At 39.1% G+C, this 288358-nt stretch overlaps 6 protein-coding genes and 2 long non-coding RNA genes across 17 annotated transcripts; 3 read left to right on the top strand and 5 right to left on the bottom strand.

The window, feature by feature from the left end:
- Window positions 1–27397: 27397 nt before the first annotated feature.
- GXYLT1 (glucoside xylosyltransferase 1) lies at window positions 27398–62061 on the bottom strand. Of its 3 annotated transcripts, none has more exons than XM_027711018.2 (8): window positions 61852–62061; window positions 52217–52309; window positions 41918–42092; window positions 40813–40938; window positions 39704–39955; window positions 31659–31782; window positions 31166–31338; window positions 27398–29288 (listed from the first exon to the last, which is right to left on the bottom strand). In XM_027711018.2, the coding sequence occupies exons 1-8, from the start codon at window positions 62046–62048 to the stop codon at window positions 29127–29129; spliced, it is 1302 nt and encodes a 433-aa protein (XP_027566819.1). In that variant the 5' UTR covers window positions 62049–62061; the 3' UTR covers window positions 27398–29126. The 3 variants fall into 3 exon arrangements, with proteins under 3 accessions (XP_027566819.1, XP_039241372.1, XP_039241371.1); XM_039385438.1 differs by lacking the exon at window positions 61852–62061 and adding an exon at window positions 61501–61566; XM_039385437.1 differs by lacking the exon at window positions 52217–52309.
- An 18214-nt stretch (window positions 62062–80275) lies between these two features.
- YAF2 (YY1 associated factor 2) lies at window positions 80276–104322 on the bottom strand. Of its 2 annotated transcripts, XM_027711020.2 has the most exons (4): window positions 104075–104322; window positions 103810–103935; window positions 82085–82234; window positions 80276–80528 (listed from the first exon to the last, which is right to left on the bottom strand). In XM_027711020.2, the coding sequence occupies exons 1-4, from the start codon at window positions 104098–104100 to the stop codon at window positions 80291–80293; spliced, it is 540 nt and encodes a 179-aa protein (XP_027566821.1). In that variant the 5' UTR covers window positions 104101–104322; the 3' UTR covers window positions 80276–80290. The 2 variants fall into 2 exon arrangements, with proteins under 2 accessions (XP_027566821.1, XP_039241376.1); XM_039385442.1 differs by lacking the exon at window positions 104075–104322 and having other exon boundaries at window positions 103810–104026.
- LOC120324053 lies at window positions 91641–93230 on the bottom strand. Its single transcript, XR_005565056.1, has 2 exons — window positions 92845–93230; window positions 91641–92714 (listed from the first exon to the last, which is right to left on the bottom strand). It is a non-coding gene; the product is annotated as an uncharacterized LOC120324053 (long non-coding RNA).
- Window positions 104323–127420: 23098 nt separating the features above from the next.
- On the top strand, window positions 127421–128357 carry LOC120324048. Its single transcript, XR_005565050.1, has 2 exons — window positions 127421–127541; window positions 128132–128357. It is a non-coding gene; the product is annotated as an uncharacterized LOC120324048 (long non-coding RNA).
- Window positions 128358–130701: 2344 nt separating this feature from the next.
- ZCRB1 (zinc finger CCHC-type and RNA binding motif containing 1) lies at window positions 130702–147061 on the bottom strand. Of its 4 annotated transcripts, none has more exons than XM_039385376.1 (8): window positions 146850–147061; window positions 142620–145177; window positions 142434–142462; window positions 141125–141236; window positions 140935–141042; window positions 139509–139618; window positions 139330–139405; window positions 130702–137998 (listed from the first exon to the last, which is right to left on the bottom strand). In XM_039385376.1, exons 2-8 carry the CDS (start codon window positions 142701–142703, stop codon window positions 137867–137869), a joined length of 651 nt encoding a protein of 216 aa, XP_039241310.1. In that variant the 5' UTR covers window positions 142704–145177; window positions 146850–147061; the 3' UTR covers window positions 130702–137866. The 4 variants fall into 4 exon arrangements, with proteins under 4 accessions (XP_039241310.1, XP_027566751.1, XP_039241312.1 ...); XM_027710950.2 differs by having other exon boundaries at window positions 142620–142707; window positions 146850–147060; XM_039385378.1 differs by lacking the exon at window positions 142620–145177 and having other exon boundaries at window positions 146850–147059.
- Window positions 147062–147214: 153 nt separating this feature from the next.
- PPHLN1 (periphilin 1) lies at window positions 147215–214162 on the top strand. Of its 3 annotated transcripts, none has more exons than XM_039385447.1 (10): window positions 147215–147320; window positions 151738–151785; window positions 152822–152913; window positions 156273–156443; window positions 157234–157295; window positions 172321–172529; window positions 176802–176872; window positions 181001–181120; window positions 182849–182989; window positions 212014–214162. In XM_039385447.1, coding segments are annotated over exons 2-10 (1077 nt in total). In that variant the 5' UTR covers window positions 147215–147320; window positions 151738–151784; the 3' UTR covers window positions 212224–214162. The 3 variants fall into 3 exon arrangements, with proteins under 3 accessions (XP_039241381.1, XP_039241380.1, XP_039241379.1); XM_039385446.1 differs by having other exon boundaries at window positions 156273–156452; XM_039385445.1 differs by having other exon boundaries at window positions 156273–156452; window positions 172321–172571.
- Window positions 214163–217550: 3388 nt separating this feature from the next.
- On the bottom strand, window positions 217551–284566 carry PRICKLE1 (prickle planar cell polarity protein 1). 2 transcript variants are annotated; one of them, XM_027710894.2, is made up of 8 exons: window positions 284420–284566; window positions 226862–227041; window positions 224520–224633; window positions 223540–223677; window positions 222866–223069; window positions 222135–222321; window positions 221130–221993; window positions 217551–219805 (listed from the first exon to the last, which is right to left on the bottom strand). In XM_027710894.2, the coding sequence occupies exons 2-8, from the start codon at window positions 226991–226993 to the stop codon at window positions 218949–218951; spliced, it is 2496 nt and encodes an 831-aa protein (XP_027566695.1). In that variant the 5' UTR covers window positions 226994–227041; window positions 284420–284566; the 3' UTR covers window positions 217551–218948. The 2 variants fall into 2 exon arrangements, with proteins under 2 accessions (XP_027566695.1, XP_039241378.1); XM_039385444.1 differs by lacking the exon at window positions 284420–284566 and adding an exon at window positions 227477–232760.
- Window positions 283880–285009, top strand: LOC120324051 (translation initiation factor IF-2-like). Its single transcript, XM_039385435.1, has 2 exons — window positions 283880–283990; window positions 284182–285009. Exons 1-2 carry the CDS (start codon window positions 283880–283882, stop codon window positions 285007–285009), a joined length of 939 nt encoding a protein of 312 aa, XP_039241369.1.
- Window positions 285010–288358: the final 3349 nt, after the last annotated feature.

Here is a 288358-nt window from a genome sequence, read left to right as displayed (position 1 = left end):
AATGGAACTCAACCATTTCATGAAATATTTTTTCCTTGTGTATGGGTGAGCAGATAAGATGATTAACATACACAGCAAATTGAAAATCCTTACTCCTTTATTAGGCCATTCTTTCTCCTCCTTCCACCTTTCTTTAGGGTCAGGACTTTATTCATGTTGTCTTTCACAACACAGATTGCAATGAAATCAGTAAGCTACATTTGAACACAGAAAATATTCACTCAAGCAAAACTCTGGTTGATTCAAGAGGGAGATTTCTGCTAAATAGGAATCAAAAGTTGAACTGTGGCTTTGTGGGTAAAAAATGTAGTTACTGCAAATAGCTAGGTTAGGTGAAATTTCTACCTCTGCTTCTGCGGAAATGCTGAAGCCAGAGTCTGCTCACACATTTATGAAGTATTTTACAATGCCATCATAATTAATCTTTACTCATCTGTACCTACAAGTCATGCAATGCCTTGAATATACGAAATCGTAGATGGTGTCTCCTACAATGTTGAGAAAGCAGAAATTCTTCATTCTGCCTACCTATGAAAGCTTTCCAGGACAGCTTTCAGCAGTAGGATGTTACAGTACTACCCTTGCTAAGGCACTGCAGAGCTGAGGCAGGCATGCTACAAGGTCAGTGGTCCTATGAGTTCACCAACTGTAGCCAAGAGCTACAGGGGCAGTGCTTCATTGGTGGGTTTCTACCAGTGCCCACCAGGACAGCAGCAAAACCGTGAGCAGCCTAAAAGCAATTCTCTTTCCCATCGGTAGCAAAACTGTCAGTCTGTGGTAGGAGCTTGGTCTGCCATATTTTCTTTAATCTTTTTATGTGTGTAGGTGGCCAAACTCACAATTGCAGCTAGATAATGATTACTGTCTCATTCAATAGAGATTGTCCAAGAATCTGTATAAATGGCTCCGCTCTAGCATCTTTTATCTGCTCTCCAATTGGACCCATGAAATGCATGTAATCACACTTACAGAGCACCCAGAAGGTTTACTTGCCCCCAGTGCAAAGCAGTGAAAATAGAATAATTTTGAAATTTGCAGATCATCCTTAAGAACAGAGCTTTTCAGCGGCTCAGAACTGATTTTTTTTATTAAAGAATCTTCCATAATAGCTAGTGCATACTTACAATGCTAGTTACTTTTTTGCAATTATGTTATTCAGAAATAATTGGATTTCTGAGGTTTAATTGGGCTCTAAATTAGCCATAGCTTTCATAAAAGCTATTACAGAGATTTCTAATAGCAGCTTTTCCTGCTATTTAAGCACAGACTATTTCAATGAGAATGATTCACCAGTGTAAAAAGTCTTGGCTGTTGTGAACTCTAGCACAGGTTCAGATTAATTATGACAATTTAGGCACCATCCTTTTGTAATTAAACATTTCCTCAAAACAGTACCCAAAGTGCACAACTCTGTCAGACAACTGTTTGCCTTTTAGAAAAATACAATTTTGTTTTCCAACTCTTTGGAAGATTAAGAAGCTTTATGGCAGGTTGGCTCCCAATGACCGAGTTCAGAGGCAGGGTCAGCACCTGTTTGCTCTCACAGGTCTTTTCACCAGCCTACTTGGGAGGAGGCTGTGTGAGGTGTGCTGCTGATGTCCCTTCCCAGCCGAGGGGTCCTATGCTCCATGTGCTGACCACTTCTGCACGTGTGCTTGCATGTTACCATCCCACTGCTGGAAAAAACAAAGTAAAAATGCAGTCAGCTATTTTGGAGAATATCCTGGGGCAATTCCTTTGACTTTGTTGCAGATGACTGAGAGGTGATGATGAGGTGATTCAGGGTTAAGAGAAACAGACCTGACCTTTGTGCTTTCCTCTGGTTTGTGTCAGTGGCACCACTACTCCAGTGCAGCAGTATCTGGGATCTGCACAATCTTCACCATAACCTGTAGGCTAGGCTATATTTTAGGCATCACTTTGATTAAGGAAAGGTGTGTTGCCTTATCCTACCAGACAACATAACTCCTGGACCACAATGATGCCTTCCCCACTTATGTCCTAGCCTGGGGAGGGATACTGGATAAGGACAGCAATCAAGCCACTGTCCACTAATTCCTGCTTACTGCCTCACCCATGCATGCCACGTTTGCTACACTACCTGGTTGAGAGAGGCTGAAGTTTTGCTCAGTCCTTCCCTATTTAGTCTAAGGTGAAAAACTAATGTTCTCCCAGATCTACAACTCAAGACTATGTTAATTGTCTAATACTGGACTTGAGGATGGAGTGTGACCTACCATGGGAAAACTCAGAAGGTTTGGGAAGGCAGACTGACTGGGTTTTGTTTTTTAGAGAACAAGTTAGCAAGTCTTTACCAGTTTTTTTTTTTTCTTTGGAAAAAGGGTAATCTAAGAAAATTAAAAATGCATTGTGGTAAATTTGGCTCATTCTCTGACCCACTCACTCTTCTGATGAAGCTCACTCCTTTCCAGAGTCTAGTGCCAAGGGTTAGTATAGTGCCAAAACCGTATATTTTTTTAAGTTATCACAGATAAACCAGAATACTCTTCCAGTGATTCATATAAGTCTGAAAAATATTTGCCCACATAACAAAGGTTGGGATTCAGCCTCAGATTAAAACATAAGGATCTGGATGTCTACAAATACATATTTACAGGTGAACTAGAGGGCCAAGCTTCCATCATATCTCTGCAGTTCTGGTCAATACACTCAAATGAGAAAAGGAGGATTCAGCCCACTCTAATATAGACACCTTAGGGTTCAGCCCTCTGCCTGAATGCAGGTGCTCAGAGCTACCTGAGGAGCCCTGGGGGATCCCAGTTGCCTTTTGGGTGTTGAAGTTGGGTGGAGCATATCTCCCAGGGTTCAAGTGTCATAACTGTGACCCCATGTCCAAGTCTGAGGCACTTGAAGTTGCACAAGAATCCTGCATTTACACAGCTGAATTGATATCAAGAAGTCAAAGCACTGAAAGAACTTTGGACACTTATGGACTTCATAGGTCATCGTAAGATGCCATCATCAACTTAATTTACTATATTACTATGAAGTTCGAACAATTTTTGATCTGAAAGACATGACACAAGTCCAAAATTTGCCAAAATTAAATATGAAAGTTGAAACAATGCAATTAAACCTTTTACTCTCACATATTTTTTCCTTTTCCTCTGAAATGCTAGACTTTGCATTTTCTGGCAAAGCAGCCCCCTAGTGATAGGGAGTCCCCTTCACAGGTATACTTCAGGCAAATGGTGAGTGATAACATTTCAGTATCTTGCAGCAGAGGCTTTTTGGCTTTGTTTTATGTGTAATAACTTGGAGGATTCTTTGAGATCTACTTCAAGGCTGAGGATGCCTTTTGGAAATTCATTGAAAAAGCACGTTTTTTTCAACTGCCTGAGAAAATTCAAGGTTCTTTTGTGTAAATAGGGAAAAACAGTATCAAGGTATGAGTGAACTCTCAATCTTTTTTTAGACAACTGGAGTTTCACAATTGACTTCAACAGAAGCAAACTTAAACCTTCTAAATCAACATCCCAGTTTGCCATGCACTAAGTACAAATAAAACCTTACTAAATTGCAAGAGGAACTTGGTGAATTGAGTTAATTCACTAAGGTAAATGATAAAAACAAATGTAATCGGAAGAGATATTAAAAACATTATTTCAGTATATGAACTTCTTTTGGTGCCTGTTTCATATAAGCAAAGATTTATCAATATTCATCAATAATATATTCACCCATGATGACTGTGAATAATGTGATGTTTAATATTCCCTAAATTTTCTAGATAACCTTAGTGAAAAGTCATTAATTATAATATTTATGTTACTCAAAAAATAACATGATATAAAAGGACACCTCAATTTTCCTCTTTGATGTTTCAAATACAACTAGGTCACATTAATCAATCAACAATGTGCTTATCATACACTGTAGTCAATTATGTCCCAACTATCAGTGACAGTTTTCTAGCTTGCAATCTGGACACATATACTGTCATGATAACTACGTTCTTTTCAGCTCTTTTGTATTTTACAACCAGTGCTATTTCTTGAGGCACATCAAAAATGTACAAAAAGGGCATCAGGTACTTCATAAGACCAATTCCTTTCTGTGCTATTAGTGTATTTCCAAAGAATAAACTTTCAGTGCACTGAAATCCAAAAAAAATAGGATAAGCTCTCTTTCTCTGAAGAGAAAGTTACACATTAAATAAAACTGGCAGTACTACAAATAGAACATTTGCATTTGCTGATTGCAAGGTTGCAATTATAGTTCACCATTTTAATGAAGTCATAAACTATTTGAGCTTACTTCTTTGGTTTATTGCACCATGATAACCTTTTTATTTTGAATTGTAGACATATAAACTACAAATATTAATGATATCTCTGTGAAAGACATTATTATTACTGTTTGCCAGGACATGATTTATATTCTGGGCTATTGGTAAAGATGAGTCAGTATCTCCCAAATGAACTTTGACACAGTTTTAAATAGAACTTCTCACCTTCAGACAAATCATATCAATCTTCACCTTCCTGTTTTTATTAAAATTACTCTGAATGAATGATACACTCATAGATCTTATAATGAAGTATTTCTCCATTGGAAAATGCTGATTGGCGAGTGGTGCAATTGCTTATTTCAACAATACCTCACTCTAATTCCCCTTGAAAAATATTTTTTATAAGAACAACTGAACATTTTCAATTTTGTGAAGGACAATATTTAATTTTTCTTTTTAAAACAAACTTATTTTCAAATATTGAAAGTGAATTATTAACACAATATAAAGCAAAATTATGGGATAAACACTCCAAAAATAATTACCCAGAATTTTTATTTTAAGTTAATTTCCTGTTAATGAAATCTGAAAACATTTTTAATATATTTGCTCAAAATAGGAATTTGTTTTAGATTGCGGAGTTTCCCACGAAATAGAATAGGCAGGTTCTGTGAGGCCACAAGCTCAGTCAGGCTAAGGACACAAGCACTGACTGAAGAACCTTCTTCTTCCCACAGAGGTGATGGCTTCTGCAGTACCATGCTCCAGGACTTCTTGAAAATGAGAGAATATGACATTCTCTACATATTTTTTTCATCTTTCTTGGGTAAAGTTTGCTCCAACTGGCTCATAGATGGAGACTTGAGAAGGAAGAAGCTGTGTGAGTTCTCAGCCCTTCCAAGTGCATGATGAGACACATTTTACATCTTCCTTTTTAAGTGCCAGCAGCAGAATATGGAAACGAGAGTGAATTTGAATATCAAAAGTCATTCTCCAGTTTAACCACTCTTAAAACCTGTCACATAACATTCCCAGTAGTAATTAGCTACCCTGTTGCAACTCAGAAGCACAAGTACCACAGAGGTGGTTGAATGACCCTATCTGTTGCAAATTGTTAATTTACTCGGGATAAAAATAAAGAGAAAGGAATTTTTAAAAATGTTGTACACAACTAACAGTTCAATAATAGCTGTTTGCTCGGTTTTATTGTTTTTACATCATATTTTGATGCTCAAATACTCATTGGGATATTCAGAAGGTAATGCAGTAATAATTTATGAAATAAGAGGATCAGATATGCAACTGTTTTCCTAGTGGTGCATTTCCTATCATATTAGCAGTATAAAAATTGTAAAAAACTGATGGTGGCAGTGGGTTCCCACTGAGACATACTCTATTACAGTGGTATCCATGTCAGCTTTTTGCTTTTTAATCACAGCTTTGACATTCAGTCAAAGTGTTTTTCAGTGTTTTTCTTTTAAAAATCATATAAGTTTTCACGCAGGAGCCCAAATCATTTAGATGGCATTCCTTCTCCTACATTAAAGACAATTAATGAAAGGAGTGCAGCTAACTTCCACTTTGGATCTCCTACATTAAAGATAATTAATGAAAGGAGTGCAGCTAACTTCCACTGAGGAAGATGCATGTACCAACACTATTTGTGTGTGCAGGCTGTAAAGAAAAAGTCCTTTCTTAAAGCACAGCTTGAGCCCTAGTAGGTGTTGTGACGGGACAGGAGAGGCTGTGAAATGTTCCTAATGGAATTTGAAGGTACATTTCTTTTGCCTTCACAAACATTGTTTTGCTATCAGTGCAGGAATACACATAAAAACTGCTAATAAAACCTGACCTTTTGATATTTAGTTAATGTAGTATACCAAAAAAAAAGACAGGCAAGACCCAGAAATTCTGACCTATCCTTACAAAGGTAAGGTTAAAATGTTGATGAGAGAGATATGCTGATATGTTGGTCAGCTCAAATAACTGGACTTGGTGAAAAGTGGTCTTTCAATACCTTCAAAAAAAATCCTAGTAGTTCAAAATTTTTCTTATCAATTGTAAGAGAACTTTCTCTCAGACCTTTGCCATTGCCAACTGCCAGCAATGGCTCTTGCTCCAGAGTGGGCAGAAAGCTTCCTGTATAAAGCCTTGTTTGGACTGTAGTCATGCTCTGAAAGACATTGCATGCCCATAGGAGCAAAGAGTAGGAGGGGGGCTTTGACAGAGTGGTGGTGTGAAGTGGCATAGGAACTGATTTAGAATTTCCTTATTTTCCACAATAATGCCTTTCAAGTTGAATCATCCTGGTTCTACAAAATCATTGGCTCTATTCTTCAACCTTTAGTTTCCTTTTTTTTAAACCATTCCCAGATATCTATTATATTACTACCTCCCATCAGATACATCACCTTTCTTAGAGTAAACTAAAAATCACTGGTTATGACAAAAAGGAATTCCCATTAACAAGTCATCATCTAATCATTTTAGGATCTTTGTATCCTATTATCAGCTTTCTTATGAAGTACCATTTCTTAATGACAGGGATTTGACTAATACCGTGTGAACTCTGCTAATAAAATTTGAAAGTTAGTAGCAAGTGTGTACTTATGGAATAAGGTATCATCTTTTTCATGCTTGCACATAATTTTAGCTTGTGATTTGATGAGATGCGAATGTTGAAAATTAATTTTCATGAAATCAACTGAGGAAGAAATAATAGAGTTACCAACACTTTCTGCTGGATTAAAATGTACTGGCATTGAATTCAATAGGGCCTCAAAAGGAGTCAGATTTCTCTTCTCTGTGTCCACAAAATTTCTTTTGTGGGTGACAGAGGCAATCCATCCATTTAGTATTTTCTTTGAGGGCGATGGTACAGCTTGGATATGAAATACGTAACGCTTACTGTATTTCAGCTGGTTTCAATGAAGGCCAAGCAGAGGGGAGAGTCCAGGCCCCTTCAGTCCTGGTCTTAAACCCCATGTAATGAACCCAATGCCTGATTAATTTCTGCCACCTCCCTCATTCTGAAATGCCATGTTTCTTTCCCCATGTTCCATCTGTTGCCAGTCCAGGTTGACTTTACCTTAACCTGAGTTGCCTAAGACATCTGCCCAGGTTTTTCAGAGCGTAGAACTTACACACTAGTGTAACACATCACTTCATAATTAGAAGTCTACATGAAACCATGTTAAAATAAAGAAGAAATTTATCTCCTCTCTTTATTTTTGTTCCATATGGATTCCTCCTTGTATCTCTAATTCAGGGACAAACCACGACACAACACATTTATATTTAATAGCTCATCTTCCATTAATCTGAAGACACATTTCTTATGTAATAGCTTGTGGAAAATACTTTCCAAGTCAGAAAAATTTGGCAATTTTTTTTCATAGTCTTGAAAAGACAAATATAGATTTTGATCCCTTTCTCATTGATGATCTTCATACCACCCTTCCTCCCACCTTTAAAGAAAAAAGGCATCCATTTATTTTTAGAAAATAAAACCTTCTGTGGGAAACAGTCACTTTGAATCTATTTAAGAGATACATACTCCTCTAAAGAGTAGATATGAACTCACAGAAATAAAGTTTTGCTTTATCTTTTCATAGGTAGAGTGACTCCAAGATTCTGAATGAAGAAAACCATTAATAAAATTTAAGGGTTTTTTTTCTGATCAAATGACAGACCTAGAGATCCCTATCTGAAATACTATACATAGAATCACAGAACTTCACAGACAAAAATTACTGTTGACAGGCTGTTCATAAGACAGCCTCACAGTGGCACAGTGCCAGGCACTAAGGTCAGGGACTGTCCTTTCAGTTTGTGTTTATACAGCATCTACCATTGGCTCAGACGAATGACTGGTGTTCTTAGATCTGCTACCACGTAAAGAGCCACACATTTTTTATCAAGTACAATGTCACTGAGTGCAATAGGTAGTATCACAAATGACAGCAAGTAGAGCAAAATTGTCCAAATGGGCAAGTTACTTATCGTCTTTCAGTATTCTTGGTATCTTTGCTACGGAAATCCATGTAAGGGGATAAAATAAGCACAGTAATGCTAATGGAAGTCTTTACTTTGATTTCCATAAGCCTCACATCATGCTTTTACTTCCTAATTTGCAACATCTGATAGTTCATAATACAGCCCTTATAGTTGTTAATTTGAATTAGTGACATTCTCCTACCTGATTGATTTTAAACCAATTTATATAGACCTGTCTGTTTAAGCTGTAAATGCTGTTGAAGATTACAATGGTATTACTGCAGTCTGCACTATTTCAAAGCTTATGGTGCTGTATATTACCAAATCCTTGAAAAGGATTTGACTTCTTCAACACCACTTCTAGTCGCCTAAGAGCTATCACTTGTGAAACAAGGCCCTGAAAGCCTGGGCTAACTGTGCTAAGTGTCAGAAAACAGCATTCACTCTGCCAAAAAAGCTAGAGCAGGAATTTCAAATATTCAGCATAAAAACAGAGAACACTTTTTTATTTCACTGACTTTCAGGTAGCTGGATTTCAGTTAATTACACTGAGAAATTATTTTCCTGATTTACAGATTCTGATAGTTTCACTGATTCATTGCTTAAACTCAACTTGTACTTTCCATTGTGATTCATGCATTTTAGTAAAGAATTACCTGTTTGAAACAAATACTGGTTTTGCACACATGAAAAAAATCCCTTGATAAATATAAGTCACTGTTCTGCTCTAACGGCACTAGGAAGATAGATTAGTGCTGTAAATTAACCCACAAGCAGACTTTATGCTTTCTTGCTCCTTAAAACAAAATCAGTGCATGGCTAAGTAAACCATCTCTGAAAATACGTAGCTCCAATTGCTCAGCCAGGACACAAAACATTATTAATAATCCCCAGCCTTGGTTTGAAAAGTTTAGCTAATGGTAATAGTCTATAGAAGAAAGGGAAGCAGAGCACCATCTGCTGTACAGCCCTGCAAATGTTTCAGAACAAAAACTGCAAGAAAACCTCCCTACCTCGAGCTTTCCAAATAGTTAGAATGATGATGAGCTTTAGATGGACACCGACTAAAATTAGAGAGACACATGAAGACCCAGGGTTCAGAGTAAATCATCAAAAGTTACAGGAAGAAAACAAAGTGTGGAGTGTTGTTTCGTGGAAGGGACAGTCATGGCTGTGATTTTTAAAAGTACAGAATCTGACAGCCTATATATGTATATCTATATGCTACTATATTGACATGTCATTTGGTTCAGGCTAAAACGCTGTTTTGAAAAACCACTCAGAAATTGTGTTAATATGCCTACATTTCAAGAAAAAGGAAAATTAATAGGCTTAGGGGCCACCGACAACATCTTTGTGCAAATCCTCATCATTTATAAGGGGTCAGTAGCCATTTGAAAATGAGCCTTTTGATGAGAAAGTTCTTTGTTAGAATCTCAAAAATCAGATCAAGCTTGGGCATGCCTGTCACATGCTGGAGAGAATGCAAGAGTTAGGAAAAGCAACGCCAGTGACTCCTGAAGCACCTAGCAAGCCTGAGGGTAACCTGTCATCAGACACATTCAACAACAACAACAACAAAAAACAAACAAACAAAAGAGCCACTGATCAGTACAAGAGTGATGGAAAGTGATTGATTTCTGCCTTGAGAATAGAAAAGAAACTTCACGTCAGACTTTCAGCTGCCCAAATCAACATCAAGACCATCATCCCTAACAGATGAGGAAAAGCTACTTCTTTTAAAGACTATAGGCTTCAAAGCCAACTGAAAGAGCAAATAAGGTGTGTTATGGCTCCTTCTCAGTCCCAAAGAGAATGAGGGACTGTCCATAAGGCTGACATCCCAAGACACACACTGTCTTTTGCTCAGAAAAGCCACTGAGGCTCACCCACTAAACAAAGGGCAATACGAATGAGCAATAATGATGCTATCCACAACAGCTCTAAGACCAAGAACTGGCTGTGAAACTGAGTCACAAGCTTAGAAGGTGTTGCAGCCCTTGTCTTTGCAAGAAGATGCCCGAATGGGAACAGGAGCACATGATTGTGCTAATTCCATAGTATTACCAAAGAGGCTTTGGTTCTTTGTTGTGTGAGAAGACTATCACAAAGATGAGGCATCTTCCCTGAGCTAGATGATGGGGATGGGGAGCAGAACAAAGTCCCCATAATCCAGGAAGGAACGATTGGCAAACTACTACACCACTTAGATGCACACAAGTCTATGGAGCCAGAGAACTCACCCAAGGGTACTGAGGGAGCTGGTGGAACTGCCCAGTGAGTCACTTCCCATCATTTACCAGCAGTCCTGGTCAACATGCAGGTACCAAGGGACTGAAAGATGATAACTGTGATGCCCATCTACAAAAGGGGCTGGAAGGAGGATCTGGGGAACTACAGGCTTGTCAGCCTGACCTTCGTGCTGGGGAAGGTCATGGAGCAGATCATCTTGAGTGCCATCATGCATCACACACGAGACAACCAGGGGATCGGGCCCAGCCAGTATGGGTTTAGGAAAGGTAGGTCCTGCTTGACCAACCCAAGCTTCTATGACAAGGTGACATGCTTAGTGAATGAGGGAAAGACTGTGGATGTTGCCTACCTGGAGTTCAGTAAAGTTTTGACACTGTTTTCCACAACATTCTCCTGGAGAAACTGGCTGCTCATGGCTTGGACAGGTGTGTTATTCATTGGGTCAAAAACTGGCTGGATGGCCGGGCCCATCGACTAGTGGGGAATGGTGTTACATCCAGTTGGCAGCTGGTCACCACTGGTGTTCTTCAGGGCTCAGTACTGGGGTCTGTCCTGTTTAATATCTTCACTGAGAACCTAGACAAGGGGATCCAGTGCACGCTCAGTCAGTTCATAGACAACACCAAGCTGGGTGGGAGTGTTGATCTGCTGGAGGTTAGGAAGGCTCTGCAGATGGATCTGGACAGGTTGGATCAGTGGACTGAGGAAAATTGTATGAGGTTCAACAAGGCAAAGTGCCAGGTCCTGCATTTGGGTCACACCAACTCTATGCAGAGCTACAGACTTGGAGCAGTGGCTGGAAATCTGCTCAGCAGAAAAGGACCTGGAGGTGCTGGTCAACAGCCAGCTGAACATAAGCCAGCAGTGCACTCATGTGGCCAAGAAGGCCAATGGCATCCTGGCCTGTATCAGAAATAGGGTGGCCAGCAGAACTAGGCAACACTAGTACTTGGCACTGGTGAGGCCATACCTTGAATTCTTGTGTTCAAAAAGGTAGTTGGAGGTGCTACCTTCAGGTGCTGAAGGTATGTCCATTGTGGTGCTGCATCATGTCCAAAGAAGGGCAACAAGTGATAGTTGCACAAAACCTGCAAAAAAACCCTAAAACCAATACCAACCTGACAGTGTGATATAAATAAAGAGGGGCTATGTATTTATTATAGCATCACAAGAGTAGCAAGAATGAAGAGGACCATCTGAGGAGCCTGTCAGGTAGATGGATACCAATGAATGCAGAAGCTGGAAGCAGAATGACTAAACATCTCTGTGACCTGGTGGAAAAGGCTGGTGATGTTCTGCTCACTTCAGCCCCGCAGCTCACTTAGTGTGGTTTCAGCGATGCTAGGAGGAAGGTTGACTCAACACTTCCCTATTTCTAAAATCAGTAGAAATGTTTTGATTTTTTTCCTTGAGCACTAAATAATGTCCATGATGGGTAAGGATAGTTTATTGCATTGGCCAGCCAGGAGAAACACAAGGGGTTTCTGACTCCTTCTCTTAAGAGGAAAAAGTTGTACTTTGTCACTGTCCATGCCCTTCTACAGGCCTCTGTAAATGAGAAATTAGAGTTCCTTGCATAACTTACTTTACATCAACCATTACCAAGTCAGGCAGTTCTAATAATAGCCTGCAGAAATCTCCAATCCACTGTTTGGTCCAGTTTATAGAAGCATCTGGATAAGACCCCAGAATGAAAAGGTAGTCACAGTCTGGTCAGTAGGGAATCCTTAACAGAATGGAGCTGCCACTATCGTCCTAATTTGGACAGAGCTGCCTTTGTGTCATTGCCATTTTGTTTGGACTTTGTAGGCTGTTCCTGTGTCAAGATACTGTTCATATGATGGTTGTTCGTTCTCAGAATTGATGCCCAGCAGCTGAAATTGTATAAAGCAGTAAAGAGCTGTTTTTTGCCATGAAGAACTAGTGAGCTAGGCTGACAGCAATGTGTGAGAAGAGGCTGAAACAAATGAGGAGCAGAGGGGAGGGCAGCAGACAGGCAGGTTTGCAGCTTCCATCACAGACTCCCAGACTACGAGCAAGCAGACTGGGTAGCAGTGGAAACTGCTAGTCACCATCAGGGTGACTCTAGGGATGGGATGGTGGGTCTGGGGCCCATGCTGGGTGCAGCCATGCACAGACCACACTGGGGGAGGCACAGGTGTACGGTGAAGGTGTGAGGCAGGTAGCGAGAACTGAGGATGTGGCAAGGAAGGGAACACATCCACAAGTTCCAGGAAGAGCAGTCTACTCTGGAAGTGGCTTGGTCAGCAGTACCCATTAGCCAGGGGGACAAGGGAATACACAGTTAAATGCAGAGAGGAGATTAAAAAGAATGACAGTCAAGGGAGACTAACAACTGGATTTTACTTTAACAGTTAAGCTGTCAGTGATTGTAGAGAACACTAGTCAAAAAGAAGACCGCCAAAAGGAGTCAGATTTCACCATAAAACTGAGACCTCAACATATGAAGGAAGCAAAACATTTCAGCACCCTTCTGTCTCTCCCCCTTCATAGGACACTTTCACAGAGTTCATCAAGTCCAAGACAGAATACAGGAAAAGCCAGTCTCCTTGCCTGGAGAAATGCGGTACTGTGATCTTTCACACCAGTCTGGTGTGAAAACCATTTTTTTTCTTCTGTTCAGGTAACAAAATCAAAACATCATTCAGTTTATTCTGCAGCTATGAGAGGGCTAGGAACTTCTTATTTCTCATAGCTGTTGAATTGCAGGTTTTTTCACTTTTCTTAGTTTTTATCACTTCACTGGAGTGAGCGACCAGTTGAAACTGTACACTATTAGACAAATTGTTTTCCAAAACAAACACAGTGTGAAAACAAAGAAGAAAAAAAAAAAAAAAAAGAAAGAAGGCTTTGGGCATCAAAAACATGGCCATGCTCCTTCTATTATACTCCAGACCACAGGAGTGTGTTAAATTCACCAAAAACTAAAACTATTGATATGTTAAATTAATATGTTTTCTTATAAAACTCAGTTTTGCACCAAGTAACCCCTATCAAAAATATATATGAAAAAGAAGTTCAAAGAACACAGCTTGTAGCAGTACTCTTAATACAACAAGTTTAGAAAGCAAACTAAAAAACCTGAGTTAAACACACATCTGATACTATTAAAGTTGCACTGTTGTGCTCTCTTTCCCCTGAGATTCTGCTGAATCTAGGGCTCATAGATGACTGTAAGCAGTAATGGTCTCTTAAAATTAAGACCAAATGGTGAAAGAAATGCAAAGCAGTTCATGAACTCTTCCTGTCTGCGGAACCAATTACATTATTAAAGACTGCCAAAACATTCTGTATTTTAATTGCTGTTTGAGATATCACTGCATCCTGAAAAATAAAGTTGTTTCCTTTTCAATTAGTGTCCAAGAGATATTTAAGAACAAAATTGCATGAAAACAACAATAGTTACCAGAGGTTTTATAGAGAAGAGTGCCACAATTACCTTAATTTCATGCATTTCCCAAAAGAGCAGAATGTCAAATTCTTCACCTATCCCATGTTCTCTACAATTCACAAACGTACCCCATTGATTTTCAGTCCATAGAGTGCAGGGTGAAGATAAACAATAATTTTATAGAGGAAATATTGATTTAAAACCATTGATTCAAAGCCCTAGGGTATCAAAAGATTAGTTACTTGTAAGGAATGTACTAAAGGTGGCTTTCAGCTACTTCATTATTGAAAAACACAAAGCAAATAAACCCTGCTATTCAAAGCAGCGAGATACCAATGCAGAGGCTGTTACAAAGTAAGCCGATTCGACCAGCAGAAAGAGACCCAAACAGGCATTGACAACAACTGTTTCAGTGACAAAACATAAGTGCTACATCTTCCAGAGGAGAAAACCTGACTCACACCAGCATGACTATGTGACCCCCCTGTCATCAGAGCTGGGTGGACTGGGGGATGCTGCAGGCTGATCCCGCATGCAATGTGGAGAGGAGTGGGCATGAGGCATGTTGGATGTGCAGAGCTGCACGGTGAGGCATGGCCATGGGACAGGGAATTGCCAGCTGGTGTCTGCTCTGCTGGCGAAGGCAGTGGGTGCCAATACGCAGCTCTGAATTCATTGGAGCTGGCCCTGTGGAAAACAAATTACCTGACAGTACCAAATTTAATTTACTCATAAACTACTTCCACAACCTCCTTATAAAACTCAGGACTGGAAATAGTGAGGGAGGGCTACCATCACTAGACCTCGTGTTTTTCTTTAACAGAGTGTAGTGGCATGACCCTGGCTGGACAGTAGGTACCCACTAAAAGCCACTCTATCACTCCCTCCTCAGCTGGATAGGAGAGAGAAAATAGAACAAAAGGCTTGTGGGTCAGGATATGGACAGGGAGAGATGACTCATCAGTTACCGTCATGGGCAAAACAGACTCCACTTGGGGAAAAATTAATTTATGACCAATCAAATCAAGGTAATGAGAAATAAAATCAAATCTTAAACACACTTTCCTCCCACCCCTCCATCCTTCCCAGGCTCAAGGTCACTCCCAAATTCTCTCCCTCCTCTCCCCTGGTGCAAGGAGATGGGGAACGGGGGCCGGAGTCAGTTCGTCACATGTCTCTGCCGCTCCTTCCTCCCGTGGGGGAACTGGACACAGTACTTGAGGTATGGCCTCACCAGTGTCAAGTACAGGAAGACAATCACTGCCCTAGTTCTGCTGGCCACACTATTTCCGACAAAGGCCAGGATGCCATTGGCCTTCTTGGCCACCTGGGCACACTGCCGGCTCATGTTCAGCAGCTGTCAACCAGCACCCCCAGGTCCTTTTCCACTGGGCAGCTTTCCAGCCACTCTTTCCCCAGCCTGTAGTGCTGCATGGGGTTGTTGTGACCCAAGTGCAGGATACAACACTTTGCCTTGTTGAGTCTCATGCAATTGTCCTCAGCCCACTGATCCAGCCTGTCCAGATCCCCCTGCAGATCAACACTCCCTCCCAACTTAGTGTCATCTGCAAAACTGAGGGTGCACTGAATCTCCTCGTTCAAATCATCAAGAAAGATACCAAATAGGACTGGCCACAAAACAGAGCTGTGGGAAACACCACTGGTGACCAGCTGCCAACTGGATGTAGCACCACTCACCACCACTCTCAGGGGCTGGCCAGTCAGCCAGTTTTTTACCCAGTAAAGATGGTACCCATCCAAGCCACGGGAAGTCAGTTTCTCCAGCAGAATGCCATGGCAAGCAGTATCAAAGGCTTTACTGAAGCCCAGGTAAATGACATCCACAGCCTTTCCCTCATCCACTAAGTGGGTCACCTTGTCACAGAAGGCTGGTCAAGCAGGACCTGCCTTTCCTAAACCTGTACTGGCTGGGCCTGATCCCCTGGTTGTCCTGTGCGTGACATGTGATGGTACTGAAGATGATCTGCTCCATGACCTTCCCTAGCACTGAGGTTAGGCTGGCAGGCCTGTAGTTCCCTGGAGTAATATTAGCAGTTATCTTTGGCCAGCAATTTAGTTACCTGGTCTTCTACATCTATTCAACTCTGGATCACAGTAGCTGGCATGTAGCGAATACTGTTTCCAAATTGCTAAAAATGAATGCAGATCTTGAATGGGACTATTTGGCAGAGAGTTGTTCAAGTTGCTGTTAGCCAGTTCTTATCAGCATACAAAGACAGTAACTTTTGGGAATTTCCTATTTAGCTTTGTTGGCATAGATGGATTCCTTTCCAGAAATGAAAGGCAGAAGGCCTTCTATCAGTCCCAGAAGTTCAACATTTTTTATTTTTATCATGCATTACCTACACAAAGGTCTTCTTTTCTGATCAAAATTATTTTGGCAAACTGAAACTGGCAGCCAGAACTAGAAATACTGACTGAGGAGCAGAAGTAGAGGTTACCACAATTCACATATCAGCCCAAACTCTCAGATTGACAATACTCTACAGATTTAATGTGTACATCCTGTAACAGTCAGTTGACCTGAGGCTAATTTGCTTTAGAATCACAGAAAATCTCAAGTTGTAAGGGACCCATAAGGATCATCGTATTCAACTTCCTGCTCCTCACAGGACTAACTAAATCAAATGGCTAAAAGCATCATTCAGATTCTCCCTGTACTCTGGCAAGATTAGCGCTGTGACCTGGGGAGCCTGCTCCAGTGACTGACCACCCTGTCAGTGAAGAACCTTTTTCTAATGTCCAATCTGAATTTCTTTGATCATTATTAGATCACCTTAGAGGTTACTAACAGGAGTAACTAACACGGAGTGGATTTTTCAGATATACTAGCTTGGAGGAAAAAAAAATAGAATTACATTAGTATTTGCATCAGAAACCCTATTACAAGATGTTTTCCTGCCCAGTCAGGAAACAACACATATCACTTACTATCTACTGATTTCTCTTTAACCAGAGACCAACACCTAGCATTTAAATAATTTTTAAAAATATGTTTCAGGAAAAAAAAAGTGTTCTTTCCTGGACATTTTTGCAAATACTTGGAACGGCAAGGAATATATCGTAAATGGATCCAGCTTTGTCTGGGATTCCCCTTAGTCCACATTAGGAGTCTGCATTGTGGCACTTGCTTCTAAGCTAACTTCCTAGTCTCTATCAACAGGGAAAATCCAACTACTTTTAGAGTAAAATTTCCTTATATGTCTACCTTAGGATGAGCTGAATCATGTTGCAGAATTATGTACCATATTTACCTCCTTTCGTTTAGAAGTGGCCCAGAATCATCAATTCAGATAAGTTCAATGTTATGAATCCAACATATGCTTTCAGTAAAGGAACTATAACATTTCCTGATGCACAGACTCCTTCATTAGGTAGTGTGAGAGCCTGAAATGTTAAAGGTTAATGGCTCAAACAATCGGACATTTGCAAAAGCAGCGGGTGCTTTGCTCTAATCTGCCCCCAGGGATCTACTAACAGGAACTTCAGGGAAGGATCATAACAGGTAGCACCAAAGAATATTTGAAAAGCAGCACCTGGTATATTGTATAAATAACAGCCAAAAATCCTTCTCTTCCATTACAAAGTTATGAGGTTCAATATCATTGCAGTGAAAAAAAAGAACTGAGTTGTACCTGAAAACAACAGAAATAACTATGGGTTACTTCAGAAAAAGTTATCCAGTATAACTATACATAAGACCATTAGGAATAACAACATATTTCTGTATCAATATCAGTTTGTAACTCAAAGGATTGCCATATAAAAGGTAATCTACAGGCCAGTTCAAGGACACCACAGACAAAAGCTAGAACACTCTGATGGAAGTAACACTGACTGTACTATCATTAGGATTTTTTCCTTCACTGAAGCAGAAATGTTTGCATGGAAAGAACATCTCAATTCTTTTAAAGTTCATCATCTGTTTATTTCCTAGTAATTTGCTGAGATAACTAGACTGCTAACTTTAGGGGGAAAATAAACTGCAAGAAACAAACTCTGTTCTAAAGCAGGTACTAGCCTAACCAGTAAGATTTATCCTTGGTGCAATCTGAAGGGAATGGGCATTATGTACATTCTCTGAAGATTTGGTTTTCAACAATTTTAACAACATGAGCACAAAACGACTTGCAGAAGGTTCCCTCTGAACATCGGAAAACACTTTTTTTACTGTGAGGGTGACCAAGCTCTGGCACAGGTTGCCCATAGAGGTTGTGGAGATATTCGAAGATATCCTTGGAGATAGTCGTGGGCAAACAGCTTTATGTGGCCCTGCCTATGCAGTGGGGCTGGATCAAATGACCTCCACAGATCCCTTCCAGCCTCAATTCTTTTATGATTCTGAGATGTTTTTAGAAGTTCTAGGAGCTACTCTGAATTTGGGTTCTGCTGCTGAGGCTCTGAAAGGCATTTCCTATTCAGTTTACCAGCTATTTCACATCCATGAAAAGTTGGTGCACCATCCATCATTCAAGTCTCAGAAGTCACTTTTTTCTCTGTCATGTCTATGTTCAATCATGATATTAAAAAATTAGAATATGGGGGACAGAGTATTCTTCTTTCCTGTGTGTTTGTACTACACATGTACGGTAACTTTGTGCACAAAATAAAGAGTAAAAGAAAAAGATAGATAGGGGTAGGGCATTCATTTTTTGTTTGATTTAATACTGAAATCATAGCCTCTGTGAGCCTTGTAGCATGACCCCAAAGGGAACAAATGACTAGGGTATCTCCTCTTTTTGACAAGACATCAGATGCCTCTCCAAGATATTAACTCTAAAATGAAATTATAGTATTTGTGCTTACCAAGGAGCTGATTTGAAAAGAAACCCTTCTTTCCACCACCCTCTCCCCAATTCAGGGGGATGCAATGCTGTAATTTCTGGAATATATTAAGAACAAAAGCAATTAAAACTGTTTTCACTACTAATTACATTGTTGATAATGTGAAGGTGTTCAATTAATTCTTCTCCATTCAGAAATAAAATACATTTGCATCACATAAGGATGTTGAAATACTTTCTTGTCCATTAGCAAATGAGAAGAAAGTTAAACAAATATTGACTAGGTATAAACATTTCAAAATCAGCAGATCTAGACAATTTACAGCAGAACCATGAAATAATTTCCTGAAGAATGCTCCTGTTAATAGGTGCAATAAATCTTAGCATTCCCAGAAAATTCCAGAAGACAACCTAAATAATATTATTCAAAATACTGAGTTTTCTGTAGTTAGACTGCTACAAGAGTATTGTCACACAAAAAATATTACAAAAGTTAAAACACAATTAACTGGAAAATAATTAAAAGAAAATACTACAATCAGAATTAATGTGGTTTCCACAAAAATAAAACTTGTCAAACAAATATATTTATTCCTGAATATATTTTTTTCCACGAAGCTGAAATTATGCTATGCAGAGAAGAACCAGGAATATCAAAAACCTGCAAGATTACCTGGCCACTCTCAACAAATAAGCTTTGATAGAAAATCATTATCAAAGAGCTGTTTCCAGTGATGTTATAAAGGACAACATTATTAAAAGCTTTCACTGGTAATTTGGAAGTAAATATAAAATCATGGCTGGTGAAGTTTGCAGATGACAATAACTGGTAAGATGATAAACAGTGATAAGAACACCAATTCCACAGATAAATCTGCATTACTGTCGTGAAACGGTATCAGGCCGAGTTCATTTTAACAAAGACAAATGCCCCCACAGCAAGGAATGAAGATATAAGCCCAAGAACGGAAAGTACGCTAACATGAGCATTCAATGTACAAATTTCAGAAACTACTGAAATTTCAGAAATTACTAGGAAAATTTTATCTATGTATTAAAACTATCAAGTCCTTAACTATACTGAAATCCATATTTTATCCTATGCCCATAGTTTAAGGAGGCCCCTGGAAAACTCATGAAGGTATAAAAAAGAGCCAGAGAACCTAAATGATGAGTTTGAGTGAAAGAGAGTTCATGAGCACAATTTGTTTGGCTTATCCAAAATGAAACTGAGAAGTGATTTGATTACTTCATTCAAGTATCACCCCGAGAAGAAACTGCAGGATATTAAGGACCTCTTTATCCTACTGGGGAGAGGCATAAAAAGAATCCATGTCTGGAACTCAATGCCAGAAAAAATTCAAATGAGACACAAGGCACACACAGTGAGAACAATGAACCATTGCAACAAACAGGCAAAGGGAAGCATTTTGCTTCTTCGTGCCTTCAGACCAGGACTGGACATTTCTCTGAAAGGCATGGGTTAGCTGGACACAAGGTATGCTTTGGTCAAACAAATGAATGGGTTTGTTACCGCTGTAAAAAGGAGAAATTTGATGGCTTGTAATATAGGACAGATGAGACTAGATGAACTAACATACCCCCAAAGGTTAAACTCTATTACTTGATTTATCAGTTTTTTATGCTGCCATTCATTGCTAGGGTATCTGAGCACTTTCATACTAAATCAATAGCAAAATCCCTAATGGACTTCAAGTAGCTCCTGGAACTTTTGCTTTTAGGAGTAAAACTAATTAGGGGAGGACTTTTGAGGAGGTCAGAAGGTCTGTATTTATCCTTCTTGTTGTAGACTGTGCATTACTGTATTACCTTTGTGCTTACATAGGATTTTGAAGCAGTGAGGTAGTGATTTCAGTTAGGCACAGTACTGCTAAATGGTTCTGTTCAGAAAACACAGTTAGGTTTGTCTCTTCTAATTGCCAAGGTGACAGTGGGTATCATGTCAGAACTGTCTCCAATCTCCAGTGCTCTTTAGGGTAATGGACGCTTCCTTTGCTGACACCAGGAAAAAATGTTTGCATCCTCAGAAAGTCACAACTTAGATGAAGAGCGGTGATAGGTTCAAGGCACCATATAATCTATTTCTTAAAAATTACATATTTTCAGAGACACGATACCACTCTAAGAGAACAAGCACTTTTACATCTAACAGTTATTATAAAGTTATGGTACAGGATGTGGTGTTCTTAAAAGATATGTATTTTGCAAAAAGGTATTAATTCAAACAGACTCTGCAAATTATAAAAATACAGAAGTATTTTTGTACAAAAATGTGAAACTTCATCCCAAGGTATTCTTTGACAAATGTACATTAATAAATTGACTTCTAATTAATTTAGGGACTGCTTGACATCTAGAACATCAAAAATAAAGCATATTTGCTAGCTGTTTCATTTTTCTTACAATAACAAACTGTTGATGCTTTATTCTTCAAGTTAAATCAATTTTCATTAATTTCACCCTATCCTTCTGGCCAAAGAAAAATCAGAATAGGCAAACTGGATTACTGCAAATATAAGATATTGATCTAGTTTTTGAGCAATATCCTAACATCACTAATTTTTGCTTAGTTTATTCATTGTTTTTATGGACCAGTGAAGAAGGTACTTCTCAAAAACCTGTGTGTTTCAATTGCCTATTTGCAGCTGTTAATTTTTCAGCCAGAATCATTTTACATACTATGCACACTCTTGCATTCTGCAATTCCTCTAAAACTTTGTTTGGGCCTTTTGAAGTCATAAATCAATTTTCTCTCTTTGTACCTGCACAGAAAGAAGAGTTCATTGAAGATTGCTTTTTCTTCAGAGGTTGTCTAGCACCTACAGGAACAGGGCAGAGACCAAGCCCCTTGCTGCACACCCGGTGCCCTGGCACTTGTGTTTGCTCACACTGTTCTCTGAAGCCCTGCTGAGCCTGTCTGCCTCAGGCACTCAGAATGGCTCAGATCATCTCCTTTTAATTGTAATGGTTTCAATAGCCAAGCTTTCTTCCTGAAAGCATGCCTCTAGTAAAAAGCCCTTTATCTCTACAGAAAAATAAAGACAATTAAAATTTTGTAACAGTCTACACAAAGCTGAAAGGGAAACTAAATTTATTCCCCGAGCTACAGCAAAGAAACACACAGCACTGTTTATGAACTGTGTTGGGTAAAGAATATGCTTAGGTGCCCAGCCACGCTCATTCAGTAGCCCTGTGGAGAAAGCAGCACGCCTGCTCCAGGGCACCCTTTCAGCTGGGAATACAGTTACCTTATTACAGCCAACAGTTCTGGAAGCATGTACCTGATGGCAGAAGCCTTACTGACTAATGGGCATAACAGGTACCGAGATCCAGAAAGATCATGAGGAGTGACACCAACTCCTGAAACAGACATGCAGCATAGAGACTGGAGGGGTAGTGGAGAAAGGAGGCAAACCAGGAAAAACAAGCAGAAAAGATCAGCACCCATGAGAGGCAGTAAACTCCCAATACACCACGTTTACCCACAAGACTAGTGAAAAATATCAAATTGAAAAAGAACCATATAACACACTTTGGGTAGCAAAATTGTTTTTTTTTATTTCTTGGGCTTAGACTCGCAATCCAAATTCACCTTGAATAATACTATCCATGGCACAAAAATGTAAACCCAAACAATAAAGTAAAACATAGCAGGTATGTTAAAATGAAAAAAAAAATAGCAATAGCAGTGACTAGTCAGAACTGCATGAAATACTTGACAGGAGTTTCATGATATCCAACAGGCAAGCAGTTTCCTAGGCACCAGCTGCTCAGTGAGACGTAGTAGGTCAGCATTATAAGGCTAAAGCATCAGCTTTAATTAAATCTAATTTCCTAGTCTTAAATCAGGAGTTAAAACTGATTATATTGCTTTCATTTTCTTGGAAGCCTAAAAAAATCATGTCCTAAATACTCATTAATTCAACCACAAAGATTTGCAGTTTAGGATACCTTCTACATCTACTTTTGTATTTCAAAGCAGTTCTTATGAACATTACAGACTGATTTAATGTGAATTGCTCTAGTAAAATGTGTGCAGAAATGACTGGCAGAACATAAACATTCATAAGACATAGACATAAAAGAAAAAGTGGACCTATTGTACCCAGATTATAATTCTGAAAATGAGGGCATGATATTAAATTACCCAAAGGAAGAACAGGAGAGAAAGTGACCTCCCAGAATATGAAGGTGGTAGAAAATGCTAATAAATTGCTCATCTCGGTTTAATAATTTAATATGAACTGCATAAAATAGAAAGGCCACTTAGGAAGGCACACAAAGCATTTTTAGCTATCAATATTCAATGCTAGTAATGAGAAAATTAAAGACAGCGCAACCTAGCAGCACTTCTCCAAGCAGTGAGGAAGCCACAGGTAAGATCCACATTTGTACTCCATGGCCTTAGAGAAGTCTGAAGAGCAGAAATGATATCTAGCAAACAAATTTCACAGTCTCTTTCCTCTCCTTGTAAAATTCTGTTTGGTTTCAAGTGGACATTATTAATGCAAACTCCCAAAATTTTGCTTTGCTCTAAAGAAGCAAACAAATCAATAAATCATATGTGGAAAACAGCACAGAGGGAAGGAAGGGGAATTTGAGAGAGGACATTAATAGGTATCTTGAAAAGCAGGCATAACACATAAAGACCATAGGCTTAGATTATATGATTAAAGTCTTAGATTATATGCTTAAAGGCTTCTAATGGACTTCCTTTGGGAATATAATACGCCTTTCTTTTACTAGTTTGGCACTCTTAAAACAGCAACAAACTATATCAAACCTGAGAAGTCCTGCTTTTGCAGATCTGTTCTGATAAAATAGCGCAAGGAAACTGTACTGTCATCTAATCTATGAGTAAGGCCCATGATCAGTGAAAACATTCCTAAATGATGGTGTTAATGTGCTATTCTCCTCCAGCTTTGACTCAGAAAGTTGGTTTTTGGTTGTTGGCTTTTAAGTGTCATGTGGAATTCTAAAGACAGCAGCCCAGGAACTAACAAGGAGAACCAAATAACCGCGTCATTTCCCCTCCCCTTTTAGCATGGGGAAACAGAAAACAAGCAGAACCAGTACCACCATATAGAAGCAACTGGGCAGTTATTACTAGTTTCAAAGAGTTTAGATAGGGTGATACTAAAAATCTACAGTGATAACTTACAGTTCCTTTCCTTGAAATTCACAGTAAACAAGGAATCATTCTTTTAGGAGTTATCTGCCCATCCTTCCACATAAGGGGTTAACACAGGAAAAGTCAAATATTTGATGGAACCAAGATGCAACCCTTACATCTACCAAACTGGAAATTAGATTCAAAGATAGAACGCTATTTTAAAATTGCTAATTATATTTCAGAAATCTGTAGTTCTCTGGTTTCTGTTGTTAAAAATTCTGCATTCCTTGGTATCTCACTATTTTTTTCCTATGGGTACAGCTGGAAACTAAAACAAGAAACTTGAATCAAATATGGACACCTTAGAGCAGCCTTCCAGTACCTGAAGAGAGGCTATAAGAGAGCTGGAGAGGGACTTTGTAAAAAGGCATGTAGTGACAGGACAAGGAGGAAATGGTTTTAAACTGGAATAGGAAAGATTTAGATTAGATACCAGATAAAAATTCTTTACTATGAGGGTGGTGAGGCCCTGGAACAGTTTGCCCAGAGCAGTTGTGGATGCCTCATCCCTGGCAATGTTCAAGGCCAGGTTGGATGGGGCTTTGAACAACCAGGTCTAGTGGGAGGTGTTGGAATTAGATGAGGCTTAAGGTTTTTCCAACCCAAGTCATCTCTAAGTGGAAACAGACTAGGTTTGTGCAACTAAGGTGGCACCCAGGTATGGGATAGGCATTTAAAATATAGATTTAGAAGAACTGACAGTCACTGCTTTGATTAAAGGAACTTGGAATCATATAGATAAGTAGGCAGACTGCAGTCATGCATCTAGCATAAGAAAAAACAGAGATACCGATTCAGGGAAGAAACTACCAGATGATTCCTCAAGGAACATAATGACTTTTCTAAATGCTCAGAAATTCCTCTTATCCAAACATCACCAAATAGCAATCTGAAGAAAAAGAAAAACTAAAACCCAACCACAGTAGGAATACAGGTCCTTCTTTAATTACAGGTTTCTGCAAAGAGACCGGTAGTAATACCTCCTGTAATTTTTATAAGCATTCAAGAGAAAGAAGAGCTTTGTGCTTATCTTTTAAAAGCAGTGCAGGGAAAAGGGGGAGAAGAGCAGAAAGAAGCGCTGCAGAAATCTGCCAGCAAATATACAGGAAGATGCACATTCATAAGTTTAAACAAGGACTCTAAAGAATTGACTGCAGCTGTACATAAAACACCCGCAAAACTGAAGAGACAATTGAACTTCAACTTAAGAATTTCCACTTACTTCATATTCCTTCAAGAAACGTAGAATTTTAAGAGGCCCACAAAGGCGTAAAAAGGCATTGGAGAACTACAAATCTTAAATTTCATTATAACCTTGGAGGACAAGCTGTTCTTACATAGCTCCACTAAATGGTTAGAAGGGAGAGATTTTGAGAACTACCTTAAAAAGAGATTTTCTCCTCACTTCCTAGAGTGAAAAATTTGCTATTACCTCTGCAAACATCTTCTGTTTTTAAACCTGAGTAATAATTTCGAGTAGACTACTAGGACTACAAAGCAACTGTGAGGCAACCTGCCTTTCTACAGAAAATTATCCTGCATTATTTAAGATTTGGCAGTTAAATACAGAAAGCAAGTTGTATTTCTCTGTACAGTTAAACTTAGATCAAAAAACATTCTTCTTTTTTCTAAGGGAACCTAAAGCATACACACTCATGGTTAATTTTTTAATTTTTTACTTGCTGGGTTCATGCTTTGCCCACTTGGGCAACTTGAGCAATAACTTGGCTGTTATTTGTGCAAAACTCTGTGGGAATTTCAGTTATTTTTCTCAAATATGCAGAAAAATGTAGCTGGACGGAACCAAACTTCCAAAAAAAGAAACAGAAGATATTCAAAGAGATTAGATATAGATCATAAAAATACTTAAGGTTCCTTTTGAACAGTGCAAGTTATGACATCACTTCTGAGTGTCTGTCCACAGAAAAATGCTCAGATTGACAGCAACAGCCCCACAAGACAGATCTAAGATCTGTTCAAAGATCCATGGTGATGAGAAGTATCTTCTCATTACTTCATACTTCTACTGTCTCTTTGTATTCATGCTTAATTATATGCTGCTACTTTGGTCTGTGTTTGGCCCAGTCATCTGTGGGTCTATTCTTTTCCTGCCAAGTTATGAGAAAACAAGCACTGATAAATGGGAACTTTGTCTTTGAAGGAAGTATTTTGTATAAACTATAATTAATTGGTACCTCACTATTGGCTGATGGCCCTTCAAGGGCATTTGACGGAGAAAGTGAAGAGGAGGAGGATGAAGTAAGCCGCATTTTCATTTAGGAAAGACCCCCCGAGGTGTAGCACGCAGGCACAGGGAAATTCCAAGGTACCCACGCATGTGCAGAAGAGATGCCACCTGGATAACGGGGGGAGGGACCAAAGGCCTCTAGCTGGGCGGTGCTGACCACACCTGCCCAGGTAGACATCACCACTTAATTGTATAAAAAGCAGATCGCTTGTGCTGGGAGTGGAACTCAAGCTTCACACTGAAGGACCATGTTGCCTTTTGCGGGGATGGCCACCATCTTGTGAGCCTGCCGACACTCCAAGAATGCAGCTGCTGCTATGGGCATTCTGGGGTTGGTAAGAGAAGCTTCGTACGCAACACCTGAGTGAGTGGGGGGTCGTACTGAGGGCTTATTTTCCTCCTCCTTCCTCTCTCTCGGGTTCTTGTTTTGTTGTTTTATTACCTCTTGGTAATAAATATTGTTCTTGTTGAGCTTTCAACGGTGTATGGTTTCAGTTTCAGCATCCTCCCTGCTACCCTCTTACAGAAGAATCCACTTCCTCTAATAAAATAAAAGTCTTACATTCACATTATAGTTCTCTGCAACTTATTTTAACACACAAAATTACTGGAGCAGTTCCAAATACCATTCATTCACAAAGTAGTGAAGTGGGCAGGGAAGCTATGATAATTATCATAATCACCTTAGATACCACAGGAGAGAATGTTAAAAAATAACTACTCAAAATTGGTAATTTATTAGGACAAAATGGGACAAAGAGCCTACAAATTCATTTAAATTATACATGAGCATTCCACTTAATCAAGTAAAAAAAAAAATCATACTATCAGTAAATTGATATTGTTAAACCTGTTCGATAGTTAAAAATCTTTAAATTTGAAACAGAAAACAGACAATGAAAAAAAACTCAAGACTTCTAAGAAGTGAAAATATCTATGTCTATGCATTTGGAGACACCTTTATAAACCAGGTAGAGGAAACTGGAAGTCTAGTGTTTTCCTACAGATAAGTTAAAGAAGTAGCTTACCCCTTAGTTTCACCCAATTTAATCTGTCACAAATACCATCACAGTCATAAATGAGAGTAAATAGGCAGTGTTTCATTGTAATTTTCACTCAAAAAAGAGAGCCAAATAATGCAGCATATATGTCTGCAAAGACAAATAAAAAAACAACTCAAAGATTTTTTTTTAAATACAAGCACACAGTAGAAGTAAAAAAGAAAACTGAAGACGAATTGATATAAAAATCAGTATTTATGTAAAAAAATAATGCACTGTATACTGTAAAATCAGTCAGTCACAGTATTCACCTTCACACAGATTTCTCCATTTTCAGTCTTCAAAAGGTTACACAGCAAGGAAAAGAGATCTACATGCAAGGCAGACTGCTTCCTAATTTTCATCCCAGAAATTTACGCCCTGAGCCCGCAGGGAGATTAGAAACAGAATATAAACTCTGCTTACAGTGTAGTGCATTTTTGTACTGCTAAAGCATTTGCTCAACTCACATGAATCTGGAAATCAGAGGCATCCTACTTTTGACATGGAAACAGTCACAAAAATTAAGCTTCTAAAATAGGGTTGGGATGAAGGTGCAAGTCAGTGAGTGGATCCTCCATGTTCAACACACAGGAACTTTTCTGGAATCCAAAACCTCACTTTATGAAGACTTCATCTCACTTAGACAGGTTATCTAAGTTTAAATACACTTTACAAATACATTTTATACCATGTAAGCTTAAATATTTTACTGTAACACTAGAGTTCTGCCTTTTTCTTCATCATTTTCTCTGGGAAAAAAGTTTGTATTGCATAAACAGTACTTCTTTTTTCACTAAGACAGTTGAAGAAAGCCTAATCCTTACCTGTTGCAAATCACTATCACCCTATTGACAGTAATGTATTTATTGCATTGAGAGTCTGCCCCAAAGCTATTTTAAAGCCATGTTATTTAAAAATATATGGTAACAGGATATATTCTCTAAGAAACTTATCTACTACCCAGTCTGATGAAGCATCAGAACTCTTACTACAGCTCTTCACTTTTAGGTCCTACATACTCTATAACAATCATCAGGTAATAATTCCTAGTATGGAAATACAACAGCAACAGATTTCCACTGTTGGGTTTTTCTTGGCTTCCCAAATGCCCTATTAAAGCTGCAAAACCATGAATTTTTTAAAAAGTATCATAAGACAAGTAACTTCAAAATGAATTTTTACTTAAAACCCCCTCAACTCTGCTCTGCCTTTTAGAGCTAATGGCTCTACAATGTTCAAACAAATGCTTTTTAATATAAAGTCTCCGTATTTACCAATGGAGAAAACTAGTATCACATACTAGTTATCACCTTCTCAGAAAATCCTATTTATATCGTGCAGTTCACATCTGAGATAAACAAGATTGTCAAAACAGTACTTCAACATGTAAGAGATGAACATGTAAAGGCACATACAGATTGTCGATAATTACAACCCATTTTGTTGAAAACAGAGTATTTTCTGCACTTGTAAACAACTTTGTTTACATAAAGGCTCACACCTTTAAAGTGAGATTAGTGCTGCTGACTCAGTTATTGCTACATTCACAGTTTTAACATAATTTTAGACAATATATGAGGTACACTCTCAAACAGAGCCATCTTCATTTCTTCCTTGTTTGTTTGATCATTAGATAACTGAATTACGGTCAGACTAAAAGTACTGACCATAGAAGCCAGTAACACGCAAATCATCAGAACCAAGATAAACATTAGCAGTGATTAAACTTCAAAAGAGCAAAAAGTCACCTCTGCAGAAAAAAGTTCCTGTTCTTCATTACATGAATATTTTCTTCATTTTTATGTATGCTAGTAAACTTCTGGCTGGGCACATTAAGAGCCCATTCAAGCTGTATTAAAATTCTTGCATCTTTTGACCAGTATATTACTTCAGTCTCTTGATATAACAGCTAGGAGTCAAAAGTCACCTTCCCTTTGATCTTCTGGCATACAAGTCTTTTATGCTTTTTGTTAGTTGTTTTATGAATACTTTGTAAACTCTTCCACAGTATGTATGCATGGTTTTCTGTAATTCCAGTTCTAGGGGCTGCAGCAGTGAGTGAACCAGATCATCTCCAAATGAATACTGTAAAGAGGTTAAGAAAAGAAAATTTAAGGTCTATACGGAAGATTGTCATTGTTCAGAGGATTAGAATTTTATAAAAATGTTTCTGAGCATCGTATTTGCTTTCTGTAGGTTTATTAAATGTTTTCAAGCATTCAGAGTGCTTCTGAATGCAATAATTGCAAAACACCTCCAAAGTATAGAAATATTCTCTAGTGCTTTCAATAAGCATAACATGGAAGACTTTATTATTTTTAAATGTAAGCAAATGAACATATTCAGATAGTCTAGGAAGAAATTTAAAATTACCTTTCAAATTAAAAATTTACAGATCTAAAATGATTTCCGGTTATTTTTCTGGTTCTATGGTAACTTTCTCAAATGGCATATAACCTTTAAGTAACATAATTCTTACCAAATTATAACGAAAGCAGTATGAAAAGTGATAGATCTGAAGTTTCATTAAACTGAATGATGGTCAAACACATACTATGTTTAACATAGGCATGAAATAAAGCAGTCATTAATTCAACAGTGCTATATTTTTATAAACAAATGATAAGTTAAAACAGCACATTGAAGTAACATAATTTTGTTCATCGTATTACCATTGAATCAGCAGTGTTTTACATACTTTCTCTGACACGTTCATATACCAAATGGGATCATATATAACAGGAAATAATTTTTTCTTCTGTTTTTGACAATACTCAAAGGAAACAAAGAAAACATATTTTTATGGAAACACAATCACTTTCCCTGCAATGTATTCTCAGACCCCCAGAAGTACTTTTCTTCGTTTTTATATCTATATGACAACATGTAATAAAGCAACATTAAAATATACTATTGATTTTTGTAGGTTATACACACACAATAGCCTGCTACATTAAAACGTGCATCAGTGCTAAATTTTATGGCTCTTCAGTGAGTATACTGATGCAGCGATAAATAGTTTATTAGACAACTTATTTGCAGAATGAAAAGACGTCACTGTGCTTAGTATTTAGAGGAACAACAATATATTAATACACTGAATCTCTAGAAAAGGTCAAACACGGTATATAAAAAGTTTTTTCCAATCCAAATCTAGACATAAGTATTAAAATGTTGCAATAAATACTTAGAAACTTTGGGAATATGAGGTTTTTCCTGCATTTTAAAATATCCAGAAAAATAAAGCTTCTGGTGATGGCTTGTTCAGCCTGGAGAAAAGGAGGTTGGGGAGAGACCTCATCGCGGTCTACATGTTCCTCACAAGAGGAAGAGGGGGAGCAGACACTGATCTCTTCTCTGTAGTGACCAGGGACAGGACTCGAGGGAATGGCCTGAAGTTGTATCAGGAAAGGTTTGGGTTGAGTATTAGGAAAAGGTTCTTCACCCAGAGAGGGGTTGGGCACTGGAACAGGCTCCCCAGGGAAGTGGTCACAGCACCAAGCCTGTATGAGTTCAAGAAGCATTTGGACAGTGCTCTCAGGCACATGGTGTGACTCTTGGGAATGATCCTACGCAGAGCCAGGAGTTGGACTTCAGTGATCCTTGTGGGTCCCTTCCAGTTCAGATATTCTATGATCTCCAAATGCTCATGTAAGAAGTTTACCAGACGATTCATTAAATGAATGAGAATACAGCCTTTTAAATAAGCATTGACGACTATGGGCAATGCTTTAGAATCCTAACTTAAACATAGTCTGCACTATGTTTCCAAAGATGCTCATCACAACAGGAATATACTGGAACTTCATCCAAATAATAAAGAAGAAACCGATGAAACAAAGTTGCTTAAAAGAGAAAAACATTACTTTGTTGCAATTAAGGTGAGTATCAAACAAAATACATGCAGCACTACAGATAAAAATACTTTAAAAAATAATAAGTACAATGCTGAAAATACTTACATTTTTTATTGCTTCATAGACAGCCCTAAAAGTTGGTTGTTTATCATCGTGGTACACACCTCTGTTTCCATGAAGAATAAATATACCTTCTTCTTCAGCTGCCTTACAATTGCTTCCATAGATGCAGTGGTCAGGTCGATAATTCCATTGGCAAGGAAAGACATAAAGACTTTCTGTGTGGAAAAATGAGAGCTCTGGATTAAGTATCAAAATTGTCTCAGGAAATATACCAATCTCTTTTTTTTCTTAAGGCTGCTTCATAGATTTCTCTACAGTTGTTTTGAAATCTAACAGTTCATTGCACTCTAACAAGCTCCAGTGTTGTATCTCAACATAAACTCCAGAAGTAAATACTTTCAGAGAACAAAAGGAGCACATAGTCCCTTGAATGCTTTCACAGAAAAGTCTGCTAAAAGAGTATTTTCCTAGATTTTTAAACATCATGGAAAAGATCAGCTTTCTACTGTTAGACTTAAAATCAATGTGGATTTACCTGGATTGTGAAAAAACATAATGTTCAATAGATCCTGATCACCCCATGTTATGTTCAACTTGTATTTTTTCAGTAGTGGCATAAGAATTTCTCCCCACTGTAACCGGACTGGTGTCATATCATTCTATGAAGCAAAAGGCAAAACAACACACATTCAAGAAAATTATACCTACAGTATGTAAGGAAATGCCTTACACAATTGCAGTAATTTGCATTTCAAAGTTACAACTCAAATGTATAGATGATTTCTTCCTTTTAAACCAACAAACCCATCTAAGGAAAATAGTTATGGACACTTCCAATATGCTTTATTTCTCAATTATTAACTTAGAAGGAAAATTTGATGCATTTCCTACTTCTGTTACATTAGATTTTTGTCTTCAAGATTTTCTTCAAACATCTTAAGCCAAGAGTTCTAAGAAATGGCAAGGTTTTTTTACGCAGCAGTAGGATCTAACACCAAAACTTAATGAAGTGATGCAGCAAGTAGATGGGGAGTATTTAAATATCCACACTTCATGCACTTTCTTTATCACAGAGTGATAAATATACACAGGTTCTAATGTTAACTTCAAAAATTCAAACCAGTTCAATACAAAATTAATTCTTAAACAGTTCCAAACATACAGACCACAAATACAGGCTACAACATAGTGTACAAAAACACAAAGATCCATCAAAGGTTTTCAAAAGAATTTTCATCCAGTTGAACTAATTTTTTTTAGTTACTAAACTTGAACTTCCACAGCAAAGGCATGACTTTTCACTAGTAAAAGTCAGTAAGATATTAAACCAACAGCTGTTACTAAATACCAAATTTCTTGATTTAGCAGAATCGCTTCAAATTGAAAGAAGGAGTTCTTCTTCTAAGGTTCTGGTTACGAGGGTGCTACTTGGAGTAAACTGGTTTACCGTTTGCTCTTTTGGCCATATTACCAAATCTGCAGTTTAACTGGTTACATATTCCAAAGGTAATTTCTTATCTTTACACTATATTTAAGGTCAACTAGAACAGAAAAGGAACAAGGTTGCTCACTCTCTACCTTGTACTTCAGTTGTGAGAGTGAAATGGAATAATAAAAAGTTCCAGAGAAAATTCCTAACAAGTACAGAATTGTACCCTTCCTTCTTTTTAACAGGTTGCCAAAAAAAATACTAAATTAGAACTCCAGTATAGTTTGAGATTTGCATACAGGAATATCATATTAAGAGACAGATTACTAGGAGCAGAAGACTCAGTTTTTGAATTACAGTATCAAAGACTTTCTTCTCTGAGCTTTACACTGACAAACTACAAAGTGCACAAATTAGCAGTTCAGTTTTTATTCTTTCCTCAAATCATTTCAGCCATCGAATATGAAGGGTTTTTAGAACTGAAGACTAAAACACGAAATACTATCAGATTTCAGACAAGAATTACTAAAAAAAAAAAAATCTATAGCTTATATTGTGTAAGAAACCAAACAGAATATTACAGTCCCTTCTGTCCTAAAAAATTTATGATTATGATTGCCTGCAAGTATTCAATGAGAGCAGGCATAAGAAATGCATAAGAGAATTCTTCTCTAGTAAGAATTATCATTAGACTCAGTGAAATGTGATTAAACAAAATAAAACACAGGCTTAACACCAAGCTAAAATCTTCCAAAAAGCAAATAAATTGGACTGAATCACAGTGCATAAAGATAATTCCCTCACCTGAACTTTGCCATCCATAGAATATTGACCGAAATATAACTTTAAGTTATTAAAGTCATTATTTAATATAATTTTCATTTCACTTGTAGAGTTTTAATAGCAGTATATCCCAAGAAGACACAAAGCAGGAAACAGCATATATCACATAGCCAGACATCTAGAAACAACACTACTACATTACTACTGACAAATAATGCAGTCAGATTTAAGTACTGGAAACTGTAATATTTCAATAACCTTGCATAAATAAAAAGGACTAAACATTAATTTATTAACAGTGATGTATAATGACATCAGCATAGGAGTCACAGAGCAAGAGAAACTACTAGAAGTTATACGTCCTCCTTCTTTAAAACACTCTATTGTAACTTGTGGTGAGGTTAAACAGCTTGAGAAGTAGAATGCTGATAGAACTGCTTTTCAGAAGTTTGTCAAGTAAATTTCAGAAACAATTCTATGATAATTTAAGGATTTTCAGAACATAAGCCTTCTTTCCAATATTCAACAACAAGCAATGAATGTTAAAGAGATTTAGGAAAAAAACACACAACGGTAGTGGGCATTTCTGTGATGCCATCATAGCATCATAGAATCAGCCGGGTTGGAAGGGACCTCTGAGATCATCAAGTCCAACCCTTGGTCCACTACCACCATGGTTGCTAGACCATGGCACTAAGTGCCACATCCAGTCTCATCTTAAAAACCTCCAGAGAGGGAGAATCCACCACTTCCCTGGGCAGCCCATTCCAGTGTCTGACCACCCTCTCTGTAAAGAATTTCTTCCTAATATCTAACCTAAACCTCCCCTGGCACTGTTTAAGACCAGGCCCTCTTGTCTTGCTGATAGCTGCCTGGGAGAAGAGACCAACCCCCATCTGGCTACAACCTCCTTTCAGAGAGTTGTAGAGAGTGAGGAGGTCTCCCCTGAGCCTCCTCTTCTCCAGGCTGAACAGCCCCAGCTCCTTCAGCCTCTCCTCATAGGACTTGTGCTTGAGTCCCTTCACCAGCCTTGTTGCTCTTCTCTGGACCTGCTCCAGCACCTCAATATCCTTCCTGAACTGAGGGGCCCAGAACTGGACACAGCACTCCAGGTGTGGCCTCACCAGCGCTGAGTACAGGGGAAGAATCACTTCCCCGGTCCTGCTGGCCACACTCTTCCTGATCCAGGCCAGGATGCCATTGGCCTTCTTGGTCACCTGGGCACACTGCTGGCTCATGTTCAGCTTCCTGTCAATCCAAACTCCCAGGTCCCTTTCTGCCTGGCTGCTCTCCAGCCACTCTGTCCCCAGCCTGTAGCGCTGCAGGGGGTTGTTGTGGCCAAAGTGCAGGACCCGGCACTTGGCCTTGTTGAACCTCACTCTGCTGGAATCAGCCCAACTCTCCAGCTTGTCCAGGTCCCTCTGCAGAGCCCTCCTGTCTTCCAGCTGATCGACACTTCCCCCCTAGCTTAGTGTCATCTGCAAATTTGCTGATGATGGACTCAATCCCCTCATCTAAATCATCAGTAAAGATATTAAACAGAACTGGGCCCTACACTGATCCCTGGGGGACACCACCAGTGACCGGCCGCCAACTGGATGCAGCACCGTTCCCCACCACTCTCTGGGCTCGGCCCTCCAGCCAGTTCCTAACCCAGCACAGGGTGCCCCTGTCCAAGCTGTGGGCTGCCAGCTTTTCCAGGAGTATGCTGTGGGAGACAGTGTCAAAGTGATATAGACAGGTTCTTATGAACTCTCAAAACTCTAGTTTTATTTGAGCAGAAGAAAATGTGCAAGAAAAAATATAAATAGAGACCATCAAGATGTTTTCCTACATTTTGGAGTTTTTTGTTTGGTTTTTTTTTAGATGCTGTGCTTTAAATAGTTTGGTCATTACCCATTTGGGTACCAGAAAACTTCTGCCTGACCAAGGCTAAAGTCAGACTTAAAAGAGCTGTCACATTTAGCCTTGTATTACCTTTTTCTTAATTCTAGTAAGAAAATATAAAACTGAGGAAAAATTCTCAAATCATAGAGCAATATCTAAACCAGTTGCAGCTGTGTCCCACAAACAGTTAACCAACTTAGAGCCAGCCCTCTTCCTTCTGGTTACATAACTCTATCCTGCTTTTGCACTAGCAGCGTAGTACTAACACTTATTGAATCTTTTTGCAAGCTGATTTACTTCCATAACCCAGAAGAAGGATATCTTTTTTTCTACTGTTACCAAATTTAATTGAATCAGAGAAAGGACCAACAGACACCAGAGGCTAAGACAAAGTAAATGAGAAAAGCAGGGAAAAGGTGGTAAGAGACAGGAATCTTGCTTTTAGAAGCAATTAGTTCTTTCTTGGAACAACAGCCCTAAGCACATCTGAATGGTAAAAAAAGAGTTTATAATGGCTTAAGTCATAGAAACTCTCTGATTATTTATTTTTTTCCTAAAGCATACCCATGAACCTCTACTTTGCACACTCTATTTGGACTTAATTTGTTGGGGGCTTGTTTCATTTTCTAAGAACTTTCTAAGAACAAATACCACCATATCTGTGGTATTTGCTACATCTCTCCCAGTTTAAAAAAATAACTACATCTATATGTGTACAAATACAAAAGAAGTTACCTACTACTCTCTCTTCCATATCCTAAATACTCTTGCGTGTTTTACATTCCCATTTTATAACTGCTCCTTAGCAAAGACAACATGCAGGCACTAACCATCAGAAGCTCCATTATGGATTCTAGTCTCATGCCCAGTTATGCACTGGATACTTGTCTAAAATGACTAAACCTGACAGTCCTAAGAAGATTGAGGCTTTAATAAGAAAGTGGATAAAAGACGATTTAATGCTGGAGCAATACATGGAACTACAGGTTTATTGCTACCTAGACAAACACTGTAACCTTTAGCTGAAGTCTCTGATTCTACTTTTTATTTATCCATCTTCTGGCTCCTCCTGACTTTTATAAATCAATGTGACAAAGAAGAAAGATGCTCAGAGGCCTCAAGCAGCTCAGTCTGTAATTTTGGGCTGAAAAAACTACAACAGACAAAGAACCCACAGTTTTAAATCCACAGCATTAGAGAAATATCCTGATTCAAGACTTCCACTGTTTAGATAAATGCTCTAGCCACTACAGTGTCATATAAAAAAGACCTAGAGACAGCTTTTAAAAGATACAAAAATTCCCAGAATTTGTTGAGCCTCCTGAATGAATATAAACAAATTCAGACATTCCTATAAAACAATGAAGCATTTTCTAGTTCTACTGTATTTGACTGGAATAGTTCACAGGACACAACATGGAACAGTTACCTGTAAGGTCCAAAAGCATCTGCAGTGTTGTTGGCAAGGGGTATTAGCCCCTACCCCTGAATTTAGGACAGACCCTACACCTACCCTCTCTCTTCCAAAGGGTTGAGATTAGTAGCTCCTTTGCTACTGTGTATAGACTCAACTACACTAAATCTTTTTCAAAGTTTTGCTGTGAGGTTGCAATATTTCCTAATGACCAATCCTCCTTTTATTAAGCCATTCAAGGAACCTGAAGAAGAAAACAGTCTCTGTGAGTCTCCATGAACAGTAGAGTTTTTGTAATAAAGCTTGTGCACTTTTGGGGCCCTGTTACACTCTGCAAGCTTGTGGGACCACACGCTAGGTACTAAGGGAGAATAAACTAAATGGCTCCCCTGCTGAGTGCTCTCTAAAGCTCTCAATAATCAATATTGTATAACAACTGATTTCCTCCTTAGTCATTACCCAGGCTGCACTATCTCACTATGATAGAGGAGGAGAATGATCAAGCACTATCACTCCTAAATTTCAGGTAACCTAGTAGGTCTCTTGATTAGACATCCCCAAACTGTTCTGGCTGGACTGAAAATGCTACCACAAACCTGATACTACAGGACACTTTCCAAAAAGTAAAAGGACTAAGGTAGCAGTATGGTTTAGAAATCATGAGGTAATCTCCTGTCAGAGGCAATTCTGAGCCTATTTTACTTTTTACAATCAAGCAAGAGTGAAAGAATATTTCTTTAGGTGCACCACTAATCCTAAATGTTTGAGGAACAGTCACAGCGCACACAAAAGCACTCCTGGACAAATATGAGGTTCAGAAGACATATGAAAGCAAGGAACAGAAGTACATATGCATCACACATGGAAGCAGAAGTCTAAGTTTGAAGTGACAGTAATGGTCTAGAAAGGATGCCAAAGAACTATGACTAACTATTATGAGCAGAAAATGATGTATTTCTAACATTTAAAACAACTGAGCATGGGAATGAGTTAATTGTCTTTTTTATTATTTTTGTTAACTAAATTCATCAAAAAGGGCTTTGAATCATGTGCTTTGCTATTAGGAAGCTTTGCTTTGTTCCTGCCTCCCTTTCTCAAGTGCTGTTTCATAATTCTGAATATTTAGTGTAGTAGCACTGGGTAGCTAACTCCAGTCTCAGTTCCTTTCCCTTAATTGTATGATTGCTTAGCCTGCAACTCATCAAGCAGACTTGTTTTTAGTACAGCACATACTGAACAATCTGAGCATTAAGATGAATGTTTTCAGAACAATTCAAGAATTGTTTTTGTTCTGATTCCCCATAAGAGTTATGACACACTATCTTCCTCACTACAGAAAGAAGTTCAGTGGCCCACTTAGCCAGAAACTGTCCATCATGTTAGGTATACCAAAGTTTGCCAGTAAGATCATGAGAAAAGCATACGGATGTATGCCTTGCCTTACTGTGAGGTCTTATAAATCAGATATTCACTCCTGTAATAAAGAGCAATTATAAAAAATTAACTTCCTCCAAGGCTGGTTTTCATTGAACAGTCTGACATGTTTCATTGCATAATAAATACACATGGCAATACCAGGAATATGTAGCAGATATTTTTAGGACTTGGAAAATATTCCAGTCCTCTAGAGCCAAGGGAAAGTGGCAATGTTCCATTTTGAATTTCAAAATACTCATTAATTATTTCACCTACATAAATCTGTATATATAAACCTAAATTTGAAGAAAACACCAGTTTTAGGTGTTAAGGAGAAAGGACTTCATATTATTCTCTAGAAAACAATAGTTAATTTTATTGACAATTTTATTAGCCTACATAATATGCATACTTTTGAAAATTTTAACCCAAATTTTAGTAAAGACACATCAAGTTTCCAATGAATTGATAATCTAAGCTGTACTGAGAAGCCCAACTAGAATTTTGGTACAGTATGAATAAAAGACCAACTTTTTTTTTTAGTGTGGTAAACACTACAATAACTCACTACGCAGAACTGCATTGTCAGAGGTTAAGATACACGCAGTTTTCAGTGCCATGTTTTTCTCATTATACTTTTCGGTATTTTCATTTCTCCATATGCTATGAACAGTAAAACAAACAAATAGAGTAGACAATGCAAGATTTCACTGATGACATATACAGAGAAGTTTTCTTCTTGGAGAAAATACAGCTATATACTACAGCTTTCTACTTTAACTGCAACTGAGATAATTCATTCCCCATTTTTCTTAAATTCTCTGAATTTTCCTAGCAACAATACATAGCAAGATTTTGAAGATGAAAGCTGTTTATTAAATTGAAAACAGGGGAGAAGTAATGTCTATTGGAAGTTTATATTGTCCCTCTTACGGATGCACTTCCAAAAGTTTTTGACTGCATGACTATTTTTCCCTAATCAAACTTCTCTTAAGCAGAGATGCACTGTTCCCCTAAGCATAATCACATAGCACTGTTTTTGTCCTTGTGTTTCAAGTATGTAAGAAAAAAACTTCCCATTTAAGAAGCAACGTCCATTTCTACTGCTGCATGCACTGCTTTCATGCATGTAGTAGTAAATACTATCATGATGAACTAAATTGTCTACAAAACTATGACTTCATAGTAAATAAAAAGATACTTAGGGTGATAACCACCTGGTTACAATGTAAAAGATCAAAATTTGGAAACCTTCGTTTTAAACACCTTATTAAATGTTTTAGCACCACCTCCTGGTCATACAACTACACATAGTACAAGTTTATTTTAACTTTTTTTCTGGGATCGCTACACTGAATTAAAAATGCTGGCATATCTACTGGCAAATGTAATTTAGAGCAAATTCTACCAAGTCAAGGATCTCTCAGAACTAATAAAAATTAAAACAATCAAGCACACTTGACATTCGAGAACTCCAAATCTTACAGTGAATGACATTTAAAAATAGTTATATTCTATTTTAAACAGCGTACTTTGAGAAGATTATTACAATTACAGGAAAAAGATTTTGAAAAATACACATGAATTTGAAACAGGATTAGAATTAAAATACTTCAGTCCACAGAAAATGCAATAAAGCCAACACACATACCTTGAAATATTTTCTTCTAATACGTGTCATATTCATTAACATGACTCCAGAATTAATTCCAGTTACTCCATAATAGGGATGTCTAGCAAAGCGATTATACCACCCAATACGAGGCTCTTCGTGTTCTGGTGCCATTGCAGCGATTTGTGTAGAGTTGAACTTTCCCAGAAAAGACCAAATATCATCAACAGGCCTCAAAAACAGGATGTCGGTATCAACATACAGTAGTGAATCCACATTTTTGAGGATTAACTGTGAGAGAAAGAAATTTAAAACCAAACTTTTTAGTTTTATTGAACTTCTCTTCATAAAACAGAAGTTGTTGCCATTACACAATAAAGTTTAACACATTTTTGCCATACGCAAATAAACTCATTTTAGGCTGACAGTTTGCAGTCAATGAATTTGCCATCACTCCTCTCATTTTAAAGAATTTTTGTAAAGGAAACAGAGGTTTTATACAGAATAGTAACGCAAAGGCACTCAGTCTACATTTTATATGCCAGGGCTCCTCAGGAGTAGGTTTGCAGGCCAGGTGAAACATTACTCTAACAGGAGCTCCTATCTTGCTCCCGTTCCCTTGCTTTCCCATGCAGATAACCAAAAAAGGGAGAGATGTAAAAGCCCCAGAAGAGACAGTGTTTGGGAGACAGCTGCTACTGCTCTAATTCATCAAACCTGAAGAATGATTTCTGAAGTGTCTTAGACGAGCAAAATAAAAAAAGGCTGCACAAAACACTGGCAACAATAGCCCATTTCTTGTTTCATTTTCTCTAACACTTCTCAGACCCATGTGTGCAGGAAACTTTTCAAACAAATGAGCAGATGAGGCGTGATAAATCCTTCTTACCTCTGAGAGGATGACATGACCTATACCTCTCTCTGAGGATACTGTGCCATAATGCAGCAAGTGAGAAAAGAACTTTTATTCCATAGGGTAACTAGTGCCACAGAAGGTGGTTAAATTCACAGGATTTTTTAGGATGTCATAAAAGTAACTTTCAGGAGTAGTAGTAGTCCTTCATTTTAAACCAAGCAGATATCAGATTAACAAGGACAGCTTGATCCTTCATAAACAGACTTCATTGTCCTATTACAGAGTAACTTACTGGCAAAAATAGCCTTTGTGAAGCACATGGTTTAAACAATTTCTTCCATTCTGCTGCACTCTCAGTTGGAAATGTTATTGGATATAACGTGTAATTAACTTTTCCTTCATAGGGGAATTCGTCAAGCTATATGAAAAGAAGAAATCACAGAAATTACTTCAGTTCAATTCTATTAAAAAAAATAAATCAATCCCCCATTCAAAGTCATAATTGAACACAACTACAACATCTCTTTTTCATAACAGAAATGCTTCTTGAACTACAAAAATCTGTCAGTTAATCAAAATAATCGGAAAAAAAAGGGCACCTGCAGGCCACTATGAAGAAAACACATCATATCACATCATATGCAAAAGGAAGAGGACGTAAAATAAATTAGCATTTACAAAAAGTAAGTACATTAAATAAAACTCCTCCCCTCGACTAGTTTCCACAGGAGAAATAACAGGAAGTCTTTCTAAATTTAAAATAACTTACTCCACTTTTGCAAGTTACTGCTTGCATAACATTAGCATATACACATAAGCATGTATAACATATTCATGTCACAGTTAATATGACATTTTAAGCACAAAAATAAAACCTTCCATATATCCTAGTCCACTTCTAAAACTGTTACTACAGTCATAATGTTATATTCATTAACTAGAATTTACTAAAATCAGACATAACCATATCTACCATTTTCAAAAACTGATCTTTCAGTTTGTCTCAACAATTCAAGGCTGACTCATGCTGTAAGCAGAGGGACAAAAAAAGGACAGATCTCTAATTTTTTCTTGTAAAGCCAACTTTAAATAAGCTCACACAAGATAACAGATAACTGGTTTGTATTCAGAACATAGGTTTGTATTTAACAGATTTAAGGTGACAAATCAGGAAGATTTGGTCTATCTCTAGGAGGAACTTTGATATCAGCAACTGGTACTCTTCCACAGGAAAAAACCCTCAAAAATCTCCATTCAACATTACAAATGTCTTATTTTATTTCTAGACCCTTGCATTTCTGTCACTGTATCAAACAACTACTACCCAAGTAGAGAAATTGCAATATATTACCCAAATTGTGCCACAGATTGATTGAATTCATTCTTCGAATACTTACTATGTCTTTGAAACGCTCATGTAATTGGTCCTCAGCAAAAATATGGAAGTGGAGAGGTCTGATGCTGAAAATAACGGCTGATCTCAACATAGTAACCGTTTCTTCCAGTCTTTCACCACAGGCCACCACTGCTAGATGCATTTTCTCAGAAGGATGTGTTTTCATATAATCATATCTGATACAAAAATATTTTTTCATTTGACATTATTTCTAGCACATGCTTAAAGAAAAGCACTACTATTTACTGCAGGAAGTAACTTAACAAAATACCCTTTATCATACTTAAACCAGCAAAATATAACTCAAAGAGAATGTGCAAACTTCAGCATTACACCTCATATAGATTACGTTAACCTCAACCATTCTCGTATTCACTCCCACTATCCCAGCCTACAACAGAAAAACCAGGCATAGAAGAGCCACACAGAAACTACACAAACATTTACTTTCTTAGTAACTTTACTATCCATTAATAGCAGGGAATTTCATCAAAATAGCTATTTTAAAGGAAAGACTACATGAAGTTACATTAAAATGTGTAAGGGGGATAGCATATTCAGTCTATACATGAGTTGATTTTTTTCCCCTTTCCCTGGGATAAAAATGACAAATACAGTAGAGTTAAACTCAACAGCAGAAGTGAGATAACCTCTACTTTCAGGAAGTTCTGTTATGTTAAGCATATTCAGTCTATACGAGTTAATTTTTTCCCCTTTTCCTGGGATAAAAATGACAAATACAGTAGAGTTAAACTCAACAGCAGAAGTGAGATAACCTCTACTTTCAGGAAGTTCTGTTAAGAACATTTTTGACTGATGTAGGCATTTTATCCATCTTCTGCTCCAGTAAGTCCTTCTTTGCCAAACCCATGTTTCAGCACTTCATCTAAGCACTGAGAAAACACAAAAAGTTTTCTCCTATACTTCCATCTTGCAGGAGTATAACTTGGGTTGGAAGAGGCAGCAGACTAATAGCTCAGGTGGCTTTGTATTGTGGAATGCCCTCGTGCTCCCAGTGGTTCTGGAAAATCCCTCAGGTACACTGACCACATGCACTGTCCATGTCCTTGAGGCTAAACCACTGCAAGGTGTAGGGACTGGGAAATCCTTTACTCCTGAAGATACCTGTGCAACAGTTATAGTGTGTATTGGAATGTCTTTTACAATGTACATTTTGAAGTTATTTCATTACTTTAATACAATAGGCTAAAATTATCATCAGGTAAATATCATTAACTTGGTGGCAAACAGTGGGCATACTAAACCTAAAACCATATTCTCCTGGATTTCATATATTTAATTAGTCAGAAAAGCTTCCAAAGATTTTAAACATACATCAACTCAAAGGCCATTTTCAAAACAATATGCATTGAGCTATTTGCACAGACTATGGGAAGAGGGGGGCTAACAGAACTAAGAGTATCTGAAGGTTTAAATTGCAAGTTTAATGCCAAATTATGCAGACAAAACCAATACTGAAGTTAGAAAATGCTTTCCTAAACTAGTAACAATAGAGAAATGCTTGACAAACCACCTATTCTTAGAAACTTGTCAGACAGAGACACTTCAAAACAGAAATTAACAGATGTGACTCTTAGCACAATCTCCATCCAATTTATGTAACTGTGTACATATAAGTTTTCCTTTAAATTGACAATAGATAGTATGTAAATATGCCTTTTTTTCTTTAAGGCATAGAAGAGCAATACACATTATTTTCAGTTACATGAGGCAAAATATAGGCAAAGTTATCACTGTAAAACTGCTGAATTTTAGTGCCATAAATAATTGCTACATTTAAAAAACATTCTGAGGTTTGAAAGAATTTAATGCTATGGAACAAAAAAAATACAGTATTCCAGGGATTTAAGATTAATAAAATTTTAACTAAAACATGCAAGCCAGTCTTAAGTCAAGGCTTGGGGTATTATTAAAAATCCCATGGATGAAAGACCTCATAGGTCAGATTCAGATCCAAAGCAGGGGACATAAATGAAGATGCTAACATATGAGACCGTGTCCCAAGTCTCATTAAAGTCAACAGAGATCTAGTGAGCAGGTTATGGAGTATAGACAGTAATTCGTCTTATTTCAAAGTAAACACTTAAGGCTTGAATCAATTTTTAACATAGGTGTAGCGCCATTTAATAAGCTCTAGAATATTGCACCTGATCTTCAGGTGCCATTCCAAAAAGACTGAGTGTTTCAAAGATGATATTGTATCTACTAGTCCTAATGAGATTTCTAGGATACCCAAGTGCTCCTCGATTAACACTAACCATTTACTTCTCAGCAACCAAATGGCTAGTCACCTGGATCACCCTCTATGCTCTTTCAATTCTAATGACTGTTTAAGACCCCCTTGACATAGACACCAACATGCAGACATCTATATTCAGACCGTTTAATCTGCAGACTGAAACCTTTTGTAAGTCTTGCAGCAAAATCTGGAAAATTAGTTTAGATTAACACACACACAAAACATCCTGAAATGTAACCAAGGCATGCCCATTCAGACTTTTATACATAAAGCTAATTTAAACATTACACCATGTAGTAAGTAGTAATGTAAAAAACACAATGCAAGCTGAATATGATGAGGGCAGTTGAAATCCACAAGTAAGTACACTGCTACAGTGTGAACAAGCTGCAAGCAGCAGATTAGCCTCATCACTAATCCACTGACAAGGGAATTACAATAATTAAGCCCTGAAGTCATGAAAGCCTACAGTGATATTACAAGGTCATGTTATAAATAAGGGCAAAATGAACACAAACTGCACAGCTGCAAGCCAAGCTCCTGAACCACATGTAACACAAGGCTTTCCATGAATAAGGTATGGCAAAGATTATGCCAAAGCAATTCTAAAATGTACTGAGATTCAAAGACTGCATTTTATTATTTCTACATCTAGTGACATCTGCGAATAAAAGAACATTTCAAACCACACAACAAAAAAATGACTGATTGTATTAAAATGCTTTTACAGTTGCTTTGTTCATACAATCTCTGCTATATGAATTTCTGACTCAATTTTTTAAATCTGTGCTTAAAAATAATTCTTAAAGGCAAAAAAAAAATTAGAAAGAACTAACAACAACTGAATTTCAGTGTGTACAACACGGGGAACAGCTGGACTCAAATCCATAAGTTCACAACAAAGTTTTATCCCTGAAACAGATGGAGCAAGAAACTGTTGGAAAGAACAGGCTGCCATCCCCTCTGGGGACTGTCCACTACAAAGGGATTGAGACATATTAGATCTCAGAAATATATTAAGGCAGAAGTTATGAGACTCCAGAATTGTGGTTCTTACTGCAGACTTTTAGTGAGAAGAGACATTTTTTAGTGATTATAAGTTGCATTTTACTTCCCTGCATAGAGACCACTGAGAACTAGAGCCTCCTTTTCAGTAACCAGGCCTCAGTGCTGCTCCTCTCCCTGCATATACACCTCCCTCCACTCCCAGAGGGAAAGCCTATCCTTCATCCAAAGACACTAACTACTTACTGCTAACCCTCAGCTGGCTCAGCTGGGAGCGTCTTTCATCACTTTTTCCTCTTCCTGACACTAGAGGCAGCATAAAATGTAAATTGTCCAGCAGAGCTTATCAACTTGAGCTCTATAGTCTTACCTTTAATATGAACGTGTCCCACCCACAGAGACAATTATCTATCCTATGACTTGTCTCACTCCCTTCTTTAATATTATGTCTACATGGCTTTGGTCTTTCCCCTAATTCCTTTCAAAATTATCTGCCTTCAACTGCTCCCTTCTCTACTTCTCCTTTCTGAATTTTCCAGCCTCTGTAACCCTTCTCCCCATCTTTCTCCACTCCACTTAGGCATGCAACTACCTCATCAGTAGCCTGGGAAAGGAGAAATATGCTCATTTAGACATCCCGGTGTCTGGTATGACCAAGTGACATAAGATCTTTTAGCAATAAAATTTTCTTAGCAGTTCAGCAGCTGACTTGACAATGAGCAAAATAAAATTTATTTTACAAGAAGAGTAACTTTTCTGAACCTGAGCCAGTTTGGTATCAGAGTATCACAGCTCTGATATGAACCCTTATTGAACCTCAAATGCAGGTTCTGAAAGGGTTAAGACACTTTCAAAAGTGAGATACTTCCAAAAAAAATTGTTGAGAGGCAACGTGGAAAACACAAAAAATACAAATGTAGATTTTTATATGCACATTTCTAATTACTAATAGCCTGTTCTTTTGGTATGGGAGAACTTAGTGGAGAAGTCAGAAGAAGCAATAGAGTGAAATACAAAGTGTATTTTAGTAAGTATTTTGGATAGACTCACAAAGAAAACTTGACAGCCCTACTTCCTAGAGAAAAAAAGATCTCCAGTAAAGTGGGAGTCCTAGCTCCTGCAGGGAAAGAAAAACTTCTGGTAACTAAAAGAAAGAATGCAGCTGTAACCCAGTAGAAGATACTGATCTGGATGCCATGACAGGATTTCAGTCTCTAGGGACAAATAAGAGAACTTCATTTGTCTGAGGGTGCTAATTACACATGAGGGGTAGGGATAGTAAAAATAAATGAAATAAAGCACTTGAGACAGAGGTCCACGCATACTCCCATGTGTTTAGAAAACATTTAAAACAATCTACTTGGACACCATATACTTTAAAACACGCTGCTCAGCAGCAGCATAAAGTGAGGTACAAGCCTTGCCCTGAAGTATTTCTGTGTCAAGTGTAGACCTTCATTCTATACTGATTAATTCTGCTGTGGGGTTAATAACCTCTGAGAGGAACATAGCTGGATATGCTCAATAAACTTGCTACAAGGTTTTCCAGAGCCTATCTGTCAAGACATTGCCTGCTATTTAAAGATGTTTACCATGACGCATTGTATATTAAATTAGCTTTTCTAGGTCAATTAAAACTATGAAGCTATACTTTGGTAGTAGGCTACAAAGGTATGTTTTGACAGGTTACTCTTCTAGAACCTTCACTGCATCCCAGCTGGACTTCTTGGAAAAAACAAACAACTCAAATTTTATTGTCACTAAAATATCCACCAGCTCCACAAAAATCTTAGCTCTGTCCTCCAAACTCGACACAAGGTACCACAGTGGGAGTCACTTGCATTTGTTTAAGGTAGGGTTTTCCTATTCTCACATAACACGTGAATACAGGTGAGAGGTTACCAAACTCTCAGGAACACCTTGTATACAACCGAATCTGATTTGTGATCATTAAGCCTATCCCAATCCCATTCTGCTTTAGTGAGGTCACAGAACATCACCTGCTTCTGCCGCATACATACACTGCTGCCTTCCAGGCTCCATACCTTCCAGGGCAGCCACATTGTTACAGCATGATCTGGGTACCTTCAAAGAAGTGTCAGTGCAAACAGGGCGATTTTTTCCCCTTTTCTTAAGCTACATTCAAGTATAGACACACTGTTATTATGTAAAGGCACAAAGTAGCCACAGTCCACCTTACTTTGTTACAAACTTGGTGCACTAGGGTTCCTGTTTTCCTCATGTGCTGATGTACTACCAAGAACATTCCTAGGGGTCAACGTGAAGCTCCCTACACAAACACGGTGGTAATCAAGCTGTCCTCTCCTATTGCCTTAACATGTCTGGGGGAGCCAAGGAAGGAAAGGTGAGCATCCAGAGCAGAGTTGTATGAAGAACTGAAGCAATAAATTGACCTCAGTTGTCCTTTTAAATTTTACTCTGGTCCATTCATTGAGGAGATATCATTTTGAATCTAATTGCATGAGTTTTGAACTATGTAAAAATATTTCTCACTTTCTGAGAAAATTGCTACCATCCTAACTTGCACCGCTAGTTTTTATGTACCCCCACTGTGTTACATACCAGTAATACAAAAAAGTAAGAATTATTTCGTAGGTTACACAAAACATTTTAAAAATTATTCTACATCAAGTTTTCCTACACTTGTTCTGAAAAAGCTACAGCAACCTTGCTTTTCTTTGATCTTTTCTCTGAATCGTCTATAACATGTGAGGTATCCAGTATTCAGCTTCCTAAACGAGGTCGCTTAATAAAGTCTCTCAGTCCTTCCATAACACCATTAAACAATGTTTCCTTGATATTATAACCAAATGAACTAGGTTGTCAGGCTCAGCTGTGTTAAAGTTGTTTACACTTACTAAAAGAACAAACAGAAGCCTCCTGCAAATGTGTTTTCTTCTTCGGTATAAAGAGCCAATCACATTATCAGTGCAAATATTTTACCCATAGAGGTGTTTTCTACAATTAGCATGGAAGGAAGAAGGTAGCAAAGCCTACAATGATTAAAATGCAGCTGTTAAATCATTCCCACACTTATTAGAAGTAGGATGAAGGTAACTACAGACATTATCTGGAGTTTAAAGTGATGAAAATTCTAGTTTTTACTCAGCTTAACTTTCTACTACTGCACTGAATTAAAAACATGTCATAATCAGAGCTTATTTTGTAAAAGTATGCTAATGATACCACTGCATATAACATCCAAATGTAATCTATTCAATTGCCAACTCAGTAGATTAGGTTTGAAGTTACAATATATTAATAATTTTAAATTGACTACAAGTCTGAAATCTTATCCTCTAATGAGCTAGCTAGTTTAGAGAAGTCCCTTTTTTCAGAACTATCACAATTCATCTCACTATATCCACACCACAAGAACATCAATATACTCAAAAATTAGAAAAACTTTCTTTTTTAGTAAGCAACACAAGTTAAAATCCACTTAGAGTCAACATGCAACAACTGAAATCAGGCTGGTCAGATAGCCATAGTAATAACCGTAAGAATTTCTTCTTAATTTCCAGTAGGAAATAAGCAGCCATTCCAGTTAGATGACACCGAACACCTTGAAAAGTGAGATATGCATCATTTAGACCATGCAAAACTTGAGCCTGTTACCTTTATCAGCATTTTTAAAATTTTGATAAAATCCATACCACTGTATGTAAAAGCGATCTCATGCTTCCTGTGTCAATGTGAAAGCTAACAAATACTCTGTGTCAGAAGTACAACACAAGACATTCTCTCTCAATAAAGTTGATAATCAGAATGGTGGTAAAAAATGTGGGGGCAGAATAGCTACGAAATTCTTCCCACATACAGAATAAGCAATTGATATTATACTGATTAACTCAGAGACAAGATCCTTATTATCCATTATTACAATCAGCACCTGCTCAGAGCTCATTGATTTCAAATGAACTATCGCATGAGTTATACTGAAGTCTATATATACACCTCTCTCCTAAAAATTGTCCAGATTCCTCTATATGTCTCCAACACTTCTAGCATATGTACTTGAATCTTACAAATCCAAAAAACATTAGTTTTCACTTTATACACTTGGAGCTACTCAGAGCAAATGATGTAGCAAGCTGCATTTCAAAAATGTCTGTGCCAAGTTCTTTCTCTCATGGACTAACAAATCCCTGTGGTTCTGATATCCAGGAAAAAAAAAGCTCACTGGAATTTCAAGTTAGAAACAGAGAGGTAACAAGCTAAGGTTTTTTTGACAAAAATGCTTAAAAATGAAAAAGCTGAAGGACTACCTCCCAACATATTACGAACTTCATTGGAAAATGGAAAGGAGACATTCTAACACTGAGATAGATTTTATGACTGTACTATTGGCAAAGATATTCTAGCTGTATGATCTGCTTTTCTCATTTGGTTAATTTATTGAAACAGCAAGAATAGAACAGTAGAAACTCCATTCACAAACTGATTTATGATCTGGTTAAACAGTGCTGTTCTCTTCTCATGGATTAAATCAGGCCAAATAGATTAAAGATATGTGCTAGTGCATTTCAGTGACAAGGCTCTGCCATTTCTATTACAAGGAAATTCATTGGGATTCCCATTATCTTGTTGGCATGTTTATAAGCAGTGGAGTTAGCTATCCTAGATTTCGATCAGATATGTAACTCTCAGGTTTTTCTCATATCCCTCTCCCTATCATAGTCTCTTCATAGTCCAGCTTTATTCTGTACCTCACTACAACAATCACACCTATGATGAACACAAAGGTTTAGTCAACCCAAAATGAAATTATTTGGAATGAAGACATTATTATGGTAGGACAATCATTTCATTTCAAAAGATACCCAATCTAGAACCACAATATTGACTCTTTACAGACAAAGCTTTCAAAGATTCTTCATGAAGAATCTTCTAGTGGCCCTACACATACAATCTCAGAAAAAAGAATGCTAGACTTCACTTGCTGTGGTTCATAAATTTGCATGCAAGTACGTTCATTCCTCTTCCTCCAAAAATCCTACTGCAAACCTGAGAATAACTACTAAGTATCACATTTGAAGTACCTCTCAGCTTCTCAGTGCACCTAGTACAATACACATTCTTCCTTTGAGAGTCAAACAAAACTCTTTCTCCTTCTCTCTGCCATCTTTCCCACTACTTCTCTTACACAAACTCACTGCATCTCTCCAACATCAACTGAACTCATTAAACAGAGCAAGAATAAGTTTGGGGTAAGCATGCTGGCCCACTCTGAAGTTAGAGCATCTCACTGAGGAATTCAACAAGCACCAGAGTCAGCACAATATATGGGGATTAATTTAATAGTAATATATTGATAAAATAATCCAATTCAATCTGAAATTATTAATCTGAACACCACACCCCCTTTACTCATTTAAGTAGCTTTTTTTCTTTCAATTTCAAAATGAAATATTGAACACAAAATTCTGCAAATATTAGGGGTTCGCCATAGCAATTGTTTCATCATGGAAATGGACTCATCCAGTAATGTCATATCAATGCATACTTTGACTTGTCTTCACAGCCACATGTGGCATTCTTAATAGGAGAATACAAGTTACAATTTAAGGTATGTGTAAATAAACTGCATGGGGTCTTCCACTTCTGGTTCCAAGGTCCCACTTGCCTCAAGCCTGACAGAAAATCCAGAAAGGAAGTTTTCCACTATTTTAGTGCATTACATTGAATGTATTGTGGAGAGTTCATGGACATCATCATGGTCAATAGGGTCAGAAGACAGCAAGGCCCTGTCCTCTTTCAGCAACAGACAAGAGTTAGACTGGCTCAGATGTCCAAGGATTAAATGAAGCTTACAATCACATCCTGTCCCTCCATTAAGCATAAAATAAGCCCCAACATCCTCAACCACAACAGCACTGATATTTGTTTTATCCCACTATGCTAAACTTCATAAAGCCAGACTCCCAAAAGCTAACCTTTGAGGAAAAAAGTTAATTAAGTCCATTCAGACAGCTAAATCTGCCTAATGAAGTCAGGTGAATCACTATGGATTGACACACTGGCTACCAAGGGCAGCAAGAAAAACTCAGCAGTCCCAAATTACAGGTACAGTTCACTAAAAGACTAAAAATCAATCTAAGCAATCTCTTTAAGGAACTTCTTGGCAACTGATGATCTTAAAAAGCACTGACAACACACAAGCAGAGAAGAATATGGGAATAGGTGATCTAAAGTCTTTCCCACAATCACAATTTTCAAAAACACATTGAGTCTTGTGAAGCTAAACTTTTTTCCCCTTTGCTTCCCCAGAAATATTCAAGCTTCATACTAAGAAGAAAAGGTAGATCTGCTGATCTGAAAGGATTATCAGCAAAATTTTAAATATAAGAAAAATTGACTTAAATTTTACTTATACACTGAAGAGAGCTATGCAGGTTAGAGAATGTCAGGGATCTTGTTTCTTTCCAAGCTACTTCTGTAATCTGGCAGCCTAAAGCATATGAACCATCAATCACATCAAGACATTTAAACTTATTTTCAAAGATGCAACTTTAAGGACACAGTCTATGCTTTAATATAATGTATTTTAAAGAACATTCTAAAATGTTTCAGTGCTTTTGGATGAAGTACCCTCCTCAAATTCTATAAAACATGTAACTTAAATAAAAACAAAAAAATCCGAATTTAACTACTAAGTGTATCTACCAGTTTTTATTGCAAGTTACATCATGGGTATTACTGTGCAAGTTTTATTTTAGGAAAATAATTTATCATTAACTTTTCAGACTATATTCAGGCAGGCTTTTAATAGATGTTAGCAAGTTTCTATTTAATGAAGCAACACAATTGAAAAAAAACTACTCTGTAGTAACACTTGGGTCTACAATTTTAAAACATAATGTACCAGAAAAAAACCAAGCTAAAGGAAACCACAACATCAGCAGGTGAAATGAATGTGAAGCAATCAAAATGTTTTGCTTTGTCATCTTGCTAAAAAGCAGCTACACCTGTCTGCAATCGAATAATAAAGTACTATTTAATAACAGATCCTACCTAAAAGCAGCTTCCCAAAAGCAGTTCATTCCACAAACATCAGAGGGCAGCATCCAATAGGAATTCCAGAAAGATACAGACAAATTCTTACACCTAACAGAATAAGACAAAAATAACCTATATAAATGTTACTGATTTTATGGCAAAGTTAAATGTATTATCTTCTAGTTCAAATACAACTTGAACAGCTAATTACTTGACAGAAAACTGGCTGTGCAATGCAACTTGAATACAAAGGAGGAGGTATTAGGTGCCAACCAGGAGTATTTTTTAAGGAAGAATGGTCCCATCCTTTAGCCTTTCCTCTTCACATATTTTCACAGAGAAAAAAACAGAGGGGCTGTGATTTTTGAGGGTCCTTCTCTGTTCTTGGCTTAAATTAAGTCCCATAGGTAACAGAGCAAATTGCAACACTTACTGCTAGAAAGAACTCCTTCACCTCTTCAATATCTTTGTTTACTCAAAGCAGAGGAGCAACTATATCTTTTCATTTTCAAAGTTACATATCCATTTAACACAATTCCTATTCATCCATGACTCTATTCAAAACAAACCTGCAAGTTTGATTTTTAATAAAAAATAGGGCTTTGCAGCACCAAGGAATTCCACTGTTTCAGAACAAAAGGTTAATGCAATACAGAAATGATCACCACATTTGGCAAGTTTTTTCCTCCATACTAATAGCAAGACTAATAATTTATTGACTTGTGCTACACTAACAACTAAAAAAACATGTTTTACTAGTTCACCATTTATGCAACAGCAATATAGGAAATATTTAAAAATAGAAACAGCAGCATATTGACAAAGGTTCTGGTGAGAAAATCAACATCAAGATTGCAGATCTGCAATGTCAAGCAGAATATTGTAAAGCAAGGGATATACTCTTGTGTGCCCTTCTCTGCTCCCTGCTCTGGTGACACAAAGCCAGTAGTGCTTATTCTCCCTTGAAAGTTAATATCTGTGAATGAAAGACATGTGCAAGAAGAAAACCAACACAAAAGCTGCCAACGAAAAGGTATTTAAGGACTATAGCTCAGACCTCTTCTGGAAGTTGGCTTTGCAAGTTTGAAATGAAATCAGCATCATCTTGGTAGCATCTGTAAAGGCCAATGTTTTGCAAATAATGGCACCAGAAAATGGCAAGCTGCGTAATTTCTTCTTTTTTTAACACATGAGAAAAACGACTTGATAAACACAGAGTTTCACAAAGCCTCATTACGTGTTGGGGGGAGGTGCGATGCAGTTCTTTGGTAGAGATCACAGGAAATCCTTGTATTCTGTAGATACATGTTTTCAAGTAATTTTATGTCATGACTTAAGAACGCTCACCACAAATAAATAGTGAGGTACAAAAAAATGAAAATAGACTGTGACTAAGATATCTGAACTCATCTTTACTAAAGTAAATGGTATAAAACCACAATGGCATACAACCACTCTGCTATATTCTTTCTTGTATCAACCTTTGTGGCTTTTGAAGTTTTTTAAAAACTTCAAGGCACATTAGGACCTTGTACTTATCTGAAGAGCAATCTTTACAATCTCTACTGTGTAGCTTTTTAAAGTAACTGTTTCTCAATACTTTTAGGATACATTAATAGACAATCTCTCAAAAACAGTTTTCTGGTTTGGAAGATTATTGTCTTCTTAGAATCATAGAATCATAGAATCAGCCAGGTTGGAAGGGACCTTCGAGATCATCAAGTCAAACCCTTGATCCATTACCGCTGCGGTTACTAGACCATGGTGCTAAGTGCCACATCCAGTCTCATCTTAAAAACCTCCAGAGAGGGAGAATCCACCACTTCCCTGGGCAGCCCATTCCAGTGTCTGACCACCCTCTCTGTAAAGAATTTCTTCCTAATATTTAACCTAAACCTCCCCTGGCACTGTTTAAGACCAGGCCCTCTTGTCTTGCTGATAGCTGCCTGGGAGAAGAGACCAACCCCCACCTGGCTACAACCTCCTTTCAGAGAGTTGTAGAGAGTGATGAGGTCTCCCCTGAGCCTCCTCTTCTCCAGGCTGAACAGCCCCAGCTCCTTCAGCCTCTCCTCATAGGACTTGTGCTTGAGTCCCTTCACCAGCCTTGTTGCTCTTCTCTGGACCTGCTCCAGCACCTCAATATCCTTCCTGAACTGAAGGGCCCAGAACTGGACACAGCACTCCAGGTGTGGTCTCACCAGCGCTGAGTACAGGGGAAGAATCACTTCCCCGGTCCTGCTGGCCACACTCTTCCTGATCCAGGCCAGGATGCCATTGGCCTTCTTGGTCACCTGGGCACACTGCTGGCTCATGTTCAGCTTCCTGTCAATCCAAACTCCCAGGTCCCTTTCTGCCTGGCTGCTCTCCAGCCACTTTGTCCCCAGCCTGTAGCACTGCATGGGGTTGTTGTGGCCAAAGTGCAGGACCCGGCACTTGGCCTTGTTGAACCTCATCCCGTTGGAATCAGCCCAACTCTCCAGCTTGTCCAGGTCCCTCTGCAGAGCCCTCCTATCTTCCAGCTGATCGACACTTCCCCCCTAGCTTAGTGTCATCTGCAAATTTGCTGATGATGGACTCAATCCCCTCATCTAAATCATCAGTAAAGATATTAAACAGAACTGGGCCCTACACTGATTCCTGGGGGACACCACCAGTGACCGGCCGCCAACTGGATGCAGCACCGCTCACCACCACTCTCTGGGCTCGGCCCTCCAGCCAGTTCCTAACCCAGCACAGAGTGCCCCTGTCCAAGCCGCGGGCTGCCAGCTTTTTCAGGAGTATGCTGTGGGAGATGGTGACAAAGGCTTTGCTGAAGTCCAGGTAGACACATTCACAGCCTTCCTCTCATCCACCAGGCGGGTCACTTGATCATAAAAGGAGATCAGGTTGGTCAGACAGGACCTGCCCTTCCTAAACCCATGCTGGCTGGGTCTGATCCCTTGTCCTTGTCTTATTATTACAGGGTATTCCTCTTCCAGTTGTCAACAGCAGTTTTCTTAGCTGCTATTATCCTATCCAAACTACCAAGGCAAGAGACAGGGTTGAAGTAATGCCTAAGTCATTTTTCTGACACACTAGGCCTCTCCAATATTCCGTTCAGCACAACAACATTATCAGCATGGGATTCGAGTCATAAATTTCACATTTAAAACCAAAACATTACTAAGATATGTATGTTTGTAACTTACTTCACGTTAGACTAAGACTATTTTCCTTTCAACAGAAGTCTCTCTCAATTGACCATAGGTTTTTGCATACAAAGGATTAAGAGACTGGAATCATTGGACAGCATTTTCTTCTTGTTATTCACAGTAAGATCATTTCAAATGCAATTCATGAAGATATTTTCTTATTTTTAATAAAATCTCAGACTTAGACTACAAACAATTACTTTACAAAGCTAGGGAGATGCATTATATCTGTTCATCAAACAGGTACAGTCATCGTCACTTCAGCAAGGTTACTAACTAGTCAGACAGGAATGGTCACTTTCACCACTAGGGAGGGATATTTTGTTCTCATCTATTATAGTTATGTGATTAAAGGACAGTCTCCACAAAGAGAAAGCAGAAAATAATGTCAGGTGAAAGAAACACAGCAATCTAACCCAGGCACATGGAGCACCCTGACCCAGCCCCAGTTCAGGGGAGCATGAACCCATGCCCAGTGAGCCCATGAACCAGGCAGAAGTTCCACCAGATGAGACAACAGGAAAGACTCTCCAGAGCACCTCACCAACTGCCTAATGGGAGTACGGCCTGCAGGGGTGTGGGGCTCACTGTGGGTTCAAGGTGAACTAGGGAGGAACGAGAACACAAAAAACAGTGAGAAAATAAGAGGGTCCAGTCACATGTGAACAGGTTGCCAGTCAATATGATTGGCCACGTTGTGTGCCTGATCACCAGCCTTCTTAATAAACTCAGTTTCTGTTTTCCTGGGTGATGGGAGTGGCTCTGTTCCATGTGCATGTACACAGGTCAAAGTGCCCACAAATGAAAAGATGGCCAGAGATCATAGGGGCAAACAAGCCTGCAGTGCCAGGAACTGGAGAGACATGTGTGCAAGTAGCATGTAGGTGTGTGCACGCTGGTGCATGTAACCACTAGCAACAAGACAAGCCTACCAGTAGAGCAAGAGGCTTGGGAGACAGCTATCAGATGGGCCATAAGACTGGGTCAGGCTCTGCAGAGAACAGAGGGTCTGAGCTACTGAAAGAACATCTCTCTTACACAGCCACAAGAGATTAGGGTTTGAGGGATGGCTACTGGAAGTACCAGAAGGTCTAAGCCAGCCACCTGGGGTTTGAGGATTGGCTAAGTTTAACGCTATAGGTCAGGGCCAGCTATCTGAAAGACCCCTTTGCATGAGGCAATCCTGTGGCCAGCTGCCACAAGGCTAAAGACAGTAACTGGAAAGATCCATAGTGTATTCATCTTTACATGTGCGTGCACATCCAAAAGGATGTGAGTACCAGTAATTGAATTGGGTCTGCAAGGCTCATGGGTTTGCACACCCAGGTTAGCAACAGTGGAAAAGAGAGGACCAGGAGGCAGTTCCTGAATAGAATGAGTGTCTAAGATCAGTTACTGGAGGGATCCACATTATAAACCTTAATATATTTTTCACCAAAGCCTTTCACCCTCATCAGCCAGAGAAGGGAACAGGATCAGGACTTGTCTTGTGTAAGTGCTGTTTTCTCTGCACTGATCTCTGTGGCCAACCATGTGTGTATGCACTAAGAGCATATGTTCCTATTAAGAATAAATGCTCATCTGGCTGGACCCAGGAACATAGAAATGCAGCAGCCTTGCCTCCATCACACTGCTGAAGTGGACAACTCCTAACATCTACCATTGTCAAAAATATAAAAATGAAGAAATATGAAGTTTCAAAAATCACTGGTGTCACAGACATTGATCTGTTTGCCAATTCAAGGTACCTCTTCTTTAAGAAATGAGGCATTTCATAACTGCCTTTATCAGGTAATTTAGCTTCAACATCACTGGATAGTAAAAATTTTACTACTGCAGACATAGAAAAGGTGTCTGTATTGTGATTTGAAAACTTTTCAGAATTAAAGGAAATTTTTAAATTATTGTGCAAAATACATAGCAATGCACAAGTTGCAGTCATGAAGACTGAGGCCCTGTGCTCAGGTGAGTCAAGTTTTAACCATAAGGAATTCCACAACAATCAACAGTAATCTCTTAATGAAGATCACAGTTTAAAGAGCCCTTTTTAATCCATGTAGCATCTTTTATACCACTGTAACTTCACAGCAAATTTAGCAGAATGTCCAAATGGTGAGGGCTGCAGCCATGAGTACTATGTTCTTGTCAGTACTGCATTAACAACCCAGGTCTGATCAACTGCATGAATCAATCAAGAGAGACAGCCTGGTGTCTTTCCTATGGCATAAGCCACAACATGCAGCAAAACAGGTAAGCAGCATTTTTTAGTTCCTTCCTGTTCATAATCACTCAGGAATAAAAATTTGAGATGATGAAATGCTCAATGCAATTCCCAAATACACTGAGAATTTCTGATTCTTCTCAATAGCTTTTCCTGAACATTTGCAGCAATATCACAAATTTGTCATGACATACTTTGTCATAGAGGCAATGGCTTTATTACACAGGAGACAGTAAAAGCAATGTTAGATGTCTGACAGATGCCAAACTTTTTTACTGGAAAAATCTCAATAATGTTTCATTAATTTAAAATATTTCTATGTAAAATAACATTTGCTAGTCAACTGCTTGACAAATTCGGCAGATTTTTAAAATGAATTTTCAATTTAAAAGGATGAAACACTCAATGATTTGAAGTTTAACTCATTTTTTGCAATTCTTAGACAGCTTCTGGACCAATTTCTCAAGAATAGCTGAGAAGCAGACTGGTGAAACTGCTGGTTAAGCTCTGATAGAGACAAAACCAGCTCTGTACAGGTCAAGGAAAGAACCAACTACCTGTCACAGCCACCCTCCTCTGCTAAGCTCATGGATATACTTCCTACACTTTTCCATGCACTATAATCCACTTAACTCTCCCCTTGCCAGGATAGTTAAGAGAGCAAGAGACTGATACAGTCAGATATCTGTGTCACACACAGCAAAACAGTGTGGCCAGCTGCAAAAATGCTAAATTACAGCACAATGGAAAAATGTTTCATTTGAATAGTCAAATTCATTGACCTCGCTAACATCACAGAACTGACAACAGATTGATTCTTTCTCTATTTCTCAAACTTGCCATTAGAATAGCACTTTTTTGGCCCTGAATAGATGAACATTATCTGCCTAACTGAAGTGGCAATATTGATAAAATTAACTGAAGGTTCACTTCTCAGTCTGCTAATTAACTCATCTGAAAGCATGTGGAAAAAGACTGACTTGAATGGATACTCCACAGACAGCAGATTACAGCACTATTTAATAATATACTGTAGCAAGTATATGTTTATGTACTCTGGTTTTGATTTTTTTTTTAATTTAATTTCATTTTTTTCTTAGCCACCTTCTTCATCCATAAATCATACTAGCAAAGAAAAAAAGGCTGACTACATATACTGCCTTTTGATTGACTTTGTATTTTCTGAAAGTAGAAACATCAATATGCTTTCATTTTTTTCAAGTTCAGATCCACTGCTCACTTAGCTATTATTTATGACAGTACTGACTATTCATTACTCCTTTTCTCACTAAAATGAATAATCAATAGGACAATTTACCTTCACTGCACAGCTAAAAGCCAACCTTAATTTAGTTATTAAATTCTTAAAAGGTTTTTCAGCTGTTTAGACCAAGTTTCAAGATATAAGCCTTTAGTTTTCAGTCCTCTTGTTCCTCAGGCTAGATTAGCATTTGAAACAAACAACTCCTTAACAAACTGATTACCCAAAAAGTTCCGCTGAATTATTATGCTTATTGGAGGATCCTGCCTCAAGCTGTAATTCTAGTTTCAATATGGTATTTCCTTTTCAATTATTTTCTACTTAAATGTGTCATCAATATTGCTAAATTCTTCCAGGTATAGTATTCCAAAGCCTTATTCAAAGCTTGCAGTTTTCATGTTTGCATGTTCTGAAAACTGACAGAAAATTCAACTTCCCCATCCCAGAGCATGATCGAGTTCTTTCTGCCCTTATGGGATATCCTAAACCAGATTATTCAGAAAAAGAAAACCCTTCTTGGCTAAAGAGAAGAGAAAAACACTGCTGAGTGCATAAATGCCTTCAGATGATAGACTTGCTTTGCTGAAGTGTATTTTAAAGCTGTCAGAGAAACAGCTGAAGAAACCCATTTATGAAGGTTACTATTAATGCATATAAAACATTAAACTTTAAGAAGGATTAGAAGGTTATCCGAACACATTTTTTTCTATAAGGTTATGGACCCTTCAGGATATTACACAATCACAAGATAGTTAGAAGTGGGCATATAACAGCCATGTGGCCACTGTGCTCAGTCTCCACTGAAGGAACAGCTGAAGCATAAAAACTGAAAGACACCAATATATTCACTAAGATGTGCATGTATCACTTACACAAGTGAACGTAATGCAGTTTTAATACTTTAGAATAACTGAAACATGCATCTAAGGGAATATTCAGTGGGGTATTTCTTAACTGTCACAGGACAGAATTTTTCCTTAAACAAAAGCCTTTAAGGGACTGTTCTAAGGGACTGACTCGCCACTAGATTTTGCACACACTGTTTGCACAAACAGCATGTTTCAATAACTTACAACAGGGGATGTTCTTCCTGAGCCTTCAGTTTGACAGCAGTCTACAGGCAAAGAAATCCCACAGAGGTGACAACAGACACTGATTTTGCAAGGAGATATGCCTCCATGACACTATACACAGGAATTATTTGTGGCACTTGAGACCTTTAGAAAAGAACTTTCTCAGTTTGTAAAACTTTTCTACTTGGCAACACAGGGCAGATTTATATCTCATCTGACATCACTCCAGCAAGAAGCTTCTTGCACATTGCTGGGGTTCTTCCCCACTCATATCTTTGATTTAAAAACTACACTTCGGTACAAATACTGAAAGAGTACAGCTTTTAAAATGAACTTGGTTCTTCTTTTGCTAACCAGGAGCATGATGCACTTGAAAGTCATTTCAATGTTTAGTAAAATTATTTAGATTATCATCTTTTATTGACTTAATACAATTTTTCTTCGTGTAAACTGCATGTTTTCCTTAGTAAAACAAATATCATACATACGTTTTTTCCTCACATTTCTATTAAAAACTGATTTATTAAACCAATAAAATCTTACATAAAACTGTTGAAGGTAACTCTTTTATTTCAGTTAGTGTTCCTTAGAACCAGTAGATTTCAACTGTTCATGAGTTTTTAATCATGAACTAGAAATGAGAAACAAACATCCTCACATTTTTTTCAAGTCATAATCTGTATTAATTTGAACTAAAGCAAAAGCACAGGGAAAAAAATTCTCTGAAGTAGTTACACCAGTCAAAAGCTGGGTTTTGCGTTTTAGCTGACTCCACCCCTAGTAACTAAGAATGCTGTTTCATAGTATTTTAAGATTATTAAGTCACAGCTTGTCATCCTACCATCCTCCATAGTTCCTTTGCACCAGCACTGACACTTTCATAATTACATGATGAAGCAATTCAAAGCGCTGAGCTGGCAAAAAACTAGATGGTTTTCAGGCCGGTCAACATGCCAGATCAACTCATTTGTGTGCTCAGACAAGCAAAAGCAGTGTAAGTAGTGGGGGACGCCAGAGCTTGTGCAGCATTAGGAAGGAGAGACCATCTCCAAACCATTAAACTCACATTCTTTTAAATTGCTTTAGAATCTTAGCAGAGCTAGAGGTAGGCTGGCCCAGAAAGGTCTGGCCTGAATTTCTCCTCCAGTTTCAGTAACAGATTCCTTGTCACTTCTCTTTTCCTGGCATTAGGATTCCCATTGCCACTAGTGAACAGTATTAGGAAAATAAAACCTAAAGGAAAACTACTAATTTTCATTCCATAATCTCACTCACTGCTTAACCACATAAAAAATTCTGGTGATAGGAGGCAGGCAACAGAACAATGTGACTCTGCAGAGTGCGAGATGCTCACGCTTACATCCCTTTAACTGCAGAAATCAACTCGCCAGTCTCTGTGAGAAGACTGGCTGTATTAAGGTATCCCATAAAAAGTTCTGCTTCAATGAAGTTATATTTGATAACTCTATAGTTACCAAATTTCAGAGTTGAACGAGCACCCTGGAATTTTCTTCGCTTGGAAAAAAGAAATGCACCCTCCCGCCCTGTCCTACCAGGAGCGGCCAGGGACGCGCTCTGAGCCGCGGGGACGCGCACGGGGGCGGCATTGGCCGACGGCAACGCCACTTCGGAAAGTTTGCCTGGTCTGTTCCAGGCTTCTCCAGCCGCTGTTCTCCGGTGTCCGGCCCGCGGGGCGCCGAGAGGGAACGCACGGAGACACCGCCGCCCGCCCCGCCAGAGCGCCTCCCAGGCCCCGGCCCCGGACAGCCGGGGCGCCGCGGCCCCGCTCCGCCCGCGGCAGGGACGGCGCCCGGCGCTCCCGCCTCCCGGCCCGCCCCGCAGGAATGCGGGGGGAACCACCGCCCGTGCCTCCCCCGCCCGGCCCCGGCCCCCGCGCCCGGTACCTTCGGGCCCCCGCCTCGCCCCGGCCCGCGCTCCCCGCCTGCCGCCGGACGCCGGGCGCGGCGGGGTCTCGGGCCTGCCGCTCCCGGCCGCCGCCGGGCTCCTGCTCCAGCGAGAGGGCGAGCTGGCTGAGGCCGTAGAGCAGCGAGCAGACGCCGCAGCCCAGACACAGCAGCGCCACCCGCGCGAGCCGCCGCATCCTCCGCCCGCCCGGCCCCGGCAGCGCCGCGCGGGCCGCGGCTCCTCCGGCAGCGCGAGCGCGACGGGCGCGGCGGCGGCGCGCGGGGGGCGGGGCGGGACCGGCGGGGGCGGGGCCGGAGCCGGTCGGGCCGCGGGGCGGGGCCGTCGTGGCGGCCGCAATTCAATTGTCCCGAAAGTAAAAAAAGCCTCTTCCTCTTCTTCCCCTGCCACCGCGCCCCCGCGCTCAGCCTGGGCTCGCCCCCGTTCAGGTCTCCAGAACGTCCCAGGCAGAGACAGCGGCAGCGCTGACGTACCAGAAGCCCGCAGGGACAGCGCACAGGCTCCTGTCTCGCCGTGTCTTCGTGAAGGGCAAAAGTGGGGCTAAAGTCCCCTCAAAATGACACTCTTTTCCCCTATGCTCAATGTTTCTGTTGCGATAACTTCGATTTTCCTGTATAAAAGCTTCACAGATGCCTCTCCACAAGGATATTCTATAAGTACAAATAGCTAAAGGAAAGGTGCCAAAAGGATGGAGCCAGGCTCTTCTTGATGGTGCCAAGCAATAGGACAAAAGACTACAGGCAGAAACTGATGCACAGGAAGTTCCATGAACATCAGGAAGAACTTATTTACCATGCAGGTGACCGCACACTGGAACAGGTTGCCCAGGGAGGTTGTGGAGTCTCCCTCATTGGAGATACTCAAGAACCATCTGGACGAAATCCTGTGCCATGTGCTCTAGGATGACCCTGCTTGAGCAGGGAGGTTGGACCAGACGACCTACTGTGGTCCCTTCCAACCTGACCCATTCTGTAATTCTGTTATTCCCTCTCATTCCTTAGGCAGCCGTAGTTACACAAGCATCCTTTCTCCTTGTACAGAAACGATAAGAGCATGCAAATCACTTTGGACTTCAGTGTCCTTCCCTCCTCTGGCCTTGGCACAGTACTCTGGCCCAGGGAGCAGGTGGGTGCTGCTGGGCCAGGAGGATGCTGGGCTGGAGAAGGTTGGTGAACTGAGCCTGCAGGATTTGTTTGTGGTCACTAGCAAAGAGAGGGTTATTTTGGCTCACCAAGTCATGCTTGTGGACAACAAGATATAGGTCTGGGAAGTGGCAGAAGAAATAATAACTATACATCCTGCTAGACAGGGGGAATATTGCTTGGGTTGCAGCTGAATCCAGTACAGTAGTGCATCCCCCCTCACAGGCTCAGACCACTGAGTAAAGACCTTACAGCCTAACTACTATTGCCAAGGTAAGTATTTTAGAGTCATCACTCAGTGCTTCTCCCTCAGCTTTCAGGTTTAAAAAGAATACAAGTTTGGAATAATTCTGCTTCCTTCTTTGTCCTCACAGTGCATTTGGCTCACATTTTCTCTATGGAGTGAAAATACCCTTTTTTAAAATAAGTGATGATATCCCCATTTAACTGCATGAATTCAGGACCCTGAATTTTAAGAAAAATGCCAACATGATTTACAATAAAGCATAAAAAAATAGTTCTGTTATAGATTGTGTGGTCTAAGGGTGAATGTCATACGTGAATGCCCATAAAACCTCAGCCATAGCTTACTGCTGCTCTTGGCTGTACTTAAAAGAAGGGAGAAAAAAGAATGCCAGCTGGCAACTCTGGTAGTTGGAAGAGAAGCAACACCAAAATTGTTCTGCCAAAATTATTCATTACCTCTTTCTCAAAATAAAAGAAGAAATGAGGAGAGAAGGTAGCCCTCAGAAAATACTGGATACTCAACTCTGTTTGCAGTGCAGATACCAGGATGATTACTAATAGATACAAGCAGGGAAATTGGGACTGAGAAAAGAAGTAGAATTCAAGAGAAGTAAGGAACTAGGGGGCACGGGGATGATGAGAATTCAGCGCCAAAGATGGCGAGGTAGAGATGGGAGTCAGAGATGAAATGGGGAAGTATTCATGAAAAGAACTCTTTCTAGAGTTTGTAAAATGAAGTAAGGGAAATTTATGTCAGTGAGATCCACGTGCTGGCTTCCACTAGAGAAAGAACCAGCTCCGAAAGTCCCACTCAAAGTCTTAGCTGGGCTTTCTGCCCCTCTGCTCTGTGTTCCTCATGGCTTTCTATCACAACTTGCCATTCAGCTTCCCTCATTTTGTGTTTGCACTCAAAATCTGACTCATTGTTCTCATTGCATATCTACCTGCTGAATTTGTGCACTGTCCCACTTCACAGTCCCTTACATACACTACCAAGTCCATATGCCAGGGAATGAGTTACACGGAGAGTCAGAGTGGAGAGATACAACCCACTATTTACTGACAGTAAGCTTAAAAGCAGAGACCAGTTAGTCCCTACTGAGGTGTTACACTTGCCTTTTTTATGGAAGAGTGTTCCAGCCAGGGAAACTGAGGTCTGAAAGGTCTTATAAAGGCACAAAGAATGAACGTGGCAAATGGGCAGCAATAATGCTCTCATGCTTCAGAAGAAGAAAGTATACTCTTGGATGAGAAAAGAAGAAATAAGGAGTGCTAAAGAGAGGCAACACAGGGAGAATTTTTTAATTGTTATTATCAATCATGTCATTACCGAAATAGGAATTTCCAGGATTCTCTTCATTCAATGCTGTCCAATAATACATTAATAATTTATCAGTGGGAATGTATCTGCGGTGCTCTAAAAATATAATTAAGGTAAGGTCAGAGAGAAAGTTAGTATCTTGTGTTAAGCTCTGTCATGCTACTGGGAAGCAAAAAACAGCTAAACTTGCATGTACACAAGTCTTTTTTCACACTGCAAAATCTGTCCGTTCAATCAGTTGGTGTGATAAAGATAAAATGTTTCTAACTACAAACTCAGACCTCTGAGTAAGGAAGATAAGCAAAAGTGACTGAAATGCTGTACCTAGGTAGTATCACTGAGAAAAAAACACTGTCAGGTATCCAGTTACCTCATTCCACCTATAAATTCTTTAAAGATTAATAATTATGTATCTTTATTACTCACCATGAATAGTTAATGAACAATATGTAATATATTAAGCTATAACATTTGTTAATCTTTAGTAACTTAAAACATGAAGAGGTATAATCAGGTGTAAGATTCTCTCCTTTTAATAACAATTTTAAATCTTTAAATTCTTTCTTGACTGGAATTTAGTTACTTAGCTGTGGTAACTTTTGCATATTTAGAATTCAATTCTATTTACTACATTCAGAAATCAGTTGAAACTCAGAAAACAGCAAACTTATTAAACTACTGGTGCTATATAAGTAGTGAGAACAATCAATTTTTTAAAAGAATCAGCATCTTATACTTCTGCAAGCAATGTTCAATGGTCAGAAGGGCAGTTACTGTGTGCCAGAAAAGGAAAACAACATTCTAAAAATTCATTAGATCAAGATATAAATCAGATCAACTTAATTAAAAAACACAGTCCTAATCAGACGCATCTGTATCATTCCCCCTGGTTTTGTTCTTTCAGGAAGTTAAACTATTAGTTAAGCTGGCAGAGCAATAAGATTTTCTGCTGACAGCTTTGTGTCAATGCTGCCTCGTGCAGACCAGTTAAGAGTTTTTCAAAGGCAGTAACACTTTCTTTGATGTTCATGTGCCCTTTCATACAAGCTGCAGTGTCAACACTCAGCTATGATAGATTGTGAGGTTGGCTAAGTAAGAAGAAACTGCTTTGCTGCCATGTGTTGTACATATGGTATCATCGGACTTCTTGGGACAATGACCCATTTCTGTTGCTGCCAGATATCATTGTTTTTTTCTTCCCTGTTACTTTTTAAGAAAAAGACTTAGCTTGGTACCACTGCCTTCCATTCTTACTGCATCTACTCTTCAAATTTCCCAATGTATAAAATTGCCCACAATGTATAAAAATATTGATAAAAATTCTCAAAATCAATTTTTATTGATGAGCAAAATATTATTAACTTCCCCCATTCCTTCCCTGTTTAGTTCTCATTGTTTAGCACTTGTGCTGGTTTAAAGGTAAACTGGCAGGGGAAATGAACTCAACTCAAAAGAGAGATTATAAGTCAGAATAACAATTTAATAAAATAATACAATAAGTACGATTATACAGAGAAACAATTGGGTTTAACCCACAAAACCCAAATGTATAACCCAGCACCCTGGGGCATGAACAGAGTGGTGTTCGTTGGGGCCCCTGAGTCCAAAGTAAAAGGAGAGGGGAAAACCTGTTGGTGAGAGTGCTGTTGCAGTCTGGTCGAGAGTGGTGGTTGCAGTCGGGTTGAGACTGGTGGTCTGCAGTCTTCCTCTGGATCCCACCAGTGGATAAAAAAGTTCCAAGACTCCAAGATTATATATTCTCCAGTTCAGGCAGGAATGCTCAGTACCTCCCTCAGGGTGGGGAGTTCCACAATAGGTGTGAGGACAGGGGGCACTCTCCTATCTCGCAGGCCTCTTAACACCCAGTTTATAGCCTGAGGAGTCAGGCTGCTCTGGGTAGAGGGTGTAAATAGTCTATTGATAACAGTTTCTGGGAAATGGCATGGAAGGCTATAGGGGACACAGTTTTGGGTTACACCCATACCCTGATGAACTGGTCCCAGCTGTTCTAACTAGGACAGCATTGTAGTGTGTTTAACCTATTTAGACTCTAAGTAGGAGCTTAAAATATTTTGCAATTACTCTTGATAACCACAATAATACCCAAGGAGAACAGGAATAGGAAAAACACCTCAGGACATTTGTACACAAAATTAAGTAAGCTGCTTTGTAAACAGTTTGGGAAGGGGTATGATACTTTGCAAATTTCCTAGTTTCTTCTAATATGAATCAATTATTTCTTCGATAGAAACACATCACTTCAAAACTTATTTAATGGATTCTCTGTGAACAATTATAAGTTATTAAACATTAGTCAAAATATTTTTATCATTCCTCTTACAAAAGTACAAATTCCATGCCCTAAATAAAGAAATAAATAAACATCTATGTATGTAGGCTTGCACAGTATTTAGTGGTTTACTACATTAAAAAGCAGAAGGAATGCTTTCTAGGGGCACAAAGGGAATTTTCTTTTTGTCTCTTTTTCTGTATTTGTGTGTCAAGCCCTTTTCTTCTGTAAATATTTCTAAATACAGAGCTCCAGAACATCAGTCCAAAGAGGATTCTCAGTGTAGGGCTTTTGTTTTTTTGAGTCATTAAAATTCTCCAAGGACTATATCCAGCATGGCTATAATGAGGTGATTGGTGATAGCCAATGTGGCTTTACTATGGGCAAATCATGCCTGACAAACTTGGTGGCCCTCTGCGATGGACTTACGGTCTTGGTAGATGAGGGAATTGCATTGATGTCATATACCTGGACTTGTGCATGAAATTCTTGTCTCTTAACTGGTGGTTGATGAGAAGTTCAACATGAGTAACATGCAGCTCAGTTGTGTCCTGGGCTGCATCAAAAGCAGCATGGCCAGCAGGTCAAGGGAGGTGATTCTGCCCTTCTATTGTGAGACCACACTTGGAGTACTGCATCCAGCTTTGGGGTCCCCAGTACAGAAGGACATTGACATGCTGGAGCAAGTCCAGAGGCCATGAAGATGATGAGAGGACTGAAGCACCTCTCCTATGAAGACAGACTGAGAGAGCTGGAGCTGTTCAGCCTGGAGAAGAGAAGGCTCTCGGGGAGACCTAGCTGCAGCCTTCTAGTATCTAAAGGGGCCGACGAGAGAGCTGGGAAAAGACTTCTTACAAGGGCATGTAGTCATAAGACAAGGGGGAATGGCCTTACACAGAAAGAGGGTAGATTTAGGTTAGACATAAGGAAGAAAAAATTCAAAATGAAGGTGGTGAGACACCAGAACAGGTTGCCCAAAGAAGCTATGGATGCCCCATCCCTGGAAGTGTTCAAGGCCAGATTGGATAAGGCTTTGAGCAACCTGGTCTAGTGGAAGGTGTCCCGGCCCATGGTAGGAGGGTTTAACCTGGATGATCTTTAAGGTCCCTTGCTACTCCAACCGCTCTGTGTCTTTATGATTTGTGTTTAAAGTACTTCTGGAAAGAGTCAAAGCAATCTTACCTACTTGTGCAAATATGTACTAAAGAAATAAGGCAAGCAGGGCTGTTTTTTGTTTGTTATTTGCTTATATATAACTATAGCTAAAAGTCCTTATTGTGTCCTGCTGTTGTTTGCTACAACATCAAGTGTTTTTGAGTCCTCTGACACACAGATCAGGGTCTTTAAATTACTACAATACATAATCACTTTTTTTTCCTCTAATGGAATAAATATTTACTAGCAGTAGTCATGCACAACAGCAACTTTGCATTATGCCTTGAAAGCTCAATTTTTAAGATGAAATATATCAAATAATCTGAAAGTAATCCTGTGGTTTTTTACCTTTCCCATTTCACAGCAACAGTGCAGACTCTACACAGTGAATTTAATGCTACTTGTACTAAGTATGCTCATCCTGGTCACTTTTTTGAAGATCCCTAAAAGGAATGCATTAGCTCATGAAATCCTCAAACAACAGACAGAAAATGACTGGGGTTTTTTTTCATATTTGATGTAAAAATTTTATGCATTTTATGTATTTATTATTTTATTTAGTATTTATTATTTCCAAATGTAAAAACCTGCATGTCTAGCAGAGTGAAACTGCATCTAGCAAACAGCTAAAATGAAAAAAAAGTTTATATGACAATTGACAGCTGTCCTTGTAAGAGGAAAGAGGCATGAGAGAGTTGTCGGGACTCTTGAAAACCATTCAGCAGTGCAAGTCAGATGATACACTGAAGCCAGTTGCCCCCATTTCGACTGGAAAAGACAACTGTCAGTCATTCAGTAAGGAGGTGTTTTGGAAAGGGATCAGTCAGTCAAACCACGTGAAGAGTTGACTGACTTTGTCAATTATTATGCCTTTTTATTTTGTTCATCTGCACACTTTTTTGCTCCCTAGTCCTCTTCAAGCAGGGTGTAACACTGTAAACCAATGTGAGACAACATCAAGAATGGAGAAATAAAGTCCTGATGTTTGTCTATCCACATAATTTTCTCTAAGGGTTGTTTTAGTTCTGTAGTTGCTAATTAAAAAAAAAAACCAACCAAACAAACCAGAGCAACCAAATGGGGTAGTTGTTCAATGCATTTAGTGCTTGAATTATAATGAAGAGATAAAACACTAATATTGTCTTTTGTACTGACTACTTCTTTTAAAACTGAATAGAACAGCCACATCACAGACAACTGCCTAAGGTACCAGCATCCTTATACTTGGCTAACAGCCTTGGTCATGCCTGAAGTTCATGGAATTACTCAGGGCAAGCAGTCAACCTGCCTTGCAGTGCCCTGTGCAACACCCTGGGCTGTGCAGACATTACACTGATTTATCCAAGGTGTCAATAGAGTCATGTTTTCAGCCCATTCCACTGCATGAGTGGCAGCAGAGCCAGCAAGTAGTTGGAATATTGTGTTGTGCTGAACTTTGAGCCTGAAATAACCAAAATAACTTGAAGTGCTGCTGAGTCATGGTTGCACTTGCACATTATTCAGCCTTCCTTTACCCATCTTTTACCTGTAACTTTGGAAATTTTCTTTTTTACTATTTTATTTTTTTTCAAGACAAGAAAGGGTAAAATAAAATCAGATGCTGTCCTAAGCTATCTCCAAGTACCAGGCCCATATCTGTGTGGGAATGCTGTGATCTCCCATGGCTGCCAAAACATTTGTGTGGAATTTAAGAGATTTTTTTTTTGATCTTCAGACCCATAATTGTGTAGCAATCTTGTTAAATAGTCAACAGTGGAAAGAAATTAGTAAAAGGGTGATAGAAGGGCTTTAGAACTTGATCTCCTCTTTTGAATCCCTTCTGTTCTTTTAAAATTAATGAGTAAGACTAAATTAGACCCCTTCAACTAGTGACAATAGCCTCATTCTGGTATCTGATGCCAATTTAGGCAGTATTTCTGCAGTACCAAACTCGGTAATTATGTCAACAGTCTCCTAACACTTGCTGCTTGCACTTGGGGATCTATGCCCAACACTGGCAGGGTGACATTAAAAGCATTCTGCACCTGAGGAGGTATCAGCCTCACACGCTGCCTCCCTGGAGTGGGGATGAATTCCCATACTCATGGCCAGCACTGTACTTACCTGCTGCACAAATGCAAAACTCTGACAATCTTTACAAGGGAATGAGCTTCATTTAAGAATGCCCTGTAGAACCTCTGTGTCATGCTGCAAAGCAACACAAATGACAATTCAGAGAACTGAACACAGGAACTGTGTGTAGCTTGAAGATAAATTAGCAGAATCCACATAGACCATAGTTTTATAGCCGGCTTTAGTAACAGAGTAGCTGTATATACAAAGTTTCTTACCTCAGCTGTTACTTTAATTTGCAAGCATAGATACTTCCATAATTTCTTGCCTCAGAAGCAGTACTTCCAGGAATAGCTCAACTTCCATCATAGCCAAAAGCCAAAATGCCTTATCTCTGCCATAAATTAGTAGAGGCCTCTTGGCAACTTGAGATCAAATTCCCCAAGTCTTCTGTTTATCCCCAAATTGCCCACTTGTATTTTTTGCACCTCCTAGACAGTACAAACAACATATTCAGAGATGGGTTCTGAACAATTTAATAACTTTATTTACCATTTTATTTATCATAGCACACCCTAAGCACTGCCAGTCCAGATTTTAACATAGTGCACCTACAGTAGTTTTCACAAAAAATACTGTCTTATCAGATTGTTCACAGGCAAGAAGTATTTACTCCTGGGGGAAGCACTTCAATGTGTCACTATTCTAGGCATCAAACACCTTTTGATGCTCATTTGAAACCAACTGTATGTCATCAATGTGAAATAACTATCGGAATGTTAATTTTTAAACAAGACCATTATCATTAATTGTTTAACATTTAATACAGAAAAAATTTATCTTTGCACTGAGATTCCTACTGTTTCTTTTTTTCCAGACGTTTCCCCTCAGCTGTCCTGCCACACTTTCAGCATTTTAAATTAATAATGTCTTTTAACTGAGGTAGGAAGAAGTCAGTTGAAGGCAGTCTCCCAATGGGTTACTACACACTTGACTAAATGTAATGTATTGTCATCTTTATTTAAAGGAATGCTTAACTGGAATTGAACATAGTCTATCAGATAGAAAACCTGTAGCATCTCGTGATGCAAACTGTACTTTCAGACTGCTACACTGAGACCTTTTAAGTGTAGACCAATATACTATGTTTTTCTTGGAGTATCTTTATATTTTTTAGAATACGTTTGTATATATTAAAAAAATGACAACCACACACAATCTTTTGTTCACGGAGATGTTTATTTTTGTCTTCAATGTTTTTTGGGAATACGATTTCACTACAAAAGTGTCTCAGAGAAACTCCATTCAAAGTCTAGGCTTAAGAATGAAGGGAAAATATACTTTCAGCTGTACCAGTCCTGAGCAAAGTTTAAAAAAAAAAATTAAAAAAAATCCTCTAGATATAGGAAGCAGCACCAATTAAACCACAGGGCCTCTTACTGATATCTGCTCATGCTTTCTTTTCTGCTTGAGAATTGGTAAAAACTTAGGTAGGAAGAATTACTTTATTAGAAGGTGGACATAAGATTGTCAGTCCCAATCTCTCACCAAAAACCACACATTTTTTTATAGTTAGAGTCCAGGGCCTTAGATTTACTTTCCACTAAGTAGTCAGGACTGCTAACAGCAAGACTTTTGCCCCCATGGTGTAACATTTTCTCTCACTTAAATTGGTTAATAAATATTTATTTATGTACTTCTTTTAATAAATATTTATTTCCTGTCAAGTTCCTGTAAAGTTACATTGTTCTTAGAAGTATACTACTCGTAGCAGTTATAAAAATTCCGATAACATCAGGTCTCAAAGTAATTCAAGTGGCTTACATTCTGTCTCATTCCAATGAAAGGATTTCAAGCCATTGGTAACACTCAGTACTTAATAGTTGGTTTATCCAGGACATTCAGATTCAATCTGACAAAGTAAATACTTCTAAGAGTCAGAACAGAAAAGGCACTTACTCCTTTTGGGGAAGACACCTGGCAGGTAAGATTTTTATTTTCAAAATAACAAGCCCTTTTTCTAACAACAAAATCCTTAAAAAACTACCATTGGATTAACATAAACTCTATGAACAAAACCGAGTTATGTACCCCTTCCCAAGAACGGTAATATTGTCTTTGATTGAGAAACTGAGAAATGTGAAAGCATCCAAAAATACTCACAAGTTTTATTCATTTCTGTGATATTCCAGTAGACCATCATATCTGACTAGAGGAAAAAAAATCTCCTCCAGAAAATGTATGTTTTACAAATTGAAATTTCTGGACTGTTTCTTATTAAATACTCATACTAGCAATAAAATGTAAGACTTTAGTGTATTATAACCAGGAACATCACCTTGGTTACAACTGATAACCTTTACAGAGGAGTAAATCTTTTGTCAAACTTCCTTGCAATCGAACCATTGCCTCAGCGATGCTCTGTATAAGGCACTTAGCAAATTTTAAGAGCATCTGACAGTACTGTTGGTAGTCCTGATTTGGTTGTGAGGATGGTCTAACAAGCTGCAAGATTAACAGAGTAAGGTGTGGAATAATCATTGAAAATAGCCATATGAACTACTGGTCACAAAACTCTTTAGAAGCCACATCCATTGTAGTTTGGGTTCCTATTACCCTTGCAACATAAAGCTACTCTTTTTTTCTAGTAGTCCAGGAATTAGACCTTTAAAATTGTATATTGGCTAATTGTACAAGAGGAATTTATTTTGTTCCTGACTAGCTCTTTAATCAAAACTTCTGCTCTTTCAATAAATTACCTGCATCCAAGAGTGAAATGTTCATAGTATTTACTATTCAATTCACAAACCCCTACATCTATCTTTAGACCAAAAGTCACTGAACCAACAGGTATCAAGAATTATAAAGCAAGACACACCTCTAAAAGTGTGTAATGCTGCCTACTTCTAATACAGTACACAGAAAAACGAATACTAATAGACGAAGAAGCCATTATATATGGCTCTTCTAGGGATTATTCTGAAAATACATTTTCTTTGTTCTTCCTCCCCCCCTCCTTATCCTCTGTGTTGGACTGAGGGTTTTTGAAGGTCTTTGACATTTTAGAAACAGAAGCTGGTTGGCTGGAATTTCTGTAGGAAAGCTGAGAAAGCGCACAGTATCTGTGCACGCTCCTCAGACCTTCTCTAGCAGGGACTGGGAGCATTTTCTTAGACCTTTCAAAAAGCCTCCAGGTACTGCAAGTTACTTGGCAACATTATGCCTGCATCAGTTGGAAAGCATTTTGCTTATTTTTCCACACCTGGAAGCCTCCCAGCACAGAATCAGATCATTTGCAGAAATGCAGATAATTGGCATCCCAGAACGCCAGCTACCTCAGCCAGAGTGCTCGAATGGGACAGGATCAGTGTAACTAAGTTTGCTCAGCAAGAATCTATCTGTTCAGTAAGTCAATTATATAGAAACAAAGACAATGGCGACAAAATTGATAATGACCTCTAAGCTTCACATACCATTGTTAGTCTTACAGAAACCAGAATATAATTGAAGAACTGGGAACAGCCATCAAATTCCCCACTTACAAAAGCAGGCATAGTAAATTATTTCAAACTCGCTGCATCCACGTATGCTATAGATGTACTTAAAAGAAAAAAAAAAAGGAGAGGAAGGAATCAGAATGTGTTTCCTTCAGAGTTGGAAGTTGTGATAATAAATACACATAACCTGAGGAGATTTCCCTTGCCTAGATTAATTCATAGCTGAAGGCTGTTACAGTAAGAGATGATAGTCAGATAGCAGATTTTCTTTCTGAGATCTGTGCCATCAGGAACTGGGCTTGACATTGAAGCATTTTTATTTATTCTGTGCAAAGAAGAATCAGTTTGAAATAGATTATTCATGGATGGCAAGTATAGATTAGATGCATATAAACAGCAAATTAGATCTGTGTTCCCAAAGCGGGTATTCACTCACCTGTCTTAACTAACAGATGCAAAGTGATTGAACAACTGCATCTTTTTTTAGCGACAAATACCTGGGAATATCTTGAATCAAATTCAATTTGTATTTTGTAGAACCCAGTGAGACTAGGAAGGAGGTAAAGAGCCACATTTCATTAGCCCAGGTTACATTTATTTCCTTCTTCTGCATACTTTTGCTTCTTCATACAGAAGAGGAAAATTGGGTGTGCAAGGGTAGCAGGTTATCAAAAACTACATTAATAGTCTCTTCTCAGCCGTCTCCTCAGCAACTCTGATGTAAATTAGTGTTACATTGGTCTACAGCCACATTTCTTAAAATCTTAAAAGTTAAAGGGGGCATGTTCACTTCGCTTTGACCAAGATCGATATTTATACACAGATGTGCTGGTTTTGGCTGGGATACAGTTAATTTTCATCACAGTAGCTGGTATGGGGCTGTGTTTTGGATTTGTGCTGGAAACAGCGTTGATAACACAGTGATGCTTTGGCTATTGCTCAGCAGAGCTTACACAGAGTCAAGGCCTTTTCTGCTTCTCATACCAACGCAACAGTGAGAAGAGTGGGGGTGCACACGGAGTTGGGAGGGGACACAGCCAGGATGGCTGACACCAAGTGACCACAGAGATCCCAGACCATATGGTGTCACGCTCAACATATAAAGCTGGGGATAGAAGAAGGAAGCAGGTGACATTCAGAGTGATGGCATTTGTCTTCCCCCATCACCGTCATGTGTGACAGAGCCCTGCTTTCCTGGGGATGGTTGAACACCTGCCTGCCCATGGGAAGAGGTGAATGAATTACTTTTGTTCTGCTTGTGTTTGCAGCTTCTATTTTACCTGTTAAATTGTCTTTATCTCAACTCCTGAGTTTTTGCACTTTTACTCTTCCAATTCTCTCCCCCCTTGCACCAGAGGAGAGTAAGCAAATGGCTGTGTGGTACTTATTTGCCAGCTGGAGTTAATGCATGACTTTGTTAAACAACAGAGAACAGTGTAATTAACTACTACACTTTTCCAGGCGGCCTAGGTCCTGAAAATGTAGTCCCGAAGGGTTTCTTGTTCAAATATTCTTCCTTCTGCCAAGATATGCCACAATTTCTACAAAATAATTAACATTTTGGAACTATTTTTTTAACTATTGTTACTGAACAACATTTTTCTGGTGGTAATTTTCCTTCTAGACATATGAGACAAGGAGTGATTAGATAATATCACCATTTCATCTTTTACAAAACCCAAAATGGGACAGCAATCTCTTGTGATCATTCTTAGTAATATTAACTAGGAGCTACGGAATATGCTTTTGCTCTTCATCTTCCATGTTTAACTCCTTAAAAGTACACCTAAAACTTCCTGTGCCCATTAAACTGCTCTTAAAACCTCCTGTGTCAGTAGACAGAGTAAGTTCATTCTGATAACTTTTATCTGTCTCCCACAATAAAAGGGGCAAGATCAGGACCAAATACATCTGAGTGATTGCATAATATACAGTGGTGGTTTGTTTTAATAAATTTTCACCAACACAGTTAAATAAAGGGTGTAAACAGCTCCTGTATCATTAAGTCTACAGGATCTGAAACTAATTTATTTGTTTGCTGCATTTTCTTTCACTGTTTAAATCCAATGATATAGTTTAGGCCTCATCCACAGAAAAATTCTTGGGAAAGTCATGTAAACATCACTTGCTGTTGGATAATAGCATTTTCTAGCAAGTGTGCACCTATCCATTGCTGTTGCATCATTTACTCCATTCCAGACAGGAAGTTACAATAATTTCTATAAAGCACTGACTTCTAATTAACTTGTGGAGTACTTTTTCAAGTTTAATTTAGTGGTTAAATCCTGTTAATTCCTGTTAAAATATGGGTTCTTTAGATGTCAAACTAAGCTCAGTCTAAGATTGTTGTCTGAGACAAATCTTTTAAGTCTTTTTTAACAGTTTCTCATCTTGTTAAAACTTTGACAGCCCAAAAGCTGAGCTTCCTCAGCTTCCATCTGAGCTTCCTCAGTTTGACTGATTTTACCATACAGTTTTTGCTAGCTTGTGAAGTTACAACCTTTCAAACTTAGACTGCTTTGGCATAAGTTGGGGCACAATTCGAGGTTAGTAAAACCTTTCATATCTCAAACTGTATTTCCAGCACACCCAAATCTTAACATTAAGATAGAAGTACGCATTTGCAAAATGCCATATTTGACTGACTGGTCCACTAGCCAAAACCAGCACTAACTTTTATCTTACCTATCTTATTCCTGAGTAAACACAGGCCATATTTACTGCAAGTATAGCACTTGCTGTTGCCTTCGGAGAAATTAAATTTAGATGCCTTTCTATTTCCATACAGTTTCAGATGTTTGTAGACTCCCTAGTAGGGAGAAGAATCAAATAAAGGCATGTGACAGAAAGAAAACAAACAGATACAGTTAAAGAACCCTGATGTACATAAAAAATACACAATAGACAGTTCCATAACAAATCCATCCCGTATAACAAAGTAAAATCAATCAGCATAATGTGGGAAACTGTCAGGCTTTTGAGACAGGAAAAAGTAAAGAATCTAAGATGCAAGATGTGAAGTTTAGAAGACCTGCCTAAACACTATAGTGAACTGGTAGAAACAAATTCTAGAAAGTACTCTCTCTCACATGGCTACTTGAAAATGTGCTATTCATAATATTAAAAAAAAGTAAAGTGCACAAATTATAAAATCAAACCCTTTTTGAGATTTTACAATCTATGCTCCAAAACATCAAATATCTAGATAAAACATATAATAGGTTAAAACATCAGTCATTGTATTAATATCAAGACTATTAATATCAAGAATTTTAAATTTTTAAATGTAATTTATTTATTACTATCATCTCTGTTGGAATCAAGATTTATATGGTATAATTTAACCTGCTACTGAGTAGAACTTTTGTTTATCTCAAATATGTAGACTTAAATTCATGAAAAAAAAAAAAATCAGTCTCAACTATATTTGTTCTTTTCCTTATAGTTAATATAATTATATTAATGGCAAAGTTAGGAAGATAAGAGACTGAATTACTGTACACTTTATCAATGAACTATTTATACTCCATTTTCCCCCACTTCCCCCCCCTTTTCCTTTCTGAAACCAGACAATCAATCAACACATAAAGGAACTCATTTACATGGAACACTATCACACTTGTCTTTGTTGGGCCACCATTTCATGAACAATCCAGGATTTATGGCTGTTGAAGACTGGTGCATATATAGATTTAACAAATAACAGTTCTTATGCAGAGAGCAATCACAGAGAAAAATAGCTAATCAAAACACATTACAACATTAAATTTTCACTTTTTATAAATGGAGTAAAGATGCTTTTAAATATATTTACAGTTAGAAAAAGGACTTAGGATTACTACACGTCAAAATTATTTAAAAATTATGAAAGTGAAGTTCATTTAAATTATAACACTATGAACAGAGTCATACGCCATATTTTACTTCAAATTTTTCTACTCTGCTGTCAGTATTGTCATATTCCTTTTATCACCAACAGGCAAAAATTATCTTAACTTTGCTTAATGCTAAAACAAGCATAATTTCAATGAAATGCTAGCAACCTAATAGTTCAGTTAAAACCACCACAGCTTTTTAGATCCTAGCTGACTTGTGTCGTATCTGTAGTTAGAAATTGTTTTTCAATGTCTTGTTCCACAAAGAACAGTGAGATCTTTCTGCATTCTTTTTGATTACAACCATACTTGTACCACATTTTAGAGATTATTCTCTAGAGACATAGTACAATCCACTCCATCCTTCCTTCCTTCCAAACTAAATGGCTACTTATTTCTCAAGATAGAGTCCTCTTGCGGGCAGTGCTGGGTGGTGTGTTCACATAAACTTAAATGAAAATACACTTCCCGTTTAGTGAATTCCTGGTAATAGATTATTATTTGTTCACAAGGAATTCTGAAATGTGATAGCATTCATTACATTTTAAATTAGAAACACATTTCATAAAACTTCTTCCAATGAGATTTGCTATCCTAACACTGCTTACTTTAAAGAGTTTCAGCTCTTTTGTAATCCATTACATCAATATAGTCCCACATAAAAATAAAAAAATAAAGTTGAGAAGCACGTATTTCTCCTTTAAAAACTAGTGTAAGTTATTCTGAACACCAGCCCAGCCCAAAAAACATTTAAGAACCTTAAAAAGCATTGTTTTACAGATACTAAGAGTTGGCCAGGTAACAGCAATGAGCAGACATCCTATTTAGTAAGATAAAGCAGAATACATAATAAACAGGTCAGTAGTTATCCATCTGAAATAGCCTATAATTAACATTTGATGTCTAAAAAGTTTAAACAGCAACACCAAGGAATGAGGTATGTATGTTCTCAGATATCACATCAGACTCTCATTTTATGCAACTAACTGTATTTCACAACTAGCATCTTACAAAATAGAACAGTACCATTGTGCCTGAAGAAGTACTGCATTAAAAACAGAAAAATACATTACTACAAGAAACCATCAAACATCACAATTGTCAGGGGCTACAAAAATCCATTGTTTTAAGCTTTTAAGAAGACATATCATATGTTGGTAATAATTTGGGGCTGGATTCACTACCAAGAAGGTCCATCCAACTTTTACATGGGCTTTAAAATATATTTACTTTGAATGAAAAAGAAAAGGCTCATAGGAATGTAAGTGCACTATCTCCCTAAAAGGAGCTAAATGGACTTTTGTACTGAACCAGAATCTATAATTTAAAATCTATACATGAATTGTATGTATGTATCAAAACACTTATTGGTTGTAAACAAAAATGCAAAATCTGTATTCACAAAAATATTTTATTGGTAACTTTACATAATACCAGAAGGGACTGTAAATAATTCCGCTCTGTATCAGTATATTGCTAAGTGCGTAAATGTTGACAGTTTATGCCATAAAGCAGGATGGATACTGAGCTTTTTTCCATACGATTTATGACATAATACATTCTAATAGGCCAAATCAATATTAAAGAAATTGATTCAGGAACAAAAAATAACAGTATTGTTATTTTCTTATTCTTGTGCAACATCTGATATTCCTGTAATGAAATAAGTAACTAAGTGGCACTAGAAAAATTTGGGGAAAGGAAACAGCACTAAGCAGAAATGAGAACTGCAGTTCTGTTATTTTTAAAGCTTTTCCAAACTTCCATATTTCCAAATGTTAGTTTTTGCCAAATGCATCATCATCTGTAGTTCAGTATTTGTTACACAACACAGAATACCAGTGTACAGCGACAGTGCAGTACTTCACCTGAATTGCAAGGCTGACTAATCAATGCTTAGAACGTGTTTTCTATTTTGCTTGTAAACATTACAATAAGTGTTTTAAGTGCCAAAAAATATTGGTAAAACCATCAACATAATTCAGTAACAGTAATCTAGTAAAATGTGTCAAACATTGGCAAAAATCCATACAAATGTTTTCTTTAATAACATTTTTCCTATTTAACCACACCAAGTACCAGCAGGTGCTTTTAAGAAGATAATTATTATGAAAATTCTGTTGCAGCAATAGTTGATTAAGTTGATCTTTGACTTGCATACATATAACTATGTTTCACAATTCCCAAATAATACATATTTAGGCAGCTTGAACTATGTTATAAAAATTTAAATTCAGTACATGCCAATAGAGGAGACTCCAAGAGTTGTGTTAGGATTCACTAAACTAAAAGTGAAAATGGACATACCAATAACACTGCATAATGAACATTCAAACCACATTTTCATGGCACCCTTACACATGAAGATTAAAAAGTTGGTATGAACATGCTTTGTAAGCACTTGTAGATTGCATTTAAATTATTATAGAATGATAGACTATACTGAGTTGGAAGGGATCCACAAGGACCATCGAGTCCAACTCCGGCCCTGCACAGGATACCCCAAGAATCACACCATGTGCCTGAGAGCATTGTCCAAATGCTTCTTGAACTCAGACAGGCTTGGTGCAGTGACCATTTCCCTGGGGAGCCAGTTTCAGTGCACACTTTGGGTAATAAACCTTTTCCTGACATCTAACCTAAACCTCCCCTCACTCAGCTTCATGTTGTTATTGTTTCTACCACTGCGCTTCTTTCTTTTTTTTTTAGCTGCATAAATTATGTTCCAGTCAATATACCAATTATGTATGAATAACCTGTCATGAAAATGTGGTAACAGGTGACAGAAGTTATGTATTTGTATGTTTTGAAGAGAAGAGACTAAAACTGGAGGAAATAAACTTTAATGAGATTCCCCATTCAGTGATGATGCTTCTCCTCGGGGTGAAGATGACCTGGACATTCCCCTCTCTGTGTTGTCAGAGCTAGAACCACTCTGACTGTGTTGATCTGCAGAAGCAGCACTGGAAGCAGGTGGTGACTTAGTTTTCTCCTTAAAGTCTGTAATTATGACTGTCAGATCTCCAACGGTAACTTCCAAATGCTGAGCGCTACTTCGATCCACATTTTTCAACCTTGGCCTAAACAAAGCAAATAATCATATTAAAAGCACACACACCACCTTATTATCTTGTCTCCCTCCTACTTTTTAGGAGCTCTGGAGAGCAAACATATATAAGACTGCTTTCTGCAACATCCAACACATAGGAAAACAATGTACCACAAGTGTTAACAGTGGAGTGTTTCCTAATATATTTTACGTTGAAATAGTTGAATATAACACATTACTACCGAAAATCATTTAGAAGTTGACATTATGAATAATGTCACTGTACAGCAATATGGATGTATTGCACATGTGAAGGTTTTTACTTTTAAAGATCAAGTCTTTATTGTGACTATAGGAAGTTACAAATTTGATCCAGTGAAACCTCTATCTCTGCAGCAGCCTTAAGCAACAATTCTACGTAGAAAATTACAAATAACAAAGATGTTGGTATCTGTCTTTTCAACAGCACAGATAGTGTTAACTTGCAGCAGGTGTTACCTCATTTGAAAGCCTCACTAGGACCACCACTATACTATTTGAACTGGACTTTGTGTTCACAGTATAACTCTGGTATTTCTGGCATACACTGTGATTTAAATTATGCACAGAGATGAGTATTACACACAGTGTTGATAGGGTATCTTCATCTAATCTTTCAATTGTTTGATATTTCCTAACATCTCAGTGTCCTTAATCCTAAACATGACTTTCTAAATGACTGCTCTCTCTTGACTCTCAGTCTCTACCTGGTTCTGACCCTAATGATCAGGCATAGGAAAAGCATCTGCTACTTCTCTGCATAACTAATCCCAATGGATATTTCTGTCTTATATACTTCTCAGCTTCTCAGATTTTTGGCACAGCACTATTGCCACAATAACTTTATGCTCAGTTTGTGATGAATTAGGGGTTAAACCTGCTGCTTTTGTTTAGCAGTTTGAACCTTCCTTCCACCTGGTCTTACAGCAAGATCAAGGCTTTTACAACAGCTTATCTGGACTGTAATAATTCATGTTTTCAGTTCTAAGAGTCCAAGGTTTCCTTCAGCATCCCAGATGCAGCACAGAGATTTTTAACACTAGATAATATACATGCCTTATTCTGTCACATTAATTTATACCCTAGTTCAGCCCTTCAAAGCTAAAGGGTTCTGCAAGGCTATCAATAACCAAGTAACTTTCCCACTCATCTGCAGTCTGGTACTGGTTCTCTCTCTCCCCCACAACTATTCTATATGAAAACTAGTCACTCCCATTCTCTCTCTTTTCCAGAGATTAACATCATCAATTTGCCTATCAATAGTTCTGTATGGTGTGAGAAATACTTTGTAACCCTTAAAAGAATACCTTAATAACTCTTAAAAAGTCTTTCTTTCACTATTCAACTGATCTCCATCTTCTGACCACAATTACATACTGCAGGTCTTCGCATTTTATAGACATCCTAAACCAATGAAACTTCACAGACCAATATTTAACCTTATTGTTTGCCACAGCACTTAAAAAGCAGTACAATCAAAGAACATCTCTTATTTTTGTTTGCAAATTACATTTTACCAATACTGCAAAAGTGTCTAGATTTTTTTACCTGGTTTTCTTATGACTGTTCTTTTTGCTTGTTTCCTTTTCACTTTTTTCCTTTTCTACTTTGTCTTTTTTCTCTTTCTTTGATTGTGTAGGGGGCACAAATTGCTGAGGAACCTGCTGTGCAACCAGCTGTGAGACAGGTCGAGGTTTCCTGTGTGCACACATATAGACACACATAATGCTTAGACTTCACAAGTCTCAAATTGTCTACTGTTCAGTAACTAACATTAACAATTACTATAAAAAGAAATATTGTTAAAACATATCTTGCTGCTAATACTTCATTAAGATAGCATATTAAATTTAAACGTATTACAGCCTTTTGTTTCACTTACTTGCATTATCAGCAGATTTTTTTTTTTATTCTACAGGATTTAGAGACAATATTTTGTGATTTGCCCTCTTCTCCCAGTTGTCATATCCAGACAGAGACCTCATAGAGCGAACTCCAAAAGATAAAGCTCCCAAAGACAACACTTAACCACCCACTCCCAGCCCCCTAAAATGCTGAAGGGGTCTGTTTTGAGTGTACTCCAATACAGACATAGACAATCTGTATCCCAAAAAGGAAAAAGCTGACCTTTAAGAGCTAAAACAACTGTTGGCCTTATACAATAAAACTTAAGTGTTTTCAGCTCAAACAAATTCATTGAAGGCAATAATAAATCCTGTTGTGTATCATTTTTATCACGTTCACTGGAAAAAAAATATACTGCACTAATATTAGTAGGATATAACTGTCAGAAGACATATAGTTTGAGAGCTGGCAACGGAAACATACAGCCACATTCCACCAGTATACACAGTGCAGGTTTCATTTCCAAGTTTTCATCCAAATTGACTGTAGGAAGAGTAAAGCAGGCAAAAGAATTTCAGCAGTTTATTATTTTTACATTTTCCAAATTATTTTGAAATGGTTTAATTTTTATTCTGTTTTGTATTGTAATATAGTTATTTTAGTTTGAAAGGAAACGTTTTCCTCTTTCCAATGCAAATGTATTTATCTATTCTCTAATATTGGAATTAAGAAATTTCAAGTCATGACATAAAAAAGAAGGTTCTACTAATACTCTGTAGATGTAAATTTCTTCTCCAAAAGAATGTTTACCCTGCCAAGCTCTTGAATTTTGTTAGTTGAGTTGTGATGTTGGGTTTTGCAATTTTGCAGGTTATACGCACTGTGACACTCTGAGAATACAAAACAGTTATTAAAGTAAAAGAAGCTATCAGCTTATACACATATTTATTTATCCCAACCCACAGCATCACGCTACTGGCACTTCTTGCTTAGATGAAGAGACGAGAAAAATAACAAAAGGAGGAAATCAACACAGGTCCCATTAACAAGTTATATTTTCAGTAATGATTGCAACAGGTCATATTACAGAGTGAAAGTCAAATTAGAAGAATCCATGGAGTGTGGGAAAGGCAGTTAACATAAATTAGCTGAGATTTTGTGAGTCTTCACAGCAAGTTCTTAATGAATTAAAATAAATTAAAGTAAAGACTATTAAAATTGTCAACACAATAGAACTTTGAAGTAAAAACTAGAGTACCATTTTTATACTATTGAACTAAGCCAACACTGACTCATTGAGACAAAGAACAAGAACAATCACAACTGGCAACTAGGTATATCAATTGGCAACTTTATGACTACAGGCTCTTCAGGAGAGCACTAGGACCTTGCAAAGCACACATTGTACTGAGTCCATAACCACTGAAACAACTGGATGGACTACAAATGTGTAGGTTAACAGAGTACACAGGACATTTTCAAGAAAACCTGTCTCAGAATTGTTTTGACCTTTTGTCATAGCAGTTCATAACAGAGCAAGAACCACCAAGGTGTAATTGATGCGTGAGCTTATCACTTCAGGTGGAAAATATTTGTCACATATAAACAAAACTGATGATCTGTCTTGATTGTTCCAGGAAATAGGGATACAGTTTCTCATGACAGTCAAGTGACAATCCCATTATTACTACACAGTGACCTGAGAGAATAATCTGACATGTTACTTATGAATTAAGACAGTAGTGAACTTCTGGACATAGAATGAATTGTTTCCCAGAACTGTGGACAATGCCATGATTATGAAAACTTGTTAAATAGAGGGGAAAAAAAAGTCCTAGCCAAATAATTTTAGAAGTTGTCAATTTGTAACAGTTTCAGTTCTTGAGGGTAAACTAGATAATTTATATTAGAGTACACCTGGGAAACTAAGCTTAGTTCTAAGTCCTATGTTTAGAACTTCTTTTCTCAATACCATAAAATTAGCGAGACTGAAAAAAAAAAATCTTTGCAACAAGGTACAGAAGTCAGTTAAGACAAAAAAGGCACAGAGAAATCATGTTTTGGAAGATGCATTAAAAATTAATCAAGAGGTTCTATGTGGTTTTGCTGTAACAAGGCATTCTACTCAGTTATTTTATTCCTTCCATTGAAACAGCCAGCTTTTGGTTGTCAATTATTTCTATAGCTGTCTATTAGTTATATCAATGTTCTAAATTTTATTATGTGATTTGTCACTTCCAGATTTATTAAATAATGCATTCAGTGTTTTATATTAAAAAATGAGAAAAAAGTAATTCATATCTCTCAACATTAGGAATGTCTTTCAAGAATTCAATTTTTTTTTCTTTAGGTACTCAAAAGGCGTTACTAAATTGCAGCCAAGCACTTTGCAAGCCATGTAGGAGTTAGGAAATATCTTTATCACTCATGAAGCTTTAACCTGATAGAATTGTTCCTGACTTAGCAGTAGCTGAATCATGTCATTCAAGCATGAAGGAATTCATAGAGAAAAGGCTTTCTCAGAGAAGATAAAAGTAAGAGAAACTATCCTGTAATAGGAAATTGATTTTGATGATTTGTCAAAATACATTTTAAATTATTGGTTTTCAAAACCAGTTAAAGACTCCTTGCAATAGGCTGCTACAGATTAAGTATATACAGACAGTGTTAATACTAGCTTTTATTTCATCAATATACTTATGGTAATTTGCTTTTTAAGCACATTTAAGAGTACCTGAGTTTTCTGGTGTTTAGAAAGAAGTTCTATAATCTTCTGCATTAAGATTACAAGCACTGTTGCCTCTACCACTGGGCCACTATTGGACCACCTCAACTGAACAGTTCAGAACCACAAGCAGAAATGTTCATAAAAACAATACATATAATTTAGCCAGCCTCTAAAAGCTTTGTATTCTTACCTAGTAATGCCACTTCACTAATTTGAAGGGGAACCCTAATAAAGAAAGGCATACACTATTACAGAAGATAAGAGCTATCAGTTCTTTCCAACAGAGGTGAACTTTACGGTTTAAGCACTGTAGAACATTCCAGTTCCAAATATTATACCTCTCCTCTACCACCTAGTTTTCCTTTTCAGACAGTGTTATCTTTCTTCTAAGTTAACATCAGCCATACTTCTACCTACACTTCTATTCCAACCTCATCCAGTTTTATTAATTCTCTAATTCCAATGTTGTTTTCAAGGTGCTGCACACAAATATGCACATACTTCATAGTCTCCTTAAAAAAATTAGGAAAACTAACATTTTTGTTTTTTAAAAAGCTGACAGACATTAACACAAACATACAAGGATAAAGTTTTTTATCTTCTCTACAATTCCCACAAATGCTAAATGATAAGGATGTCACCATTTTAGCCCAAGTCTTGTTGCAGGATTTGATCTAGCTGCTGGTTTATAAGGTATACTTACAGAGATTGCAGCAACCTGTCTTTAGGTTTTGCGTGCAGAAACTCATTCAGTGCTGATGCTCTCAAATGAAACAAATATTTAATACTGCAAAGCATGGACTACTTTTCATTGCTGGCATTCTTAAAAAAAAAAATCTTTGTAATACAGCAACTTACATGCCTAAAGATGAAAAATACTCATGCACTAGAACAAATGATACCTGGAATTTTTGCCCTGAGTCATTCCATGTTGCACAGCTCAACACAATACCTTCTCATAAGTCATTTTGAACATCTCAAAGAAGTACACGCCTCCTTAATTTCACTCATTTGGTACTCACCAATAATCTATGTTAATAGAAATTTGACTAATTTTATAAAGTGAATAACTTGGTTTCATTACAAGAATGCAGGTCCATTTTGAGAATGGAAATAAAAAAATACCTATGTACAATAGAATCATAGAATCAGCTGGGTTGGAAGGGACCTCTGAGATCATCAAGTCCAACCCTTGATCCACTACCACCATGGTTGCTAGACCATGACACTAAGTGCCACATCCAGTCTCATCTTAAAAACCTCCAGGGAGGGAGAATCCACCACTTCCCTGGGCAGCCCATTCCAGTGTCTGACCACCCTCTCTGTAAAGAATTTCTTCCTAATATCTAACCTAAACCTCCCCTGGCACAGCTTAAGACCATGCCCTCTTGTCTTGCTGATAGCTGCCTGGGAAAAGAGACCAACCCCCATCTGGCTACAACCTCCTTTCAGAGAGTTGTAGAGAGTGAGGAGGTCTCCCCTGAGCCTCCTCTTCTCCAGGCTGAACAGCCCCAGTTCCCTCAGCTTTTCCTCATAGGACTCGTGATCGAGTCCCTTCACCAGCCTTGTTGCTCTTCTCTGGACCTGCTCCAGCACCTCAATATCCTTCCTGAACTGAGGGGCCCAGAACTGGACACAGCACTCCAGGTGTGGCCTCACCAGTGCTGAGTACAGGGGAAGAATCACTTCCCTGGTCCTGCTGGCCACACTCTTCCTGATCCAGGCCAGGATGCCATTGGCCTTCTTGGCTACCTGGGCACACTGCTGGCTCATGTTCAGCTTCCTGTCAATCCAAACTCCCAGGTCCCTTTCTGTCTGGCTGCTCTCCAGCCACTCTGTCCCCAGCCTGTAGCACTGCATGGGGTTGTTGTGGCCAAAGTGCAGGACCCGGCACTTGGCCTTGTTGAACCTCATCCCGTTGGAATCAGCCCAACTCTCCAGCTTGTCCAGGTCCCTCTGCAGAGCCCTCCTGCCTTCCAGCAGATCAACACTCCCCCTTGGCTTGGTGTCATCTGCAAATTTGCTGATGGTGGACTCAAACCCCTCATCCAGATCATCAATAAAGATATCAAAAAGGACTGGGCCCAACACTGATCCCTGGGGGACACCACTAGTGACCGGTCGCCAACTGGATGCAGCACCGTTCCCCACCACTCTCTGGGCTCGGCCCTCCAGCCAGTTCCTAACCCAGCACAGAGTGCCCCTGTCCAAGCCATGGGCTGCCAGCTTTTTCAGGAGTATGCTGTGGGAGATGGTGTCAAAGGCTTTGCTGGAGTCCAGATAGACCATATCCACAGCCTTCCCCTCATCCACCAGGCGGGTCACCTGATCATAAAACGAGATCAGGTTGGTCAGACAGGACCTGCCCCTCCTAAACCTGTGCTGGCTGGGTCTGATCCCTTGTCCATCCTGTAGGTGCTGTGGGATTGCACTCAGGATGATGTGCTCTGTAACTTTGCCAGGCACTGAGGTCAGGCTGACGGGCCTGTAGTTTCCCAGGTCCTCCTTCCGGCCCTTTTTGTGGATTGGCGTGACATTTGCCAACTTCCAATCATCTGAGACCTCCCCAGTGAGCCAGGACTGTTGGTAGATGTGGAGGGTGGCTTGGTGAGCTCTTCCACCAGCTCCTCAAAAATGAAAAATCCACAATATTCTTTAAACACAAAGAATTTCCTTCCAGGCAGTTCAGGTGAACAGAATAAAAGCTTCTAAGTTAATTCAAGTTCCCAAATCTTCTACTCTACTTCTTGTTGCTTTAAGGCCCTCACTGCACAGGACTTAGGTAACGAGTTCATCATGTGTTTGAACATCAACTTTCACACTTCTGCAATATGTTCTATCCTACCAGCATTGCATGGCAGAACTTATTGTTTGGAAACAGCAGTTTAGTCAATTAGCCCCCTGGATTTTACTGTCCAAGGTTTTACAAGAATTATCAAAATTGCTATCGCCAAAAGGTCTTATAAGCAGTAAATAATCTATTTATGTATGTGATGTTTGGTCAAACTTGTGAAGCTTACTGCTAAAGAATAGAATCAGTACAAAAAAGAAATGTGATTGCCTTTACAGATTCCACATAGAGGTTTTTTTACAGTATCTCCTTGGGAAAGTCTTGCAGTTTATTCCAAAAGCTGAATTATAAACACAGGGTATGCTGATAATGTTATGGATTAAACCCAGAACACTTGTCACAGTTCTGAATAACACAGTAGAAACTCTAAAATCAAATTCAGGCATTCCCGAATAAGTATCTTTGTGCAAAGCATAACAAGGTCAGTCAGCCTGTAGGAAAAACTACCTACAACTATTCACTAGGCTTCAGAGAAAGTCAGTCAGCTCCTTTAAATAACCACTCCAGTTTTCCTGAATCTTACATCTCTCTTCGTTTACTACTTATGAGGGACAACTGCTTAAAAAGCAACCTTCTGTAAATAGAAGAGATCGCTGTAATATCTTCTATTCTGTAAATAGAAGAGAGAGAAACCCTCTCTCTCTCATGCCCTGCAGACTTGCCTATCTCCTTTCCATCTGCTACTGTGTGGCTTCTGTATGTTTCTGACTGAGATGACTCAGTTAAGGTACTCAATATTTTTTTTTAAATGGAATTCTAATTTCAATCATATACTAGTATTCCTCCTCCACCAGCCTCCACCTCCTTTGTTATTCCCTCATCTAGTGATGATTTCAGAAATGCCTTGTTAACATTCCAAATCCTAATAAAAATCCTGTCTTGCTGATGTTTGTTTCATACGTGTCTTTAAAGACTAAACAGAATACAGTTAAGTGCATTAAAATCTTGTTGAGAACAAAGCTGAATCATTCAAATCCTACTCTGTTCTCTCATTACTAGACTGGATCATTTTGCAGCACAAATGTACAGGCTTTAAATATCTTATAATTTATTTGAAGATCATTTTCTACTCACATCTATCCTAAATATTAATGTCTCAAGAAGCTAATAGAAATCTGATATCCACAGCAATACGCTAATCTTCATTTTTCTAGTTCACAGTCATTAGTGAAATCTCAAGAAAAGCTTATCTTTGCATACCTTTTACTTTATTATCATATTCTAGCTAGTCTCTACACAAATCTCCTTCACCATGTCCTCATTCCTCCAACTACTACAGTCCACATTCTCAAATATATCTTAACAGAGTAACTAGAGAAATTAATTTAAAAATAAAAGGTAGTTCCTAACCTCCAAAGCAAACAGACTAGGACAGGGAGTCAAATACAAAGATGTGTGATATTATAGTAAACAGCTTTTTAAACAAAGTGAAGGATGTGAAAAAGTGGTTTTAGGTACAAGATTTTCTAAGAAATGACTACTCCTGTAACACATCAGAGAACACCATCATCTAGGTATGAATGTTTTCAGCAATTCTTATGGCATCTATTTCAGTAACTTTTACAGGGCACAGCTATAGTTAAGTATTATAGTAATATTATAGAGTGATACGCTTCCTGTGCATTTATAAAAAGACATTAATTATGCAAAATTCTAACTGTAACTTTGTAATAGGGCTTAGATAGCTTTTCACTCAGCAGATCCCAGGACAGGTTACAACCAGCAGCTTTGGAATGTGACTTTTCCATGATGGATTGATGATGTAGATTTAGACACCAGAAGATCTAAATGGCTCCAGGAAAAAAACCAAGATACTTCAAATTCATTTTCTGTAACAAGTAACAAGTACCTTGAAGTAGAAGTTAGTAAGAAGTAAATAAACTTTCCTCCCACTCACTAGCCAGGTCTTTTTTATATAGTTATCTCCCTTCCCCCACCCTCATAAACTGATAAAGAGTTACTATATAAATATCAAGTAATTAACTTTCCCTCTTCCTCAGGCATGTTTTCTCTCTTTTTCAGAGGTCTTTCTGCAGAAAAGGTAACAATGACCCTAATAATTTTTGCATTTATGCCCCTCCAGAGTATCTTTCCCCTCTCACTATAATTGGTTTTAATGATAACAAACATAAGCAACTTCACTTAAACATTCACCTATTAAACAGACACAGCTACCAGAGTCTTCCTTGCTTTGAGCTAACTTCTGCTTCCAAAGAGCTTAACTTCAAAGAGACTGCTCTTTTCTTCAAGACTAGGAATTCATGAAAAATGTTGGAAGGCTGAGACCTATATTTATATAGATATTGCAATGGTATTCACAGCTTTAAATAAAAGAAATGGAACCAAATTTAATTTCACATCATAACCTTATTATCATGGCTTACAAATGCAAAAGAATTTCCTAAGAGTCAAGAAATTGATACTTGAATTCCTCATAATACAGAATGAAATTACTAGAATCAAGACACACATACATGCATTATGTCATTGCAGTGACTATCCTCATGTAATAATGCTGACAGTCAAAAGCCAATTTGACACATAAGGAGTGACAGAGTCCTACAAGACTTCAAGTGAGAAGGCAAAACTTTAACTGTTACATTTTAGGCCATTCATTCCAGTTTATGCACAAATCTGTACTGTTAAGGTGTATGTGCAATCTGGCTGCACAGAAACCAAGAAAAAAATTCCCTATCTTTACCCCATCAATATCTTTTTTACTGATCTTTGTGCTTCAAGACAATGAAGTTTTCAATGCTAGTTTGACAGTAAAAATTTAAAAGCATGAAATATTTTTCAAACTTCAATAGCAGAGGACTATTTTTGTCAAATGTAAAACACTCATTCCCAAATAATTTGACAGAATTATTGACCATTTCTACACACAAAATGCACAGTTTTTAATATATCCTTCCACATATTTGCAGAGTAATAGCTACAGTGTTTTCAGATTTTATTTTCTTCTATCAGGTAATTTTTCAATTAACAACATATTTTTCTAGATTTGATACATAAGCAAAATTTGCTGTCTAAAATTACATTTATCTTTTTACTGACTATCATACCTACTCCACAATGTCTTTCTGCAGCATCTTGTGCAACAAGAGCTTCTAGGTTCTGCCAAACAATATTGCAGAACAAAGAAGGTGCTTTTTTTAACTTTGCTATAAACCCAACACAAACATTTGTTCCATTACTATTGCTGGGTTTTGTGATCAAGTGCAAGTAGGCCACAATTTACCTCTTAGTAAGAAAAAAAAAGACTCCTTTCTGCAAAAGCACATCAATATTATTTAAAGCAAATGGGAAACCATCAGGAACACAGTGTATACTAAGTAGTATTGCAAATGCTGTGGCCAGTTAGATCTTCCAAACTGTGTTCTGCACAGAAGCGAGCAGCTCATGTAACGATGCCTCTCCTGATTTTTAGCAGTTGAAGTCCCATTATGAGAAGTAAAAGATATTTCCTATTAGCACTTCTTGTAATACAAGTTGCTAGCAATTAAATTAAATCACTACCAGGAGAAGCAGTCTTTGGGTTCTGACACAGATCAGCTCACCCTCCCCCAGTCATCACTACTGTATTAAGCTATTCATAGAATAAAAACTATCAGATTAAACTACATTTAGCTTGCCATGTCACATGAATATGCTCACACTAATCACCACGCAAAGCCATCTTGTGAGAAACTAGTCTTTATTTCTACATTGAAGCAGTTCATGATTAAATGCATCTTCAACAAATTTACACTGCTATCCAAAATTATTTTTTCTCGTTACCATTACTTCTGTCATATCCTAGAGTGTTAACAGTACATTACACTGCCTTCACAAATTATACAACTATGTAATTATGACAGTGCAAACAATGGAGCTAGTAGTCTGTATGGGAAAACATAATATAGTTCCATCTGCATATTGCAGAGTAACAATGCAATTTCTAAACATCCTATGCATATTTGAATTCTAACTTTCAGCCAGCTCTGATTTGTGCTTTCATATTCCTAACTGTTTTACAGTGTGAATCATTTACTTGGAATTCATCCATTCAGTGCATTTCTAGCAATTCTGTCTTTCAATAAAAGCTGATTCAATTAAAATAGACTCACAAGACCCATATGGTTTTATCAGTCACAGTAAAAATGTGCAGAAAACTACCCCTTGAGGCAATGTTCCTATTTAATCATTCCCTTAAAGGGAATGCCCTATTTTCCAGATGACATTTAACAGACGAGGCCAGCAAGTCTCCTGAAGACAACTGGTACAATGCACAACAGCCTGCTCTAAGAAGAAATACATGTACCAAGACCTTTAGAAAGGCAAAGTTCATCTTCATGGATACTTTTCAAAGCGGCAATGAAATTTTACTTCTCCAACAACCAGTTAAGTCTCCAACCCTCTGAACGTTGTTAGAATTCTTTCCCATGTGCCACAGACTATGGCTCATCAATGCTCAGCATGGCAGATATATTGAAAGTACTCTGTTAGAGAAACATAAAACCAATTTATGTTTCCTAGAAGACAATGTGCTCCATATGAGCAGCGGTTACAAAGCTCAGTTTCCTTAACAACTTCCCCTGAGGAGGCAGTATTTGGGACTCTACAGAGAAAGCAGTGGTTACATTGTTTTAGACCCCTAGATCCTTAGGATTTATGGGGAAGTGACCTCTTCTGACTGCCAATCCCACAAAAGATTGGATCCTTCAGGCTGCTCCTCTGTCCCCTTCCCGCAGAAACTGTGATGCCTCTTACACCTATGCAAAAAAACACACGCAGAACACAAGGTTCACACTGATGCAGCAGCGCAGTCATTGTTGCACTGAACAGGGTCAATACTTGGCACAGTTGGTTTTGCAACCAAATAGGAAAGAACTTGCTTCTCACCTATCTTATTTGTTCTGCACTGCAGGCATCATCTTCCCAGAAGGCTGCAGCAATCTACAAACTTCTTGCATTCAGAGCCAGCCCCACAAAGATGTCCACCTTAAGTAGGGGAAAAGACTTTTGACTAAAAAGTCAAGTCTCCATAACATTCTTCAGTAAAACACATATTAATCTAAAAAGATGCCACAGAATCAGTCCTGACCTTCTCTTTCACCCTTCTTATTCAATTATAGAACTTCTAGTGCATGATCGTAATCACAGATTTCAGTGATATCTGTAAGAAACAACTTTCCTTTCACTCCATGTGCCAACCAACTTTTTTCAGCTTTTAGAGTTAGGAACTTTATTTTCATTGTGAATTTTCAAGCCCCCACTCATTCACACATTTTTTTTCTGCTAGGCACTGTAATTTGAACTGTACAGTTCAGAAAAAGTATATTCAAGCATTATGGAAAAGTTTAAAGCTAAGTACCAAATCTCCAGTAAATCAGAATGTGAAAACTTTCAATTGCTCATTTCCTCCCCACCCCTCAACTTCTAAGAAGACAAGAAAAAACTTGTAGCAGACATCAGGGTCTTGTAGTCTTCTCCCAGACTTCTGATGAAAAATTTGCCAGCCAAAAGCCTACCAACAACATTCTGCAGCTGAACTCTCCAAGTTCAAGCCTGCTCCACATCAGTGTACCACATACCAGTGGAATGCACTTCAGAGGGTACAGACAATTCTCAAGATCTCTCTGTCCTACTTAAACCAGGATAAGCTACTGTATGAAAGTGTAAAAATTGAACACATAATATTTTGTTCTAACCTACTTTAAAAGTATTTTGTAGCTCACTGTATAAGCCAAGACACGACTTGATACTTTAAGAAAATTTTCTGCAAAGCAGACTGTCCTAACCCGACTTTCAAGATGAAAAGTATAGACACTTTATCAAGTTTTAAATAGGAACAGGCATAGTGGGTTGTCACAACTATCAAGGAAAAATTGCTATAAAAAGTCATGGGGCAGAAAATGCAACTTCTCATCACTCTACAGGTGATACAGGAGCTTTCTTCCCACCAGTTAGACTTCTCTTTTAATATCGTCCATCTTATTGTAGGTGTTTATTCAAATCCCAGTAGCTTTTAGTCTAGGACAGATAATTTTCCCTAGAAAAGATACATGGAGCAGGAATACCATTGGTGGCACTAAAAACAAAGAGGACATTTCAACAAAAACACTCAAACAAAAACAACAACCAAAAAAACATTAAAAAATCCCAAACCAAATCTAACCAAACAAACAAACACAAAAGCCCTCCAAGAAACTCCCAAAACTAAACACATCAAAACACACACTACTTATGCCCCAAAGGAAAGTACTTAACCACGAAAATAGAGAGAAGTATATCCACTATCAAATATGGAAAGGAAGCAAGTACCAGATGACATAAAGGCTTCCATGCTTCAGTACCCACACAAAAGTTTAATTCCATGTAACCAAATTAAACAAGGCAGTATGAGTACAAGCGAGAATAAGAAACAGACTGGGCTACTGAATGTTAATGATGGCAGTCTACAGCCTCTAATGAAATTCACCCTCAGAATCAAGTGTTTAGAGAACTACATGAAGATGGAAAAAGTCATCAAGTACTGCAGAAGGGAAAAAAAAAAAAAAAAAAAAGAGAACTCCCAAGATAGGGAAATAAAAATGCAGGTAGGAGTAGATAACTCAGCCTAACTCAAATTTCAGAAAGATACCAGAATGAAATTATTTAAGAATTGGGAGCATTAAAGGATAAAGCCAACTGGCTTGTCACAGCTAGTTCCTCTCTTTTATGGACTGATAGTCCTACTGACTAGGAGAAAAGGAATACATGTTCCCAGTCTTACTTGCAGCACAGTCAAAAATACATCCTCCCACACAAGCTAAACTATGATGAGGACAAAGTTTCAAAATGAAGTTCAAAATTTGGGTTTGCTTGTTTAATAGTTCTCAGCAACCAGCTGCAGAGACAGCAGCATGTACAGCATAATTTTTATAGTGAGGTTCTATGGGTATACTATCTAATATTCTTAATCATGCTTTGGACAAAGGAATAAGGAATAGAACAAGCATCAAGCTGAAAGGTGGTGACAACTATTTGATAAGACCATCCCGAGTGAAGATGACTCAAAAATCAAAATTATGAATTCCAAGAAAGACAGCACAAAGCACTGCGGGCCTCATGACAGCATGAAAAAAAAGCCCTACTTAAGTAACAATGGGATACAAAAGGACACCAGACTGTACTGGATCAAGCAGATTACAAGGCATGGATAAATCAACATCATGGTACTACTGCACAAAGGAAAATTCTCATTCAGGGAAGTGTGAACATCAGACATCGTAATTTAGCAGAATTCTAGAAAGCCACAGTCCTTCTAAACCATACACTAGGAATTACTCAGCTGAAGGTATGTCCTCATTCTGGGCTACTACTGTAAGGAACAAATGTGTCAACTGAACACTCAGGAATAAAGAATCATGATATAAAGAATTATGATTTAAGAAAATCATTACCTTTAAGAAAAGACTGCTGAAATTTTCTTCTTTATATGAAGACTTACAGAGGGAAAGTGGGTGAATATGAAAACCAAAAGCCAATAACCAAAGAACTACAAATGTAGTGTGTAATGCACTAAAGGGGGAAGGGGAGTATAAATCAACCTATCTCACTGAACACAAAGGTTAGATATCTGGAAAAACAGCAAGGGTAAAAGGCAGTATAAATAACCTGTCTAAAGAGGTTATAGTCCCCTTCACTGGAGACTTGTTAGCATAAAGATAATGCTAGAAGTTGCCCAGGTTTACTGATCCTCTTCCAAAGTAGAAGAGGGTCTAAATCACTGGAAGACCTTTTCCATCCTGAGCTCCTAGGACAATAAGACAAATGAGACATATCAGCCTTTACACCCAAACCTATAATGAACAGAAAAGAATTTAGAGCTTTCACTGCTTTCTAACTGTGGAAAACAAATGCTAATCTATTTTGCTGACAGAATCTTTCTGTGATCCTGCAGTACTATTAATAAAGTTGGCCTTCTAGAGAGAGTATCCCCTAAATCCATGATCAGATCTGAGATCTTGGAATCAGAGGGCTAAGTAGTTCTTCCTGTTCAGCAGCTCTGATATCATTAGTTATCATAGGAGGGAAAAAAAGAATGTTTATAGAAAGCGATCGATTTCTTTCTGCTCCATGTTTGTTTCTTTTAATTACATAAGGTGCATATACACAGAGAAGGCCAAGTAACTAAATTTCTGGCCGATATAACACTAGAGAACTACAGGCCTGTCAGCCTGACTTCAGTGCCAGGGAAGGCCATGGAGCAGATCATCTCGAGGGCCATCACACACCAGGTTACAGGAAAACCAGGGGATCAGGCCCAGCCAGCAAGGCTTTAGGAAAGGCTGGTCCTGCCTGACCAACTGATTTCATTCTACGACAAAGTGACATGCTTAGTGGAAGAGGGAAAGGCTGTGGATGTTGCCTGCCTGGACTTTAGTAAAGCTTTTGACACTGTCTCTCACAGCATTCTCCTGGAGAAACTGGCTTCCCATGGTGTGGACAGGTGATAAGTAAAAAAACTGGCTGGATGGCTGGGCCCTGAGAGTGATGGTGAACAGTTATACCCAGATGGGGGGTGATCACTAGTGGTGTTTCCAAGGACTCAGTACTGGAGCCTGTCCTGTTTAATATCTTCATTGATTACATGGACCAGAGGATCAAGTGCATCCTCAGTCAGTTTGCAGGTGACACCAAACTGGGTGGGAGTGTTGATCCGCTGGAGGGTAGGAAGGCTCTGCAGGGGGATCTGGACAGGCAGCATTGATGGGCTGAGGACAACTGTATGAGGTTCAACAAGGCAAAGTGCTGGGTCCTGCACTTGGGTCACACCAACCCCAGCCAGTGCTACAGGCTGGGGAAAGAGTAGCTGGAAAGCTTCTCAGTGGAAAAGGACCTGAGGGTGCTGGTCAACAGCCAGCTGAACACAAGCCAGCAGTGTGCTCAGGTGGCCAAGAAGGCCAATGGCATCTTGGCTTGTATCCCAAATAGTGTGGCCAGCAGGCCCAGGGCAGTGACTGTCCCCCTGTACTGGGCCCTGCTGAGGCCACACCTCCAATCCTGTGTTCAGTTTTGAGCCCTCCACAACAAGAAGGATATTGAGGTGCTGGAGCGTGTCCAAAGAAGGGCAAAAAGGCTGGTGAAGGGACTGGAGCAAAAGTCTTCTGAGGAACAACTGAGGCAGCAGGGGTTATTATAGTCTGAAGAAAAGAAGGCTCAGGGGAGACCTTATCACTCTCTATAACTACCTGAAAGGAAGTTGTAGGAGGTTGGTGTCGGTCTCTTCTCCCAGGTAACAAGTGACAGGACAAGAGGAAATAGCCTCAAGTTGCACCAGGGGAGGTTTAGTTTGGATATTAGGAAAATTTTTTTCATTGAAAGGGTAGTCAGGCATTGGAACAGGCTGCCCGAGGAAGTGCTGGGAGTCAGGATCCCTGGAAGTTTTCAAAAGATGTATGGATGTGGCACCTGGTGACATGGTCTGGTGGCAAACACAGCAGTGCTGTGTTAATGGTCAGACTCGATGATCTTAGAGGTCTTTTCTAACCTTATTGATTCTACAATTTTATGGTTCTATTTTCAACATGACGCAAAAAGGAACAACTAAACTAGGTTTAAATCAACTATCAAAGTTGGATCAAACAGATCCTATGGGGTTTTAGCCCAGTATCAAATACTCTTTGTTTTGTTCTGGGAAGATTGCAATAAAGTGAAGGAAAAAAAAATTACTGAGGTATGTCAGACATCAGGAAGGAGGTACAGAAAAAAAGAAAACAAGAAAGCATCAAACCAAAAATATCAATTTCATGCTGGAGAGAAAAAAAAAAACCCAACACATTTTTTATGAACTGTTTAGAGTAACAGATTAAAGTATCTGTCAAGTTCATCTTAAAAAAATCAACACCCCCTTCCACACTTCTTTGGAAAACTGAAAAACTTCTTTCTTTTCTAGAATTGATCTTCTTTTGAGTGGCTGTGAATTGCATTCTCTATTGCCCATATAAGCTACACCCATCAGAAGCATCTAACAGAGCCAGGCCACTCAATAAAAATTCATTCATTGTTTAATAAAGAAAACAAAAACTCATTCTAGTTGATGTGTGCAGAATTCTTAAGTTTCACTATATTTTTTTCAGGGAAAATAATTCCTAAATAAGTTTCCTAACAATTCTAAAAACTCTTCTTAAAAATCGGACTGGAAGTCCAGAATGACTGGATTACCCCATGGCTATCTACAGAGCAAAAGAGAACTATTTATTCTTACTTTTTTTTATAATTTAATATTGACACTAAAACATAAAACTTCTAATATAGAGCTTGGTAAAATATGGATTACATATGACTTTTCCATTCATTTAATTCCTGCAAATATTTCCTTCTCCAAACTACCACAAGTAACGAACAGCTCTTCAGTCTGTTAAGCTTGATTCAGTCATGTATTTGTAAAATCAGCACGACAAGCAATTCTTCCTCTTTTTCTCCTCTACAACCTCCCCCCGACACATACACATATGTGCACACACAGAGGCTGCATAGTGGAAGGCAGAAGAGTGAGTCCTTAACAAGCTGTTGTGAAACAGACGCATTAAACCAGATATCCAGGAGAAGTACCAACTCTGTCCTCAGCAGTACTGGATTTCAACAGAAATACAAATACCAGATTTGATTAAATGTAACTGATTTGTGCTTATAAACATCCAGATGGTACATGACTAAACAAATTGCACATGTTTTCTGAAGAAAAATGACCTTGATATCCAAGTTAAAAAATTAAGCACTTCATTTATGCTTCTCGAAGCATAAAACAAACTCGTGACAGTTCCAAATAGAGACCTATATCTCATATTTAGGAGATTATCAGACATGCTTATAAAATCATGGACATATTAGCTCGCCAGCCTCTCAGGCACAGTCAAGGAGCACAGACCAAATACCAAGGAAACATACAAAGACTGCATCCCAGTTCCTTATACCTCAGACTGGTATGATTTAAATTTGGCTTTCTTCAGCTGGGAGAAAAGGAGCAATTCAGTAATGAAGATCAATGGATCACAGGACAAGGAAGCCATGCCCCCATTCAGCTCTATGTCTCTACTTTGGCAGTACCGGATGTTAAGAGGCACAGACCCCAAATCCACAAAAACTCATCCTGACTTAAGATAACTTTCTCATTCTGGCTACAAATTTCAGGGGCTATTTTATAAATGATATTGCATATAGCAGATCACTCAGCATGTGTATCAAATAGGAATCCCTAAAAAAAAAAAAAAAAACACACTACATGCAAGCAAACCAAAAAAACCCCCACAAAATTTCACACAAGTCACTTGTACCTGTCTCATTTCTTTATTCTGCCTCCTTTCCCCCGCCAAAAGAAAATTATTATGGATTTGAATAGTGTGCACTAAGACCCAAATTTATAGGCAAGATTAAGTTTTTACTGAATTCAGAGAAAGTAATGAAAGAGGCTCTAAAAAATAAAACCATAACAAGCATAAAATACACTTTGTACAACAAATCTTCCCCTGTTAACCAGCTAAGACAATACTTTTAGTGAAAATATCCTTTTTACCTTATTTAAAAATCACAGAATGCTATCAACTCTGAAAAAGGGAAATTGATCATATGTCCCTACCCCTCTTTTTTCCTTTATTTACATAGCAGAGTATCATTCCAAGCACTTCAAATTTTAAAAAGCCAGTGTTTGCAGTTCCTCCTGCAGTTCTCACTACACTTCCCTGGATGCTCATCATTCACTTTGAAAGGAGAAGTGGTTTATCATAGCACTGAAAAAAGAATAGGGTCCTGCAACTAGAGATCAGACCACATACATAAAAACCACATGAAGGAAAACAAAGTGACAGGTAATTTTAAATCTCGATGCTATAGCTGACTGAATAACAAGAGTGTTAATAATGCTTCTAAGGAAGTTTGAGCAGAGAGGTGACAACGGGGCAGTAATGCAGTCTCCCAGAAGGCAGAGGAGACTAGGAAGCGTACATTCCTGTAGAGGGAATGCCAGTCCTCTTGTGTACTTCTTCCCAGCAACGCTGAAACTCTTAATCTTCAGCTTTACAACACATCTAAATTACAGTGACAAATGGTGTTAGCTGGCAAGAATAGCAAAATCCAAACATCTACTGAAGGACAGACAAACCAGGGGCAAATAGTTGCTGCAATAAGGTCTGTCCGAGGATCCAGCCCAATTCTTGAAGGTCAATCAGTATTAATATACTCCTGATTCAGATAGTGCCATGAAGAGCAGAAGGAAAGAAAGAAAAGAAATGGTAGCTTGCTAATGGAGGCAACTTTCTTTTGACAAAGTGGTAGTTGTGAGTCAGACCAAATTCAGCAACCCCATTACAACCTCCCCAGGAACAAAATAATTCCCTTATGTGTTTTCAGCACAGCATCATTGCCACTGTTGCTTTTACATGACTCCAGTCTGGGCTTTTTCAGTGTTCTACCAATGACTTCTCTGTACAACATGGGTGACAGATGGGGAATGATGATTTTTCAAGTGATTTAGTCTCAGTAAAACTCAAACAATTTCATGGGGCAAGGAAATCAAACCACTTATTTAGCCTAAGGACTTTGCCTCTTGCCAAACTTCGATGGTTTCTGCAAACAATAAAACTTCTCAAAGAGGTCATACAATTTCTTTGTTATGGAAACTATTAGGCAACCTAAATATAGAGTTTGCTACCAGTTCCCTCTATAACATAGTACGCTAGGGTTCTCTTCAGTATTCCTTACTCATGCTTCTAATGAACTTCAGCAGGAGATTTATCCAAGTAAGAAATGATTATTACAGTCCTATGTTCCTTATGTTTATACAATGTCTTTCATCCAGATGATTTCAAAATGTTTTAAAGGTCACACGTAGAAAATTACTATATTCAGTGCAGCCTCCTATCAAGAGGAACATAGCAATTTCAGTACCCAAGCAACAAAACAGAACAATTTAGGTTAGAAAGTAAATACGAAAGCCATGCCTACAGGGGGAGTTTAGATCCTCAGTGACATTACCAAATTAACATCTGGCAGTGGTTCTAGAGTAAAAGGTACAGGGATTTTCATCTGGCAGATGGGAGCTTAGTTCTATATCTGACTCATGGCACATCTAACTGGTATCATGTTGGGGCACTCCTTTAGTACTAACCCAAGGAAAAGAGTGCCACCTTGGGAATCAGTTACACCACTTTCTGCAGCATTCAGGATTTCTCTTGGACACCCCCCCTCCAAGCACAGCCCAGCTTAATCAGTCAAAGTAATACTGCCATAGACAAAGTTAATTGAACTCCATGATCTAATCTGCTTTCCAAATTCAGTCTAGAAATAAGATATAATCAAGAAGTCGTAAGAATTATTTGCACTAATCTTAACAATTCCACCAGTTGTTAAAGAACATAATCCATGTCTAGCCCCTGGCACAAAAGATAACTCTTTTGGAAAGAAGAAATTATTCAACAGTGAAAACATCCATAAACCCTACCCCCACCTGAGAATATTTCTGTAAAGTTAAATGTACATAATCAGTATTAAAAAAAAAAGTTTTAATGAACTTTGCACCTGATTTCCAGTGGCCTTCAAACCCACTAAACTTGAATATGATTGCCTGTTTTTCCACCTGAAAATCTGGTCATATTTAGTGAATTTTAACATGCAGAAGCAGATATTAAAACATTCCACCACAAAGACGACATTTCTCTGAATTAAAAAAAAAAGCAGTGTTTTACATTGCCTTCTAGACAAAGCTCTCCTCACTAAAAAAACAGTCAAAAATTTTAAGTAAGAACACTGCACACAAAGAACCCTGCTGAGGCATCAATTTAATCTAACATCAAGCTTCAAAATGGAAGACTGAAATAAATAAATAAATAATGCATTCTCCCTGTCATCAAAACATGGTAGTATTGTTATTCTGTCCAATGCTGATGAAAACCATTTTGTCCTACAGGCAATACCAACAAATGCTTTAACAAGGCACTAATTTTGTCACTTGGATTAGAGATGCTTAAAAAAACCCCAAATAATAAAACCACCCAAAATGGCCTTTTGTGTCTCTTTGGCACCCTAATGATCCTCTCCATGGACACAAGGGTCTACTTACTAGCTCAAATCAAATATCAGAATTGGAGACAAAAACTGCTTGGCCTAAAACCTCAACCTGTATTTATCTCATGCCATGTGTAAAACCTGGACTTTGAAAACACACGAAAATGCAATTCATTTAAACCTTATGGGAAAAAGAAATCCATAAACCTACTCAGGTACACTTTGTTACAGTGTTTAAGTAGAGAAACAAAAATCTACATATCAACTACAGTTCTTCCGTAGCAGGCCACTGTCAAGGAGAAATTGGAAATTTAAAAAAACAAACAAACCAACCAAATGTTTTCTTGTTAAATTATATAAAATATGAAATATTCAAGGGTGGAAACTAGAATGCAATGAAAATATTTGTTTCTCGGGAACTCCACACTCTTTGATTTGGCATGGGGTTTTTTTGTTTTGTTGGTTTTTAAGTTTCAGTGCTTTTATCCAGCTGAGTTTCCAATGCAACAAAACATAATTTTACACTGACTTTGCCTATCAAATTGACTGGATGTTAAAGAGCCTTTTTTAAAGGCTTTGCATTAATTCAGTAGTCTTATTTTGCTGAAAATTACAATCTGTACACATTTCTCTGTGATATAAACACAATGCCATTGTTATAACTGCAAACTACACTATTTGTGACAGATGCAATTCCCCCTCAGTGCATTTACCTCACTGATTTCCTTTGTTTAAAAAAAAAAAAAAATCAACCAGTATTGAAATCTCAAGTTATAAGAAGTCCTTTCAACACTCATTCTGGTTTTCAAAAGTCTAAGAAACCCACTCCAGAAAAGGAGTCATTTTTTTCTCATGGAATTGGATCCAACCTTGCAGTCACAATTTCAAATGTAACATTTGTTGCAAGTCATATTCATCACTGCTTTAACCAATATCTACAATGTAATTGTGGCTTTTGATAGAATTGCAACTTTGATTGCCATTTAAACTTCTCCTGCCGACAGGATTAACCTCTAGGTATGATAACTGTAAGAAAGGATTCTTGAGCAACACTCTCTTCTGTTAGCATGCATGGCTACAAGTACGCTCCTGTTCATTTATAAAAAGCCTCCATTCCCCAAACACACACGCTTAGCCACAATACTGAAAAACACCGGCAGGCACAGGAACCACTGCAAGGTAATCCACTGCAAGCTTTCTGACTGGTGTACAGAGAAAAGGTCCTCCTGGGAAGTCACGGTTTCACGAGGATGCAATTCCATACGGCACAATTCAACTAACAATTCCTTTCTAAACACTGAAGGGTTATAATCCACCCCCTACAGCCCCCGGAAACCTGGACGGTGATACTCTGTGATGAAAAGTGAATTAAAATTAATACTACTACTAATAATAATAATTATACAAAGGGGTTATGTATGTGGCAAAGTTAAACTCACAGAAAACATGAATTTAAAAGAAAAAAAAATATTAAAGGGTGTCTTCGCAGGCACACCCCAGGTAATGGTTCTTCTTCATGCAAGGGGCACAGCCTCTCCAGGGTTAGGGTACGCAGGCAATTATGCCCTTCCTGGTATTTATAATTTCTGTTTCCACGCACGCCGGCACACCGCTGGGTCAGGTTTACCGAGGAGCCCCGGGGGGCTGGGTGCTCCCCGTCCGCCCCCCCGCACACCCCCCGGTAAACGTGACCTGATTCCTATTACGGCCGCCCTCCCTCACACCCCGCGGATGTTCCGCGGCTTCCCCGGCCCCCATTCCTGTCACGGCCGCACAGCCGCTCCCCCGCCGCCCTCGCTCCCCCCTCCGCCGGCGACCCACCGTGTGGAGGTGCCTTTCCTCACGTCGCACATCAAGCACTTGAAGGCCTCGGCGCTGTTGCGGAAGGTGCAGACGCTGCAGTCCCAATACCCCTCGTCCGAGGAGGGTTTCGGCTGCCGCTTCGGCCTGCGGAGACACACGCGCGCCAGGGGCAACGCCGGCCGCGCCGCCCCCGCCGCCCCCGGGGCAACCCCGCCGCCATCGCCGCCGGCCCCGCGCTCCCGGAGGGCCCGGGGGAACCAGAAGGCGCCGCCGCTGCCCCTACCTGGTCGGGCTCTTCTTGTCTCCCATGCCGGCTCCAGACGCGTTCCCGACCCGGCCCCGGCGCGGCCCTTTGTGCGCTTGTCAATAAGAAGGAGCGCGGGGGGTCTCCGGGCTCTAGCGGGGACCCGGGGAGGAGGAGCCGCCGCCGCAACCTCCAGCTGTCGGGGAAACTCCCGCTGCCGCTGCCGCCGCCGCCTCCCCGCTCACGTGTCCGCCCGCCGCCAACCAGCGGCGCCCGCAGGCCGCGGCGCCCCGCGGGCCGCGCTCGGCGGCACCTTCGCTCCGCCGGCGGCTCGGGCGCTGCGAGCGGCGGCGGCGGGGCCCGGGCAACGCGGGGGCTGCTGGGGGCGACGGGCGGAGCGGGGGCGGTGCCGGCGCCGGGGGGCGGCCCCGACGGGGGGACGGGAGGCGGTGCTGGGCTGAACGGGCAGAGCGGGAGTGTGAGGGACTGCAGCCGGCCTGCGCGGCTCTACCCTGGAAGCCGCTGGTCTGTTGTCGCGCAAGGTTGATCGCACTAGCGCCTTGTGCTCCTTGCCACAGAAATTGCTCCAGGCCGTGCTTTACAGTAAGAAAGAAACGGGAATAAACTGAACACGAAGTTCTGCTTAGCAGTCTTGGTCTTGAAGCATCCCGTTGGCCTGAGGCCAGTGGAGAACGCCGTGGGTACCAATACAGGACCAGGAGACAGCGATGTTACCTGGCACCCGTGTGCAGCGCGGTGCTTTTGCACTTGAAAACTTGCAAGTACAACGTGGTTCACAGGCATCATAGCAACATCAAGCAGGATACGGGGGTTTATCACCTCTGTTATCTTAGAGCACCGGAGCCCAGTCACAGACTAGGATGCCATTTTGCAGGATGCTGTGCAAACTGAACAAAGAGCATATGTCCTAAGGACGTAACAAAGACAGCATTAGACACAGGTAGACAGCAGAGTGCAAGCAGACAACGAGATGATACTGGTCAGCATGTCAGTGGCCAAAGCTATTGTTGCTGCATTGTCTTTGTCAGGAAATGATAGGATTTCAAGAACAAAATATGCCCAAGGATAGCTTTACCCAAGTGTGTGAAGACAGATGTTTTTGTAAATTAAGCAAGTGGACAATGGAGAAACTTTCTGATTCTGAAGGCAAAGTTGTCAAAACAAGTTTCAGCTAGAAATACTGAGATATGATGGAGAGAGGAAAAACATAGATAAAGTGCTTGACATCTCAGGAAAGCAATTAAAGACCCATTCATTGGGACATTACATTTATGTACAAGCACTAACACTTCTATAAGATTCATAGTTTCTGTGTCTCTCTATCAACCCTGTGCATCAGCAAGTGGAAAACTGTGTAGGATTTCCTACTTGTGGTTGGAAATTCATCCTAATTTCCTTCTGCATTCGCATCCAGCTTCCAGCATTGTAATCTTCCTCACCTTATGGGTTTTTTTCTGTATTTGCCTTAGCTTTTCCTTTCTTCTTCTATTGTGATTTCCTTCTTTCTTCTCTCTTTATGCTTCTCATAGAGTCTTCTGTAAATTATGAATAAAATGTATGCATTGCACATCTAAGGGTGGGCCATGCCACGCACAGATAGCTGGCCTGGGTTTGTTTGCATTTAGTTAGACATCTACGTGAACTAGGTGCCCAGACCAGCCCCCAGCGGGGAGAAATAAGCTCATGCTGAAAGTGATTGATCTGATGCTAAGACAGGCATCTACAATTTTCTCCATAATTTTACAGGGATCATTTCTTTTCTTTGACTATAAAGAGCACTTTGCACAAGTAGTCCAGAACTGGACATCTACCCTTTAAAATTACAGTACTATATGAGGTGTCTCACCTGTGCTTGAACCTCACACTACACAGAAATCTCTTAACAGGAAGCAGTGGAGAAACCTGTCTCCTTGTGCCCTTTTCCACATTGCACTCTTTCTAATGTATAAATAAACATATTATTTCCTCACTTTTGGAAAGCAATTATTTTGAAACAACTGTTTTCTCTTAACCTTTCCTCTGTCACAGCCTACTTTTTCCATACGAATTGTGAGAAATGGAACTTCCAGTGATGGTTACAAAGGCTGGGATATGTTGTAATCCCTCAGGAACCATTCGTGGAGAGAACCATTTCTCATCAGTCAGAGGAATCGCAACTGCCAGCCACAAATGTTATCCCTAGCAGACAAGTAATCTTTCTAGTTGTTGTGTTCCAACACATCTCCCGCTTCAAGGCCGTCACCAAACCACAGTACTCAAAAATCAACATGTTTTCCCAGCAGCATTGGACCTGTTTCCCACCAAGCTCCCAACACATCCTTATTTTGGGAGCTGAAATGTGATTCAGAGGCTGCATTCAAAAGTTCAGGTGGATGGGTCATGGTGTTACTCCCAGGGCCCACGGGTTTGTGCAAGGGTGGGTCTCATTCTTGAATAACACCGAAGAGGAAAGAAAGGATATTTTCCTCACACCTTGTTCTGTCCTCAAATAGAAGCACAAGAGAACATCACTGAAACCATCAAGCCGTCCCATGTCATCTTCGCAAATGAAATGTGATAGAAGGCATTATTCAATGGCAATGCAGGAAAGCACATGGAAGAGGTGTGTGCATTAGTCAGATGCTGAAGAGATTTGGGAAGACTTTGATACAAACTGACAAAGTTGAGTATTCCATAGCCAGATATTTTGTCATCCAGTGGTACCCATGTGAACTCAGAAAACTCATCTCTCTTTGCTGTGGCACATGACTTAGACTCTCACTGTATGGCACATGACCTAGAAACTTTGAATGACAACATTTTAATGGCATCAGTATTAGCAGTCTTTTAAAAAGTGTTTCAGGGAAAGAAAGAGTAAGAATGAATGAACCATCATTTTGAATTCCCCTAGTTCTAGGTTTAATTTCATCTAGAAGTACAGTTGTTCCAGAATAGTTATTTGCACCCTGTTTTAGTTCAGCGGAGCTAATGTAAACACATTTTTGAGACAGAAGAGATGGGCAATATAATTGTATCTTTGTACATCAGGTATTCACTCTCTAGCTAGTGTTTGGTCTCTTATTATCTTAAAATTGACTTTTTTTTGTAGCATTGTACAAGAGAAGTGCTCACAATATGATTATGATATTGAAGATGATATTATGCTGATAGCTTTGTGGAAGTAATATATTTCAATATATGGTATAAATGTTCCAGCATTCATGACTTCTCAGTTAAAAGTTTATTCATAATAAAGAGGATGTGAAAGGGGATGGTAGCATTTTTTAAGTATCTTTTTGTGTGAAAATTCTTGCTGCAGGGAAAAATCACAGTTGTTCCTGAAAAAAGGTATTCACATACAAGGTTATTTAAGAATAGGCTGCTGCTGTGTAAATCCCTATGAAGACTTGCCATTTAGTCAATACTTGAACCATTGTTGTGCACATCAAACCTAAGCCAGTTGCTGAATTATCAGCATCTTGAGCAATTAAGTAATCACTTTGTCACTGCTTGAGCTCAAAAAACTCTCCATGAAAATGATTGTCATTATATTGTAGATAAGCCACCTTTTAATTCTTATTCATGAAAAGGAAAACTACATAAGTATAAAATTGCACTAGAACAAGCGTATGTTATTCCAGCATGGTGCATCTCTTTGGGTTGCACCGATATAACAAAATTAACACAATTAAATCAATTCATGGGAATGTGACTTGTGGGGTTTTTTGACATGGTATAACGAGGCCCAAATCCTGCCTGGGTTTCTATGTGATGCTGCACTGCAAAATAAAACAAACAAAAAAAACCCACACCAAAACCAACCAACCAAACCAAAACAAAACAAAACACACACATTAAAAAAAAATACAACCGAACAAAAAAAACCCAAAAACCAAAAACCAAAAACCAAAGCAAACAACAACAAAAAAACAAAACAAAAAAAGCCCCCCCAAGATAGTGAAAAGTGAAAGCTGCTTTCAGACCCTATAATAAAGACAGTAAGATTGGTGATAGTGAGAACTGCCTCTCCAGCCGGTGTTTGCTCAGCCTCAGGGGTAGCCCAAGCTATCAAAAAACTATCAGTGGCTCCTGACAATCCATGCTTCTCTTACTAGTGTGTGGAGGTAGGAGAGTGAAATTCTGATTTAGAAAGGGCTGGGACAGAGAGGGACCACATCTAGAGATTTGTATTATTTTCTAGTATCAGACAGCCTAAAAACCATTTTAAAGAGTTTGCATTTCCTTGCATGTACAAGCCTGACCTAAACATATTGTGTACCTTTTAGGAAACTATGGCACTTATGAGAGTTGGTTTATCACCATATCCTTCAGGTTTCACACAGCTAGAATGGCCCTGACATCAGCAGGGATATACTGTCATGAATCTCGAGTAACATGGTGATGACTAAGTCCAGGAGTCTTTCTGGGGCCATAATTTGCCAATTTGTGCAAATTTGGCTCCAAACACATAAGACAGAGGATTGTGCACAGAACTCTTGCAGGTTATAGCACAGCAGCAGTAGCTGTGTGTGTAAGATCAAGAAAAATTTGACCATAGTGGGTTATTTTTTATATTTGTCCCCTATGAACTGAAATGAAATTATCAAACCACTTACTTTCAGATGCTTGGCAATTATCAAATAATTATTTCAGTAACTTCTTACTTATCATTCACTCTCGTGGTTTGGGCACAGCCTTTATCCTTTCAGATTTTGTAGTAAATTTAAAAGTTGTTCTATAGTTTCTTTAAGTCCTCTGCTTTATCAAAGAAAACTCTTAAAGTATAAGTTTCCCTTCTTTTTCTATTCAGACCCTCTCTGAGGTAATCCGAGGTGTGAAGGATCATTGGTAGGACTAAAAGAGCATTCTCAACACTCATTAAATATTTCTGTTCCTTTTACTGAGATTTCCAGGCATGGTGGCACAGGGTGGCAATTATTCTCTTCTTTAAGACTGAAGAGAATAATTAATTTCAGATGGATCAGATTGTTAGTAAACAATACCAATACTTAATTCTATTATACATCTCACAGGAGTGGTGTGCTTAAAACTGCTTTTGAATGCTAAATTGAGGGTATGCCAGGTGATTGCTTCAGACACTGGAAACGTGTTCACACCCTGCGTCTGGACTTGAGGAACCTGTGGAAGTTTCCAGCCTAACAAATGGTGAAAGATTGTCTCCTACAGGCCAAATGGTTCAAAATGGTAAAGCCAGAGTTTTTCTTTGAACCATCTATAAAGGAAGCAGAGGAAGAAAAGGCTCACTAGCATCTGTGAATTTGGATCTCCAGGGTCAAAGGAACTGGAGAGAAGCTGCCCTTGGCAACTACATAAATCTGAGGCTAAATCTTTCGCTGTCTGCTCCCATCAAGGTGAATTGAGGTAGATGTCCAGCACATCCTCTGCCAAGGAGGGACTTGTTTGGGCAAAGCCAGAGCCCCCTGAGGGGGAAAAGGTATGCGTTGCTGAGGCTCCTTTAAACAGAAGCAATCTCTGTCTTCAGCTGCCAGTTCTTGCTGACATCAGCATAAGATCTGGCTGGTTACAGGGTTGAACACATACATACCTCATTTAACAAGCCAAGCTCCCTTGGGGCTATAGGAGAGAAAACAAGTATCTCACTTTCAATGCTATTTGTTCGTCTGCTCCCTGATTTCATTTTGTGCCTTTATCCCGCCTAATTTACTCCCTCATTCCTTCTCTGCTCTTTGTCATCTTCCTGGTTGTTTCTTTTCCTTCACCTCTCTATGTGTTCCTTCTTTCTCCCTCCTGTTTTCTTTTCCGCCTTGTCTTTATGTCTGAGATTTGTCTTTCTACCTGGTCTTCCATACTGCTAATTCTGCCTGCTCCATCCCCCAACTTCCTTTTCTGTCATGCCTCACTCTTTTCTTGCTTGATTTTCACTTTCACTGATGCTCTCTCTTGTAGTTGTTTTCAAGTGTTAAAATCTGACAAGAGGTTGAGTTTCCTGTTTTTGTGTCATGCACGTGGCAGACTTCCAGCGGAATTAGTGCCAAAGGAAGAACAGCAGAGATTTCACACTTTACAGCAATATTTAAGGCATTTGGAATCTGATTAGGGAATATGGCTGAAAGTCACATAGCTTCCTGCTCCTGCATAGCATTTTTTTAAGGCTGTCAGAGTGAAAAATGAAATACTGGAATTAAAGCCCCTAAGCAAGTTCCATGCTTAGTTCAGTGCTCCAACATCATGTCAAGTCAGCACACCTACTGCAATGGCTGGATTCCACAAGCTGCCTTCGGATCAAAAGTGCTGTTCAATTTTTCTCGCTGTAAATCTCTTTTATGAATTCCTTCAGATTTACTCTGAGATCAGAATTTGACTTACAGGCATTATCTTTGACTAACGATGGGGAAAGGGTGAATGTGTCTTCATTGTGGGATCAGCAAGAAAAAATGATATTGAAGATGTACTGATTTTTTCAGATGTAATAGAAGTAGTGAAGGAGAAAACCAACCTTCTATCAGAAAAGAACACACAGAGATGATAAGTCCATGAGAAGAATGCCTTTTCTGTCTGTAGTAAAAAACATATTTCACTGCTTATAGTTATATATACAAAGACATGGGTACTTAAATATTCAAAACAATTTCAAATTTTTCTTAAAAGGCATTCCATATCAGCTCACTATATTTTCATTATGAAATATTCTGAGATAAGAGATCTCTATGAGAAACCTCAGGAGTCCCTTTTTATCCCAGTTTCCACATTATTCTAGGTAAGGAAGAGAATGATAAATTTAATGAAGGTGCAGCATGCAGGAGTGCTGGTAAGAGATCTCACCTTTTTTTTGGCTTAGAATTATTTGCTTTGTTTCAGTTTGGCAAAAGATTATACCCTTCATGACATAAGCCATGTCAGTATCCTCTGCCTCCAGCTCCAGTGTTACATTTTCCATTTTTCCTTTGGTTTTTTTTTCCCTGCTCATTTTCATTAAATTGAATACAAAATATAAAATCCAAACAACAAAAAGGAAAAAATAAAGCACAGGGATCAGATTCAGCTACTAGAACACATTTCTGTGTAGGCTCAGAATCAAGGCCAGCTGAGGAAGCTTTTTCCTTGAGGAGAAGACAATTTCCTTGCCACCATGTTAAGGTTATTGCGACGTCAGCACCCTAAATAACCATGCACTGCACCTTACCACCCATTTGTCTCTCTTCCCACCCTTCTGCTTGGTCTTATATTGCTGCCAAGTACAGGGCTGGTCTGTGTAGACTCAATATTGGGTAAATGTGTTTTACTGAGCTTGTTTTTCAAAATAAATTTTAAATATTAATTTCAAAATTAATACATAAATGAGAGAGAGAAAGAATAATGAAGTTCTTTAATTAATGTGGAGTGTACCCTCAGGCTTTGCCTGCAGGTTCAGAGCACTGTCTGTAGTGAGCCCATGCACTGACAGGTGGTCTAGGTCTGGGAGAAGTAGAAATCTCCCAGAGGAACCTGTCAGTCAGCATGGATTGTTATTGATTCCTCCTGTTAGGTAATTGCTGAAGTAGAAGACAGGATTCAAGAAAAACTGTTCAAATAAAAGACTATTGAACCTTACAGTGCTGCTATTTTTAAGATGATTTAGATGCAAAAAACAGTGCTGTGGAAAAAAACCACTGCAATGATCATCCCAGATCACCATCACTGGAAGCTGAACACTGAGGTCAGATGACATCTCTACAAAGCAGCTTCTCCTCAGAGCTTGTCTGGGACCGTCTAGCCTGCAAATGACCATAAGGCTGCAGGGCTAATGGTGCAAAGGCTTTTGCATCACACCAGTAATGCAAAAGCTCCACTCCGAAGCTAAACTGCTGCTTTCTGGCTGCTGAAAACAAAACAAAAAACCAAGAAAACACCCCAAAAACCAAACCAAAACAAAAAGGCAATGTAGTTATAAAAACAGAATTTGAAAAATCTCAAATTTTTCCCAGCCAGGAGAACCAACCATGTCCTGGGGTGCATCAGGCAAAGCATCACCAGCTGGTCGAGGGAGGTGATTGTCCCGCTCTGCTCTGCACTGGTGCAGCCTCACTTTGAATATTGTGTGCAGTTTTGGGCGCTGCAATATAAGACAGATATTAAGCTCTTAGAGAGCATCCAAAGGAGGGCAACAAAGATAGTGAAGGGCCTTGAGGGGAAGCCGTATGAGGAGCGGCTGAGGTCACTCAGTGTGTTCAGCCTGGAGAAGAGGAAACTGAGGGGAGACCTCATTGCAGTCTTCCTTGTGAGGGGAAGTGGAGGGGCAAATTCCCATCTCTTCACTCTTGTGACCAGTGACAGGGCTTGAGTAAATGGCATGAAGCTGAGTCACAGGAGGTTTAGGTTAGATATCAGGAAAAGGTTTTTAACCCAATGGGTGGTGGAGCACTGGAGCAAGCTCCCCAGGGAAGTGGTCACAGCACCAAACCTCTCTGAATTCAAGAAGTATTTGGACAACAGTCTCAGGCACAGGGTGTGACTCTTGCAGTGTCCTGTGCAGGGCCAGGAGTTGGACTCAATGATCCTGATGGGTCCATTCCAACTCAACATATTCTATGATTCCATGATTCTATGATTAATTCTGCATTGGAGATATCATCATCTGTAGCTGTTACATACATTTGACTAACCCTCAGAATGCTCTTTTACAGCTCTGTAAAGAAATCTTCAAAGAAACCCCAGGATCAAGGCAGTGTAAGCACAAGCTTTAAGTCAGCTTTGCGTGACAGCTTCTGGTTTATGCTTTCAAACATACCAACCAGATCTCTGTCTCAGTTTGTTCTTTACCACTTGCAAAACACATAAGGACATGCAGAGCCTTAATGTACCTCTCCCAGAATAAAGTCTTTATACATATTCCATTAAATTAGATAGTTCAGAAAAGAATTGCACTTTCCTAAAGACTGGGGTTATGAAAAGACTATTTAGAAGTTTCTATATTTAAGTAATTGAAAATTATGTAGCATTCCAGAGAATTTTAATGTCCAAATTTTTTCTCGCTAAGTCCATTTAACTGCTACCATTTTCATGTAAATATTCATAAATATTGCTAAGAATGAAGTGTTGAATGTATTTTTTATTATATCAGTTGAATATACAATAAAGGCATTTTCCTTATCCTTGAGGAAGTACTTAAGTAGATAAAGAAAATAATAATGTGAGTTGCTAGCTTATATGTTAACAACAGAATATTTGTTAGCTGCACATGTAAGAAAACTTTAAACAAATTCAGTAGTTCTAGCTGTAGTTCAATTTTTTGAAAGAAAAAAAAAGATTGGATTTATTTGTTGGAGAAAAGCTATTTCACAGTTAAGAAGAGAGAGAGATCTGAAACTCTTTAGTCATGTCTCTCATTAATGTGCAATAAAACATACTAGATACTCTGCTTGGGTTATTATAGCTTTATGCAAGTTGTCTGAACCGTACACTTAACTCTGGATAAGACTCTGTCCCTGTTTAACTAGAAGATAACAAACTGTACTGCAGACATAGGAAAGAAGCAGCTCAACAAGAAAGTGTCAGGAAAAGACAGATTGACTTTGTCTCCATTTGGTAACCTCAGGACATCAAATACAAGAGAAAGTCGTGGAGCTTCAAAGTCTAAAAGGTGCACACAATCTAAGAGCTGTGTTCTGTCTTAGGAGTCTGCCTGGGACACTAGCCAGAACAACACTGCAACAGCACCTGACAGGTAAAATCAAAGTATGAGTCATAATGTCTCTGGTCTGCCAAACTGAGCTTTATTCAAGTTGCACCTTTAAGATAAATTACAATTTATAATTTGATGGCATGTTCTGAAGCTAACTATCCTTAATTTCAAAGTGCTGTAGGCAGGTTGTGTATTGGTGCTGAGGTACAAACATGGGTTTGTGTGATGAAAATTGAATGAAGGGAGTTCAAAGTCCTAATGGTTTGTGTAAATTTAAATGAAGTACCAGCTGGACATTTGCCAGGATAAGATATCATTCTGATAGACCAGAACACTCAAGCATATTGAGCGAGCTCTTTGTATTAGTCTAAAAGAATAAAGGGCACAGTAACACTCAAGGCAGAGAAAATGTGGAATGTTTCAAAAGCAAGCATTCAAAATTGCATTGATAATAAATTATTTAAATGGAGTTTGGAATATGGAATTCTTGATGTTTGGAAGCATTTCTTGGATATGAGGAAGGAGGCAGGCAGACTAGACATGGAAGAAAGCCCTTTATAGGGCAGAAAGATATTGTTTTCATTAATGCTAGCATTATTGATAGGCTAATCTTCTAAAACAAATCGATTTAAGATATAATCTTTGAAGCTATAGAATTGGTTGAGTACCACAGTAGGTATCATCCTTATGATTTTCATTTTAGACCCTGTAGCAATCAAAGGGTAATATAGCTTCAAGGAGTAATATGACGTAGTTTAAAGTTCAATTTAGCATGCTTGTAACGGGCCAAGCACTGGGATTTTTCAGTTGGCTTGAACGGGTTGAGGAATGGACATACAGAAATCTTCAATCGTCAGATTGTCTTGATATGCATGACTAAATATAGGTTGAACTAAACTAAACACTTCGTAATTGCCAACAAATTGCCTGCTTTATTAAGACTAGTAAAAAAGACTAATGTAATCCAAGAGTTTTTGTCTCTGTACCTAGATTTGTATTTCTTAATGAGTTTTGTAATCCACAGATCAAGGGATAGTATAGAAACAAAACAGACCTCAGTTTATAATTCAAAACATTCTTGCATTTGAAATATTAACTCAGAAAAATAAATCATCTAACAGACCTCAGTGCAAGAATACATATCTACTTTTAGTCTCTTTGGTAGTGCCCATTAAGGACCTGGCATTCAGTTCATCAGTTGCAGATATGACCAAATCCGTGAAAAAGGGAAGCCTGATTTTGATGAGAGTAGCCATCGCTAGATGCAGCTGACATCTTTTCCGGGATTATTTTCAGTCAAATTAGTGATAAACATTCTTAATACTGACTCCAATTCAACACTGATTTTTGTGTGAGAATTTCTTCAAAAAGTTTTTACATGTGCATATTTAACCAGAAAGCCTGTGAAGAAACCCAATGAGAAGACATAAGAAAGGTAGTGTAATAGCTCCCCAAAACATAAAGATATATATGAGGAATCTTGGCTTACCTGAAAACCATCTGAAATTTTGAGCCAGATTCATTAGTAGGCACTGGTTGCTTTGTGCTGCTACACGTCAATGTAAAGCAAGTGAAATACAGCCATAAGTTAGGCCAGATCTACTGATTAGCCACTTTGCATTGCTGGGTGAACACCAGCCAAAGAGACTGATCATTAATTGACTAGAAGTCAGGCACCGACATACTTTACAAGAGTGGTATTGAGGACCAGGGGATAATTCTGTGCACTGTCAGGGAGAGCTATTAACAAATGAGGCCATCCCCGACTGCTTTTGCCCAACTGAGCTGAATCATGCAAATCAGTGAGTGAGGAAGGATGACGCTTGGCTTTGTTATCTCCAGATATAGATACATCTCTCTATACATGTATCTATATATCAAGATAAAGATCTCCCCCTGCTTATCACCTACAGCAGTTTCTATAGCAGTTGTTAAAAACATACTATCAATTTACGTCTTCATGTGAAGCTTTAGGAGATTTAGCACTAAGGAAAGTTTGAATGCTCCTGTGTTCTCACATTATTGAGCAAAACAACGTCCAAAAGTTGCATCCTCTGTGCGCACCAGAAAGGATGTGACGACCCAGACAGAGCTCCCACAAAAATATGCAGCCATGCAGTTCTCAGGCTGCAGATGTCTTTTACCTAAACTTGTAGTAAAGCCTTTGACACTGTTTCCCACAGCATTCTCCTGGAGAAACTGGCTTCCCATGGTGTGGACAGGTGATAAATAAAAAAACAGATGGATGGCCACATCTAGGGAGTGGTGGTAAATGGAGTTACATCCAGTTGGCAGCTGGATCCAGTCACTAGTGGTGTTCCCAAGGGTTAGTATTAGGGCCTGTCCTGTTTAATTTCTTCATTGATGATCTGTATGAGGGCATCAAGCGCACTCTCAGTTTACAGGTGACACCAAGCTGGGTGGGAGTGTTGATCTGCTGGAGGGTAGGAAGGCTCTGCAAGGGGACCTGCATTGATGGGCTGAGGACAACTGTATGAGGTTCAACAAGGCAAAGTGCTGGGTCTTGCACTTGGGTCACACCAACCCCAACCAGTGCTACAGGCTGGGGAAAGAGTAGCTGGAAAGCTTCTCAGTGGAAAAGGACCTGAGGGTGCTGGTCAACAGCCAGCTGAACACAAGCCAGCAGTGTGCTCAGGTGGTCAAGAAGGCCAATGGCATCTTGGCTTGTATCCCAAATAGTGTGGCCAGCAGGCCCAGGGCAGTGACTGTCCCCCTGTACTCGGCCCTGCTGAGGCCACACCTCCAATCCTGTGTTCAGTTTTGGGCCCCTCACTACAAGAAGGACATTGGAGTGTGTCCAAAGAAGGGCAGCAAAGTTGGTGAAGGGTCTGGATCTCAAGTCTTCTGAGGAACAGCTGAGAGGTCTATGGTTATTTAGCCTGAAGAAAAGGAGGCTCAGGGGAGACCTTATCACTCTCTACGACTACTTGAAAGGAGGTTATAGGAGGTGGAGGTCAGTCTCTTCTTCCAGGTAAGAGGCAATAGGACAAGAGGAAATTACCTCAAGTTGCAGCAGGGAAGGTCTAGATTACATATTAGGAAAAATTTCTTCATGGAGATGGTTGCCAAGCATTGGAAGAGGTTGCCCAGGGAAGTGATAGAATCACCGTCCCTGGAAGAGTTCAAAAACACATGTGGATGTGGCTCTTGAGGACATGGTTTAGTGGTGAACTTGTTGTGGTGCTTGGGTGACAGTTGGACTTGATGACCTTGGTGGTCTTTCCCAACCTTAATGATTCTCTGATTCTATGATTGAGAGATGTCAGATAAAGAATGTCAAATGGTAAATTTCTAAAGTGACTGGTTTAGGTTTTTATGTTTTAAGTTAAAAATTAGTTAAAACATTTTATCTGTAAATTGTCACAAAAACTGCTGTATCTAAAGCACAGGTGATGCATCCTACAATCCATACAAAAGGATCTTCAACTTTGATGTGTACAAAGCAAAGAAGCTGAGTATTGAATCGTTCTCTTAGATCTCTATATGAAGACACCAGAAACACACCAGTTCTCTATGTTCCTTACAGTACATTGAAGGTCTGGAACTGGGAGAAAAAAAAAATCACCTGTGGTGATGATTTTAGAGATTATATAAGCTTTCTCTTATGTTCAGAAGGTGTAAAAAAGGTTGTCAAAGTAGGCATAGTCAGGATGATCTCTAGCAGCATGCTGCCACTTCAGTGTGAGGTCCTCAGTAAAGTGCTTGGAAGAATTATTTCTGGCCAGTTGAATCATAGTGTCTTAGATGTGCTGATCAATGGTGTTGCTACACAAAAACTCTGAGTTCAGAAGCAACCTTAAAATGTCTGTTTCCAGTGCTAACAAAGATAGGAAGTATTGTAAAACTAATGTTACCCACAGAAAGATAACAGCAGGAATATCAGTGATCATATGAGCATGTCACAGCTGTACCTGGACAGTGGGAAAGTGAGGGAACTAAAAGCAAGAGACAGTAAGTTCCAGAAGGTGGTCTAGGTGAAACTTTTCCTTTACTGTGTGCTGTTACGTTTCATTTTTAATTGTCAAGGAAGAGGTTTCAGAGAACCATAAAGCCTACAGCTCCAGGGACATCGGGCCTGGAAAAGACGTGCTAAGGACAGCACCTTACACCAATATTCCTTCTTCCACATCACTCTTATCTGGGGTGCCATGGAACTTGGAACCTTGAGCCAAAGCTCCAAGGTGACAATTAGGTTTAGGGTTGGGGTTCCGAGAACCACCAAGCATACATCTCGACAGACACTGGGACTTGAAAAGGGATACCACAGTGAGTGCAAAACTGCACCTATGCTGCTCCTTACACATTTTTTCAATCTGGGCACTCATAGTACCTGGTACATCAGCCTCAACCCCAGGCTGCCACTAGGGTCAAGGGGTAGGGTTTGAGTTCAGGGAATCACAATGTGTACAGCTCTATGGACACTGGGGCTGGAAAAGGCATGGCAAGGGGAGCACAGCAATGCACCAACACTGTCTCTCCACAATTTTCTTATCTGAACCACATATGGTGCTGGGGACCTTAGTCTCAACCCCAAGTCTCCATTAGGTTTAGGGTTATGGTTAGGGTTCAGAGAATCACAGACCTCCAGGGACAGTGGGAATGGGAAAGGCATGCCAAAGAGAGCACAGGGCTGCACCAACATTGCTTATTTCACATCTTTGTAATCTTGGCCACTTGTAGTGCTGGAGACCTCAGTTTCAGACTTCCTATGCCAATTATGGATTACATGAATCTTCCCTAATTCAAGGTATTTTAGGTACAAAGGACACCAGTTTAGTTTTTTATTTGCTTGGAAAAACTATGAGCTTCTAAATTCCTTTAGTAGATACATTTAAAACAAACAAACAAACAAACAAACAAAAGAATGTTATTCAAAAGGTAACAACTGTATCTTTTTTCCTGTTGCATATGAAATATTTTATACAGGTAAATGTGACTTCACAGTCATTCTTTGTATTTGAAATCCAATAGAGGTGGAAAGAGTCAGAGCAGCTGTAAAAACTAGTAATACACTAGGTTCTTTGGGTTTTTTTGTAGGCTGTTCTCGCAATACATAAATTTCCAGAATCATGGTAATATTCTCCTTTACTCGAGTCAGGCTTGCTGCTCAACTAGGAGCTGATCACTGGAGCTTAGTCTGCTATACTCCTTCAGTGAGATAGATGAGAACTCTTCTTTTGGTAGTTGACAAATTTACTGCCTGAATTGATTGACAGACTTTATTTCAAGATAGCATTTATGTGTTTACACTGAAATAAACAGTGGACACAAGTTCACTCTTGTTTAAACTCTCTTAGAGGTAGTTTACATGTGTTCCCTGGACTAAGATTTTGAGTTCTTGTCTGCCTGCCTCTGTAAATCTTCTGTGACTCTGCTTAAACCCAAGCATTCCCTCTAGATTTTGAAGTTAAAATGGATGTAGACTTGTCAGTTTTATCTTGGGGTTTATTTGGTTTTGTTTTCCCTTTCTTTTCCACCTGAAATAAAGTAAGCAGATGGAATCTCAAGTCTTTTGAGAATAAGCACGGGAAAGAAGTTTTCCAGTGGTGCGCAAAACCAAGCTAGAGGACAGTCTGTAATTTATTGGTGCACTGCTGAGTCTGAAGTAATTGTGTGACTTCTGAGCAGCCTGAGGAGGCTGGGGGAAAGCACATGTTAACATGGAAATGTTACTGGAAAACAGGGCAATGTCAAACTGGTCAGTTCCCACAAAAATTGCTGATGTGGAAATTTTAGAAAAATTGTTATTTTTCTGGATTATGTTAAACTAAATATGGATAAAGTTGTATCAAAAATAAATAAATTTACAGCTTTTCTGCTTAGAAACCTGTGTTAATGGATATAAAAACATGTATTAAGAATGATTTGTTTATTGTCAGTCAAAGTATTCTGACATAATTATAACACTCCATGGTCTTTCTTAATGGATTGTGTTAATTTTGGAGTCTATCTAGGTTTGCAGAAATTACTTACTGTGTTACTAGTGCCAGCTGTGAGATAAGGCCCTAACAACTTCTTAAAAATACTGTTATTCATTTACACTGACCTCATGTATAGCTAATCATTGCACGGTTTTGCATTTGTTTCTGAAAGCTAAAAAAACCCCAGCACTTCACTTTGCTATTGTAATTATTTAGTGAAGCGAAGTACAAATTATTCTCTGTCTTTGGGCTTGTTCCATGTCAGATAAAATAATATCTTTTAAATAATCATTCTTTCCTGTTACATTTGTTTAAGGAAGAAGTTATGGTAGGGTGTCTTTTACTGGCTCTGCAGCTTTATGGGGTATTTCCCACGGAATCTTTTTTACGTGTAAAATAACGTGGAAAAAAATTTTAATGCAAGTACTTCTGAAGAGCAAAAGGTGACTGATCTTGCAGCTTCACAATCACTTTATACAAGCTAATTGCAGGCTGTCCCCCAAGGAAGCTTTCCTCTTCCCTGACTATTGGTGTGTTCCTGTCTCCCCCCTGCACTGGCTGCCTTAGGGAAAGGGCAGGGTGTGTGAGCGGGATCAGCTTGCCAGGCTGACTGTAAGCGCTCTGCTGTGTTTTCCAGAGTTCATTTTCTCTGCTCTAATCTGTGAGCTAGTCCAGCTCAGCCCACAGCTGTTTGATTGGAAGCAGTGGGAGCTTGCAAGGAGAGTCAAGGAGGAGAGAGCTGGACCGTTCTTTTTAGGTTGCAGAGAATCGGGCTTCATTGCACACATCACAAGCCGGCAACAAAAATAGGTAACCTCAGCAATAGGACAGCATTGGAGATTGCACTGAAAAGTCTATCAAAAATCCCAAATTGTTCTAACATCAAAAAGGATATGAATCTGACCTATGATCAAAAAACAGAAAGGCTTCCATACAGGCAACTTACTGGGAAGCAAAAAGTTCTTTGTAGTTTATCACTTATTTAATAGCAGTGGCACTTCATAGAGATGGGACTTGATTCTTGGCACTCACAGTGTAAGCCCTTGCTCTGTACATTGCAAGACAGAGGCACAGAGACCAGCCTACATCGTGGGGTTGCAGACTTGAGGGATCAGATACTATATTAAATAATTAAACATGATAGTGGGAGAACTGACCCAAACACTGACTAGACACATCTACATTAACTTACAAGAATAAAACTACAGTCTGCTGATGCTAGAAGCTAAGGCCCTACTTTCCCACAGTTTATCCTGGCCATGTGCCCCCACTTTTTCCAACTTTTTTGCATTTACTACTGTAGATGGGTGAGCCAGGTCAGCTCACTAAGTAGTTTTCTGCCAGCTCAGCCAGCAGATCCCAAAAACTGTGGGACCATATGAGCGGTTTGAAGAAACCAAAAAGTCTGGCAGAGTGGAAATTGTCCTTCTGTGGGCAGCCAAGCATCCAATTGTCTCAGCTGTAACAGGAATCCTCCCAAAAGCTCTCTAAAGTGCTAATGATTTGCATTCAGTTTATAGCACCAGTGACAGCTATAATCAGCTACAGCTGGTTATTTTTTATTTAAAAAAACTTACAGAATAATTCAGGTTGGAAGGATCTCAGGAGGTCTCCGGTCCAGTCCCCTGCTCAAAGCAAGGTCAACTTTGAAGTCAGACTGGTTTGCTCAGGTTTTTGTCCATTCTTGCCTTCAAAAATCATTCTCTTTATTTGAGAAGTTGCACAATGTATATAAAGTTTGTTATATTTTCCAGCTAAATGCCTTTCCTCTGTCACAAGAACATCTAACATAACTGTAGCAGAGAACAAAATGACCACTGTCCTTCTCTTAGGGCTGTTCAGGTGTAGGCAGAAAAGCACTCTGCAAATGTCCCTGTGCAAACAGCGCACTAGCACACTTGTACCCTTCCCTGTCAGGAGGCATCAATTCTTGGGTATCATTTCTTAGAGTCTGCTGAGAGACTTATGATCTCTCACCCTGGGAACCTTTACTTTCCCCTAATCAGTCCAAATGAGGCAGCTGAGTGAAGCCTCCTGCTCACCCTGTCTAACCTGGAGTAGTTTCATTCTGACCTTGGAGGTGGACGGGCTCAGCTAGTGGGTACCAGGGAACAGGGGAAGGGATAGGTAACTATGAACTGCAGGGAGAACATCTCTTCATCCCAGCACAGCTGGATCTGGAAAAGGGCATCTGTCCATAACCTGGGATGCACATACACGATTGTATCTTCTTCTTTAAAATGATTTTTTCTGTAAAAAGAGACAAGGAAGCTACTTGTAAAGAAAGTTATTTGGGTAACAAAGTCAGCTACCCAAAAGTTATAAGATGCCAGGTGACTGCACAACCTTGATGCAGTACCTTGCGCAAAGTGTATTATGCAGTATCAGCACGTATTGTTCCTCCATGGGATCTGTATCTGGTTCACTGCAGAATACATATGAAGAAGGACTAATAAGGGGATTTTAAACTTGCTGCTTTCTAACATTCAAAAGCTTCACCTATATTCTAATTAATATTCCTGTAATGCAGAGGGTTACATGCAGTATGCATGATGCGTGGACACACCTGTATATGCTTTGGAGAAAGTTCTTACCTGAAAGAAAAGTAAAAATATCTTGAAAAAGATAGAAAACATTGTTAATGATGAGATTTGATTTTATCTCCCTCTATAATTCATGTTAACTTTGGATTTACAAGGTCACGTTAAACAATTTATATAGGAAATAGTAAATCAATTTATCATAGCAAATACAAAACGAACATGATCAAGCTTGGGTGTGACTGCATGAACCGTCACATGAGGAGAAAATCTTGGCAGCTGCCTCAAAGTAACCATTATTTGTCTCAAAGGCAAACAGACGAGAATGGCCTAAGGCCACTAAGAGCCAGACTCTGCATTTCAGAAGACGCAACACTGAGAAAGCTGAGATGAGGCAGAAAGCTGAGAGTAGAGCTCACATACGGGGGCACCGTTTGGTACTAATCCTGCCTTTTTTCCAACTCTTTTCATTCCTTCAGCTTTTTTTTTTTTTTTTTTAATTTTAGTTTGTATATTTTTCCTTCTTCCAGAGTCTGAAGTAAATTCTGGAAGGCAACATATGCATAATATCAGCTGCATTAAAAATTTTAGTTTTTAGGAATCAGAACTATTTTTAGGTAAAATTTCTTATCTTCCTGTGATTCTTGTGAAAAGACAATAAATGTGTAGAATGGACTTAAAGGTGGGAAATCTCTGCCACATACTGAGTTCAGCAACCCTGTTGTCTAGCCTTCTGTCCCTTTACTGCTTTGTGTCGCCTTTGTGAATGAGATACAGGGACATGATATATTGGCTTTTATTTGGTCCCCTAATTCCTGCTAAAGAGATGAGGAAATTATAACCACTTGGTAGCAACAGATATTGGATGAAGAAGTACAGCAGGAAGGTAAACAGGAGGTTTCCCATTGATTTGGTGTGATCAAGATAACACTACCGTTTTTTAAAAATACATAATTCATTTCTAAATGTCTATATAATTAAAGGGCCAAAAGGTGTCTGCATTTAATCAGAAAAACACACACAAAAAAAGAAACTGTAAAATATGAGAAACCTTCTGTCTTTAAAGACACTATTTTAATTCAGATCAAGTGTTTGTCAATTAAGGGCATTAACTGGGGACACACTCATCCTAACTGGCATATGCATTCATCCATGGACATAGCCTGCAGGGGTGGTGATCAATTATTCAATAAGACATTTTATGCTGCCTCCACCTTTCATAGCACATCATCCACTGGATTGTGATCAGTGGCAAATATCTGAACAGGAGCAAATGAGAAAACAATTAATATTTCTTGGTTGAAGCTAAGTGAGATTTTAATTTCCTCAGTAAAAACTCTCCTCAGTCACCAGGTAATGGAAGACACACGAGTCTAGTTCCTTCTGTTCTTCGAAAAGAGCTGAGATGGTAGTTTCCCATTTTCCAAATATCCCATATGCTTTAGCATTCAAACCTCTCAGAATTCTGCCTCTTCCATCACATTTATTGTCACCTCCTTCTCCCCCACATCTTTGCTGGTGGTCCAGCAGCATATTGATAGAGAACAGTGTGCTTTTCCAGTTTTGAAGCTGCCTAAGACTGCAGTCAGAAACGCTGCTCTGGCTAAAACTGATGTAAGTAATAAGATCACTGCCCTATACACTCTCCAGTTTCTTCTCCATCCTCCCCCTCCACCTAGAGCTCAGTTTTCTTGGGTCACCCCAAAGCAAACTACCGCACGAAAAACCCCTGTCTATTTTCTGTTGGATCAGGGGATCTCATTCGTCCTGAAGTCGCAAAATTCTTTGACGTGATGCAAATAAGTGAACAGGGACACACGTGGGAGTGGGGACCTGAAGACAGAAAGGCTGCCATCTTTGGTGGCAGCCCACAGTTATACCAGATTAAGTGTAGTGTGAACCACTCTTGGAGAGGAATGTGTTGACCACAATTTCTCTACTGAGGGAAAATATAATATTATAAAGTAACATAAACTGCTTCCCACTCTTTTTGAGTTCTTTAGTTTTCCTTTAATCACTCAGTTGGAGACACAGTTTATGCAGTTCAGAAATGAGATACATGTGAAAACTCCTTCAAATTAAATGGTTTGTTTTCTGTTTTTTTTTCTTAAACTATTACAAACACATTTTTGATGAAACCATGGAGGACTCTTTCTGCACTCATTCTCTCAGTAAGTTATTTATACTTCACACCCTTGCCTTTTAGCACTAGGTAGGCTCTACAATATATTTTTCGTGTAGCAAACAGCCTTTTTCCCCCCTCTTAACAGGAAAAACATACCAGAGATCATTATAAAACAATCAAGGTTATTAATCCTACTCTTCTCCTGAGGGAGCTGTCTTGTGTTTCTATTGTTCCAGGGCATTCATCTCTCAGAAGTGCATATTTAGTATTTCCCCCCCCCCCCCCGTATTTCTTGTTGTCATGGGTAATATCAAATATGGAGTAGAACACATGGATGAAACTGCAGTATCTTTTAATCTCTCTCACTGTCTCCTAGGGGGTTAGGGATAAAAGCAACATTACTTGGGAGGCAGCATTTCAGTGGATCTTTTGGGGGGCAATTATTGTATCTGCATTTTTAGGTGCATTTGCTTAGCATCTGGAGAAGGTCTGACGGATTTAAAACTGAGTTCAACATTTGGAAAAGAGAATGTATTCTACTGTGAAATTAAAAGGAACTATTACTCTGTAAAAAATAAACTGTGCAGTTCTTACTTTTAAGTTAATAATAAGGTCTAGACCTAAATAAATAAACTGTGTTCTCAGTGGAATTAAACACATAACTAAAGAAGTCACCAAATTTCTGGTATCACTTAAGTCAAATATAAATGACCATTGAAAACTGGAAAAGAACAGGCAGCTAGGCTGGTTCTGTGTCCATCCATTGTCAAAACACTTTCTGACCATAAAAACCAGCTCTGGGTTTGTGTGAAATGTGTGAATATGTCTGCCATTACTTTAAAAATTGTATCTATGCCTGTTCAGTGGGAAAGGTCTTGAGAGAGGGAGCAAGCAAAAACTACGTGGGATGGGACATGGTCTTGATAAAAACTTCTGAGGTGGGATGGGTCAGAGAAGGGAGTACCTCTAGGGTAGAAAGGTCAGTGTGAGGGATAACTGAGAAGACTTGACAACCTTGCTGGAAAACCTTGCTGCTTGGCAGTGTGCCCAGAAAAGAAGAGTTACCATGATAAGAGGCAACACACCTGCAAAGGGGATTGTCCCTCTCATTTTGTGCCTGTTAGCATGGAGCCTTCTCAAGAGTACCTACCCATTTACTGTCCCCCCCAAAACTGTACTCACAATACTCTGATCAGTGTAGATGGATGTCCACCTCCAAAGGAGGGGAAGTGGCTCCTACAGAAGGGAGGCTTGGAGCTGAGCTACCAGATCCCTGCTGTACTTGGGAACTATATCCCTACTCCCAAACTAACCACAGCCAAATTCATTCTGGTACAAACAAGACATCCTCTGGCACTGGACTATACATTAGTATTCTTAGACTCTTTATAGGCCCTCTTCAAAGCCTTGATTAGGGTGCTCCACTACTCCAAGTCCTTTTGATGCCTCTCCGTAAACCATGCACAAGGCACTGGCATGATACTTCTTATCCCTGGCCATTTGGCAGTGAAGGACTGCTGCACAGCATCTCCTCTCCAGAGCCTCAGCAGGTCTCTTCCCAGATCCAGTTCAAATGACAGCTGTGAAGACTGAAAACAAATGGCACTTCTGTGTCACCCACTTCAGTGTGGTGACACCACGTATCACCTGGGGACACACAGGTGATAGTGTCATTGCCAGCTAGTATGGCAACAGAAACTCATGGCGCAAGGTAAAGGCTGTAGAGATCCACGTGCAGTACCTGCAGGAAAAGGAAGAGCAGGGTTGAGAATGGGTGCTTTGAGAAATCAGCTTTGCTCTTGGCCAGAACGGTTATAAGTGGGCAAGGAACTGACCAAGAAAAGGTGAGGAGAGATATGGCAGGTTCAGTAAAATCCTGGAGAGAAAATATTTGATATGTCATGAGACCAACCAACAAGCACTTAACCCCTTTTCGGAACACTTCACCTTTTGAAGTAACTTTATAGCCTATCAGTATTATGTAGTATGTAGCTGCAATATTTTGGTGGGGACCAGTGCTTTGCCAGGCCATGACCCACAGCCCTTCAGCCCCCAGCACCATCACATCTGCCAGTGCAGTGCAGGAACCAGGGATGGCAGACAGACCCACATCTTTGCCCCACTGCTTCATAACCCACTGTTTGATTTTCTTTCCTGTATCTCCTACAATAAGTTGTAAAGCACTGTGGTGAAAGGGGACTATTAAATAAATAAAAGCCAGTGATGAACAGCCTGTTTTTAAGCAGGAAACTGTGTGTCATTGAGCTTCTTGTTTGTGTCAGGGAAGAGAGGAATGAAGGAGAGGTGGTAATGACAGGGCCTGCCTCCAGGGAGGGAGCTGGAGACAGCATTGAGTGGAGTGGAGAGCTAAGATTGAGGCAAAGGGAGAAAAGGAATATAGTACAGTAAAATAAACACGGTGGAATAAAGAAAGGACAAGCAAAAGAAGACTTTATTAGAACTGAAACAAAGCAGAACCACTGAAACTTTCAAAGCTATAAAAATGAGGAAATGAGAAAAAGTATGGAAACATTCTCACCAAAATTTATAAAATAAGCACAAGCTGGCACACTCGGAGAGAGAAAAAAAATGACAGGGAGGCTTCGATCTTGTCTGTCTCTTTAATCTCGCTAGCAGTGTGCCCACCTTGCCATGCAACATGACTATAATTATAAGCTGTGATCTATCAAAGCAGGACCTGGAAATTTTCATCTTATTGCTCTGCAAACATATGTGGAAGGCTGCAAAACTATTAAGCGTTGACTCTTCTCATCTAACCACATTGTTCTTTAGGACCATGATTCTGTACATAATGAGAGTGCTAGGGTTTCCAGTGAGTAAGGCTTGAGAGTATCACACGATTAGATAAGAAATGTAATGAACATGTCCAACACCTCAACCAAGTTTACTGTCTCTTGGTGTCTAATGGAAATTGCTTGCAGTTGCCTCCCCTTTAAATGATGATATCACACAAGGCTCTCTTTCCAATTAATAAAAAGTCTTGAAATGTAAGAACATACTTAAAGAACCCTTTTTTTTTCAGTTTTGTCACTTATTTGTGCTCAAGAGTCTGTTTCTCATTCTTTCTTTCTCCCACATGTTGATAAACTCCATGCTGACAAAATGAAGGGGTTGAACACAAACAAGGCCTGAAAGCGTGGATTTCAGCTTTGGCATTTACTACATTGCAATGGATGTCTCCTCCGACCACTCCAGCAGAGCACCAGTGTCCTGCTGTAAAGGTGTATAAACCCAGGTAAAGATAGGATTGCCCTCAATCTAAAATACTGAAGTATTTTATAAACCTGGTATTTGACCTTGTTAGTGATGGTAGGTTATTGATACTTAGAGGGGCATCACAGCTAGAGGCATAATGGAACTTGTTGGGTGTTGTGGGAAATACAGTCTACGGCCCCAGGCTTCCACATAGCCTTGAAAGACAGAGAACAGTTATTAGCTTTGAAGATTTTATAACTTGCCTCCAAGGAAAAGAGAGTCTTGTTTTGCTAGACAGGAGCTTTGAAGATTTGAAAAAAACCCCAAACAACCCCCCAAAAAACACAACCCTCAAAGCAAACAGACCCCTCCCCAAACCAAAGCAACACACCCCACCCACTTTTAAAGGCTCCCTTTCTGAAACATTAATGTGCTCATGAACCAAACATTAGCATACCTACCATTCTCTGGAAGAGAGATACAGAATCTACTGAAAATTTAGATCAGACAGGAAAAAAATGGTCAGGTATGTAAAACCAGATTTAGGGGTTTCAGTCTCATTTTTGTCCAGAAAACCTTTAATAAAATATTCTGCCTAAGTTAGCAATCATCTTGCCATTGTCTCCATAGGAAAAAGACACAAAGACAAGCCTTGAGCACAGATCAGTTCAGCTGGTGCAATAAGCAGAGGGCAGCAGCCCATGCCAGCATGGAAAAACCATGGGGAGAAGCAAGGGCTGAGCAGAAGGTGCTCGCAGAGGTCATCAGAGGTAACTGATTAGCTCAGAAGCAACCAGGAAAGGAAGAGCTATTCTTATGTCCATTCAATATTCAGTAGTATCAGATGAAAAGCCAAGACAGCTGGTGTCCTATGTGATGCTCATTATTCACAAGTTTTCACAGGCATATTTTCCATTCCACATCCAAGGTTTAAAGAGAGTATAAAACAGTATCTTCGTCACAGATCTCTGCAGAACCCCTCTCAGTTCTCATCTCATCGCTTTGTCTGTGAAATGCTGAGAGCAGTGTTCCCACAAAATTTTCACTCAGGTTACAGTAGTAGCATTTTTACCGTGTTTTTACTATGTCACAATAGCACAAATCTTAATGAAGTCAAGATAAATGACATCTACCACCTCTTTCATACGTGTAATATCTACACCCTTGTACAGAAAGACATCAGAATGATTAGAGTCTATACTGATTTTTTTACATCTCATCTCTTTGCTTGATAATTTTGTTCCAGGACTTTTTTTATTTTAACCATGGCTCCAAAAATTCCTCAGCTCTCACCTTTTAAAACCAGAATCCAAGTGTACACTTATAAACGCAAATTGCCAAAGGTAACTCCTAATATTGCCTAGGGTCTTTACATATTCTGGAAGGTCCAACCTCTTTAACAACCTCTAATCAACTGAAGCATTCCCTGCTCCTTTCTGTCCCAGCTGTAGCTTGCACTCTGACAGATTGTTGCTAGCATTACAGTTGACTTCCTTAGTGAGGGCTGATCCCACCAAGGATGAAACACCCCTGCCTTTCCAGCTGCTACACTGAAGATTCCTCCTGGTGAAGGGTGGATCAATTTGCTCCCCTGTTTTATCCTTCCTTTGAACATATTCCTTGTTTTTTGATATTTGTATGGCACACACCACTGTTTCTCATTTGATTGGTTGATCTTTTGATATTGACTCTGTATCCTTGTGCTAGTTACACTTAGCAAACTCCTCTAGGGTTGTTTTTTTTTAAACCACTGTTGAAGATTTCATGGTTTACTAAAGTTGGGCTCTTATCTCACTTGTATTTTATTTCAGTATTTTGCAGTAGTGCCTTTATTACAGCTTTTTTAAGGAATTGCCTTTTTGCTTTTGCCTACTTCCCATGAGCTGCAAGTTCTCACCTCTCATTGCTTTAGTTCTGTTGTGACTCTATTTGAAAATTAATGGAATTAATGATGATTTTACAAAGTGAAACTTGACCCACTTTCTCTGGATGGGTTGGGAAACCAGTAAGAGTGAATGACCAGTTGTGTGGTGTTTCTTCTTAGCAAGGTGGCTTCTTTACTTCATATGACTTTCCTGTTTCTTAACAAACTATTCATGCCACGTGAATGATAGGTATCTGCTAAGGCTCCTTCCACTCTCTCAGTTCCCTCTTGTGATTGAAATTTCAGTTGAAATGCAGTTTCCCTGAGCCAGTATTCAGCTGTAGTGGTGCTAGTATGAAACATGAACATTGGGAAACAGCCTGACTATGGATCTATAGAAATATAAATCAAAATACGGTTGGCTTGTTCTTATTAAAAGCGACAATCAGCTTATTTTTGTTTCTAAGTCAATAGCAGTACAAAAAATGAAGTGCATAACCTTAAGACAGTATCTTTGAAATCATGTACAAATATCACAGAGATTCCCCACCATGGTATTTTCTATTTTAGAAAGAAAGATATGATTCTAAAGCGGGTATTTTCTGCCAGACATCAGCAGATTTCCACAGTGAAATCCTCAAAAAGGAGGGGAAAAAAAGAAAGAAAAAATATAATGGAACAGCTAATAAGCCTTTTAAGATAGCAACATAAAAAATGCTGCCTATCACAATACTATGGCACAAAATACATATTTTTAAACCAGTTATCAATGAATAATGCTCTCATCACTCAGACTGGAGGCATGTATGAAACTCATACTTGAATATTCTCCAAAGGGATATCTCTAGACATTTGAAATATAGTTTGTTGGCCTCTCTCATCAGCTGAAGCCTAAGCATGATACATCTGTCAATGAACATGGCAGCAAACATTACCCTGTGTACTTCATTGCTGTTTTTGCTATAATTCATTTAATGACGATCATATATATTTTAATAATCTCAGTGAACTAAATTTAACTTATTCATATTATGTGAAGGAACTGCCACAAATATGAGAAAAAATAGAGATGGCAGAGGAAAGTTTCCAGTCAGCAAATTTTGAAATTAATTTCTTGTGCCTTATTTATAATTAATACAAGTAATTTTAGAACAAAACATAAGACAAACTTATTATTAGTTGTTCACTTCGGCTCGCTAGGGTTGTTTTTAAACATTTTACATTTTTTTTGGTTAATTAAAAATAGATGGGCTAAGGAAGAAGATAACTGAACCACTCACATCATTAGCAGTTTACTGAAAAAAAAAGAACCTGAACGAGTAAAGTCTCCCTCAGCTGGAAACCTAGGCCTTTATTTAAATATTACATTTAGTCAATGATAATAAAAGTGGAAAAGTAATTGGACAAAATAACTCAATGAATGGCATAGCTGGAAAGCAATGTTGTTTTTTTAAAAAACATCTTGCAGGTAAAGTACAGTTACAATGAGACACCCTGAAGCTGGTCTGTAGATTGGATATCAACATGTAAGAAACCCAGAACAGAAATCTCTCCATCTGAGAGTCAAGAATCTAGGGAGGAAATCATCATAAGCAGAAGAACAAACAACATGTTATGAATAAGGAAAAAACCCTCAGCATAAATTGTATCAAAGAAGAAATGAATAGAGACAAGAAAACTTTGTCATCCAGACAGTCGGAAAAATTGGGGAAAGTTCTGAACAATGACAATCTCATGGGGGAAGGAGGGACAGGGGAGAAGGGAAGTGAGTTTAAGAGACACTAGCTTTCAGAAGCATCATTAGCTCTTACAAGTTAGTTATTGGCTCTTGAACAATAACTGCTGATGCAAAAAGTGGACAGGGAAGTAATTTGTGGCTTTAGTTTTCAAAAAAGCTGAGCCGCATCCACCTTTGCCATATTGCTGTGAAGTCTAGCACCTGAGAAAATCAGATAACTGAGTTCAATGTGAAAAACAAGCCTTCACTGCAACATGCAATATCACTCATTTCCTAAAAGAGCCTTCTTTAAATAGAAGGGAATTAATGCTACAGGTAATAGTGTGTGTTGATTTTTAGTCAACCTATTTTGCTCCCTTTTGTCCCTTATTCTGATGCTGAACTGTGCATTACCAATATTCTCAGTCTCACCTGCTATTTGCCTTATTTGTTTTTTTCTCACTTCTGAAACTCTTCTTCCTCTCCTACCAAGAATACATCCTGTTAATTTCCACAAAGCTACTGTGCTGTCTGCATTCAAGCCTCTCATATCAGAATCTATTTCAATATTACACCTACATAAAAATAGTTTACAATAAATAGTTCTTCTATCAGACAGGTGTCATTGTGCCCCAGGAGAAGCCAGTTAAAGCATGAAGATAACTTAACATGAAAATGTAGCAATTCTCATTTGAATTAATATAATCCAAGTTATATTTCTATGCGACTGAAATAAAGTCTTTGTAGCAATTCTCATTTGAATTAATATAATCCAAGTTATACTTCTATGCGACTGAAATAAAGTCTTTGCAGTTAGACCTATTATACCTATGTAATCCAGACAGCCCCATGAATTTTATCTACATAAACTCTGATCTAAAGTACAGTTAAAAGGAGAATCTGTAGAAAGAAACCTGAAAATGTTTAGTGTAAGTCATGTACACTTATTCTGGATGCACATTTGGCTTATTCATTCTTTGCCCTGCCTGCCTCCTTCCCTCCTTCTCTGGATCCCAGCCACTGGAAGCAGTGAAATTGCATCCAGAGAATGCTGTTACAATAATTACTCCTTGCCCCTTCTTTAAAGCAGCAGAGTAATGTGTGTATGCTGCTCCTACCACATTCAAATCAAGGGAGTTAAGTAACTTCCTGTCAACCAGTTTGCCATTTCAAAGGTGTGCAATACAGCAAAAAATCCACCATCCTAGAACAAATAATATAAGAGTGAAAAAAAGGTGAAACTTTTGCAAGGGCTACTCTGTCCTGAACTCAAGTACTTTGTTATGGGCTTGACCTAAATTGTGCAGCAAATGAAGAGAGGATTCTGGACATTCTCCAGCAGCTTCAGCTAAATTAAATATGAACATGAATAAGGCCCAGGGGCCCTGCATTCTCTAGGATGCCACAAGCATGGGACTCACAGAGAATCCACCCTTGCTGCAGAACTGTGTTACAGATTTTAATTAATTGAGTTTCCTCTGTTAAGCTTTTCCTATGAAAGCCTCTCACAGTAAAAACACTCCTTAAAAATGTTATGCTGCAGTAATGAAAATAAATCTAGCTGATGAATTTTCAAAAACTTTCTTTGAAAGAACATAATATCAAAAACTACAATCACTCATTCCAGATACATGGTTCATGAACTCAAAACCATCACATCCAAGTACTGCATGTTCTCATCTTTCCTAACTGCCATATGCTGTTCAGCCATTTAATTTTATATGCACTCTCATGGCTCCAGGCTTCATGGGCAGATGGCTGTTTGCCACCTAATCAAATTCATACATCAAAGACATCCCAAGTAAGGTTCTTTGTAGAACTGTATCCTCCTTTAATTTGTCTCATTTTCTTGAGCATTTGAACATCAGTACAAATTTGTACTATCAAAAGGTTCATAATTTTCTGATATAAGACACTCATTCTTCAATTAAGCAAACATAGTACAATCAGTTCTATCCCACTCTAAAAATACAGTTCAGTGCCTTAGAACTTCACAGCATACCCACAGAGTCCTTAATATCCCTTTTGGTTCTATTTTAGATCTCTCCTTCTTCCATAGCCACATCTGTTCTTTGAGCAGAGCATATCTACATGCTCTGCCTCCATATACACAGTTAAAATAATGCATCTTTACTCTTGCAACCAAGCGACATGTTTTGCTGTACTGCACTGAGCTTGCTGCAGCATCTAAATTTGGATGCCTTCTAATTCTCTTTGACTGCACATTGATAAAACTGAATTTTCATGGATTAGCTCATCTTGATGTAGGCTTGTGGCTGTTGCATTTGATGAACTTAAAACCTCAGAGTTGCTTTTGATTCTCTGGAGCATCCTGTTCATCAGACAGAAAAATTCTCATATTAGTAACTGTGGTATTTCTTCAAGCCACTGTGACCTACATTGCCTCAGTGGGTTGGTTAAATGTTTCACACTCTTTTATGACATTCTGCTGCCACAAGTTCTGTAACTCTCTGCTTGCTGTATTACTTATCACATCCATTAAATACATGCATAAACACACAACTTGTCTGTCTGAATGCACAGCAGGGTCATGGTTAGCCTGACAGTGATGGAGGGTTGCTTCTCAAACCTGTACAGTTCTTCGATTGAAAAAAATATTGCTTTCTTTTACATGGAGAGTCTCAACTTATTCCTTCTAGGATATGTTTTACAGATACCAGGATAGATATGAAAAACAAGGTCATGTATGTTAAAAGTGACTAAACCCTCCATTTTACACCTTTTTCTCTAAAGAAGGAACAGTGTAGTAATTTTTAATGTTACCTTCAACAGCTACAGAAAAAAACCCCTCAGCCTCTTAAGACCCGTAAGATAAACAAAGCTGCTGAGTAAAGGACATCTAAAAATGGGTTTGTAATTTATACTAAAAAGAAGCAATATCCAATATTGCTATTTTAAGATAGCACATTTGGAAGAATATTATTTGAAATATTTTTATAGAAGAGCAATGATGGAATAGTGACAGAATATATAATCGTATTGACACTGCAGATGCAAAATAGAACAGAAACGCTTATAGTAGCACTTCATAAATGCCATTTTAAAATATCACATTTTACATCTAGCTTTTCTAAGCAATTTAATATTTCTTGCCTCAGAAGACTACAGCTAGACAGCCTGCACAGCTCACCTTCCCATGCTACAGTAAGTCATCTCTGCAGATTAAAGGGCTATCCCAGAGAACACAGTGACCCAGAAGCCAAAGTGTTTACAATTTGTTCCAGACATCATATATTTAGCTACACACAGTTCTTTGTATTTACAGTCCCTTCTATTGCTCTGTTGAGAGTAGTAACCTGAATATGCCGAGAACATAGTGGGAGCCTGTTAAACATGGACTAAAATTACTCCTGTGTCTCATAGCTGCAATGGTTTTAACAAGTGCTGCACAGGCACAGTCTGTGTAATACCACTTATATTCAGTTAAGCTAATTGTCCTTATCTCACTTCCATAGCCCCTTCTTCCACAAGGACAGACAAAAGGCATCTCCTAGTGGCTTTTGAGACACTACTCTGTTAGCCATTTCAACTGACAAGAGGTCCTATGACCCATAACACATTTTGACAATTTTCAAGCTGTTTGGAAACTACGAAAGATAAAATCTAATAAGTGGATGTTTGCAGAAAGATCCAAGTTTTTGACATTATTAAAAAAAAAAATCTGCTACTTATCAGAGCCATATTATCTATACTCTAAAACTAGCAGTCAGCTTGCTAACCTAAGTTCTCAAAGTACTAAAAATAACCCCAAACAAACACACCTCCTGCACACGGCCCCCTCAGAAGACAATCATGTGGTTTTTCTAACAGCAACAATAAAGGGTTCTACAAGGTGATTTTTATTCTTCTCTCTTTTGATAACAAGACTAGAGTCTCACCTTGTCTGGCCCAGAGCCATACAACCACCAAAGCTGTTTTCTCTTTCTGGAGTTGGTGCTTTATGATACCACACTGACAAAAGCATCACTCTGTTGCTGAAGCTTTGCAAAATAATTGCACCCTATTGGCCTGACCTAAATCAGGAGCCTAGTTAACACTCCCCCTTGCTCCTCAGCGCTGATGGGACTCTGATGGCAACCTGAAGCCGTGCTGCTTAGAGTAGGTGATGGTGGACATGAATAGGAGCAAACCTCTCCAGGTTCAAAGATCAGAAAGAGACTTCATTGACAAGTTCTGGCCTTTTTTTTCAGGATGAGGCAGCTGCATTAGGGGCTGCTGCCAGAAACAATTTTGGATTTAAGTAAGCAGAACAGGTACTCACAGTATCTAACTACTCTAACTGTCTAACTAACTAATGCTAGTGCTCTGAATTCCTCACCGAGAAATGCTTTGTTATCTTGCCAACAAAGAATAAAAATTTAAAATTATTCAGAAGATCAAGTGCAAAAATCTGACTCCTCCCAAGCCCCTCTAGATCATGATTTAGGCATTAGGTGTATTCCTCTTTACCCTGACTCTAAGGCAAAAACTATAAGCACTGCTAAACAACAGAAGTTCAGAGTTAAGAAAACTGTTACAGCAAGATGACTTAAGGGAAAGAATTCCAGATGCCAATTATGCACAGAAGCAGGCTCATTTTTACTTTTCTCTTCCAATGTCACCTACCTCAACTGTTTATACTTGGTACAAAAGAGCATGGAGGAACAACACTGGGTCAGTTGTAAAAGTCTGGACTGAGCTACTGCTTCATGCTGACAAGAGCAAATCCTACTGGGAAAGCAGTGAGGCAGAAGCAGCAGACTAGAAAAATATATCAACATGCTTCAGCTACTGCAGCTCTTGAAAAAGTACTTTATTAGGTCAGAACAAGGGTCAGTTTTGGGTTTTATGCTTTCTGACAAGACACCAGTAGCAAATATGAAACAGTAAAGTGTGTAAGAACAATACATTCCAAGACTGTTGATATCTCTGTATATTTTAACTGTTAGAGGAAGCCAGCAACTGAGGATATTTCTGAGTGGAGACTTTATTAAACTAACATTTGAAAATCTGTTTCACATATAAGCCAAATCCTTTTGACTGCATGACCCTGAAGTCTCCTAGCAGTGAGTTCCACTACCACATTACATAGTGTAATGAAATACAAGTTTGAAACTTGCTGCCTAATCACTTCATTGAAATCTTAACTCTTACAAGCTATCAAATATTCCCAAACCAAAGTCATGGACAATGTCAAACTGGTCCTCTGTCACATTTTAGTTTTCTATCTTCTTCAAAAAACAGCATTGAATATGGTACTTGAAAAGAAGACAAACCCCAATTTTAAGTAGTGGTCTAATATTTTTGTTTGTTTTGCTTTCTTTTTTTTTTGACTGTCACTGCATCCTAACCTAGCATTTGCAGAGAAGCATGCTGGTAGCAAGACTTTCTTCCTTAGCAGAGTTTAGAACTCCTCAGGCTTTATTATTACATACACGATGTACACTGATTTGCATTTACTATCACTAAGTTACGCCTGGCACTTTAGCACTCTGCTATTCAGTATCAAGAGATCTTCCCAAAATTCAGTAAAGGAAGCTTCAGACTTAATATATAGTACTTTCAGCAAAAAGTCAGTCTTAAAAACATTCCTTTGATTACTGAGTCCAAGACCTTCCTATGTTTAGAACTCAATATTCCTCCTTATTCCGATGGCTTGAGTAGCTTGCAGAGAAAAAACTTTTATTACCTTATTCTTGTTTCTGAATTCTTGTGTTTATGGAGCAACACAAGCACAAGAATGACCTTCGGAACGAGACTATACACTAGCTTTGATGGGGGGAGTGTGTGTATTTCTTTGCTTTGCATCTTATGTATTTGAATGTAAATTGGTATTAAAAATAGATAATGGAATATTTGGAAGAAAATTAAGTCCTGATGGTTAAACAGTAAGAACTGTAAGAACAGTAAGAAATCAAGTGTCTGTGGTTCTGGGAATGATCACTGATACAGGAGAACATGACTAGAACCCTAGAGATGTAAGGATGGAGACCCTATTTAAAAGGTCTTGACAGCTTTATTTGCAAAATAGGTGCCGACACACTTTGCTTAGAGACCATGATGGTTCCAAGTATACATGAAAGCTAATTTTTAAGCATGTAGGAAACTTTGTGCCTTTTAGATTTTGCCAACAGGTTCAGATGGCTGTGAACATAGAACTGTGACCCAGGTTAGATACAAGTATATTCAAAACGCCATGGATAATCATAATTACCATGTTAGGCACTCAAACTGCAGTCAAGAAAAACAGTGCTGATGTGACAGTAATTTCTCATCTACTGTATGAGAAGTTAAAAGACTAGTACAATGCTTAAAGTTGAAATTCAACCCTATGAAGAGGAACTAGTGTAAGATTCACATTCCACTAAAGTACTGCTAAAGCCTCCTGCTTCCAAGCAGGCAATAAACAGACCAATACATAAAGAATCAGTGGTGCTAACAGTCGTCCTAAGAGGAATCCTCTTGGGAAAAAAGCTGTGGGAAATTCTCTTAGGAAAGATTTCATTCCCAGGGTTTGGGTCTAGATACTAACTGTAAGTAGTATTCTCATAGATACTCTTCTGGATTTAAGTGTAGGAACACACCATTTCCTTAAGAAGCTGCCTTGAAAGGTGAAGTTTTGAGAACAGGTATAAAAAGACAGGAGGGTGAGAGGACAGAATAAAAATACAACATGATTTTCAGTGTCTCCAACACCAAAACAAACCTATATTACAGATCACTTTGTAGCAATTTACAAAAGGTACACTACATATATTATATATACATATAGAATAGTATTATTTCAATCGCTAAGTTCTTCCTCATCACTGAAATAAGCACTTTTCTTAATCCGTGGACGTTTTGAATCATCTGAAATCGAAGATTCCCCTGCAGTCTGCGTCCATCGCTGTTGTTCTTCCTCAATTTTGGCTTGCTACAACGAAAGAAGGAAAAGTATTAGCTAGGACTAAGAACAACTAAGATGCATTACAAATAATAATGCTAATTATTCATATGCATTGAATCATTAAATAAGTTAGAGAATTGCAAGGGTTTATCTCCATTTCCAGTAAACTGTGCGATAAATGCACTAGGAAACATTCCTGAAAGTATTTCTCACACACAAGCAGTCTTCTACACCATTGTAGGCCACATGGACTATCCTGTATTTTCAAAAAGTGGAATTTTGCCCATGGCAAAAAAACTATAGAGCAGCTAAGATCTGAAGCAAAGAATGCCTCACGTTTTAAACTGACGTTATTGAATCAGCTTTGTTCCACTAACAAGTCTTCTAACAGTTGTCTTTTGCAATCATTCATTCACATAATGAATGCCTTTGGGGATTATTATTGAAGGTTATTCAGCTAAAGATTTAAATAGAAGCTTCCTATTTTTACCAGATAAAATTTTTGGATGGTGAGAGATATGGCAATGTTTCTTGGCTTCATAGGTTTTATTTTCAATTGTAGAGTTTTTGGGGAAAAGGGGAATAATTGTGCATATTTGAATTATTTTTTTGGACTATATAATGTAAAAATTCTGCACTCATTACAGTCAGATTCAGAACAAAGTTGTGCTAATAACTCTTGAGGGTTTTTTTGGGGACAGGCACACAGCGGACAGGGAGCAAAGAAATTTGAATAACAGGTCAGGTTTGCTCTGTGTAGTGAAGCAGAAGTGTGTAAACAAGTAATAAAGACAGTAATACAGATGTCAGACAATCTATCTACATAACAAAATATGCACTCAGTATGTTTCGAGAGCTGAGTCTACTAGAGACTGCGATGGACTGTACTAGGCAAAGGAAGTACCCCAGAAATACATGTTGTTCAAGGATAGTCCAGTGAGGGCAGAGGATGTGTCCAGTCATTCGTACATAACTGTGTTTCCCCATCTGCTCAGTTAACAAAGTAAAGAGGGATTTGTGAACAAAAATCTAGCAGGGCACTGCAGCAGAGATGACAAAAAACTAAGCAGCAAAGGAGCTTGAAGGAAATAAAAAGCTGCAACACATAATACAAAATAAATACACATAAACCAGCAATAATGAAAGTGCAAAAACCTCAAACAAAATCCCACTGAACATGACTGCAATGTGAAGATGTAACTACAGTTACCAACTGCTGCTGCCGAACAAGAGCCCCCAAGTGCTATAGAGCGGACAGACCCATGCACGTATATCAGAGCTTTTGAAGAGCATCTGAAGAAGGAAGTAGACTTGCATTTAAAAAATAATAATAAATATGCAATGCTTCAATTTTGTACCTGAAAAGCTATGGCTTGGCTGAGGCTATCCAGAGCAGGGTCTTCTCCTTCCTCTTCACTTTCTCCTTCCTCCTGACTTCATTGTGCAGAGAGAAAAAGAATAAAAGTTCTTTAATTTAAGTGTTTAGTATGAAAAAACTTCCTAAAAGAAGTAGGAACATGTAAGTAAATATACATACATTTCTTCTGGTTCAACTATTTTCTTTTTCTTCTTCTTTTCTTTTTTCTTCGGTGGCTCCCGCTCTCCTAGCATATTCTTAGGACAAGCATAACTTAAGTGTCCTGCTTCCTTGGAGAAAAAGAAATATTGCTTAACACAAACCATTACAAACAACTATATGTTAAAACATATCATGAGGGAAGTTAATGTAAGACAGTTCATGGAGAAAAAAATGGAAGCAATTAGTAAGATAAATGGAATGCTGAATTAGCACACAGAAGACAAACTCCCCTCTATAAACTTGCCATGGAAATTAGGAGATTGGTGGTGATATGCACGTTTAACTGCATACTAAGAACAAGCCATGAACACAAAAGATTTCTTTGGCTGCTGCAGTAGCTGAATATACTACATACAGTTTATATTCAAGATAGAAATCTCAGAATTAACAAGTGAAGACACAGAAGTGAGACAACATTTTTGCTGTTATGAATATAAATCAAGTTTGTATTGGACATTAAATACCATCTGAATCTCAATGTCCTACATCATTACATTCAGGAAAAGTCAGAAACTGCCTAAAACTTAAAACTCACTGCTAGATAAAACAGTTGTTTCCACTGCTTATTTTACTGCCAACTATGTTGTGAACTTCTAAAGATATAGCAAAAGCAGGCATTTTGAAGCAAAGATTAGGAGATTTTCATTCACAAACAGCATTATACTGACACTCAGATTTGTCTGCTCATCAGCATGTTAAGCATCCGTAACACGCACGTATTTTTCCCCCACCTCCAGAATCTCGAATAAAAGACAGAAGGGGTACTATCATTCCTGAAAATGATACAACGTGCTATGCAAGTTGGTAATATCAACCAAAAAAAATTTAACAGCAAAGGCAGGATTAGCAATGGCCAAACTGAAGACACCAGCTAAGATTCTGTGCTCGTTTTCGCTGGGATAGTTGATGTTCTTCACAGTAGCTGGTATGGGACTAGCTATAGTTTGGGATTTGTCCTGGAAACAGTGTTGATTACACGGGAATGTTTTAGCTATTGCTGAGCAGAGTTTACAGAGAGTCAAGGCCCCTTCTGCCACTCATCCCCCTCACCACTGGGTGGGCTGGGGGTGCACAGAACCAGGATGACTGACCTAAAATGACCCAAGGCATACTTCTAGACCAGATGATGTCATGCTCAGCCATAACACTAGTGGGAAGCTTGGCAGGGGTGCTGTTGCTCAAGGATTGCCTAGGCATTGATTGGTTGGTGGTGATCAATTGTTTTCATTTGCATCACTTGCCTTTCTTGGGTTTTATTTCTCTTTGTTATTTTCATTTTCATTACCATTTACTATTATTACTACTATTTTATATTATTTCAATTATTAAGCTGTACTTATCCCACAACTTTTGTCCATTTCTCTAGATTTTTGGTTTTACTCACCCCACATTCGTAACACTTAGACTTATCAAAGTAGTTACGCCTGCGAATGAATTCTGCTGCTCTTCCATTATCAATGGCAATACTTGCTTTTATTACTCTTCCAAACAACTGAAGAAAATTGGAAAGAAAAGGTAAATGTTTTGGGACTGCAAACCCAACCCTCCTGCCATAATGACTTTCCACAATTTACCTGTTTGTTATTAAGTGCCCGAGAACAGTTTTGTGCAGATTCTTTATCCAAAAACAAAATAAAGGCAACTCCTTTGCTCTTCCTGGTGTCTTTGTCTTTCATAATAGTAACTCTGGAAACATATAACTGCATTATTGATACACTAAAATGACTTCAGAGACATTTTTTCCTTAAAGATCTCAGTGGGATCTTAGCTTTGTTATATAGCAAAAAGGTTAAAGTATATCTAACAATAAAAATGCTCAATAAAGAGAAATTCAAAGGAACAGCTAACCTGGCCATGTGCTTACAGGTAGAGTGGAGATGATTTTAAAAAAGAATGTGGGGTATTTCTGGGGACAGTGTCACTCTCAATTCCCTTGGATGACCCGAACAGAGAACATACTCTTTAGATCTGCAGGCAACCTAACTGGAGGGAACTACGCATACTGGACGTGAAAGAAAAATTCAGGAGTAATCTAATCACTGCTATTATTGCTGAAAAACACAGTGCATTGAACTGCATCCAAACTGAGAAATCTATGTTTGTGTAGAACTAATCAGCTAAACAGGTTCACAGTAGGAAATGCTAAGTATGTGCAGTATTGTTCTACAAATATCTCCAGCTGAAATCCAAGGATTATGGATACATGTGTTATTTCACATGACATATGAAGTTAAATCTTCAGTCTAACATTGATATCAACAGCTTCAATAGCACATTGAGAAATTCAAGAAGGATCTAGACGCAGTAAAAAAAAAAAAAAAAAGAAAAAATTACAAGATAGGGCGGGGGGTGGGAACCTACACAACTTCAACTCTTATTGATTTCAAATGCATCCTTACATCTAATTTTAGGTAAAATACTAAGCAGTCACAATAACAAGTCCCTCTAGAATCACAAGTAGAGAACTGTACATTGCAATTGTGGGAACTGTGATATCTGAGTGACATAAGTAAAAGGTCTCACTTCTACACTTATCCATTGTGCCCCACACATGTTCAAGGGAAGGAGAACAATACTTACTAGAAGAATACTACTTCAACTATTTCAGAGAAAAGACTGATGGTATGTAATGACATTCTACTTGCTCTTAGGAAATGGTTAGCAAAACCTGTCCCTAGTACAAATATTCTTGTACTATGTATGTAACTGCAAGAACTTCTAGTTGTTAAATTAAATTTATACTTTATTAAAATGAACAGAACTTCAATACAGTTCCACATTCATGCTTTAATTATAAAAAGCTCAAGACTTTCAGGTGAAGGAAAGACATTAAATATTTAAAATGAGAGGTACAAAAATAGAAGGCCATATCAGGTCACTTACTTGACAACTTTCCCATACTTTGAAAATATCTGAAATATAAAACAAAATAAAAAGATTTAGCAACAGACAATTGCATTTCATTAGTAATAAATTTATCACAACAAACTGATATATATCAGTATTGATTTTACACTCAAAATCGTTGTCAGCAAATTAAATCTAAATAATGCAGCTCTTAAAACTTACCCTGTACAGATCATTGTTTGTCAAAGCAAAGGGTAAATTGGACACATACACTGTGCTTTTGCTTGGTGCCAACCCACCACTCATTTTTCTGGTAACAGCAGAAAGAGAGAAGAGTTAAACTGTATTCAACAGAGAAATCAATTAAAAAAAACAGTTGCAAGACTTTCAGTTGTATTTCAAACCCAGCCCAGACAGCCATGATGAAGTTGCAGAAAAGCATAGCTCTTATTTCCCTTTATCTCCCTTACATCATTTTACATGGAAATTAGTGTTTGCCTTCATGGGCTACAGAAGACATACATTCCTTCCTCCTCTCCTGGATCCAAACATATTTTTCTTGTATGTGAGCCATATGTGTGTGAAATTATTGACCTTTGTTCAAGTACCTGCATGATCTGATTCTTTATACAAGTATCAGTTCAGCTGCATTCAACAAAACACAATCAGTTAAGTGAAAAAAAGCTTCCCTAAAGCAGAGCCCTAATTATTGGAGAGAGAGAGAGAGAGATTTTAAAGTCAATGTAGTAAGATGCTAGAGCAGCATGCATTTCCTCTTGTAGCTATTGCTCAGGTTTCTGCACTCCTCTAGAACTCCAAGTGTATTCCAGAGCTGACCATAAGACAGCATTCTCCCCTAGAAGCACTTCTCTTCCTCCTCCCAATTAAGCAGATCTATCCCGGCAAGAAACAGGGCAATTTCAAAGCCATTTTCACTTCCAATCTTTTCTATGGTCTTGAAACTAAGTACGTCCGGAAACAATGAATCAACTAAAAAATACTGTTATAACCACGTACATATCTTCTAACACTAGGTGAAGAGTAACTGAACTAACTAGAGAAAGAACAGCCAATGTTTTTCTTCCCATTTGGACATTTCCCAAAATTTTAAGCGATGTAAAGTCTGTGTAAAACATTCTCTTTGATCCATTCTGTAGCCATGGCTCAGACCAAGAGCTAAGTGAGTAAAATTTAAGATCAAAACACAGCCCTTTTGAAAGAGCACACCAAATAGTACAGCAAATCCACTACCTACACAGTCCAATTGCTTCCTCCTTGTCCAGTTTCCTACAGCCTTATTACTGCTTCTTGGCACTTCTAGCCAATTTCTAACTGAGGATTAAGCCATTTCTTCAGCAAGACCAGCTCATTTTTATAATGCAGACAAAAGCTGATCAAGGGATAAAAAAACCTGAAGTATTAAAAGCAACATCTGCCATAGCACATAGTTTCTTATGGGACTTTTTGGGTAGTTAGTTTGAAGAGATTGCTTGGCCAAGTGCCAACAAAGTAACTAATATCATATTATAATCTGGCTGATGTTTTCAGACATTTCATGATTCAGCCATCTGAAGACGTGATATTCCCAACAGGCACTGATTATCCAAGTGTTTTGCTTCTTTTTCCTGACATGCTTATTGTATCACAATTCATTTGAGTGGCAGTTTCCAAGTGATTGAATTTTGAGGTTCTCCGTGTTCAGAGACAGGTTTTTTGGCATGAGCAAAAACAGAAGCATAAAGGTTAAGCAAATGAAAACAGAATAAATTTTCAATAAAGGCCATACATTGCATCTGGTGTTATGCAGGCTGGATTCATTATCCCAAATTCCTTTCTGCTTGGCATTACTATCCTTGACAAGCCTAACCAAACTGACTTGGCAACATTCCACACGAATAGATGGTCTGAAGTGGAGTTATCCAGATGTACAGTGGATAGAAGGACTTGGTAAGATTGACCTTAATGCTGCGCTATAGTACATCGCCAGTGCTAATATATTGCAACAGTGGAGGAGAAAACAGCAGAGGTGAACCTCAAGTGTCTGAAGACAGCAATTTCAGTCTGCCTAAACGACAAGAGAAGCTGGAGCACCCTGTAACAGGAAATCAAGCAGCCCTCATTGTAACGGGCAGGCGCTGAGGAGAACGGCATCGCTGGAGAGCAGTCAGCTTGCACATTCCACAGCACCACAGTGCAAACCTCCAAAGAGGAGGTGATACATCATGCAGAGATTACTACGGGCCTAATACCTCAGTTGTTAGGAAATTATTAATAAAGGCCGCCTACAGAACCACCATTTTCAGCTGCACACTACTTTTTCCAGAAGCAAGCTGGAAGAGTTGCACCTTGGAGTGCTGGCTGCCAGACAGCTGAGGTTGAACTTTGTTTCTAGTCCTCTGAACAAATTTAAGTGTAACAGTTTTGCTGCTCCAACTGCCCAAATATTTTTAGCAATTTCTATTGTTTAGGACTGTTGTGCAAGGATTTCTTATTTTTAATGTCTGACTCACTGGACAGGCACAACTTTAATACAAGACAGAGTACTGTAACTGTAGGGCTATCATCATTTACTATCTGATGATTTTTAGTGGGAGGAGTAAAAAAATGCCAGTTCCAGCTTTAAAGCAGATCTCTAGATGAGACATGTCATCTGGAGGCTCACCATTACAAGGCTGAGAGGTCTTCTATTTCAGGAAGTTTCTGACTTCATAGAACTGTCCAATAAAAATTTAACACTTTCATCACATTCTTTCTCCTTGATCACTAGTCACTCTGCTCAGCTGGCAAAAAAAAAAAGTAAATATTCCCTTTCCTCAAGAAAAAAAAAAAACAAACAAAGCAACCAAAAAACAACATCTGAGCTTTCTACTTGCTGCAGGAGACTCACCTTAGAGTCATGTACAGCCTGACTTCTGTATCCTGCTAGAGCTCTCCAACAAATCAAAACATTTCTGTTTTATCCTGGAAGCTTTTACGGGGTTTTCCTGATCTTCAAGGTATTACCTGATTACTTAACTTTAAAGCATCAGCTGAAAGCGAGTACATTATCCCCATGGGACTGAGCAAAATTCCCATTAATGTAACAGCCTCTGTGTAATATTAATGTCACCTTCATAATTTTTACATATTAACTTTGAGGATAGAGTTGTCTCTCATTACAATGACTTCTTGAATTCAATCTTTTTTGACTTTTCTAACAACTTGAACTAAAAGAAGCCATTCTTTGACAAGAACCATCTGTCAGTAATGATTAAGTCTCCTGAAAAATAGATCAGGTACATGAATATGTTTTGTTTGAATCCAATATGCTTAATGCAGCATCTGTCACTAGCGCTGGGGACATCACAAGAAAAGACAATGATTAATTTCAGTAATTGTCTTTTCTGCTCTGTCCCAGAACACATAAGAACACCAGCAAAACTGTTCAGATGCCTCTGAAGCACCAAGTGGAGTCTAAATTCACTCATACTTCCATGACTTAACATCAGTGTTTCCACTTAAGCACAAATTTGTGTGTTTAAGTGCAGAGCAGCAAGGTCAGATTTATAATTTAATCAATTAAAGTAGCATAAATGATTTGTGAACAAGTTTCTCAAGGCTTGCTCACTCAGGCCAACTAATTTGAGCTCTTCTATCTTGATCCTTAAAACACAGTATTTTATTCCTGATTTAATAGCATCAACAGAGTTTAGACCCAAATCAACCAACCATTAGTTTCAGAGGAGCTTGGCTCAGGCTTATAATCAAATGTCTGTGGTAAAGGAGGAAACCACACTCATGTTCTCCTTGGTTCCTGTCAAGGGTATTAACCACTTGTTACAATTCTATCCTACAGAGGGGGCATGGAATAAGCTGTCAAAGCATAATCTGTTTTATTTCACAGTCACCTAAATAGTACAAAGCAAATATTAAACAGGATCAGAGTTTGGTAAACAACGTTAATGCTATCAGCAAAGAAAGAAAGTCTGCCCAAGCCAAAGAGGAACGTAAAAAGGATCCGTTTGAATTGAACCACTCTTACGCACTAATCTAGCTACAAAAACGTAGGGACATTAAGTAAGCGAGCATCAGACCACCAGCAAGGACTACCTTAAGCGCTTTCTTAACAGTCTTTTTAAAGCGATTTCCAGCATAGCCAAGATGGGAGAAGAGCTGTTTGGTTCAATCGCATCTGGTCTCGCCCAGAACCTCACCCAGGAGGGGCAGATCTGGGTAATTTAGTAGGTGACGGCCCTTCCTCCTCAAACCCCAGCCGAGAGACTTGACTCCATTTCAGAGCTCGGTACGTGCAAACCCCCATTAAGGCAACAGAGTCACAGACTGCTCACAGACTGCTCACAGACTGCTCACAGACTGCTCACAGACTGCTCACAGACTGCTCACAGACTGCTCACAGACTCCACACGCTGTACTAAAGCTTTTGGCTGTAGCATCACCCCGCGGTTCCCTTACCACAGCACGGTCCCGACCAGCTGCTTATTTCATCCCTTCCTACGCCGCAAAAGCCCGAAGAGAGGGAGCTGTAAACAAGCGCTCCCACACGCGTGGTGCCCCCGTCCCGGAGGGCTCAGCCCGCGAGGGAGCCCATCCTGCGACGCGGCACCGGAGGACGCGCAGGTCCCTACGGGATCGGTCCGGACTCTCGACTCGCCGCCTTCTCGCTGCTCCCCGCTCCCACCGCCCCGATCCCGTCGCGCTTCCGCTGACGCACCGCGCCCGGCGCGGCTGCGGCCAATGGGCGGCGGCCCCGGGAGGGCGGAGTTCCGCTGACGCGCCGATAGCGCCGGAAGCGGCGGCGGAGGTGTGGTGCTGTCCGGGTGGTGCGGGGCCGTCCGGGAGGTGCGAAGCTGTCTCGGGGTTTCGGGGCCGTCCTGGACGTGCGGGGCCATCCCAGGGCCGCCGCGCCGCGGGAGCTGGACGCGGGTGAGCGGCGGGGCGCGGAGCGGGCCCGGCTGTCCGGCCGGGCGCCGCGGGGCGGGCAGGGTACTGCGCGCTGCCGCAGCCGATGGCGCGGCCCCGCCGGTGCGCGCTCTGTCCTTGCGGGGCGCCCCGGGACCGCCTACCCCTTTTCAAGGGTAGATTGTAAATTCTTTGTCTGGGGTATCCGGGACTTCAGGGGAACCAAAACTGTCAGAAATACACAAAAAGACGTGGAAACTCACGCAATCAGTGCAAGCAGTGAGGACGGTTTGTTGCAGTGATTTGCCCTGGGTGAAATACGCAGGATTGGTTGGTACTTTCAGGAGTAATTGATGAGAGCATTGCAGTTTTGACCTGTTATGACAGCAGTATGGAGAGCTGACATATTTTATTGTCCAAGTGTGCCGCAAGACAAAGCCGCGGAGGAGGCGGAGGTCCATGCGCTTGTTTGCATTGACGGTGCCGGCGCAGCAGCCCCTCGCAGCCTGGTGGAATATTCTTTTCGTGGCATTGGCACTGGTGAAGGACAGGTTGGTATCTGCAGGTGGTCAGGCAAAGAGAAGCGCTAATACATCAGTCATTGTATTAATATAACCCCCAACGCATTGCCTCCATTTCTCTTGCTCTCAGGGATGTATTGGAATGATGTGGTAAGAAAACGGAATTGATGGGATTGTAAATTCTCATTGGAATGCTGCTGCTCTGAATAATTTTATTCAGCTTATGCATGTCTGGCTATTTTTTCTTTTGAGATGCAAGTTAATTTGACTTTGGAAGAAAGCTGCTTTCCTCAGGTTATTTGGTATCTAGGTGAATATGCCTAGACTTGTTGCAGTCATACTTCTTTTTGCTTTTGAAAATCCTACAGCCTAATATTTATTATTAGGGAGAGATGGACTGTCTTTAAATCTCTGTTTTTTCTTAATGCCCCCCTCACATTATTTTATTTCCTGATGTGTTGGATTTTTCCCTCTACTCTCACACTTCTGCTTTTTCATCCTACGGGTAGGACTGTGTCTATTCAGTGTTTTCTGCCTGTCCCAGATATGAGGGGAGGTTGAGAAAGTTGGGGGTTTTTTTCCCTCTCAAACTCAGTTTTATCCATCTTATCAATTGTCTAGGTAAGAGATGCTAGGATATCTTTGAAGCATTATCAAATATGGAGTCTAATTGTTGGAAGAAAAAGCAGTGTTTTCTCTCTGTCTTTATGTCCTCACTGCAGGAATCATTGCAAAGTTAATAGTGATATTTCTAATAAGTTACATCTGTCCCAGATCTTACTTTCACAAAAGCATCTGAGCTTTTTTTGGAGAGCTTTCCAAAGCAGAGGAGACACAGAACCGGCCCACATTTGTCAATCTGCTGTTTGTCAAAGTAATATTATGAACCTAGATATATCCCTTAGCATGGGAGACACTGCAGCTGCCTGTCTCTGCATTTACAGCACAGCATTGGTTTTATGCTTTGTTCACATATGGCAAGATATAGTCATCTGGATTAGAGAGCTGTATGTTTTGGAAACAAAAATGTAGATTCTACAGAAGGATGATGGCACACACTAGAAAATTGCGAATCCTGGAGAAGTAGGTATTTCTAGCCTTGATGACGACTGATGTCTCAAGTAAGTGTAAACAGACAAGAATTGTGTACAAAGTATTTCAGAATACTGGAGTGCTTTTGCAAATGCACGAAGGATTTTTAGCACATTATTTAGAAAGCAAAAAGGAATAAAAAACCAATGATTTATAAAGAAAATCATTGTGCAAAAAAAATCTGAAGTGACCTATGTAATCTGCTTGATGAAGAAACCCTTGTATTACATCAGTTATATGTATATACATACAGACAGAGAGTGCTGTGATAATTGGTGCAAAGCCGTTCTTGGCTGGCCATAGTAGAGCAGCTTGTGTTGCATTAATAGAATGGCTTCTCCATTCACAGAATGTATTTATTTGAGAAAATAAAGACCTTGCTTTAGGTAGAAGAGTCACCTCTGATCAAAATTAGGAAGAGATTGTTTAAATTAATATAGCTAGTGGTTATGTCTCATTGTGTTAAAGACATATCAACTACTTTTGCTGTACTTGCTAATAGAAAATAGTCATTCAGTATGAGTGGCAATGTTGATAGCTGTGAAACAGAAACAGATTTTTTTTTATTATTTGTTTTACAACAACTTTGTACTCATTGAGAGAACAGATGAATTTGAATTCAGCATAATAAACTTGAGATTTGATCTCCTGAATCTTTGTTAGTGGAATATTCTCATATTGACCTTAAGAGTTTCGATTCTTCATGGTTGTTATTAAAGCTGTGTTAGGCCACATGATTTAAGTAAGGGGTTTTTTTCTTTTTCTATAGAAACAGATGAAATCTACTCAAGATGCTGGGAAATGCATTTTCCTCCTTTTAAACATCTTTTTTTCTTCTAACTTTATCTCATTGGTCTCAGCTAAAATTTGTCTGTTTAGTCTTCTATGTAAAATCAGTCTTCTCCTACTTGTTCACCTTACTAGCATTTTGAGCAATGTACTTGATGGTTGATTCTGTCTGATTAACTCCTTCATTTAATTCCTCTAAATGAGAATGAGATTTTCTTTTCCACCTCCATAGTTGCTTGTTTTCTGGTGTATATTTTTTTATGTCCATCTACTGTCTTTTGTGATAGTGTATCTCTACCTTCTTTCCAGCTTGTGTTTTGCTTTGTCAAAATACTGATGATAATTCTTGCTAGTTTCAGTGAGGTCCAACAGTGATAAAAAAGGGAGTGTTTTTATCAGCCTGGCTCCTTGATAATATAATGGAGCTTGTACATGAGTGGTGGTGGTGGTGCCTGCTGCCACCAGTGATGCATGTTGGGATGTTGGAGGTGGTTTGACTGACAGTAGCACGATGTGTAAGTTTGCACTCATCTTCAGTGGCACTTACCTGAAATGTGTTGCTTTTTGAATGGTGTGTTCAGTTAACAGTTCCATAACTTCTGCAGGCACCAGGGCAGGGACACTACTGTATTTATGAAAATGGAAAAAAAAAAAGCCCACTTGAAAACCTTATTTGAATCCAGCTTCTGGTATTTGCTGTTGGTCTAAAAAACTGAGGCTTACTGTCAAGTACCTAAATCTCTGCACATGTGAGAGATGGGTGAGCTGTGGACAAGCAGGGGTGAGAGTGGGTGCTGTTGAGTGGCTCAAGTGCTCCCCAGCTGTGGGCAGGTCTGGCAGAAGGAATGATCCACCCCGGGGCAAGGGTTGGGCATGAGGGGCCAGCAGTGAAATGTATTGAGGAAGACCACGTGATGCTTCATGTCTTGCTTCATCCAGTTCTCTCCCTCCTGGTACTTAAAAACACAGGGGTATTCAGGTACTAGGCACAAAGAAAAGAGGACTGTGGGGACAGTGTGAGAGCAAATGAAACACCCTCTCTGTAATGTGGGAAGGAGGGCATGAAGTTGGTCAAAGAACTGTTCATGTACATGTAACCCCTGGTGGGAATTTTTTCAGGCTTTAGCAAAAGTCCCTGGAGTAGAGAATAAAGAAAAGTTGAGACAGTTACTATGAAAGTGCCAGGACAGTACTTCTGATGATACACCTGACCGTCCAATACAGCAATACGAAAAGTGGTTTCAGAATTAGTAACTCTTCTGTCCCTTAGAGGGCAGGGCCAGCGGATCCTCTAGCTTTTGCCCTTACTAAAACCAGGATCAGCTGGTTGGCTTTGTCAGCTTTTGATTTGTAATCTGTGGCTACATCAGGCTAGTCCTGTGTCTGGGTTATCGAACAAACTTAAGGTCAAGTCTCTTATAAAATGGAACAATATTTTAAGAAGATACTCTGGTTCGTTTGAACCAGTGGTAGGGTGAAAATCTCTGAACATAAATGCATCTTACAGTTGAGGAAAGAACTGCTTTGTTGGGATTTACAGTGTATTTTTAAAGGAAAAGCCTTTGTTAAATTGTAACCTCTCATCACATGCAACTGAGTTTTATTTTTCTTTACTTAATGATGTTGAAAGACAGTTAAATAAATATTCATTAAGTGAATATGTTAAATATTTTTCTGAGTGCTTTTAAGAAAGCAGTTACAGTATTTCCAAAAGCTTTTGCTAATGAATGGAAGAAAAACTGGGATTTGAGATAGTGAATAAAAGATGACAAAAGGGAAAGGAAATTCTGGAATTTATTAGGAAGGTGTTTTTTCTGTAATAATTTGTCACAGGAAGTTTTTTGATACTGTTTATTTAGCTGAGTAATTCATCTTCTTTCTTAATTGAGTGTGGTAAGTAACTGCTAATTCAGACAGATCACAGGGGACAGGTGGGTAAAACATTTAGATTTTAGCTGTCTGGTTTACTTAAAAGAAAAAAATGTACTTATGATGAATATATATGCATTTTTTGCTAATTTCAGTTTCTTTTTTTGTAGGAAAGTGAATGGATCTTCAGGAGCAGAGTTGCTAAAACTGACGGAAAAGTGAGTATGTGAGTGTTCGTTGTTTTATGCAATGGTACATATCTTAGTACTACCTCTGTTTACAGTTATTAATCCCTTTGTCATGTTGATTCTTAACATCTGTATTAATCAGTATTTCTGTATAGCCTCATAAGTCTATTTCCAATAAAATGTTTTTACTTTGTGCAAGTAGGTAATGTTATGTATTTCTTCTTCTGAATATGACCTGCTGTTACTTTTCCTTAATGACTGTTTTTAATAGCAGAGCTACCATTGTGAGGGGAAGCTTTGGAAAATATAATTCTAGCAGTTGTTTGAGCTCCTCAAGTCTGTATTGCCCAACATAGCATGACTAGAATCTCTTAGGGTGATGGTTTATTGCTACCTGCCTTTAATTACTAATTTTGACTTTGAAAGTCACGCTTCTTTGGAAAGAGGAATTTTTGTGTTCTGCTGGCTTCCAATTTAAAACAGGAAGTATCTGCATATGAAGAATGTGTTTTATTCATGTAATCAAAGCGCAGAACTTTTTAGTAAATGAATGATGTGCTGTGTTTTAACTGCTTGATAGTTGAGTTAATGAAATAATTAAAAGTTATTATATTATATTAAAAATTAGAAATTATTTAATAAATAGTTTAAATATTTTTAGGAGTCCAGTATTTTTAGCAGAGCAGTATCAAAATTGCTTTATGTGTATGCATTTATATGTACAGCTAGTATTTGCAATATGCATATATTTCAATAGAGCTGTTTATAGTATCTGTAAGTCCTGTAATTTTGCTGATTATGCTACACTAATTTCCAGTTGTTCAGTTGTTCTTGCACATACTGTGAGTTATTTTTGCTTAAAGTACATTAATTACTTTCTATAGTAATTTCTAGTATAACTAGAAGTACTTATTTTAAAGGGCTGACAATAGGAAGTGTATGTACAGAGCTTGTGCATAATACATTATATTGAGAGAAGTCCGTGAACCTTTATTTCTATGCTCACTATCCTTTTGTCTATTCGTAACTAATTGGTTTTCACTAATTGTATTTTTATTGTCTTTAGTGGCATATCGAAGAGATGAAATGTGGTCTGAAGGGCGATATGACTATGAAAGAGTTCCAAGAGAACGTCTCCCTCCAAGGATTCACGGTGATGTAAGTGTATAGTAAGTTTCTATAGCATTATAGTGTTACACTTTATACAATGGCTTGTACCATAAGGGCTGGATTTATGTTCCTAATATACCCCAAGTTCTTTTCTTTTCTCAGTCTTTGAAGCCAACAAGCTAGCAAATGCATTTGCATAGAAGTCATAGGATGCCTACAAAATTAAGTCTTGGGTACTTTTTTCTTATTTTCAAGTCTATTGGAACTGTTTCAGAATATTTGTATTTTGATAAATTGAATTTTTTTGGTGTAATTCTTTGTGTTATTAAACATAGGGTTTTAATAACTTCAAAAGGCCATACTGTGTTGTATTTTTCCAGTCTTTTCTTTCTATGTCAATAGTATGGACGATAACTCTCAGACACATAGTGTGACTCTTGGGAATGATCCTGTGCAGGGCTAAGAATTGGACTTGATGATCCTTGTGGATCCCTTCCAACTCAGCCTATTCTGTGATCTGTGATTCTTTTAAGTAATTTGAGGTCATAAAGTAACTACTTTCAAAATTGTTCTTGTCACCGATACAGTTTTTTATTATGATGCTTAAAGTATTGGAGGAAATGTTTATAACAAATGTTGAAAATACATCTTTACTAAAGAAATTGTGCTTTGAAGTCTTGTAAGGGAAATGCTTTTCGAGAAGTGTCAATGGAAATCTACTTTGTAGGCATGGAGTCTTTCGTGGTATGTTACATATGTATGTTGTGCTTGTAAAAGCAAACACAGAAGCTATGCTTGCTCTGCTGTAGAATAACTTCAGAATGCTTTCAGAACATTTCTGTGCCAAAGAGTTGGGTAATTTTTTTTCTTTGTCTGAAGTCTCTAACAAAGATATAAACCAGGCTGTAGCTTTGTCTTTTGAGGCATTACACCATAAATAGAACTTTAAGAATACTGTTTGATATTTATATTTTGCGTCCTGTGCAATGTGCTTTAGGCAAAATAAAATTTCAGATACCAGTGCCTGTTATCTGACTTTCCTTTTAATTATCTTAAATGGTGAAATAATAGCATAGCTGAGTTAGCATACCTTCTGGGTCCCATTTGTTACATTTTCAGCTCATCATTTTGGAAGCATACCAATGTCAGTAACTTGGTAACCAGTTATATAGGCTTCTCTACTGAGTAATGTGTTAGACTTTGGCTGCTCTGTGACATTTTTAACTCTTTACAGGGAACAATAAAATTTCTGTGTTTTCAGCAACCTGGAAATCAGATTCATTTGGACAGGGTATTTAGCTACCTCCTCCTCCAAAATACTTATCAACAGTAGGACAGGAGGAAAGGCAGAATGTATTTTCACAGATTTTTTTTTTTAGTAGTTTGACTTGACTAACATGTTGCTGATTTAATTTTACCATTGCATCAATGACATTTCTAAATCCTTGTAGTCTTTCAGGCTGTTCAGAGAACAAATCATGACATATGCATTATGAAAATTTACTTTACAGTTTAAAAGATGTGATGCATTCAGTTTGATGCAAGAATTAACTAGATAGCTCAAAGCTAGCTTTATGTTACATGTGTTTGGAACTGGGGATGAAGGGACTAGCAGAGTACACTCATCACAATTAATACTATCCATCTCTACCAAAACAACACCCCAGTAGCTGGGCAAACCAAAATGCGGTGTCTCTCTGCCATACTGAAAGATGAAGTTCCTTCTCATAGAGCTCTGCAGATTCAAGACCATTAGAAGGCAGTTTCTCTCCTTGTAAGCCTGTACCATTGTATCTGTGTCCATGTGTAGAAGTCTGACTTAATTTTGACTAGGCAAGTGAAATGGCATTAATTTATTCAATCTATGAATGTGCTTAGTGCTTGCTGATAGGTTAGTACATTGGAACTGAGATGTGCCAGTGATACAGAATGAAGTATCTTTTGTTTGAGAGAGCAAGAGCTGTGTCCTGATCTAAACTGGGTGCTAATTATATATCAAGTATAGATTGTAGTAGAAACACATGCTTTCAGATCCTGGTAAAGAACATAAAGTTGCATGCACTTGGCACAGTAACTAATATCCGTAACTAGATACACCTTGAGCTTTCATGTGACTGTCCTTATGTGTGTCAATATAGTTATGTGATGGGGTCTTCTGGGTGAGGTTAAAGCATACAGCTGTTTTATTTCAGCTGCAGAGCACATCTTTGTAGGACACTAAACTAAAAAAAAGAATTACATGTGGAGTATGTTCAATGAGGTAAGGGTAAATCAAGCATTGTGGCTGTGTATGACTGTGTGTGAAGTATCCACTTTGCATCAGTATGGCTATAGCCTGGCTTGGGATTGCCCTCTAGTCCATTTGTTGGGTGGCCTGTGAAATCAGAACTAACGTTGTTTTGCATGACAATATTTAGCAGTTTATGAGTGTAATTTTTGTGTATTTTTCTACAAAAACTATTGGTGCATTAGGTTGTGACTTCTGCTTACTATTAAAACAGTAGTTTGAATATCTTTTTCCCCCTCCAAATTGCACATGCTAACTCAACTCTCTGCATATGTAGCTTTTGGTTTAAGGCCCAAAGAAAAAATATTTTGCTAAAGGAAGAAGATTTAAAATACAAAATCTGTCATTCATGTTTTCATTTGCTTTTTATTCGCAGTTGACTTAGGTAAAACTTGGTTCCAGAAAATTGAATGTGTATCTTTTACAGCTGGACAATTTTTGCTTAATAAACAAAGGATTTCTTTCATTGGCAATGGCATGTGACTTGTTATTTATTTGAAGGAAATACAGTAAATTAATTTTGTGTTCTTGCAAAAAACTGTCTGAAACTTGCATTAAAATTAAAAATGACTGTTAAAACTCTCTGTCACTTGAATCCTCAGATCACCTACTGCATTGTATTGAGTGGGTGCTTATCTATTAACATTATGAAGCAAGGACTGTCTTAATTATAATCTCTGCTGTGTGGGGGATGTTGTGGACATTAAGTAAATTGTTAATATTTTCAAATGTGCTCTTTATTTTACAGGCATTACAGGTGTAACTTGCTCTGTTGGTTTCCAAAGTTAATATAAAAGTCTTTGAGAAATACATGTAGCTAATGCTTAAAAAAACCGTGTAGCTGATGGTTAGAAAGTAGCTAATGCTGTTGAAAATTTTCTCTCTATAATTAAACTTGTGATGCCTAAGGATTGAATCTGAGTGGTGTCCAATTAGATTTAATAAGTTATTCCACCATCAGACTGGCATGATTTTTAATATTTGTTGTTTTCCTGTACAATTTCTTCTTTTAAGATTATTTAAGTCCCATATTTAGAAATAATTTATTTTTAGTTTTGTTTATTCTCTACAGATTTTCGTCTTTTAAAAGCAATGTGATTTTGTTTGTTTTGTGGTTTAGGGTGATTACCATAGAATAGTAAACGTTGTGCCCAAGAAACCACCACTGCTTGAGAGACCTGGGGATGGAAATTACAGTCGGTATGATGATTACAGTCATGCCGAGTACAGAGACTATGAAGAGGGTCGTAGTTTTGCCCATGACCGAAGAAGTGGCCCTCCACACCGAGGTGTACGTAAGGTGATTCTTCTCGCATGTTTATGATATTTATTTTTTCATTAATGCTTGAATACTAAACAATTAAAATACTATTTCAGACAGAGCACTGGTGTTACTGCTGTTATCACAAACTGAAATAGAATTAATAGAAAAGAAATCCAGGTTTTGGATTTGAAAGCCCAGAATCTGAACTGGGAAAACAAAAATGGCCAGAAACCCTCTCTGTAATGCAGTGCAAAGTTACCTGGATGAATGGAAGAATGATTGCAGAATCTTTCTATTTAACAAGTCTTTGCACATGCAAGTTGTTGAATGTTGTCTACGTATCCTTCTAGTTCTCACAGTTGTTCACTTAGTTAAACACTGTTGTGATGATGAATGCATTTTTTTTTCCAATAGCTGCACGTAAGCACAAAATTTATGGTCCCTTGTAAAGGTTATTACTGTTGCCTCCTGCGATCCAGCTGTTTGGAATTCTGTAACTTCAAGCTATTGATGGTAATTTGTATTTCAAAGAGGAAATTTTTTTTAAGTCAAAGCATCTGTATTTATTTTAGAAACTTTTGTAGTTTTTGTGTTTTGTACAGCATTGCAAAGTTGCTCTCTTCAGTACTGATAGAGAAAGAAAATGGAGTACAGTGAATAAATTAAGAGGATACTTGGTGTGAGAGATTAAAACATTTTTTTTTTAGCTCATTAAATGCTTTGATTTTGCAGTAATTAACTAGTTGGCAACTAGCTGTACCTGACATCTGATGTTGAGATACATGTCACACAGTTGTTTTGCATGTCTGTTTTGCAGGATGAATCAGGATACAGATGGGCAAGGGATGATCATCCTACAAGTCGGCAGCCTGAATACAGGTACTTTATAAGACTATAGTAGTGCCATGCATAAGCTGGAAATATTTAGGGTATTTTACTTTGTTATCCAAACAGTTGGTAGAGCAGAGCAGTGCAATGACAGGGAAAGAACATCTGCTGAAGTAAAAGACAATAGTGGACAGTGGTTTTTAGTTGTATTGTTTGAAATAGAAATAAAATAAATGGTATGGCATGAAAGTCTCTGCTTTAGTATGTGTTTAATAAGGATAGGAGGCATAATGATAACATGTTTAGGATGGTAACCTAGACCTGTAAATAACTTAGTGCATCTCTCTGGTCAGTCACAGTTTTTAGATGACTTCAGAGAATTCTTTGGTCTGTTATTTGATTCTGTGATTGCAGTATCTTCAGGCCACAATACAGTGGAATGATGTTTGATATGGGATTATTTCAGTTAGCAAATAAAGTGCACAGGATAGCATTACACAAAACTTATGGAAAAGGATGAAACCCACCTTAAATATTCAGACAAGAATTGATTGTTAGTATATCTGAAATATTAACAGTCTAATCTAAGAATGTTATCTCATGGCTGTGCTTTTATATGCCACATCCTGCATTTCCACTTCTTAAGATGTCTATTATACCAGGCCTGTATTTGTATATACTGCATCATAAATATCATAGAATAACTCCTTTTTACTACTGTGTATTAAAAACTGTGGTTGTACCATACAAAATTCAACTAAAGTAAACCAGGTTAGCTATAGACACCTGGTCAGTTAGAAAAATTACTATTAAACCTGCAGCAAGTTAAAAAAACCCCTTCAGGGAGGTCAGGAAAAGCTCAGACAGAGCAAGCCTGACAAGCTTGCTCAAGGCCTTAGTCTTGAATATGAATATGAATATGAAACTGTTAGTAGTAATATCAATACAGGGCTACACAGTTGCAGTAGATACATCTGTTCCTTTGAATGTGATTATTGTTTAGATGTAATATAACTGAGTTATTCTATAACCTCACCATGAAAGAAATCCATATACCATAAGGGTCTGTGTGTACTATACTTCTTTCAAAATTGCATTCCTGTGGCTAAAAGAAATAGTAAAGGTTTTTGAAAAGTAGTGGTTAATAGAAACTTATGTAAAAATTCTTCCATTTTTTCCTCTCAATTTAGGAGAATCAGAGTTGTTTAAAGCTGAGGAAGTTAAAAGGCTGAGAAGAGTGACTTACTGTCAGGCAGTTTATTGTACACAGAACAAGAGTGGCACCCAGTGGTCAAAAAGATTGTCTTAAATGCATCCTGATTTCTTCCTTTTAAAATGTGAGGATAAAATGTCAGCTCATTTTGTTGGAGTCTTTAAAAGCATGTTGTGTGGTAGGTGATAGTCCCATCTGAGTCTTCATTTTATACTTTAGACTATGTAACTTACACAACTGCAGTAATGCTATGGAAGAACTTCATAAAGATCCATGGTTCAATTGAGGGTATGAGAATATATTTGCAATTAAATGAAACCCTACTGATTTATTGTATAAATATAGTAAATAACCGTGAAAGTAAAATCTTGTGATCAGACTGCTAAAGACTTGTAATGTTACATATTTGTAATACACTTAATTATGATTTCTTGCATATGGCTCACTATTGAGCTATGTAGTGGATCTCAACAGAGGAAATCAAAGTACAGTACTTGGTATATGTTGTCTCCTGTGGTGAAAACGCTAATTACTTTCCATTTACTCTATAAAACATGATATTAAAAAGTTAGTATATGCAAAAATGCTTTCTCTTTGGGTATGCTGAAAGTTATTTTGGGTAAGTTCTTCTGAAGTACATATAAATATTTTTTTTCTTTGAGGTAGTAGAAGGAGATTTAAGATTATTCTAAGAAGGTTTTTTTTCTTAAATTGCGTGGAGCATGGCTAAAACATAGTACAAAATTAGAAGCTAAAGACACTCAGGAGACTTCTGTAGTTAATGGGTTTTCATAGGCAGTGCAGTGACTATAAATTCTAAAAATAATAGCACTTCTATTGACCCAAATAATCAGTTTTATTGAGTATTTTTAAAAACTCATTCTGTAGCTAAAAATATACCATAAGAAATTGTTGCAAATATCATGTTAGCATTTCCTTTTAAGCATTCATCATTCAGATTTTCCTGCTTTGGGTTTTGATATAACTGTTGAAAAGTACTTTCTATCTCCTACTATTTCCATTTTTGTTCCCCCTATCTTGATTCGGAGTGCTAAAAAACATTTCATGAGATTCTCCCGAAGTAAAATGCTGCTTATCTGCAATATCAAAAATCTTTAAATGCTGCAGAATTTTGGGGAGTGATAAAATCACCCTGGGATGGGGCAACCCCAGGTGTACGTACAGACTGGGGAATAAGATTCTGGAAAGCAGTGCCATGGAAAGGGACGTGGGGGTCCTGGTCAATGGCAAGTTGAACATGAGTCAGCAGTGCCCTGGCAGCCAGGAGGGCCAACTGTGTCCTGGGGCCATCAGGCAAAGCATCGCCAGCCGGTCAAGGGAGCGGATTGTCCCGCTCTGCTCTGCGCTGGTGCAGCCTCACCTTGAATATTGTGTGCAGTTTTGGGCACTGCAATATAAGAAAGATATAAAGTTGTTAGAGAGTGTCGCAAGGAGGGGAACAAAGATGGTGAAAGGCCTTGGGGGAAGTTGTAGGAGGAGCAGCTCAGGTCACTTGTGTTCAACCTGGAGAAGAGGAGACTGAGGGGAGATCTCATTGCAGTCTGCAACTTCCTTGTTAGGGGAAGAGGAGGGTGGCCAGTGACAGGACCCGAGGGAAGGACCTGAAATTGTTTCAGGATGGGTTTAGGTTAGGTATTAGGAAAAGGTTCTTCACCCAGAGTGTGGTTGGGTACTGGAACAGGCTCCCCAAAGAAGTGGTCACAGCACCTGACAGAGTTCAAGAAGCGTTTGAACAATGTGTTCAGGCCCATAGTGTGATTCTTGGGACTGTCCTGTGCAGGGCCACGAATTGGACTTCAATGATCCTTGTGAGTCCCTTCCAACTCAGGATATTCTATGAGTCTGTGGTTTTCTGAAACTTTGCTATGTTGAAGAAACCAGCTGTCAGGTTTTTTGTAGTGTTATTTCTGGTTGCTGTTTTGGTTGCTGTTGTTTCTTTTGTGGTGACTTTTTTTTTTTTTTTAAGCTTCTTGCCTTTTTGCTAAAAATAGGAAGTGCTTGCTTACTTAGCAGTTGCAGAACTGAGGCTTCAGCTGTGATGTGTCTACTGACCAGCAACATTTCTCTGTGAGTGACAAGAGGATTGCTGAGGTTCTACCACTTGGCTTAGCTGTCTTTTTTTTCTTGCCTTCATCCTTCTTCTGGAATTTTACTCCACTTTCCAAGCAGCTTTCATTTACATAGTAGACATTATCATGTCTACCACGGAGTGGAGCATTACAAATCCTTCTGCTATTCTCTGGATCTCATGGTTCTTGGGAGTTGTTAGCCCTGTTTTATACTATGCTTAGTGAACAGCTGTCATACTGACTATGACTTCTTTATGGCAATATCGTATTTTATATGTAAAAAATAAAGTAATTCCGAGGATATGTGGGGCATAGATTTCAAAATGAGTTCCTAGCTCTTTTTCTCCTGTTGTCACCTAAGGAATTCTTGCTGGATTTCTGAACTCTAGGAACTGATGTGAATTTTGTAACCTTACAGTTTTAGCTTGGTTTGAAGTGGTTCTTGGTTCAAGTGTAGTTGGCATATATAAAGAATCCTACATCAAAGCACAATCTCTTAGTTTGGAGAAAATTTTCTGCACATGTTATGACAGTTTTACTCTCTCGGTCACTGATGCTGGTGACCAAGATGCTGAGAATGGTGAAACTTAGCAATTGAGAGGGGTAGAGATCAATTAAGATATACTTATTTGTATATTTATCTTCTACTGATGTTGATCACTTCTGGAGCTGTGTTACTGTCTTTAGCAGTATATTAAGCTCATTTATTCGAAGCACTCATGCATGTCAAATTTTTTTAAAAGTTGCAGGGAATTATGCTGTTATATGTTGAAGGACTCTAGTTCTCTCTGGGCCTAATAGCAATGAATTTTGCATATACGTTCATTTCTGTGAGGTCAGATGAACTTTTCAGTGTGAAATGCTTTAGAAGATTGCTAGCTGCTGTTCACTTTAGTCATGCCAAAATATAATCCTTTTGAGTGCACAGAGCATTACTTCATTCTTTTTTTTTCCCAACCAAACTAAGTTCATAAGATGTGAAATATGCGAAACTTGGCAACTTAAGATGTGTAAGACTCATCTTCAAAGAGAAATTACAAAATGACGCACTTGTAAATCCCAGCTACACATGCATTAAATTTGATCCTTAGAATGATCCAAGGCCCAGATTTTTGTTAAATAAGGATTGCCGTATTTGCAGACTAAGTACTCTGTGTCAGTAGGAATACTGTTTATATGAAATAGACTCCTGAGAAGTGGCTTACTTAGGACATTTTTAATATCTCCTCTCCAGTTGTTATGAATAATTTTTTCATTGTTAATGAAGGAAACTCGCTGCTACTATGTGTGTTGTTTTGTTTATTGGTTGTTGGTTGGGTTTTTCTCCTATATTCACTGTGAAATTAGAAAGTAGTCTTAGTCTAGTCTTCAATACTAATCCATTTGTCTATATAAACCAAATCTGCTTATCTGTGGAGTGCATAGGAAATATTGTGTAAGAAATGGAAATACTAAAGTAATTTTGGTGCTAGAAATGAGAGAAAACTGTCTGGCAAAATATTGAAACTTAATTTTAAACAATTAATGATCTGTGAACAACTGAAATTCGTCAGTTAGTTCGATATTTTGTTTTAGAAATCTTTTAAATCAATGGCACATTGCCTTTCTTCTGACAATTTTACATGTTTTTCTGAACATTGAAACTTGCAATTACCTCTATACGTTGGTACAGCATAATATATCTTGATTTTTATAGATGCATGCACCTTCACAGTGAGGCTGTGTTTACTGAAGAGCATGTAAAAAATTGGTTAAAAAGTGGGGGATAGAAGCCCAGAAATCCTGGCTTTCTGATCTCTGCCAAGGCAGTTATCTTTACATTAACACCATGCAATCACCTTTGAATTACAAGGGGTAGGTTGTTTCTTGTTTTTTGTTCTCCTCCCTTGTATGTATTCTTTAATTAATGAAATTGTGAACCTTTTTAAATATTATACTCATTTAAAACAGTGTATTATATTGTGGGAGGTCTTTAGGCTTTGGATTTAAACTTTCTCGTAATGTAAACTGATCTTTGTCTTGCTTATAAAAGATAAACTTAGCCAAAGGGATTTATGAGTTGATGCTATAAATGTACATAAGTCTGCTATTCTATTGCAATATTTGACAGGTCTTAAGGGACACCGTACAAGAACTTTATTCTTTATTAAAAACCATATGTGGAGGGAAATAAATATGGCAGTCACCCAAAGAAAATGGTCTTGCTTTTGACAAACTGATAAGCAAAGTTATAATCATATTCATTAGCACATGCCTTTTTCTTTCAATAAATAAGTAAAATCCCTGCCAGAACATTGAACCTCTCAGGTATTCACACGACCGACTGAGAGTAGCTTGTTTATTCATATACAGAATTACGGTTTCCTTATAATAGATCATTGTGGTAGATTCGTTATACCTGTCTACAACTCCAGGCAAGGACTTGTCTGTTGAAATCTTTAGTTCAGAAAACTCATTGTGTTAGGCTGCTAGCTAAATTAGTTTACCTTGGCTTATGATATTTTGGAGGGTGGAGGGGGGAAGTTAGCACTTTTTGGAACAAGATAATAGGTAATATGTAACTTAAAAGTTGATTCTGGTTTACACTAAATATTTAATGACTTCATATTACAGTTCATGTCTTATGCAGTGGTCTTATTGATTCAGTAGTTGCTATGTTTTCTTTAAGAGCTGTTCTCTGCTACACTGCCTCTTTAATTGTCCCAAAGCACAACAGAGCTAATTTGTTTGCACATTGAGATTATGTTTTATAATTTGACTGGTAGAGAGGGTTTCAGCTGTGGAATTTTTTTGCTCCCACCCTACAATGTAAAAATATGGAAAGGAGGTAAAAATTGCTCTTATTTTCAACCTTTTTTTTTTATGTTTTAGCTGATTGTGTGCTTATTTTGTGAGGTGAATGGCAGCTAGTTTTAGTTGCTGAGTGAATGCTTTTAATTTTTAAATATTTTGTCTAACAATTGACTGTGATGTTTATTGAAGGCCTGTTTTATTTCTGTGAAATTTATCCATCCAATTCTAAAAAAAAAGTCTGCTTTCAAAAATTGCTTACTGATAATTTTGTTCCTTTCAGAAGGCCTTGCAGAATTCTTTTAATTGGTTATGCCATTTCCATCTCAGGTTGAGAGAAAGGAGTTTAAAGTCATAATATAAGGTGTATTGATAATTTAATTTGTTTTTCTCATAATCATTTCTTATCATGAGCTTGTAAGGGCAGTGCCAGTATTTTTAGCATTCAACCAGAACCCTAGAACTTCCCAAACAAATCTGAGCTGTGATTTTTTTATTTTTTTTTCCCCACTCCTAGCTGGTGGGAGACTCCTTTGGCTGTTGTTGGTTACAGAGAAATCTGGCTGTTCTATTTCATTTCTGAATGATGTCAGGGAAGCTTTATTTTTCTACTCAAAATATTTCTGTATTTCTCATGTATTGAAATTATCAAAGTAGCAGAACTTCCCACTACCTGATTTTTTTTTTCCCTGCTGAGCTTGTAAATATACAACCTCATGTAGTAGAGCTTACCTGTTATATGAAATGTGGAACGGTTCAAAATCTTGGGTTTAACTCCTCTAAAAACTGTAAGAGAAAACTGGGTAAGCTTCTTTTTGAAAAGTGTAATTATAATAGGTATTTTCAGTCTGATTCTGTGCACATGGCATTTCTTATACTTCGGTCCTTTGAAATGTTTTAGTTATATGTAAATGTGATCTCTATGTTGTGACTCCAAAGGATTGAGAAAAGATAGAGACAGATAGTTATAAACTTCTCAAAAAAATTTTATACAAGAAATGATTAGGTAGTAAATTGACTTGTATTTGACAACAATTACAGCAAGCATACCAAACTTGGTAAAAAAATCCAAAAAACAGAAGTTCTCCTCCTCTCACTTCTCAACTGCTATCTGGTTTGACTTACTTTTGATCCAGGGCTGTGTTATGTTTTAAGGATCTGTTGCTTTTTGTGTGTACAACTGTTTCCCACTGCAGTTTTGTAATGTTTTAAATTGTCATATGGAATTGCTACCATCATATTTTTAACAGTGGTTATTGCATGAGAACTTTTACTACAGATTTTAATATGTTATGATATACCTGTAAGGAAAAATTCAGTAGTCTGTGCAAACTCAGTTTTGTTTTGTAACAACATTGATTTGTTGTTTAAAACTAAGTCACATTTTGGGAAAATTAGTATTTTCTTCTTATCAATGTTGTTTACATAATGCTAATAAACTGTAAGGAGATGATCTCTTTACCATGTATGATAGGGTAACGTGCCTAAAGATAAGATTATGTACATTTACACTGTAAGATCTTGGCTAACACCTCACTTAAAGGAAGTCTTTAAAAAGCAAGCTCATCTGGTCCAGTCTTACAGTTAGCACTATAAATTGTATCAAACTAGCAAGTTAATGATGTATTGGGAAATAATGAGGCAAACTCCCATGGGTAGCACTTGATTATTCTGGAAAGTTTTCCTAACAACTTTGTGGAAAAACAGCTAGGTACTGAGAGACAGTGGGGAGGGAAAGAGAAGGGAGTCTCCCTTCAAGTCCAAACAGCTTCTGTTCAGATGGCATCTAACTAAATCATCTCAGTGATAGCCAATGAATTGGACTGATGAATGTGGTTGTGGCTTTCTCAGGTTGAGGAGTATTGCCTCCAAGGACTGACATAATTTCCCTTAGGAGGCAAATTTTCCATTTATTGGGTTCCAAGGACTTGTTTGTTTTATAATGAGTATACTAAAAATTTCAGGGAATTTAATTCCTGTTGAGAAAGGGTGGGAATATTACGATACAGGAGAGCAGAGGAAAAAGTTTAGTGTTACTGACAGTATAGACATCCTTTTGCTAAGCATTTTGCTGCAAAGAGAAGATTTTTGATTTTTTGACTTTTGACTACTGTGTTTTAGGATGTTATGAACTACACTGAGGAAAGTTCATCAATAAAGGAATTCTATGATCTCACGCCATTGGTATTATTTTTGAAAGATGATGCTGTTTTTGCATGGTAACAAATTATTCTCAGTTTTAGTCTTGACATTAGTTCAACCTTAAAGGTTCTTTCCCTTGTATATGAAAGATTGTAGTACTTGTTATTAGTTGATAATAAATGCTTTTGTCCAAGTGAAACTGAATACTGATGCCATTACATGCAACAGGGTTTTGTCAGCGAGCTGCGGGAATGTCTTCCTGTTCTGAAATACGACGTTTAATAGTTGCATATGTTAAATTAAGTCCTACCTTACCTAGACTAGTATGTCTAATTATTTTTGGAAATTATGTTTGAGAGCATGATTATGAAATTCGGAAGTAAAATGGAAAAGGTGAATTGATGTGTTGACTTATGGAATCATAGAATGGTTTGAGTTAGAAGGTACCTTTAAACGTCATCTAGCCCAACCCCCCTGCAATAAGGAGAGGCATCTTTAACTAGATCAGGTTGCTCACAGCTCCATCCAGCCTGGCCTTGAATGTTCAGTGAGTTGGTCCTGAGTGCTAAATGTCATAATGAATTAAATAATTGTCTACCAGTTTGGTCTTCTGAAAGAAAATATGGACTGGGACTATGGGTCCAAGGAAGATGGCAAAGTTCAGGATTTTAGCAGCACCAGTTTCCATCAGTATGATTTGTCATGGAGCTACACTCTGAAGTTAACTGTTATTAAATTATTGAAATAACTGGAGGCATACAAGAGTTGCAAAAGGATTTTTAATAAGGAATTTACCCAAGCAGCATAACTTACTTCTGCATTAAATATGTTCAAGTAAGTGCTGTTTGTAATATATAGGAAATGGCCTACAAAAAGAGGCAAGTTAGTGTTTATTACAGAGACTGTAAACTGTAATCAAAGTGAAGGGAAAAAGCGAACTGGAAAACAAAAACGATAAAGCTACGTGGCTGAATAATTTATAAGAGGAAATGTCTGTCGTAACTTGAGGCTTTCTGATTTTGAACAAACTGTATACTTGACAGGAAGGAATGAGATCACATAAAGAAAAACACCATTATGTATAATGAATTTTTTCGTCAGATATGTATAATGTCTTTTATATTGAGAAATCCAAAAGCAGAGGTAGTTTGCTAACTTTTTTTTAAATTTGCTATGCAGAAGTCCATACCACTCATACAACACTTTGGGGCATAAGCAGGTGAAACCTATTTGACCTAATTGCTTCAAATCTCACTTCAATTTAAGAATAAAAACATAGAGTTCTGTGAAGCATTTTTCTGTTATAGAGAAAAATGGAGTGTTTTTCTGATTTATAGATCTCATTAAGGGATTTGAAGATAGAGGAGAAGTAAATATAATAAGGGTATTGTGTATCAGTATTACTGACAAAAGGTATTACTGCTTACAAGCCTGTTGCACAACTTGTTCTTTCCTTTTGCAGCGTTTTATTGATAGTCTTAGAAAGTCAACCCCAAGAGTTAATCAAATCAGTATATACTACTACAGTGCTTGTTGCTTTCTTTTGCACGTCAATAAACTAATAGCGTTCTGCGGCACACCGATGAAAAGCTTAAGAGCTCCTTCAGCAGATATTTCAAGGTTTCTGGGTTCTTTTATTTAAGGATTTTAAGGATAGCTTTTGGGGCAAAGAGTAATAGCTTGCTGAACATAACCTTCACTTATGTCCCTAAAACAAAGTGCAAAAATATCTCTTTCTTTCTAGTGCTTAGTGTGTATATAAGACAAATGCTTGCCTACGGTTGAATCACTTGCAAGTACTGATACTGACTGTGAAGTAAAAAACAAAGTCAAAAACCCCTAAGAAAACACCTTTTTGAGCGGTACCAATGTCTTTGGTACCTCAGGGAAATATTTTAAAGATCTTTTCCATGTGCTTGTGGCAGGATGACAGTAAATGTACAAAGACCTACTCAGAAAGGTCTGTCCCATTAGAACTCTGTCTAGAAGCAGTAATGATGACCAGTTTTTCTGATATAAGGGGAAAAATGTATTTGAAGGTATACCATGTTGTGCTTGCTTCTTCTTTCCAATTTTAAGCTTATATTGAGATAGAAGATTTCAATTATTTCCATTTTAAATTGAGTCTGTTTAGGAATTGATTCGGTTGCTACTACATAAAATGAAAGAGATTTATTCCTTGAGCTTGTTAGCTGAACTGCTTGACTCTTCTGGCATGATATGCTGCTCAAAGTGCAGTTGTAAATGTTGTAGCTTGTTTATAGAAATTGTAAGTTGGTCCATCACTTAAAACTAATGCTGCCTCTGGAACTTCAGACCTATGATTTATTTTCTATTGTAGAGAAATTGCAGGGAACTTACTAAGCCCATGTTTTTGAAAAGAGAAACTAAGATCACATGCATTTGAATGCAATTCTTTTGTCTAATTGAATCTTGATTTGTCTAATGAACGTATTTTGTCTTTATTCTGCGAACAGTTGTATAAGACTGTTTGCTCTTAATTCTTTGGTACTTAAATCTGTTGTTTTCTGGACTTTTTTTACTTGTTTCTCTGTCCTTATCTGTACACTTGAGCATAATTTTTCTGTGTCAGATAATAGAAAGAGAGTTTTAGTTTAAAAATGCTTTTATTGTGTGGACTTATCTTCCAGCAAGTCTAATAATACATTATAGATGATGGTAGAAACAAGGTACTCTTTACTAAAGATAAAGAGGAATGTAGTGGGATTTCCAGTGCAGTTGAAGTGCACAGCTTTACTATTTCATTAAAGGACAAAGAGGCATTTCTCTCTAATGTTGATATAATATTCAAGTTGTCTTAGTTTTTATTCTCTGATCTATCATGGCATCCTGAGGTGGTGGGAGATGAGTAGCTTTCATATTGAGTGAGGTGGACAAGTGGCATCAGTGTGGAGTTTTGGTGTTTGGATATGATAACTTCAGTAGTATTGCATGCATCATAAGAATTGTGAAACATTTAAATATTTTTGATTTTTTTTGGTACATTTTATATGTGTAGTTACCCTTCCCTGCATGAGACTTAGCAGTGTTTCACAATGCCTATTTCCTCTTGGCTTCATGCAAAAAGCTGTTAATAAGATTACATTGACTAGTCCTAATTACCTTAGTTTCATTTAAAGCAAATGCAAATATCACAAGTGCTGCAGTTACTTGCTTAGTAATAAAACGTTGAAAAACAGTTGTCATAAGAAATCTTGTCATCATTTCACATGTTCAAATGAAAGCCATTGGAACCAGGTGCAATTACTTATATCTGTGATGGTGTAATTCACTGTATTATTTTAGATTATGATAAATCTGTATAAAAATCTTTGGACAACAACATGAGATTATAATAAGTCTCCAAAGCAGAACCCGAGTAAGTTGTTGGTTTGTTGCACAACCCCGTACTTCGGAAAGAAATAGAATGGCTTCTGGGAGAGAGGATGGTGGCTGGAATCTTCCACCACCTACATTTACGTTGAAGATGTTAAAAGTGGAAGTGTTCTCGACTCTTCTTTTAGAGATTAGGGGTGTAGTATATTTTATTAAATATTTTCTATGTCATCTGAATCATGTTCTCGTGAGCTCTGTTAGCCCTTGCAGTGTCCTGACAAGGCAAGAGGATTTTTTATTTTAGTTGCACTTTTCCTCCCTCCCCTTCCCCCTTGCCTGTGTATTACGAGACAGAAAGAATTCAGTTCAAATCTTGTCTGTTTTACCTCTTTGCACTGAAGTCTGGTGTTGTAGAAGCTATCTATAATTTTCTCAATTTATTTAAAAAATTGTGTGGGCTATTTTTAGGCAAGGTTAGTAATTAAGCCCAAGCCTATAAATGGAATATTTATCCCCTTTGACAATTGCAATAATTATTCTCAGATGGAAGGATCACAAAAACTTCCCTGACTTTTTTATCTAGGTCATAAACTGCACTCACCTATAAATTATTGGAAGAACCTCAGTTTTTGTTCTACAGCAATGTGCTGTTTTGTTGCCAGTCTCCTCATTTCAGTGTCAAACTTGAGAGTTGTGTCCTTTATGGATGGACCACATTGTAGATTAATGTTTTATCTGAAAAGATGATCGTCTGTATTGGGACGTAGAAGCTCCAGAGACAAGGTATTGCACACAATTGCCCAGGAGCACGAATTCAATGAGAGCGCACTAAGATTCTTCTTACAACAAAGCTTTTTCCTGTATTGCATATGATGTGCTGTCATGTACCTAAGTACACCTCCATTCCTGGGCATTTCACCTCTAGCAAGTGATTTAATTTTACCTTTATGTACTCTTAAAATATAAAACTGACACACCAGTTTTTTTTTTCACGTAGCTTAAGCTGTACCACTCCCTGTTGTAAACTACATGACTACTTGTAGCCCTCAGTTTTCTACAACACTGCTGCTGAATGGTTTGCAGGGAGGAATGAGACCAGAAGTACTCTTTGTGGTAGTGATAGCTTAGAGAAGGTGGTGTTTCTGATCCTTTGGCATCTGAAAACCTTCCCTGTGTTGTATTCTCTTGGTCTTCTGCTATGCAGAAAGCCATACCTTTGTCTATTATGTAATTGTGTTTTATCTTTGAGGAAGCTGGAGCTGATGGTTAACTGGAATAGCTCTCAGACTTGTGCTCTTCCCTCAGCAGCCCTTGGTGAATGATATATCAGAGTATGGCTGTTTACTTGTAAAATTTTAGGAGCTCATCCAAGAATGTCAGCTTTAGTGAGAATTTATTGGTCAGGTTTCATCGAGGTTAACAATGATGCTACTTTCTGTTGCAATGCTGCTGAGAACAAAATTGTGCTTTCAGGACTAAGTTTGAAATAAGAATGCAAAATAAAAAGATTTCAGGGGCGCTATATAAAAGGGATTAATCCTGTATTTGTTATTAAGGGCAGTAGTTCTATTTTAAAGTTACAGCTGAGCACAAAATCTTGCATCTCTATTAAATATTGCCCCTGCTCAATAAACCTTTTGAGTATGTGTTGGAATCTGAAGCATGTGCTTAACTGCTTTGCTTGAATTGGGGCCTTCATTACCAAATTGCAGGTGTATGTTAGCTTAAGTATTTAAGGAAAAAAATAAAAGCAAAACAATACTTACTTTGTTCCATTCAGTGTTGTTTGTTACATTAATGGAAAACATCAGAAATGCTGTGCTGTTGCTATGCTGTCCAAAACAGATTTAATATAGTTAATGGTTATGGTTTGAATGTTCTGTATGAGATATGGTCCAGTTAAGAATTAACGTGGAGTGATGAAATGGAAATTCAAAAATTGAAAGTGAGATTCTATTTTAGGGTGCATAATATTATTGTAGAATGAGGCTTTCAAATGTGTTCCTGTTTAAAAGTATGTTTCAGTGATATTTTTTAAATTCTTATGTGGGTATTAGAGCGTTTCTTTTATGTGTGCAATAGCTGGGGCTCTGTAAACATTTCCATGATAAACTTCTCTGTATACATAAAGAGAGGTTCAGAAGGAAATGGAAGAAAAAGTGGGCTGTACCGAACTCATTCTTGATAAATATTTGATTAATATGTTCTTTAATAAATAAATAAATAACCCTCACTTAGCTAGAAAAAATAGTTCAGTACTGAGCTAATCTCATTTTCTTCAAGTGTGAACTGCTTCAAGTCTATTGCTACATAAAATGTTCATACATACGATGTAGATAAAGCATTAGTTCCCTATTTTTGGATACATCTCATAGCTATAGCTACATTGTGCTAAATAACACCACCAGATTTTTGGTCATCTCTGTGAGACATTCACTTGTTTAAAATATTGGACTATGATGAGACATAGGGGAGAAGAATAGTGAAGTATGATGCATTCTGATTTACTAGAAATGCTATGAAGTCTTTCTTTTCACTTTTAGCAATGCTGTGAAGAAGCTGGGAAGTACTTCCTTCTCTCAGCAATACATCTTCCGACCAAGGCGAATGTGACAAGTTTTGTATTAGTTGGCTTGTGTGTTTGTTAGCTCTGAGATTCTTTAGGACAAGTTCAAAAGGATACTGAGTTTGTTGTTTTGTTTGGTTTTTTTTACCTGTACACGTATATATATATATTAATATAATTTACAGGTAACCAACACATTTATGGTATGGTCTGGAGTAACAATATCTAAATTTAATAGAAAGTTGTCATGGTTACTAGATTATGGTTTAATATCAGTTGAGTCTGGGACATTTTACAGTAAAGTTCAAAATTAATATTGTATTCTGTGAAAAACATTTTTAGGAGGTATAAGTCTTCATATTTTCATTCAAGATTTAATCTTGAGTGGATACATAGGCATGAGAATAGATATTCTGCAGATTTCTTTTTGTCTTTGCTTGATATAAGCTGAAATCCCTCAGTGATATTTCCCAGAGCAATATGTGTGAAGTCAAATGAGGGATATAGTCCCTTGAAAATAAGAAGAAAACAAAGCTGAAAAATACCAATTAGTGTGAGCAATATTTGCATATGCATTTTTAACAATTGTAAATGAAAGCTTAATTTCCAGGGGAAGTAGACTGAATCTGAAAAAAAAATTGCGAGAGCTCCCATTTCTTGAATGTCTTTTTCTTATATTTTAACTGTACTATCAAGAAATAGAAAGGAATTAACTTCTAGCAATGAAGTAGTTCAATGAAATCTGAAAAAATTACAACCTTTTATTTTTCCACTTGTTTTTCACTCATTGCCTAGTACTCTAAACAATTCTTAAGATTTTAGGCAGCTAATCTATTTGTATTTACAAGGCATAAAATGTTACCATTGTATTGTTTAGTGCTGTTCCAGAAACATTGGAAGGATAACCAAGTAACTTTAATTTTTGTGTTGTCTTCCAAGGGACGTCAGAGATGGCTTCAGAAGAAAAAGCTTCTATCCTTCTCATTATGTGAGAGATCGATCCCCTCATAAGAGGGACTCTCCTTTCTTCAGGGAATCACCAGGGAGCCGAAGGGATTCTCCGCACAGCAGATCTGGCTCTAGTGTCAGCAGCAGGAGCTACTCTCCTGAAAGAAGCAAAGCTTATCCTTTCCACCAGCATAGCAGAAGTATGTCATCTTTACATAAAAGAAATATTTCTTCTCAGCAAGGTAATGCTGGATTATTGATGAGCACTGGTTAGTGAGGTGAAACTGCAACTCACTTCTTTGCATACTGTCTTTTACAATGAGAAAACTAGACATTTTGTACCATCTATGTGTTGTCTGCTCTGGTTGTTTCATTGTACTTTCTGTTCCCTTATGTATTTCATGTGGGAGATTGGAGATGTTATTTTGGTAGCGGCTCTAGACTGACTGTAGGAGTTTCAGCTGCACAACTTTTTCTAGTACTTTATGTTCCTTTTATTATCAACTCCTGTTACTTCTTTATGTGCTTCATTGGATTCCCTTACAAGAACCTTTGCTGTCATCTATAGCAGATCAAGACATTTCTTCCTGCAACCAGGGGAAAAGAGGGATTAAAAAATTGGAGAAATTAAAGTACATACTTGTTGCATTTTCTCCAGATGTTCTTAGAACTGTATTATTAGGCTTTTGAAACTGATTGTTTTTTAGCAATTTCATCTTGTTGTCAGATCCTCTCAAATCTTGCTTTCCTCAAAGAAATCTGAAACATATCTCAGTTGAGTCTATACTCTGTGTGTTCTGCCTTTTAAAAACTTGACTGTTAATGTTTTCCAGAAGTCTAATGAATCATCTGTTCTGAAAATATTTGAGGTTTTCCTATTTAAATGATTTGGGAAAAAAAAAGATAAAATTGCTTTTTTTAGTATACCACGGTTGTAGCCACTGCTGTTTGTACTGCTTATGTAAATTAATCCGATTTGATTTCCCTTTCTGCAAATGCTTTCTAGTGAACTATACAAACCTACTGTTCATTTTGGCAGCTTTTATAATATAATTAGATTTTTTTATTCACTGATAGATGTGTTGTGTTTCCAGAGTGACACACTGAACCATTATGTAGCATTTCTTGCCAAAAAAGATCTTCATAGTTTAGTTAGCATTGTTTAAATATTGAGGAATTATTTTACTCCTTGTAGAATACAGATGATCTTTCTATTTGGTCATTGCAATTCTTTTAACATTTTGTAGCAATACTCAGTGAACATGAATTTCTCTAAGTGTAGGAGAGGAAAAGGAAAATATATTTTTCTACATTATAGAAGTGTTGTAGGTGTGCAGCTCATACTTACTAGGAAAACAATGTTGTGAGAAAGCCATATAAAATTTTGGCATGTTTCAGGGTATTCCTAAACTTTTGAGCTGACTTCGATCATTTAAGTACAGATATATAGAATATTGTCAGAATTACTCAGACAGTAGTGGAAGTAGTGAAGTAGAAGCAGACATCTTCACAAAACAGAAAAGATGCTGGTCAAGAGAGGATCTTACATCTAGGTCTGTGGTTTTTGCTATTTTTTTCAAATTGCATGGTTAAACATCTCTCCCAATCACCTTTAAATCAGTTCTAAGGGTCCAGATGGCTTGTACGGAGGACTATTTCTTTATAACCGCTCGTTCCTGGAAAACAGTACTACTAAATTGTTCCTCTAGATGGCTGAACTAAAATGGCTTATTCACAAAATATAAATGGCTTAACTAATACTTTTAGAATAATTTTTGAATATGATTTGCCTTAGGTAAGCTCATGTATTACATATTTAAAAGGAACATAAAGTGTGGCATATATATATCAACACTACATTTTAGTTGGTACTTAAATGGATTTACAACACGCAAAGTATATACTATTTCATGTGGGACTTTCAATATGGCATCTTTTTAGAATATCATAACACTGTTTAAAATCATGCTGTCTGAATTGGTTAGGCCTCATGACTTCCACTGAAGAAGGAATGTCCCATGCTCTACAGCTCTTCATACATTAGGATAAAAACAGGACTTAAATGAAGAAAACTGGGGGAATGTGAATAAGCTTGGTAAAGGGAGGGAAAGGGCTAATGGAAAGGACAGGCATTCATCTGTGATGGGAGAGCATGGAGAGAAGCAGGGTGGTATTCCTTCAGTGGGCCAGGAAGTAAGGAGTCTGTAGGGTGGTGTGTGGAGGAGATGCAAGAAGGCAAATATGGTGCATGGAAAGTGTCACGTTTAGTCTTACAGGTAGGGCTTTTGGGTTCAAAATAACCACACATATTCAGAAAAAATGGCCTAATAATGTCTCCAAATTAAATGGTGGTTTTTCTCTCTGCTTGACTTTGAATAATTTACTGCCACTTGTATCAGCTCATTTTCATCTGTTTGGGTGCAAACATATAATCCATTCAACTGAGATAATCTTTAAAGAATCCGGTCTGATAGAGGAGGTGTGTGGGAGGCAGAGTTAGAGTAGTCTGTAAATTTAAAAGGAGGTGGCCCAGCCATGGAGCTGAAAAGCAGGTATCACAGGAGCAAAACTTCAGGGTGGCAAGGGAGATGTTCTGTGCTTTGAGGAGTATGACAGATTAAAGACATGACTATTTCTATTTTCTTGGTTTTGGTTTTGACATATACTTTGTATTTATAGGAGCTTTTTATTTTTCATAATTTTTCTATTTATGATTTATTTTTAAAAAGCTTTTTTCTGTTAAAGATCAATTTCTTTTGTTTTATGTCTACTAGAAATTCTTAAATAAATTTGATTGCTGTGTTTTTAAAGTATGCTCTCCATTTAGCATCCTCTTCAAACTGAGGTTTAAAGTGCAATTTAGAACATTTGCTTTTGTCAAAGTAACTTTCCCACCTATTTTCATTAGCATTTTTGAAAGACCCATCAGTAGCTGCGAAGATGCTTGCATGGATTAGTAGGCCTTCAACATTACAGCAGTAACTTGCTTGCCTCCAACAGTGATCTTTGCTTTGTATTAGGTCTATGCTATACATATGGTATGAAAATGTGTCAAAAGACTTGAAGACCAGCTTTTCAAATACCTCTTAAACATTTCCTATTGTTAAAGATATGCATTTTGTATAGACTTTTCTTTACATTTTTGTGTAGGTTTTTTAAAATACATATGCACTATTACTTTATGGCATTGAGTAAAAAAAAGGAAAATAGCTCAGCTCATAGGAGTGAGATTTCATGTCTGCTCTTTATTGCTTTGACTCATTAAATTAAAGCCGTATTTAAAGCCATAATGAACAATCATCTTTATAGCTCTACTAAAATAATTTTGTAAGTATTTGATAGGCATTTTAAGACATCTCTTTATTAATTGTATTGATAAAAGTTTAATGGAAGCCAAGGTAAGTTTGTATTTTATTTGTGAACAGTCAACTGTTTCCCAGTGTGAGTGAATAGTCTAGTTAATTTAGGCCTACTGACAACATGTTTGCTTTTTGTATTTACCTTTTGCAGATCCCTTAGATGTAATCTGTGGACCACAGCTTGAAAACTAGTAGTTTACACTGCAACCATTTCTGCTGCTGTGGGCTGCCTGAAACTGGTCTGTGGCAAGACCACGCACAGACTGTGATTAGCACACTTGATTTGACATTTTGCCAATTGTAACTCTTATAAGAAAAACACTGATCATACAAAGAACATCTAGCCTGTGGCTGATACAATACAGGAGTGTTTCCCATGGCAGGGCTTTTCAACATACTGTGGCCTGCTAAACCAGTTCCTACACTGCCTGGTTTCCTGGAATGATTGACTGTGTTTAATATTTCACCTCTTTATATTATTACATGAATATTAAAAAGTGAAACTACATCATCTTGCTGAATCACATTGATATGCCCTTTCAGTTAATGATGGAGAAAAGGATAGTGGTTTTTCCTAAATGCGTGAAATGACACAGCTGTATCTCTTCTCTCCTTGTGAAGAGAAGAAAGTTTTATCAATATTTATCAGATGATGAAGCATGTAGATTTCACAGAATCATTGAATCACTAAGGTTGGAAAAGACCTACAAGATCATTGAGCCCAACCTTTGACCAAACACCACCTTGTCAACTAAACCATAGCACTAAGTGCTATGTCCAGTTGTTTCTTGAACACTTCCAGAGATATTGAGGCCACCACCTGGGCATTCTGTTAAAATGCTTGACCACCCTTTCAGTGAAAATATTCTTCCTTATCTCCAATTGAACCTCCCCCCATGCAGCTTGAGGCCATTTCCTCTTGTCCTGGTTATTTGCCTGGGAGAAGAGGCCAATTCCTATCTTGCTACAGCCTCCTGTCATCAGGTAGTTTTAGAGAGTGATAAGGTTCATGTCTGACTTGAGCAAATTTCACTGCAATTTTTATAAGCCAGTAAGCATATTTGAAATGTATATCTTTAATTTCACAGTCATTAATTTTTTCCTTAATTGTAGGTAAAGAGAGGACACTGAGAACATCGAGAGATGCATCACCTTCAGGGTCCACAGCAGTACCCTCATCAAAGGTGAATTTTTGAGTGTTTCTCGCCATGTTTTTAGATTGCTCATTGTTGGATTTTTTCCTCAGTTAGAAGGAGATGCTGTGTGCAATTGTTGTCAAAGGGAGCATCTTGAATTGCTCTGCAATCCACCAGAGGATAGACTTCCCTTATCTGGTAGGAAGGTGCTGATAATGCTGTGTATCTAATGATGACACTGACAGACCTTTTTATTTGGTATTCACTGTAGCATTTTAGGAAAAAGGGAGTTTTGTATGAATTTAAAATTGCCATTTTTCAAAGTTCAGGTTGTGCCAGAAAAGGAATGGCAAGGAATAAAAAAATGGTCAGGTGGTTTTTAGGAGCAACAGATCAGTTGGACAAGCCTGTATTTGCACTGAACTTCATCCTTTAGTGATTCCTAGGCTGTGACTGGATTTGGAAATAGTGTGTAAAGTGTCTGACTGACTGAGAAGATAATGTAAATAGCAGAGAAACAGGGTGCTCGAGGATGTGGCAAGAATGATGGCATTTAATTGGGAAGGGAGCTTCATTGCAAGATAGTTTGGTAAGTGTCACCTTATGTTTTTACTAATGCCGTTTTATTTCCCATCAAATCTTGTGGACTGAGCACCAACTACATAATCTTGCTAATTAGTTAAATGGACAGGCTAATAAACAGTGATGAACAATCAACATTCAATATTGTTCTGGCTTTCCTGTGGCAGCAAAATCATTTTCACATCACAGACTGCTTCCCTGCAAATTATATTTGAGGTTAAAATTAACACTTCCACAGGAGTATTTTCTGTAAATTGTTGAGGAATACTTTAATGAGAAGTAAAGAAACAATGCACGATATTGTTTGAAATTAATAAGGTCCTATTAAAAAATAGCACTTGCCCTAAGTAACATGGTGTACTAGCTCAGTTCTTGAGGTCTTTTTAATAAAAGCAGTAGAGTGCTTAAACAAAAAAAAAAGTACTTTTTGTTGAGAGAAGGGGACACTGAAGAAAATAATTAGGTGGGGAAAAAAACAGGCTTTGGTTGTGCTATGTTATTCTAAGTACTTATCCCTTATGCAGCTCTTTTAGAACTGCTGTGCTAGCTAAATGCCAATGTCCTTAAGGGCGGAGGCAAGTGATATATTTTCAGTGATGTAAATAAGGAAAGTAAGATAAAAGCTATTATGCATAAGTTACACTGATTTAGATCATAAAATAAACTTCATAATTAGTTCACCTACTTTGCTTACAGACTCAGCATACTGCAGCTTAATATCAAGTCCTTGCTTAATACAAAACTTTGAGAACAAGGAGGAATTGCAAAATCTCTTGCTCTTGTTCTAATATGTAGTGTGAGCTTGAAACATAAAGTATTCTGTAAATGTTCTGCTTTCGTCTTCAGTCAGATCTGATCTATGCTGCATTGGTTTTTTTGCTAGCAGTTTGCAAGTATATGCTCATCTGGTATAGGTTACACAAAATGAAACTTTGACGAAAGTCAATTCCGCAGACAACACAAATATTTATTGGGTATGCATCAGCTGCAGAAATGGAAGTACTTCCATGACTGTTTATTGCTTTTCTCTTGAAGTTTCCAAATCTGCTTGTAATGTACTGTCCTATGTCAGTGGAGTCTGTTTGGGATCAGCCTCTTGGCTGGATTACACTGACCAGTTAAGTTACGTGAGTGCTTCACTGACATAGAAGTAGTGACAGAAAAAGTGTTGGCAAAAACATGAACATCTCTAGAGCCAGAGTCTTACAGTCTATTAAGGCTTGAGACATTACCTATATACTTTATATTAGAGATTAAAGGAGATGATTTTCAATGCTCTAAGTTATAATTTAGCTTTGAAATACTTACAAAGGTGTATGTTTCTCCAGCAATACCTCTTTTCACTGTAGTATCTATTTGCAAATCTGAAAAGGTATTCTTATCTATCTTATAATTAATTTTTTACATAATCATGATTGTGAATTAATATGTGTTGATGTTATCAGATCTTAGCCACCTGTTTAATTGACTACGGCATGAAATCTTTCGTGTTTTTCTTTAATAGCTGCGTGGACCATAAACTTCAGAGGCTGTGTCCAGCGTAGTTAGAGCAAAAGACAGATATAGGAGACAGGGAAACCTTCTCAGCAGTGACAGGTTTTTACGGTTCTGTGTTATCCATGAGGTAAAAAAAAAACCAAAGAAACCCACTCCAAAAAAAGAGACTTCTGTTTTGAGGCAGGGAACATGGGGAGGGGGAGCAGTTTGGATTTTTTACAAGATATACTAGGTTGTTCATTTCTTGCATGTTTGCAGCCTGCGTAGCAGCAGACATTTTCAACTGAGAAGTATGTCCTTTTCTTTCCCTTCAGTTGTACCTGGGGAAATACCATTACTTTATTACATAAAATTCACTCGGGATTTAATACATATTTATCGACATTCAACCTATAGAATTAAATTTAGTGAGATTAAATCCAACAGTTTTTGTCTGTATTCCACTAGACATTAGAGTGATCAGATTCTTTTTATGGCTTGTGGAAATATAGTAGGGCGTGTGAGATTTTATTTATCTTCATTTCATGCAAAGCTGATTGTTGGTTATGAAGATACTGGTCTTTTTGTTAGTAATGGACAGAGCTATATTTGAGAAAAGGGAGAGATTAATAATAGAACCACAGGACAAGATTTTTTGGCCGCTAGGGAAAAGTCAGGGTAAAAATAAAAGTCAGACATACTATGGGAAATAGGAACATTGGGGGGAAAAGAACTTGGCAGCAGATAGTTTTTGGTTAGACTAGTGTAAGAATAATTGTATAGTTTGGAAAGGTGAGCTGGCCAGCTGTTCTATGTTTGTGTCCTATTCCTTGCTTTTAAGAGCCCTGTTCATACCCCTGCATATTGAACTTCCTGACTTTGCTGGTTGTAATTCTGTAATTTGCAGTTATAGAAAACAGGGGTTCCTGGTGGAACATTGTGTTGCACTTCTCTTCTGGATGCAGATAAAGATGGTGTCTTTATGACACTGAATTCTGGAAGAGTTCTGTGAATTGTGTGTTTATGCCATACTAAAGCACAAAGACATGTTTGGATAATAGTTTACTTGAGGTAAACACAAAACATCTGAAGACAAAGCAGTCTTGATACAGGTCACAGTATTTGCTTCCACTGGCCATTTATGTAACCTAGAATGAACTAATGATAAGAGGGGGCGTTGTTTTTTTCATTTGGATTTTTGTTTGTGTGGGGTTTTTTGTGTACCTGTTTGCTGACATGAAACAGGTATTGAGTAGATATTGTTACAGCCTTTTCAGGAGTATCTTTTTTCTTTAGATATCCATCTTAGTGTTGCAATTTTTAAAGCTAGAGTGGTATAGATTCTTGGGTGGATGCTTCTATACATACAGTTAATTCAAATTAAGTACCCACGATAGTGGTAACAAGATCTATAAAGCTAGCTATTCCTAAACTGGTATTTGTCATTGTCTGTTTGCTGCTCTGATAGTAAAATAGTATTCTTAGAGAGAAATCAATTTTTAAATATTATTTATACAAGAATTTCCATATGAAAAGGTAGAATTAAAGGCCATAAAGCCATGACTGACTCTGTTATAAATGATCAGCTTTACCCCCCGTAAAAAATAATTGCTTTTAATGGAACCGGCACTGATCACTTAAAGTATGTATAAAATACTTTCTGTCCCTAATTTGCTTAGGTTGTATACCCTACCTAGTATTTAGTAGTTAATTTAAATTTGCTACAACCTTTTATGCCTGAAAATCACATTGAATTATTACATCACTCCGCACTTGTCTGACTTCCTTTAGCTTCCAGCTGGTCTCAGATAATTGTTCTGTTTTCTCTGACCTGTGAATTTACTAAAACTGATTCTGAAAGTGTGGTGGTTTCTTAGCAGTCTACTGAACTTCATTGATTTATTTTTTTTTCTCCTCTTCCTTTATTGCTTTATTATCTGCTCTTTCCCCACCTGCTTTTCTTTAAAGAAATCCGTCAGCAAAATGAAATAATTTCAACTTTTTTATTTCCTATTTTAAAATGTTTTAGGGATCTGAATAACTCCTTAATTTAATTTCGAAGACTTTTTGCTGTAAGTGTATTTCATGTTAAATCTTGACTATAATGTGTTTGTACAGGCCTTGGAGAAGAGCAACAGACTATCAGAAAAGGAACTTGCAGAAGCTGCAAGCAAGTGGGCAGCTGAAAAGTCAGAGAAGGCTGAGGAAAGCAATTTACCTGAAATAACAGAGTATGATGTAAGATATGATTATTAATCCACTTGTTTTAAAATGTTACAATGATAGACTCTTGTTTTTCTGTACTCTTCTGAAAAGCACATTTTGTAACTTACTCCTGAATTTTTCTGCTTATGCTATGAAATATTTGTTGAAAGGGAGTGAGAGGGAGACTAAAGTCTTGGGATTTATTTATTTATTTTGAAAAAATAGACAAAACCAGAGTACATTTTGTTAGTATAATTTGAATTCATGTTGACCTACAACTGACACAATAAGGCTCCAGCTGTCCTGGGGATTCTTCAAGGAACTCTTGTAGCAGTGTAGCTCTGTATGCCTACTGAACTCCTTAAAATTACCAAGGGACTTCCGAGTCAAAACATGAGTGTACGTGTAAAATATAAGACTTAGAAGAGAAACTCTGGTTTATTGAGTTCAGTTTCATGCCATGTCAGCCTACCATGTCATGTATTCTTTTTCAGAAAGTAGTCCTCCTCTATATTAAAAACTAAGTTTTCACCTTGATACTGCAGTGGGTAGATGTGTTGTTTTCCCCTGGAACCCTTATTTCATTAATAATCGATATTAATTATTTGCTAGTTTATTCCCATCTGTTCTTACCCCTCCTTGTCTTCTACCGGTGGCTATACTGAAGTGTGATTATAGCCCTTCTCAGTCATTGTTTTGTTATGCTGCTTTTGGGTAGGATGTACTTTTTTGATTCGATTATGTTAGTAGAAGATGTATCATTTAAAACAACCCAAAAGTCATGTAATGTTAAATTATCTGTTTTAATTCTGTGGTAATTTGCTCTTTGACTTTCACTTGGCTTCAACTTTAGAGACACTCTTTAAAAAACAAAATAGGACCTACTTTACAAAGTCATGTGTCTTAAACTTTACAATTAATGGGTTTGATATATATTTTTTTATTTATTTGTAAATGATTTGAGGGAAAATGAAAGCATCTTGGGAAGCCTCACATTTCCTCTTCTGTTTCACACTTGTGGAATGTAAGGCTGTGTTAGAGAAATAAACTCATTGGATCCATATTTATCTGAACTTTTAAGTCTTTTCTGTTGATGTAATGGGTGAATGCATGAACAATTCCTCAGTACTGGCCAGGAAGATCTAGTTGGATAAACAAACTGAAAAAAGTAATTGGGGAAAAAAAAAGGAACGAAGTGTTAGAGTAAGGAAAAAGCAAGAACCGATCCAGGGATGAATGCCATATGGAGGAGAACATACAATACAGATGGACATTTCTGAGAGGTTCAGGAGAGTATCACTTTTCCTTTAATATTAGACCTTTGGTCCTGAATGCTGCAAGAGTTCTTTCTGACAGCATTTTTATTTTGTTGATGCCTATTTACCTTTGATTTTCTTACTTTTATCCTTTCCCAGAAAATTAATCACACTTTCATTGTGGATTTTTCTTGCTAGCTGGTGTTACAAATATTACATATACAAATCTTTTCTCAGTGGATGGGCAGGTAAAGATTATCTGAAATCATTGCCTTTACACTGTTAAGACTGAGTCACAGAGATTTTTATGATGTCATGTTTTCTACCTGTTTAAAATCCCTATTTCTGTATCTGTTAAGATTGTAGCAATAATACTTCACTAACAGTCTTGATGAGCAAACTCCATATCGACTTGATGACTGCATTTGGGATTTTATTTTTTTTCCTCACACTGAGGTTTTTATTTTGCTCTCAAAACTGAATCTATTGTTTGTGGTTTTTTTAGGCTGGATCTTCAGCTCCATTGTATGTCGAACAAACAGGGGAAACAGAAGCAAATATAACAGATAGTACGGAATTATATGAGGATGGCCAGTTTCTTGGGCGCTCAAAAGCAATTGCAACTAAGACAAAGGAGATTGAACAGGTGAGTCCTTTTGGCATTTTGTCACTAATACAGTAATGGCTTGCTCTGCTAGAATTATCCTGATTTATTTTTTCCTCCTTCTTGGAGTATAATATGAATGTAATCTGATTTCTGGAGATGATGTGATGATAACATCTCTGACTATTTCATTCTGAAGAACCATGACATTTATCTGCACATGGAAATTAGCGGTAGTTTTCTGTAACTTACATACAGCAACTGCTGTTTTTCAAGCTAAGATGATGACTGCTTCTTTGAATAATTGTTTTAAAATCAAATATAATACAAATAATTTCAAATGTAATTAAAAAGTAAGGCTTTATGTGAGATCAAATAATCAAAAATCAATTTTGCAGTGTAATTTCCTTCACTGAAATATATGCAGTTTGGGATTGAACACCAGAAGCTGCCTGTTATTGTTTTGTGTGTTTGTATTTGTTTAGCTGGGTTTATTTTTGTTGTTGTGATTGAGGGGTGCTGTTGGGCTTTTGTGTTTGTTTTGGTTTTTTTTAAATCAGCTTTGAATCTCAGTGCCTTTGTCATTCTCTGAGTATTAAGAACCATCAAATTTTGCTTTGACTACAGACAGATGAGAGAGGGTTACTGTATTCAAAATCTGTATTTTTTTTTCTCTTTTGTGTTGAGTACTGGGGATTGATTTAATACAAAACAAGATTTCTATTACTCTTGTAACAGTTTTTGAGGTAGTTCAATGAAAGCTTATTCATGTATTAGTCTTTATTATGTCACCTCAAAGTAAGAAAATTATCTACAATGACCTTCAATTTCATTTGTCATAAACAACTGAAAGTGGTTTGTTTCTGTTTTTTCTTATTTTAAATGCAGAGTTTGGAGATTTTTCTGAGTTGATCTTTCTAATGTAAATGCAACTATGTCCAACTCTGTAAATTGCATTTAAAGTTTATCATTTGGGTGAGAGAAAGAGGTGACTTTCTTCAAACTTGCTGTAATTTACAGTGTTTTCAGTGTATACCTGGGCTGTGTGAAATAGAAATACAAATCAGTTTCCCCTCTCATGTTTATCTCATAATAACATCTTCAAGAAAATAGGTTTCATGTCTTGTTTGAGATAAGCTTATTCTAGGTCTTCATTTTTCATCTTAATTCTAGTGGCCTTTGTTCTGTTGCCTGTGAACCCATTTCCTGTGCTGTAACACATTTCCTTTTTATTGACACTTGAAAACTAGCTTTCTACTCAATTGTTTTTGCATTTGGGGTTTTTTTCCCCTTTTAATAGTGACTTTGCATAATCACGTTCCTGGTGATGATGGCTTTCCACATGTGCTGGGCCTGGCTGGGATGGAGTTAACCAGAGTATGCTGTCAATGCAGTTGGTTTATCCCTGTGCATCAGATCATAGGCTCGTACATGGCCTAAATCAACTACTACCAAATGCATAAACTTATGGCTATTTAAAAATGACAAACTGAAAAAAATACAAAGACTAGGAGCAGATTTTTTAAAAAATAGCAGTTGTGATTATTTTGGCTGATAGTGGTGAATCTGTGGATTGGTTTAATTCCCCTAGGTCCTAAAGACAGGGTTATAGTGATGAAAACAGATGAAAATTTAGACACGAAACTCTAAGGTTGTTTTCAGTATGATCTAATGCTATTGCGCTTGGTAGAGTTTGCACTTAATTCTAAGGAAATCTAGGTTATGATCCATGAAATGGAATACTTTTAGGAACTTGGCTCAGAAAAGCCTGAGGAATAATTAAAGATTTGGATTTTGCAGAACCAGTTTCTCCTGTTGTTGATTTGAATATTGAAGCTGTCAGCTTCTGCAGAATTTAAATAAGATTTTAGAATGATGCTAGAAGTACCTTCAATATATCTTAACTGAAGGAGATGCTTATTTTCTTATAAAATGAGGTACTGTGAATTTGTTAAGAGGATATTTATTTAATCATTGAAACTCAAGACTGGAGAATTATCTGTATATTTTTCAAATAAATATTTAAAAGTAGATTCTGCTTCAGCAATTAAATTTTCTGGATTTTTTTTATTGTTGTAATAGACCTAATGATTTTCATAATCATCATTAATAGCATAATGAATCATCATAATGAAATACTGTGAATCTTCCTACTGTATACTGAAGCAGTCTCTCTGTACAAACTTATACGCTATTCTATTGACTTTGAGTTCTCAGCATCCAAAAGTAAATTTAATTTAGTTCTGTGTGGCTTGAGTTCTCTTCCTTTGACAAGTAATGAGAGAGGGAGCAAAGACTGGAATGCAGGGTAAATTTGCAGTGCTGTTGTGAACTGCTTACTAAAGGTTCTTTGGATGAATTTCTCAGTATAATTTATACTGATTTTACTACTTTTTAACTGAAAGTATGTTTCTGTTTTTCACACAGTAAAATTAGTCCTTATCATACAAATTTAATACTATCGCTAGTCATGCTGTATTGTTTATACAGATGTAACATTTAAATCTTTAAAGTGAACTGTAAGCTATAATACACTTTAGAAAGACTGACTTGATAATAAAATATATAATATATTTATAAGAAAGCTTTTTCATTATTTGTTTCTGATTATTTGTCTTGAAGACTCAAGTAATAGCAGAAAAAAATTTTGCTCCATGGACTTCTTTTCAGTTAAATTTCATTCAGGTGTTTAAAATAGTTTCTGAAAAACTAGTTTTAGTTATTATTTCTGGAATGTAATTTTGTGGAAGGATTACTAAAATAAATTATTTATTGCAAAGACTTATGCTGCACAAGTGGTGAAGCTGTAATCCCTCTGCAAAGCAAGATTTCCAAACAGTTGTTTTTCAGTATACACTGGACAGCTCTTAAGGTATTTAAAATAAGTAATGAGGTCAGACAGGGCTTGTGCCACTGGGTATGTGTCAAAGAATTGGTGAGGGTCCAGCTAGTGTTTGAGGAAATGAGGCTTGATTAGAAGGCTTGACCTATTGGATCTCTTCTACTTCTGTCTCCCAAGTTGTTCTGCTTTCTCTTGGAGCACCAGATCTAGTGATGTTTGCTTTTCCGTTCATATTTATTCTTAACCTGATTGCCAGGTATTTTTGCTGTTCCAAACTCCTGATAAAGCCCTCTTTGCTTTGTCCTCTCCACCTGTCTCCAAAGCTCTAACCAGGAAAAAGAGCAAAATTTTCCAAATATGTACTTTTACTTCATAGTACTGTTGTTCATAGTACTTTTACTACATGGTACTGTTTCAGGCAAATGCAGAGGCAGAAAACTGTGCTGACAGAACATGCAGTGTCGTAATGAGCAAATTCATTGCTGTACAGCAGAAAAACAGGCAACCTGATGCCCTGGGGCGTGGTGGTGGCAGCTTGTGATATAGTCTGTTATTTCTCTTAATAAAAGCAAACAAAAAAAAATCCCTTGAGCAATTGAATGAAATATTCATAGAGGTGTTCTGTTTAAATAAGTGCTTCTCCGTATCTTGTGTATCGCTCATATCACTCTTTTGCAAAGTTCCCTTTGCCTTTCCTCTAAGCTACAATAACAGAACCTCCAGATTCAGAATTTTAAAGGAAATGTGATTGTAAATGATCACTCGACTCATGAAGAAAATATTTGTATATTATTTATTTGACGGGGGACTTATTGCAAGCATTCATGTAAAATCATGCCATTTAAAGAAAAATGAAGTTTTGTGTGCTGATGATAACAGGGGAAAAAGTGTCAGACCAAGTGCTAGTTGCTGTTAGCTATATAGTGACTATCTTTTAAGAGTCTGCAGTTGCTTTGCAAATATTGACTGAAGCTGACATAAAGAGAGGAGACTAGAAGTTTCATGGATAAAGGCTTGGAAAAATCCAGACACTGTTTTAACAGAGCCAAGAATTATCTATGTCACTCTCAAACTAGAAAAACTCCAAAGTTTATATTTGATTTGAAATGTGCCGATATTACTTGGAAAGGAAGAGCATGGCTGAAGATGCACAGGTGCTTGAAAACGTTTCTGAACTGGGACTGCAGATCCTGGACATTTCTGACCTCATCTCTGAAAGAACAGGCATAGTGACAGTATCGTGGAAACATCCAGCTTGGATGGGTTCTCACCTGAGCCAGTCTCCTCTTGAAACAGGGCCTTAGATCAGGTTGTTCAGGGCTTTGTCAAATTGAGTCCCACATATTTCCAGTGAAGAAGACTCTGCTGTTTCTCTAGACAGCCTATTTCAGTGTTTCACTGCTCTGTCTCTTGAGCTCAGCTGCCATCACAGTCCAGAACATGCTTTTTTTCCAACAAGGACACCGTTTCTGCTCACTGCTTCTCTTGACAGCTTCCTGTCCCCATTCTTGAACTGCAGAATCCCAGCTCCTTGCTGTGTTCCCCTGTTTTTAGGACCTCTACTGCACTGGGAGTGGGCTCAGCTGTTCTCAGGGAAGGGTTGATTTCCTAGAATCCTCTGGCTCTGCCACTTTGTGGTTGAAAGAACAGAATTTTTCCTGTCATTTTTGCACAGCAGGTACTGGGAAAACTGTTCCCTTCCATCCAAGTGCATAGTCTTTTCAATCTTTGTGCCTCTTTGCACTGAATGAAAATTCTGCAGCATTAACGTGTGTCTCATATTTTAATATATTCCATTAAGTAGGGTCTAGATCTATGATGTGTTCTTTAATGTTCGGTTTGTAATAGGAGGCTTTGGAGAGTTTTTAAAAAATAAAATAGGGAAGTAATTAACTTTCTCAGTTGAGGTGTTTTTTGATTGTTTGGGTTTTTTTTGAAGCTGGGTCTTAGACCTTTGAACATGGCTTTCCCTCTTTGCTCTACATTTATAATTTTGAAATAAGGTGTTACATGTTGTCTGAGTATTTGTCTGAGCATAGTGAGGTAGAACCCCATTAAAGAGATGCTTAAAAGATTGGTCTGAGTACTTGAAAATAGTGTAGCAGAAAAGCTTTCATTGTCATGTCAAGATCAATGAATGCCTATAGTTTGCTAATGTAACCATTTAATGCACTTTTAAAATACTTCTACATTTAATAACATGCAGTATGCATTAAAGTATTGTTTTGGAGTTGTTTAGTTTCTGTTTTTATATAGTTAAGGATCAGCTTATGCTTTCAGTATGTAATGTGCTGAAGTGTGGTATTTTTTTGGAAGTGATGACAAATACGTCCCTGGTGTTAAATTCACAATTGCAGCTATTCAGCATCAGTGTTACACAAAAGGCTATCTCTTTGTTCTTCCTTTATGAGCAGGAGTAGCAGGGATTCTTAAAATGTCTTATCTTGTCTAGACATCAAGTCTGCAATACTGTGTTAATTAGTCCATTATTATGTGTCCAGTTTCTTACACATTGCGTGTGCGAGTGACATCGGTTACCTTTGGAAAAGTATTATGACAATTTTACCAAGTACCTTCCTTGATTTTGGCAAAAATCAAACCTCTTAGTCTCTGAATGAGATTTGACACTCAGAGCTTCAATTTGGCTGTTATCACAGAGTTCTGGCATCTAACAAGGAAGCACAGGAATTAATACATTCATGAATGCTTTTTTCTGTTAAGGGAATTACTGTCAGACTGTATGCTTCCAGTTCACCAATGTCTTTAAATATGCAGCAGAATAATATTTTAAAATGTTCAAAACATTTGGATTAATTGCTTCTTTACTTGGATTTCTAAATGAATATTGCTCGTTAACAGCCTTCTTGCTGGAAGATGGTGAAAATAAGAGGTTTTTCTAAAGCTTGCATTTGAAACTTCATAGCTACAATGCATAAAAGAAGGAAAAGTAGGTGTGTGACTGGGTCCACAGGCTGCCCATATTCTGTTTTCAGATCTGCTAACTCCTTTTTTTTAAGTAAATTGCTTAAATCTCTGGCCTAGAGGTTACAGTTAAGTAAGAAAAACAGGTTTTAGCAATTATAGTGTGTGTAGTTTCAGAAGAACTGTTTCTTGTTCTCCTTCTCTGTCATATTTCTTGTTCTGGTAAAACCTATATAGCAATAGCTGAATTGTCTTTGTGTGTATTTAACACAATTAATGGGACTGTTCTCTGGAGGTGCTGCTCTGAGCAAAGACTGACCTGTCACAAAGCAATACTTCACGTTGCAAGGACTTAGTCAAGAAAGCTTCGGTTCTAATATCAGAACATAAAAACATTATTACAGGCATTTCTTTTGTAATAAAATAGTTACAATTTCTGTAATGTATGGGAGTATACTGTATCCCTTCCTCTCTGCCCCCAACCCCCCCAGTGTCCATTGCTAGTTTTGTTTTGCTTCAAACAGTGTAAAGATGAAAGAGGGTGTAAATATGAAGTAGTGTCTGCATCTTGGCTAGGAATAAGCTAATGGTAAATATATCAGAAAAGTTTTGTAAGGCTTGGATATGATAGATTAAGCACCTAAGTTTTAGCAGTTGTAGTAAAATAAATAAATTACTAATTGGAGTAATTGGAGTCCAGGAAAAAATTGAAGAGGCTTTTGAAGCTGGCCTTGGGTGCACCTTTTCTTTTCACTTTAGCTGAGCCAGGGAAACAGGTTACTGTTTCCTCAGATTAGCTTGTTGGTCTGCTTGTGCTGCTGCTCATTTCAGGCAAAATTATCTAGGTTAGAAAAAAATCCCCTAATTAAAATATAAGTTAAGAACTAGGTGAGTTAAGTGAAGCTGAAAGAACTGGAACAGTGGCTAAAAAACACATTAAAGGATTATTTCTGATTGTGGATGAGGTCAGGCATGCTTTGTTTCTGACAGGAATAGACCAGACAAGAGTAACAGGCCAGATGAGAGTAAAAGATGGGGAGGCTGTAGATTTTCATTCCCTCCTAGCTTTTCTGTTGTCCTTCAAACCTTGTGTACTTAATACACAGTGGCAAGGCCTTAATGATGGAATCATCATCATCAGTCTAATTTGGTTGGTAGCATAGTATGTATCATGCCTCCTCTGAGCTTATGTTTATTTTATTTAAATGTAAGTTGTAATTAAGAGAGTTAATTTATTTTTTCATAATCAAGAAAACATTTGTCTCAGGTTCTGGTATTTTGCCTTAGGCTTCTCATAAAAATTGATGACAATCCCTTTACTTAATTATATCATCTCCCTATGATCTTGTTTCATCCTTTTGTGGTTTATTAGTTTCCTTGTATCAGTATCCCTCTCTTTATATATAAAAGGCAAATAATTTATTTCTTTTTACATATATTCTTAGACACTTTTTCTTCGGTAATAATTCTGACTTGCTGATTTTTCTACGACCTTTTACTACTTACTCTAGACTTCCTTTTTATCATTGCAAAATCAAATTGTTTACATTGCTGAGTTTATTTGATCTCTGTAGTTCACACTTGCCTTAATTCTTTTTTTTTGTTTTGAGATCTTTCAGTGTTATAAATATGAGCTGTTTGTTAGCAATTTGTGTTTTCATGTTTATGAAACTGCAAGATGAAGCACATAAAAGCTTTTGGTTACCATCTTCATAGTATCTTTTATTCTTCTTACAAATACATTTATTTAAAGCAGAGTACTTGTAAAAGAATGTGAAAATTTTAGCTACTTTCCTTTTCTTGTGTTTGGGTCACAATGCTTTAGAAGTTGTAGTCCTTCACTTTACGTTTTTTCAGCTGTGTTCTATTCCTTTTCCATGGACATTAATGGGTTATTTGGTAGGCACTGCTGTGTTCTTAATTTCAAACTGCTGCATATGCAAAATCAGTGCAACTCATTCATTTTACTTCAGCACCTGAAGGTATGGTTTAATAAGGAAATATATTACCACATTTCAGCTTTTTGCCAGCAGCTTTTTTCATTGGAAAACTGATAGAAAGTGTTATGCAACACTCTCAGGGAAATACTTTTAAGAGAACTTAATACCAGAAATGTATGCATTTATGCAATAACAGTAGGGTATTTCTTAGAGAGGTTGGAATTAGATATAATTCACCTTTAGCTTTCTATCACTAACTATCTATTGAAGATCTTATGTTTTTTAGTGTAAACAGTTTTAGGCCTGTGCTGATCACATTATTTTGGAGTTGGTGAATGCTGAACCCATTGACAGATGTAGAGTTTTTGATGTAGAGGCACTTCATTATGTGATCATGCAGTACTGCAGATTGCAAGATCTCACAACTGTTTGCTTACACACAGTCTTAAGGGGGATTGTTTACAGGTGTTACAATGTGGTCGCAAATCTCTGTAAGACTTAAATGAGAGAGGATTAGTAGTTAGGTACTTGATAAAATTGCTGAACTAGGTTGAAACCAAAGAAAATGTGAAAGAAGGTTGTTCAGATCTGAAAGACAAGATCCACTTCTTGGTCAGATAAGTGAAAGTTTAAGGAGATATATATTAAATAGCATTTTTTCCATCAACAGCTAGCTGTGATTGCTTGATTTAAGATTTCTGGTTCTGTCGTGAGAAACCAAAAGAACATAAAGACAGGATGAAAGAAGACTTGGAAACTATAATACTGAGTAGGCTGGAAAGAAAAAGGATTAGTTTTAGGAGATGATGAGTGCAGAAAGGTATTAGAAAGAGAAGAAACTCACTAAAAATGTGTGGGCCTTGTTATATAATTAGGAACTAATTATGAGAAATTGCTTATTGAAAAAACTGTCAGAAGTTGAGATGCTTGGAAGGATAAGCTGAACTGACACTGGCGAACCTCCTGAGAATGCTGAAGGATGAAACCAGAAATGATGAATAGTCTGAGCCTTGATAAAGGCAGTAATTTCTGTAGGAGTGAGTGTTGGTTTTGTGTTGTGTTGCGTTTTTTGTTGGGAGGGGTTGAGTTTTTTTTGTTTGGGGTTTTGGTGGGTTTATGGGGGTTTTGGTGGTGTCGGTGGAGTTTTGTTGTTGTTGCTTTTGATAACTTGGATTTAGTTCAGAGGATAGAGAAAGCCTTCTCTTCAATTTTTCTCCAGTTTATTCTTTCTTTAGCAGAAGGGCATTGGTGGACTTAAGAAGTAGGTTAGCAGTGGTGTTTGATTTTATTTTTGGACTGTTTTAAGGATTAAAGATCAAATTCTCTTTTGGTTGACTCAAGGCACTGATGATCAAAGTTTTAAGTATTTTTTGTTCTTATAACATAATGTCTCTTCAGTATTGTTACTAGGGAAACCTGCTGCTTCCTGGATTGAAACAGAATGAGAATAGGATCACTCCCATAAACCTAGTAATTAGATCCAGAGATCTAAATTCCCTTAGAAATAACCTAAGCTCAAAGAACTACTGTCTAACGTCTGTACCTCCCCCCTCCCCACTCACATCATCTCTGTCAGTATTCCCAATACAGTCTGAGCATTGATCTTCTGAAAGACTTAGAGAGGAAACAAGAGTCCAAGTGGTGCTTAAAATAAGATGTCTGTAGAGCAAACGGAGGACGGTGTCATAAGGGAAAGGTTTCGTAAAACCATGTGATGATGGGAATGCGGTAATTGAGCGAACATGCGAAAAGCGCTGTAAGTGGTAAATGAAATGTGGTGACAGGAAGGACTTGATGTTTGGCATGGAAACTGGTTTCCATTTCTCCTGCACTGACAAGAGCTTTCAGGCCTCAGGAGGTTGAAGTAGACAGCAGCAGAGTAGTATCACTCTACCTGTAGGGAGGGAAAATTTGCAGAAGTGTGAATCTACAGTTTTATGGATTTTTGTGTCTTTTACAGACTGTGGTGCTTATCTTTATATAACAGAAACTTGGTTTGTAGATGAGAGTTTTCCTGGTGAATATAGTTTAATCCTGTGATCCATTTGTAATCTGATTTATATACAACACTGATGCATATGTAAATATAGGATCATCTGTGACCAAAGACACTTGGGTGACAGGTTGTATTTGTCACCTGATTCTTAAATTTATATGTTATATCTCACTGCCTGATGTCTTCTTTCTTTTGGCAGTTGTTTCACTGAGCAGGTTAAACTCAGTATGTTCTAAAGATGGATAGACTACACCCTTTTGCAATAGCTTGTTCTTTTCTGTGAATATTAGTGGATTATTTAAAAGTAGCTACAATTTACTGTTACGTAGTTTTTTGTTCAAATTATTTTGAGTACATTTAATATTTATTTAGGTTTTTATCTTAAAACCTTGGCATACAAAGTATTAATTTTCTCTGACCTTGAAATAAATACAGGGTAATCTTATAGTTTCAAAAGGCATCAGAATTGGGAACTTTCCTAAATGATATGGGGAAAAAAATCTATTGTAGCATAAGTTGTTTATACATGGGCTTCTTCTGTAAGTTAAGATTGTGAAAACATTAGATTTTTATCTTGGGGTATAAATGACTAATGCACATCATCCTTTATTGCTGACCAGCAAGGATCACTTTTCCTGTTTTGTTTGACTCTTGTTTGCATTGATGTTGCAACTTTTGAGTCCTCAATGATTACCTGGACGTACATTAGTATGGAATCACAAGGGCACGCTTCACAAAACATGGCAGAAAAACAAGGGCCGAGACTCCACATAGGAGAAAGGTTACAGTGTGCCGGTTTTCCTTGCTACTTTGACTTGCAAAGGCTAAGGGAGTCAGCCTGACTTGAAATAAACACAGAAGGTGAATACTGACCAATCGAGTGGGTCATATTGTTCGTGGTTCTTTAGCTTTTCGTGCTTCTTTAGAAGGATTGTTCATACATGAATTTTTTAAACTACTGAACTTCAAGTATTGCTCTCAATGACACTAATGACCTTTGATACATGTTTTTGATACTGTTTCTCCAATGTTTAATTCGCTTGGTAGCAGTCTTTCCCCTTCTCCTGACTACAGATACCTTAAATACTTAGTTTCATTACAACATGAAATGTTGTACTTATGTGGGTTCTGTGTCTGCTTACTTGACCATAATTATACCTCACAAGCAGTTCACCACCTCAGTATAGTAGATAATTTGTATATTAACTTTTTTGGTCACGTGCTACCTAAAAAAAAAATCTCCACATAAGCATTTTTAAACAGAAAATTGTAAGTAGGTTAGGATATGCTAACACAAGCTTCAACTGGAAATTTTCCCCTTTTATTATGTTTCTTTTTAAAACTTGGCTTTCTGGAGAAACTAGCTTATGCAGTTGCAGAGTATCTATGCTCTGTATCTTTCGACTCTATTGTCAGATTTCAACTAAATTCAATTTAGGCATAAACCAAAATGATTAATTGTTACAAGCTTTATGAAAATAGGCAGTGACAGAAACTGCATGCATTCCAGTGGAGACCATGTTATGATTGCATCTCATTAGACATCCGAAAGTCTCCTTTTAAGCAAGTGCTGCTGTTTAAAAACAAACAAACAAAAAACCAACCAAAACCCAACTTTTACCACTGCAGACTTCAGCTGCACATTGCAAAGAGTTTGGTGCTACCATAGCTTAAGAAATTGTGTCCCTGTACTGTTCCATGTACTGGCACAGTAGTCTTTGTGGGCCTGACCATGAATCAAGTCAAGAAAAAGAATGAAAAGTTTATAGATACTCCTTTACCCAGTTCTCTTATTCACAGTGTAGCTCCTTAAATGTGCCTGCTGCTACAAGGGAGTACCCTCGCTGTGTTCTATGTCAAGCCACTACCATCTCTGAACATTCACTATCTTGAAGGTTCTGTTCAGACACACTTAGTGTACTGCTTAGACACTGCTTAGTTATTTAATCATCAGGCAGAAATCTATAGAAAGCTGTAGTCTTTGATGGTATTTGCAGAGTAGCTGCTTATTTTTTCAGGGAAGATAAAACTTTGAAAAATATTTCTGTTCAATTTCTATCTAAAGCTGCCATAACGAGAACTCACTTCAAGACATCTCACTATCTTCTAACTTTGATAGCATTGGTTCTGTGTATTTTCGAGAATTAACTCACTTGGAAGTACTAGTGCATCACTAGACACCCTCATAACAGCCTCTTCCACGTGGCCTGTTGGAGCCAAACTTGGATTCAGTTGTGAACCAAACTGGTACCTGTTGGCTCCAGCCTTTAAGTTTTTGAGTAGATTTTGAGCAGAAAGAGCAGTCACAATAAACCAGTATTTTTGGTAGTCAGATAGCTTGGTTTTGTAAACTAAATGATCTCTTTTAATTCAAACTAATCGCTTGCAGTTCTTTAAAGTATTTTCACTTTAGGAAAATGAATACCAAGAGATTTTTGTTTTATTTATTGTCTCTCAGCTAATGCAATGAAGAACTGTAAGTGTGCAATTATAGAGAAGTGTTCCCACACCAAGGCACAGCCTGCTGTAAAGTAAAGCTGGAAGCTCTTTTGCATGTGTCTGTTACCTGCCACTGAACGGGGTAGTTGTGACAAGGACTCTGTTACAGTTTAAGATAAGGATGTCTCTGTTCATTTGGGGGGGACCTGTGAGCTAGACGCAGCCTCCTTGATACGTGTAATTAGATGACTTCTGTTGGTGGTGCAGTCTCGCCTGTAGCTCTCCCAGCAAAGGGGATGGAGACTGTACCTTCACCAGTTCTTGGCAGTGGCGCTGGTGGGCCCCTCCACACCCAACAAAAAAATTTTGTTTTTTCACACAACTGTAAGGGAGAAACCAATCTAGGAAGGCGAGTGTCAAGTTAGGAACCTTCCTGTCCAAGTTCTTTTATATGCCAAGAGGTGGACCATAACATAAGGAAGAGAGGAGGACTGGATATGTCCTTGGGAAGGCAGGGACAAAAGAATACAAGAGTTTCTGTGGAAGAGGCAGTGTAGAACTATGTCTAGCTGAGGAATGAGGTGACCTCTGAATTGGAAGGTGGAGGAAATCTGGAAGGGATGAAAGGATTTGCGGTGACAGGAGAGGTAGGGTTAGTAACTGAGTGTGGGAAGCAATGAACCAGGGTGGGACTGGACTTGCAGTTAAAAAAAAAAAAAAGATTTGTGCCAAGATCAGGAACTGCAGCCAAGAGGGTGGGGGAAAGAATGAGATGGGGAACATGGGTGGAGATGGGAATTAATTCTTAAGATGGGAATTAGCTCTAAAGCTCATGGGCAAATGCAGTGGAGTTTACTCCCTGGCTGGAGGGTGGAGACGCTACATCATGCAAGAAAACTTGCAGTCAGGTGCTTCCAGCATGGTATCTTCCCTTCTGGATGCCCTTGAGGTGTCTGCAGGAAGCTACAATTGTAAGGCAGGAAATGCAACGTTCCTTCATCGAGTACCTGAAATTGCCTACTAAAAAATTTGATGAACATGTCAGTCAGTGCTTTTGGTTCAGTTTACTGTATTTGTCATCAACTAGAAAAAAAATTTTCTTAATGTAAAAATGAGTTTTTAATGAAATTACTAATCTGTTTACCCTAGTGTAGGTCTAGCCATAACTCAAAAATGCCCTGATTTTTTTTTAATGCTTTTCATAGTTTTTGTCAAATTTACTCATAAACATAACTACAACTCACTGTACAATTTTCCTTTTTCTTATGTTGATATGGAAGGAGGTTTTCTTGCAATTATGTTTTTGCTAAAATCAGAAGCAGAGATAAGCAAGTAATTATATGGTCTCTCATGACCCAGATAAGTCACCAAGAAAACTGTGGTTTAGGAGTGTTCCTATTTTAAGCAGGATGGGCTTTTTGCTACTGAGAAAAGCATGTATCATTATAATGAGTTGACTCTGGAGCCTTTTAATGTGTGTAGGTGTTACTTGTGTCACAGTAAGCAGCCAGCAGTGATCCCAAAGAAAAGTATCCCATCTACTGTTAAGGTTGTATTAAGTATTCTTCAAAAAACATATGTGCATATTGCTGAAGAGTTATATTAAGATATGCAGAGGTCTCTTAGGGATAAAGTGCTGAGCTTGTTTTTGTCTGTTGTGGATCAACTAAGATTTTAAAAGAGGCAAGGTCACCTAGCATGTTACCTGAGTATGAATACTTCCTTAAAGCTGCTGTATTATATATTATATTTAAGCTCTGAAAAAACATGTGTGCATATGTATATAATATATACAGTGGACAGTGTTTTCATAGATGTTTCCATGTAACTAAGGAACATATCTTTTGTTTATGTTTTCCTGTTTGGCAGAAATGCATGAAATGTAAATGCATATATCACAAAGTAATATAAAGATGCTCAGATAATTCAATTGGCGTGAAATGTTTTTCAATGAATTTTTGATTTTTCAGAGTGCTAGGTTGTATGAGAGCTTTAGTGAAGACTAGCCAAGGGAATGAGAAGGACTCGGATAAAATTGTGGCAGAAGTGCAGGTTGTCAGAGGTAGTAGTGGTTCCTTTGTCACATATGTATTGGCCAACTGCAGGGTCTTGGGCAGGAAAAGTGATTTGTCCACAGTGTAGTTTGCTGAGTGGTGGAGAACTAAAGAGAACAAAGAGAAGATGTGAACAAATGAAAGAGATTATTATTAAGTTGAGGTAATATGAAGTGAGTCAATGGATTATGTTACAACTAAGCAATAATTTTAGGATCAGATTTTGGTGCACTGCAACCAACAAACGGGAAGTGTTAGTCGTGTTCTCTTCATTAAGAGTGTGAGCTACTGACTTACCCTAGAGAAGGCAACTTTTCATTTTTTTAAAACAGTTAGTGTTATTATTCTACACAGTCCATGGTACTCTTAAATAAATATATAAATAAATGAAATAATCCTTTGTTTACTATATAAATGAATTCTTTGTGGATGCTGATCCTTGAAATAGAAAAATCCCTTACCTGCTGATTTGAAAATAGGAAGTTTGCAATGTTTATACCTTTATGAGATTTTAAAGAATAGAAAACCCATTTAAATTAAAATTAAATTTTCAATTTAAATAAGAAAATGTCATTCATTTTCATTGTGGTTTTTTATTTAATTTGGCTTGCTCTGTTCTAAATAATTAAATATTTTTTCCTGATTTAGTTTTGATTCTAGACTGTGTAGTTCAGCTAGATCTTTTTAAGCACAAACTGGTTTTAGTGTTGAGGTTTTGTTTGTTTTTTTTTTCCCCAAAAAGTTCTGTAAGGCTGCATGAAGGGAGGAATGCCTTATTTTTCAGGACATGTTTGTGCGAATAACCCATCTACTCTGTATCTTTGAGAGCACATGGTAATCTTGTATGAAGTAAGGTTAAAAGGTAAATGGTATGGTATTGTTTCTTTTGGCTGTTGCATTAAAGTGCTTGACCTTTGGCAACCTGTTTTTATCTTAGGCAGTAAACTGTTTAGTTCTGCTTATCAAAAGAGACTTCACTGCTCTTTCCATGCTGTTCTTATCCAAAACACACTGTATCAATCCAGCATCAGTAGACTTTACGAGCAGCAGCTATTATTCTGCCTAGAGATGCAGCATAAAAAGTTTATTTATGTTGTAACAGTACATTCTATTCAATAAATAATTTATATTTTTGTGGTTTCCAGCTTCATTATAGTTCAGATCTCCTTTCGTATTGCCTCCTTATTACCGTACTCTTTCCCTGGATTTTGGCTGTTTGGTGTGAAATTACTTGGTTTGGTGTTTGCTGTAAAGTGAGTTATTTTAGACTATTCAAACTATATAATTTGTATCTCTAAAGGTAAGATTAAAACGGAAGAGTATGTTTGCAGGTATTAGCAGATTTTCTAGTTATTTGATGATGTCTTCAAATCATTGACAAGGTGGTGGTAATTTGAAATTTTATGAAGTGTTTAGTTAAAGGGTCAACTCCCCCATACCTTCAGTTGTCTGTGTGATTTGCCAAAGTGAAGTTCTATATGTTGGAATTTTGGCCAGAGGCAGAATTTGCTGTATCTCTGAATTGAATCTCAGAATTGGTCAATTCTGCTGATGATATTCATCAAATCTTTAACCTGCAGGAAGCGGACAGTTTCAGGGCAGCCGCTGATTTGTTCTAGCTATATTTTTTTTTTCATTGACTTGTTAATTCACATGATGCTTTACTGTTGTTACTAGTAAACAAATACTGGCACCATAATGAGCCTCCCTGTTTTACAGTTAAATATTTCATATCCAAGAGGACTGAGTCCAGACTGCTAGTATCCTTGTATAAGAAATAGTGTGGCCGGCAGGCCCAGGGCACTGGTGAGGCTGCACCTCAAATCCTGTGTTCAGTTCTGGGGCTCTCACTGCAAGAAAGACATTGAGGTGCTATAGTGTGTCCAGTGAAAGGCAATGGAACTGGGGAAGGGTCTGGAGCACAAGTCTTATGAGGAGCGGCTGAGGGAGCTGGGGATGTTTAGCCTGGAGAAAAGGAGGCTCAGGGGGACTTCATCACTCTCTACAACTATCTGACAGGAAGTTGTAGCAAGATGGGGGTGTCAACCTTTTCTTCCAGGTAACAAGTGACAGGACAAGAGGCAGTGGCCTCAAGTTGCACCAGGGGAGGTTTGGATTTGATATTAGGAAAAGTTTCTTCACCAAAACAGTTGTCAAACATTGGAACAGACTGCCCAGCATAGTGGTGGAGTCACTATCCATGATGGTATTCAAAAGATGTGTAGATGTGGCACTTAGGGACATGGTTTAGTGGTGGACTTGGCAGTGTTATGTTTACAATTGGACTTAATCTTAGAGGTATTAGAGATCAACCTTAATGATTCTGTGATTTTGAGTACTAGAAATATCTCTGTTATTCTTTGATTTAGTGGATTTGTTGCATCATGCTGTTACCACAATTTATAGGTGTCACAGATCACAGTGACTGTAAAGCTGCTGTAAGCTATCTGAAGAATATGGAGCTAAAGCTCTGTAAAACTGTCTTAGGAAAAAACCCAACACAGAACAGTATTTGATGATCCTGGTTTTCTTCTTATGGTCATAAAACTTCTTATAAGGACTGACTGAAGCCAGGCTTGAAAAGAAACAAAGCTTTTCAGTGGATGCCAGAATCTGGAGACAAGCAAACACTTCAAAAAGTCCTGAGTGTGTTCACATATCTTGCCAAGTTTGTTCCCGATATATCCTCTGTCAGTTCACCCCATCAGACAACTTCTGGAAAATGTACAGTGACACTGGATTGAACAGGGCAGACATTCCTTTAATGAGTTTGATAGGTAACAGTTCTTGTGCTGAAATGCTGCAGTGTTGCTTAACTATCTCAATAAGAAGGCTTGTAAATAGAATGCAGAAAGCTAGTGTTCTGAGATGATGTTTTTAAATACAAATAGGCTTGTTTTTCACATGGAAAAATAATTCACAATGAAAAAAACCAGTGGTTCCTGAGCTCTTTTGAACCAGCTAATCTCTGTGATTCTTCAGTATTACTTATGAGCTGTAACCCAAACTTATCAAATAATTACTTCTAAGTACTGTGGGATACAGTCAGTGGTATATCCACTCAGTAAATGCAGAACTCGTACTACATTCCCTTGGAACCACAGTTGGTAATTGCTGCCCTAATACATATGATTTACTAACCATAAAAGACAGTCTCTACTCATTGTGGCTTTCTCTTTGGGGAGAGACATGCTTTCTGTTTTTACCAATTTTTGGATTGAATTTCTGCTTCTAAATTGAAGTGGAAATAGCTAGAATTGTGGGAACAGATTCAGAAGGAGAGATGATTTGGGTGTTGAATACTAAAAACACAGAAGGAATGCATATATTTGCAATAAGAAATGAGGCTTCATCATAAAGCTTTTCTGACCTGCTCCAACCCCAGCCATTGTTCTAGCTGTATGTTCTGTTTCTGTGTATGTTTTGTATTTGACCGAAGATACTACTAAGATGTGCAAACATTTAAACACAGATCCTGTATGCTTTGTCTTTCTGGGTTATGTGGAAGTTCTGTGAGTAGTTCCAGATGAGCTCAAGGAGACTGTAAACACTACTGTAAAGCTATAGATAAATGTCCTCTTTAGATGTCACTCACAGATGCTTGTCACCTTCTCACCCAGGATAGGTGATTCCTCTCCACACCCCAACCAATGTGCTATCATGTTGACCTAATGAGGCTGGTTTTGCCTAAAAATTCATTTTAGTCCTGTATCCTACTGGCTCACACAAACAAGTGGGGTGATGGTTTCTGGCATAGGAATACTGATAGCTGGGAAGGGGGAAGAATCTTTTCAGCTGTCACAGCTGCATGTGAGAAAAGATATCCGTCCACAAGCTAAGGAAAGATTACAGAAGTCTTCAAAAACATGGTCTTAATTGTCATTTTCCTTTATTTGATTTTAGATTTGAAATGAGTACTTAAAGTAAATGACGAGAGAGCCTGTTTCAAGGGTAGAGACAGGACAATGACTTGGACATGAAAAAAGTTTGATCCATTATTGAGGCACTAATAAAATCGATTTGTGAGGCTAATATAATGTGTGAAGTAATTCTAAACTTTCAGAAGCAGTAAGGTTTAACCTAAACTAAGCAATAAAATGTGGGTAATTGAAGTAATTGTTTTTCTTCTTGCAGCTGTTGCTTTTCCTTTCTGAAAAGCTGTCCGTTACATACAGGAGTTTACTTATTTTGTGTAGTGTTTTCTTTATGCTGCATATGTGATGAAAAAACCTACCCTTTGGCATGCAATTTCAAACCTGTTTTAGCATTTTTTTAACCATTAAAGAAGAAAAAAAAATAAGTTGCTCTTTTTATAGTGATGGTGAGGAAGTCTTCCCATATAAGGACTAGTTCTTAAACTCATGGATCCACCAGCTTTGAAGTTATATTAGCAATGCTGCTGTCAGTTAATTGTGCAACTAACTACTTGGAGTTGCTTTTAATTGGAAGAAGGGGTTTTTTGGTTGTTTTTTTTTTCTATTGCTGCTTATTTTCATTTTGCAGTTGGAGAAAATACAGGTGATCCACACCTCAGGATAAAATTCTGTCTTGCCCATTAATGAAAATGAACCCTCATAACACAGTATTGAGTCTGAGAATATTTGTAGCTGAGAATATTTGTTGAAATTGAAAGTGAGACAACTTTTGTTGAGGGAAAACTAAATCACCACAAGTCACTTTTTGATAAAATCAGGTGCATCATTGTTGATCTTGACCGCAACACAGCCGATCGGTGTGGATTTTGAACTACTGTACATTTCATACAAAATATTTGTGTGTTTTTATGACAAGAAAGACTGGTTTGTCATATATGCAGCCCATTCTGATGAAGCTTAAATGAATACTGTGTTCCTTTATGGTCAGCGGACATAACTGAAAGCTATTAAAGCATTTTTAACAAGAGAATTAATGTAGAGTCTTCTGCAGATAAACTTCACCCTTCCTGTTTTGGATGGAGCAATAAGTTTACCATGGAGCAGATTTAGGAAATAGCTTTCCATCAATTCAGTATTTTATAAATAAAAAGTTGCAGGGCGAGGTCCTTCCTTTGGCATAAAGCTGATTATTTCCTGTTTAATCCAGAACTGGTGCATTTCAAGTAATGGGAGTTTTTTAGCATCAGTCAGAGAGGAGAGTATTTAAGAATTTGTTTTCATGTTCCTATGAAAACACAGTTTCTAGACTTGAAGATCATTATAGAACAAAGAGAAATAATTAGATACATAAATAGTTGCTCTTTCAGACAATTTTTGGACTTGGCTGCTCAGTTGTTTGTATCTAGGCATTCTTAAACATACAGCTGGGTATTCTTATACATAAGCTGAAAAGATGTCATTGATCTATCTTCAAGAGATTATCAGTACTCCTAGTGAGGCTTAGAAACTGATGAACTGTAATTGCTATGGATTATTTGAATTCAGATTTATGATCTGCTTACAGAAGGCACACACTTCCTATAGCAAGAATATGTAAGAGGCAGAATTTAAACTCGTACTGCTGCTTTACCTAAGGAACACACAAGTTAATATATGAAGTAACACTACCCTCATCCAATACATCTGTTGTAAAGAAGCCTATGAAATCTAGGCCACACACAAACTGGTCTCCAAGGGCCTTTAGTTGGTGTTAGAATGCTGTTATTATGTGGTCTGATTGGTTTAGCAAAGAATTATCTCCAGTAAAACCATGTAACATAATAGTCCTTGCTCTCCCACATGGGAGCTACTTCTGCTTGACTGAGCAAGACATTTCTTGAAGGAGTAATAATACAGTTGCTCTTGCCAAAATGTAACATTAAATGAAGTGTATCATCATGTACATTTCTTTTGTGTACCAGTTCTTGTTCATTTAAATATTTTGTGTCAAGTCCTCCACCATAGCATTAAAAAATATTAAAGTAAATCCATGGATTTCCTAGCAATATATTTAAAATAATTTTTTGCTTCTTATTGAAAACTTATGTGTATTAACTTCAAAGCAGTGGGGAATTAGTTACAAAATGTAAGTTTTCATAAATGAAAACTCTGTCGCTGAGCTGTCCAGATACAAATTTAATTGCCAGGCAGTACAAGTCACAGCAGTTCAATATTAATCTTGCGTTGTGCTAATTGCTTTGAATGTGATGCTTTCCCTGTTCCCTTTGACTTTAAAGATTGCTGAGATAGTTCAATAGTTTATATGAACAGCTTTCTAAGTAGTACCAACTTGGTTGTTTTTTGCTATGATTGTTCTGAACTATACAGCCTTGCTCTACAGATCCGTCCTTGTGTAACTGGAGCTGTAAACATGTACTGCACTTGCTGAGGACTTACCTTTTTATTGCTTTTTATTTTTATTACTATTTTTTACTATTTTATTTTATTACTATTTATTACTATTCTATTTTTTAATAATAGGAGACTCCTATTAATGGATTTATTATCCATTAAATAATGGATTCTCCTATTATTTAATAATAGGAGACCCTCTTATTCTTTGTGTCTCCTCAACAGTGTCATACAAAAGCTGCACGTTCCATCTTTAGATTGCTTTATAAGCATTGAGCAAATGCAAAAAAACAGGTAATTTTTTGTTTGGATGGTGAAAAGAAGAAGGGAGTTGAGGACAGGTGGTGCTTCTCTGCAGGGATGATTAGAGGTGTGATTGCTCTCGAGGGGCAGAGAAGAGTAGAAGCCATGGGCAGAGGAGGCTGATGTGTGGAAGACAAGGCAGTGTGGCTTTGTTGGAGCACAACTGCAGACATGGCATGCCTGAGACAGTCATGGGCTTCTCCTGAGCAGCAATGGGCTCCATCCCATTCAAAGCCCATGGCTTCACCAGAATAGCAGAGGTGTCATTGGGGGCATGGTATGAAGCAAAGGAGTATCCAAATGATGTCTTGACCTTAAACTGGAGGTAATCGATTCATGCAGGTAAATAATTTGGCCTGCAAGTTTTCTTCCCAGTGTATTACAGAGCATGGAAAAGACCAAGATTGTGTCTCAGGACCCAAGCCAACTCTTCAGGGTTTTCAACCCCTAAAACGTATGTGTAAACTCAGCAGAGAGTTTGTTACTGTAGACATAGACACCCGCCCATCAGTTTTACAGAGCTCTTTTCATCTCCTTTCTAGAATTCTACTTTTAAATGAAGGGGAAGCCTTGTAGTGGCATTGTTTTACACTGCATTTCCTCTATCAAATTAATTTAGTCAAAGGAAAAAGGAAAATCGCAGACAGGAGATGCTGTGACCTAGAAGCAAGGTGCTGTAGACCAGCTGAACAGAAACACTGTGGCCCCAGCTCCTGGGGAGTCCAGGGCCAGCCTCAACTGCATCTGCCAAGGGCCTCCTCCCAGGCACTGTGGCTCCCAGCACCAGTCCCTGCTGTGCTGTGCTCCCCTGTTGCCCCCACAGATTGCCAGTCCTGGTCCTTGAGGGCGAAGCAGAGTCCAGATCCGAAATCATGCTGCTTTTAAAGTGAGGGCTGTGTCGACATCTATTCCACATGAGGGGCTTCCAGTCAGGTATTTAGATGCCAAAAATATTGGACTTACATTCTGAAAACTGATTAAACCTATTAAACCAGCCATTTTAAATGTTCAGTGGAAGGGCAGGCAGAATTGCATTTAAGTACAAATAACTTTAATATTTTGCATAACTTCAGTAAGTAGCAGATTAACATGCAATTGTTCATTATTACATATTAGATTAACTTATTTCTCCCAATTTGCATTTCAATGAATATCTAGTTGATCTATAAACACATTGATTAATGGGTGCAGAAAATATTACATGGATTCAGGAAAAAATTGTTAGTGTGTTTTTAAAAAAGGAATAGAATAGACTTGTTGATATTTTATAACTAAAAATTGTACACCTCTATTGTAACCAAGCATTAAATTTTTTGTATGTTAATTTAGCTTTTTGTAACCATAAAAAATAGTTTATCTTGGTTGAAAATGAATTCTAAATGTCTTGATCATGAGAATTGTCTGCAAGTGGTTTAATGACAGTTCTGAGCATTCTTTGCACTGTGGAGCTATAAATTTATATATTGTACTCATAAATATAACAGTACAATTACACTGCCACTGCAGCAATGAAAATTTCTCTGTACTCTTTCAGTAGAGGATTAGCTTATTGTACTTTAGGAGACTAAATTTTGGGTAAGTTAATGAAGTCTAATTTGCAGAGTTGAAAAAAATCCAAGATAGCATGTAAATAAATTAAAAAGAAGAGATTTGGGGAGAGGTAATAATTTCTTTTAAAATATGTCTTTGGCAAAGAAAAAACTGATACTAGTGGTTCAGAAGTCATTCAATGTATACTACTTTCCCAGTTTGCTAGAGATTACATGCACAATTAAAATGCAAATTTGACTGCACATGCAATCAGTTGAGAGTTAAGTCTACATTACAAAAACTTTCAGTATTGCTTTTAGTTAGGAGTAGAAGAAAAACTTTGTATTACGGTCTCACCCATGGTGGGAAAACCTGGCATAGATGTGGCTGGGTTAACAGAAGAGTGCTTTGTCAGACTTATTTTAGGTCTGCTGATGAGGTGAAATAAGAAACTGATTTATACCACCAGAGGGCTATACCAACCCAGCTATCGTGGTTTAGGTGGGGGAACAAAAACTGTTACCTCTCCCTGGTGTAGGGGGGCCCTGGGGCATCACTGAAGCAAGGAAAATTTCCGGTAGTTTGCTCTTTCATTATTGAGGTGTCTGGAGGGGATGTGCTATGGCTTTCAAATTTGTGCTGTACTTGTTCTCTGCAAGTTCATGCCGTGCCTTTGTGAGAAATCAAACAATTACCAGCAAGCATGTTGCTTCTTTCCTCCTTGTATGGGGTATTTGATACTTGTGGGAAATGTGCCCTTGGTAACTGAAGAGCTTCTGTCTTCTGAAAGATAATATATTAAATGAGTACTTGCATTAATCACAGATGTCAGATTGTGATCGCTGGGCATGTTGGGTCTTCTCAAAGGTTAGTTAGTATCTAAGGGTTGCAGGCTGTTTAACGTGGTTTCTGAACCACAACCTTAGCTCCTTCCCCTCTGTGAACTGAGCCTTGAGGGTCTTCGGCCTTTTGGATGGGGAGCTAAGAACAGGCATCTCTGAAGAAGAGCACTGACTCAAAAGCACTGAGGCTATATACATATGGTGTACAGCTACTCAGAGGGCCTATGCATGTTGTGTTGCTTTGAAGAAGGAGCCCTGGTGGAGGCAAGAGAGTGTTGGATGAATCTGTAAATGTATTGAATGATAAAAATACTGAAAAAAATGCAGGAAAAGTTGCAATGAAAAAGAGCAAGGGGTTGAAAATTACAGATTAAATTGTGGGCACAGATTTCACTTGCTAAATCATCACACCCACTTAATGGATGTGGCCCTTGTCGTGCCTGGTGGTCCTGCTTGTGTTTGTGAGCAGAAGAGATTATCCTTCAGCATTGAAGTGAGTTTGACCATCTCCTGCATATAGCTGCTTAATCCTTGCATATGCAAGTCTCTTGATGATTCCTATTCAAGAGGCTTTTACATGTGCATAAAGCCAAGAGCATACAAAAAAGGTGCCACAGTGCCATATTCATTCAAAGCCATAGCTGGAGAAGAAAGTTAATGTTTTAACGCCTGTATATAAAATAAAGCACATCCATTAGATCAGTTCTCCCACAAATGAGAAGTGAAGATTCAGTTGAGTCCTTTCTGAGACAGTAGAAATTTGCATCTTTCATTTTCTACTCAGTTCTACTTTCTATGAGCTGTGAACAAGGGAGATACAGAGGCTAACTTTTGTGTCCTGGTGGGACCAGTCTTCCTGGAGATCATTCCAGTGAACAGGGAACTTCTGCCCTGTTTCCCTATTCTTCAAATCTATTGAGAACAGATGCTGTGGTTTTAGCTATTCTGAGTCACTTTGAGAAGTTAAGGAGCCTTTCTTTGCACAGACTGTAGAGCTAAGCTGGGGGAAACTTGGTGCATGGATTGAAATAAGGGTTGTCCTCATGCCCTTTGAATATCATGTCTACTCTTGCTGTTGAAATGAAGCTGATTTTTGGCCAGGTATGCAAGACCTTGAGATCAATATTACTCTTATGACTCTTCTGCAGCCTGTAATCATTTGCAGGGGAGGACATCTGAAGTTCTAGTTTTCATTCTCATTACTGTCCAACAGCTCTGTTGAACAAAATGCGTGTGCCACTCTGGAACAGTTTTGGAGGAAAACATGGGGCTGTGCTAGGCAGAGAAAGGAAATTATGTGGACTTTGTCAGTGAGTAGTAGGCATGTCGTCAAGGTATTCCCTAGCTAGGTATAATTTCACTCATCAGCAAAGCCATTCAATATGTTTTTCTTTGGTTTAAGCCAAGACCATTTTTAGATTATCACTGAAGATGGGATATAGCAGTCAAAGACATGAGCAGTCCCCATGTGCTTGCTTCTGCCCCTCTGTCTTCCTGTTCAGAGAAGAGCTGAGCTGAAAGAAGTCTGTGGTGTCCATCATTCTCTTCATGTCAGTGTCATACATTGTAATTTAAGACACTGATGATGGCATTTTGAGGTTAACTGTGAAAACATAGCACAGACATAGATCAGGGAGTTTTCACGTTTCATTCTGCCTGGGGAATTCTAGGGCTTGATCACCTCACACCTGGGGGACTAACATTTCCTTTTCTCGAACTGTATCTGGAAATAAATGTCTTTTAGCTATATTTAAACAGTTCTAAGTGCAAATTTTGATTTAGTTTTCTGAAATAAATGAGGAATGTTCACTAACATGTTGCAGGTGCATCACACCTTTAGATTTGCATCAAGTGCTTATATGGAGACCAGCACAGCAAATAGTTGATCTCAGCCAGAGCTTCTAAGCTGTTATCATGTAACAATAAAAAGAGCTAAAATTCCATGAGAATAATATAAAAGTATGCATATTTGTGATCCTCGGACTTCACAGATGTCAGATGTGTTGATTTTGGAAAACTCTTCAAAAAGAACTTCAATTCAGCTTAAATACTTCTGGTTCATAGGAAAATCAAGACCATGTATGTATATATAAAATAAATATAGTTATGTATTGTGGAACAGAACAGCTGTTTATACTTCTCTTTCATCTGCTTACTGAAGTTGTACATACTCTTTCAATTATGCTGGTGCTGTAGCTTAGGTCAGAGAATAAAGGTATGCTCAGTAAATGATCACCCTATGGCTCTAGCTGTTGTCCGGATTATCTGACATATGTTAGACAGAATAATCATGTCATTAGTATCATTCCCTTTCTTGGTTTTCATTTTAAAAACATTTCTTCTTTCCCCACACATGATATAATTTTCAGCTTTTAGTTCCAGATGTTTACAGATGAGCTTTCCATGGTCTGAGATCAAAATCAGTATCAGCTGCAATTTTAAAGATAGGGTTATTTTTGTACCTTGTTGGATCACAAGTTCTTTCAGTATTTTTCTCCAACAGAGAGCTTCTTTTGCTTGTTTAGAGTCTCTTCTGCAGTTTTTTTCCTTTCTTAAGCATCACATTCTCGGCTCATTCTCCAGAAATAACCTCCTTGTATTCTGTGTAAAGATGGATTTTAATGTCATACCACTGTCCTCTTTTTTTTAAGAGCTTTGAGTGCTTTCACACATTTTTCAAATAGTTGATTGTACCATTAAGTTGTAATTAACATCTTCTGTATTGATATTTTTGTAATTGATAATCTCTGTTTCTTTCTGTAAGACATAGTAACTTCTCTCTGAAGGTTGGTAGTTGTGCACTGACTTCAGATATAAACTGGTTTGTGAAGTTATTTTCACTTTAAGACCATGGCTCACAGTTGTTTCAGTTATGCTGATGCATCTGATTTTAGAATTGAATCATTGAATCACACTAATTGAGGGAAAGTAATTTTAAAAGGGATAATCTCAGTGATGCAATTTATGTTGCAGCTATACAAATAAGTTTATCAGCACAATTGGGAAGGAGGCAGATTGCACCAGGAGGATCAGAATTAGTAGCTGGGGCAGAAAACTTCTTGAGGGAAAATTACTCAATTATTGTTAGAGGAGCTGAGCTGTTTCCTTTGTTTTCTGTTGTTAGAACTGCCTTCCGGCTCCACCTTCGCCCTCTTCTCCTAATTTAGGTCAATTCTATTTTTTTAAAGTCTTTTGTCGTAAAGTATTGAAAATGTTCATCTCTTGTATGAAGGTGTTTAGTTTCCAGATTGTTGTGACAGCAAAGTGACTTCTGACTCCAGATGCAGTGACAATGGCTCTTTTGATTCTTCTCCAAATCTTCTTTTGTGAAAATTTGAAAGAAAAATATGCTTAGATTGAGCTAATATTTATATGCGAAAGGTCAGAGAATTTCATGTGGGTTAGTTCTTTGTGGTGTGTGAGAGAAATAGCAGATGGTACTATTTGCCATTCATTTGAAGACCAGTTAAAAGTAGAGCATTTCCTTCAGTTGTAGCTTTGGGTGCCTTCCTGTGCAGAAGATGGGGCAATGCATCTGTGTTGTCTGTTAGTGCCAGGGTCCTCTGAAGACTCAGAGTTACTACGTTTGTTTACTTGTGGAAGATCATTCACGCATCCTTGGTCTGACCACTTTGAAGGTGGTAAAATAGGACAAATAGATGTGCAATAAGAAAAAAAAAATCTATTTCCCCCAAAGCATAATGTCTGTGGGGAAAAAACCATTTCAGAAATCGTCCTGTGAAGGTGTTAGCAAGCATGCTGCAAGTACTTGAAAGGCCTGAGTTACCCAAAGCGAAATCCCATCTGTCTGTCACATGACTAATCAGAGACAGCAATTCTTTCTGAGCTTTTTCTTTGGAAAGAGTCAGAGAAAAAAGTTACCCAAAAGTTACCACAAAGCCTTCTCTGAAAAAAATGCCATGTGCACAATATTTCCACACTGAAGATGTTCAGCTCCAGTTTGGTTTGGGCTGCACTCTTCTTTTTAATTTTTTAATCACCATTGAAAATCAGTTTCTTCTGAAAGGTTTTCTTTCATTTGTCAACAGTGTTTGAGTCTTGTTTTAGACTGTTTTTATAGAATATGCTTTCAAACGTTTGAGAACTGTCTTTATTAAAGGTATCATGTTAATCATTGTTTTTCTGAGAATAGTTTAGTTTGTGTGCAGAATGTTGGGCTTTTTTACTGCTCCTCTGACACGAATATGCTTGAGGTGACCTCAAACTGGTTCTTATGAATACAATAGTGTGGTGAGTTTTGGTTGGGGGTGAGGTGGGTGTTTTCTTTTTTAATTTTGTTTTTAGTAGTGGGGAATTGCTTATATACAGTTGTATCATTGGCATCCACAATATAGGTAAATGTGGGAGGAAAGGGTCACACATCTCTGTGAAAAACAAGTTCTAAGACAAGTCTAGAATACTAAGAGATAATCATACTTTGAAGAGTTATCAACATTTTAGCTTATTTTCCTCAAAAAAAATATATGGAGATAGAAAACTTACTATCTTCATTCAAAAAAAACAGTGCATTTTCTAAATGGAAATTGGCCAAAGAGGTGTGAAAATGAACTGCACCTAGCAGTTGGAAGACTTCAACAAATTCCTTTTTCTCTGGGTGTTTAGATTAATAAACTTAGCTGGAATCTGGAAAAAAACAAATTTGAAATGCCACTGACTTGCTTTGAAAACCACCTAAGAGCACAGCCAGATGCTTGTTAGAAAAACAGTTGCAGTGATAATGAGAAGTTCCTTCACGTCAAATGTGGCGCATAACTGACTTGAAAACTCCTCATTCCCTGCAGGATGAGGTCAGATGGGTTCAGGTAAAGCACTGTCAGGATTTCTCTATTCCCTAGTTATCGAATCACCAGTGCACCCAAAGTCATATTTATCACGGACTTTTACAATAAACAGATATCCAACAAACAAACAAAATTTGGTGGAATTATTTAAACACACCTTGTATTTAAAGTATTAAGAAATATTACAAACTAAGTTATTGATGCTTCGTATAAAGATTAGATTGCTAGACATGCCACAGTTTAATTTTAAATATATCGAAATGAAAATCTGGTTTAGCATTTGCACTTTGCTCTACCATTATTTATTAAATATTTCTACAAGAGGAACTTAATCTCTCCTTTGAAGGCATTTCATCCAATAAAAGTTATTTCTGGTATCCAGATAGTTCTGAGCTAGTTACATTTGTATTAGTACAGGTCAGAAGAGAGGTAAATGCCAATAAGCTTTACAGTTGAAACTCACTCTAAATCCAATATTCCTTGTTTGGTTTGGATCTAATTTGCTGAAGGCTGTTGGTATGCTAAGGTGAAGAGTCTTACTGTTGCCTGTGTATTTTGGTGCTGAAAAAAAATCTCCGGAGCAGTTAATTAGGGGTGAGATAAGAACGGGTTTATTTGCCAAGGCTAAGATGTTATACGACGCGCACCCGCCATGCCTGAGATGTTACATTTTATAACACTATCCATCCAATCCCAGATGTGTCCACCCTGCGGCCCTTCCTCTGGTCTGCCCCGGGCCCACCTCCTTAGAATTGGGTCTGGGGACTTTTTGGGACCACCTACTTCATCATTCTCATCATCCTCAGAGCACAAAGGGTACATAGTTACCTAATTCTTGACTCCGTTTTGTTATTCAGGCCCTGATCTGCTGTTCTCTAAACAGTCTAGGTCTTGCCTTGACAAAAGACAAAACATTGCCACTGAATTCAGGGGTAGGTTTGATATGGGGAGTATAGAATGGGGTAAGAGGGTTAGGGAATGTAAACAAGGGAAAGGAACAAGGGACAAGGGGTGGGGGGAGGAAGGTTGCTGCTTTTTAAAACTTACAATTCTTACAAATATTAGAAAAATAAAAAACCATTAGGGGCTTAAGGCATCATTACATTTAATGTAAAATGTGTTGTTTCTAGGTCTACAGACAAGACTGTGAAACCTTTGGCATGGTAGTGAAGATGCTAATTGATAAAGATCCATCATTAGAGAAGTCCATTCAGTTTGCCCTGAGGCAGAATTTGCATGAAATAGGTGAGCGATGCATTGAAGAACTCAAACATTTCATTGCTCAGTACGATGCTGCCAACCAAGATCTATCAGAATCCTTCAAAGAGGGCTCATACTAAGGTCAAAAATATGCTTTTAGATCCTCTTCATTGTGTATGCCATAGCATATAAATCTGCTTTGTGCAGGGAAAGATGAGATCTTTTTGGAGATATGAACCCAAGGCTGTGCTCCTTCGAGGTAGCTCAGGTGGCTGTTCCCTTGTTCACTGTGGTCTCCGCAATTGTATTGTTCCTACCTGTCCTTGTTGACATATATTCCTTTTAAAGAACGTTCTTTTGAAAAATGTTGTAAAGCAATAAACTATTTTTGAAACCTTTACACTGTTAGCTTGTAAAAATTGTTCAGTCTGATGTATGCACTCTTATGTTTTGATGCTTATAAGTGTAACTTCAAACATTGTATTTTTTATTAAAATAATAAGACACAGCTCTCATTTGTCAACATATGCAGAAATATGTCTGGTTTTCATATATACTATAGGAAAGGAAGACTTGCAAAATTGGTCACAATTATGATTTAAATAATCTGTTTTGGTTTAATTTAAAAATTCAGATTAATTCTGTAAAATTACACAAGAGGTTAACTCTGACTGCTAGAGCAACTCTAACTGCTTAATATAAGAAGTGCTGTATTTTTTTATAACTGTGCATTCTGCAAATGCCTTTTAAATTTTGGTGTTTTCCCTATCAGGACTCATTACTAGTAAGCAGTATTATGTAGGATGGATTCTAATTTTTTTTACTGTTTGTATTTGCTGTGTTTTTGACTACACCATACAGAATGTAACTGCAGGCAGCCACTGAGCAGGGAAAGTTCCCTTTTCCTACTCTGTTCCTCTCCCCCCTTACACCTTCTCACCACTTTTCACCCATCAGTTTTAACAATAACGAGGCTGTGTGTAATCTTTATTTCCGACTTCAAGAAGGAGCAGGAATTGGGGTGGCAAAGATGGGAAAGGAAAGCAAGCAGTACCATCTCTTTAGTAACCCCAGGTAGCTTTGGATTAGGTGTAAAACAAAGTTGATCCCTCAGGCCCCAAATTGACTATCATTTCAAACCTAGGTGATTCTGGGACCACTTTTTTTTATGTGATAGAGCAACTTGTATTTTGGGAACAGTGATTGAGGAAAGTCAAGAGACTGCCAGTGAAAAATATTCGGGACTCGTTTGTGGAATCCTGACTATTGAATGCATTAAGATACTGTTTTTTATGAACATTTTAGAAAAGGCATAATTTGAGTCATAATCACAAAGAGGTAAGTATAAGTATGATTGTTTTCTCTACATTTGCATTTAGGAACATGTGAAACTCTAAAAGGACTAATGACCAAACTCACCATTTCCAGATTTCATCAGAATGGGGTGCAGAAACATAAATGAAATAGCATTGATTTTGCACGTACAGGGTACTGAATGTGTCACAGCATCTTGCACACGCAAATCTCCCTATGGTGTATTAAGTATTCGTTGCATGAGATTCCTGAGATGCCTGGTTAGTTCTCATGTCAGTAGGGTGCAGTTTTGCAGTTGGCTTTTGTTGGTTTCTAAGAGTTCCCATTGCTCAGAGGAGATGACCTGCAAGTACTCTTGTTGGCACCTGGGACTGTGTGAATTGCACAGTAGTGGGAATCAGCTCATGGGCCTTACAGGATGCTAATTTGGTGAGGGAGAGAGGGGAAGAGAGGCAACCTGTTGTGACACAGTAGTGAGACCTGACACACCCCTTCTGGCAATCTGTTTTACCAAGATCAGTTTTGAACCACAGGCAAAGTTTTCTCTGATGCAGAAGCATAACTACAGCACTTCACTACTTGTCTACAGGACAGAGAACCTTTGGGGTGTTACATCAGAGTTTCTGCTTTGGGTTAGAAATGCTAATGGAAAAATACTGAAATTGTGTGTAATATATTTTTGATTAAAAATCTCCATTGTTACTGTACAGTTTGTTAGGAGTTTCCTTTGTTAGAAGCCTTATTAAATTTACCATGATAAAAGTATCTGAATTTTCAAGTGCTTTTCTCTTAAGTAAGACCTAAGCTTACGGTGATAGAATATCTCAAGTTGGAAAGGAACAGTAAAGATCATTGAGTCCAACTCTCTGCTACTCGCAGAACTACCTAAAACTGAACCACATGACTAGGAGCATCATCCAAGCTCTGGCAGCTTGAGGCCATGACCACTTCCCTGGGGAGTCTGTGACAGTGACTGACCACCCTCTCAGTGAAGAACCTTTTCCTCATGTACAACCTGAACTTCCCCTGATGCAGCTTCATTCCATTTCCTTGTGTCCTGTTACTGGTCACCAGAGAGATCAGCACTTCCCCCTCCACTACCCATCTTGAAGTTGTAGATTTTAATGAGGTCTCCCCTCAGTCTTCTCCAGGCTCCTCCTCTAATAGCCTAATCTCTTTCCTATATTGTGGTGCCTAAAACTGCACACAATATTCAAGGTGAGGCCACACCAGTGCAGAGCAGAGTGGGACGATCCCTTTCCTCAACCAGCTGGTGATGCTTTGCCTGATGCCCCCAGGATATGGTTGGCCCTCCTGGCTGCCAGGGCACTGCTGACTCATAGTCAACTTGCCTTTGACCAGGACCTCCATGGCCCTTTTGCAGGGCTGCTCTCCAGCTTCTCATTCTCTAATTTGTATGTATAATCAGAACTACCCTTGTCCCAGGTGGAGAATCTGGCACTTGCTCTTGTTAAACGTCATGCAGCTGGTGATTGCCCAGTTTGCTAGTTTATCTAGATCTCTGTGCAGGGCCTCTCTACCCTTGAGGGAATCCACAGCTCCTCTCAATTTAGTGTTGTTAGCAAACTTACTTAATGTACATTTGACTCCTCTCTTTACCATTTATAAAAACATTAAAGAGCATTGGCCCTTTTACTATAATTCTTTGAGCCTGACCTGTTGGCCAGTATTCTTGAGTATTTTATATTAGCTAACAGGTCAGTAAGATCTTTCAAAAGTTTGTTATATTGTCCTTTGCTTAATCTGACTATTTTGAAAAAATTGATTAAATTTTACTCATGAACTAAGGAGTCTTTAATTTTTTTAACTGCTATTTCTGTGAAAGGTTTCATTTGCATTCATAAGGGATAGGTTACTGATTTTCCATTTAATACTTGACATTGTGTTGAATGTTCACATTTAACCTTTTGGGATGTATGCTTCCTGTTGATGTAAGTAAAATATACTATGCCAGTTCCTTAACTTAACGAAGAAGGATGGCTTTTAGTCTTGCTTCCTTTAGAACAAGCATGTAGTTCAGATTTATTTCAGATCAATATAAAAAAAAATTGTCTCTGGTCTAGAGAACAGCCTCAGTGGGGCTCCTGGAAAGTGGTAGGAAGAGCACTGGTGAAAGGAAACATGTTGTGATGGAGGAATTTGATTTCTTTGTTGCTGTAAGAGCTACTGAAAATGGAAGTTACTCCTTGCACTTGATAATGTGCAGATCTCATAAAAGAGTAAGAAAGGAGGTGGAAATTGAAGGAAAGGAGTATGGAAATTCAGTGCTATCTGCCGAGGCTGGAATGGTTCTAAATGGTTCTGTAACCTCACTTGAGTGAGTTTGCAGCTTTGAATGACAATGTAAGCAGTAGGGGTGAAAATCGGCAACAAAACCACTATGGATATTAAAGTATTAGCTGGTGTAGTGGTGCCGTGCTTTGGGTTTCTGACGGAAGCTGTTGATAACAAAGGGATGTTTTAGCTACTGCTGCGCAGAGCTTACACAGAGTTAAGGCCTTTTCTGCCTCTCACCCCACCCCACCGGTGAGGAGGCTGGGGGTGCACAAGAAGTGGGAAATGAACACAGCTGACCTCAAGTGACCACAAGGATATTCCAGACCATACGGCATCATGCTCAACGTATGAAGCTGGGGGCGGGGGTGAAGAGTTTGCCAGGGCTGCTGTTGTTCAGGGATAGACTGGGTATTATGTGGCTAGTGGTGAGCTACTGGGGTTTTTTTGGTATCACTTCAGGGTGTTGGTTGGTTTTTTTGTGTTTGTTTTTTGCCTATTAAACTGTCTTTAACTCAGCCCATGAGTTTTCTTTTATTCTTCTCTCCCCCCCCACTAGGGATAGTGAGTGAGCAGCTGTGTGACATGGATGCCTATGAGGCACTTGGAATATAGGTCTAATAACACAACCCACATTTTAGAGCTTTGGTGACTGTATCTGAGTCTTGTGTTGTATAGTCATCTTAAATTTTTTTCTTGAAGAAAGTATTAAGAAGCAACTAGCAATCTATGGAAAACTTTTATCATCTAATATTCCATAAGACATCGCCATTTGGGAGAGTACATATGCTGCATCTCAGGAGGTGATGTAAGATCAGAAGAAATACCGGTGGAGACATTTCTCCATGAGACAGTTACTTGGTCCAACAAAGGACACAGCAGTAGCGGTTACACCATTTTGGTTTTGAGGACCCTGGTTTCCCATTTTTGGAAATGCAGGCAAGAAGGGAAGGTCCTAATCATTGTTGGAGCATCTTGGGGAAGGTATTAAGAAGTCAACATCTCTCCTCATGCCCTGTAACTCCTGGCAGTCTGGTGGCTGTAAAGCATGTGGTGCCTGAGCCAGGGCAGAGCCTGCCAGCTGGAACCATCCCACAAGGTGCCCGTCGGCCCATGCGACGGAACAGCGCATTGCTTTGATCAGCTTTCACATACACAAGACTTGTTTGTACTAGAAAAGTGACTTACACGGTGAGTACCACTTCTGGGAGTAAAGGATCTGTTACTCATTTTACCCTGAAAAATACAAGCAAGTAACTGCTAGTCCGATTTAGCCTTCGCAATAGCTTCATTTTCTTTGCTGCCCATGTACCCATTCCTTACTTTTAGCTGCTTTTATTTACAACTTCTATATCCTCAAGAAGGGCAAAAATTTGTGGCAGTTTGAGCCACATTAGAAATCTAAAATCCAATTTTTAGGCTTCCCCCACCCCTTCTCAACAATTTATCCTAACACCGGAGAGAAACTTTCAGGCCAGAAGCTTCTGTAGGGGAAGGGGGAAGTTTGATTTGACACATTTTTCTGGTAAGAAGCATCTACTATTTTATTCATTTCCTTTCTTCAGGTGGTCAGAAAGCCAATGGCTTTAGCATTTACTATCTTAATTAGTGGATGTCACTGTTAACAAATTTCTGCCCTTTATTTAAAACAGTGGAAGAAGTTTATTATAACTTAAAGTAGCTCCTGCTCCACATCTCAGTTCAAGGGAACTTTTGAGATCACCTACAAGGTTATAGTTTTTGCCAGCTTGCCTTCTCTAACCACCCAGTATCTCTCTTCCTTTATGTAGGTGAACTTCAGAAATTATTTTTGGGAAAGGAGGGGGAACAATAATAATAAAATCCACATCCACAGGAGTTGCATACTGGTTGTACTGATATATTCCAGGCTTGTGTGGTTTTTACATTTATATAGTTTACATTTTGCTTGACCCATAAATAACACTTGCAAGATTAAGAGGGCCATAGAGAGTATTTACATAGCCCCACCATGCATACAGAGCTTTTAATACCTAGTAGACAAAATTAAGCTGTTTTGCACTGAACATTTTTCAATATTTTTCAGCTTAAACCCCCTGACTAAAATACAAGCAATATTTCATCCATAATGCTGCTGTTAAACCCTTAACAAATCTAGTTTGATCTTGTAACAAACTTCTTCAAATTCAGGGATATAAAAATATTCAGATTTTAAAATTTTAACTGTACAATATGTACATTAGTATTTGCACTGTTAAATTATGAATACATTTAAGCCTATGAAATACTACATTATAAATATCAATGTTTTTGACTTAGAATTGCAGCTAATACATTTTAAAACCTGGATAATGCATGTGAAAAGACACAATTCTGGAGCCTAATCCTTTAAGCCCTTATGAAAATATTTGTTACGTAAGTAGATTCATTGACTTAAATGGGGTTACATGCCTGAGCAAAGGACTCCAGCAGTTTTACCTCTCTCACTGCTGAGGGGTGGGGGGCACGACAGAAGAAACATCACCACTCATTGGCAGCTAAGTCCAGTTCCAGCAGCCGAATTAATAGCTTCATTTAAGCAGGCACAAAAAAACCCCAAAATCCAAAACAACCACCTTACACTTTCTCAAAAAATTGTGGAGGAAAACCCATGACAGTTAAGTGTATAAACCATTTACTGTTGCTCTAGGATACATCAAGGCTTCAAGCATTTCAGCTCCCACATTCTGATTTTTACCTCTTTAAGGAGCGTTTTCCCAAATTAAAAAAAAATAAAATTCCAGTTTTTGTGTGGAAACTTGAAAGAGGAAGAGTGAGCTTTATCTGTGAAGAAAAGACACAGCATAGAGCCTTCTTATTCTTGGCAGCAAGAGGAAAAAGTCAAAGATCACCTGTGTGGATATAGCTACAGCACAGGACTGACATTTTTATTTACTTATCTTTGTTGAATCCTCTCTCAGATAATTCAGTGTAGGTGAATAGCGAGCATAAAATAAAATGTCTACAAAAAGTCTCTATCAAGAACTGCAGTAACAGTATTTTGACAGCTGAAACACAGTATGTAAACCTAGCAGTATCTGAGCAGATCATTTGGTGTGGGGACATTTCTGAATGTTACTTGTACAATGTAAACTCTGGCAGGGTTATCATTTACAATGGCAAAGCATTAAGAACTTTAGCAACTTGCCTAAGTACAATTATTAATATAAAAAGATGTGGTTCATACTGTAGCTACAGAGTTGACTGGTCTTCCCAATTAAGAAATATTAAGAATTAATTAAGAAATAATGCAATTTTTTCCTTTGTGTCCCCTCTTCTTCTTTGATTTGGTTGTCCTTTGTCCAAACTGAGAAGTAGATAACGCAGTAGTTGGACCAGAAAGATCATCTGTATAGTATGGATATCTCAGTGACCGTGGTTGTGGAATTGGCTGTCCTAGAAAATATCCTTCCTCTTCAGAATCGGATGATGAGGATGAAGTTGAACACCAGGAGTCATCTTCATCACCATATAGTCCAAAAAACTTATCAACCACCTGATTCCTCAGTGCATAGTCAGACCTAGTATGGGCATATTGTCCATACAGCTCTGAATTTTGAATAAATGCCCGAAGCTCACGTGAGCTCCTATTCTGAATAAATTTTTCATGATCCTGAGGGGAGTAATAACGAAATCTCTCTCTCGGAGAGCTTCTTCTTTCTGTGGCCAAGTTAAGTGCGTTATCTGAACGAGACTTCCTACTTCTTCTGCGATGGTGAGAAGGCCGATTTCCACGTTCTTCAAAATGGTAAACACGCCTACGAGTCCTTTCACTCATTGGAGGCTGACGTATTTCAAGATTCTCATAACTTCCATTATCAATGACATCATCTGAAAACTTCACTTGCTGTGGTCTAGACTGGGATTTAGATCTTCTCAGTACAGGCATATGGACTGGCTTTTCCTCTGGCAAGACTTTTTCCTGACACAACTCTGAGCTCAGACTCTTCAAGGACTCTGTGCTCCGGTGGAGCATTGAAGAATTTAGAGTTCCCATGTTGCTCATCTTCTCACAGTCCTCCACATCCAGCTCTTGGAAAGTTTGCAAAGAGTAGAGAGATGGCCGTGGTTTGCCTTCTCCGTCCATTGAAGCCCCTGTGGGGAAAAAGGAAGAAAAGGAAATGAGAGAAGCATGATGGAGACAAGTATTATAACAAAATATAAAATGCTTCTTGTCAGCAAAGCAGACCTTTCGGAACTATTCAGAACTAAAGGACTAGCTTCACAGAAGATTAAACTTTGTTTTGACTTAAAACATTTAAATATTAGCTCTGATTACCAAAGAATTAGTTCATGAGGACATCAAGAGCAGAAATTCTATTAGTTTAAAATTTTGAAACATGAATACAGCTAGGCCTTTAAGAAAAAAGGATTATTTAAAATTATTCTGCAGTCTATGCTTGCCGTTTTTAGGGCTAAAATAATTCATGTTTCTGGTACTGCCAAATTCATGTTCCAGCTGGTGCTACAGGAAAGCCAAGCTTTACTGCCTTGCAAAGAAGGATCCTTACCCTCCAAAAAGCATCAACAATAAGCTGGCCTGGTGTACTCCACATTTGTGTCTACTGACCCTTCATTCCCACAGCAGTGTCACGTGCCCTGTGATGGTCCCAGGTGCAACACCTCTAGTTCATTCTCCTCCTGTGCTCCCTGAAACAACCTCCCCTCCTCAGTTCCTTCATTACTGCTTGGCAAATGCAGCCAGCCTGTGGTTGGGCCTGAGCTACACGAGTAGTTGCAGTAATTCAGGTTACAGGAGGAAAAGAATGGAGAAGATGATTGAACAACTTTTAAAATGGGTCTCTAACTCCCAGGTTTGGGGGTTTTGTAGGGAAATAGGAAAGGAAGGTTAACATGCACTTTATCCCTTTGGGTAACTTTTGACAATCACGTTTGACAAGGAGATTCACAAAAGCGGATTACCAGTTTCCTTTTAGTCAATGGAGAAAGATAATCTCATAAACCTAATTTCCTAAGGCTAAGAAATTTACCATCCTTTCAGACTTCCTACATATTTTTACAAGCAAATCAGGAAATTATCTAAAGTGTTTTGCAGATTATCTTTAATGTTATCCTAATATATAATGCAACTTTTTGTACTTAAGGTATGGCAAAAATAAATTGTCATTTGCTTAAAGTGGTGATTTGTATATAACAAATGCACAGTTTAAGACCATTCTTACTCTGACAAAGAAAAGAGAATTCAAAAGGAAAGGAGAAGAGTCTAAAAGAATTTTAGTAGCAGAAACATATTTCACTAAAGATGTGCTTGATTAAAGCTGTTGCCTACTTTACATGCATCTCCTACTACTAAAGCTTTTTAGAAATCACAGAAATGAAAAATCTTTGTTGAAAATACTCTAACACTCATACTTTGGTTGACCTCTCCATCAAAACCATTCATTTATTTCCCCATTACCTGTTATGTTAGACAAAGCCAAGGAATCCATTGAGTCTCGAACACTTTGTTCTTGCTGTTTCAAGTCAGACAAACATTCGAGTGAACCTCCATACCACGGTGTTTGGTCGTGTTTGTATCCTGATGCCCCATGTTCCATGTCTAGCTCCTGGATCTTCCTGCTGCTGGCAGGGCCTGGGTGGCTGCCATATGCAGAGTCTCCCAAACCATCTTGTGACTGGGCCCAGTACATGTCTGATTGATACTTCTTACTTGCTAGGCTTGGATTATTTTTTTTCAAGTCCAACTTGCTCTTGACCATGCTGTCAGAAATCCAGTGTTCACTTGATCTAATGTCTACTTCAGCGGGCTGCTGGAAAAGGCTTTTATCACCAAACTTCAGAAGAAGTTGAGTCATGTAATCTTCATGTTCTGCCCATTCTTCAGGGTCTTCAGGCATTTCTTGCTCTACTCTTCCTTTCCAGAAATCTTCATTAACGAAGCTTGCCTCTTCCCTTGAAAGGCTTAAATCATCCAACTTACGAGAGAGAGTATCATCAGCATTGTCTGAAAGGCCAGGAAATTTGTAATTGACAGCTGGTGACAGGAGGAGAGACTGACGGCACTGGTCAGCTGACCGGCTGCTTTTTCCCATGCGGACACTCCTCCTGGAATCTCTGGATCGAGCTGACTGAAACGCAGAATCAGAAGAGTCGGAGGCATGAACATCCTCTCCCAAGCTGCAGGTTTTTGAACAATAAATCTGCCCTTGCTTTGGAAGGAAAGGGCAGCCAAGCAAAGAGGTCTTGCACTGAGCACAAGAAAAGCAAGCTTCTGTGGCGTGCCAGTGCTGTCCATCATAGGTCATCTGAGCATGGTCAACACCTAGAAAGGGAGAAAAAGCAGTGCTTTGGGTTTCTCTAAAAAATTACTTGCAGAATTCATGCTTCTGGAACGTGAAATCAGTTCATAAATTGGCTTTCCCTTTCCCTTAATTTGTAACTTTAATGCTTAAAAAGGACTTACCAATATGTTCCCCACAGGTCTCACAGTATTCTGCATAGAGAGATTCAAAACAGTTACAGCAGAACGGTCGCCCATCCTTCATGATGTATCTCTGTCCACCCAGGATTGTTTCACACTCAAGGCAACAGAAGTGCTTCATGTGCCAGTGGCGACCTTCAGCTTCTGTACACTCATCAGCAAAAATTATCTGTTCAGAAATAAAATGTATACTTTTAGTTAAGTGGCCAAAACCCGAGCATGTAAAATATCCTAGCTCTGCAGTTCATACACTAAGTTTATTTTTATTTAGCTGCCTTTTGCATACAAAGATAGAAACAACGACCTCCCACAGCAATTGTGGCATTCCAACCTTTTCTATAACAAAAAAAAAAAAAAAGAAAACCAGCACATTTTAAAGCAAAAAAAAAAAAAAAAAGGAACCTAAGAATTCAACCATTAAAGAGGCCTCTATAAGGATGATATTTTGGAATATTTGTACAGATACTTTTTCTTATTTGATCTACAAGGTTCAACTCTAAACACAAACAGGTTTGTGCCTTCTAAAGACCATCATATTGCTTGTAATATTGCCAATTTGACAAGAAATTAAATGCCCCTCAGCCTCCAGACACATCTATGCAGCAGAGTCCTGACTTCTTAAGTGACTGCATTTGAAGTTAGGAATTTCCCAACTGCAGTTTCTTAACTGAACAACAGGAGTGTAGATTGGCTGTAAAATGTGAATTATTTACCTCATCACAGGCTGAACATCGAGGTTTGAGAAGTTCAGCATGGTGTCTGCCACAGTGAATTTTTCCATCTTGGTAGAAGTAGATAAGGTCAACAAGCAGCTCATTGCATGTGAAGCACACAAAACACGAGGGATGCCAGCACACACCAGGCCCGGCTCTCGAGGCAAAAACTGCAACCTCACCGCCGTTTATTTTTGTACCACACTAGGAACAAACGCAGAAAGTGAATACAGTTCCCATCCCAAACTACTAGCTTCTTGCGTTTAAACTAAGTTAAAAATTCTGACAAGAGGGAAAAATTGTTATCAATTTTGGTCTAGACAAACTGTGTCTCAATGAACCTTTTGTGAATATAAGTTTGTTTTATACAAAATAACATTTTAAAGCATATGTCTGTTTTTCATTTGTCATTACTTTAGTATGAGTCAGCATTAGGGGTTTTTTTTGAGTAGGAAATACATCAAAGACTCAGTTCATTCCCAGTATCAAAGGTTGTGTTTTGCTTAAGCAAGCACTACCTTCTTTCTTCTTCCATGCAGCTTCCAAAAATCCTTTTTTTTGGTTTTGTTGTTGTTTTCAGATATAGACAGAGATAAGCTTAAATTTTAATACTGAGATACTGTAGTTTTAGATTATTCAGCCTGGTAGTCAGCTTGTGGCACTAGGAGTATTACCTGTTCACAAACTGCATGCATCACTGCTCTTGAGAGTAGTTTAATAGTGCCTCGGCCAAGTGCCTCCTTTTTGCGCTGAGAACTGAATATCTGCAGTTCCTTCTTTTCTTCTTCACTTAAAGACTGGCAGTATCTCACCTTCCAGTGAAAACACAAGAGAACTTATTTTATACACTGAGCCTTTAAAGTAACACATTAATAAGTAAGTGCATATATGCAAGGAATTCATCAGGCCTGCTGCCACTCATCATTAAACTTTTCCAACTTGCCTTCTCTGCCATCTTAATATTTAGGTAATATGGCATAACACAAAAGGAGTATGGAGAGAGATTTTGCATTAGAGATAAAAAAACCCACCATACTAAACTAAGGAGTTGTTTAGGAAAGAAAAAAGATTTTTAAAAGTCAACCCAAAATCTGCTGCTATCCTAAAACAATGGAATGAACCCAAATCAGCCGTAACATTGTCTTTTAGATTTATGGTTAAGTGCCCACAACTAAGTATTGCAGTAGACACAAGATCTTAAGTATTGACATCCACGCCCCTTTCCTTACAAAGAGCTTGTTTGTTATTTCCACTTCTACTCCAAATTACGCTGCATAACTGAGATGCAAACCTTTTACTATCACAAAGCATCCTTTTTTGTGCGCTACAATGCAATTTCAGGAATTTGTAGGTTCCTGGTAATTGGTGGGTGGCTGCAAACACTATAAAACCAACTTGTATTAAGTTTATTGCAGTGACACCAACCTCCCTAACAAGCAGAAGCAGTGTCCTTCCAGACAGCTCTTATCTGCACACAGGCCAAGCGGACAGCTGAACAATGGACTCAGTGTACACACCATGCTGCTTTATAGCTCAGATGCCACTGCAGGCCACGGTTTAGGCTTGTAATAAATACACAGGCAGGTAATTCTCCATGTAAAAGCTGGCAAGGAGACCCCAAGCCCTGATGGTTCATCCTAAATTCTGTATTTACCTCATTATCATGGGGTGGCAGCTGATAGAGAAGTTGTTTAATCCGGTGTTTCTCTCCAGGACTGTTAACGTAAGGGACCTTCTCCTCTGGCAAGCAGGCGAAATACAGCTGGACCTGACCAGGAGAAACACAGAGTTCAGTCCAAGGGAGATGCATCACCCAAGCACTGCCAGCATCTTTTACCTACTGTTTTATCTCAGGTCTCATTTATGAAGGAAGGAGGTCACGCTACATTAGACCTATGACAGGGTTTTTGCTGAAAATACGAGACCCAAATAAACCAGCTCAGCAAACCTGAATTGTCTCTGATAAAACTAGCACCCAGCTGCTGAATTGCTTTTCTGGAATGCAATTTGCAGTGACAATTAGGGGGGTATCATAAATTATGCACATTTAATGTTCTCATTATTCCCACCCCCTTTAGGGCTGGTCAACAACTCTGTGGAAATTCCAAGTTTCCCTCTGTAATTTACCACACAAGGCATGAAGCTTTCCAGAAAACAGCCACTATATAAACAAATTTAATTTGCTCTCTGCATTTTACACATTGTTGAGACAAAAGCTGTTTTGTAGTCTCCTGCTGACCAGGTTCACCCAAAGCATCGGCTTTCATTGCTTCCATGTGGGCTTTGGTAAGAAGGTGGAAACATCCTTCCCTTGGGAGGAGGCTGGATCCAGCCACATTTCAATCAAGTGCAAGTTAACCATGGAATTTTCACGGGATGAATGTTTTTGTATCAATCTTCACTCTTTTTTTTTTTTTCAGAAGAATATTATGACAGGAAAGCTGTAATGAACACTATGACAAAGCCCAATGGCAAAAAATATTTTTGTGGAACAGCTACAGATTTATTGTTTTTCCTATGCAGCTTCCAGCTTGTCATGAGACCTGGAGCTGTAAGTTTTGCTATTGGGAAAAATATTACTTGCCATCCAGATTTAGATAATGCTCAGGTAAACAGCTTATTATTGTTCAAGACAGAAAAAGAAGCAGTAATCTGTCACTTAAGCCAGAAAGCAATCAAAATTATTAGAGACAGGCTGTACAAAACATGACTTAGTCTTCATTTAACCAAAACTTAAACCAACTGAAGTTTACTGTAAGCCCACTTGCTACTAACTGTATTTCAAAAAGCTCTGGAAAAAGATAACATGCAGCAAGAAGTGAAGCTTTAAAGATACTTTCTGCCCTTTTCTCAAGTTTATTGCACTGTTCTCAAAGTAAGTAATTTGTCTTGGAAAAAAAAATCTTCAGGGAGTTTGAGCTAGCTGAGATTATGAGGATATTTTAGGGCATTTAATTGTTCTGGCAGAATGTTAGCTTGCTGTTTGCCTTAAGGTCTGATTCATCAGGATTCTTATAGATGCTTAAATAAGTGATAAAAAGAGTTGCCCTAAAAATAGCCCATTATTTGCAATTCCTGCTGACTTGTTACTAAACTCGCTATTAAGAAAATCTCTGCATTGCAAAAAGGAGACATCTTCTGCACTTTTTTTAACTACGAACTGTATAAGCTTGCCAGGATTGCTCTGCCTCCTTTAGCAGATGTTGCAAAGCCACCCTGGCCATTTAATACTAAAGTCTGAGTTCTGGATATTAGCAAGCACACAGCTTAAGCACAGTTACAATATCATCAAGTAAATGAAAACCACGAGAGGCTCATTTTGATCTCCCACAGAAACTTGCTCATAAATAATTTCACTTTTATTTCCATTACTGTGATGTTATACAAAAAAAAAGGGTAATGAGGAGAGGGGAAGGAACAGCACAGCCAACCCATGAATGTCAGCTCCAGACACCATGCAAGAGGAATCCTAGCAGGGACAAATGACAGCCATACAACTATTTAAACAAGTGTAAAATATGTTATTATTTGTCACAGTGATAGAACACTTGCATTTACGTGTGCTGTAGTATCATCCACGTTCTAGATGTCAAATGCCTAATTTGCCAAGTGCAATGAAGTACTTGGCCAAAGAGCACAATGCCATGAGGTATGCCATAAGCTTTAATTTAACCTAATAACTACTTTCAAAGAAAAAGCACATTTCTGTGCTACTTTTAGACTTGATAATACATATCTCTGCAGCACATACTTAGTGAAAAACCTTGACTGGGAACTGTTCTTTGGAACATAAAACTCCTCAGGGTTGAGGATTTTAAGCTCCCTACACACAGCCTCATTGGAACAGGAAACAAACAAAAAAAGAAGTGAAAAGTTCTATATGAATTAAAGTTTTATACATTATAAGAATTTCATTACACTTGTAGAGGCAGCACATCACTCCCTCAGACAGTCCTTATGAGGCTTATTTTTAAAATGGAGAAGTATAGTTGGTACCTGCTCTGGTCTGAGGCCTGGGGGAACCCAAGCATATTCCTCCAAGGCACAGCCAGAGTCATCATCAGAGGTTGAGCTTCGCTGACACCCAAAAACGAGGTTATTGGCTTTGGGCTCCATCTCCAGTGGCATGAGTGTGAAGTGTTAAATATTTCAGCTGCAGCTCATCAAGAAATTGATCTAGAGAAAGAGATTAATAGACCTTTAATAAATTTGAACATGCAACAACTAATTATCAGTGTAAATGATCTTAAAACAGTTCAGTATTCCTTTTGTTGTCCAGAATAATAAATTATTGAAGCTTCATTACAACTTGCTATAAGCAATTCAAAAGTTCTTGAAAGAGTTATAAAACTACTCAAGAAAAAAACAAAACAAACCCTAGACACACACTACCACAATTGGCAACCACAATGTATTTCAATATTAACACTTGTCACCTTTTACAGTTCTGCTTGTTTCACATCACAGGTTGTACATAGGTATATCTAGGAAAGACTCATTGAGCAGATATTAACAACATGAACGACACAAGCTCTTCCTGAAGCCATTACTACCACTAATCTAGTAAAACAAAAGACATGACAACCACATGTTAAAAACTAAAGAAATTACTGGGAAAAGATAGTTGTGCAAGTAGCATCCTGTTGTTCACAAGGTAGGCACAGAGCAGCAAGCATCTGCTGGATTCCTCTGAGAACTTTGTTTCAGCTGTATGGGAGCGGAAGGGCGTTGGTCCTGCTAAATATCTGAAATTCAATTATGCCAGATTAGTCTCTGTAAAATACATCATGATTGTTCTGTCAATTTAAAACCCTACAGGGTGATGCTTCTGTTGATTCATGAAGCCTGCAAAGATTAATATCACTGGGATCATTTTGAGTAACAACTGGCAAAGAAGGCTCTCACCAAGATCCATAGCAGTCTGTAGTAAAAAGCTTAAGATAAATATCTTACATTAGAATGTCTAGCAGTTCTTAGGAAATTCAGATGAGGAATTTCAATGAATATATATATATATATACATAAAAATACAGATAACCAAACCCACAGAGGATGTGTCCTAAAATGGCAGACATCCTGACCACTCAGGGTAGGAACAAGTTTGCTGTAACAGTACCACATTACACATGACCTATGTCTTCCCCATTTTAGGACATTCTTCCACCTATTTATCTAAACAGAGATCCAATTTTGTGAGTGCTAGATCTGAGCAGCAGAAAATTCTAATCTCCTTGCCATATAACCTTGCTGGTGCGTCTAATGTGGAGAGCACTCTAAAAACTTCTGTTGAGTCCCATGTTATTACATATCCAGTATATCACCACCATATTAGAGAAAGTAAGTTGCTGATAGATCACAGATGGAAGATTTAAGACTGTGTACCCAACTATTTTGTTGGTTACTCAACAGGAGTTTCTCCTTCAAGTATCAGGCACTGGTTAGTGCCAAGTTCTGATGATTCAGCACATAAACTAAACCTGTTCCATAAAAAGTGCCCACATGCATCCAGAGCAACAAACTCACAGAAATTACAATACCCAGTAGTATACGGTCTTATCTACTCCTATTTTCTATACATCTATACATTCCCACACCCAATAAAAAGAGATGGCATTACTTTACTCTTCCACTGGGCTAGTGCTCATAGAAATTAAATTATTTAACTTTACTCCAAAACCTTCTGGTTCAAAAACATAGGCATTATTTTTGGTGCATGGCTGAGATGCCAACACACTTCATAGCTGCACTGTAATAAGAGATTAATTTAATATTTGATGGGGCAAGCAAACCTGCCAACTTCCCTTCGGAGAACAGGCTATTTCTGGAAAGCTGGTGAGCTGTCAGGCACATGCCTGAAATCTTACTCAAGTTGAACAACTGAAGGTTAGTAAAACAGCTTCTGAGTTTAACACTGCCATATCACCATCTTTCTCAAGGAAGGTGAGTATAACCAAACTCAATCACATGTATTTCAAATAGAAAACAGACTTCCTGGTACTTACTATATCCCTTGAATTAGTTGCCTTCAGAAACAAATGACAAGACAAGAGACTGTTTCCCTTTTCAACTTACCAGTGGAAGTAAAGTTAAGCATCAGGTATGTTTTTGTTATTGCTTGCATAAAACTGGGGTTTGAGGAAGGAAGGATAGAGGAATGCTGTGATGCACTTAGGAAATCACTCTAGCAAAAAGAGGCAACAGTGCTCACTGTTGCTGAGGGATGGGGATGCTCAGATTGGCAGCTTGTGTCCTGCATCATCTATATCCAAATAACTCTTAAGTAAAAAGTCACTATGAGGATCACCGAGAAGCCCAATTCCTTCCAATATTATCTCAGCAGCAGATGAACTGTTTTACCATTTCCCCTTAGAAAGAGACAGATATCTAATTTACAATACTGTGTCACTCACTGACATCTAAGCTGGTATTTCCAATTCTTATGGCATCGCAACGCAAGAACTTGTGGTGGTCAAACAGTCAGTTTTCAAGAACTGACTCCTGCCCAATAAACCAGGAATAAAAGGAGTCAGTAGGTGAAATGTCTTTGCCAATATTTCATTAGGCAGCCTGACCTCAACCGCGCACCACACAAAGCAGACTTGAAACATAATTTAGGCAAAGAGACAGGTTAAGCTCTGGCAGTGCCTCGGCACTTGAGCAGAGTGTACCTCTGCCTCATTCACACAATGCCAAACGCTCACAAGCCCACCAGTAACTGAGTAATCGCTTCATATTGATTGTGCAAAACCCTTTCTCTGCAAGATCAGAGATTAACTTCTCTGACTTACTTCTCTTGAAAGGCAAGGAAACAATCCAAAATCTGAACGCATGGTGATGTGTTAACTTTGCTGAGTATTTTGAATACTAAGGCTAAATACTACTTCCACACTGCAAAAAGCAGCGCTGGGAAACATCAGGATTTCAACTAGCAAAGGTATGTAAGTGTAGGAGCGCTGCCTAATTCCTAAGGAAGACAAGGCACTGGTAAGAGACCAGACTGCTTTTCTGTAGAAACTGGTCCTGCCTGGGCGTCCTCTGACCAATCCATTTAAGAGAGCTTGCACACCAACAAGAGGAAACCACAGACCCACAGGTCCAGTTTCCAGTCATACAAGACAGTTGAAAGTTAGGCTGATAGAGAATAAAGGAAAAATACTCCTTACCTCCAACTCTAAAATGCAACTTTATTGTCAGGGTTCTCCTCCCCAGATAAGGCAACTGGAAATGGTCAAAGCAACGTTCACAAATCTTCAGTGAACTGAGATTACTCAAAAGGACATAATTCACTTTCAAAGAAAAATGCTCCCATAGAGCAAACGCAAAGCTGGCTATAAAATGACTGACAGTACATCACGTATCAATATGGCCATGTCACAAATACCGTGGTGTTGCTGAGAGCAAGGTTTCTAATCCAGCCTAGTTTAACAGCAGGCTATCTGCAGAACTATTTTAGCAATTGCTTGTTTAGGAGTTCTTCTTCCTCTCCTGCTCAAGTGTGATTTGGTTTGCATTTTAAAACTACAGGGTTTTTCCTCCCTGCCTTCCAACCACACTCATCCTTCAAAGTGATCTGTTTAAAATGATTACATCCTAAGGAGGATTCAAATGAATATAAACAACAGCTGAAAAAATAAGTGCTTTCCAAGGGATGAGTGGAAAGGTATGTTTTCTTCTCCTGCCATGACACCTACAGAACACAGCAAGGATGTTTTGTTTTGCTTTGCTTTCTTGAAGTCTGTGGAACATTTTGAGGTTTCAGCTCTGTTCAAATACTACCTCTTAAAAAAGGCTTTATAGTCTACAAGGAGGTATTCACTGGCAGGTTGACAACTATGAATAACATAATTGAACTACACAGCTAAATTCGATTTAAAAAGAAAAGCAATTAATGTGTTTTTTCCACTGATGAATTAAAACAACCATAATATGAGAAATTCCTTAGAAGCAAAGACAAACTACACTCCTAATTACAAACCTATGGGTCCAAAAAATATTGGGATATCAAACTTAGAACAAAGTTGTTGCTGAAGCCCATTTGAAGGTTATCCCTGTGCTAGGATTTCCAGCTCACTGATTATGTTCCCCCCTGACCAGATAGAAAGGTCATGATTTGTGAGCACAGTTAGACAAACATCTCCTTGCCCATCCCCTGCTGTTTTACTCTGTCCTGCAGGGTAAATTGTTTTAACAACTTTTTTTGTTAGAAGGCTTGTTAACAAGGCTGTAGGGGATACAAGATGCATATCACATGCATCCATTCACAATGAAGGCTCAACAAGTTAAGATTAGCGTGGCCAGCTCATTCACCTGTGTATTTAATCCCTGGTGCAAGATAACTACATTAGAAGAGGAAGGGCGTAATACAGCAGCAATAAACAACCACAAAGTAACCTATTAATAATTCAAAGACTATTTCCAATATGTATTACGCACATCATCAGGAAGTCCCATTCCCTAGCTACAGAACAAGTAACATATTTACAGTGACCTCTATAGCTCTGTGCTTGGAAAATCTGGATCCAACTGATGATCAGAATCTGTATCAGTACCAGCGACTTCTTCATCTGTTGACTCCTTTGAGTAACGAACTACCCAGAGCAGTGGGGGAAAGAACGGAGCCTGTCTACTTATCCATTCGACGGACCTCCAGATGGACCCTACAAGTAAGAACTTTTTTCCCTTTCATTAGCCAGCGAACAAGGACCGACAGATGAGTTAACTGCTTTCCTCCTCTAGCATTCCAGCGCAAAGATTACTTTTCCAACTGAAAATCAGACTATCCTTTTCAGGGTATTTTCTTTTGACGAGCCACACTGCAAAGACAGCCTACCTCCATTAACAAAAGGAGGAAGCCCCATGACAAAGCATCGCCCCACGCCAACACATCTGATTTGGCCGTGTTATCCTTGGCACTTTCCAGCGCTGATGGAAACTCAAGCGCACACTGCAGTAAGGCAAGACCCAAACTTCCAGCCGAGGAAGCCGTATTCTCACGGATGCTTCCCCCCTCTCTCCTTAGGAGGGTGTACAGATTTAGAAAGAAAGAAATCTTGCCTTTTACAGTCTCCCATTGATTTTTTTAAATTCTATTTTAAACAGCAGCCAGACTTTACTCCAATGTACACATATACTCAGGTTTCACCCCGTCACCTGTTGGCTCTCGAACAACACCCTTCTTTGTTAGGGCTCACAGCCCTCATTTGAGACAAGTTTCCAGTGAAAACACTTGAAGAAAGTGTTCAATAAGTCACAAGGCTGGAATTGTAAAGAATAGAAAAATAAAAAAATTCTGCGCCTAGCCTTGTGTATCGACAGTCCCGCCGCGAGCGCTTATCCCGGAGGAGCCGGGACGGTGCCGTTCTCAGTAGGCAGAGCTCCCTGAAGGACAGGTGGGGTTCTATCTATCCTGACCAAGTTCCAAAGACGTTACGGTGGGGCAGAGGCGCCTCCAGCCCCTCGGCTCCCCACGCTCTGCAGCCGGATGGGCGAAGGCACCGGCATCCACTGGCACCCACCCACTCACCCTGCCCCTCCGGCCGAGCTGCCTCCAGGGAGAGCGGATACAAGTAACCGCAAATTACCTCTGTACGGCACCAAAACAGCGGCCAGGCTGCCGCGGAGCCGGGGCAGGCGGCGCAGGAGAGGCGATGCCGGCTGCAGACCCGACCCGCGCCCCGTCGGCGGCAGTTTCACACCGAGACCCGGGGCTGCGCAGACCCGCGCACCCGGCCAGGCGCCGGCAGCTCCCCGCGGCTCCCTCCCGTGCCCGGCAGGTCCCGAGGAGGGGCCAGCGCCAGGCACGACTCTTCCGAGGGCAGGGGCGGCGGGGAGCTCCTCCAGCCTTGCCCCTGCCGGGAGGCGCCACCACTTCCCTTCCCCGTCCCGCCTGGTGGGAGCGCAGCGGGAGAGATACCTGCACCGCCCTCCGTCCCCCTCCCCCGGGGCGGCAAGCCAGGGAGGAAGCAGCCTCCCGAGCGCTCCTCCCCAGACTCGCCCCGGAGCGGCAGCACCTCCCGCCTCCCCCCGGGGGGCTCCCCCGACCCCGCCGTACCCCAGCGCCGGGCACTCTCACCGCTCCTCGTCAGGCGGCGGGAAGAATCTCTCCCACCAACGATCTTCGTTCAAAGTGCTGCCCGAGGCGGGGGAGGGAGCGAGGGAAGGGGGAGCGGCTCCTGCCACCGGTCCCGAGGCAGGAAGGGTCGTCGGCCCCGCCGCCTGCCCACCCGAGGGACCGAGCGCCTGCAGAAGCAATAAATTCTGCGCTCAGGACACGATGGACAGCGCTTTTGTTCGTGTTTACGCCTGAAATAGATTTCCCACCCCACCCTGGCCACGCTCCGGCCGCCCCGGGCTGACCCTGCCCGGCCCAGCCACTGCCGCCCCGCGCACTGGGACGGGAAGGGCTCGGGTCAGGACGGGAAATCATTTGTTCTAGATCGCTGTGCACGAATAATAAAAATAATAAACCCAGTTTGAAGCCGACGACCACAGCGAGCAGCCGTTCATCGCTGTCTCTTCTGGCACATCTTAAGTAGGGAAAGAGGTGTCCGAGCCCCAGCACATGTACAGAGAAGTAGCACCGGGACTACCGGTGCATATCCTAAGCGGCTGCCAGCCGCCGCTTTTACCACTTCCCCCACCCCCGTAGGCATAAAAAGCACCGAGAGGTAGCTGTTTCGGCTTCAAAGGCAGGCGGCCACCTTCCCCCCGGCACCGCCAATGTAACCGTGAACACTGCGGTCAAATTTCCTCTTCCCTCCCGCTCTTTTGTCTCCCTGGGGAAGTCATTATCAAAGGGAATTTATTCGCGCTGCATCTCGGGGGCAAAGCGGCAACACACACCCCCCCACACCCACCCCCGCTTCCGCTGCGAGGGGCAGCGGTGACCTAGCCCCGTGTCGTGTCGTGTCCCGTCTCGCCCCGACGTCCCGCGGCCGGGGGCGGCTTCATCTGCCAGGACCCGCCGCGCGGGACTGAGACGGGGCACTTCACAGACACTTATCGCTTCCCTCAGGAACCGAATTTGCATGGATTCAAATTCACTCCTCTAAATTTGAATGGCTTTGTCCGCGGGGCGCTGAGGGAAGCCAGCCCTGATGGGTACAGGCACGGCGGCTGCCGCGGGCTGAGGCGCTCAGAGCAGCGTCCCTGTCCCCAGCCCTATCCCCCGCGTCCCCACGGGCTCCCCTAACCCTCGGCCAGGCACACGCGAGTTCTCACGGAGAAGCCCACACCCCCTCCTCCCGTGGGCTGATTCCCCACGGCCAGAAGCAGGCAGACAGACCGGCCGGCCGATGGATCAGGACCAACGCCGGGCTATCTGATCTCACGTGGCACAGCCCACCCCGGGCTCACGACGCTACAAGCACCCGATCCCGACCCGATCCCCACCGCCGACCGACTAGATGTGCCCAGAGACCATTACACCTGTAACCGTGGGTGAATTCAGGAGGCCCCGCGCGGATCCAACCTCAGGGAATCAAAGCCACACTCTGTGGCTCCTGCGACTGAAAAAAACCTGCTGAAACTCCAGCAAACTAACCAGCTCCCATCCTTCCACACCCCATTTTGCTTCCATAAGCAGTTTCGCTGGTTGTACTACCTCCATTCTGAAGCGGCTAAGTAATTTTGAGGTCAAAATTGGCATATCACCTGGACAAACTTTACGAGACCCAGACTGTTCCTGTTCTGTTTGTTGGACTGAGCAGACCCCATGTGGCGGCCAGCTGAAAATCTGCCAACTCTGTTCATCATTAATCAAAAATGGAAATGTCAGGAATAATGTTTATTCTTTCCCACTACGTGACTGAATAAATACCAACAATTTGCATATATCACCTACTCCTTTTCCAGAGGTGCTTGACCTTTTCTCAGCACCTCCCCACACCAGGGGCTCAACACCTCTGCACAGCACATTGCAAAAATGAGAATCACCTTTGGAAACTTCTGCACCACAACCAACACAATGGCTGCAGATAAGTTTGTGAAGTTTCCTGACCATGAGCCTACTGAAGCCAACAAAGAGATGTTCACTTACACTCCTGGTCAGTCAAACTGTCCCCCATTTTACTAATGCTTTCCCTGACACTGAAGTGTCGGAGGATATACAGAGATAGTTGGCTGCATGGCTCTTTTTTCCCTGGATTTTTCTGGCTTGAGCACAGAAACTACTACATTGTTCTGGACAGTGCACTTATAGAGTATCAGACCAAAACCAACCATTGTGATCTTCTAGTCTGAACTAATGTGCTCATAAGATTTTCCTACCATTACTGGCTGCATGAACAAAACATCTGATCTTGATTCAAAAGTACCAGCAATGAATAACCCACTACAACTCCTGTTAAATCCACTACAGTCCTTGTTAAATTATTTCAAGTAGTCAATTATTTTACACTACTTTTTTCTTTTTTTTTTTAAATCTCAAATTGCTGTGTTTCAGTGTTCAAACACTTGATTGTATGGTACCCTTGAACGCTGGGCTAAAGAACCAGCTATCATAACTCCCCTTAGGCATTTGCAAATTGTGAAATTCATTCCTGAACCACCTCCTTTGATTCAGGCTGCTTCCACAAGAACAAATGTGTTGCTATGATTTTTTTCTCTATTTTTTGCACAACAAATACTACAGCATACATACTTGTTATGTGAAGCATAAACTATGCTACAGAAGTTGCCTAAAAAAAAAAAGATACTGAAAAGACAGGCACAAAACAACTCACCCTTTACAGCACGTACCACATTCTTGACTGTGTTTGGGTAGAGTTGATCCTTCAAACAACCAAATGCTTCAAGGGACCCGTAATGGATATGGAACCTTTTGCCCTAAGGTATTAGCACAAATTTAGTCTGGGTAGCATCTTTCTTTTACTACTGACCAGGCCAAGGGTGTTCTCTGGCCTGTAAGAAATTTGCTGAGTTGTCAGTGTAGTTTCCCAGTTCCAAGTTATCCACATCAGGGACCATCCCCTGACATAACCTGGTAATTGCTACCTTTGTTGGCAATCACAGAAGAGAGACCAAGGAGCAGAAAACTAATTAACCGCTTGTGCTTCAGAGGCAGCTTCTCCAGGTAGGACAGTGGCTTAACACCCACCTCTCAAGCCCGATTAGTTCTGTGGATAAACAGAAGAGTTCACCCTCTGCATCATCACCCTGTAATGATCACCACCTCCATCCCAAGAATTTTAATTAAGCATCATCTCCCCTGTTCATTTAAAATAAAAAGTTGTGAGTCAGCTATGAAAGGTAAAAGCATGCAGTAAGGTGGATGGAAGCTAGAACAAAAAAAAAAATCTCAGTAATAATTCTTTCAGAGAAGTCAGTGAGAAAACTCTTCAAAATAAACCAGGTTTTGTGTTTTGAAATAAAACAAACCACGAAAGGTTTTCCATATACTTGACACCACAGGAGGAGTCCATGGAGCCAGAATTACAACCCAAGGGGTGGTTATGCACAAATCAAAGCTAATCTCTGATGCAGGCAGGCAGATATGCCTTTCAGGAACTTTAGAGACAATGACTTGACCATGTATGGTCCTGCCTGTAGGTTACAGCACAGGGAGCTCTAGGACGCATTTACAGCACCAAAGTCCTTTCCACCTCCAGTGGTCCCCGGTGTATGCTCCAAGGGAGTGAAGAGATCAGAATAAGGGAAGCAGTCTCATCATGATCTGAGATGATCTACTGCAAAACCCAATCCAGTGAAAAATGTTGGTTTAATTTCCTTGACCTGCCAGTGTTAGCACAAGGAAAAACCATGATGGACTCCTGTGAGGCTGGACTGCTGTGGAGCTGCAGGCTCAGTTCCCGGCCTTGCTTCCTCTGTCTTCTGGGAAAACTGGCTGTTTATACACACTTGCTTAGGTGGTATATAAACAGCCTGACCTCCAAGACCACTTTACATTTACTATGTTTGCCTTGGTGTGTTCAGAAACCCCTGTGGACATCCACTTGCATTTTCTAGATACTTGGAATGTCTTGTCAAACCCAGCCTTAGGTTTCCTCTCACAGGTTAAGGATATGAGCGGGTGGAAGTATGCCTTCATAGGTGGGAAAAGTTTGCACTATTTTATCACTATATACAATCACTAGGAGACACCTGACACAGTGGATGTCCTTGAAGCAAAGCTCAAGCCTTGAAGGACCCCAATGGGCCACCAGCCCCTGTCTGAGCCGCTTCACGCCTATAGCCATAGGTGAAACCTCTCCCTGTTCAACACTGCTTCCTCCTGCCCACCCAAATGGGAGAGTTTGGTGCCAACAGTGGATCACCATGTGCTGCTGGGAGCAGAGGCAAACCAGTGCTGTTACCAACGTATTGAGGCCTCTCGACTGTGCTGCTGACTGGTGTCTTTCTGTATTTTCTTTCTTGAGGCTGCAGAGAAAGGGCATGAAGGCAGCATCTTATGAGTTCGGATGGCTCCAAAGTCTGAACCTTTGCCAATTTTTAAATAATGTTTAAAAATAACATTTAAATAACACTTAAAATCCAGAGAAAACCAGCTCTGTAGTAGTAAAACACAAGAGATGATTTGCAATAGAGGAGAGATACAGGAATTAAAATGAAGAATGCATGTTAAATGCAACAAGTTAAAAAAAAAACAAGAGTAAGATTACTTTTGCCCAGCAAGGGTCTGTGATTAAATGAGGGTGCTTAGTTTCCACTCTCCTCTTTGCTGCATTCCCTGTGATCCAAAAGCTTGCCTTTTGCCTGCCTCAGGGTCGATGCAGAGGGGACACTGCCACAAACGGCTTTAGAAAGTAAGTCAATACCTCCAGTGGAAATAATAACATCAGATAACAAAATGAGACAATCAAGTAGCACTAGGCAAATAAATAATAATAATACAAAAACTCGCTTTTATTTTCACCAACCAATAGTACATAGATCCGCTGAGGCATCAAGCAATCAAGCATCAAGGAGAGAACCAGTGCTTACACCAGCTACAGATGGACTGAGAACTGGCTGGCATCAGCTACTGTGTTGGGAATGCTTGACTAAGAGAGGTTTATTTTATTTCCTTTCCTTAATGCTCTCAGAGTTGAAGACCAACACACCTTCTAAAACCACAATCCTACTTCGCTTCAGCAGCAAAGAATTAAAATTTCATTAAAATGCCCTTCCTTGTCAGATCGGGCTAGGACTTGCTCCTGAACCAACAGGTCTCTTGCTGTATCTGGAAACTCTTAACCCCACAGGCTCATCTGAAGACAGTAATCTTGATTTTATTGTAATTGGCTCTGCGCAGCCCACAGTCACACAGGGCAGAGGTAACTACCCCACAACACCACCACAACCACCAGCTGATGGGCATGAGTGGGGCTTCCCTGCCCACGCTGACACCCACGGTTCATCAGTGCCCTGTTCCCAGGCTGGACAAGGCACAACAAAGTGCGTTGCAACAACATGTGCCTGCATCATTTTGCCAGTAGCAGAGTCTGAGGCAGGGTGGAATCGCTGCCTGGGGTTTTAATAACACCCCAGCACAAACACCATTATGCAACGGGGAAGGTGTTGCAGAGCCAGGGCTAATGCACTGTTTGCTTATTGAGGGAATTTCAGTCAAGTATTGTGCCAAAGCCTGTGTGGATGGTGCATGATGACACTCTTATTCACGTCAAGTTCTGCTCCCAGGCCTTCCTCTGAAGAACTTCTCACAATTTATCTAAATTGGTTTGGAAATTGATTTAGATTAAAAAAGGAAATGGTGTGAACTCTGTGGATCTTCTACTGTGGTCAACATTCATACACAGACACAAAGGGACATTGACCCTAGGAGTGGGGCATCCATGTAAAGAAAATAATAACAACAACAAAGTAATATTATAAACTAATAATTCAAACAAATATTTGACTAGTATTTAAAACCAAATTTCAAACCCTTTGTGAGTATGGTTTTGTTGCACAAGTGATGCTCCAGTTACACTCAGTCTTCCCTGTCACTGGCAATACTTTTCAAAAACCTGAACTCAGGAAAAAACCCAAGTGACTGAGTTTAAGTGAAGGCAGTTTGACACGGAGGATTACAACTGCTCCTGCAGCATTATATCCAGGAAAAACAGAACTCAATTTTAAGCCAAAGATGAGAAATGCAAAGGTTTGTGGTAACCTCCTCTTGCTTAAAATCTGCAGGAGGGAAATCCAGCAGCCAGTGAAACAGGTACCCTGCACAGTTCTGTTTGACCATTTTCCACAAGCTACATGCACAGCACACTACAAATACAGGGGAGAGAACAATGCTTAGATTAACTATTAGTTTATTTTACCAAATTAATCTCACAGGTCAACCTCAGGGCAGAACGTGATGCAAGAAGGATGCAGAAATGTCAGGTGAATAACAAGATGCATTACACCTTTCTTAGCTTTCCTTAGCACAGCACTGCAAGAGACACCACCTGATGTCAGCTGTCAAGGCTGAAGGCCATGGAGCTCTACCAAAAGGCATCACCAAAACATGGTAAGTATTTTAGTATTTTGCATAGAAAGATCAATGGCTAAATAATTATCTGAGCCCGGTGAGCTTAGGAACAGTGCTCTCACTTCTTGCTCAGCAAACAAAAAACCCTGTCTCAAAGCTGAGTGGGTTTCTACTTCACCAGAGGTTCACTGCTCATCTATCCAGCCAGCTCATGCTCTCTGCCACTACTGTTACTGTAGCTTTCTTGATTTGTATAAGGTTTCTTTTTCTTCATGCTTTTGAAAGCTTGTCATGGGTTAGTCAGCATCCGAATGACACACTGACTCCAGACACTTAACAGACGGTTTTGCAATGTGTTCCCATACTTTGTTGCTGCCCTAAAACAAAAATGATACTCAAATCTCCTCCTCCCCCTTCTTATTCTTTCCAACTCTGAAACAAAATTCAAAAATAGAAAGAAAAAAAAAGAAAGAGGAATAAGAAAAAGTCCTCCACCTAACTGAAGTTCCTTCAGTGAGAGCCATGAAAGTTTCCCCCTCACTCCCGTGTCTTTCTTAAATGCACTGTAAACTTCCATATGCTGGCATATGTGTCTTGTTTCCCAATGTTAGTACTGTTAATGTAACCCATTACTCCAAAATGGGCACCAAACCAGCCCACGTTTACATGCCTGGGCAAATAAAAATCAGTGTTAAGGGGGTTTTGCCCTTAGTACAAACTTCATCTCACCAACATTACTCTGTGTATGACCAATAAGATATGGGGTAAACATGCATGGCTGAAGTTTGCTGTTTCTTTTCCTAGGAGGGGGATGATTCAGCACATTTTCTGGAAAACCCAAAGAGGTTTTCTGCTTAACAGAGTGAGGAATGCTGATCTGGAGGTTACTTCCTCCCACTTCCCCACCCCTACCTTTTGCTTCTTTATTTTTTTATTTTTGGGGGAGTTGGTTCGTTTGGTTGGTTTGGGGTTTGTTTATTTGTTTTTGCAGTTTTTTTTCCTCTAAGCATGATTAGTTTTTCTCTGCTGGTTTAGCTCACAGAACTGGTTTACTGCAGGATGAGTTGAGCACAACTGTAAGTATTAGGAATGGGATGGGAGGAAAGCTGAGAGGCATGGTCCCACTCCTAGTAAGAAGCTATCTATCATAACTACACTGACACATGAAAACCACATCAAAAGGCAGTCAGGAAGATGGCTTCAACAGCACTTCTCTGAGTTGCATGCCAAGTACTCTTGGGATTACAGACACTGAAGTACGAACTGAGGAGAAAGATTAGGCAAGAAGTGCTAGATCAATAAAACCCTCAGACCTAGTAGAGTCACCATCCACAGGCATTTGAAAGGATAAGGGATTGGCTGGATGGTGGCACTCAAAGACCTGCAGTCAATGCCCCGATATGCCCCTGGAAGTGTTCAAGGCCAGGTTGGATGGGGCTTTGAGCAACCAGTTCCAGTGGAAAGTGTCCCTGCCTGTAGCAGGGGGGCTCGAACTAGATGATCTTTAAGGTTCCTTCCAACCCAAAACATTCTATGATTCAGTGGTGATACTATGAAAGAGTATTCCCTTCACTACAGAACTAAGCATCTAGTGGTTGGACATATAAAAGTGCTCCTTTCCTTCTCTTCATCTCCACTGCACTTGAACTGAAAGGCCATGTGGGCAGGCAGTGTCTGTTCAAGATGTGAGTTATGTCTGTTTGTTCAGGAGCATAATATCGCAGATCTTAGTTAAACAAATATTCAAATAGAAATCCAGTTAATTATGTTTCTTAGCTAGCAGTCATTATCCTTTCCACACCAATTGGTAAGATAATTAATTGTAACTACAATAGGGAAAATCAGTTTAAATCCCCTACATATCAAGCTTCATCTCAACATCAACATGACATTACTACAGAAAATTCTGGAGTCTCCAATACATATGTATATTCTTAACTGTATTTATAGAAATGTTTGCAAATTCTTAAGAATATATAAGGATAATTTAGGAGGAAAATATTTTTGATTATTGATAGTACTGCAAATCCATACGTATGAAGCAAACAGTACAAATAAGATTGTTTTAAGAACACTCAACTGGTACCCTTGACATGAGTGACCTTTGTAGAAGCATCCATTGATCCTGAAGTCCTCATGGTAGTGTCAGCTGCTGAAACAGCAGCTGCTTGACAATACTTGACACCTGATACTCAGCTGGCAGCCTCTGAGCTTTAAGCTACACCCACCTGGGCTTGCCAGCACATCCCAGCTTTTCTTAGCAGCTTGCTCAGGAGGATGGATTCCTTGAAGTAGTAACGCCTAGCTTTGAAAGAGTACCAGAATTTAATGGAAGTGAACAAGTGCTAATGCAAGCTATGGCCATAGACAACATATGCTTCTAGAATAGACAACTTTCACCCCCATTTTCTTAGAATATATTTACATTCAGCCACCATGAAGTGAACCATTTTACCATTGCTACGACTTCCAACGTCAGAGACTGAGCTAATCTACTCAAGTGTCAAGCCACTTGCACAAAGATAGCTCAACACTAATTTCTAGAATTCTGCAGTTTCTAAGGAAAAAAGTTCAATCACTTTCAGCATAAGACAGGAGAAAAACATTCAAACCTTTCCAACACATGATGTTTCATTATCTTTTAAACAGTTTTGAAAGCATATACTTGAGATAGCAACGTGAACTCAAGGCAAAACCCTAAATTTTGACAAACCAGGTTTTGTTAAGTAAAACCTGTGAATATCAGAGCTGCTCAATATGACTTTAGATATGTCTTGACAGGTGATTTGTCAAGACATGACGTTTTTAGAGGCCTGAAAAATGGCAAGTCACATACAGAGTCTATAAAAAAGTCCTGAGAATACTCATGTATGCTTAGTATTAGTTCCAATTTTCAATTACTTAGTCCCTTTAAACTTGTGTATTTTTCTGACTTGCTTTCTTGTCTACAAGAAATATTGCTAGGACAAGATTAACTCTCAGATAATCAGTAAGCAGGGGAAAGAGTAAAGGTTTCACAACAGCCATATACACCTGACTCTCCAGCTTAATGTAATATTTGAATTTTTCTGTTACACACGCATCCCTCCCTCCTCAGTCATCATCTACTTTCTCTTCACTGGTACTCTTTCACAATACTCCTTTTCTGATAGGCAGGAGTAATGAGTCAGTGATAATTATGTTGTTTTTGTAAATGCAATTGATTAACAGCTGGTCTGGACTTTCCTTCCACGTGATAACAAGAACTCAAGTCTTTTGAAGGTACTCTGAACCTTCCACTGTCCAAGTTTTAAAGCAAGAACCACTTTTTCCAACAAGAGCAAGGTGGGGATTTGGGCAAGAACCACTTTTTAGGTTTGGATGATTTGCTTTCATCAGCAAATATCCCACACACATATCCAGACTGCTGTGTAAGCTCCATGCAGAAAGAGGACCTTAAGAGATTACTAATGGGCACATCAAAGAAGAGAAAAAAGATAAAAGGTTTGAAAACATCATCTAGTTAAATTAGCTACAATTTCATTAGGAAATGGATGAATTAAGAATGGAGAATCCTGACCTTGTTTTGAGCACTGCTACTGCTTTCTCAACCAACTTGATGCCATTATGGCAAGTTAGATTAGAACGTTCTTTCTCAATCAATTCTTGGTGTACATGTCAGATAATACCTAAAATTTTGCAAGACTTAGTTACCATGCAAAGATCCAGAAAGGGGCCCGCTCAGCTGCAGTAAAATCCGCTCTCACAGAATTTTATGTAGCTAGTTTGCACAACATTAAACTACAGAAAATAAGGAATGCCTGTATAAACCCAGACTGGCTCTGTGTTGGGACAACAGAGCTTCAAGTGTTACTCAGCTTCCAATTCTAAGTTAGATAAAGGCTGGATATACTTCTTCCCTACTCATCACAGTAGTGGGAAGACCACTTTTGGAGAAATCCGTATAGTCAAAACCAGCATGTAGAGTAGGGTGAGAAGCATGCACTTGGCACTGCATAGCAAACCCAAGTAGATGATGACTTGTTAAAATTTCAGGTTGATCAACTTCTGCTTGATACCACTGTACTATGTCACTGTGGCTGATTGATTCTTCAAGACATGAATGATCAAATGGCATCAGCTGTGCCATTGGGACAACACACCTGCGAGGGGAACAACAGACTTCAGGAAGGAGGAAGAGGAAGAAAGCCAGGGGAAATGGAAGAGGGCAGTTTGTACTCTACAGCTTAGATGCTAGAGTAAGACCTTTGTACCTAATTATGACTTTATTACTCAGCTGCCATAACTGCAATGGACAGGTTGCCTCTTGATTTCTCTAATCTACAGAAGACAGTGGAGCTAATGGAAAAAGGTCAAAAAATTGAAGCAATAAACTGATCCTCTCAGCAGTGGATTTACAATAGAGATCCGTTACCACACAGTGAAAATGACTGAGGTAAGTTTAAGAGATGCAATTATCCGTAGCTTTTCCCCATTAAGCCTTGTAACTCTCTCAATGAGAATTTAAGAGCATACATATTTCAACTTCTGTGTGAAGTTAATAACTTTGCAAGAGACGAACAGTGGAACAAGCCATTCACATTTTGTACTATCAACAAATAAATGCTGGAGAGCAAGTTTTTGGATCCAGCTATTACCTCTAATTACACCTATCTGTATGAATAAGTGAGAACTAGTTTGCATTTTTTCCCTGATCATTAGCCTCATTTACAGAAGTGTTACGAGGCCAGTTCTTTATCCATTAGCGTGAATTAAGTGATACCCTGCTGGGTGCAGGACTGTTCAGACATGCTGACTGCGGAGCAGCTGCTCTCCTCCTTTGGTATTGAATGTTGATTAGCATCATAGCACATGACACACTGCAGGGCATATTGTGTGTCACACTACGGCACATAACACTGAATGAGAACCCAAAGCAAATCCCATCCTTTAGAAAGCCAGTCTCTGCTCTGAACACCCAGACAATAATTAAGTACATGGTCTGTCTTGAGAAAGACTGAATCCCTCGAACAGTGGGCTTTTTTTGGGGACAATGCTGACTACCTGAGGCAGAGCTGTACATTTTCTTAGTTATCCTAAGCAGTAGCAAGCATACCCCCTTCCAAATAATATCTTGTCACATTTCCCAGGAAGATACTTGTGTATTACCCTTGAATTTTGATCTATGAGACCAAATGAAGCTTCTGTATCATTAGACCCATGCAGAACATCTAAAGAAAGATACTGCAGCTATGAAAACAAGTGCCCCATACAATCTAAACTCTCCAAATATGGATCAAGGTATAGTATCACCTTCCTGTGACTACTAACACATCACCAGCATTCTTTGTCAGCTTTCCTCATCCGAAATATGGGCTGATACCACCTTTTTCTTGCAAAGATTTATTACTTATTTGAACGCTACTTTGACAATAGTGTAAAATAGTGCATCACTGTATTATCAACATTTTGCTACTTTGATGCTATTAAAGGGAGGTAAAGGAAAGCTTTTCACAACAGTGGAGAAATTAATGTCACACTGTTCAAATTTATGGAGAAAGTCTAGTTATTTTACAAGAAAACATGCCTCATGAAATACTGACAACAATAAGGTTGGTTTGTTCTGAATGACTAGAACTTGATTAGTAAACTGTTTCATCATGCACATCTTTTCTCTTGAAGACCAATGCAGCAACAGAATCCACTTTTCCAGCTAACTAACATGTTTTGCTCTGCATGGTGCTCTCTTGCTCTTGGGCACTGATGTAAGCAAAACAGGAGAATCCCTCTGGGAAGTGCACGCCAAGTTCAGTCACTGGAGTTTATCTAATTACTGTCATAGCTGTACATCTGTTTCAAAGAGCAGAGCTAGAACCCTCATGTGAGAGGTGTTAGAAGAAACCAGACATTATTAATCAGAATTATGAAGAAGCATAAAACAACCCACTGCTTGTTCTGTGCTGTTCACAATACAGCGATTTTGTAGCAGAACATCATAGCATTAACAACAAAGGGTTAAAAAAATTTTACAAGTACAACTTTGTCCATGGAAAAAGAAGGGACAGATCACCTCTCTACTTTAAAAGAAATAGGAAAAAAAATTACAGAAGGTGTCCAAATTGCATGCTCTCCTCTTTTTTTTCCTCCCACAACTCAAGGGCACAAAGACATTTTTCAGATCTGGTGGAGAGATGTCATTTCAGAGGCTGGGTTTTGTATTAAGAAGGGTCTTATATGTTAAACTGAGAATAGACTTAGGTTATGCCAGAGATCTTTATAAACTAGTTCCTGTTTTTGATGGCCTCAGCCTCCGTTCCCATGAGCTCAATGAGACTCTCTGCTAGAATGCTTCAGTAGAGTTAGAGATGATGATACCTCTGCAACAGTATTGTGAGGCAGCAGTGACAAACTTTTTTCTGGACAGATCACTGATCTCAGTTTGGTCTCAGAAAGAGTACTCATCACAGCACCTCCTCAACCCAGCTCTTCTTTTTACACCTTAAATTAACTTCTCATGTACTGCCTATGCAGAATAATAATCTAACCGCGTATATCTCTTGTAGCTGCAGAGTGGTGTTCTGGGGCCTCCCAGCCCACTGTCCCCTTGGAAACAGGCAGTCATCAAAAAGGAAGCCCTCAGAGCAGACAGGGTGAGCAGGTCACACTGAGCACTTCTGCCAGAAGACAGTGCTGAGAACCGCCAGCCCCCAGCCCAGGAGGCACTGGAGAGCATTCACATCAGAGCATGGGTTGGGAGGACCAGCCATGACACATGAGCCACAAGCTTTCACTGCAGTTGCAGCCTGCTCAGTTCCAAATCCCCACAGTGCCCCAAATACTGGCACTTAGAGCACCTTGACCCTCCTTTAACGGAAAGGACACTCCAACTATCTCTGCACTGATAAGTTAAACAGGAACAGGGCATAAGTGCAAGCACCAGCCTGCAGCCACTCACATCCTTTCACTGGTGGTACAGTCCATGGCGTGGTTTTGAGTAATCAGCACTACTGGACACAGTGAGTGGGATACAAGAAAGGCCATGAACCGTTCCTACCAGGTGGGCCAGGAAAGGATTGGGCTTGAGTATTTCCATCCTCTCTCCACAGTCCTCCAGTACTAGCTCAAAGAGTCTTTGAATAGTCAGTCATGCTTTCATGTAGTACTCCAACATATGCAACACATATGTTGCAACACAGACTCTCAGCACCATGATGAATATTTCAAGCATGTTGAATGTAAAAAAAGACAATCCACCAAAGATTAATGTCTCTGAGAAGGGCATGTATGTGTTGCAGTGTACAGTGCAGGGCAACTATGCCCAAAGGCAATGGATTTGGGCAGTCCGGTCTCAGGGTCAGGGCACCAGTTACTGTTAATGAAACACTGCCCAGATAGATATAGTCTTGGGCTTCTGAGAAGTCTCCCACTGACTTTAATAAAATAAACATGGTTAAAATGGGAAATAGCAGAATAACTGCTGCCTTCCCTGAATTTTTAGGTTTTCATAACTTTCCTTAGAATAACAGAATCATTTAGATTGGAAAATACCTTTAAAATTATCAACTCTAACCGTTAATTTAACACTGCCAAGCCCATCACTGAACCATGTCCCCAAGTGCCGCATCTACATGTCTTTTAAACACCTCCTTATTAAAAAAAAATTTTGGAACTAGGATTTACTCCAGTCTGAGTGCTGGATGTAGTTACAAACTTCAGTGCAAAACATTTATGTTATAAAATACTTTCAGAAACTCTTTTATCATTTGGAAACTTTTTGATAGCATCCAATTTTTAATAAAAATAACTTTTAGTTTTATACGTATTTGAGAAGCAAATGCAGAGAGATCATTTTTACCAGACTGAAAACAAAATAGAGAAATTTGAAACTTTTTGAGTTTGGATGATTTTTTAATACATCTTATAAGTGAACTCTAGTTTAGAGTAAATGCAAAGAAGCAAAGGGACTATCAATGCCATTCACACAGACATTAATTTCAGAAGATACTGCTGTTTTCAATCATGTTTAACACTGTTAATTTTTTCTCATTATCAGCAAAACAAAATAAGTACATGCTGAGGATAAGGAAACAGCTTTGTTTACCTTCAAAATCATGTGCGTACCAGAACTAAAGCATGTATTTGCCATATGTCAGCCCCTGCCACCCTTCTTTAAATTACAAATTCATTAATATAGCACAGCAGTGCTATATCGTTAGCAAGGAATAAAGCACACTTTAAAGAGCAATGAAACTATTTAGAGAGAAAGCTTTTCCACTGCAGCAGTGTCTCAGGGAGACCAAAGGGGAAACCTGACACGAAGGAATGTCAGTCTGAACTTGATTAATTTGTACTCAGAGGAACATATCCCGTCCCCCACTGCAATGGCAGCAGCTTCCCACATCATATTGCTGTACTCTCCTTTAGAGCTTTCTTCTGATCTGCAGGTTGTCCACCAGACAAATTTGTTCAAATCAACATATTTAATAGAGCCATCTCTTCTCTGTTATTGTCTCAGACTTCACTAATCAAACCATCTGTATTGTATGTGTAGCCTGCCAGAGACGGCTGCTTTGCCAAACAGATTGCACTGGCTGAATATACAAGGTCCTGGTTCAAAACATGCAAATCCAACTCAAACACTCCCATAGGCGACACCAGCCCTCCCACAAGACCCACACTATGCTTTCCTGGGATGGTCATACTGGAAATATCAACAGTATCCAGGACAGGGACACAACAAGGCTCAAACCCAGGTCAAGTCTGAATTTTTGTTTCCTTCTCTTTGCTTTCTTGATACTGAGATTTGAAGTAAATCTAACGGTTCAATTGTAGGGCTCAGAAAGAAAAGCCTTGAAAAGCTTGATCCCTGATTTAAATGAAAGCAGATTCTCACCCACACAGAAGAAGTCTGGTGCTTAACAGTCCTTTGCTTGCAAACATTGTTATGTTGTTGAGACAAATGTTATCTTTTTAGAGACAAATGTATCTATGAAGTTTAATGTAGAAGAGAGCATTTATTTCTATAGTGAAATGAAAACAGAAGTTTGTTAAATAAACTTCCTGGCTTACTGGTTTGGTTTGGTTTTTTTGTGGTTTGTTTGTTTGTTTGTTTTGTTTTAGAAAAAAGGGAACAGTGAAAAAAACTTTATATCTTTATATCTACAAAGAGCTAAGAGTATCCTCAAATCTCCTTTCCTTTGGGAGTTAGGACGCTCAGAAAGTTTGGCTCTTAAATCAACATACGTTTGTTATTTAAGTTATATTGTCATTGCTTTCTTTCCGTTCTGTGAGCTCGAGACATGGTTATCCCCTTCAAGCCTGGAAGCAGCATCTTTAGATTGTGAGTATTACATTGCCCACACGCCTACTAGGCTAGAGAGAAAACACTTTTGCAACTTAGAAAGCCTGACAACTCTAAACGTGCTACAATAAAAAGCAAGACCTGATAAAAATTCCATTACTTGCTTATCTGCAGAGATTCTTCCCAGTTCAAAGGGTCAATTTCCCAGCAGGGCACCAGTGCTTATCAGCTAGCTCTGCTGAGCCTTTCAGTTGCAAAGAGAAGTGTTTCCTCCAACTGGCATGACAATGGCACTATTAAACAGGCACTTCAAAGATACAGATGTTGTAAATGCTTTGGTTTTGCCAAGTTCTCTATGCCATCCAACAGACTTTTTCATGCAGAGGTATTTGTCTTCACTAGACAAATGAAAAGCAGATAATAAAAAAAGTCGTGTGAAATGCAGCAAATCCATCACGTGCCTCTACTTCCAAAGCAGGTCCCCTTGTTTTCCTAGGTTCAGACAAGCCCATACCTGGCCAAGAGAGAAACAAGATTACTACAGTATCAGGTTTGACAAACCTGCTGTAGCAGGAAGCCAGGCCCAGTAGGACTTGCTCTTATCCCACAAACCTGTAACCCTCCTTTGGACAGGAGAAAACACACAGACAGTAGTACTACTGAGGAAAACTTACAGGAGTGGACATTTGGAAGAGCAGATCTATTGATTAGCTGCTTGTCTGACACATTAGCCTGGATTCATTTTAAGCTGGCTGCATAGGCAGGAACTCCCTTGGAGCTGGCACTCCCTTGGATGATCAAAGAGACAAGGGGTTTGTTTGTTAGTTTGCTATATGGAATCAAGGTGAGGAGACTGGGCACAGTGAGCATGGACCAACTGGCCATTCTCCAGTTATTACAGGATCATATGACATAGATCATGCATGTTAAGGTGCAGATGTGGTTATCCCACATCTGCCAGTTTGCATTAGCGCTGGATGCATGTACCTTTATCTAGATCTAAGATGACTTGCCTCAGATCTTTCCCAGTATTTGATCTGTGACCTCCCTTCACACATAAACCATATGTTTTAAGTAAAGATCTCCTAAACTGAGCATAATAAGTTTGCATGTCATTCATCTTTTAAAATTCCTTTTCACTTAGCTCTCTCCCCAGTTTCTTTGGAATGACAGCCCAGAGTCCCAGCCTTGTTTTTTTGGGCCAACCATCTGCTTGGATAGAGCAGCATCCTTTGGAAAGAGCACTGTAATGTCTTTGGAACGACTGCAGTGCAGTTCCTTCGATCTGTTAGCTTGGGACACCGGTAACAAGATGTGCCAGAAAGGATTATAACAGCAAGAAGCTTCATTTTCACATGAATGAGGACATGACAGGAAGCTTTTCAAACCAAAACGTTTCCTGTCTGATCAACAAGCCACAGTTTACACATAGGAGTAAACATGTGACCCACAGCAAACCAAGGTCATCTACTCTAAAACATGTCTGTTGAAAGCACAAACAGACCACAATTAAATTAAGTTTTAATTCTAGAAATTAGTTTAAACTCAGATAGGGGTTACATTCAATCTTCACTGAAGGAATTATCCTTTTTCTAGTTACTCTAGTTCCCTTTAGATGGGAAAAAGAAACTTTCAATTGGACCTCCCATGATCAATTTCTGCAAGCACGACTACAAAGAGCACAGGCTGCAAACGAAAGCTATTATATTGTAACATCCCAGCAAGTTACACTGTACCAGCAGAGCCCCACATACTTCCCACCTGTCTCAGCAGCAAAGCTGCAAGAGCAGTTCACTCCAATGTATGACACCTCGCAGTGCACATCCATAACACAGCGCACATTGTAGTTTTAATAAAACTGACCAAGGCAAAATAAAACCCTAATCTCCACTGGTGACAGGCTGATGTGTGATAACACTCAAGTTATAAGCAGTTTTGTCTTAGGGCTGTATTCCATCTCAGCTAACACACATTTTATATGCCCTCGCCTTCCATGCCCCGGGCAGTAAAGCAGTACAGCTTGTGATTGTGACTTGCACACACGTAGTCTCTCTCTTCCTCTCTTTTGTCCTCTCCCTCCCTCCTCGCTTCTACTGCGTTATCTTTCAATTAGTCACAGGAGTACAGCAAAACACACAGTTTTCTGATGTCTTGGGTGATCTTTCATCATTTATACATTTAGTACCTGCCTTGTCTCTAGGAGGAGCAATCTTTTCAGAAAGAATCTGCTTTTCAGAGAAGACTAAATTGGAGGAATTAAGTAGGAGATGTTTTAAATAGCAAATCCTAATAAAAACATTGTTTGTTTCTATCAAATACATTCAGGAAGGATTCTCTCGAAGCTTAAAAGCAAGCAGTTGTGCCTGAGACTTCCAGGTGACTACTGCTGTGCTTACACAACCAGCACGTACACCATGTACAGCATTCCCTTCCTTGGAGCTGCCCAGTTTCTTTAGGCCTCAAAACTTGAGCATCAGAGGCAACTGTAGAGATAAGTCTTTGTGCCTCTGTAAACATGTTGCTTTAGGTGTATACACTTGAAATAGAAAGCATTTCAATATCAAGTCATGTACCTTTACCCCATGAGCCATACTTGCACGACATTACTCTGACAGAGGATGCTCTAAACGTGTGCCCAAGGAAGGGTTTTATTACTCCTGTGGTTGCCGGGGACCATCTAGCCATTTCTTTCCATTAGCATTTAGATGCAGCATATTAATTTTTCCCTTTAGAAGAAATTTGAAGCCAGTATTACTGAAAAATTATCCATGATCTTCAGGTATCTAATAATATTTAGTGGGCTTTACAGGAAGGAAAAAGTTAGAGTTAAGACTTCAAGTTTAGCAAGTACTACATGCATGCCAGAGGCATGAGTTTCTACCTATATTACACACATTTGTTTAAAACAAGTAATTTACAGTGGATTTAATCATACCATTCTGCACTGCTTTTCACAAATTTTGAAGTAGAAAACTATGGAACAGCATATGTAATTTTTAACTCAAGGAGAACAGTTAATTTAATTACACTCTTCCAATGCATAAATAAGCAGGGACCTGACTGCCCAAACAGCTCTACCACGAAAAGCTTAGTTAAGACCTCACCAGTTCATATCTAGATGCTTTCCTAGAGAACACTGCTTCAGCTGCTATGCAGCCTGTCATTTTGTACATTACTTGAGGAAAAAGAAACAAAATGCTGAAATAAGGTTTTGCAATGTTCTGGTTATTCTGAAGCATCTCTTCACTGGACCAAGATACAGGAATAAGCATTTATTAAAAATACCACATGCTTAACTTTATAGCGTAAGGTACAAGCAAGCCAGGACAACCCTGGGAGCCAAACAAAGCAAGATTCAATACGGTACTGTTTATCAGGAACTGATGGATTAGGTTTTTTAAAATAGTTATGACTGATCTAGAAGAGCTGATCTCTTCATTAATGCTATTATCTTGAGTCACTCCATCATCACCCATTTGGGTTTGCTTATGTTGCTTATCACATTCCAAGCACGGCTCCCTGGGAAAAGTTGCTCTGGAGAGTTCATTTCACAGTGCTAGTAAGAAAAAGGTTTTACGTTCTCCTTTGTAGTTAAAGGATCAGAGTTGCCCACTTGTTTCCTGAGAGAATGTTTCAGAGTGGAAGACCAGGCTAGTCCATCCAAAAGTTTGGAGGGTTCAAGGCTTATATATGACTTCAAATGGAGTCAGTGAAGAGAATACAGCATTGGGCAGCATGCCCTTCGCCATATGGCTGCTGGGCTCCTTGCCAGTCACAGCTCAAGAGCCAGTACTTGAAATGGTAAGATAAAGAATTACAACCATCTCGGACTGAACCCTTGAGTGCACACATCTGCAAAGATGTGCGTGCCTACACCAGGAAACAGATCAGAAACAGAGACTCATGAGCTAGTAGCGATGCAGGCTCATAAAGCCACATGATGCAGTGCAGCTGGATATTCAGCTTGGGCCAGCAACAATATAGCTGCATTTACATAGCTCTTGTGCCGCTAAAATTGGATGTCTATATTGCATTCCCCCACAGCTTCTGCTTCCAAGGAAGTAGAGCCAATCTAGGAGTGCTCAGAACACACACTGGGGTCTAGAAATATTCCAAGTGAAAGCTGACAGGATGAATCACCATCTTCCTGCCAGTGAAAGGAGGAAGAGATTTAACAACCAACCTCCTTCCCCATCCCCAGGTCCCATCCTAACAAGCAGCTGTGATACCCAGAAGCAGAAGGGGTGACTCAGGTGAACAGGAGAGCTAACAACAACAGTCTGGATCTGGAAACAGATGCTCATTGAAGGAAAAAAGATACCAAAGAAAAAAAAAATGTTCAAAGTGCAAAGCTGTTTAAATGTAGGTTTTAAATAGGACTTCAGTACTTGACAGAACTCAGGAAAGATTGCTGCTTTCAGTTAAACCTCTGAATATCAGTGAGACTACAACAGCTTAGGTAGAAACAGCACTGATCCACTGAATAGCCTAAAAATTACACTGAAACTTTATTTTAACAATGTCCAATGGGATAAATAAACAGCACAGTCAGCACTGGCAATGTTGGGAAACAGCCAACACCAATGCAGCAGATTGAGCCGGGACTCAGAGGAGGAAAAGCTCCTCAGGGAGGCCCATAGCCCTTGGCCAAAACACAAGGCACTGCTGTGCAGAGCACAGAAGGGAAGCGAAAGGTAACAGAAGACAACTGCCATTAAGCCACATAAATCACTGGAACCGCTTATAGGGAGGGAAAAGTACTGGGATGAGAGTTCTGGCCATGCACTGGAGGCTGTTTGAGATTGGACTCTGATCTACCAGGCTCCAGCAGTGCCAGGAGATCCCAGGGAAGGAAAAAGTGACAGCAGTAGCAGGCGCAGTAACAGCATCTGCACTTCCAGAGGCTGCCCTTGCAGTGGAGACACTGCTGGTGCAGAGAGACCTTCCATCAAAAGGCACAGCTTTCAGAAGAGCAAGCCAGACAGCCATGGTATACCATGGTTAGAGAGGACAAGCTGCTCAGTGGAGAATGTACTCTGCTTTACATGAAGCCCAGCACCTGGGCTTCACTCCTGTGCCCAGGAATTACAGATGCCCAGCACTACCACTGGATTTTGCATCAGATTTCTTTCTGTTTAAGATCTTAAGGGTGCTTCAGGTCCCAACTGTTTTGTGATGGCAAAAGTATCCCTGGCAGCCTGCTTGGCAAAAGGAAGACCTGCCCCATCATCTGTCTTACTATCTGAAGTGACACATAACAGGCCTTGGGATTTCTCTCCCCAAGGCCATCTCACTTTTTACAACTTCCTTGCAGTACTGATCCAGACACACTGCCTCTCTCTCAACAGTCTGGTTGCTATTCTCAGGACAGGACTCTGAAGTGCAGGGAGGGAAAGATGTTGAACCAAGGCAACAGGGAAGCAGAGCACACAGACTATAAGCTACAATGCAGACACGCTTGGCTGCAGGTTTTTGCTCTACGTACATACAAGATACACGTTTCATGTGTGTATATGTATGTATACACACACGCATAGGTAAGACTATAAGCAAGCGAGATTATTCCAGAGCACTTAAGGACACAACACTAGACAGGTTGAGACAAGTAAATAATAGTACAATTTAAAAGAGCACACTGACAGCCAAAAGATGCAAAGTAGTTTATTCTAAGAAGTAGCTCCATCTATTTTATGGTGGAATAATTCATTTTGTATTCAGTAAAATCTGTTTCCAGAGTAACTAACCCAAACTGACTTCAGAAGTTTCTTAATTATTCGTGTGGGAACAAGTGGCATTTAACCTGAAATAAGTTAACTTGAAATCCTCAAGCTTAACAAGCCTGAAATTGCTAGTTTTTTTTTTTCCTCTTCATCTCATTCTATGGTTAGAGCTGGAATAGCTATAGTTATAGTTTGTGTAAAGCCATGACCGCTTTTCTAAAAGTGCTACTGTTCTAGTAGCCAGGTGACACACGTGTTCCACCTGCCTGATTTGTTACACTCTGCAGCCCTGAGCCAGACATGGACTGTCGAAGGAGAAAGAAATCCACTAGGACCAAGAAACACCCACAGAACGTACATTTCACAAGGCTTCACCAACAGAGAAGAAATAGATTAATCTCTCTCATTGCCTGTCCCAAAACAGGCTCACACGTGTTCTGGTGAGTGGCATGAAAACCTGGTTAGTTTGCACCACAACTCTTCCAGTCACTGGAAGGCCTGAATGCAAGCACATATCTGTGACCACATTTTCCTTCACTAGGGCAAACAAATCATGGCTATCCCTCTCCCCAGCAAGACAGAGATTTTTGGAGCCAATCTTTGGAGCTTTGTCTGTGCTGCATTTCCAGTGCATAGTGTTAAGCACATATGAGTTAAATTGTCAAAAAAGACTGCCTCCCCCACCTCTCAAAAAAACCCCCCAAGAAATTCTGCATCTCAACCACATCCTTATTAAAAAAATTAATAAGTACATAGTCAGAAGGGTGTGTGCAAACCACTAAACCAAAATTCCTAAACTCTAATCCTTTCCAACAATAAAACTTTCTGCTTCTGCCAAACCACTTGGTCCATCTGTTTCACTTTCTTTACTGTAAAAAGGAGAACTTGGCTTCCTTCACTTTACAAAAGCAGTCTGTGGACTCAACCTTTATAGTGTCCTTTTCTGAGTAAGTTTTTCTTACTTTCAAATCATTTTCACACCAAAGCTTCAGGTCTTGTCTAACAGAAAGCTCAGGTGATTGTACAAGCACTAGTTCTTGTGCCACTGTCATACACATAGGATTATCTGCTTTTTGTTGCTGCTGTTGACAAAACAGCTGGAAAAATAGAGGTTTTGGTTTGGATTTTCTTCAGGGTTGAGGGATAGAGAAAAGAGCATCTTCCCATATAAAATGCCCCTTTCTTGAAAGGTATAAAATCTGAAGAACCAGAAAAGCACTTCTGCCAATCTGCTCCCAGGTTTCAACACTTAATTTGAAAGATCAACATCTTTCCTGAGAATCCAGGACTTGGAGAAAATCTAAGTATGTATTTATTCTATTGTCTTCTTATCATGAAGAAAAATCTCGGTGTTAAATGGAGAATTTCTTTTTATTAGTCATTAAAGAACTAATTAAAACCTTCTAATACTTCAGTGATGTGAATTTTGAAGAAATTCCATTTGTTGTCCTGTACCTTGCAAACCTTCAAAAACATATGCTTTGGAGAACCTGACCACCACTCCATCAAGATCTAGGTAACTAATCCAACACTCTTTGTACCTAAGACAAGAAACAATTATTTAAAGAATATATACCACTTAACTGCAACCATTACCAGGCCTTCTACTTCAAGGTATGAAGTGGCTTGAGAGCACCTTGAAAAATGTCTTCTGGAGGCTACCTTTAGAGGAATTGCTCTTGTGGGTGGATATATATAAATAAGAGTTTCTGCTCCTTAGGGTTTCATATGGAAACATTTACTAAGTTATACCAGCATAAATGGCTGTAAAATCTCAGAACAACCTTCTCCTTCAATATTAGATGCTTCACCTCAGATTTTATTTGTAATTAAAATGTTCCACAGGAAATAATAACCATAGCCTTAATTAGGTAATTAAACCTGTTCTTGGAGACTTATGTAATGCAAAAGAACAATCATACAGATGGAAAAGTTTAAACCTACTAATTACATGCATGCACAAGTTACAAGAAAAAGCTTCTTTCTTAAATCGCTTATTTTAACTTTGGTAAAATTACATGTTTAGCAACCAGCTGTTGTGCATGGTAAGAGCTTTCTAATGCAAACTTCTATTTCACAGTACTCCACCAAAAGTCACCCATTAATTCTCATAGAGTTAGAAGACTCAGACGAAGTAAAGGTAAAGTCTGATTTCTATATTCTCTGTTATTGTAAAGGAAATGTTCCCCACCTGCCTGTCCCACTCTTCTCTTAGATGAACAGTAATAAGGATGTCTCAGCTGCTCTTGAGGCAGCTGTTAAGCCATCCTGCTTTAGAGCCATGAAAAGTACAAGGATTAATGAGGGTGGGGGAAAAAAATCAAGTACATTAACTTTTCTTAGTGGGTATTTATACAGTTGTAAATGAGCTCTGAAAATTTAAGACAAAGATGTCCCTTGTACTGATGAGCCTCACAGATATTAAAGAGATTTTCAAATGGGTGCTTTTCATTCTCTTTTACAACTTTTTGCTCAAAACATGTACAGCCCAAGTTGGGATCTGCATCTCAAAATTAACTTTTCTTTGATCAGTCTATGATTTCATGAACATCTGAAAAAGGATAATTGCAGTTATACCTATTTGTATAGAAATGCATTTCCCTAAAGCATTTAGATCGGTTTACACCAGTGCTTTAAGTAAACAGCCAGTGGTATTTTATAACAAGTCAGCCAGTTTTCAAAACTTTTTTAAATGGTCTTGTCTTGCCTTGCAGAACTTGGACCACAGAAAGGAAGAAACCACTGGTCTTGCACACAGCTCCCTCTACTGATTAGATCTTTATACCTTGTCACACTGCAAAATATTTATAGAAGATCCTTGAGCCATATAGATTTTATAACTGGTCAGAAATACTTGAGTGTTATAATATAAAGATTTAAGTGTCAGGTAAAAAAAAAAAAAAAAATAGAAAAAACTACATCCAAACAAGTCAGCTTTGGGTGCCCAAAAGCTACTCAGTTCCACAAAACCACTGGGAAAAAACCCAACCAACTAAATTCACATTTCTCCCAAAACAAAACCAACGACAGTGCAAACTCACAGAGAAGTCCAGCTTTTCAGAAGCCAGGACAATAATAATGTCAAATTTACTAATATTTACTAGCCAGGGTTTTCCAGAAGTGTTGAATTAATTCGAGATTCTTACCTCAAGATCAGACAGGCATCTTAGTATCAAGAAAAATGCAAATTAACTTGTCTATAAAGGAAGCAGAAAATAAAAATCCTCAAAACATTCCATAATCAACTTCCTTAAGTCCTAAATTGAGTCCTATCTCCAGAAAACAGATGCTACCTGTCACATCACCAACATTATTCCAATTTTAAAAAGCTTATATTTTCCTTTTTTCAGTAGAAATTTTCCTGCGTTTAAATGTCTAGGTTTTTATTTTCAGATTGAAGGCTGATCTCTCAGCATTAAACGCTGATGAAAATGTCACCAAATATTATGAACTAAACCAACATTTATGGGCCATTTTAAGGCAATCTTACAACAATACTTTTAAATGTGGCATTTTTGTGCCTGGAATATCCTGACAAAGACTTCACTTGAAGCCTTCAGGGCTGGAAATTGCAGTTTCCTCCTTTTTCAGTAATGTTTGCTTATGTAGAGTCTTAGCAACATTTGTCACCAGTGAAGTGTACAATTAGACTGAAATCTTCTACTTAAAGAGGCCAATGTTTGGTGAATACTCTATAGATCTATCAGTGTGGGTCTAAATTTAGCAAGTCATCTGTAACGCAACAGAGAAGACAACACAAGAACAAGAAGTAGTTTTATACTATCCAAGTACCTGATTTTAATTTGATTTTAGAAAAAAGCAGCAGTTGATCTACTGCTTATCAGAAAAACATGACTGTTTTCTTTGACCTAAGAAGCTATGATGGTAGACAAGATATTCAGTAATCATTTCACTTATCTAATCATCAAGGATTCACTTGTGCATATTTAGATGACACAAGAGTATGAATTGCAAGAACTGTGATTACCACCTGCATTAATAGGTGAAAAATACAATTCACAGTCAGACTGTAACTGTTATTTCATCTGAGTCCTTTAACTATAAAATCTATGTACACATAACACTTTCTTCACATGATAGTTCACTCTGTGCAGCACATAAGACTCTCAACACGTGCTCTCCTCACTTTTTGCAGAATATTAAGCTGACGGGTCAATTGCTCTTAATGGGTTTTCTCAAGTATTTGTCTTGGTGCTTCAACTTAGTAAAACAATCTGCGTTTATTTCTACTCTTGGGTCCCCTAGTCTTGTAGTAGACCACTAAATACCAAGCAGTGGATCAGTAGCCCTCCTTTCTCTGATCCCGTGTCAGTCACAGGAAGAAATATCAGTGGCTTAACAGCATGAGGCCACTCAGCATGTACCATTGTTATTTTATTTTAAGATCAGTGGAAGTAGATACTAGGTGTAACAACACTTGTAGAGAAATAAAAAAACATGCTTTGCAGCTGCTTATGCTTCAGCTCAAAGGCTGTGTTTTCAGCAGCAAGACAACTCTTTGAGAGCTTGCCAGGCTTTTTTAGCCAGGTTCTGGTTATTGTAAGGTCTTTACCTTGACCTTCTACAAACAGATCTCCAATTACAGGCAATCATGTCCATATGCATCCATTTTTCTTACTGTAATTCTGTTAAGAATTCCTTCCCATTCAAGCTTCTCCCTACAGGTATCCCGAAATTTATGAAACAGATGCATAAAACACCAAATTTAGATCTCCCAAAGAATACCAGTTATCTCTAGTTTCAGAAATCTTGATGTCCTTTGGGAATGGCTAGACAGAGCCATCTCCTGGTTAGATAGGAAACAGAACTTCTGTAAATACACACCTCAACATCTGTGACCAAGTTATTCATCCATTGCAAGAGAAACTCTGTGCAGATTGTCCTAGTTAGGACAGCTGAGACCAGTTCATCATGGTATGGGTGTAACCCAAATCTGTGTATTCTATAGGCTTCCATGCCATTTCCCAGAAACTGTTAGCAGTAGAGGCCTGTAGATGTTCCTGTCCTCATACCCTTTTATGGAATTCCCCGCTCTGAGGGAAGGACTGAGCACCCTCATACCCTTTTATGGAATTCCCCTCTCTGAGGGAAGGACTGAGTATTCCTGCCTGAACTGGAGAATATATAAACTTGGAGTTTTGGAACCTTTTTACCACTCGTTGGATCCAGAGGAAGACTGCAGCTCACCGCTCTCAACCAGAGTACAGCTCACCACCCTCAACTGGACTGCAATCACCACTTTTGACCAGACTGCAACAGCTCTCCCACCAGCAGGTTTTTTCCCCTCTACCTTTACTTTGGACTAGGGGGGTGTGGGGGGCCAAGAAACACCACTTTGTTCATGCCCCCTGGGTTATACATTCGGGTTTTGTGGGTTAAAACCAAATTGCTTGTCTGTATAATCGTACTTATTGTATTATTTTATTAAATTGTTATTCTGACTTATAATCTCTCTTTTGAGTTGAGTTCATTTCCCCTGCTGGTTAACTTTTAAACCAGTACATGGATGCAAGAGTTGGTTTCAAAGGATTGTCTTCATATATGCATACTATAGTTCCTCAAAACAACCAATCAGTAACTACATGGATGATGGAGAATAACTCATCCTGTTGGCTGCTAGGTTTTTGGAGAGTATAGATGTGAAGTTAAAAGCAACTCTGGAGTGAAAACCCCAAGCCCTAAATCTCTCCTGCTGGCTTAAAAAATACTGACACAACAGTAAAGCTTTATTCACTTGTCTGCAGTAGAAGTCCCAGAAGAACATCCAGGAGACAAATTGCACACAAACTTGGTCAGTTTGTGTGCAAAGGCATCCTACCCTACAAGCCTATCTGATTTCCTTAGGCATAACTAAACTCAGTACCTTGACTTTTCATGATCAATTGGTAAAAACAAGTAACAGTTATGTTTTGGGGATCTTTTTCAGGATATGCTATTAAGTTAACATGACCCAAGCTATAATGTATTTTAATTACACACTGTCTCAACAGAAACTGAGATAAAAAGGCCAAAAAATAACTTAATTGGGTGTTGACAAGTTTAACCCTATTTAAGTTTCTAAGTATCTCATGTTGTGGATTTGCTTTTAAAAAAATCATAGAACATCCTGTTGGTAATGACCCACAAGAATCATCAAGTCCAACTCAAAGTAATAGTATTCTTAGACAGCATTCAGTCATTTGCTTGAGTAGATTTCAAAGCTGTAATTAGTGCTTCTTAGACAGAATTCACTATGAGAACTCTTTTTAAAACCACTTCTCTGCACAACAAACTACAACCCATATGTGAGAGTTATTTTCCTGTTTTTACCAACTAAGAAGAAAAATGTCAGCATGGCAAACAACCTTTCTTCAGTACTTAAGTGTATCTCTAGATTCCTTGTTAAATCAACACTCAGGACAGCTAAGAGATGTGAAAGGTTACAGATAAATGGGTGGATTTTGTTCAATTAACTGTCTTTGTTAGTTTTCCTCCCTCCTAAAAAAAAGGTATTTCCATCTCTTCTGAATGGTTGCAAACACTGACTTGCCTGTAAACATACAGAGTACAAACACTACACACACTTTAGAGCAGGTAGGGAAAGATGCCAAAATCATTAGGCTGAAGCCTAGCAGCATCATGAAATATAGTGGAATAAAGAACTTGCCATGACAGTGAGAGTAATCTGTCGTCAGTATCTTCTCCAGATTATGGGTGCAAGCAGTAAGTAACTGCAGCCCTTCGAATCAAAATTTATTTTATATTGCATTATGTAAGCCTGTACCTCAGAGAAATGAGAGCCTTTTAGATCCTGGTTTTAATTACAGCTGAGCAACTATCCTGTTCCCTTCTTAGAAGCAGATGAAGCTCAGACGTCTCTTAAAATACACTTCTCAGCAACCACCACAACGATCTACTGTCCATATGATCACTTTCAAAAGATCTGTGTTTTAACCCTTGAAATGAAAATTCAGCTTTCTCTGTGAAATTCTTATGAGTCAACCTTGATACATAAGCTCTTTAAGAAAAGCAACACAGACATTATTCATAGCCAGTCCCTGCTTACTATCTACAGACCGGATTGGAAACAAGGTTGGCTAAAGAGAAAGGAAAAAAGAGCCAGACAATCTGTTTTCTCAGAGCTCTAGCCATTCCTGGACGCAGAAAGTGGGAAAGACTCTGACAGCCAGGGCCCACACTTCAGCACAATAGCTGCTCAAAGTCAAGAATACAGCAAGATAATGCATTATTAGCCAAGCGCTGTAGAAACCTCAGCAACTAGAATCTGAGTTTGCTTTTTACTGCAGCTGGAGAATCCGACAACTTTATTTTCCAGTCCTTGCCTGCTCTCTTTTTTCTAATATTTTTTTTTTAAAATATCCAGTCTTTCTGCACAGTGTAACAGTAGAAGATATCACGTAGCAGTCCAATGGGCTATGTGAAGATGCATGGCCTGTTTTGCATATTTTTAGCTGCATTAATAAATCTGATGCCTTTTTTTTTCTTCTTAAGATCTGTATTTACAAGAATACACAGGAAAATTTAAACACAGTAAGAACAGCACAGATTGCTGGCAATAAAGAGTTTCAACATCAGTTCATCACATAACTATAGGTATCACCTCAAATGAACTTATTTCTATACATTATATTCTTGGTTTCTTTGCTAAAGCATGGTGTGGCCTACTTATTACACAGCTGCAATCGGGATCTCCCTTCCCTAGGAGCAGGATATAATGAAGTAACAATTTTGGCAACTACTTCACAGCCACAACTTGCCTAAATCAAGCTTAATCACTCTTTAGTTCAAACATTTATGAAGTTTATCATAACCAGTTTTTGAGACTCACAATAATGTACTTCAATCAAGAAATCTTTGGATAGCCTGGTTTCATCCCCTTCCCTCTTCAAACCTAGTTTAAAGCCCTCTCAGTCAGCCCTGCCAACTCATGGGCTACAAGCCTTTTGCCCTTGCTAGACAGATGAAGCCCATCTGATTCTAGCAGGCCTGGTGCCGTAAAAATTGCCGTATGATCAAATAAACCAAAATTCCACTGATGGCACCAGTCCTTAAGCCACTTATTGGTAACATGGGTTTTCCTGTTCCTTCCATCATTAATCCCTGCTACTGAAGGAATTGAACAGAGTACCACTTGCTCTCCTGCCCCATCAACAATCGACCCAGAGCCTTGAAGTCCTTTTTAATTACACTGGTACCCCTCTTGTCAACCTCACCACTGCCAACCTGGACAACCAGCAGTTGGTAATAATCAGAGGGCTGAATTAGTTCTGAGAGTCTCCTGGTAATATCCCTTACTCAGGCCCCAGGGAGGCAGCAAAGTTCCCTGTGGCATGGGTCTGGGCAGCAGATAGGGCACTCAGTTCCTCTCAGAAGGGAGTCACCTACTACAACTACCCTTGTTTTCTTCTTAAGACCTGAGGTCATAATCTGTCTGACAGACGGAGTGCAACTGGGAGACCCTCTAGATTTTTTTCTCTAGAGTCATCTACGTACCATCTAGATCCAGGGTCTCACACCTATTCCATGACGGCACCTGGGAAGGTGATGGGGCTTGGGAGGGGACTCTTCTACCTCCCTGAGCAGGGACACACTTCCATTCCCCCCCATCCACTAGATTCTTCTCCTTTTGCCTGATGGCAAGAGGGGCAGGGCATCTCTGACGCCTGCTGAGCTTCTCTCAGGCTTGGAAGGGTGAAACTCCACCAGTCTATTTTTCTTTGCTTTCCCTAATACTCCTTAGCCTTTTCACTTTTTCCTTAAGCTCTGCCACTAGACAGAGCAGATCATTCACCTGTTCACACCGCTCACAGGTGTCTTTTGCACTATCCTGCAGTACTAACACTAGACTCAGACACAGCTGCATCCTTCTTGGGTGTGTTCTGTCTGGGTCACCACACTCCATCACTGGCAGCAGCAGCAGCGATGGCTTTTGATCATTTGTAAACCATTGCTGGATCTAGTCAAGTTGGAGAGGAAAAAGAAAACCAACAAAAAACCCCAAAACAAAACCCACCATACCCACACCTAACACACAACCAGAGACAGGAAGGTGGCCGTGTCCTTCCTGCACGAACTGCCGCACCACACCCCCCTTTACCCTCTCCGTGTCATTCACGCTTCCTGGAGCCCTTTAAATCTCCCGCAGATGGTCCTGGCGACGCCCCTTGCTCGCCTAATTGGCTGCCAAGACCTGCCGGGTCCGGGCGGGGCTGCTGCTCAAGTGTCCTTGGGCTCGGGAACCTCCCTGCGCTGCTTGAATCTACAGCTCTAAACCCCGGGCTTACCTTGGGTGCCGCTACCACCTCTGCTGCTGCTGCCGTCGACTGACTGTCAGAGCACCATCTTTTAAATAACCTTTAATATTGCGTAGAATTTCCCTTCCTCAAGGAACTAATCTCTGACAACGCCAAAACCCAGTACTTAGTAAAGCTTAATGAGGAAGCAACAGACAATTTGGCACAGCACTTCTCTACAAGCCCTTAGATGTGGGACTTCTGAAGTCCTCATTAAGAGCACAGTGGTGAACAGTATGAATGCATTAAACAGATTTTTTTTGTTCTTGTTTTTCTGCCTTTGTATACCTGACGTATACAAGCAACTGTTTATAAACACCAGACCTGACAATGCAGATCAAACAATCAAACTAAGAACAGAAAACACAGGAGATATGTACAAAATTATATAGCACGATTACAGTGAAGAGAGTTAGCATTCAAGATCTAGCAAGTTCCAGAAATTTTGAGAGGTTGACAATTACTGTAAAGCATTCTTAAATCTCTTACCACTGCTGTCCTTATCTGCAACAAGATCATTATGGCACAAGTGAGACACACAAAACCCTTTGTTGGAAAAACGTGAACTCAGGTTTTGGAGTCTTTTCCTGGCATTTAAAACCAAAACTAAACCACACCAAACCAAATCAAACAAAGCAAAACAACCCCACATCAAAACATCAACCAAAAAACCACAAACCAAAATAAGTTACAGTACCCTAGAAAAAGACCCAGAAGATTGGGTGGTAAACTAAAAACCAAACACATAGTTACATACAAATGTTTGTTTGTTTGTTTTTATTTGGAATTAATTCCATCTCACAGCCTATCACACAACAACAAAAAAAGGCACTAGGGACAAACCTTCTCATATTTTATCTACAGGAAAAATATTTTTTAAAAGTCTGTCATATATGAAACCTGAGCTTTTGTAATTACTTCCCCCATCCTAGATCTAGGGATACACTTTTTTTCCCCAGAGCATGTACTCTAACTACTGTTTGGACTTAGACCTATGATTCTATCCCTGGTTTAGACTGAAACCTCGTTAACCCACCCTACACTCCATCACCTCTGCTAGGGAGGGACAAGTTTTGGCAAAGAAGCCAGGGGTGACAGCCATGCTGATGAAGAAATGGCAGGCAAAGGGTTCCAATCCCTAATAATCTTTGCACCACCAAGAGCAGTAATCACAGGCAATAGCATTCCCAACTATTTTAGTGGGTGCCACCATTTCTGTGGAACATTTCACTATTAGTGAAGTCATAAAAGTGAGCCATGTAAATAGACCTGAAGGAGAGAAGTAGGTGTAACTGAAGAACAAGACAAAGCAAGATGCACAAGAACTGCATAACTGGGGACTTTAAAGACACAACTGAAACCCATTTATGTTTGGGATACTGTATGGACTCTCTATTCTTCCTCCATGCAGACAACAGGCACTGTGCCAGCGCTGGCACTCAGCTGATTGCATGGTGGGACTGCAGATGAATTTAAACAAGCAAAAAGCTAACTCTGCCAAAAGAAAAAAAGAAGTGAAATTTCCTGTTGATTTGATTTTTTTAAACCAGTTCACCATGAGCTTAGACAAGCAGGAATGCCACTACAAGGGGAGAGGCAGATCACAGCAGCATTTACCTAAACAGTGCTCTAAACCAGTGGCTCTAAGCCACAGGCCCTGTGACCACTTTTCCCTTTGCTATTCTCAAACTATTATTGCTGTATCCATGTTGAGTGATTCCACTTTCACATTCAGAGTGGTACCCTGAACCTCTCTGTTCTTTTGCATTTGCACATTGGGGTAGGCGAGGAAGAACATGAGATAGATTTACCGTGGGTAGGAATTAGCTGTTTGTATTAGTAATAAGTAAGGAGGCTTAAAGTATAACATATGAACTTCTATGGCTGAAGTATCTGAACACTTACTCTATACAAACAGAATTAAAAAGCAATTAACAACTTACAGAAAGAGTAAAAAAGTTTTACTTACCTGTATAGAACACTTTAAACTGATGAAACAGTAATAGACTCTGACATGCTAGACAGTAACACAAAAAACCAAACCAAAACAAGGCAACACAAAAACCTCAAACCCAATCAAAAAAAGCATCAGTGCAGAACAGTGGAATTCCTTGGAAAGACATGCTTTCTCTGCATGGCCAACTTACCTACCAGTGCCACCAGCACTCACTGGCAATAGATAGGCCTGTTATGCTCACATAAGCAGTTCCCTAACCATCTTCAGATGCCTGGAAAAGCAACAGGAATCAAATGACAGTCTCCACGATAATCCCCACTCAAATCCAATTTCTACTAAATTGCTGTAGCTATCTTTGGACATCCAAAACTTTGTTCTTTAAAGCATAACTATGACTTAATCAAACTTCCCCTTTACAACCAAATTACCTGGAAGGAATCCACACTCATAAAAATTTTGTCTGAAAGGTACAAACATGCAACTTCAGCTACTTGCAAGGGAGCATAATAAAAATATGTTGAATATGAAAACCAAACCAAACTCAGAGGTTCAAGCTGAGCTGCAAGATTGCTACTCATCCAGAATGACCAGTTTCTCAACCTTATTTCATACCATGTAGATTTAGAAGATGACAATCTTTATTGCCTTTTATTTATGTATTCCTCTGGAAGTATTCTACTTGGTACTCACAAGCAGTTGTTTCTGAAGAATTTCCTGATCTTGCAAACATTTTGAGAACAAAGCCCTGACCATTCATGGGTTGTGAATGATTGGGTCTGCTGTCCTACCTAATGACCAAGTCGCTTTAGCGTGACAAAACTCAATTGTCCATCACTTACAGTACATCTCTAAACTGCAACATGAAGCCTGTATTTCATGAATACAGCCTCTAAATTAATATTTTAGAAGCTACTTTCAAAAGAAAAGCAACTTAGAGCCTACTTAAATCTTAATCCCCTTCTAACAGCACTGGAAGATATCGTTACTCAAGTGCCACTTAGTCAACCATGCAGCCAGCTACTTTAGCAACCAGGCATCCATGAACGAAGGAAGTCAGACAAACAGGTCAACATATTCATGATGCCGTACTGCACCCGCAAAGAGTAACTGTACACACAAGGAAAGAAACTGGGATTTTTCTATTATCCCCATTCTTCCAGTGGGAACACATGATTTACTAAAAACCTTCTAATTTATGAAGACACAATTCATAGAAACACTGGCTTATTTATTAAGAGACCTGCTGCATGCTCCACAAATCGAAACACTGCATCGATACAGCGTGGTCTCAATTCAGTTGATCCTGCTCTGAGAGAAGGTTACACAAACTGTGCTCCAGAGATTGTTTCCAAGCTCACAAACTAGGTCCATCAAATGGATTCAGTCCTACCCCCCAAAAAAAATAAAAAAAGACAGCTAGTGGCACCAGAGCTACAGGTTCTACAGAAAGGGACAGGAGATATTTTAGGTTTTAATTTTAAAAATGGTTTTATGATGCAGAAAGGTGACGTGTGAAGACAGCAATCAGCAGTAGTCATGGATGTAATGTCAGCCCTTCAGTGAACTTAGTTGAACTTCTAGAACAAACAAAATCACCCTGTTCTTGTTTTCCAATGCATTTTGTATTATTTCAAGAAATGTCTTCAATATTTAGTTCAAGCTTCAGTGAGGGGCAAGAGATGTCTATATTTAAAAGATACTTTTTAAGATTGAAGCAACACTGACAGTTTTATTTACTTCACTAGGCTTTCCTTGAGCTAACAATCCTGCCAAATCTTAGCTTGCTCTAGTCACAGAACAAACACTGAACTATGGAATATCAACTTCAAACTGTTGCGGGTGATGTCAATGTTTTGTATTCCTGTACGAGTCTTTGCATGCCAGAGTACAGACAGCATGCTATTGACAAGTTGAAAGTGTTACCTACTCAATAGAAGCTTCCTAAAACTAATGCTAGAAGACTGAAATAAAAATCCCACAGGACCACAGCCTGTCATCCCCTAAAGGCCTGTGTCATGATCCTAGATATAATAAGAATGTGATAAGAAAAGAATTTTAAAAACACTAAAGATCACGTACAGGAAGCAGCTTCAGGGTTATGCCTTATCAACCCAATCTACTTCTAGCTTTGTAATTAATAAGAAATGGTCAGTCAGACAAAACATTCAGTTAGTACTTGCAGTAAGACTTACACATTCCAAGTTCCATGTAAAAGTATTTCCACTTTTAAATGCAAAGCATATTGGTTAAGAAACCTTAGTCATTACAAGAAAAAAATTTTTTAAAAAGTAAGGGCCAGTTTCATTTCTCCCTTGTTCTAAAGGTCTTTATTGACAGATAAATAATCATTGAAGGGTAAATTTCCAGCTATTTGTTATTCACATTTTTCTGTGTAAGATATGGATAACTTTGAACCTTGAAGTCAATTTCTTGCACAGGTTGCTGAAGATCAAGATGATTACAGGCATTACACACTGAATCCTGAAGTGCTTCAACTGCGGCTGATATTCAAAGGATTGGAATGCAGATGCAACTACGCTGTTTCTATTACCTTATCACACTTGAAAAAGTTGGTTTTTGTAAACTTATCATTCAAGCTGTGCATTATCTGATGAAAAATGGAAGCTAATGCAACAACATTGAAAAATTTGGGGCTTGATTTCCTTTTTAAAAGTAGTACTGCAGCACTGAGCAATTTTATATAGCAATTTTCATGCCTCATGACTGCACAATAAAACTAGCACCACGGCTGAGCAACGCTTCACTCAAAGAAAGCTGCTGTTTAGGAGACCTTCCACTCTCTGGACGCACATAGGAGTAAACCGTTTTTACTTTTCAGTTGGCTAAGAAGGAGTTCCCAAACTGTGCTCATTTGTACATATTCCACACCAGTAAGTCCTGTGATCCAGAAAAGTACTTTTAAGAGTCTTTCATTAGATGTTGATTTTCAATTCATTTTAACACCTTATATAAGAGGTTCTGCACCACAGGTCTAACTCCCTGTCACCCAATGGCCAAGCTACATAACAGTAGGAGATGTACTTAAAATGTATGAGTTCTTGCTTCCATGTCCCGGTATTGTGCTTTTGACCAGTCAAGAGGCAACTAATAATGTACTCGGTTCAAACGCAGAAGAGGATGAGGACAGCAATAAAAGAAACCTCACAGAAGGTGCAGGAACCACTTCATTTTTTTGCAGTATGAGAGCGGAACATCATGTTCCCATCAGCAACTTATTGCTATAACAAACTAAAAAGCAGGTGTGAACATTAGATAGGGACTACTAGATATATGCCATTAAAAACTGACATTTTTGTCCAATTATAGCTTCATAGGGGAGAGAAGACAGTAGCATCACACAGAAACAGCTGTATTTAGAATCTGCATATAAATGGAATAAATCAGCAACAAACAGCTGCAAGGAAGGGACACAGAAGAGAAAGACAGAAGGATGACAGAAAAATTCCTTGAGGAGGTTAAACTGCTGCCACACACAAATACACTATTAAACCCAAGTGCTTGTGTACCATGTGGGAGAATGATAATTGTTTACAGGTATCAGAGCTGAAGGTCTTGGATGAATACCAGGATGCACTGTTGAGAAAGTCCATTGTACAATTAAGAAGGGAGAGGAGTTGCTGAACAAGGCACTTTCATTTAAGCCCATCCTACTAGATCCTTACCCAATTATTTACCACTGAGGGTTTCCTTTCCCAAGATTGAAATCAAGGAACATCACCTCTCCCCCCAAAAAAACCCCAAACAAACAAACAAACAAACAAGCCAAAACAAAAAAGCCCTCCTGAAAGAATGTTTTCTTTCTCCTATAGGAAGAAGGGTACAAAAGGAGACAAGTCTTATTTGGTGTAGGACTAATCAGTATTTGTAAAATAATAAAGAAAAAAAGAAAGCCTTCCAGTCTATTTGAGAATGGTTACAACACTTGCCACTCAGGTGATTCATTATTAGCACCTCTGTCTCACAGCCCTATCAGAAAGTCTATAAAACTGCTAACATTTTTCATGTTAACAGGATAATGCTTACAAGGATTTAACTAAAAACTCTCAAACCACATGCCTAAAATTCTGAGAAATCACCATCTTATTTTTAAACAATATTTTGGTCAAGTTGGCCAGATGCCCAAGTTCTGCAGGGCCAGTAGTTCCTCCCCATTTCTTTTATGCAGAAAATTTTCTGAATACTGAGTATTCCGTTCATTTTGTTAGACTAGTTTAATGCATGTGAGGAGCTCACCATGCAGCTCAGGGTGCAGCGCTTGAAGGCTTTGATCTACAAATCTGGCTGCAGGCTGCTCAGGCTGTCACCCTGTTTGCCAGGTGAGTCACATTTCTCCCTATTTGACAGTCACCCTGTATCCATCAAAAGATATGGACACTGCTGTTTGAAGGCACAATCTGCCTGAAATCTCAGTAACCTCCTGAGGTGCCCCTTCTCCTTCCAAGGCCATTAGAGGGAAGCAGTGGCAGTCACAGCTTGCATCCCAAGCAGAATTACTCTGCGGGCCTGAATTTAGCACCCGCCTATCCTTCCTTGAAAAGGAGAACCAACAGTTACTGATCCTAGATGGCCTCCTCGCAATTATTAACAAAACATGTTTCTCCTTCAGTCTCAGGCAGGACTATCTCGCTCCTGTATCTTCGGGACAAGCTCAGTTCTGGGCAAAAGCTCCCTAGGAATGAGGGTGATAAGGAAGCGCTGCTTTGGCTATTCAGCAGAGCCCATTTCTTCCTCACTCTGCTGCCTCTGGGCCTGGTTAAACTAGTTTGGGCAGCTTACCAGGGCCTTAGAGAACCACATCAAAGTGCATAGACTTCTTGTGTTGTCTTCCGTGTTTGTGGAGTGGCTGTGAGAAGGCTCCTGCCTCCGCCTACATACTCAGACCACTTGCACCCTCACGGAGCTGCCACCACAACAGGCAACACACACACTTGCCTGTCCAGAGGGTCTTCTGGGGTGGGGAAGAGCTTAGTCTCCAACATGGAATGCCACAGCCTGCCAGGCTCCTGCCATACCGTCTGGCCAGCTGGGGCAACCAGAGGCCAAGGGCTACGTTCTACTTCACTTCTCCAGCTCTACCTGGGCTATGTTCTACTTCACTTCTCCAGCTCTACCTGCAAAGGCATGTCCATCCTCTCCTGACAGAAAAAGTGAAGCAAGATGTCACTCCAAAAGATGAACACCTACACAGATCTTTGAATAGATGGGCTGGGACCTTTAAGCTTGTTCCCTTTTCCTTTGGGTTTCAATATAATTTGGAACAGTGGTAAATTAACAGAGACCAAGCATGCAGAGGAACAGAAAAAATAGCCAGTCCTCTGTTGGTTTTTTTTGTTTGTTTTTGTTTGCATTGCAGGTTTTCATCTGTCCCTCAAATCCATCTAATTTCACTCATTTAAAGCAGGATGATGGCAAATTGAGGGGAATGAAAAAAAGCCCACTTTGCTTTTGCTCTTAGTGCCACTGCAAACCCGTCCCTGAAATAACTTTAGCCTTGAAAACACAGCCAGGCAGAAGCGTTCTGAGTGCCACAAGCGCACTGCGAAAAGCACGAGCGTTGTCCTTTCCTCCGTTTAACATCACCTCTCCCATGGCTGATCCCGATCCCCGGCCTCGGCAGGAGCAGGAGCCGGCGCGCGCTCAGCGCACGGGCGCCACCTGGCGGTGGCGGAGCAGCGGCCGCCGGTGCCGTGAGCGGGGAGGCGGCGACAGGGCCCCGCCACCGGAGCGACCCCGCCGGGACCGCCCGCCCGCCCCCCGCCCTCCCAGGCTGAGGCGACGGGCGGAACGAGCTCTCTATCGAGTGGCGTTCGGCTGGGGTCAGTATTGGGGCCGGCGCTGTTTAAGATCTTTGTCGGCGACACGGACAGTGCCATCGAGAGTGCAGCCCCAGCAAGGTCGCCGACGCCAAGCTGTGTGGTGTGGCTGACACGCTGGAGGGAAGGGATGCGATCCAGAGGCATCTGGACAGGCTTGAGAGGTGGGTCTGTGCGAACCTCATGAAGTTCAACAAGGCCAAGTGCCAGGTTCTGCACCGGGGTCAGGGTAATCCCAAGCACAGGTACAGACTCGGAGGAGAATGGATTGAGAGCGGTCCTGAGGAGAAGGACTTGGGGGTGTTGGTGGACAAGAAGCTCAACATAACCCATCACGGTGCACTTGCAACCCAGAAAGCCAAATGTGTCCCAGGCTGCAGGGAAAGCAGTGTGGCCAGCAGGGCAAGAGAGGTGATTCTGCCCTTCTGCTCTCATTAGACCCACCCAGAATACTGCATCCAGCTCTGGGGCCCGTAACACAACAAGCACATGAACATGCTGGATGGAGCAAGTCCAGAGGAGAGCTAGGAAGAAGATGAGAGGGCTGGAGCACCTCTTTTATGAAGGCAGGCTGAGAGAGCTGGGGTTGTTCAGCCTGGAGAAGAGAAAGCTCCAAGGAGACTTTTAGAGCAGCCTTCCAGCACCTACAAAAAGCTAGAGGGGGACTTACCTCAAGGGCATGTAGTGATAGGACAAAGGGTATTGGCTATGAACTGAAACAAGGTACATTTAGATTAGATATTAGGAAGAAATCCTTTATTGTGAAGGTGGTGAGGCACCAGAACAGGCTGCCCAGAGAAGCTGTGGATTCCTCATCCATGGAAGTGCTCAAGGCCCGGTTGGATGGGGCTTTGAGCAACCTGGTCCAGAGGAAGGTGTCCATGCTTACACCAGGGTGGTTGGAACTAGATTATCTTTAAGGTCCCTTCCAACCCAAATCATTCTATGACAATTCATCAACCTTTTTTTTAGCTATACATTAAGCCACCATCACGAGTCACACTGACTCCACGGTTGCAGCTCCATTGCACCTTTCCTCAGTGAAGAGATTAGTATATTGCCATTTTCCACCAGGATTGCGAGGCCTGCACTGGACAGTAGCAGCCAGAGCCCTAACACCACAGGCTGCGAGCTTTCCATACCCCACCACTTAGCTACTACATTTGTCATCTTTGAGTCTGTGCTTGGTGTTTACCTGATCAGATTTGGCTGTTAACCCTCCTTGTTGCAAGACCCTACCCTTCAGCCCTTCCCTGAAGTCACCAGCTACAAAAAAGCTGAGCCAGGCCCTATCAGTAGTCTGGTTTACTCTGCAAACCCAGAAGTGTAGCTGGAGCTCAAGTCACATATTTCAGTATTTTAGTGGAAGTGTCAAGGACTATCATTGATTCTGCATATTTTTTATCTATGCAGCTTCAAGGTGACTATTCTCAAGCATTTCTTCTGTAGATAGCTGTCACAGCACAGACTTGATAAGCATCTACACCTTCTCAGGCCAGCATGCTCTGCCCTCCATGCTGGTAGTGCACCTTACAGTGTTGGCCTAACAGCTACAGAAACGCTTCAGCTTTAGAGGAGAGGATCCCAGGCTTCCTTACAGAAGTGTGCTTGGCGTGCATCTATTGTGGCACAGGCACAGCATGTGCACACATGATCAGGTGTCTTCCAAAATGTTTTTCTTAAAGGGCCAAATTCATAGCTGTAGCAAACTATGTGCATACTTTGGTCAGAAATTTAGGCATAAATGTTTTGCAGTGTGTCCTGATATTTATTTTATTCCATATGGTATCACAGAGCAAGCTAATTTTTAATTGAGGGCTGGAGCTGTTCCATGGAAAAGAAAACTGAGGCTATCAGAATGCTGTTAGACACCAACATTACAAAATTGTCTCTAAATAGTAATTCTGGAAGGATGCCAAGAAATATATATTTTCTATGCACCCTTCCATAGCATACCAATTTTTAATCATTTTTACCTTCCTTAAACAGGACAGTCAGATAAAACCTTAGAGCCTGCTGGTGTTATGTAAAACATTGCTTTACTTTCCCACCACACACACTTTTGTCCTTAACACATGCATCTTTTAAAAGAGTTTTAAACACTTTCTTACAGTGTATGCTGTGACACAGACCTGTAACTGAATAGAAGGATTATTCAGGAGTAATCTATTCATACTTCTGCTCCCATATGTTTTTGCTTTCTGCCACAAAAGACACGAGTGCCAAGCATCTGTCTGAGGTCTCTTGTCAGAAAGCATCTATGCGAAAAAAGGTAGCTTTTAAAGACAGTTGAAATAGGTACACAGTGAACTGTTCAGTAGTCAGAGCTTTCAGGATGCCTACATACAAATCAAGACGGAAAGCAAATGGCTCTGGAATTATTTACTAGAAGGACTGCTTTCTGAAATTTACATTGGCCTTATTGCTACTTCCAAAACAGATTTGTGTTTTGCAGAAGCATGGCACCATCAGATCTGTATTTTGTGGTGACAACTCCTCAAAATTAACTATAAACAAGCTCAAGCTCTGGATCTCCAAACCCATCTCCATTTTCTGAGATCAAGTCTTACATCATGAAATTTCACAAACAGGCAGAAAGTTACTTAAGTTTGTTCAGAGCCTTTAAGTCACCAACCTTATTACACGCTATTAGCTTTGATTTGTTCTTAACCACTACAACTAATAAAGAGCCAGAAGCATGCTCTTCTATTCCCATATCTTTTTCATAGGAGGCTCCTTCATCTATGAAAATTATAAGGTGCTTCATATTGCTTGGCAAAGACTTCAGTCTTTCTTCAGGCTTGCTGTATGTACCAATTTGCATTAGAGACTAATTTTCTCACAGATTCTGATACTCTATCCACAGAACCTTTTGTTTCTCTTGTACCCAAAAATGACTTGCACACCAGACCTTATGCTTTAAAAATACTACCAAAAGTAGTTTCTGTTCCAGACACATATTGCAGCCTCCACAATAATAACTCTCAGAAGAGCATAAAAGTGCTCAAAAAATTATATGACAGAATGAGTCTCAAAGCCATGAGATGAAAAATGAGTAAAGCCTGCCACCAGAAAGACTATCTTCACATCTCTGCACTTGGAAGGCAGTCAGTTCCCCACAACTCCACAACAAGGACTGCTCTACCTGAACAAAGCTGAGAAGTGTCCAGCTTCCAGGTGGGAAAAGCTTATTTGACCAACAAGCGTACGTATCCCTATCACACACCCTTCTCTGCCCCCACCACTCCTCACATCAGTTGTAGGCAAGCACTGCTGCACACAACCACAGCAGTTCACAGCAGCAGTGAACACCACATCTTAGTTAGTTAGTCTCCCCCATGCTACCTGTCAGACAACTATACTTCAAAAAAGCCATGGTTAAAGCTACAGTGAATTGACTATGATAAACCATTTTCCCCATGGTAAGTAATGCAAAACCTAGCAGGGATGAGGAAGGATTTGCTCTTGGAATTCACAACTGTAGTCAAGAAGTCAGAAGCCAGTTGTGCATCACCTCTGTGGCTGGGAAGCCACACTGAACATTGAGATCTGCATTACTACAACCCAGTGCAGCACAGCAAGCTTCTGTGGCATCTTCTGTCCCTGATACAAAAGGCCACCACGTAGTAGCTAAGCAACCTCTTGATTTTTGAGGAGCTAGTGGATTAAAATGGAAGGGGAAAGCTCAAGGACCCAACAGCTAAACACCACAGGATTTTCACTCTCATCATAATAAAATTAGAGATAAAATTTAAATGATATATTAAGCCTACCACAGTATTCAAGTTTAAAGAGACTCCCTTGTGGACACCTGTGATTTGCTACTCTAGCAGAAAACAAAAATTCAAATGCACCAATAGATTTACTGCAAGTTAGAATACATTACAGGAGGCAACTATTTCATGGGAGGTTTTTAAACTACAGAAAGAGGCAGTCAAAGCAATGTTTCAGTTAGGTAGAGAACGTTGCATTAATTTCAAGAACTAAATAGTGGTAAAGTTGGAAGTCTGTGGCACTGGTTAATGAATGAGGTGACTGTTCTCAAAGATATCCACACATGTACAGATCATAGCTAGCATGAACAGCTTTTACAGCACTGCTGTATAATCTCATTCTGTTATTTGACTACTGATGGTAATTAAGGACCATAAGCCATTGCCAAAAGATAAACAAATGTGTACAACCTCCAAAACTTGGGCAGTGGCAAAAACTGTGTGCAGATATTCTGGGTTTATTACAAAGTACTTCACTTTTCAGAGAAAATTTGAAGTTGTAGCAAGTTAACAGAGCTTAAGAACAGAGCTGAACACTTTACAAGCACAGAAAAACAACAATAACCAAGAAAGTTTTGTTTATGTAGAATTAATATCTTGAACCTGGATAACGAGGAACAAGATTCACAGATTAGAACTACTAAAGCACTAGAAAACCACAAAGAAAGTTTAGGTTGTAGCGATAGAGCCAATCCAGCTTTCTTTCCTTCGGGAGCTGCACAGGAATACAACTATAACTCAGACTTTTCATAGGATCTGACTCTAGTAAGTTAAGTACTTTACCATACATATTACTTATTAACTACCAAAACTGACGTAGTAGTACCAAGATATTAAGTCAAAGACATGTGCATCATGATTAGGGGTACTAGCTGTGATCTATTATATATGAAAATGATACATTATGTATGAAAAGAAACAAGCATAGCAATTGATTTCTACAAACTAAAGTCACAGTGGCACATTGAACAATTTTAGGTTAACCAGACTGACTTAAAAATAGAAACCAGAGGCTAGGCTCTTCTCTCACCCCATTTTACATGTCTTTACTTCCATTGATTTCAAGTGGAGTTCTTCACAATTTATGCCATTGTGAGAGGAGAATCAAGCCTTGTGTGTTTGAAAGGAAACAGCAGACATGTTTCCCACCAGAGTGCAGGGGGAGATTTAAAAAAAAACACAAGTATATGAACTGTGAAACCGATAGAGTACACAAGCAAAGGCAAGCAAAGAGGCTCTAGCTGGGGATGGGGGTGAAGAGAACTTGTAGCTTACCCAGGGTTTGCCTTTCTTTTTTTTTTTTTTTTAAGGACTTGGAACTGGTGTTAGGAAGTCAGAAGCTCAGGCACTGGCTTCTAAAATAAAAGTTTAGAAATAAATATTGCTTTTTTTATTTTTTTTTTCAGACAGACTTCATTGATTTATATTTTCCTACAGTTATTCTATAAAATGAGGAGCAGGCCATTTTCTTTCTGAAGGACACAAAGACTTTCCACTCCCAGCAACTGGGAAGTGAGAGCAGAGATCTGAACTATTTTCATCACTAGATATAGTACCTAACCATCATTCATACTCAAGTCCAAGCAGATGATCTTCCAAAACCCTTCAGGATCATCTGAACAACTAATATTACAGTGGTTAGAAAAAGCAACACTTGAAACTGGAACTCCAGTCAAAGTACTAGGCGTGACATAAGTGACAAAATCACTTCATAAGTTGGAGCTACAGCAGAACAGAAGCTACAGCTTTATGTCTATGGTTGTTTTTTTTTTCCTTTTTGGTAGCAGCATGTGGTTAGGAAGCTCCTTTTTCACCACACCCCAGTGTGCATGAACACAGTCATTGTACTGTTCAGACTGATCTGGGAAGCTCACTTAAATTAAAAAGAAAACCCCCAAATATTTCCAAAGTATCTCTACATCCCCACTTAAACTGTGCCTGCAAAACTATGCAACAGTATAAGGTAAATAGCTCGAGTACTTTACAGAGGGAATAGAGTCTTAATTCATTTTATTTACAGGTTTTATTTACAGCAGTAATGCAAGATTGAAGTAATTCATACTTATTCAGAGTCCAACTCTGGCAGAATATTACTGTAACTGCCTGTTTGGAAGTGTTTTTCCCCCTGCTCTCACTCATATGCATGACCAGTGTCACAGCCCACATACTGGTTTTTAAGTCTCCCCCTGCACTCCAGCAGGACAACGTGCCATCAGTTTCCTTTTAAAAACAAGTCTAGATTATCTTCTCCCAATTGCATTAGATATCAGCTGATTTAATACACAACAAAGCAGGATGAAGGTAAATGCATAGAATTGCACAAAGGAGGATGACTTCCACCTGCAGAAAAAATGTTGCATAATTCAAGATGTACCTCCTGATTTTCATGAGACCTGTTCTTTCAAAGCATATCTCCTTCTAGAGGCCATGGGAATATGGAAAGAGATGCAAGAACAAGCATATGCCCTGGAATATCCAACTCTGAGCATTTTGTAGTTAGCGTTTAGATGTTGAACACTGACTTAGGCATCAAATTAAAAAAAAAAAAAAAAGGAGGCTGGTATCACTTCAATTCCTAAAATAAGGCCGCCAAGTACACCACTGTGAAAAAGCCCTCATCATATCAGTACCTCCTTACAGCATCAGCTCCAGGCTAATAAGACATCCACTAATAAGTTTAAAAATGTTTATGAATAGTCACAGTACAAGACAGACAGAGAGACATTAAAAAATTAACCTTCCAAAATTACAGCCTAAAAGGTGGTAGATTGAGAACTAGACAATAGAGCTCCAAGTGTCAGGGGACATCTTGCAAAGAAATGAGAAAAGCAATAAATCTGCAGCAATGAAACAGATGCCCCCTTGTCACTGTGGTCACTTCAGTTCAATCAAATACCTGCATTGCTCAGTTTCAGTATATTAACAGCTACTCTAAAACCATACAAGTTGTTCTTGCATGAAATCAACAGTTTTATATAACTGGAAAACTATATATTGAGAACAAAATGGGCTAATTGCCTGGACCACTGAACTACAGCTTCACACCACCCAAAATCCCCTCCAAAGACTGTCCAAGCAGAGGGGCTGTATGAAAGGTTGGGGTAAAGCTTGACATTTACTGGATTCCCAAACAGCTAAAGAAGCCACTGAGCTCACCAACCTACTAGGCAGCATCCGTTGCTGAGAGCACTTCCACAGCTTTTTGGCAGCTCATAGTTGAGCACAACAGCAGTACATCCTCTTACCACATGGATGTTGTCTCCAGCTTTACCCTGGTAACACAGCTTCCTTCCCCAGAGCCTCCTAAGGGGATGCCAATGCCCTGTAAAAGGGGACACGCACTCTGGGATCTGGCTGTGAAGAGTTGCTGCAGCACAACTACTTGCTTTTTTAGGCAGTCACATTTCTCCTGAATGACAGGGGTACCTTCTAGCAGATACCTGCTGCAATCCAAACCTATACTGAGCTGCTGATAGGACAGAACAAAGCTGCACCCTGGGTAAACAACATCCTTAAGAGGCTGGAAGTTACATAGTTTTTTGGTACCTCAGAACAGATGAGAGCCTGGTCTGCTCTCTACGTGTTTGGCAGTACTCTAAGACATTTGCTGGCTATTGGCCTGCCAAGCTGTTTAGGCTTATAAGTTTCTTTGCACTCGCTTTATGCTATTAATTTTATTAAATATAAACATATCCTTTGTATATATTTTTCTCATATTCCATAGGCACAGAATGAACCCATTTCAGTCCCAGGATGAATAAGAACTCAATATTCATCACACAGATCCACCATACTTTGCAAACAAGACTGGAAGAAAAAAAAGCCCTTTCATGAGTTATCCATATGATCTTTCTGATGAGCAAAGCATGAGAAAACAGTTCAAAGCTCTCAGAAAGCCATATGTATACTTTTACAGAAGACATTTACAATTCACTACTGAGGTTCTAGAGCCAGCATAACTCATTTAGCAGTCTGTATACAGAGATGCAAATATGCTAGGTTCAGACATTTCTTCAGCACCTTCATAAAATTCATTTCAAAGTACATAAATATTCATACTCTGAATAGTCATCTCAGCATGTGAAGCTTTTATTTTTATATGAAAATACCAATTCATACAAAGAGTCTGAAATAAAGTAAAAGCGTATTAGTTCTAAAGTATGCACACAAACACATGCAATGTCTTTACGTAAACACTTTTGAACTTCTGGGTGATTAACACTTGATTACAAAAAGAGATCCTTAAAAAACATCTTCACTAATCATGCAGTAATTTTTAACATACTTGAAAACAAGTCAGGTTTTACTGCTCTTAGACAACTTGATCCACACCTGAAAGTGCAAGGTGGCTTTCAATTTGTGCCATGGTTATTGTGTGTCTGTGTTGCCACAGAAAAGGGCCATGGGTGAGGGCAGTGTCCAACCAGCCCATGTGCTGGGCAGGTTGAGCAAGAGTGTCTGGGCTGAGCCTCTTGCTGAGCTAGCACTACTCTGTCACAGGAGCACCCTGTTAATGAAGAGATTAGGGGAGGGCAAAATGGGGAAAGCTAAACAATTACTGTGCCTGTGTCAGGGGGCTTCAGCAGGGAGCATAGGAATACAGAAGGGATGTGTGTTTTGAGAAATGGTGCAGCAGTGTCTGTCTAGAAGTGTTTAAGGTTCCAGATGCAAGTCTCTCATGTCAGTCCTTTTAAGGCTGGTGAGAGAAGATGCAGGTTTCCTACAGAACAAGAGGATGCAAGAGTCCTACCACACAGCACAATCCAAGGCCTATGTTGTTATATTCATAACTGCATCCATGTTGCTATTTTCTTTTTAAAACACTCAAATATTCAGAAATGAAGATGTTTGGACAATGAAGGCTCTCTCAGAGAAAATTTAAGGGACTAATATCACTCTGCTTAAAAAAAAAAAACAAACTAATTTTACTATAAGCATCACGATATTGACATGCAGATTTTTAATCACGCTGGTTGCAATTAAACAAATCAGTGATCAAATCCACAGAGAAGTCAGTTTTCATATACACCACATTAAGACAGACATTAGACAGAATTTGGCATGCTGCCGACAGAGAAGCCTAGTTCTGGAATCATGTAGTATTAAAACTGGGATTACTAGAAAGCAACAAGCTCAAAAAGGGGGTTAAAAAAACATCACAGGAACCAAATTTTACTTTATATAAAAGCAAGCAATTATATTTCAATATTTGGATGGCAGTTGAAAATGCTTTTTTGGCACGCAACTGCTCTACAAAGCTGATATTGTATGTAACTGGAACCATTTAAAAAAAAAAAAAAGAATTGTTACTAAAGTCAAAGACAGTAATTGCAAGCTGTGGGATCTGTGCTTAGACAAAAGGGGGACAACTGAATAAAACTGTTATAGATACAAACTTACAAGCACACTCCATAATACTCTTACATCTTAAGGAGGGGAGAGAGGGGAGGAAAAGGAAGGAGAGAAGTACAGAAGGCAGAACAGCAAGAGCTATCAGGTGCTATAAATTCTTGTTTCAAACACAGACCTTAGACAGGAGTACATGACTTTGGTGCAGAACAACTGAAATAACACAGTTCCAGCTTTTGTTGATGCGTAATCCACTGGAAATGAAAGGCCTGCCTGAGAGACTGTCTACCCCAGGTTTACTAGCTAGCAAAACACTGAGCTTGATAGGTTCAAAATAATCTTGAAAAGCAACTCATCAAGCTTATGGCTATATTGAAGAACTTTTAAGGAGTCAGCCTTCCAGGCAGAGTTCCAAGAAAAGGTACACTTGCAAAAAGCTGTCACTTACAGATATTTTAAAAACACTGAAAATATTTGTATTGGCTCATACCTCTTGTATATGAGCACTTCACTCATTCTGTAAATTTAGAAAAACCTCCTTGCACAAAAACATGCTTGAGAAGTATTGTTAGTTTGTGCTGAAAAGTCGTTCGCTCATTTAGTTTTGCTAAAAAAAGTATAACGTACATATTACAAACAAGTAAAATACAAAGAGGAAGAGTTATAGCAGACCACCTATGAAATTTTCTTCAGTAGCTGGAACTGTCTTTTGTCAATGAACCAGCAGCCAAAGAGCTGTTTCTGAAAAAAGCATGTAATTTTGGCAAACTGATCTGATAGTCTATCTGGGAATTTCTGCCAGAAGTGCCATGACTTCAGTATGCTATTACTTGCAAAACATGTTTCTTCAGCCATAAGGTGGGAGGGGAAAAAGATGAGTGATTGCTGTGCTGTATCCTTCCAAGCTGGTTCTTCCCATTATACAACTCCTAATCCAAACAATTTAAGCACTCAAGTAAAAGTTACTCATTTCTGTAAACATTTCCAGGAGCAGGACCTAAGCATGCATGGCTTACACCAAGCATATACTAATGGCTAGAGCTAACCTCAAGTTTACCTCTGTTTAAACAGCATAAGTCAAAACCAGAGCTGGCCAAACTCAAGCTTAAGTCCTAATACAAGCTGATAAAGTGAATATTGATATAAACCACTTGGTGACTATGCATCCATCTCAATCAAGCATTCTTAATGCAATATTGTATCATACGACACTTTTCCCAAAAGCACGAATGATGCTTCGCAATTATTAGAAAGAGCATGGTCTTAAACCACAGCAGGGATCTCTTTACTTTAGGGTAAGGTAGTGGTAGAAAACAGAAACACAACCCAGCCTGTTTGTTTGTTTTAAATGGACTTCATCACTGCACATCCAATTAACACTGGAATGCACAAGATATAGCACCGAAGCAAATAGAGGCCTTAAATTTAAGAGCAACTCTCAGTCTGCTCTGTTAGAAGCTGTGTATCACAGTCACTGACAACATATTTATCAATAGATTAATATGACAAAGCAAAAGGACTTTTAGGCTATGATACAAAGGCTTGTAGCATTAGAAAGAGTCAAAGCAATCTGCAAAAACATAATGCAAAGCCATGCCATTTAAATTACTCTGCAAAATGTAGACATTCATTAGCATAGAAAAGTTTCACAGGAAAACAATGACAAAGTAAAAGTCATCGTATTTTCATATCCTAATTAATTAAATATTCCAAATGCATTTAATCTCTTATTATAACCATAGGGGGAGACAGACCAAACTCTTGAAGTTCTGAAAAGCCAGGTCATTAGCGTGCCAAGTCATTCCTCAGATCTTCTCCTTATATACAAATATACATTCCCAACTTACAACATGTGTAAGTAAAACTCTGCATCCCCCTTCTACCCCCTCCATTTCTCCCTCTTTGGAAGGCACTTGCTATCTCTTACTTCTCTATTCTAAAAGTCTTATTAAATGCTAGGAAAAACTCATTTACTAGGGAACAAAATCTAAAAGTGCAGAAGCCATTTTGCCAAAAGCCTGAGTTAAACACCCCAGTCCCCCTAAGAAGTAGAACAATTGAGTTGAAAATTAGATTAATAACATTCTTGCACATACACATGAAAATCCACACATAGTTTGTAGTCTTTAAGTTCAAATGACATTTCTAGCCATTTCTTGTCTTATGAAACAAGAAAGGGATTCTGATGTTTACATAAGGTTCTTCTTGCTTAATAAATCTTAAATTGAAACAGATTTTTTTTAAACAATTACCTTCTTCAGAGTTATCATACTACAGGATATTAGGAAAAACCAGACTCTCCTGTTGCTTTTACCCACATCTGACTCCAATCTTAATAGTTTAGCTATTAACCCTGTAAGATCCACACACATGCACACCCCTTGCCCAGTTATGTTAAAATTGTTGTATTACTGATCTGGGCTTACTCATTACAAAACCTTTTGTTATACAGAGAGCAGCTCCGTGGACCTTGATTTACAGGACACAGTTTACCGTGCTGTTGGCAGAACTGCACCAGCCCGGCTCATCCGGGGCTCTGCAGGGAGAAATGAGAGAATCTGTCACAGCATCAGAGTAATTGCTCTCTCCTTCTCCCTTCCTTTTCGCTCTCTGTCCAAGCCCACTCTGACCTAATCACATCTTGGGATGAAAACCTGGCCACTGTGATATACCTGTGTTGTAAAGGAGTAGTACAAATCACGTAATTCCTCCTAGAAATAATAACAATAACTAGAGCTAAAGGGGGAAAACCCCTTCCTGCTCGAAAACCTCAGTACTCACTCTGAGTGTCGCGCAAAACATGCAGTTTAAAGACCTCAGTTACCAGCTAAACAACGATCACAGGGAACTTCGCTGCAATAACGCTAGTCATACATTTCTGCCACCTTTTAGGTTTTAGCATGTAGGGAATGGCATTGTTAACCTTTAAGTCCGCTGTATAAACGTTTCTCAGCGCGCTTGTAAAATACCCCCCGCTGCGTTTCCTCGCTCTCCAGCTGATGGCATTCGGAAACACTGGCGGGTGCTCTCTTTTGCCTTTCTTGGCCACCCCGCTGGGGGACAGTCAGAGATTCCTGCCCAAGGCCAGAGCCAACAGCCCCGGGCTCGGACCGTAGCGAAGGCTCCCGGGCTCAACCCAGCCGGGTCGGTTGATAAATGGTGGCTGCTGGAGTTTGAAATCCCGCGGTGGGCATAAATATTCTGGGAGAAGGGGCTCGGGGAGGGTCCATCGCCCTTTCAGAGCTCTCTTCACGGAGGAAGGGAAAAAAACCCACATACTTCGACGACGTCCGTGCTGCAGCCGCGGGGAGGTGCGGGGGACGAGGTACCCTCAGTAACAGCGAACAGTGCGGAAGATGCTCCCGGGATGGCGGACCGAGATTTCCCCCCCGGCCAGGGTCCCCGCTCGGGGCAGGACCCAGAGGCGGACACTTCGCTCAGGATAAGGGAGGAGGCGGAGGCTGCCTTGCAGGAGCCAGTTGTCACCCACTGACAGGCAACAGCTGAGCTCCCGCATCTGAACCCTCGCTCAGCCCGGCGGCCCCGGCGCGCCCCTCCGCCGGGCGCACCGAGCCGGCACCGCGGCGGCGCCGCGACACCTTCCCTCGGGAGTCGCCGCGGGGCTCGGCGGAACTCCCCGCGCCCCCCCTCCTCCCCTGCTCTGCCAAGTCCGCAGCCCCGTCCGACAACTCCGCGCAGGACAGCGCCGGCTCCGAGGTCGGGCGGCTCCTCGCGGTCACGCCCTGTAGATCCAAGCCCCGCGTAGGGCGCAGGACCCCCACCGCACCGCGGGAAGTGCCCCGCCACCAGGGGCACAGTGCTGCCCGCGGACGGAGCCCCGGCAAACCCGCCGGGCGTCCCGCCGCAGGCTGCCCGTCACGCCTCACCCCGGGGAGCCGCCACTTACCCTCCCCGCAGCGCGGCCGGACCACGTCGACGTACTCTCTAGCGGAGAGCGGCGGTGGGGTCCGTCACATAGACGGCGAGGGAAGCGGGTACGCGGCTCTGCCGCACGGAGTCAGCGCCGGCGGGGGACGCGCATCTCCGGCCGCGCCGCGAAGGGACCGCCCGCTGCCGCCTCCGCCGCGACTGCCCAGCCCGCCCGCGCTCCCCGCCCTAATGGGGCTCGGCCGCCCCGCGCCCGGCCCGCGACGGCCGCGCTCCGCCGCATCCATTGGCTGTCGCCCGCCGCGCCCACCAATCGCCGCCGGGCCAGGCCGGGCGCCGGCTCGCGGGGCTCGGGGGGCAGGGCTCGGGGCGGAGCGAGGGGCGGGGCCCGAGCAGACCCCGCCCCAGGGCCCAGCGGCGCGCGGAGGAGGCGCTGCCGTGTGGGGCTGGGGGGGACCCGGGAAAACTTGGGGGAACCCCTTTTCCCCCCAGTTTGGGATGGCTGGGGAGCAGGCGGAGGACAGGCAACCTCCTTGCTCCGTTTCCCCCGGTCAGACAGAACTCTGGAGGCGCCAGTTTCCACCGAGGGAGCAGGAGAGGGAAAGTTAATGGAAAATTTTTCCCGTTGATCTGTGCGGAGGTGGGCGATGAAGCCCGTTCCGGTGGGATTCGCGGCCCACGGTGCTGTCGGTGGGCTGCGCATACCCACCGATGGCAGCCGGGGCACTGCTGGATAGAAGGGTGTTTGGGTCCGGCAGCCGCCAGGCTTAGGGAAGCTCCCGGAGGGGGCTGGCAGGGGTGGACACTTCCTAAAGCAAAGCAGCCCTGGCGTTAACATCGAGAGGGTCGCAAAACGAAGGTGGCAGGCATTAAAGGGACGCTGAAGCAGCGAGGCACACGTTTAAATCCCTTTGCTATGTTGTTACCGGTACTTTCGGTATCTGTTTCAGCGGCCGGAGTCTGCAGCCCTTGTTTCAGCGTCTTGCACCTAACTCACTTTAAGCAACGTGGATTGAGCTCCTGGTTCTCTAGTGGTCTCGCAGTGTTTAAAACCCCTGTGGAAACATCAAAGAATGAGTAACAATGAAGGCGTTTAACTCAACGTTATATTTTTTCTGTAGATGCAAATTGGAAGATGAGATAATTTTGCCAGAGTGACTTCTAAGCAGTCACAAACTCTCCCCACTTGGTGAAACAAATATGTTTGAAACCTCAAAAGTTGTTTTATATAAAGCTGAAATCTGGGCTGTTATGTGGCAGTGTCTTCGTTTTCTAGGAAAGAAATTACATGAGGAAATGGAAATGACAATTTTCCCATCTTGTTTTGAAACGTATTTGGTTTTCCTGTGTTAGCTGAGTAAGTTTGGTATCTGTATTCCAATCTGGTCAAAATCATCTTTCTGCGTATGAAAAAATAAAAATGTAACTCACAGAAAACAACTTCAGACTACAACCCAAGGCTACAACTTTGCTACAGCAAGAGTGTTAAACCTCTTATCACCTTAAAAGTTTCAACTGCAATTCAAGCCCTGGGTGCTCTGCTCTGCCATTTCCTTGCAGCCTGGATGTAGTATCACCATCACATTGCTGAGCAATTCCTTTTAAATCCTAACCAAGTCTGAAAATAAACACTTCCAGATTTCATCTACGTGGAAGTTTTCAGAGAGAAAGGATAGACACTTGTACAGGCAGGTGAAACCTCAGAGAGTCAGCTTCTATCACCCTTTCCATCAGAATTAGTTTGGATTTCAACTGTAATTTAAGAAAAAACACAGAGGATGAAGGAAGAGTGTGAAAAAAAAGAAATGTATTGTAAAATATATAATAAAAATAAATTAAATCGTAATATTGTAAAAATTAATTATAAAGGGAATGCAAAGAAAAGGTGGCAAAGATGGCAAAAGGGCCATCTCTCCCCTTAGAGTTGTTTGTTCCTTGTCCTGTGTTTTTCCCTGCCACCTACTCAAGCATTTCTGTAACACTTATCACAAAGATCTAAATATGTTTAGGCTCTGCTGGCCGGATTACATGATTTCTGCCATTTACTTCTTCCCACTTCAGGTTCCAAAGGCATAGGAAATAAGATGCTTGGCTGTTCAATAACCTTGTCAAAGGTGTTTGAAGTCATATATTAGCAGATCTGAATCTGGAATGAAAGAATTTATGGCCAATGCGCTCTTTTAAGTTGTATATCTGTTTATCTGATCCTCACTTACAAATGCCTCTAATTAAGCTATAAACTCTGAGTTTCTACTTAACCATATGGGTAGCCTGGGAAGTTTGCTACAGTAATGTAATTTACCCATTCTACAGCCATGTCTGCAATGCAAATTCAGCAGAGCTGCTTTAATAGTGTTATAACCTGCCCTGTTTTTCACAACATGGACAGAAATAAAGCCTGTCCAAGTTACCAACTGTAGTCCTGAGGAAAGAGCACAGACAGTTTTCTCTTTGTATATACAGGACTTTGTTTGATGTCCAAGAGAAAACACAGCTACTGCAAGCCTCAGGAAATAAGATAAAAAAAATACAACCTGCAAATGCAATTGCTGAGGAAAGGAATATAATCTTCTCCATCAATTTTTTTGCACTTTCTATAGGAACTACTTAGCTGTCCTGTGATTTTGTTGCATACTGATAAGCAAGTTTAAAAGGGGCTTGAGTCACAGCTTTGTTACTGTAACATACTAAAAGCCCCAAATTCCATGAGACTATTGCCCCTTTTATGAAAAATGTTTTCTAAAATATGTTCTATATTTAGGATTTTTCTCCAGAAATAATGCTGACAGTTATCATTAATTTCATGTGAGGAATGCAATTTTTGGCCCATGTTGCAGGAGGTTAAAATTTAAAAATGTGAAATATGAAAAGTTGTCGTGTGATTTTGAAGTAGGAGGAAAGCACCCACACAGATTCATACGGATACCCTGGAAGGAAATGCCTAGAGCAATCCACCAGACCTTCTTTTCCAATCCTACCTCTTCCAGTGAATATTTTAAATTTTTCTTATTATCTTTTAAGTGTCACATGTTTTCATATTGAAATCACACCTACAGAGTTACAACTGTAGCTGCAGGTAAGTGAACAAAAGTAGCTCCTTAGCTTGGTAGCATAAATGTAGTCTATCAGTGATGTAGCTTTGAGGCTAGCCTGGCTTGGAAGTGGTGGCTGAACCAGGTTGGAAAGGCCCTCAGAGGTCCTTTCCAACCCTGTTCTTGTCATCTAGAGCTTTTGGATTCAGCCAGTACAGAAGATACAGGTCAGACTATGTTGTCTAGTTACTAAAGCAGTGTAAGTACAGGGAATAGAAATAGGCCGTCCCTGGAGATGGAGAGTTTGAGTGAAGCATAGCAGTCTTGATACCGACATTAGGCCACCCCACGGGTGTCTGTGGTGGCTTTACTGTGAATTAAAACAAAATTTGTGTTGGATTAGGGGCAAGATTTGAATTTCTTCAAGGTTTTGGTTTAGCTTTTCTTTAAGGTGTGAAGCACAAACCATCTTCATTTGAGCATTTTAGGAGAGGAACAGTGCTTTAATTTCTGCTGCTCACTTTCTATAATGCTGTACATTAGATTTTTACTTTCTCTTTTTATTCCTTAGTCTTTCTTCAGGAAGGGATCCCACAATGTGTGCAGTAGCCATTCTTTTCCTATTTGTATCTCTAAGTAGCAGTAGGAATGCCTCAGTTTCCCTGTTTGCATGCAAAGACTAAGCAAAGGCTTAGTTAATCTTTATGCTGCACTTGAGTTTTTCAGACAAAAATCTGTATAGAAGCACAGAAATTATTAATATTAACAAGACCACCTTGTTCAAGTTCCGTGTTGGGTGTTTCTGGGCTGCTTCACAGAGACACGTGGATAGAAACAAAGCCTGTTCAAGTTACCAAGTTACTTGGAATGGAGTCATGTGGACTGGCAGAAGCAATTAGGCACAAGTTTTCAAATGCTAATTCTTA

The sequence above is a fragment of the Pipra filicauda genome, unplaced genomic scaffold (assembly GCF_003945595.2).
Source record: "Pipra filicauda isolate LSUMZ 115617 unplaced genomic scaffold, ASM394559v2 scaffold40_size4127951_pilon, whole genome shotgun sequence".
NCBI classification, from domain to species: Eukaryota; Metazoa; Chordata; class Aves; order Passeriformes; family Pipridae; genus Pipra; species Pipra filicauda.
Note: the sequence above shows the minus strand (reverse complement) of the source record. Positions and strands in the feature narration are given on the sequence as shown.

Excerpts from the sequence above, each read along its gene's own strand:
- LOC120324051 (XM_039385435.1), top strand. The coding sequence starts at position 283,880 with ATGGCGGACCGAGATTTCCCCCCCGGCCAGGGTCCCCGCTCGGGGCAG. Across the intron at positions 283,991-284,181 it reads AGGCTGCCTTGCAGGAGCCA|TCCGCAGCCCCGTCCGACAA; the intron begins GTTGTCACCCAC and ends TGCTCTGCCAAG.
- ZCRB1 (XM_039385376.1), bottom strand. The coding sequence starts at position 142,703 with ATGAGTGGTGGGTTGGCACCAAGCAAAAGCACAGTGTATGTGTCCAAT. Across the intron at positions 139,619-140,934 it reads CTAAGTGTTACGAATGTGGG|GAAGCAGGACACTTAAGTTA; the intron begins GTGAGTAAAACC and ends TTTTTCTCCAAG. Across the intron at positions 137,999-139,329 it reads GCCAAGCCATAGCTTTTCAG|CAAGCCAAAATTGAGGAAGA; the intron begins GTACAAAATTGA and ends CTTTCGTTGTAG.
- YAF2 (XM_027711020.2), bottom strand. The coding sequence starts at position 104,100 with ATGGGAGACAAGAAGAGCCCGACCAG. Across the intron at positions 103,936-104,074 it reads GACAAGAAGAGCCCGACCAG|GCCGAAGCGGCAGCCGAAAC; the intron begins GTAGGGGCAGCG and ends GTGTCTCCGCAG. Across the intron at positions 82,235-103,809 it reads AGGAAAGGCACCTCCACACG|GAAACCTCGACCTGTCTCAC; the intron begins GTGGGTCGCCGG and ends GTGTGCACACAG.
- PRICKLE1 (XM_027710894.2), bottom strand. The coding sequence starts at position 226,993 with ATGCCACTGGAGATGGAGCCCAAAGCCAATAACCTCGTTTTTGGGTGT. Across the intron at positions 223,070-223,539 it reads TGCATGCAGTTTGTGAACAG|TGTGGTACAAAAATAAACGG; the intron begins GTAATACTCCTA and ends GTTTGTTCCTAG. Across the intron at positions 221,994-222,134 it reads GACCTGTGGGGAACATATTG|GTGTTGACCATGCTCAGATG; the intron begins GTAAGTCCTTTT and ends CTCCCTTTCTAG.
- PPHLN1 (XM_039385445.1), top strand. Across the intron at positions 172,572-176,801 it reads AAATATTTCTTCTCAGCAAG|GTAAAGAGAGGACACTGAGA; the intron begins GTAATGCTGGAT and ends CCTTAATTGTAG. Across the intron at positions 181,121-182,848 it reads CTGAAATAACAGAGTATGAT|GCTGGATCTTCAGCTCCATT; the intron begins GTAAGATATGAT and ends TGGTTTTTTTAG.
- GXYLT1 (XM_027711018.2), bottom strand. The coding sequence starts at position 62,048 with ATGCGGCGGCTCGCGCGGGTGGCGCTGCTGTGTCTGGGCTGCGGCGTC. Across the intron at positions 52,310-61,851 it reads GGCGAGGCGGGGGCCCGAAG|GTGTAAGAATTTGTCTGTAT; the intron begins GTACCGGGCGCG and ends TTATTCTGTTAG. Across the intron at positions 40,939-41,917 it reads ATGAGCGTTTCAAAGACATA|CTTGACGAATTCCCCTATGA; the intron begins GTAAGTATTCGA and ends CTTTTCATATAG.